At 43.8% G+C, this 240,786-nt stretch overlaps 1 protein-coding gene and 1 long non-coding RNA gene across 2 annotated transcripts; both read left to right on the top strand.

Annotated features, from left to right (window-relative positions):
• Positions 1-64,345: 64,345 nt before the first annotated feature.
• On the top strand, positions 64,346-190,618 carry LOC115158047 (ephrin-A2). The gene is made up of 4 exons (XM_029706528.1): positions 64,346-65,714; positions 176,643-176,935; positions 181,573-181,638; positions 187,547-190,618. The coding sequence occupies exons 1-4, from the start codon at positions 65,575-65,577 to the stop codon at positions 187,672-187,674; spliced, it is 627 nt and encodes a 208-aa protein (XP_029562388.1). The 5' UTR covers positions 64,346-65,574; the 3' UTR covers positions 187,675-190,618.
• A 42,024-nt stretch (positions 190,619-232,642) lies between these two features.
• On the top strand, positions 232,643-233,164 carry LOC115158985 (uncharacterized). The gene is made up of 3 exons (XR_003868795.1): positions 232,643-232,728; positions 232,825-232,954; positions 233,048-233,164. It is a non-coding gene; the product is annotated as an uncharacterized LOC115158985 (long non-coding RNA).
• Positions 233,165-240,786: the final 7,622 nt, after the last annotated feature.

The following is a 240,786-nucleotide window of genomic DNA, read 5'->3' as shown; positions in this document are numbered from 1 at the left end:
GAAATATTGTTGCAAGCTAGAGTTTTATTACTGATTTCTGTTGATGGTATTAGGCAGTTTGACAGTTTGCACTCGATGGAGATACACTGTCTGTGGGTTTGACTGATAAAACCTCAGAGGCTAAATGTCAAAAGGTATAGAGTTGGTCGGTATCCAGATTTTCATATCGTCATACCGTCCTTCGTTCATCCTGGGATTTACGGTATTACCGGCTTAGTACACAAGGGGGGCACCAAAAACGTGTTTTGTACCAGAATGCTAACAATGTTAGGACAAGTAATAGTGCATTTCCATGGAGGCTGATAGCTAAATATGCAAACGAAAATAAACAAATTGCACAGACAGTCAATCTAGCTCATAAAGTTATACATATATAGATGGGTAGGAGCTACCGAGTGTCCCGTGTGGCTCAGTTGGTAGAGCATGGTGTTTGCAACGCAAGGGTTGTGGGTTCGATTATCACGGGGGACCAGTACGGAAAAAATAAATAAAAATGTATGAAATGTATTCACTCACTACTGTAAGTCGCTCTGGATAAGAGCGTCTGCTAAAATGTAATTTTTTGTGACTTTGACATTTTGTGAATGTGAAAGAGAGACATTGTGCGGAAGAACAGTACTGGCTCTAGTAGTTGCAGCTGTACAGATAACTAATCCAAAGGGCATTGACTTCTCAAACACGGCAGAAAGCTAACACAGTATGATGCCCCGTCACCTTATTCATTTCAGCCACTTACTTAGATAACTAGCAAGTTAAACTTATGGGTCACTTTATCAAGTAATTATTTGTTTTTCACACAGGAAAAAAATATAAAACACAAGAAATATCTTGCTGCGTTTTGTAAGTACGGATCTAAAATGCTTCTTATTGTAATTTCTGCACTTCTCCATTCGGATGAGAATTCGTGAATGGGCATTCTATCAGCAGACAGCCTATGACTGATGTCTAGTTTTCTCTGGTACTTTTCTCACTGTTCCCAGCCTACTTTTCTCCATTAAAATGCAAGATGAACTTTTTCGGGGTTCCCAAACTCTTTTGGCCCGAGACATTTTGATATTTGAAAATGTATGCGAGCCCAACCATGTGAAAATAATTATGTAATTAACAGCCAGTGTTTATTTTTATTATTTGGGGCTATGGCAGTCAATTGAAAAACATTCTAACAGTATTTCTGATTGTCTTCTCAACTCACCATCACATACTATTAATGTGAGGCTATGACAGTCAATTGCAAATTAGTCTGATCTTGCCACCACTGATGAGATGGGTGTGCTTGATACATGTCGCGCGTCAGAGCTTCTAAAAGTCAGGGGGCGTGATCGACAGTGTGCACCCGTTTTTTCCCCCAGAGTTCCCAGTTGTCTTGAATGTGGCATTAATGCTCAGAGTGAGACGGCAGGGCCCTTTTGAGTCAGGAACCATAACGCCTCCGTAGTGACCCGTGAATGTCACAAGACGGCTCGATCAGCTGTTCGATTTCACGTACCGGCATGTCAACTGAGCCAGGATCATAGTCAAACGGTTAGGGAAGTAGGTCCCAAAGTGCTCTTCCAAGCGCTGGAGGTGAGCAGTCATCACTCGTGTGGGACACTTACTGATGCTGTTTTCTGTTAGAAACAGGGGGCATGGTTCACTTTTGAAAGACTCTCTCCAATAAGAATTCTTTCCTCTGAATCCACTGATTTGGTCACTCATCTGTGGAATGATTTTGTATTTCCCCTGTATGCTTGCGTTCAGTTCGTTCAGTTTCCCAAATATGTCTGTTACATAGGCAAGGAGACACATTTTCTTTTCATTACACAGAAAGTCAACCAATATTTTTTATTTTATTTTTTACATCCACTGTGAATGACAACAGTTCCTCTCTCAATGTGAAAAATCTTTCCAGCACTCCCCCTCGATAACAACCAGGCCTCGGTGTGAAAGAGAGCATTGTCGTGCTCTGATTCCATATCTCCACATAGTTTAGTGAACAGGCGTGCGCACACTGGATGCGGTTGGATGTAGTTTACAATCAAAGTTACCTGCTGCGGTATATCTCCGAGTTCTGTGCTCTCTTTTGCTGCCAGTTGCTCTCGGTGTATCATACAATGAGTCCATATGGCAGAGGGAGACACTTTCATAACTAGAGTGCAGAGGCCTGCCCGCTGTCCTGCCATAGATGGAGCCCCATCTGTGCAAAAGGCCACCATGGAATCAGTTTTTTTTATCAAATTAGCCATGCAGCAAACTAAACATCCCCTGTATCGTTTCATGCTCGGGAATCGTGAGACAGAACCATATGTTCTCGTGAATAGCATCCCCTGATTTTATAGTGGACAAAAAGTAAAGCAGGGCTATCTCGGACCTCACAGCTAACATCCATTTGGAGGGCATAAGCTTGGGAATTATTGAGTCGTTAAGTCAGTTTCCTCTTGATTGCTAGCAATAGCGTTAATTATTTGTTTAACAGTGTTATCTGACAAAGGTATTGATGTGAGTTTCTGCCCCTCTGCCTCCACACACATTGTTTTCACCCCATTTTCATATCAGGCGGCCCACATTGGGTCATGAGCCCTATTTTGTGAACCGCTTCATTAGGAAATGTAGCTGGCTATATTCTTTCTATGATAAACATTCAAAATATGATAGCCATGCATCATTTTTGCACTCCTGCGTTCTCCCGTTGTGCTATTTACGAACAAACACGTGACTGGCTCAAATGTTCTGGGAAACTACGGTAAGTTTCATAATGTAAAATAATGTGACAGGTGAACTGAAGAACATGATCTGTTTGATCTCCTAACTTATTGCACAAGTTGACTGCAGGTATTTACTTAAAAAGTAGCTACAAATATGAAAATGTATTAAAAAACTTCAAATAAATAGCTTCAACGGTATTGTGGCGCAGCGGTCTAAGACACTGCATCTCAGTGCAGGAGGTGTCGCTACAGTCCCTGGTTTGAATCCAGGCTGTATCACATCCGGCTGTGATTGGAAGTCCCATAGGGCGGCGCGCAATTTGCCCCAGCGTCGTCCGGGTTTGACCGGAGTAGGCCGTCATTGTACATAAGAATTTGTTCTTAACTGACTTGCCTAGTTAAATAAAGGTTACATATTGACGGTATTGAAAAACATCCCGTGGCTATTTCCAAATATCCCGGTATACGGTATACCACCCTAGCCTACCTTGTTCCCCCACACAGTACTGCCCCCTTAACTTACCATGTGCAGGAGGCCAGACTGGATTCTTGGAGGATATGGAAATCAACCCTAATGAAAAGGAGTCGTGTTCCCAAAGCGGCACATGACTGTATGGGAATCCCACTACACTGAGTCCCTGACTGTATGCTACTGCAAATGTTCAATAACTATTTTAGTCTATGGATGTCACAGTAGAATTGACACAGTGAAATAGTTCTTTATTGACTGACACAGGGCGTTCATGCACAGTTGTTACCCATCTCCACTGCTGTGGCAGTTGGCTACATAAAAGAATTATACAAAATAATTGCAAATATTTTAGGTGGAAAAGTACACATTTCCTGACTCAAAACCTATAATACTTTTGACAAAAATAACTAATTCGACCATGCGCTTTCAATAAAACAATGAATTTGTCCAGTTTGCGGATTTGTGAATCATGCATTTACTGACAATGGAGCGAGGCCTGCATCCAGCAACGTCACAAGTTACGTGAACTGTTTTTGCAGCCGTTTCAGTTCTGCACTCCAGGGAAAGAGGGGGAGAAGGAAAACACTGACGAGTTTCAATGTATGGGAGTTTCTGGATTTCAGGTAAACTTCTCCTTTAAAACCACTTTCAATGAAGATTCTCCATCGCGCATGCTTTTTAGTCCAGGAGTAGACTTAATCAAGGTCTGGAAAACTGGTCCTCAAGGCATAAATAATGTGCTGGTGATAATGGAACGTTGGCGTGAAAAGTCAGGTTGCGCATGTGTATCTCAAGTCCGGATTTGGCCATCAGCCTCTCCACTGAAACCCCAGAGCCTGAACCCTGAGAAGACCTCAAAGCCCTCTAATCTAAACGAGTGACACTGTGAGGAGGGAAGGCGCTGGTCTTTAGAGAAGAGGACTGTAGCAGTTCATCATAGGCAAGGCCGACTAGATCAAAGACTACCGCCATGTACTCCTGCCCTTCAACTACAATGAGAATAATAAGAATCAAAGAAACAAGAAAGACAGGGTGGATAATAAAAAGAAGTGATGCATCTTGCCTTGAATTCAATCCCATGTAAATGAGATGGAGAGAATGGAGAGCCTTGTTGGATGGAGGAGAAGGGTCCATATCCGCTCCCCTCTATCATCCCCCCTTTCCTCCTCACAGTGATCAGTGGCTCGTCTCTCTTTCCCTCTCTCCCCACGGCGGGCCCGGTGACACGCCAGCGAACAAAGAGGGATTGTGGGAAAAGCGCCGGCATGCCAGCTTGGTCTCACATGGTAGTCAAGCACGGAACGTTCCACTTGAGTCATTTTTGGACATATTTTTTTGCCTAATCCCCCCCCCCCCCTCCCCCCAAACACACACACACACACACACACATACCCTTCAAGCGTCCTATTCCTCCACTCCGACCCTCCCTCCCCATCTAACAGTCCCGCCTGTCACCCCTCAGTGGCTCCCCCAAATTCCATGGTAAGGCTGACGGACAGTTCAGAGAAGAGGGGAGACACAGCCTCACTCAATAGTCCCTTTCAAGATGGTGATTAAAGATTTCTCCTTTTAGTAGCTCTTAGACGCTGCCATTTTCTTCCCTTGTTGCGAGGGGAACAAAAGCCTGTAGCCAGTATTTGGGGGGTTTGGGGCGCAGCATACCTCCTCAGGACTCGAGATGAGATTGCAGGGGCTTCAGGGTGTGTTCTGCTAATACTCCTGACCTTTTTGTCCTCAGTCTCCGAAAAATGTGGGTCTGAATTCCCCCCCGACCCAAGCCTCATTCTGTAAGTCTGACCCGACTCAAAGGGAGTTAAACTCATTGTTTATTCACCCAGTGGACCTTTCACCTCCCCAACACGCCAGCATTAATCTATTTTAGAGGAATTCATAAGAGCTCCGCCATCTGGTTGACGCATGTGACAGGCTTTTGTCCGACCTTGGCTATTGAGCGTTTCTTTAGAGAGATACTTCTCATGAGAAACCCGCCTTTTGAGAGTACAGTTGCAGTTTGACTGAGGGAACTTAGGCAGAGGTCAAATGTCAGCAGGGGTTCTACATAGGATGACATGGATGTGAAATGTAGGCCTACCACTCACCTTCAACTGTAGAGATACGACTGGAACGAGAGTGCTGCTAAATATTTGTCTCTGAAGTTTAAAAAGAAATCAAAGTTTTGAACTCCTAACAACAACAACACAACAACCACATTGTAATTTTAAAGCAATGAAGAAAGGAGGGCTAGTGGGCGAAATTGAAATAGAAAAGTGATATGAAAATGTTGACAAAATAAGAGAGAAAAAAACCTGACAAATATTGCTAGTTCTGAGCTGTGTAGATTGCTTTGTCAGACGCCAAATGATCTACGAGGCCCTTCATTTTGAGGTGGTGCATTGTACAGCCAGCCGTACATCCCCAAAACAGCAAACAAAGCTGCACCATTAGAGGAACTGAGAGAAGTAGTATTAAGTAGTGAGAGTATAGGCCTTTAGTAAGTAATGACTACAAGGGACTCATTTACCCATGCATTTACCAATAAGTAGATTTTTCTCCAGATTAGATTTGATCCTGTTGTGATTGCTACTCATTTGTCTGAGACTGCACAATGCTTGGGAATGGAGGCGAGAGGAAGGGAGAAAAGGGGGTTTCTCTAAATACCATTGCATTTCATAGTCTTGGTATGAGGAGGGGGAGGCAAAAGTGGGAGAGAATGAGATTTCAGAGGTTACTCAGAGGATTCGGTCGCTGAGATGAGTGGAAGGAGAAAAAAAAGAACAATTACATTTTTTCCCCATTTCCGTTTAATGAGGTGTATATTGCTTCTTGGGAGAGTAATGAATTAAAAAATGTAATTCTTTTCAAAATAAATCAGTGTGTTCCCCCACCGGTTCATTTTGTATTTTTTTCCTCCTCCCCCAGTCTTTGTATTGTATCATTTTATAATCAGTGTGTCAAGTGGCAAGACATAATAACATATAATTTCCTATTAAGCTTCATGAAAAAGCCATTTGTGTAGCGAGAGGGAATGTTAGATCAGGCGCGGTTCTTTTTGTGATCTTTTCAGAGTGTCATACCAGGTATAAATAGGCCATTCAGTCTCCCTCGCCAATTTTCCACAGGCCATTGTTCCAAGCAGACTTTCAATATCAGAGTGAAAATGTACACTCTTCAATAGTTGAAGCAGAGTTTTGGGGGAAAAGTTTACTTTGAAGTGTCAGGAGTTGTCAGGGGACCCAGGTTTAATCTCTGCAGTGTCTCGAGGACTTTTTTGGTCTTGTGATTTCAGTTCAGTGTAAGTTCCTCAAAGAGTGGGTCAACCAGGCCATGGTACTCATGTTGAAAGGACCACACAATTAGTACTTCAAAATCTGTAAACCTTGAGTTGACCCGTGCTATAGATATGCACTTGAATCAAATCAAATGTATTTATAAAGCCCTTCTTACATCAGCTGATATCTCAAAGTGCTGTACAGAAACCCAGCCTAAAACCACAAACAGCAAGCAATGCAGGTGTAGAAGCACGGTGGCTAGGAAAAACTCCCTAGAAAGGCCATAACCTAGGAAGAAACCTAGAGAGGAACCAGGCTATGAGGGGTGACCAGTCCTCTCCTGGCTGTGCCGGTGATCAAGATGTTCAAATGTTCATTAGATGACCAGCAGGGTCAAATAATAATAATCACAGTGGTTGTCGAAGGTGCAACCGGTCAGCACCTCAGGAGTAAATGTCAGTTGGCTTTTCATAGCCGATCATTCAGAGTATCTCTACCGCTTTTGCTGTCTCTCTCTAGAGAGTTGAAAACAGCAGGTCTAGGACAGGTAGCACATCCTGTGAACAGGTCAGGGTTCCAAAGCCGCAGGCAGAACAGTTGAAACTGGAGCAGCAGCATGGCCAGGTGGACTGGGGACAGCAAGGAGTCATCAGGCCAGGTAGTTCTGAGGCATGGTCCTAGGGCTCAGGTCCTCCGAGAGAAAGAAAGAATGAGAGAAAGAAAGAATTAGAGAGCATACTTAAATTCACACAGGACACCGGATAAGACAGGAGAAATACTCCAGATATAACAGACTGACCTTAGCCCCCCGACACATAAACTACTGCAGCATAAATACTGGAGGCTGAGACAGGAGGGGTCGGGAGACACTGTGGCCCCATCCGACGATACCCCCGGACAGGGCCAAACAGGCAGGATATAACCCCACCCACTTTGCCAAAGCACAGTCCCCACACCACTAGAGGGATATCTTCAAACACCAACTTACCATCCTGAGACAAGGCCGAGTATAGCCCACAAAGATCTCCACCACGGCACAACCCAAGGGCGGGCGCCAACCCAGACAGGAAGATCAGGTCAGTGACTCAACCCACTCAAGTGACGCACCCCTCCTAGGGACGGCATGGAAGAGCACCAGTAAGTCAGTGACTCAGCCCCTGTAATAGGGTTAGAGGCAGAGAATCCCAGTGGAGAGAGGGGAACCGGCCAGGCAGAGACAGCAAGGGCGGTTCGTTGCTCCAGTGCCTTTCCGTTCACCTTCACACTCCTGGGCCAGACTACACTCAATCATAGGACCTACTGAAGAGATGAGTCTTCAATAAAGACTTAAAGGTTGAGACCGAGTCTGCGTCTCTCACATGGGTAGGCAGACCATTCCATAAAAATGGAGCCCTGCCTCCAGCTGTTTGCTTAGAAATTCTAGGGACAGTTAAGAGGCTTGCGTCTTGTGACTGTAGCGTAAGTTTAGGTATGTACGGCAGGACCAAATCAGAAAGATAGGTAGGAGCAAGCCCATGTAAAGCTTTGTAGGTTAGCAGTAAAACCTTGAAATCAGCCCTTGCCTTTTAATCAGGAAGCCAGTGTAGCGAGGCTAGCACTGGAGTAATATGATCAAATATTTTGGTTCTAGTCAAGATTGTAGCAGCCATGTTTAGCACTAACTGAAGTTTTTTTAGTGCTTTATCCGGGTAGCCGGAAAGTAGAGCATTGCAGTAGTCTAACCTAGAAGTGCCAAAAGCATGGATTAATGTTTCTGCATCATTTTTGGACAGAAAGTTTCTGATTTTTGCAATGTTATGTAAATGGAAAAAAGCTGTCCTTGAAACAGTCTTGATATGTTCGTCAAAAAAGAGATCAGGGTCCAGAGTAACGCCGAGGTCCTCCACAGTTTTAATTGAGACGACTGTACAACCAAGATTAATTGTCAGATTCAACAGAAGATCTCTTTGTTTCTTGGGATCTAGAACAAGCATCTCTGTTTTGTCTGAGTTTAAAAGTAGAACATTTGCAGCCATCCACTTCCTTATGTCTGAAACACAGTCTTCCAGCGAGGGCAATTTTGGGGCTTTACCATGTTTCATCGAAATGTACAGCTGTGTGTCATCCGCATAGTAGTGAAAGTTAACCTTATGTTTCCGGATGACATCACCAAGAGGTAAAATATATAGTGAAAACAATAGTGGTCCTAAAACGGAACCTTGAGGAACACTGAAATTTACAGTTGATTTCTCAGAGGACAAACCATCCACAGAGACAAACTGATATCTTTCCGACAGATAAGATCTAAACCAGGCCAGAACTTGTCCGTGTAGACCAATTTGCGTTTCCAATCTCTCCAAAAGAATGAGGTGATTGATGGTATCAAAAGCAGCACTAAGGTCTAGGAGCATGAGGACAGATGCAGAGCCTCGGTCTGACGCCATTAAAAGGTCATTTACCACCTTCACAAGTGCAGTCTGTGCTATGATGGGGTATAAAACCAGACTGAAGCGTTTCGTATGCATTGTCTGTCTTCAGGAAGGCAGTGAGTTGCTACGCAACAGCTTTTTCAATTTTTTTGAGAGGAACGGGAGATTCGATATAGGCTGATAGTTTTTTATATTTTCTGGGTCAAGGTTTGTCTTTTTCAAGAGAGGCTTTATTACTGACACTTTTAGTGAGTTTGGTACACATCCGGTGGATAGAGAGCCATTTTATTATGTTCAACATAGGAGGGCCAAGCACAGGAAGCAGCTCTTTCAGTAATTTAGTTGGAATAGGGTCCAGTATGCAGCTTGAAGGTTTAGAAGCCATGATTATTTTCATCATTGTGTCAAGAGATATAGTACTAAAACACTTGAGTGTCTCCCTTGATCCTAGGTCCTGGCAGAGTTGTGCAGATTCAGGACAACTGAGCTTTGGAGGAATACGCAGATTTAAAGAGGAGTCCGTAATTTGCTTTCTAATGATCATGATCTTTTCCTCAAAGAAGTTCATGAATTTATTACTGCTGAAGTGAAAGCCATCCTCTCTTGGGGAATGCTGCTTTTTAGTTAGCTTTGCGACAGTATCAAAAAGACATTTCGTATTGTTCTTATTTTCCTCAATTAAGTTGGAAAAATAGGATGATCGAGCAGCAGTGAGGGCTCTTCAATACTGCACGGTACTGTCTTTCCAAGCTAGTCGGAAGACTTCCAGTTTGGTGTGGCGCCATTTTTGTTCCAATTTTCTGGAAGCTTGCTTCAGAGCTCGGGTATTTTCTGTATACCAGGGAGCTAGTTTCTTATGACAAATGTTTTTTGTTTTTAGGGGTGTGACTGCATCTAGGGTATTGCACAAGGTTAAATTTAGCTCCTCAATTAGGTGGTTAACTGATTTTTGTGCTCTGACGTCCTGGGGTAGGTGGAGGGAGTCTGGAAGGGCATCTAAGAATCTTTGGTTTGTCCGAGAATTTATAGCATGACTTTTGATGATCCTTGTTTGGGGTCTGAGCAGATTATTTGTTGCGATTGCAAACGTAATAAAATGGTGGTCCGATAGTCCAGGATTATGAGGAAAAACATTAAGATCCACAACATTTATTCCACGAGACAAAACTAGGTCCAGAGTATGACAGTGGCAGTGAGTAGGTCCGGCGACATGTTGGACAAAACCCACTGAGTCGATGATGGCTCCGAAAGAAAGCCTTTTGGAGTGGGTCTGTGGACTTTTCCATGTGAATATTAAAGTCAGCAAAAATGTGAATATTATCTGCCATGACTACAAGGTCCGATTAGGAATTCAGGGAACTCAGTGAGGAACGCTGTATATGGCCCAGGAGGCCTGTAAACAGTAGTTATAAAAAGTGATTGAGTAGGCTGCATAGATTTCATGACTAGAAGCTCAAAAGATGAAAATGTCGTGTTTTTTTTTTGTAAATTGAAATTTGCACCTCCGCCTTTGCTGGATGCACGGGGGATATGGTCACTAGTGTAACCAGGAGGTGAGACCTCATTTAACACAGTAAATTCATCAGGCTTAAGCCATGTTTCAGTCAGGCCAATCACATCAAGATTATGATCAGTGATTAGTTAATTGACTATAACTGCCTTGGATGTGAGGGATCTAACATTAAGTAGCCCTATTTTGAGATGTGAGGTATCACAATCTCTTTCAATAATGGCAGGAATGGAGGAGGTCTTTATTCCAGTGAGATTGCTAAGGCGAACACCGCCATGTTTAGTTTTGCCCAACCTAGGTTGAGGCACAGACACGGTCTCAATGGGGATAGCTGAGCTGACTACACTGACTGTGCTAGTGGCAGACTCCACTAAGCTGGCAGGCTGGCTAACAGCCTGCTGCCTGGCCTGCACCCTATCTCATTGTGGAGCTAGGGGAGTTATAACCCTGTCTATGTTCGTAGATATGAGCACCCCTCCAGCTAGGATGGAGATCGTCACTCCTCAACAGGCCAGGCTTGGTCCTGTTTGTGGGTGAGTCCTAGAAAGAGGGCCAATTATCTACAAATTCTATCTTTTGGGAGGGGCAGAAAACAGTTTTCAACTAGCAATTGAGTTGTGAGACTCTGCTGTACAGCTCATCACTCCCCCTAACTGGGAGGGGGCCAGAGACAATTACTCGATGCCAACACATCTTTCTAGCTGATTTACACGCTGAAGCTATGTTGTGCTTGGTGACCTCTGACTGTTTCATCCTAACATCGTTGGTGCCGACGTGGATAACAATATCCCTATACTCTCTACACTCGCCAGTTTTAGCTTTAGCCAGCACCATCTTCAGATTAGCCTTAACGTCGGTAGCCCTGCCCCCTGGTAAACAGTGTATGATCGCTGGATGATTAGTTTTAAGTCTAATACTCCGGGTAATGGAGTCGCCAATGACTAGGGTTTTCAAATTGTCAAAGCTAATAGTGGGGGGCTTTGGCGTCTCAGACCCCGTAACGGGAGGAGCAGAGACCAGAGAAGGCTCGGCCTCTGACTCCGACTCGCTGCTTAATGGGGAGAACCGGTTAAAAGTTTCTGTTGGCTGAATGAGCGACACTGGTTGAACATTCCTACAGCATTTCCCTCCAGAAGCCGAGAAAGTTGTCCGGCTGCGGGGACTGTGCGAGGGGATTTATACTACTATCTGTACTTACTGGTGGCACAGACGCTGTTTCATCCTTTCCTACACTGAAATTACCCTTGCCTAACGATTGCGTCGTTAGTACAGCGACTGCAATTAGAAGGCATCATGTTAATGTTACTACTTAGCTTCGGCTGGTGAAGGTCCTGATGAACCACGTCCAGATAAAGGGTCCGGAGTGAACAAGTTGAATGAAAAAAAGTAGAGCGAGGGAATAACTAAAAAAGAAACAGTAATTAAAAAGTAAAAACCGTAAAGTTGTCAGGTAGCAAAGTAAGGTTAGCAACAAAACGCACAGCAGCACGTAAACAAGTCTGCCTTGAATATGTCTGCGAATGCATTCAGACTTTCCTAAAACAAGCTTGTGCTATTCCTTCACTGGTACTAATCTGTAGACGTCTACATTGGTAGAGAGATAAATGTCTTCATCGCTTCTTTTCACACTCGTTCCTTCACCCTCCTTTTACTGATAGGACTTAGTTGGTTGGCATGACCTTTTATAACAGCTATTATGTCACTGCTATGACAGTGTTATGCCAGGTACAGTTGAAGTCGGAAGATTACATACACTTAGGTTGGAGTCATTAAAACTCGTTTTTCAACCACTCCACAAATTCCGTGTTAACAAACTATAGTTTTGGCAAGTCGGTGAGGACATCTACTTTGTGCACGACACAAGTAATTTTTCCAACAATTGTTTACAGACAGATTATTTCACTTATAATTCACAGTATCACAATTGCAGTGGGTCAGAAGTTTATATACACAAGTTGACTGTGTCTTTAAACAGATTGGAAAATTCCAGAAAATGATGTCATGGCTTTAGAAGCTTCTGATAGGCTAATTTACATAATTTGAGTCAATTGGAGGTGTCCCTGTGGATGTATTTCAAGGCCAACCTTCAAACTCAGTGGCTCTTTGCTTGACATCATGGGAAAATCAAAAGAAATCAGCCAAGTCCTCAGAAAAAAATTGTAGACCTCCACAAGTCTGGTTCATCCTTGGGAGCAATTTCCACATGCCTGAAAGTACCACGTTCATCTGTACAAACAATAGTACACAAGTATAAACCCCATGGGACCATGCAGCTGCCACACCGCTCAGGAAGGAGACACGTTCTGTCTCCTAGAGATGAACGTACTTTGGTGCGAAAAGTGCAAACCAATCCCAGAACAACAGCAAAGGACCTTGTGAAGATGCTGGAGGAAATGGGTGCAAAAGTATGTATATCCACAGTAAAATGAGTCCTATATCGACATAACCTGAAAGGCTGCTCAGCAAAGATGAAGCCACTACTCCAAAACCGCCATAAAAAAGACAGACTACGGTTTGCAACTGCACATAGGGACAAAGGTCGTACTTTTTGGAGAAATGTCCTCTGGTCTGATGATACAAAAATAGAACTGTTTGGTCATAATGACCATTGTTATGTTTGGAGGAAAAAGGGGGAGGCTTGCAAGCCGAAGAACACCATCCCAACCGTGAAGCACGGGGGTGGCAGCATCATGTTGTGGGGGTGCTTTGCTGCAGGAGCGACTGGTGCACTTCATAAAATAGATGGCATCATGAGGATGGAAAATTATGTGGATATATAGAAGCAACATCTCAACACATTTGTCAGGAAGTTAAAGCTTGGTCGCAAATGGGTCTTCTAAATGGACAATGACCCCAAGCATACTTCCAAAGTTGAGGCAAAATGGCTTAAGGACAACAAAGTCAAGGTATTGGAGTGGCCATCACAAAGCCCTGACCTCAATCCTATAGAAAATTTGTTGGCAGAACTGAAAAAGCGTGTGCGAGCAAGGAGGCCTACAAACCTGACTCAGTTACACCAGCTCTGTCAGGAGGAATGGGCCAAAATTCACCCAACTTATTGTGGGAAGCTTGTGGAAGGCTAACCAAAATGTTTGACCCAAGTTAAATAATTTAAAGGCTATGCTAACAAATACTAATTGAGTGTATGTAACTTCTGACCCACTGGGAATGTGATGAAAGAAATAAAAGCTGAACTAAATAATTCTCTCTACTATTATGCTGACATTTCACATTCTTAAAATAAAGTGGTGATCCTAACTGACCTAAGACCGGGAATTTTTACTAGGATTAAATGTCAGGAATTGTGAAACAATGAGTTTAAATGTATTTGGCTAAAGTGTATGTAAACTTCCGACTTCAACTGTAGATGACAGCAATCTGTTGTAAGTCGTCGAATCATCTTCTCAAAGCAGAAACACGAATTAAGCCCTCTTAGGTGAAAACATCAAGCTCCTCCTGTTACGTCGAGGCCAAGATTGGGGTCAACTCTGAAACGGGGTACTCCTAATCGAAAGAGAAATCTGTATTTTCCCTGCTGAAGGATTGCAGTGCACTGCAGTTCCTCTGATAAGCATCTCAGGAAAGAAACAGAAACAGCATTGATGTGTTCACTTCTTCAGACAGGCAATTGACACTCACGTGGATGCGTGGTGGCAGGCCATTCTAGCTCACTGAATTCAGGTCGTGTGCAGAGCTAGATGCGGCCTCTCTGCAGCCAATCCCACAGCACTATCACACCTCTTTCTACTGGTGAAACCAGAAAAAAACCTGGGCTGCGTCACATATCACCTTATTCCCTATATGGATCATTCTACAGAAGTGGTGCAAATTGGGTTTTGAATTTTTTTTAAATAAATTGTATTTCCTACTTCTCCCAACCTTTCAGCACACATATCCAGTGGTGATTTTAGCATGTACATCTTGGTGGGGCAAATAAACAAAACAATTGGGGGAATCCATGCCAGCAAAGCCACTACACAACAATAAACAAAACGTTAATTTCACGATGACAAACGGTACCCACAAACTGTTAGGGCCTACTTAAAGCTGTCCCAACAGCAGTCCCAACACCTTACCACTGCAAACTATGGCAGAAGGGGACAACAAGTGGATAAGAGGGTAATCTGTAATTTCTATTAAGACATTAATGAGCGTGCTAGGACGGACGTAGTCAATATACCTATTTGTTCAGCACTTTAGAAATGTACAGCGACAGAATTCAGAACATTGGCTGCTCTTACAGTGTTCTCCCTGTACACTAAGTCATAACCGTAGGATAAATAAAGGGGGCATATAAGCAGACAAAGAAACCTCTTACAATATTTGATGATTACATTTCTCTAAAACAGGTTATAGGCTACATGTGCACCACCAAGTCAGAACAGTAGGTGAAAATAAGTGGAGAAAATAGACCAAATTATTAGGGTGAGCCACATGGGCTACTAACAGCTTACTACACAACATACACTTAGTATTACTTTCATAGCTACAGTATACATATCTCCCTGGCATTTTTCATAATTTATGCAGCAACATACAATACGTTTTTAGACTCACTTTGTTGTGCTGTGCTCACTTGAACAGGAAGGTGTTGCGGCGGTCCTTCGTCGGCAGATTTTGTCATCAAACTTTCATCAACGTCTGGCATTCTCTGGATTTATGGTGCTTTCAAGTCAACTGGGAACTGAAAAAAAACAAGGTCAAATGATGACGTCAGTGATCTTCAGGTCGTAGCTCTAGAAAGAAGCCTGAGTTCCCGACCTACAATTTCGAGTTCGATGACCGTTCAAAATGTATTTTCCTAGTCAGAGCAAATTTTTTTCCTGATTTCCCAGTTGTCTTGAACTCACTGAAGTCAGATTTCCCAGTTCTGAGTTAACAGTTGTTTTGAGTGAGGCAGAAATCATGCTGAATTGACAGCATGGCCAATGTTGAATGTTTATAATTTTAAGCTTGTAAAAGAGACCCTTAAACCGAGAATTGGGACCACACCCACTCCACTGAATAGCAGGCTAGTGATTGCTTTCCAATGCTTGCAGTTAGCCCTTGTTGTGTAATGTTTATGTCCAATGGCCGGTGAGCACCGATACGTTTTATCTATAATTTCTCTTCATATGACAAGGATTAAAAAGAATTTGCCATTAGATTGTTGATTTTATTCATGATGACTGCTGGTGTCACGTTTGTGTGTATAGACGGACCAAGGCGCAGCGTGAGTAACATTCCACATCTTTATTATAAAGTGAAACTTAGCAAAATACAAAACAAACAATAAATGAATAAACAAACCGTGACTACAGAGATGCTACGTGCACTAACTCAAAACAATATCCCATAATCCACAGATGGAAAAAATTCGATCTAAATATGATCCCCAATTAGAGACAACGATAGCCAGCTGCCTCTAATTGGGAATCATCCCAAACACCCAAACAAAGAAAAACTAAACTAGAACCCCACATAGAAAATAATAACTAGAAAAAACCCCAGTCACACCCTGACCTACTCTACCATAGAAAATAAGAGCTCTCCATGGTCAGGACATGACAGTACCCCCCCCCCCCCCCCCCCCCCCCGAAGGTGCGGACTCCGACCGCAAAACCTGAAACAAAAAGGGAGGGTTGGGGGGGTGTCTAGTGTTGGTGGCGGCCCTGGTGCGGGGCGAAGAACCCACTCATCCCACGGATCCGCCAGCTTTGGTGGCGGCTCTGGTGCGGGCCAAAGGACCCGCGCATTCTGCGGGTCCAGCCATGGACCCAGGCTGAACACTGTGCCTGGACTGGGCACCAACGCAGAAGAAGACTCTGGCCTTGGAGCTGGACTGGACGCCGTGCTTAGACTGGGCACCAACGCAGAAGAAGACTCTGGCATTGGAGCTGGACTGGACGCCGTGCTTAGACTGGGCATCGGCGCAGGGGAAGACTCCGGCCATGGAGCGGGACTGGAAGCTGTGCCTGGACTGGACACCAACGCAGAAGAAGACTCTGGCCTTGAAGCTGGAGGTCCCAAACCGTGGGCCGTCTCAGGAGGTCCCGGACCGTGGGCCGTCTCAGGAGACTGGTGACACGCACTTCAGGGCGAGTGCGGGGAGCAGGCCCAGGACGTTCCTGACTGGGGACACGCACTTCAGGGAGAGAGCGGGGAGCAGGCACAGGATGTACCGGACTGGGAAGGCACACTTGAGGGAGAGTGCGAGGAGCAGGCACAGGACGTACCGGACTGGGGACACGCACTTCAGGGAGAGTGCGAGGAGCAGGCACAGGACGCACCTGACTGGGAAGGCGCACTTGAGGGAGAGTGCGAGGAGCAGGCACAGGACGTACCGGGCTGTGGAGACATACTGGAGACCTGGTGCGTATAGCTGGCATCAATTGTACCGGAACTAATTGTACCGGAACTTTAACACACTTCGCACGGCAAGTGCGAGGAGCTGGCACAGGATGTACTGGGCTGTGAAGGCGCACTGGTGACCTGGTGTGTATAGCCGGCCTCAATTGTACCGGAACTTTAACACACTTCTCAGGACGAGTACGGGGAGCTGAATCAGGTGGCATCCGACGGCTAACACGCTCCTCAGGGCGAATGCCGTGCATACTACGCCAAACCAACAGCTCTCTCGCTTCACTCTCCTCCAATTTATCCAACAACTCCTCGAAGGTCTCTAACTCACCCCTCCATTCACTCTCCTCCAATTTATCCAATAACTCCTCAACGGTCTCTGACTCACTCCTCGGCTCCGTCGACCACTCCATGTGCCCCCCCCCAAAAACAAACGTTTTTGTGCTGTCTTTTGGGTGCTCTCTGTGGCCGTGAAACCCCGGTGTCGTCGCTGTTGTTCCTTCGCTGCCTCCGCCTGCTTCCATGGCAGGCTTCTGTCTCCTGCCATGATTTCGTCCCACATCCAGGATGTCCTCCACTCCTGGCTTCCCTCCCAGGCCCAGGATCCCTGCTCCTCCTGGGCACGCTGCTTGGTCCTGGTTTGATGGGATATTCTGTCACGTTCGTGTGTATAGACAGACCAAGGCGCAGCGTGAGTAGCGTTCCACATCTTTATTATAAAGTGAAACTTAACAAAATACAAAACAAACAATAAGTGAATAAACGAACCGTGACTACAGAGATGCTACGTGCACTAACTCAAAACAATATCCCATAACCTACAGATGGAAGTTACCTCTGCTGCAGAGGATAAGTTCATTAGAGTTAACTGCACCTGAGATTGCAGCCCAAATAAATTCTTTACGGAGTTCAAGTAAAATACACATCTCAACATCAACTGTTCAGAGGAGACTGCGTGAATCAGGCCTTCATGGTTTAATTGCTGCAAAGAAACCACTACTAATGGACACCAATAAGAAGAAGAGACTTGGGCCAAGAAACATGAGCAATGGACAATAAACCGGTGGAAATCTGTCCTTTGGTCTGATGAGTCCAAATTTGTGATTTTTGGTTCCAATCTCTGTGTCTTTGTGAGATGCAGAGTATGTGAACGGATGATCTATGCATGTGTGGTTCCCACCGTGAAGCATGGAGGAGGAGGTGTGATGGTGTGGGGGTACTTTGCTGGTGACATTGTCCGTGATTTATTTAGAATTCAAGGCACATTTAAACAGAATGGCTTCCACAGCCTTCTGCAGTGATACGCCATCCCATCTGGTTTGCGCTTAGTGGGACTATCATTTGTTTTTCAACAGAACAATGACCCAACACACCTCCAGGCTGTGTAAGGGCTATTTGACCAAGAAGGAGAGTGATGGAGTGCTGCATCAGATGACCTGGCCTCCACGTAGAAAGCAGCCAACAAGTGCTCAGCATATGTGGGAACTCCTTCAAGACTGTTGGAAAAGCATTCCTCAGGAAGCTGGTTTGAGAGAATGCCAAGAGTGTGCAAAGCTGTCATCAAGGCAAAGCATTGCTACTTTGAACAATCTAAAATATATTTTGATTTGTTTAACACTTTTTTGCTTACTACGTGATTCCATATGTGGTGTTTCATAGTTTAAATGTTTTCACTATTATTCTACAATGTAGAAAATAGTAAAAATAAAGAAAAACCCTTGAATGAGTAGGTGTATCCAAACTTTTGACTGGTATTGTATGTCAGACAATTTGTTTCTATTGCATATTTGAAATATTGTCCTGAATTCCATACCACCCCACTAAATTTGTCACAGAACCATGCACAGGCAGTAATGATCATTTTGATTAACCTTTTACTACAGATTAATTTTAGAAATGTTATTTGCATACATTTACAAAATAGTAAAAACATGATTTTAACCTGCTTTTCAAAACGGTTACATTTAATTTAAATATAATCTCTATTGTTCTCTGTAAAATCTTCAATGTTGATTGTATGAATCTGAAACTTATTGATTTATTTATTGAATTACTCATACATCAAATTATTTATGTTAATGTTTGAATTGTAACTTCCTATTTATTGTGGCAAAATATCAGGCATTGCTGTAGTGACGTCATTGTTTCGGTTGTGACCTGATGTATATATTCTGACTTGAATTGCTTACCTTATCGATTGGGGCACGTGATTTAAGTAATTATGACAGTCTGTTTCTTTCTGCCTTTTCCCTGCTGCTCTGTGTTGTCTTTGACTTGACCTCCATCTTGCTGTTGAGTACCTCTTGTCCCTCTGAGATAAATATTTTACTAATCTTCCTTTCTTTTAGAATTCCTTTGCTGTCTGAAAACCTCTTATCCCCAAAACATAAACTTTTCAGGAAATTAATAAAATGACCATATTTTCCCGTTAACGAACAATTACGAAACTTTGGAATTTATTTTAATAAACGTTCTTTGATTCATGAAATGTTCAGAGTACATTGAGGGGAGTTATTTCTTTCAATAAATGTAAAACAAATTAAAGTGAGCAAAATGGAGTTATGAGGTTTTCATCAGACATTGACGATTTATTTCCCTTTCATTTTTCTTATATTCTTGATATCGTACAGGTCAGTTTTTTTTATCCTCTCTCTGTATTCTCTGTCTGATGTACTTTTCGACATGTTGGCACCTTATGGATGTCCCTGTCCTTCAACAACTCTAGAAATAATCCAAAACATGAATAATGTATCTGTGTTTAATGTAGATTATTTTTTCAAATGGTTTAAAAATTTTTTTTATCGAAATATAGTGGACTAGCAATCAAGTGTCAATCATAGAGATGGAGGACTCTTGATGGATATAACCCGTTTTACTATGGACATTGCAAATTAGGGCTTCCACCATTTTAAAGTAGTCAAATTGATGGGGATTCCTTTGAGTTAAGGATTATGGTTAAGTACAGACAGTCAAGTAGAGTAGAGTATATTTCAGTACATTACAGTAAAGTACAGTAGAGCACAGTAATGTACAGCAGAGTAGGCATTACCTTTTTTGGATGACATGAAATAGAGCTCTTTAGCCACGCACACCAGTGGTGGGTTTGGCGTCTAAATGAGAATGCATAAGTAGAAAATAACCACATACCTACTGTAAAATATGGAGGTGGTTCTTTGATGTTATGGGGCCATTTAGCTCCCACTGGTCCCTGGGGCCCTTGTTAAGGTCAACGGCATCATGTACATTACCCAGTACCAGGACATTTTAGCCAAAAACCTGGTTGCCTCTTACTGGAGGCTGAAACTTGGCCGCAAGTGGATCTTACAGCAAGACAATTACCCCAAGCACACATCAAAGCTCACAAAAAAATTGTTAATTGGACACAAAATCTAAATTTTGCAATGGCCATCTGTCTCTGGACATGAAACCCATTGAAAACCTGTGGTTTGAATTGAAGAGGGCAGTCCATAAGTGCATACAAAGTATATGGAATGATTCTGTATGGAGGAATAGTCTAACATCCCTCCCAATGTGTTCTCCAACTCATAAAACATTTTAGAAAAAGGCTTGGTGCCGTTCACCTCGCAAGGTATTGAAAACAGGGGTGTCAATCATTTTGACCCTTACCTATTTGAGAATTTTTGAAAGATATTCTTTGTTGAAAAAAAAATCTCTTTCTGTGAACAATTGTATTAGTATCAAATTCTATAATTTCCCCCCCAAAATGTTGCATACAATATAGCTTCGGTATTTGAATAATTTATTTGTATATAGTCATTTTTATCAAGTGTCAATAATTTCCCAGCAAACGTATATTTCAGTCCCAAAACCATACGTTTATATATTTCTTGAAATATTAGATGTTCGGTAGTGACACTTCTTAAAAATACATTAATATTTACCAACTTGCTCACAGACTACTCACCATGTTGGAGAGGGGTGCAATCCCATCATCTGGTGATATGTGTAGGGGAGTGGCTTAAGGCTAGGTTGAAGATGACAATGGTATTCTAATATCCCATAACTCTTTCCAACAATGGGACTAGAACAACTCCAAATATTATATTGAAATAGTGTTAAACAAAAAAAATCTAAAATCATGACTTGCTTTATTATTTAGATTAGGAGTCAGTGTGGCCACTTCAATAGAAATAGGTGTGTAAACAATGACTTTACTATATAAAGGTAACAATATGTTTGTTATTGCATTGGAATGACTTGGAATACAGTATATCATGATGTAAATACATTTCCTAAATTTGTAGACTTGGTTAGACAGCAATTTACACCACATCTGTAGAATCACCCATATAGTGAACTTACTTTTGAGCCGAGCCCTATGTCCCCTGTTTAAAAGTAGTGCACTGCATAGGGAATAGTGTGCCATTTGGGGTGCAAACCCCGGTGGGGTGAACCTCAAGGACCTCTCAGCCCTGGGAGGTAATTACCTGGCTGTCACTAAGGTGTCACTAAGGCCCCCATGTCACATCACGATTGTAATTTCACCTCGAGCTCTTCGCCTTCGAAAACTGACGTCATGGCTACTTCACTCTGGTCCCTAGGCTGTGTTCTCTCTCCCTGTCAGTCATGTGTACGAGCACGTACACACTCTCTAAATCTCCTTGTAATTTGGTCTAACCTGCTCTGCTCAAGAGTAACTCATGTATACAGTGATATCTGTATGTCTCTTTTTCTCACTCACTCACACACACACACCCACACACCCTCTTTCTCTTGGTCTCTTTGGGCTATTATTCCTAATTCTGGGCACGCAGCCTAAGCCTCTCTAGCAGCCGCTGAGCCCGTCTGGCAGTGGCACCCTGAGAGCAGGCTTTCATGTGTGTCTTTCTATCCACTCCTACCCTCATCCATTGACTCCTACTACAGCCCACCTAATGCAGACCTCCCTGTCAACACAGATCATATACAATCGAGAGATGGATTATTTGATTGACTGATTGACATCAATAGGGAGAGTGAGAGGGAGAGATCCATTGGGAGAAAGTATGCGGGGCATACGTTCATGATTTCCTCTTGTTCTCAATATACCCTGCTCATTTAAACCCATTCCATCATCCTCTGATTTCTTATCGCTCAAGTTATTAGATCCTAGTATAGGCAGTGTCTTTCTATATCACAAGGCAGGCTTCGAGGTAGACCCTTCTCACCCTCCTAATGAAGACGGCATACTGTTTTACTGTGTTTGTCCATCTTATTGGCTAGGTTCAGGGAAACAGGAGCCTCAGATTAGGCTACCTGCATTACCTGTCGAACTCTGTGATAAGGATAGGGAAGAGTGGGGTAAATTGTGAGTCAAAGGGGTAAGTTGAGTCACCCTTGTTTTTAGGAAACCATACACAAAATGTATAATTTAACCTAATATTTAGGAAGAGGTCGTAATTGCATGGCGTTTGAAGGAAGAAACCACATGTAAATAGTGGTAAGCAAGTTTGATCCAAAAAACGGATTTTCATAAAGTCAAATTCATTTATTGTGTTAGAGGTTTCATGATATTTGTGTCTCATCTCTTAACCAAAGTAGATACTTTTTAAGATTGTTCTATACATTAGTTGGGGTCTCTATAAGCTTCAATTTGAGGTCCTTAACCTTGCATGACAGTGCATCCTTGTAGCTGTGTGGGCTAATATAGTGAAAATGTTTGCCCTGGGGTAAGTTGAGCCAATGGCAAGTTGAGCAAATGTAAGTGTTTTCTTCCCAGGCGTGATCTGGCCTATGTTAAAAGGTTTTTTTTTTTTTTTTTTAATCACAAAGTATTTGTTAGGTGTTATGCCTGTGTTAAAAGATGCTTCAAATGATGAAAAGACACAAAAGCGATTGTGATTGTGTTGAATTGTGTTTGGGAAATAAAGATAGACATGGTTTTAAAAAGATAGTGGGAATATTTCCTTCAGTACAGAAATGTGTAGGTGGCTTAACTTACAATGTCCCGCGGCTCAACTCACAGCCTTCCCGGTCTAGATCACTTTTTTTTTATGGACAAGCTATACTTTCAAAACTGTTGACCAGAACTCTAATTATGTCCAGGTATACACAACATCCTGACGTATATGTAGATCTTTGTTGGAAAGAATACTGTATTTGTCTTGACGGAGTGATGCTGAATGTAAAAAAAAAAAAAATGTCTCAACTTACCCCACTCTTCCCTACGTCTGTTCTGTGTGTGTTACCTGACAGCGGTGACATCAGGATATCATGGTTGTAATTAGGAATCAACCCAGGGCACCTCTCTGCGCAGATCCTGATTGAGGATGATGGCCTCCTGAGTGCTGACAGCTAGGTGGCTCGTTTGAATACTTAATTATCCCTTTTGGCGATGGTGAAGCACCGGTGGTGTAAAGAAAGATGGAGCTGCAGTGTCTCTCATTCTCAATCTCCCAATCCTTTACTCCTTAGTCTATGCACACACTCACATACATACATACACACACACACACACACATACATACATACATACACACACACACACACACATACATACATACATACATACATACATACATACATACATACATACTCATACAGGCAGAGCACACGCCTACACATTCTATACACACACACACAAACGATAACCATGAAACAGAAAGTGATGGGCACTGAGATAAACATGCTGCTTAGGAACACATTTCCATGGTCTTCTGTGTCTCACTGTGGCGCCAAACTGAGCCAATTCTGCCTGTTTCCCAGTACACCCCAGTACACGACAGGCAATGTTTCCCTAATGTCGCCTTTCAAACAGTGGCGTGTGGGCGCATGCAGAGACCCTCTGACTCGGACGCCGGCCCTTAAAAGCCATCGCGATTACGGCAGGAACCCACACGGAGAGGCAAAGAGGCGCGGAAGTCACCTCTACTGACATTCACTCTCCTTCACCACGGGTAGTTTGATTATGTTATCATACTGGATCGCTGTAATCCTGGGAAATTGAAAGCTTGTTTGCTGTGCGTGAGTTCACATATGTATGTGTGCATCCATATAGAGGGGGTATGTGTGTGTGTGTGCCAGGGTCTATGTGTGTTCATTTTGGCTTGTGAGCACTTTCTGTGTGTGTGTGTGTACCTATCTATGCATGTGTGCGTCTGTGTGTGAAGCAACCCTTTCATTTGGCCCCTCTCCCTTCTAATTGATTTGTACACAGGCGTGATGCTTATGAAAGCAGCCTGTCCTGCTGACTTTCCATATGGCGGTGTTTTCCTGCCCACGACTTTGTCAATATCAGAGACCTCTGCTCACTGCGGGCGCTCACTCTGGAAGCATCCCCATTGTCTGGGGGAAAGGCTATCCCAATGTCAGCCTGTATCTATCTGAACATACCTTACATTCTCCTCCTAAGACGCTTATGTTAGACTTTACCCAAGCCGCCACAGGAAGTATACTCTCAGTTCTACCTCGCAACGGGGTGAGACAGGGTGAGAAGGATGGATGTGTGCGGGTGTGCGTCCGTCCGTGGATGTGGTATTCCCTGGCTAGGCTTGAAGGGTAGGCCGACACAAAGCCTTCAAGACAAATTGTAGACTACTGTGCTCAGCAAGCCATCTCTGAAAGACATAGTTCCATACAGGAGGAGTGGCAGTCTTTGGATCACAGGTGGTTTGACCTTTTTTTGCATCAGGGTCACATGACGCAAACAAAGAAGGGTGGCAGTAACATGTCCCGGTGACAGATAATGTGACAGTACGGTATTTCACGTGTCACATCTCTTCATTGCTTGATCTTTTCTTACCAAAGACACCCAAGCTATGGGTTGTCAGGCTAGCAGGTCAGTTTATGAGTCACACAGCTAGTTGATGCTGTAAGGCTGCTGAATGATCAGTTTAAATTGGTTTGTCATCATGGTAGCTAGAAAAGTACTTCTATTGTTCTCAATGGGGAAGTTACTCCAATCCCTTTCTCCCTTCAACCGATGCCATGGCATATAACTCGCCTCCTCTTCCTCTGACCCATGGCTGTCTGGCTGTTGACATCAGACGACTCAGGCTGAAAACGATTCAGACAAATGGCCGGTAGCAATGGTGGAGGGCACTGAATGGATTACTGCAGTCAGTAACTCCCTGACACGCCAACGTGTCCATTGACTGATGCCTCTCACAGAACTCGGGAATGCGTCAGGCCTCGACGGTCCGTCTATCTATCCATCTTCCTCTACTGCGCTCCCTCAGCACCTGTCAGTTGGGGAGAGCTGAGGGCGTATTGGCCAGTGTTGCTGCTCTGACATCCTTAAGGAAGATTGGCTTGTCTGAGTTGACCGAGCTGAACGCACTGATGGGGGTGGGTGGGGGGTGCTTCATCAACCAGAGCAATGTAGGAAGAAGGGGAAGCTCCGCGGCGTTCTGTGGAAAACGGTCTCCGTATCCGGGTGTCTATTATTTATTTATCTCCTCACTTTTTAATGTATATACCCGGCAGATTGGTCGCGAGTTGACAGGTGATGAGGGAGAGTGAAGGCACCATCACTCAACTGCCGTGAGTGGATCTGTGAGAAAGAGTGAGACAGCACTGGCGTCTGCCTGAGGCTTCCGTATCACTGATTTGACCTCCAGTGAAATGAATGTACCCATGTATCTCAAAATAACAATAGGTCTGCCATTATTGTGGCAAGTCGCTGCTATTTCGAAAACGTTGAAATCATCCGTATTAGGGGTGTTATTGTCTTAACAGACATATAAAGGTACTAGACATAATAGCACAAGACCCACTTGACAGGTAAACTGCTCTTGTTCAAACAAGTGGGCTCTCCAGGTGAGACAACTTATCTAAGAAGTGTCTCATTGGCACATAGAACACTCAGCCGTACGGCGTTCATATTGGGAAGTCCCTCAGTTGTCAGACAAAACTTGTCCAGTTAGTGGGTCTTCCTAATATTTGCATTTTGTGGACGAGCTTATCCAGAGCGACTTACAGTAGTGAGGACATACATTTTCGTACTGGAATAGAACCCACAGCCCTGGCATTGCAAGCACCATTTTCTACCAACTGAGCCACACGGGATTGGATACCATACTTCCGCCCGTCCTTGCTCTGCTCTTGTTCAGGGTTTGTTGTGTCATGTAATTAACACGGAGCCATCCCCTGTTTAATTACTGCTCCACCAACTTTCACAGTGGCTCAGATGAAGGAATCAGCATGACCAATTAAGAATGAACACAGCAGGCTGCACTGGGGCCAGACGAGAGAAATACAAACACCCACCCGAGTTAGACTGTGTGGACTAGACTCAGATTGGAGTTTTTCTTATTCTATCATTGGGCTCACGAGTGGCGCGGTGGTCTAAGGCACTGCATCTCAGTGCAAGAGGTGTCACTGAAGTTCCTGGTTTGAATGGATCACATCCGGCTGTGGTTGGGAGTCCAATAGGGCGGTGTACAATTGTCCTGGGGTAGGCTGTCATTGTAAATAAGAATGAGTTCTTAACTGACTTGCCTAGTTAAATAAAGGTCACATATTGACGGTTCGTTAAGTTTGGCCAAGAAATGTGATTGTTTAAGTTTAGGAAACTAATTAAAATTGGTTAAGGTTTGGGAATTCGAAACTCCACTGAGAAGACCTAGACAGAGTTAGTTTTTCAACCGTTTTCAATTTTGAATGGAAAGCCATCTGGCCCCATCTAGTACCATGGCAAGGATGAAAATAACTACATTAACATCTGGAAAGTTAACTTGATCAATGAGCTTCTAAATGGTTAATATACACTCACAGGACAGTTTTATAGGTACACCACCCCGTTCACGAAAATGGATCGCTCCTACAGACAGAGTCACGTGGCCGTGGCTTGCTATATAAAGAAGGCAGCCGGCATCCAGTTACTGTTTGTTTGAACGTTATAATGGGCAAAACGAGTGACCTCAGCGACTTTGAAGGTGCTATGATCGTCGGTGCCAGGCGCACTGGATCCACTATCTCAGAAACGGCCGCCCTCCTGGGCTTTTCATGCACGACAGTATTTAGGGTTTGCTGAGAATGGTGCGACAAACATATAACATTCGGTCAGCGGCACTCCGAAAGGTTGAAGGAGAATGGCAAGAATCGTGTGAGCCCATGCAAGCTAACAGGCGTGCCACAAACAGACAAATAATGGCATCATCACCAACACTGGACAATTGAGGAGTGGAAAAACATTGCCTGGTCCCACGCATCCCGGTTCCTATTGCGTCATGCTGATGGCAGAGTCAGGATTTGCCATAAGCAGCATGTGTCAATGGACCCATCCTGTCTGGTAGAGGCTGGTGGTGGAGGTGTACTGGTGTGGGGAATGTTTTCCTGGCACACGTTAGGTCCCTTGATACCAATTGAGCAACGAACGTTTCCAACACCTTGTACAATCCATGCCCAAAAGAATTCCTCGTGTTCTAGAGGCAAACGGGGGTTCCGGCAAACGGGGGTTCCGACCCGGTATTAGATGGATGTACCTAATAAACTGTCCAGTAAGTGTATATCGACTTGGATGTCTCTTGGCATCCATCAAACCTTTATGTGAAAAGTACCCTAAAGTATGACAGTTTTGGCCATAGAATTAGGAATTAGAATACGCAACTTAATAGGATCTCTATGGTTTAGGCACTCAAACCCATGCCTCTTTTAGTACGGTCCTGGATCTGTTTGTGCGGTCCTGTTCTAGTTCTGCTGTCTCGGTCATTGTCATGCCATTGGGACTAGGGTAGGCTTCTCTCAGTAGTAGATAGCATTCAACAAAGATCATTGGTCTTCAGAGGGCAGTGCCAGAGATAGACCAACCATAAAATTGGAAAGGTTACATTCCACGGAGCTACTCACTTTAAGTTTTTAATAATTTTAATTTCACCTTTATTTAACCAGGTAGGCCAGCTGAGAACAAGTTCTCATTTACAACTGCGACCTGGCCAAGATAAAGCAAAGCAGGGCGACAAAAACAACAACACAGAGTTACACATGGGATAAACAAACGTAGTCAATAACACAATAGAAAAATCTATATACCGTGTGTGCAAATGAGGTAAGATTAGGGAGGTAAGGCAATAAATAGGCCATAGTGGCAAAATAATTTAAATTTAGCATTAACACTGGAGTGATAGATGTGCAGATGATGATGTGCAAGTAGAGATACTGGGGTGCAAAAGAGCAAAAAAAAGAACAAAATGGGGATGAGGTAGTTGGGTGGGCTATTTACAGGTGGGCTGTGTACAGGTGCAGTGATCGGTAAGCTGCTCTGACAGCTGATGCTTATAGTTAGTGAGGGAGATATGTCTCCAGCTTCAGTGACTTTTGCAATTAGTTCCAGTCATTGACAGCAGAGAGCTGGAAGGAAAGGCGGCCAAAGGAGGTGTTGGCTTTGGGGATGACTAGTGAAATATACCTGCTGGAGCGTGTGCTACGGGTGTGTGTTGCTATGGTGACCAGTGAGCTGAGATAAGGCGGGGCGTTACCTAGCAAAGACTTATAGATGGCTTGGAGCCAGTGGGTTTGGTGATGGATATGTAGCGAGGGCCAGCCAACGAGACCATACATGTCGCAGTGGTGGGTAGTATATGGGGCTTTAGTGACAAAACGGATGGCACTGTGATAGACTACATCCAATTTGCTAAGTAGAGTGTTGGAGGCTATTGTAGGCTTTTGTAAATGACATCGTCGAAGTCAAGGATCGGTAGGATAGTAAGTTTTACGAGGGTATGTTTGTCAGCATGAGTAAAGGAGGCTTTGTTGCGAAATAGGAAGCCAATAGATTTAATTTGGGATTGGAGATGCTTAATGTGAGTCTGGAAGGAGAGTTTACAGTCTAACCAGACATCTAGGTATTTGAGGTTGTCCACGTATTCAAAGTCAGAACCATTCAGAGTAGTGATGCTAGTCGGGTGGGCGGGTGCGGGCAGTGATCAGTTGAAGAGCATGCATTTAGTTTTACAAGCATTTAAGAGCAGTTGGAGGCCAAGGAAGGAGTGTTGTATGGCATTGAAGCTTGTTTGGAGGTTTGTTAACATAGTGTACAAAAAACGGCCAGATGTATACATAATTGTGTTGTCTGCGTAGAGGTGGATCAGAGAATCACCAGCAGCAAGAGCGACATCATTGATATATACAGAGAAAAGAGTCGGCCCGAGAATTGAACCCTGTGGCACCCCCATAGACACTGCCAGAGGTCCGGACAACAGGCCCTCCGATTTGACACACTGAACTCTATCTGAGAAGTAGTTGGTGAACCAGGCGAGGCAGTCATTTGAGAAAACAAGGCTATTGAGTCTGCCGATAACAATGCGGTGATTGACAGAATTGAAAGCCTTGGCCAGGTCGAGGTCTGTGAGCAGAGTTGAGAAGTTGGAAATCCATTATGACAGGTACAGTTAAAGTCGGAAGTTTACAAACACTTAGGTTGGAGTCATTCAAACTTGTTTTTCAACCACTCCACAAATTTCGTGTTAACAAACTATAGTTTTGGCAAGTCGGTGAGGACATCTACTTTGTGCATGACACAAGTAATTTTTCCAACAATTGTTTACAGACAGATTATTTCACTTATAATTCACTGTATCACAATTCCAGAGGGTCAGAAGTTACATACACTAAGTTGACTGTGCGTTTAAACAGCTTGGAAAATTCAAAAAAATGATGTCATGGCTTTAGAAGCTTCTGATAGGCTAATTGACATCATTTTAGTGAATTGAAGGTGTACCTGTGGATGTATTTCAAGGCCTACCTTCAAACTCAGTGCCTCTTTGCTTGACATCATGGGGAAATCAAAAGGAATCAGCCAAGACATCCTTGGGAGCAATTTCAAAATGCCTGAAGGTACCACATTCATCTGAACAGACAGTAGTACTCAAGTATAAACACCAGGGGACCACGCAGCCACATACCGCTCAGGAAGGAGACACGTTCTGTCTCCTAGAGATGAACGTACTTTGGTGCGAAAAGTGCAAATCAATCCCAGAATAACAGTATAGGACCATGTGAAGATGCTGGAGGAAACAGGTATAAAAGTATCTATATCCACAGTAAAACAAGTCCTATATCGACATAACCTGAAAGGCCGCTCAACAAGGAAGAAGTCACTGCTCCAAAACCGCCATTAAAAAGCCAGACTACGGTTTGCAACTGCACATGGGGACAAAGACCGTAGTTTTTGGAGAAATGTCCTCTGGTCTGATGATACAAAAATAGAACTGTTTGGCCATAATGACCATCGTTATGTTTGGAGGAAAAAAGGGGAGGCTTGCAAGCCGAAGAACACCATCCCAACCATGAAGCACGGGGGTGGCAGCATCATGTTGTGGGGGTGCTTTGCTGCAGGAGGGACTGGTGCACAACACAAAATAGATGGCATCACGAGGGAGGAAAATTACGTGGATATATTGAAGCAACATCTCAAGACATCTGTCAGGAAGTTAAAGCTTAGCCGCAAATGGGTCTTCCAAATGGACAATGACCCCAAGCATATTTCCAAAGTTGTGGCAAAATGGCTTAAGGCCAACAAAGTCATTGTATTGCAGTGGCCATCACAAAGCCCTGACCTCAATCCCATAGAACATTTGTGGGCAGAACTGAAAAAGCGTGTGCGAGCAAGGAGGCCTACAAACCTGACTCTGTTACACTATCTCTGTCAGGAGGAATGGGCCAAAATTCACCCAACTTATTGTGGGAAGCTTGTGGAAGGCTTCCAGAAACGTTTTACCCAAGTTCAACAATTTAAAGGCAATGCTACCAAATACTAATTGGGTGTATGTAAACTTCTGACCCACTGGGAATTAAATGAAAAAAATAAAAGCTGAAATAAATTATTCTCTCTACTATTATTCTGACATTTCACATTGTTAAAATAAAGTGGTGATCCTAACTGACCTAATACAGGGAATCTTTACAAGGATTAAATGTCAGGAATTGTGAAAAACTGAGTTTTTAAATGTATTTGGCTAAGGTGTATGTAAGCTTCCGACTTGAACTGCATACAGAGAAAAGAGTCGGCCCGAGAGTTGAACCCTGTGGCACCCCCATAGAGACTGCCAGAGGTCCGGACAACATGCCCTCCGATTTGACACACTGTACTCTATCTGAGAAGTAGTTGGTGAACCAGGCGAGGCAGACATTTCAGAAACCAAGGCTATTGAGTCTGCCGATAACAATGCGGTGATTGACAGAGTCGAAATCCTTGGCCAGGTCGATGAAGACGGCTGCACAGTACTGTCTTTTATCAATGCCGTTTATGATATCGTTTAGGACCTTGAGCGTGGCTGCGGTGCACCCATGACCAGCTCGGATACCAGATTGCATAGCAGAGAAGGTACGGTGGGATTCAAAATGGTCTGTGATGTTTGTTAACTTGGCTTTCGAAGACTTTAGAAAGGCAGGGCAGGATGGATATAGGTCTGTAACAGTTTGGGTCTAGTGTGTCTCCCCCTTTGAAGAGGAGGATGACCGTGGCAGCTTTCCAATCTTTAGGGCTCTCTGATGATACGAAAGAGAGGTTGAACAGGCTAGTAATAGGGGTTGCAACAATTATGGTGGTAATTTTAGAAAGAGAGGGGCCAGATTGTCTAGCCCAGCTGATTTGTAGGGGTCCAGATTTTGCAGCTCTTTCAGAACATCAGCTATCAGGATTTGGGTGAAGGAGAAGCGGGGGGGCTTGGGTAGGTTGCTGCAGGGGGTGCAGAGCTGTTGGCTGGGGTAGGGGTAACCAGGTGGGAAGCATGGCCGGCCGTAGGAAAATGCATATTGAAATTCTCGATTATCGTAGATTTATCGTTGGTGGCAGTGTTTCCTAGCCTCAGTGCAGTAGGCAGCTGGGAGGAGGTGCTCTTATTCTCCATGGACTTTACAGTGTCCCAGATCTTTTTGGGGTTTGTGCTACAGGATGCAAATTTCTGTTTGAAAAAGCTAGCCTTTGCTTTCCTAACTGACTGTGTATATTGGTTTCTAACTTCCCTGAAATGTTGCATATCGCGGGGGCTATTCGATGCTAATGCAGTACGCCACAGGATGTTTTTGTGCTGGTCAAGGGCAGTCAAGTTAGAAGTGAACCAGGGCTATATCTGTTCTTAGTTCTACATTTTTTGAATGGGGTTTGCTTATTTAAGATGGTGAGGAAAGCACTTTTAAAGAACAAATAGGCATCCTCTACTGACGGGATGAGGTCAATATCCTTCCAGGATACCCGGGCCAGGTCGATTAGAAAGGCCTGCTCGCTGAAGTATTTTAGGGAGCGTTTGACAGTGATGAGTGGAGGTCGTTTGACTGCAGACCCATTACGGATGCAGGCAATGAAGCAGTGATCGCTGAGATCCTAGTTGAAGACAGCAGAGGTGAATTTGGAGGGCAAGTTGGTCAAGATGATATCTATGAGGGTGCCCATGTTTTCGGATTTAGGGTTGTACCTGGTAGGTTCCTTGATAATTTGTGTGATATTGAGGGCATCTAGTTTAGATTGTTGGACGGCCGGGGTTTTAAGCATATCCCAGTTTAGGTCACCTAACATTACGAACTCTGAGGATAGGTGGGGGGCAATCAATTCACATATGGTGTCCAGGGCACAGCTGGGGCTGAGGGGGGTCTATAACAAGTGGCAACAATGAGAGACTTATTTCTGGAAAGGTAGATTTTTAAAAGTAGAAGTTCGAACTGTTTGGGCACAGACCTGGATAGTAAGACAGAACTGTTGTAGTTGGGGATGGAGATTTCAGAATTTTTGGTGGCCTTCCTAAGCCAGGATTCAGACAAGGCTAGGACATCAGGGTTGGTGGAGTGTGTTAAAGCAGTGAATAAAATAATCTTAGGGAGGAGGCTTCTGATGTTAACATGCATGAAACCAAGGCTGTTACGGTTACAGAAGTCAACAAATGAGAACGCCTGGGGAATAGGTGTAGAACTGGGGGCTACAGGGCCTGGTTAATCCTCTACATCACCAGATGAACAAAGGAGGAGTAGGATAAGGTTACGGCTAAAGGCTAAAAGAACTGGTCGTCTAGTGCGTTGAAAAAAAAAGGAGCAGATTTCTGGGCGTGGTAGAATAGATTCAGGACATAATGTACAGACAAGGGTATGGTAGGATGTGAGTACAGTGGGGTAAAACCTAGGCATTGAGTGACGATGAGAGAGGTTGCGTCTCTGGAGGCACCAGTTAAGCCAGGTGAGGTCTCCGTATGCATGGGGGGTGGGACAAAAGAGCTATCTATGGCATGTTGAGCAGGACTGGGAGCTCTATAGTGAAATAAAACTATAATAACTAACCGAAACAGCAGTAGACAAGGCATATTGACATTAGAGATAGGCATAAAGCAATCACGGATGTTGGTCGGGAGAGCTAAGACAACAATCGGTAAATGGCGATGAATGGGCAGAGAGGGTCAGTTAGGTACACACAGAACCTGAGTTCGAGGCTGGGGCCCACAGATAAACAAAAGGAGGTACAGTGTTAATGAACAGACCAGCAGGCATCAGCTGTGTAGGCGAGTGATCATAGGGTCCAATGAGCAGCAATAGATGAGTCAGGGAGCCGTTCGGTAGTCACTACTATGCTAGGCGAGCGGGAGACACGGCGTTCAGAAAGCTAGCGGGCCGGGGCTAGCAGATGGGTCTTCGGGCGACATCGCAACGGAAAAGCCTGTTGAAACCACATCGGACGATTACGTCGGCAGACCAGTCGTGATGGATCGGCGGGGCTCCGTGTCGACAATAAAGGGTCCAGGCCAATTGACAAAAGAGGTATTGTAGCCCAAGAATTAGCTGGTATACTCCGTCGGCTGGCCGGGAGATGGGCCTAGCTCGAGGCTAGCTCAAGGCTAACTGGTGCTTGCTTCGGGACAGAGGCGTTAGCCAACAGTAGCCACTCGGTTGCAGCTAGCTAGCTGCGATGATCCGGTGTAATGGTCCAGAGCTTGCGGCAGGAATCCGGTGATGTGGTGGAGAAAAACAGTCCGATATGCTCTGGGTTGATATCGCGCTGTGCAGACCAGCAGGTAATTGTCCGAGCTAAAGCTGGCTAGTGTCCGAGCTAAAGGTGAAGACCGCTAGCAGTGGTAAACAATGACTAGTAGCTAGTAGCTAGTTTGCTGGCTAGCTTCTGATGGAGGTTCCAGTTATAAGGTATAAAAAAATAGCAGATCCGTACCACATTGGGTGAGGCGGATTGCAGGAAAGTATGTTTAGTTCGTAGATGGAAAGTGAGATTAAAATATATACCAAAAAAACCAAAAACGGACTATTTACAGACTAATTAATATGGGACAAGACAAACACACGTCTGACTGCTACGCCGTCTTGGATTAAAGTCAAGATGTCCTGCTCTACAACTTTACTTAAGCTACATTCATAAACACATCAGTTGTTTGCAATGGAAGTAAATAACTGTACTCAATGCTTTCCCTGTACATGCACACATATTTCATAACAGCAAGGATATACCATTATATTTCTTGTTGCATTTCTAATTCTGGTGTGCTTTGCACCTCAGGGCCATAGTGAAGTGTAAACATATCCACAGTCCATTCATTCATCAATACTGCCCTGTTATTACTTAAAAAATGCATAAACTACCCAACTAGCATGATTAGATCCCAGTGACGTTGAATATGGCTCTCCCTGTGCGTCTCTAGGGGAACTACTGGAGACCTCAGCGAGGAATCTGCTCTCTATTCATCTTCCATCTCTCTGCCTGTGGTAGGCATTGTTCTTATTCTCCACAGCTGGGCTCAGCACAGCTCCAGGCCTCATCACATCAATTATGCACTGCAATATTGAGCCTTTAGATTAAACTCAAAGGGGAAATATGTATACATGGAGAGGAATACCACAAGCGCGCAAACCAGCTCCGGCATAACGAGATGGAGGGTGGGCGAGGGGGCAAAAACATGTATTGGCATACGTTGAGGTGTTTATTTATTTTGGATTGATTGGAGCAACTAAGTGTATACACTTAGGGAGATGGGCTTGGAAGCTGTTGTTTCTTGTGGAAAGAGAGAGAAAAGAGAGAGCGGACCCACCTGTGGAGTTGGCATCAGCCCAGTCATGCCCCTTGTGCACAGTGGGCACTTCTGGGTTGACCACAATCTGCGCCCTTTATGGCCAAAATCAGCCTATGACTGGGATGGGGCTGTGACTGGGATGGAGCTGTGACTGGGATGGAGCTGTGACTGGGATGGAGCTGTGACTGGGATGGGGCTGTGACTGGGATGGAGCTGTGACTGGGATGGAGCTGTGACTGGGATGGAGCTGTGACTGGGATGGAGCTGTGACTGGGATGGAGCTGTGACTGGGATGGAGCTGTGACTGGGATGGGGCTGTGACTGGGATGGAGCTGTGACTGGGATGGGGCTGTGACTGGGATGGGGCTGTGACTGGGATGGGGCTGTGACTGGGATGGGGCTGTGACTGGGATGGAGCTGTGACTGGGATGGGGCTGTGACTGGGATGGGGCTGTGACTGGGATGGAGCTGTGACTGGGATGGGGCTGTGACTGGGATGGGGCTGTGACTGGGATGGAGCTGTGACTGGGATGGAGCTGTGACTGGGATGGGGCTGTGACTGGGATGGGGCTGTGACTGGGATGGGGCTGTGACTGGGATGGGGCTGTGACTGGGATGGGGCTGTGACTGGGATGGAGCTGTGACTGGGATGGAGCTGTGACTGGGATGGGGCTGTGACTGGGATGGAGCTGTGACTGGGATGGAGCTGTGACTGGGATGGAGTTGTGACTGGGATAGAGCTGTGACTGGGATAGATAGAGCATTGTGAATTTTCAGCATGGCAATATCTACAAACCGCATCTGCATATACAGATACAGTATCTACTGTATACAATATGTGACGCTTGGAAATACTTTCTTGAAAAGTGGCTCCCAGATTGTTGTATCATTCAAATTCAACAACTGATTCTATGCATCAGCTCAAAGAACTTGAGTTATTTCTACAGAGGTGTGGTCAGTGAAGGTTGTTCAAACGTTACACAGAAATGAAGATTTAACAATGTGAGCGAAATCTAGGCCCTTTTATTCAATGCTCCAATAACAGCAACACCGTTACACTCTGCAAATAGCTTTAAAGGGTCCTCTATTCTACTATTAAAGTACGGCAACTCATCACCTAGTTGACCTGTTGAGTTTTCTTTGCCATGTCACAGCGGCTCCTTTCTCTCAGGTCTGCTTCATGTGATGATTTAACATTCTCTTTAAATGACTATGGCTAGTAATGGTTTCTTGTGAAAAGACTTACATGAGTCCTTGTGTCAATTGGGAACAGTGGTTCTCAATTCTTTCCTTGGGGACCCCCAGCTGTTCTAGAGCTAGCACAATTGATTCAACTTGTCAGTTAGCACAATAATAACACCTATGGAATTTTAACAATATAATATGGCTAATCAAAATAAGTGTATGGTTCTTCAAAAAGATTGTGGAAGGTTCTTTATAGAACCATAATTATTTCATAAAGGTTCCGTAAAGAACCATTAAAAAGCGTCCTATATAGCACCAAAAAGGGTTTTAACGATACCGGAACCCTTTGTGGTGCTATATAGAACCTTTATTTAATGGTTCTTTATAGATCCTTTGGAAAAGGTTCTTTATAGCACCATAAAGGTTCGATTTAGAACCTTATGAGCATGGTTCTTTATTGAACCTTTCAAAAAAGGGTTCTATATAGCACCAAAAAAATAACCCTTCTTTGGCACTATATAGAACCATTTGTTTACATCAGTATATAGAACCATTTGTGTACCTCAGTACCCTGGAAAATGTTCCCTCCGCATCACACGCAAACCGGGTTTCATGACATCTTTGGAGAAGTTGGAGTGATTTTTGGCGAACTTAGGCAGAAATTTTAAAAGGTCAGCAGTGAACATATTGGCTGAGGGCACAATGTAAGGTAATGCCTGGTGGACTTTAAATGCAAATGTATTTTCTTGTACCCCCCCACCCCAAAAATATCAGCCCCTCGCTTTCCCTCAACCGTGCCAAGTACTTATGAACCAGTCTCTTCCCTCATATTTTGCAAAACACTAACAGTGTCTCACGTCACTCCACTCATTGTAGTGTAACCGCAGACACAAGATGGCTGTCAAAACAGCTAATACAAATTGCTGTTGTCTGTCGTAAAAGAGTAGGGGAAGGGGTCGAAAATGAATATTGTTTTGATGCGTTTGTCTTGTAGGCAACAATGAGTGGATGAGCAGTCACGCATGCTTTGACAAGTGGAGAAAAGTGTTTTACTCCAAACACAGCTAATTGTGCAGGCTTATGTTGACAGAAGCATAGGTCCGGGCATTTGCATTCAACTGACAGTTCAGTGCTTTTGTCCTAAAAGGAATATTATGCAAAGGTATGGTTCAACGCTTCCCATCACAAGTGCCTTTTCCTGATGGTCAAATTCCTGACTTTCCCACTCCACCTGCCAGTTTGCGTCCATCCTGTTGTTTATTTTACCAGAACCCCTCCTGTGTTGCGCTGATGGGTAATTGCGTTGGCATGTGAAACGTGAATAATTGCCAATTTCCCCCCGTTATTTCCCCCCACCACTAACGGCTTTTCACCGCCACCTGCATTCTCCCTCATACTATGAATTAGACACGTCTTGTTTTCAATTACCCTAATTGATTACACTTGTAAGTTTTACAGTGAGTAGAAAGAGAGGTGCATTTCCATGTCCTAACCTGCGTTCTCCAAAAGTAGCGAAGATTGGTATTGCCACGATAATTTCTATCACAGTCCTCTACTCAAAGTTGAAGGGCTTTAGAACTACTTAAAATGGATGCCAGAGCTGCTTCCATCCATCCCACAGCACAATAGTGAACAGCCCAATTAAAGCTAAATGGATCCTTGAGTGACCACTCCATTAAATCCAAGATGGTGTTCTGTTTGATTCCCCCAAGGAATCAAAAATATGAACAACATTCAAAAGCAGACCTCCTAAGCCCCTTCGTTCCCTGCCCCCCTTGTCGCCTTCTCCTTTTGTAAGAGACGAAGGAGAAAAGTCTCTACTCAAGGGCTCCCTGGGCTGTAACCAATTTTTGCCCGTTTCTAGTCAGTTGAAAAGGCAGATGAACTTGTGTTTCTCACGCTTGAGTTGCAGGGTTTGCGCAATTGGTGAAGCTGCAGGTAGAGAAGTGTATGGGGCGGATGCATGGGGTATGTCTGCCTGGGTCTGCCTGTAAATCCCAGATGAGCGGATCAGTAGCTGGCCACACAACCCAGGCAGCCCAGCTCAGTGTCTCTCCATCAATACTCCTCCAGGTAACAGCATCACTGTCAACAACAGCAGTAGTAACAAGACAGACTGAACAAATATACACTCTTCCTGCTCTCGTCTCATACCATAAGGCCTTAATCTGAAGGCTTGATAGATGGGATTGATTTGGAGCAGAACGTAAGGGAAGAACATGTATACAGCCCAAAGCAGACTGACTGGTCTCATATGGGTTCAGGCCCTGCATTGTTTCGGCACTAACAGCAAGGCAGGCCTGCAGTCTTAACACCAATCTTTGGGGCCCTGACAGACTAGGCTTCTGGTTTCCTTCCCAGGTCACGGAACTGGAGCCACTTCTCACCACTGTCAACAACATTAGCCGGCTCTTTAACACAGACCAAGAGCACGAGGACTCCTCCTAGAACCAGATGTTTTGATCTGGTTTCTGAAACTGGCAAATACAGATGAGCATATGTAGCATGGTGCTGAAGTGACGCTCTTTGTCATCGACATGAATATGTTTTATCATCTAATTTGTGGCAAAATGTTAACCAACAGGTGTTGCTACATTGGGATAGATACTCGATTGGAGGATAGGTACTCGAATGTGCGCAAGAAAGCAAAGGTAACTGAAAGAAATGACTATCGCCACGTATCACTCACTTCTGTCATCATAAAGTGCTTTGAGAGGCTAGTTAAGGATCATATCACCTCCTACCTTACCTTACCTGACACGCTAGACCCACTTCATCTGACACCCTAGACACACAGAATGTCACTGACAAAGATGTTTTTTTATGTATTATTTCTTACACTGTTAGCCCAGAAAATCTCAAGTGTTATTACATACAGCCGGGAAAAACTACTGTATATAAAAGTGACATTACGACCCGGAATACAACTTTCCTAAAGTGGGTCCTTTGTTTCGGACCTCCACCCTAGACATGGGATCTTATCCTGATATCCTAGATCCACCCCAATTTGCTTTCCGCCCAAACAGGTCCACAGACGACGCAATCACAATCACACTGCCCTATCCTATCTGGACAAGAGGAATACCTATGTAAAAATGCTGTTTGTTGACTACAGCTCAGCATTTAATACCATAGTACCCTCCAAGCATGTCATTAAGCTCGAGACCCTGGGGCTCGACCCCACTCTGTGCAACTTGGTCCTGGACTTTCTGACAGGCCGCCCCCAGGTGGAGAGGGTAGGAAACAACATCACCACCATGCTGATCCTCAACACTGGGGCCCCACATGGGTGCGTTCTCAGCCCTCTCCTGTACTCCCTGTTCACCCATTTCTGCGTGGCCATGCACGCCTCCAACTCAATCATCAAGTTTGCAGGCGACCCTACAGTGGTAGGCTTGATTACCAACAACAACGAGACGGCCTACAGGGAGGAGTTGAGGGCCCTCGGAGTGTGGTGTCAGGTAAAAAACTCTCACTCAATATCAACAAAATAAAGGAGATGATTGTGGACTTCAGAAAACAGCAGAGGGAGTATCCCCCCATCCACACAGTAGTGGAGAAGGTGGAAAGTTTTAAGTTCCTCGGCATACACATCACGGACAAACTGAAATTGTCCACCCACACAGACAGCGTGGTGAAGAAGGCGCAACAGCGCCTCTTCAACCTCAGGAGGCTGAAGAAATTTGGCTTGTCACCTAAAACACTCACAAACTTTTACAGATGCACAATCGAGGGTGTCTTGTCGGGCTGTATCACCGCCTGGTACGGTAACTGCTCTGCCCACAACTGCAAGGCTCTCCAGAGGGTGGTGTGGTCTGCACAACGCATCACCGGGGCAAACTACCGGCCCTCCAGGACACCTACAGCACCCGATGTCACAGGAAGGCCTAAAATATCATCAAGGACATCAACCATCCGAGCCACAGCCTGTTCACCCCTCTATCATCCAGAAGGTGAGGTCAGTACAGGGGCATCAAAGCTGGGACCGAGAGACTTAGAAATTATTTTTATCTCAAGGCTATCAGACTGCTAAATAGTACCACCCGGTTACTCAACCAAGCACCTTAGAGGCTGCTACCCTATATACATAGACATGGAATCACTGGCCACTTTAATAATGGAACACCAGTCACTTTAATAATGTTTACATACTGCTTTACTCATCTCATATGTATATACTGTATTCTATTCTACTGTATTTAGTCAATACCACTCCGAAATTGCTCGTCCTAATATTGATATATTTCTTAATTCCATTCTTTTACATTTAGATGTGTGTATTGTTGTGAATTGTTTGATACTACTGCACTGTCGGAGCTAGGAACACAAGCATTTCGCTACACCTGCAATAACATCTGCTAAATATGTGGTTTTGACCAATACAATTTGATTTGATTTAAATGGGTTTATAAGAAGCAATTAGCTCAGGAAAACTGAAGTATGATCATGTAATGAATGGTTTCCTAATTGCAAACTTAAGACAGTTAACCTCAATATGGGATGTGCATTCTTGTGTATCTAGCTGTGTGAAATCATGGTTGGCTAGGCTGGCTAGTGAACAGGTCAGGGCTCCATAGCCGCAGGCAGAACAGTTGAAACTGGAGCAGCAGCATGGCCAGGTGGACTGGGGACAGCAAGGAGTCATCAGGCCAGGTAGTCCTGAGGCATGGTCCCAGGGCTCAGGTCCTCCGAGAGAGAGAGAAAGAGAGAGAAAGAGAGAGAGAAAGAGGGAGAGAAAGAAAGAGATAAAAGAAAGAGAATTAGAGAGAGCATACTTAAATTCACACAGGACACCGCTCCAGATATAACAGACTGACCCTAGCCCCTCGACTCATAAACTACTGCAGCATAAATACTGGAGGCTGAGACAGGAGGGGTCGGGAGACTTGCCCTATTTATGTCACTCCCTTTGGTTCCTTCCCCAGGTGTTATTGTTTCTGTTTCAGTTTCATGTCTGTGTGCTGTTCCTGTTTTGTATTATGTTTTGTTCATTTATTAAATTATTAACTCCCTGAACTTGCTTCCTGACTCCCAGCGCACACATTACACCTGTTTCCATTGATCATCCTTGAGATGTTTCTACAACTTGATTTGAGGCCACCTGTGGTAAATTAAATTGATTGGACATGATTTGGAAAGGCACACACCAGTTTACAGTTGACAGTGCATGTCAGAGCAAAAACCAAGCCATGAGGTCGAAGGAATTGTCCGCGGAGCTCCAAGACAGGATTGTGTCAAGGCACAGATCTGGGTAAGGGTACCAAAAAATGTCTGCAGCATTGAAGGTTCCCAAGAACACAGTGGCCTCCATCATTCTTAAATTGAAGAAGTTTTGAACCACCAAGACTCTTCCTAGAGCTTGCTGCCCGGCCAAACTGAGCAATCGGATGAGAAGGGCCTTGGTCAGGGAGGTGACCAAGAACCCGATGGTCACCATGACAGAGCTCCAGAGTTACTTTGTGGAGATGGGAGGACCTTCCAGAAGGACAACTGTCTCTGCAGCACTCCATCAATCAGGCCTTTATGGTAGAGTGGCCAGACAGAAGCCACTCCTCAGTAAAAGGCACATGAAAAGATTTTGCCAAAAGGCACCTAAAGGACTCTCAGAACATGAGAATCAAGATTCTCTGATCTGATAAAACCAAGATTGAGCTCTTTGGCCTGACTACAAAGCGTCACGTCTGAAGGAAACCTGGCACCATCCCTTTAGTGAAGCGTGGTGGTGGCAGCATCATGCTGTGGGATGTTTTTCAGCGGCAGGAACTTGGAGACTAGTTAGGATCGAGGGAAAGATGAATGGAGCAAAGTACAGAGATCCTTGATGAAAACCTGCTCCAGAGTGCTCAGGACATCAGACTGGGGCGAAAGTTCACCTTCTAAAAGGACAATAACCCCAAGCACACAGCCAAGACAATGCAGGAGAGGCTTTGGGACAAGTCTCTGAATGTCTTTGAGTACCCCAGCCAGAGCCCAAACTTGAACCCGATCGAACATCTCTGGAGAGACCTGAAAATAGCTGTACGACAAGGCTCCCCACCCAACCAGACAGAGCTTGAGGATCTGCAGAGAAGAATGGGAGAAACTCCCCAAATACAGGCGTGCTGTGCTTGTAGCATCATACCCAAGAAGACTCAAGGCTGTAATCGCTGCCAAAGGTGCTTCAACAAAGTACTGAGTAAAGAGTGTTGTGTAAATGTGTAAACTTGTTGTGTAAATGTGATATTTCATTTTCTTTGCAAAACTTTTGCTTTGTCATTATTGGGTATTGTGTGTAGATTGATGAGGGGAAAAAACAATTTAATCAAAGGCTGTAACTTAACCTCCCTGGGCTAGGTGGGACGTTTGCATCCCACCCTAGTCAACAGCCAGTGGAATCGCGTGGCGCGAAATACAAATACCTCAAAAATGCTATAACTTCAATTTCTCAAACATATGATTATTTTACACCATTTTAAAGATAAGACTCTCGTTAATCTAACCACGTTGGCCGATTTCAAAAAGGCTTTACAGCGAAAGCAAAACATTAGATTATGTTAGGAGAGTACCCTGCCAAAAATAATCACACAGCCATTTTCAAAGCAAGCATATATGTCACAAAAACCAAAACCACAGCTAAATGCAGCACTAACCTTTGATGATCTTCATCAGATGACACTCCTAGGACATTATGTTATACAATACATGCATGTTTTGTTCAATCAAGTTCATATTTATATCAAAAACCAGCTTTTTACATTAGCATGTGATGTTCAGAACTAGCATAGCCACCGAAAACTTCCGGTGAATTTACTAAATTACTCATGATAAACATTCACAAAATACATAACAATTATTTTAAGAATTATAGGTACGGAACTCCTTTATGCAATCGCGGTGTCAGATTTTAAAATAGCTTTTCGGCGAAAGCACATTTTGCAATATTCTGAGTACATAGCTCGGCCATCACGGCTAGCTATTTTGACACCCACCAAGTTTGGGACAACCTAAACTCAGAATTATTATTAGAAAAATTGGATTACCTTTGCTGTTCTTCATCAGAATGCATTCCCAGGACTTCTACTTCAACAACAATATTGTTATTTTGGTTCCAAATAATCCATAGTTATATTCAAATAGCTCTGTTTTGTTCATGCGTTCAGGTCACTATCCGAAGGGTGACGCGCGAGCGCATTTCGTGACAAAATATTCCATTACCGTACTTAGAAGCATGTCAAACGCTGTTTAAAATCAATTTTTGTTATTTTTCTTGTAAAATAGCGATAATATTCCAACCGGGCAACGTTGTATTCATTCAAAGGCTGAAAGAAAAAAATGGAGTAGTCTCATGAACGCGCATCTCAGTCTCACTGTCCCCAGGCTGACCACTCACAAACAGAGCTGCTGTTCTTTGCCCAGAGACAGCAGACACCCCATTCCACTTTCTGGCGGCTTTAGAGAGCCAATGGAAGCCTTAGAAAATGTCACGTTACAGCAGAGATGCTGTATTTTCGAAATTGTCAGACAGGGCACTTCCTGTATGGAATCTTCTCAGGTTTTGGCCTGCCATATGAGTTCTGTTATACTCACAGACACCATTCAAACAGTTGTAGAAACTTTAGTGTTTTCTATCCAAATCTACTAATTATATGCATATTCTCGTTTCTGGGCAAGAGTAGTAACCAGTTTAAATCGGGTACGTTTTTTATCCGGCCGTGCAAATACTGCCCCCTAGCCCAGACAGGTTAACAAAATATGGAAAAAGTCAAGGGGTCTGAATCCTTTCCGAATGCAGCTAACATTCTTTGATTATTTGGTTAGATGGCTTTATGTATTTCCAAAACGATGGTTTACTTTAATGTAGCTGTAATCTAGGTGTTGATAGCAACTGGCTGACTCATTCAGTGCTAATATAACGTTAGCAGGCTAGTAGGGCTAACGTTAGCAGGCTAGTAGGGCTAACGTTAGCAGGCTAGTAGGGCTAACGTTAGCAGGCAAGTAGGGCTAACGTTAGCAGGATTGTTGGCTGGCAACCTTGCAAGTTGATTTGTAACAATATATTCATAAAGTATTTTCTTGTAAGTTGTAAAATGAAATTGAAACCAGTAAATTGAAACCAGTATTTGAGTGCAAATCAAAAAGATTTGGTTTAATTTGAAGTTATTTTTGTTGGAGTTTACATTATAGGGAATAGGCTGGCTTGCCAGCTCCTCCATATTACATCACACGCCCCCAAAAAATAATCTCCGACATTCAAGCATTCTTCGGAATTGTGATGTGTTTTATGTAATAATTCCAAAAATAGAAAAGTGATGTGTAACTTTGCATTGGGACTTTTGATGCGTATACTAATGCAAATCCATATGTTACACGTGGTTACCTTTATGCTACCTATCCATTAAAGCCCCCAAGTAGTCAGTCCGGTAGTCAGTCCATTAGTTTGTCTATCTTCCACAACATAAAATCTATCTTTGTGAATGCTTGAAAAATGTATCAGAACTCACAGAGCTTTTTTTTCTGCATCCTCCCTTTCTCTACCCCTTGTTTTCTCTTTGCTCTGACACATCCCTCTGCTTTGTAAACGGGATTTTTTTCTCCAATGAGCACATTTTATTCATTTTGTTTTGGAGCTGGGTGTGTGTTTGTGTTTATGATGGCTGTCATTACGGACAGGGGAAGCGAGATGCTGAGCACAAAGAAACTTTGACATTAAAAACCAGCACACTCAGCATGGGAACAAAACCCAGGTAGCATTTTGAATCGGAATAGAGACCCCCCAATTAGAGTTGCTGTCAATTGCACAGTTTTTCCCCCCACCGCCGTTAGCCCTTGAACCTCGACCGCGGAATGTAATGACATCAATGCAGAACACAGCTTTAAACAATGTTCAGAAGCAGCCCCTGGGCCAGCAGGCCAGAGAATTGGGAACCTGAACCGTTTCACAATGTTAGTCAATGGCTTCCTTGCTCTTATTCTTTCTGTTGTTACCAGTTATAGGCACAGAAACTAGATATTGCTTTCAACTAGAAAGTCATTCTAGTTTCAGAACTGCATCCGAATAGTCTCAAATAGCTTCCTTTCCTCATCATCTCCCTTTCATAATCACTGCATGAGAGACAGTTAGTAGAGAATCTTTATCTCAGCGGGGCCATTTGCTTTGCAGCAGGCTGTCAGATACACACAGACAATATTCAGACATGAATAGAGTACAAAGAATACAAGTAGATGAGGAAGTTGTAGTTGACGTGGAGTTAATGAGGAAAGGAATGGAGCCATTTGAGACGAAGCTCTGAGGAAGGGGTTAATAATAGAGAGGTATCTGAGGAGGCAGATCTCTGCTGCTCTGTGTGTCCTAAATAGCACCCGATTCCCTAGATAGTGCACTATACTTTTGACCGGGGCCCATGTCAAAAGTAGTGCACTATGTTGGGAATAGGGTGCCATTTGGGACATATCCTCTGTCTCTGCCTCCTATTTGCTCCGTCTGACTCGGCAGACCTTATTGCTTTCCTGCCTAGTCCTTCTTTAAGTTGAATGTGTCCAAAAGACAGATGATAATTTCTTTAGCGGGATACTCTGACAATGGGCAATTAGGAGAATAATCCAATATGGAAGAGGGAGGAGCTCATGTGAAATGAAAACCATGTGAAATGGAAATTATTAACGGTATGCGCGGATAGTGTGTGAATATGACACAAGCGCACAAGTATTTTCACACGCGGCACTCTTCCTCACACAGCACTCTCTCGCACACATGCATACGCATGCATGCACACACGCACAGACGCACACACGCACAGACACACTAACCATGAGTTCCCTGTCATCCATTAATGATAACGCTACACATTTATCTCATCATTATTGCTACAGTGCCTGTTCTATCCTCTGATTTACATAAATAACTTGAGTGCAGATTAAATGAGAGTAACCTAATAGCCACTCGTTCATTTTCACCTAATTATATCTTATGAGCTTGCTTAGCTACTCATGCTTCATCAAAACATCATGCCCCCAAGAGGAGGATTGAGGTTAAGTCAAAACTTTGAGCTTTGCGGTACATTTTAGATGTGCATCGTTAGCTTTTTATAACAGCCGCCCTCCTAATTAACGTAATGAATCTTTACCATAAGCTAATTGCTAACCAGGCTATTTCATTAGCTTGCCTATTTAACAACAGTAGTGTCATAGAGTTGTTAGCCTAGCATGATGCAAGTAGAGCAACAGGGTGGAGTGGTTAAAAACGCCAGGTGATGGCAAGCAGCAAGGTAAACGCAAACAATGCTAATTGAGCTTAATAGGTGCCCAAATGTTACTCACAAAATATTTTTAAAATTCTGTAGATGGTGTTTACATCTGTTTACACTCCAATACATTCCTGGTAAGTAACCTTTTCAGTCAGGTTGTATACTGTTGAATTTGAAGTGCGGAGGCTGACGACCAGGTTTCGATACCAGTCATTTAAAGTTGATAAAACAATAAAAGGCAACATCTGAGGTAGTACTGAACATGGCCATCTCCTAAAACTACAGGCAGCACTACAAACTGTTCCAGACCTTGAATTTAGTATCATTCATTCCATATGCTCCATTTACAGCGCTAGGGTTTTTGGCTTAACCTATCGCTGTACCTGAAAGAAGAGGATGAATTCTGCCCGTAAAAGACCAGTTCTCATGATGGTAAATGCTACGAAGAGGGTTTGTGTTCTATATTTCGAGGTAATTCAAGCTTTGAAAGTTGACCTGTCGCAATATCGTTGCCAAAAAGCACTCAAGATAAAGTTTACAACATCCAAGTGTAAAAATATTGATTACAGCCATTGAAAGGAGGATCTGAGGAATACACAGTGGGAAGCCCATGAAACTCCCGATGACCTGGAGTGTTAGCAGCAACCGAATGGAAACTCTCGGGAAGCAAAGTGTCCATAAAGAGGAAACGCAGACACACCTGGAGCCCAGATATGCACTGGTGCCACCATCAATAAACCATGTACCTTATTCTCTTTCCCTGTGCTCTTTTCTCCATCCTCTGCTCTCTATCTTCCCCAAATAATTCATGTCATTCATATTCTTTTCTCTCTCTCTCTATCTCTTTCTGTTGCTGTCGTCTCCATGTTGATGAAACGATCCCACGTTCTGGTAAATCTCTGGATCATATTGGTGCCTAGATGGTTTCAGGAGGGTAGATATCCAGGCTGATAACTTCTATTTGGCACCGGCTCCACCTGGAACACTGGAAAATGGAGCAAATAAAAGGCCAAAATGGGCCAAGTACTGAACTTCCTAAGCAATCACAAAACAGTGGGATGGGTTGTCAAAGGGAGGAAGTTTGCATAGTGATGGAGAAGAACAGACAATAGCTCAATCAATGGTGTTACAGTTTGCGCTATGCCTTTTTGCATTTGCGTGAGTGTTCCCCTCACCCTTATCTTACTGTTATACCCTGCAAGTTGATCTCATGGTCATGCCTCATATTTTGATTTGTTTATTATCCGGTGAAATGGAGTTGAAGATGGATAATTCTCACCATTGTGTTCTCAGGGATGGTGAAAGCACTCCCACTCTCTCTCTCCTTCTCTCTCACTCTCTAAGCCCTCCCTCGCTTTCGTGATAGTGATCTAATGAAAACAGGCCTCCTACCATTAAAAAAGAGAATAACTGTGAATTATGTGTCACAAACAATCATACAAAGCACTCTGCTCTAAACCCATTATACAGTAAAGTGGCCTGATATCCATGGACATACCACTGAATCACATATGAAATGCTCTGAGTGCCAAGGTGAAGCAAGTAGCAGCAGCCGGAGGTTTACATTTTTATTTATTTCACCTTTATTTAACCATTTTTTATTTTTTTTATTTCACCTTTATTTAACCAGGTAGGCAAGTTGAGAACAAGTTCTAATTTACAATTGCGACCTGGCCAAGATAAAGCAAAGCAGTTCGACAACATACAACAACACAGAGTTACACATGGAGTAAAACAACATACAATCAAAGATGCAGTAGAAAAAAATTAGACTATATACAATGTGAGCAAATGATGTGAGATAAGGGAGGTAAATGCAAAAAATGCCATGGTGGCAAAGTAAATAAAGTATAGCAAGAACAACACTGGAATGGTAGATTTGTAGTTTGAAGAAAGTTAAAAGTTAAAATATAAATAATATGGTGCAAAGGAGCAAAATAAATAAAATAAATAAATACAGTAGGGGAAGAGGTAGTAGTTTGGGCTAAATTATAGATGGGCTATGTACAGGTGCAGTGATCTGTGAGCTGCTCTGACAGCTGGTGCTTAAAGCTAGTGAGGGAGATAAGTGTTTCCAGTTTCAGAGATTTTTGTAGTTCGTTCCAGTCATTGGCAGCAGAGAACTGGAAGGAGAGACGACCAAAGGAGGAGTTGGCTTTAGGGGTGACCAGAGAGATATACCTGCTGGAGCGCGTGCTACAGGTGGGTGCTGCTATGGTGACCAGTGAGCGGAGATAAGGGGGGACTTTACCTAGCAGGGTCTTGTAGATGACCTGGAGCCAATGTGTTTGGCGACAATTATGAAGCGAAGGCCAGCCAACGAGAGCGTACAGGTCGCAGTGGTGGGTAGTATATGGGGCTTTGGTGACAAAACGGATGGCACTGTGATAGACTGCATCCAGCTTGTTGAGTAGGGTATTGGAGGCTATTTTGTAAATGACATCGCCGAAGTCGAGGATTGGTAGGATGGTCAGTTTTACGAGGGTATGTTTGGCAGCATGAGTGAAGGATGCTTTGTTGTGAAATAGGAAGCCAATTCTAGATTTCACTTTGGATTGGAGATGATTGATGTGAGTCTGGAAGGAGAGTTTACAGTCTAACCAGACACCTAGGTATTTGTAGTTGTCCACAAATTCTAAGTTAGAACCGTCCAGAGAAGTTATGCTGGACGGGCGGGCAGGTGCAGGCAGCGATCGGTTGAAGAGCATGCATTTAGTTTTACTTGTGTTTAGGAGCAGTTGGAGACCACGGAAGGAGAGTTGAATGGCATTGAAGCTCGTCTGGAGGGTTGTTAACACAGTGTCCAAAGAAGGGCCAGAAGTATACAGAATGGTGTCGTCTGCGTAGAGGTGGATCAGAGATTCACCAGCAGCAAGAGCGACATCATTTATGTATACAGAGAAAAGAGTTGGCCCAAGAATTGAATCCTGTGGTACCCCCATAGAGACTGCCAGAGGTCCAGACAGTAGGCCCTCCGATTTGACACACTGAACTCTGTCAGAGAAGTAGTTGGTGAACCAGGCGACGCAAATCGTTTGAGAAACCAAGGCTACTGAGTCTGCCGATGAGGATGTGGTGATTAACAGAGTCAAAAGCTTTGGCCAGGTCAATGAATACGGCAGCACAGTATTGTTTCTTATCGATGGCGGTTATGATGTCGTTTAGGACCTTGAGCGTGGCTGAGGTGCACCCATGACCAGCTCTGAAACCAGATTGCATAGCGGAGAGGGTGCGATGGGATTCGAAATAGTCTGTAATCTGTTTGTTGACTTGGCTTTCGAAGACCTTAGAAAGGCAGGGTAGGATGGATATAGGTCTGTAGCAATTTGGGTCAAGAGTGTCACCTCCTTTGAAGAGGGGGATGACAGCAGCTGCTTTCCAATCTATGGGAATCTCAGACGACACGAGAGGTTGAACAGGCTAGTAATAGGGGTTGCAATAATTTCGGCAGATAATTTTAGAAAGAAAGGGTCCAGATTGTCAAGCCCAGCTGATTTGTTGGGGTCCAGATTTTGCAGCTCTTTCAGAACATCAGCTGAATGGATTTGGGAGAAGGAGAAATGGGGGAGGCTTGGGCGAGTAGCTGTGGGGGGTGCAGTGCTGTTGAATACAGTAGGGGTAGTTAGGTGGAAAGCATGGCCAGCCGTAGAAAAATGCTTATTGAAATTCTCAATTATAGTGGGCTTATCGGTGGTGACAGAGTTTCCTATCCTCAGTGCAGTGGGCAGTTGGGAGGAGGTGTTCTTATTTTCCATGGACTTTACAATGTCCCAGAACTTTTTAGAGTTGGAGTTGCACGAAGCAAATTTCTGTTTGAAAAAGCTAGCCTTGGCGTTTCTAACTGCCTGTGTGTATTGGTTTCTAACTTCCCTAAAAAGTTGCATATCGCGGGGGCAGTTCGATGCTAATGCAGAACGCCACAGGATATTTTTGTGTTGGTTAAGGGCAGTCAGGTCTGGGGAGAACCAAGGGCTATATCTGTTCCTGGTTCTAAATTTCTTGAAAGGGGCATGCTTATTTAAGATGGAGAGGAAGGCATTTTTAAAAAATAACCAGGCATCCTCTACTGACGGGATGAGGTCAATATCCTTCCAGGATACCAGGGCCAGGTCGATTAGAAAGGCTTGCTCGTTGAAATGTTTCAGGGAGCGTTTGACAGTGATGAGTGGAGGTCGTTTGACCGCTGACCCATTATGGGTGCAGGCAATGAGGCAGTGATCGCTGAGATTTTGGTTGAAAACAGCAGAGGTGTATTTAGAGGGCACGTTGGTTAGGATGATATCTATGAGGGTGCCAGTGTTTAAGGCTTTGGGGTTGTACCTGGTGGGTTCATTAATAATTTGTGTGAGATTGAGGGCATCAAGCTTGGATTGTAGAATGGCTGGGGTGTTAAGCATGTCCCAGTTTAGGTCACCTAGTAGCACGAGCTCTGAAGATAGATGGGGGGCAATCAGTTCACATATGGTGTCCAGAGCACAGCTAGGGGCCGAGGGGGGTCTATAGCAGGCGGCAACGGTGAGAGACTTGTTTTTGGAGAGGTGGATTTTTAAAAGTAGAAGTTCAAATTGTTTGGGTACAGACCTGGATAGCAGGACAGAACTCTGCAGGCTAACACCGCCCCCTTTGGTCGTTCTATCTTGTCTGAAAACGTTGTAGTTAGGGATGAAGATTTCACAGTTTTTGGTGGACTTCCTAAGCCAATATTCAGACACAGCTAGGACATCCGGGTTGGCAGAGTGTGCTAAAGCAGTGAATAAAACAAACTTAGGGAGGAGGCCTCTAATGTTAACATGCATGAAACCAAGGTTATTACGGTTACAGAAGTCATCAAAAGAGAGCGCCTGGGGAGTAGGAGTGGAGCCAGGCACTGCAGGGCCTGGATTCACCTCTACATCCCCAGAGGAGCAGAGAAGAATAAGTATGAGGGTACGGCTAAAAGCTATAAGAATTGGTCGTCTGTGACGTCCAGAATAGAGAGAAAAAGGAGCAGGTTTCTGGGGGCGATAAAATAGCTTCAAGGTATAATGTACAGACAAAGGTAAGGTGGGATGTGTGTACAGAGGAGGTAAACCTAGGCATTTAGTGATTATGAGAGAGATATTTAGGCCAGTTGAGAACAAGTTCTCATTTACAACTGCGACCTGGCCAAGATAAAGCAAAGCAGTGTGACAAAAACAACAACACAGAGTTACACATGGGATAAACAAATGTACAGTCAATAACACAATAGAAAAATCTATGTACAGTGTGTGCAAATGTAGTAAGGTTAGGGAGGTAAGGCAATAAATAGGCCATAGTGGTGAAATAATTACAATTTAGCAATTAAACACTGGAGTGATAGATGTGCAGATGATGATGTGCAAGTAGAGATACTGGGGTGCAAAAGAGCAAAAAAATAAATAACAGTATTGGGATGAGGTAGTTGGGTGGGCTATTTACAGATGGGCTGTGTACAGGTGCAGTGTGATCGGTAAGCTGCTCTGACAGCTGATGCTTATAGTTAGTGAGGGAGATATACTGTAAGTTTCCAGCTTCAATGACTTCCAGCAATTCGTTTCAGTCATTGGCAGCAGAGAACTGGAAGGAAAGGCGGCCAAAGAGGTGTTGGCTTTGGGGATGACCAGTGAAATATACCTGCTGGAGCCGGTGCTACGGATGGATGTTGCTATGGTGACCAGTGAGCTGAGATAAGGCGGGGCTTTACCTAGCAAAGACTTGTAGATGGCCTGGAGCCAGTGGGTTTGGCGGCGGATATGTAGCGAGGGCCAGCCAATGAGAGCATACAGTTCACAGTGGTGGGTAGTATATGGGGTTTTGGTGACAAAACGGATGGCACTGTGATAGACTACATCCAATTTGCTGAGTAGAGTGTTGGAGGCTATTTTGTAAATGACATCGCCGAAGTCAAGGATCAGTAGGATAGTCAGTTTTACGAGGGTATGTTTGGCAGCATGAGTGAAGGAGACTTTATTGCGAAATAGGAAGCCGATTCTAGATTTAATTTTGGATTGGAGATGCTTAATGTGAGTCTGGAAGAGAGTTTACAGTCTAACCAGACACCTAGGTATTTGTAGCTGTCCACATATTCTAAGTCAGAACTGTCCAGAGTAGTGATGCTAGGCGGGCGGGCGTGCGGGCGGGTGCCAGCAGCAATCGTTTGAAGAGCATGCATTTAGTTTCAGAGCAATTGGAGGCCACGGAAGGAGTGTTGTATGGCATTGAAGCTCGTCTGGAGGTTTGTTAACACAGTGTCCATGGAAGGGCCAGTCTGCGTAGAGGTGGATCAGAGAATCACCAGCAGCAAGAGCGACATCATTGATATATACAGAGAAAAGAGTCGGCCCAAGAATTGAACCCTATGGCACCACCATAGACACTGCCAGAGGTCCGGACAACATGCCCTCCGATTTGACACACTGAACTCTATCTGAGAAGTAGTTGGTGAACCAGGCGAGGCAGTCATTTGAGAAAACAAGGCTATTGAGTCTGTCGATAAGAATGCAGTGATTGACAGAGTCGAAAGCCTTGGCCAGGTCAAGGTCTGTGAGCAGAGTTGAGAAGTTGGAAATCCTGCTCATCCCGCTCAATGCACATCGCTCTGGCGCTCCATGTCCTTTCCAACCGGTCTGCTCTGTGCTCACAGGGAAAAAAACTACCTCCCAAATTCGTTTCATTCATTAAAATCACAATTTAACCAACAGCCATCTATTTTTGTGACTACCTGGACCTGCCCTTTGGTTTTGACGTATTGAAACCAAACCATATGGTTTTGAATGAAAAGTATTTGAATAAACATGAGAAGGTAAGAAGCACACGTGATTTCAAACAGGCTACATTTCATATTAAACAGCATATAAACACTCTAAATAGGTCAGGAGCCAGACAGGGAGCCTAAAATGAATTCTTTAGTCTGTTATTTCAATTATTTCAAGGCTATAGCCTACAAAGAAATACATTGAAACATTTGCGAGTGCGACCCAATAGGCTGGTAGGGAAATAAAGCGCTCTGCATTTAAACATTTCGATGTATTAAATCATTTGTGCATATAGGCTGTGACTTAATTTTAGAATTAAGTACAAATTAAACGCAAAATAACTTATTTGTACCTTCAAATTCATTTTTAGAATTCATTTTTAGAAACAGGAGTCTGGCCAGTCTGGCTTCAGGCTCGTGATGGTGCCTGGAGAGCAGGTCAGCAGCAGAGAATATCCTGTCCACACAAACACCTTCGGGCTGCTCTTGCCAGGCTGGGCAGAGATGCATTTTTTTAGATATATATTTTTTTTTTATATAGGTAGTCCTAAAGGTTTTTTGCAAAATAACGTGGGAATATGCTAGGCCTATTGGGCCAAAATCGAGTATGGCCTATTGTATAGATAATAGAACAAAAATGAATGAAAGGTTTAAGAGATTTTTGTTTATAAATACTTTGCTACAATGATACACTTAGTTATCTACCTACCTTGTTCCTTTCTTTTAGCATGTGCACATAGTAAGTACAGCATCATGCTTTCGGGATATGTGTCTTTTCCGATTCCACAATGATTCTTTAGTTGTGGACATTACATCACCGCACTCCCTCTCTTGCTCTTGGGCCTCATCTTTATAAGTCACCTTGATTAAGCACCTGTGTGTTTTATCCGTTTCTTTATGAAAATATTTAGCGAACTCCAGAAGCTAAAGCAAACGGCTATAGCAGCACACAAGTAGACTACAAATGCATAACCTGAGCTTGTGAAGTGAGCGCCACCGTAGCGAAATTGGAGTGGGCGAGAAGGCCGATGCTCCAGCCTTTGGTAATCTCGCTCTGAAGGAGACACATGTTTAACTGGGGAGTCTACTCTGTAGTACCATCGCTCTGTAGATCTGTTTTTTTATTTTTGAGGACAACAGCACTGCTCCATCTACTTAGTCTATTACTGTGCCAATGTGTTTAACACCATTATTGTTTTCTCATAGGAGGCATTGGAAACATTGCATCTTGTTCCCGGCTCATGTTACAGGGATGGAAAACCGTTGGTTTACATTGATGGCCCTGCTTTTCTGCCCATAAGAGCTTTCTCCGTCATTTCATCCATCAGCTTGTGTTGCTTGCTCCCATAATTCCCTGTGCTGGAAACGAGAGAGCTGCTGCCTTCCATTTGGGCTCTCTGTTGGTTTTTTTTCTTGCCTGCTACGGAGTGCAGCGTTTGTTTGTTTGTTTGTTTGTTTGTTTGCCTGTTCAATTCTGGCAAATGAACCGTACGGTCACCCAATCAAACTCTCCAGCAGACCAGACCCTACGAATTGTGCGAACGTCCCTCGTGGGTGTCCTCTCGGTATCCTGGCCACCGCTGCGGACAGGGTGGTTTTTACAAACAAACCGTTCCAATCACACAGAGGGAAAAGTTTGCAGTTCGGCAGAGTCTGCTTTGCAGCACTCTTTGGCTTCGACTTCAGTCCCAGGATAATCAAGACCAGAGAGGAGGAGGATGAGGGTGGAAAGGGAATCAAGCTCCACCAGCCATCATTATTTAGGGCAGTCAATGTCAATTCGGGAAAAAACAGATTGAGGCATAATTGGCCAATTTTCCATTCAACTCCAAATGAACCACTTCTTTAACCGCGCCTCGCCTCTTACAGTTACACTCTTTTCTCAAACAACTTTCTAATTTCCCTTGTTGTTTTGCAGCAGAGCTAGAGCAAAAAAGGGTGGGCGCCACAACTGGATTACAGGAAACAACCCCGAAAAGCACCGCAGACGACTTTCATCATCTGACAAACCTTGAAACATCACAGAAAACACTACCAAAAAAAACGTGTTTTGGGTCTTTCCCCGCTCCAACATTCTTAAATAGCAAGAGAAACTAAGCAGACTAAATGCGATAAACGAAACAAACAAAGAAGAGCGTCAACGTGTGATTGGGTTGACTGAAGACACCACTCATTCCTCAGTGAAGTGAAACCTCTAGCTAGCTATTGTCCGTCTGCTATAGGGACCGAGTGAGCACACTGCTCAGGCCTGTGATTCAGAGAGACCTAATCTAATTATGTCACTATAGTGGCATTGGATGGAGCCCCCACTCCTATGAGGGGGATAATGCAATATCGGAGGATAGCCCCTGGAATGAGGCCGTAATTACATTGGCCTGTCCATGATGCACACAGACACACGACCCACTCCCTGGAACTCAACTGTGCTGGAATGGGCAGAGTTAACCCTTCCCTGGCCCAACTGCTGGCCCCAAGTTGTGTCCGATTGGTATGGTTTCTATGGCTGTGTGGATACAGTTTAGTTTTTTGTACTGTTATGTCACTCAAACAGAAGGGGGAACTAACAAATAAATAGTCACTGACAACCAAAACGAAACAGGTGGGGTTTTAGGAGGGGTTCTGAAAGACACTCATTGGGGTGTTTACTGAAAGTTGACTAGCAACAACAACTGGAACCTAAACGACACCCACCATGAGACCCACTAAAGATGCCCAAGAAGACGCAAACAAAAGAAAAACCCACACCAAACTTAAAGACAGGAAAGCAAACCGAAACGGTAGAGCAAAATGAAATCAGACAAAGGAATGTTTTTCTAGAAATCAAATAGGGCGCGCCAACTAAAGGTGTTGAGACTCCACATCTCTCAAGACAACTGGGACACTGGGCCAGCTACTCTTAAAAAGCACCTGGGCCAGCAGAGGTGATGGCAACCACCTCTAACGAGATGGCAACCAGCACAGGTGAAACACATACTGACTATCGAGGTGACACCAATTGGTGCACCCTACGTGCTAACAAGCTAAGTCCAACCTCAAAACATAAATGGAAAAACCAAAGCCTGTAACAGTACTCACACACACACACACATTATGTATATTCAATAATATACCGGACACTAATCCGGACGATTATAAGAAATCCCGATTATGCTCTGACTAACCATCAAACAGGCAAAGCGTCAATACAGGACTAAGATTGAATCCTACTACTCCGGCTCTGATGCTCGTCGGATGTGGCAGGGCTTGCAAACTATTATGGACTACAAAGGGAAACCCATCCGCGAGCTGCCCAGTGACCCGAACCTACCAGACGAGCTAAATGCTTCGAGGCAAGCAGCACTAAAGCATGCATGAGAGCACAAGCTGTTCCGGACAACTGTGTGATCACGCTCTCCGTAGCCGATGTGAGCAAGACCTTTAAACAGGCCAACATTCACAATGCCACGGGGCCAGATTGATTACCAGGACGTGTACTGCGAGCAAGCACGGACAAACTGGCAAGTGTCTTCACTGACATTTTCAACCTCTCCCTGACCAAGTCTGTAATACCTACATGTTTCAAGCAGACCACCATGGTCCCTGTGCTCAAGAAAGCAAAGGTAACCTGCCTAAATGACTACCGCCCCGTAGCACTCACGTCGGTAGCCATGAAGTGCTTTAAAAGGCTGGTCATGACTCACATCAACACATCATCCAGGAAACCCTAGACCCACTCCAATTCGCATACCGCACCAACAGATCCACAGATGACACAATCTCAATCGCACTCCACACTGCCCTTTCCCACCTGGACAAAAGGAACACCTATGTGAGAATGCTGTTCGTTGACTACAGCTCAGCGTTCAACACCATAGTGCCCAGAATGCTCATCACTAAACTAAGAACCCTGGGACTAAACACCTCCCTCTGTAACTGGACCCTGGACTTCCTGACGGGCCGCCCCCAGGTGGTGAGGGTAGGGAACAACACATCTGCCATGCTGAGGCACTGGGGCCCCTCACGGTGCGTGCTTAGTCCCCTCCTGTACTCCCTGTTCACCCACGACTGCGTGGCCAAGCACGACTCCAACACCATCATTAAGTTTGCTGACGACACAACAGTGGTAGGCCTTATTACCGACAATGATGAGACAGCCTATATGGAGGAGGTCAGAGACCTGCCAGTGTTGTGCCGGGACAACAACCTCTCTCTCAATGTGAGCAAGACAAAGGAGCTGATTGTGGACTACAGGAAAAGGACGGCGGAACAGGCCCCCATTAACATTGACGGGACTGTAGTGGAGCGGGTTGAGAGTTTCAAGATCCTTGGTGTCCACATCACCAACAAACTATCATGGTCCAAACACACCAAGACAGTTGTGAAAAGGGTACGACAACACATTTTCCCCCTCAGGAGACTGAAAAGATTTGGCATGGGTCCCTAGATCCTCAAAGTTCTCCAGCTGAACCAGAACATCATGACCGTTTGCATCACCGCCTGGTATGGCAACTGCTTGGCATCCGACCGTAAAGTACCAGTCAAGAGTTTGGACACACCTACTCATTCAAGGGTTTACATTTATTTTTACTATTTTCTACTCTGTAGAATAATAGAGACGATATCAAAACTATGAAATAACACATATGGAGTCATGTAGTAACCAAAAAAGTGTTAAACAATCAAAATATATTTTATATTCTTCAAAGTAGCCATCATTTGTCTTGATGACAGCTTTACACACTCTTGGCATTCTCTCAACCAGCTTCATGAGGAATTATTTTCCCAACAGTCTTGAAGGAGTTGCCACATACAGTGAGGGAAAAAAGTATTTGATCCCCAGCTGATTTTGTACATTTGCCCATTGACAAAGAAATGATCAGTCTATAATTTTAATGGTAGGTTTATTTGAACAGTGAGAGACAGAATAACAACAACAAAAAATCCAGAAAAACGCATGTCAAAAATGTTATAAAATGATTTGCATTTTAGTGAGGGAAATAAGTATTTGACCCCTCTGCAAAACATGACTTAGTACTTGGTGGCAAAACCCTTGTTGGCAATCACAGAGGTCAGACGTTTCTTGTAGTTGGCCACCAGGTTTGCACACATCTCAGGAGGGATTTTGTCCCACTCCTCTTTGCAGATCTTCTCCAAGTAATTTTTGAGGCTGATGTTTGAGGCTGATGTTTGGCAACTCGAACCTTCAGCTCCCTCCACAGATTTTCTATGGGATTAAGGTCTGGAGACTGGCTAGGCCCCTCCAGGACCTTAATGTGCTTCTTCTTAAGCCACTCCTTTGTTGCCTTGGCCGTGTGTTTTGGGTCATTGTCATGCTGGAATACCCATCCACAACCCATTTTCAATGCCCTGGCTGAGGGAAGGAGGTTCTCACCCAAGATTTGACGGTACATGGCCCCGTCCATCGTCCCTTTGATGCGGTGAAGTTGTCCTGTCCCCTTAGCAGAAAAACACCCCCAAAGCATAATGTTTCCACCTCCATGTTTGACGGTGGGGATGGTGTTCTTGATCATTGCAACTCCACGAGGTGAGATCTTGCATGGAGCCCCAGGCCGAGGGAGATTGACAGTTCTTTTGTGTTTTTTCCATTTGCAAATAATCGCACCAACTGCTGTCACCTTCTCACCAAGCTGCTTGGCAATGGTCGTGTAGCCCATTCCAGCCTTGTGTAGGTCTACAATCTTGTCCCTGACATCCTTGGGGAGCTCTTTGGTCTTGGCCATGGTGGAGAGTTTGGAATCTGATTGATTAATTGCTTCTGTGGACAGGTGTCTTTTATACAGGTAACAAGCTGAGATTAGGAGCACTCCCTTTAAGAGTGTGCTCCTAATCTCAGCTCGTTACCTGTATAAAAGACACCTGGGAGCCAGAAATCTTTCTGATTGAGAGGGGGTGAAATACTTTTTCCCTCATTAAAATGCAAATCAATTTATAACATTTTTGACATGTGTTTTTCTGGATATTTTTGTTGTTATTCTGTCTCTCACTGTTCAAATAAACCTACCATTAAAATTATAGACTGATCATTTCTTTGTCAGTGGGCAAACATGCAAAATCAGCAGGGGATCAAATACTTTTTTCCCTCACTGTATGCTGAGCACTTGTTGGCTGCTTTTCCTTCACTTTGCGGTCCAATTCATCCCAAACCATTTCAATTAGGTTGAGGTTGGGTGATTGTGTAGTCCAGATAATCTGATGCAGCACTCCATTACTCTCGTTCTTGGTAAAATAGCTCTTACACAGCCTGATGGTGTGTTGGGTCATTGTCCTGTTGAAAAACAAATGATAGTCCCACTAAGCGCAAATCAGATGGGATGCCGTATCGCTGCAGAATGCTGTGGTAGCCATTCTGGTTAAGTGTGCCTTGAATTGTAACTAAATCACTGACAGTGTTACCAGCAAAGCACCCCCACACCATCACACCTCCTCCTCCATGCTTCACGGTGGGAACCACACATGCAGAGATCATCCTTTCACCTATTATGCGTCTCACAAAGACACGGCGGTTGGAACCAAAAACCTCAAATTTTGACTCATCAGACCAAAGGACAGATTTCCACCAGTTTAATGTCCATTGCTCATGTTTCTTGTCCCAAACCTCTTCTTCTTATTGGTGTCCTTTAGTAGTGGTTTCTTCGCAGCAATTCAACCATGAAGGCCTGATTCATGCAGTCTTTTCTGAACAGTTGATGTTGAGATCTGTTACTTGAACTCTGTGAAGCATTTATTTGGGCTGCAATCAGAGTTGCAGTTAACTCTAATGAACTTATCCTCTGCAGCAGAGGTAACTCTGGGTCTTCTTTTCGGCAGTTCTCATGAGAGCCAGTTTCATCATAGTGCTTGATGGTTTTTGCGACTGCACTTGAAGAAATATTCAAAGTTCTTGACTTTTTCCGTATTGACTGACCTTCATGTCTTCAAGTAATGATGGACTGTCGTTTCTCTTTGCTTATTGGAGCTGTTCTTGCCATAATATGGACTTGGTCTATTACCAAATAGGGTTATCTTCTGTATTCCACCCCTACCTTGTCACAACACAATGGATTGGCTGAAACGCATTAAGAAGGAAATAAATTCCACAATTCACTTTAACAAGGCACATTTGTTAATTGAAATGCATTCCAGGTGACTACCTCATGAAGCTGGTTGAGAGAATGCCAAGAGTGTGCAAAGCTGTCATCAAGGCAAAGCGTGGCTACTTTAAAGAATCTCAAATATAAAATATATTTAGATTTCTTTAACACTTTTTTGGTTACTACATGATTCCATATGTGTTATTTCATAGGTTTGATGTCTTCACTATTATTGGACAATGTAGAAAATAGTAAAAATAAAATAAAACCCTTGAATGAGTAGGTGTGTCCAAACTTTTGACTAGTACTGTATATTTCTTTTTTCCTGATTATGTTTTGAAATATGGATGTATTGAGTGATGTCACGTAGTTGTCTCACTTATGTGTATATGGTTTTCTTTATGTTTTGAGATACGCAGAGGAGGAACAAATCATTCTCAATCAACCCATTGGAAATATGCCTAAATTATGTTTGGATATATTGGATATATTGAGTTGTTAATTTTACATGATTTTCTATGAAAGTATGGATTGAAAAGAATATGCTGTCAAATGAAAATGCTACATCCCTTATGTCAGATTCAATACAATCTGGAATAAATCAAAAGAGAAAAATAGTGGTTCGCTGACATAAGAAAATATATTAAAACAGTCAAATCTTAACATTTCTGAGAGCTTTTCATAAATTCTTTACAGTCTAATCAGCATGCAGAGCCTTTGTGGTAGTTTGATTATGCCTCCGTAACACCTATGATTTTATTTCTAAAACTGTTTTAAGATCTTACCATTTCTGAGAACATTTCAGAAAATTCTACTGTATAATCTGCAAACAGAGAATCTGAGTGCAATATCCATGATGCTCAGCAGGGGGCGAACAATATCAGAAAGACATTGGGGAACAGACGAAGGGGACCAGCAGGTAAACTAACCACACAGTATAATAGAGTAATTCTTCACCATCTGCAAGCTGTAGACATCAGTGAAAGCCAACACTGTGAGAACTGAAGATGCTTTATGAATTGATGAAATAATTACAAGCCCAGTATTCCATATTTAAACTGCCGTAAATGCTTTAATTAGGTGAAATGAACGTTAAATGAACGTTCAACAGATGGAATTGATTAGTACGACTTGTCGTATGTGACCTGTGTAAGGAATAAAAGTCATAAGTACACTGTGAGGCTGTTCTCTAGCTCACAGTCGAGCATGTTGATGAGTAAAAGCACAGTAATTATTGACTCAACTGTGATTTGGAGCTAATCCATGGGGCCGGTTACTCTGTCTCAGACAGTGACACTTGTGCGTACTTGCTAGGACACATTAGGCCTATATAAAAATGTAAGGGCTTTGGCCTGTGCAATATGATATTATCCTTTTTAAGTCACGGTTTTCGTTGTCAGCGCCATTTTTCTCCAGTTGAATTTTCAGCAGTTTCAGCGACTTAATACATTTTAACGTTTCACATGTAGTTCTGCGCATAAAAAATAGCTATGAAAGTTAGAAAATATCATTGATTTAAAGAGGTCATTATCGCTCACAGCATAAGCTCAGTCTGGCTCCAGTGGAATGTTTTTCCAATGTTGCAGTGCCAACATGCATGTGAGATTTATATTGGGGCTTTTGCCCCTGACTTGACGACCTTAACACATAGCAACAGGGAGAGAGCTTAGCCTGCATTGTGTTGGAATGTTCGGACGCAGGAGGCATGGTCTGTGTCACTGACACTCACTAGAACCAGGATCGGTGCCCCATAGTTTCTTTGGATACACACACAGTGAGCTTTACAATAGCACTATGGAGGACCCAGCACCACAAAACAAGCAGGCCTCTCTGCTGTTGGACTCTTCACATGTCAGAGTCAAAGACGATGCCTTGCCGTGAGACAAAGTCCAGGTGTCTTGATGATATCACAGTTTCACCTTTCATCAGAGAATTGTTCTGAAATAATGTCGAGACCAACAGTACCGCTGGGTATACTGCCCTGCAAACAAACTCTCACCAACTTTGACAAGTCTCGTGTTCCTCACATAGCCCGTTGCAACTTGCTTCGGTTCTCAAAACAGATTGTATATCAGTATAATGCTCTCTCTCTCTCTCCGTGTCTCAGTTGAAACTAAGTGCTCTACCATATGCTGACCAATTCAACAATGACTTTGTTGCAGGCTTTATTAAAAATATATGTTCACTTGTATCCCTCCAGTATTGTTTTACACACTCAGCGGTTGCTGGCGTGTGCTGCTGATCGTTTAGAAAAAAGAAAAAAAACAGATGTGGCCTCTTGTCTCTTTCTCTTACCCACATCTCTCTTTAGGGCAATATACATTTCAAACTGACTGCTTTTGTGAAGGAGACCTATTAAGCTCACAGTTTTCTCTTTCCTTTTGTCTTAATATGTCAAATGGATACTTAGACACACGGAGCGGGACAATATATTTGAATGAACACAGCCATGAAGTAGTGTCATCAGTGCTCGAAAGATTCACACGATGAGACTTTCAGTTGTATGAATTGACATGCTCACTGAGCTAAGATGGACAAAACAGCAAGGCCCCAGTGATCGTTCAGACAGGCAGAGAATCATCTGGGACTGATTTCCCAAAGTGGGCCACAGAGACCTCTACTGGTTAGGAGGAGTGGAGATTTGGGGAGACACTTCCTCTGAATTCGCTTAATGTGGTCAGCAACCTACTTCTACGTTTGTTGATATGTGTAACACAACACACAATTTGGCCTTTGCTTGAAACCCTTGGCAGAACCTTCCGGTTCAGAACCTTCCGGCTCTGCTAGGCTAGTCTAGCGCTACCTGCCTCTCCTGATAGGTGGCATTATGGGAACCGTGGTTCTTCATTTGTCCACTCTGAGCTTGGCCCCGGGCCAATGGAGGGTGAAGGTCTCCGACAATAATTTACCCAGCCGCAGGCCTTTGCATCTTGTGTAACCCCAGAAGTGATGTAATTAGTGTCGTAAAGCTTTCAGGGGGGCAGGGCCGTGGAGAAATATGACTTCTAGCCCAGATGCCTGCCTTCCCCCTGCTTCTGTAGTAATCTGTCTGTGGCGAGTGGTATACTTGCCTGTTCTGTCGGTGTGTCACAATAAAAATGCTCCCCCCTTTAAAACCATACAATTGTAGTCATCATTCCATTATTGATTCATTCTAAACACATAGTCTATCGAGGTCGAGGGAAAACAACTCCCATCAAAGTAATACAAAAATTCAGGGAGACTGATGTGCACCATATCTATGAGTGCATCTCAAAAGTCTGCAGTGGCTTCCTCTCCTCAGCTCGTCCCCTTTATGTGCACTTGTTTAAGGACAGGAGACAGTGTCTCTGTACAGTGTCTCTGTGTGCCCTTTTAAACAGAGTACATTTTCATCAGTCTATCTGGTAGGACTTTATATTACGGTTCAGAAATTACAAGGTAATTACAAAGGAATTGCACGATCACATTTTAATTACACAGTAACAACGTATGGATTAGAAAAGGTTTCCTGAAGAAAACCTAAGTCATCAGTACTCTAAAGTCAACCATACAGTAAAGCAGGACCCAGAAGATGGCGTCCAGTCTGGGGATGCACTACCTCTATTATAAACCGGCAGTGGTTTACTCAGGGAATCGTCCTTCCTTTTAGATAGCACGTGATTCCTGTAAACATGCTAATGTGCTTTTGGTGCTGTGTAACAGCCTGACACTTCCCTTTGCTCTCGGTGGCAAAACGACCTGCCCGAACTACAATTATTTCACATAGCCTCTGCCACAAGTTGTGAGCACCCAGCGGCCTATGCATTTATGCATGGGAACCTCTGAAACTTTAATACCGGTGCGCCATTAATCTATGTGACATTTTTTAAAAGCAGGAATTAAAGTTTCATTTGTATTTTTCTTCCCTCCTCCCTCTCTTTCTCCCTGGTTATAACCCTGTCCACCAGCCGCCTACCCAGTCGGTGAAATATTTATCAGCGCTGAATCACACACGTTGGGCGGAACGCTCGCTCTCCTTTTTTTTGCCCTCGGCATATCGGAGCAACGCTCACTGATTCCACGAGAGGAACAGAGGCCCAGAGATAGGGGAGGGGGGTGGGGAGCTTGAGATTCATGGGAATCACAAACAGTGACAAGTGAGACACCCCTAATCCACTGCAGAGCACAGCTGTGATATGTATGTGCATGCACACACACGCACACATATTAATGATGAACTTAACATTTTGCTAATGACTAATCAACATTACCATAACAAGTGGATGACTAACTCGCATAAAGAGCTTTCATTAGCCTAAGAGCCACTTACGCGGGATGAACAAACGTATACAAATAGTTGGACCATACAATAAAAATTAGACGTTGGACATAATTTAATATTTTTTTGTGTAGGCTATAGTTATAAGCTACTGTATGTATAACAGGATAACAGTATCCAAAACATGTTCTGAAGCTTTCTGAAATGGTAAGGGCCCCAGAAGTTTTTTGGGGCTCCTAGCTGGCCCGTCTCCCAGCCCCGCCCCGCCGTGTGGGGGAGAAGTGAATCGAGAGAGCGCGGCTCTGCCAGAGGGAGCGAGCCATGTGCTGAAGGAGGAAGAGGGCGCGCAAGAGAACCACCGTGACTCAAAAAAAAGGGGGAAAGATCGATCATGTCAGCTCCACTGATCTGTACACCACACGTAGGAACGAGGGAAGAGCGACAAGAGAATTTGGCCTTTACTCAACAGCAACCCCAAACAACGCAGGACTAGCAGCAGCAACTTTGCAACTGATGCGGTGTCTCCGCGTCTGCGCTTCATGCTTTGGTAGTGGCGTTGCGAGGATGACGCGATGAGCACGTATCAAGAACGCAACTTATCCTATTGATAACTTTTGCCAGTGAAGGAAGCTGAGGACAGTAGCCACGGACGACATTAGATAATTGCTTTTGTTCTAGCCTCAGATTGTGACTGACCGATGAGCAGAGCAGGGACACGTCTTGTGAGCCGATGGTTTTTCACGGGCTTGGATTTCTATCGCGCTGCTGCAACATTGTGATATTGTGAGTTTCTTCTGAAGGAACAAGAAGTGGTTGCTTAACTGAAACGTGTCTCGCGAAACGGACCTTGAAAAGTTGAGTTGAATGGACACCGTTATGCGCGCAAATGTGGAATAAAAAGCACCTTGATTTGGATGACCGTACATTGAAGGACGGTAGCAGAATGGATGGGTGAGAAGTTATATTTACGACGACTAAAGTTTTAGAAAGTATGCCATGCTGGAAAGGAATGTATGTAAAGGACCAACGACTGTAAGGCCTATACTTGGCGTCAATGAACATTCAACAATATATGATGAGTGTCGCGCAATGTGTTCAAATACGGCATTTATCAATTACAGTCATTGAAGAAAATGGATTTTAATAGTTATTGGAAGAGCTTGCCGTGCAAAAGGAGAGCAACGAGCTGAGTCAAACTGCGAATGGACAGAATTGATGAACCTCCATGGAACATAATCTAATTTAACTTCGTAGACGCCGCTGCATCTGCTTGGACTTCTCACCAATGGGAATGTATACACTGTACATCTTCAACTGAAGACGAACAACTGTAGCTTGAGAGCACCTGGAATTTGAATGTGGACTCGAACCAAGTTTGAAGAGCACCATGTCCATTTAACCAGCAACCACAAACAAGTGATTGTACTTGTATCCGTATACGTTACAGACAACTAACGCGACGAATTATATAGACTCTGCCCATAATGGACAAGAACTATTTAGCTTTTCAAATGGAGTTGACATTTATGGTTGTTGCCCTGTTATCTTGGGTCGCGGTATGGGCTGACGATAGCAAGATTATATCAGACAGATATGCGGTCTACTGGAACAGCACGAACCCCAGGTAAGGAGTTGTAGGAGTCAACTTTCAGTGATGCCAACTTACATTGTTGGATAGATCATTTGTGAACCCCAATAAAAAAATATCTGGACACTTAGACTAAGCTAAAGAAAAATGCTTCACAAATAGCCAAGCGCATTCAAAAGCCCATCAACCATGCTCTCTTTTAAGAAGTGTTCCCCTCAACTTAAATTCTTTGAATAGATTACGTTAAAGTTCCTTCTTTAACTACAAAGAATTTGAGTTAGGGAGATGTACTTGACCAGCACGTTGTAGTTATGTATGCATCCCATGTTTTGCTTCCATTGGAAGACCTACTTCTTACATCACTTATAACTTCTCTTGTTTTTACCCCGTTATCAAATCTCTCCCGGCTAGAGTGTAAAGCAAGTCCCTTAAACCAGGATTTCACTTGATTATGACATCTTGCCAAGGCTTTCAGTTTTCACATTCCCAAACTCATCACATTGAATTCAAAATGCATTGTGTCTGTAGTTTTTCATTATGAAGTTGTATTTGAAAGTGTGATAAAATACTGTAGGCCAAAGCAAAATGTGATTTTCCCATCCCCTTTAAAATAAGATTGAGTTAAAATCTCCACTAAGACATCCAAAACTCGGTTTAGAGGCATACTACATGGTTATACACAAAACTAAAAAATGTTGACACGTCATTTTATTGACATGCAGCAAGGTTTTGGTCGCCCATATAGAATATCCCGTGCTTGTTTCATTTTAGCCCCTCAGTTCACTCCAGTGCACTATTGATATTTTGGCCTGGAGGTGTTGGAATGATTTTGAACATGAACAAGTTCTTTCCAGTTAGTTAATTACTGAAGGAAGGTAAAGATCAATAATAGGATGAAGACATTAAGTAAGACATTCCATAAGTATTGAACTCTTGAGAAATTGTTTGTAAAATTCTCAGCATTGGAATTGTGCCAGCACACCCTCGAAAAATGTAATCAAACTTAATTTCTTGTTAAGTTTAGAGAGCAATTTGCTGTAAAAAAAAACAAGGTTTTGTGGTAAGTTTCCCCACAATTTATAAAGATTATGTTTGTATAACATAAGCACATTTCTCAAATCTCCCTAGAAACCAATGTGTTTTGTTTATGGCAGAGCACAGATATAAAGAGGAAAGAAAATGAAATATGCCTATGTATTTGGTGCATATTGAATTCATTAGTTATTTCCCTTCCTAGAGTGATGAGAATAATAATATTGTATACATAATGGATTACAATGCAACACAAACCATGGCTGCTTCAATACTTATTTGTTGTACTGGAAATAACTTGTCTTGGCTATGCACAAATTACATCATGAGTGTTTTGAAGCCAAAGTGGAGCTTTTTGGATATCAGTGAATTTGCTACCTAGTCACATGACAGTGTTGATGATTCCTTTCTACACAAAATCATGTGAGAACTATATGAGTCTCACACTGTATATCTTTATAAAGGAGTTTAAAGTTGTGTAGAGCATTGATAGGAGTGACTTCGGCACTAGGCATAATAGGGTTTGGATCTTGAGTAGGTTGTATAATGTAGTTTAGTTTTTTAAAGTCAGTTGTTAAGTGGTGACTTTTCCAATAGCAATCATAGAATGCAGTAAGCGGAATTATAAAAACTTTCCTCATTCGCCTAAACATTAAAATAAAAAATGTGATGGCAAAGGCAATATACATGTCATATGAATGTAATGTGCTTTCTTTTATGACTTCGGCAAACATTTTGTTGGTTGAAAACAAAATAACCTATTAGTAAAATTGTTTATGCGGACATTTTGGAATCCTTTGCAGTAGCCTATACCGTCCTTCAACTGGTTGTTAAAACAGTTCATATGTAATATCCTTTCATCGTGGGTCTTAGAAGGTGTGTTTCCAACAATCAGTGATGTGGTTCATACTGTGGGATATTAGTGAGGGTAGAAAACCGGATGCATAGTAAGGATTAAAAGGAGAAAAGGCTAGTGAGGCTTTGTTGGTTACGAGTGAGGGGCCTTCTTGAGGGAGCAGAAACACTGGCCTACTTTGCTCTACATCTCTAAAAAAAATTTAGCCACAGATATATACAATTTGCATCACTAATTCAATACAAATAGCATAATGAAGCATTGGGTGTATTAATTGGTGTTTCGGTGTACCATGGTTCTATTACTTTCAAATGATTTGATATTGACCGAAGTAAGAAATGTCAAAGTATAATATGATCTACACAAAAGTATTACATGCATTCAACCAAAACGATCCGGACCACTGTTGATGCATATTGCAGTGTGCATTACAGAATTGCTAGTTTGATTAGTCAAGTCTTACCTAAGCACGGATTTATAAGGAGGTCGCTATATGTAACGCCTATTGATCAGTCCTTAAACCTTTAAAATCGCTTTCGTTTTTTTGTATTGGGGTGACTTGTCTGTAGTTCATTATTGGTTTCTTTTAAGCTCCATTGGAAAAGCATTTTCAGTTTTTCAACATCTTTCTTATCGCCCGAGTTTCATATGCAAAAATCTTGAATTTTGGTAGATGCTCAATTAAAATTGTATAAAAAACGGTGCACCAAAAGTGGATCAAGTGCACCCCAAGAAAATGTGGGTTTATGAAAGGAATTTAGGTTTGTTATCAGTTGAACGGCCATTCCACTGCTAATGACATCCCCTTGCGTTTTCGTATGTGTTTTACGTATTTGGTTTTCAGCATGTTGCAGTTGCTATGTAACTTACGAGTAAATTGAATGGCTATTATCTATGCCACACGGAAAGCTATTAGAACGATTTACTCTAAGAAATACTATGATTTGATACTGTGGTCTTCCATTTTGCCTACTAATTTAACGCCATGCTTTGCCATTCCATGATATCTGCTTTCCTCATAACGTCCCCTCCGGTCTGACCTAGTTTCGCTGAGGTTATTGGGGAGTATTGAGGGGAAATAGTAGTGGTAGCTGGTCTGTGAGGACACAAGATTATATTGTACTCAATGATTATATTTTTTAGGGAGCTTTGAAGTCAACGATGAAGGGAATACTTTTCAAATCATGAAAATAAGCTTCAGAGGGTATAACCTTGGAGTTTTTGGATAGTAAAACATTTCTGTGCAATGGTGGCTTGGGGTTCCTGTAGGTGGCGTTACATCGTTTTTGCTCTGCTCAGCAACATGGTCCGCCATTTTCTCATTCATGGTAGGAAGACCTTCATTTTTGGTATGTCGAGAGCCAAGACAAAGAAATGACATGGACGATGATTAAAGATGGTAACCAGCAGTTTAAATGGGTCAAATGGTTATTATGCGGAATTGAATCTGGTTTGAACTACAGTCAAAGATCTATTGGTGTTGACAGATAGAACAACTATCTTGAAAATTTCATTTAATAAGGAAATTATGAACTTTAACCGCTTTTTACAACAGTAATAATGAGTTCTGTGCTTTAACCTCATACTTTTGAAAGTGGAGAAGCATCACTTGGCTCCATGCCAAAACTGATGGACAAGTGGAGAGTAACGGGAAATAATCGCATGTTTTCTTTCCCAATGATCTGCTCGCATTCACAAATGGACCGTTCTGGAAAAAAAGTCCTCTAAATTCAAGACTAGAACCACTGCATTGAAAGACCAAGTCAGTCCCTCCAGGTTTCCCACGTATTATGGGAAGTTCTGAATTAAACACTAAAATCATCGCAATATTATCACATAATATTAACCCATCACCACAGTACAAAAAGAGCGCTCGCAATTTCAAACATTCACTGCACATTTACAGCATAATATGGTTCAATCAAGCCACACATACTTTTTCCCTCGTCAGCTCATTTTCGCGACAAATTGGACAGAATCATTGCGTATCGCCATGCAAAATGTCAGAATTGCCGCAGCAAAATAAAGCATTTCCCCCATCAAATATCACAAACAAATCTCTGCGAAATCGTGGAGGAACTGCCATGTATCTTATCTTAGAGCAGTTTACAGAAATGTTAAAATGTACATTTGTCTATATTATTGCTGTAGAATTGATGTTTTTCGCTGTTTAGAAAGGTGAAGTTGCGAAAATACATGTTTCTCATGGTTCACACAGTTTGGATATAGTCGGTGTTGGCTGTCCTCAAAGTGTTTCTTTAGAACACCCAGTTATCCCGTGTTTGTACTGTTTGTACATATACTGCAAAAGGTTGTGCATTACTACTCAGGTGTAGCCAATTTTTCCTATTTGTTACAAAAATAAAACATATTTGAATGTAAAGTTACATTTGTTACTGTAGATATGAAATTCTTGCTCACTGTTTATAGGCCTTTGGATATAAGGATATGGCATTGAATTTCGAAGTGCAGTGTATTTTGTTTCTCTAATGGGGTGCTGTATTGAAACCGGACTGTCCTCCGCAAGCAGGGAGCAGAAAACTGTCGTAAATCTTTTGCTAGTTTACCTCTCTACTCATTTGGCATTATTTACGTTTTTCAATTTAAATTGGACAGCACTTTATGGGCCACTTTCCCTGTGTGTGTACAATTCAGCGTCACCCATATGCGCCCCGTAATTAATTCAAGGTGTCATGAGAGTGGCGACTTGCAATGCCATCTCCACTTGAATTCTACCTTTTCTGGGATCACATAATGCACTAATTACTGTACTGCTCAAACTCATATCCCGCTTTAATGGGAGATCTGTTTCCTGAAGGTAAAAAATAGAAGCCTCTTAATCACAAGCACTTGATGAGATGAGCGTGGACGGGAAATTGAACAGGCTTGTGTTGTCGAGACAAGCTTGAGACTATGGTCTAACCCAATGGGATAGTTGTTGTGGAAACACTGACGTTTTCTCTCAGTAATATACTGCAATTAAAAAATCCGTCATGGAGAGGATATGGTAAAAGTATATACGGAATTGGTTTGTCTTGATAAAATTACCCTTTTCTTTTCCGGACTGGGAAATAGGCATTTCCCATGGCTGAGCACAAGGCTCAGCATATTTGTTAGTTAGGGAATTCGATTTAAATTAAAAGATTGTCTGCTATGTTCACTTGTACAAAACACAGCCTCCTTTTAGCCAGCCCTAATGTGGAGCCATGTGGACTGCCATCACATTTATACAAGATGGAAGGCCAACTCTATTCCTAACTATTCCAATGAAGGTTCCTTGTTTTCATCATAGGTCATGAACTAGTTTGGCTCTCAATTTTCAAATTCCTCCTCCAAGGCATTTTCGGAGCAGACTAGTGAAAGAATATCTGAAAAAAAAGGTTGACTGAAGAAAATCAACTTTTTTTCGTAAGAAAATATGAGACCATATTCCAATCTTAATGAAAATGCAACAAAAAAAAAGTTTCACTTCCAAATCAGCAAATTGGCCTGGAATGGAATAATTATTTTAACACAGAATTTGCCATTAATGGCCTGACACAATTGAACATTAAATGTCTCTAACATCTCATTAAAGATTAAAGTTGGTTCATAATATCTACAAAAGCAATTGGTATGAAAGAGGAATTTGCTAATCAGTAATCTAAGTTCAAAGCTTCATGAAATAAAATGAACCTGAGAGTGTATAAGCCCAAAGCCTGCTTCATTTGGTAGGACACTGCATTTCATTTCCAATGATAATCAAGGTTATGCTAATGTTGGACATGATGAATCGCCTGCTTTACAGTCCTTGTCCCTACGGACAAAAAAACAAAAAGTCCCCATTCTTCAGTTGTTGTATCTGACAAGCAGTGATAGTTTTGAAAAATCTATAAACAATCTTCTGACCTAAGTGTAGTGCTTTGGACTTTGGCTATTTATATTTTCTTCCCGCAATTGCATTAGATGTGTCAGCGATCACCCATTTTGACTCTAGACAAGAGTGTACTGCTTTTCGCTTCTATTCTCTCTCTGAGATATGGTGAACAAATGTACTTTCGGGTGACTCGGGTGTCCCGTTTGTTCAATCAGTCTGTCACCAACCTCCCTTCCATTGTACCCCCCCCCCCCCCCCCCCCCCCCCCCCACCTGTGTAGAGACACTGAGAATGACTGTACTGGTCACATCGGTGGCAGACAGTGAACTAGGTGGCGAGTTTGTCGGCCTTGTTCCGCATGGCTCACAGCAGCGTCTTGCCGCCGGGATCTGAAATATTGATGAACGACGAGTAATGGCTGCCGTCTCATTTATTAACCATAGCTTATTTGATTTGGAATCAAAAGGTAAATAAAGACCTTTTTGCCGTTGTTTATTTGATGTTTTTTGTTGTTGTTCTTCCCGACAGTGCTTATCAGCACTTCATCAAGCCTTATGTACTCCTCATGCATTTTAATGCCTGGCCCACATTCTCTTTCCACATAGGCAGTCTCGTGTATCAAGAGAGCTAGGAACTTTGAACTTCGCTGGATCCACCATTGAGAATGTTCCAAAAGGAGGGCAACAGTGAAAATCTCTGTGTTACTGTTAATCAGGGTTGTGAATAAAGCCCCCCGAACCACATACTGCATTAGTTACACTTGAGATGTGCAGACTGGTGAGGCATTCTCTCCACCTCTCTCAGCCCAGGATAGGCCTTTTGGCCTTTAGCGTTCCACGTCTTTGTTGCCATAACAAATCAGTTGTCGGTTTATTTCTTTTAGCAGATTTAAGGATATTGGTGTTACCCTTCGAAAGCCTCCCGGGATGAACGAGTCCAGCACCTCGCCTATTCTCCTGTCCTTGCTTGTGTACTGGACCTTAATGAAACCGGTTCTGCATTATTTTGAATGTTGTTGGTATATTGCTGTCATGTCTTCTAATGCTCTCCTCCCATTTATATGTAGACCTTTTCATGTGATTTACGTGCGAGGGATATAAATGTAATTCTGTTCTTGTGTTACTTTACCGCCAAACACAATAAAGCCGGACAGCATTTCATTGCTTAAACATCCTAATCGCTTCTTGCTTGTAAAAACATCGGCCCAACGTTTGATAAATGTTACGCGTGTTGTCGAGTTCGGACGGCCGCTCGTAAAAGTACCGATGGCGTTTCCCTAATTGATCCGCGGTGATAGTTTACGTTTATTGATGCGCATTGGGCGTAAAGCTCTGCCTCTCTCTTCATTACCCCTTCATCAGGTTCTAATTTGGCTTTCATCCTCAGCGGAACATTATTTGAATGAATATAATGGAGAGTGGAGTTGCTCCTTCAGAACTGTGAAAGGCATTTTCGACCGTTTTCCGTAAATGTCCTTCTCTCGCCCGTTTGTGCAGTGTTATGAAGTGGTGGATTACTTGTGGTGGATGGAGCACCCTTTCAAAATAGGAAGCCACTTTTGTGTCCCCTTGGTTCCTGCACAGCACCATATTCAATCACGAAAAGCCATGTTACGTTAATGGCAAACTTTCACGGTTGAATGTGTAGGAAAACGTCTCTCAGTAATAAGAGGGCAGGGGAGCACATTAAAATGCAGGCGGTCAAGGAGACAGGAAGACTCCAGCAGTAGCAGCATATTGCTTGTAAGACTTTTACGACTTCCCTCAAAGTGCTTTTTCTTCACCATCCATTTCTTTGACCGGACAAAGAGAATATATTGGTCATGGAATTGGAAAGGATGTTGCTGCATCTGTAGGGCCATATATTTACAAGTAAATAATCAAACACTCAACTGAATCAGTGAAATCATAGGGATTACCTCTTACTGTTTTGCTAAAGCAGAATTACTAGCCTCACTGTCCTTTCCTCGGACAAGATTAACTGGCTTGAACCCATGAGTCTTTTACTATGCTACCTACATTGCACACTTGGATGTGTTTTGATACGCGGACGTGTTTTGATTAAACTAACGTGCCACAATGGAAACAAATCAACATTCCTTCCGAGTGAAAAAATAGTGCACTTCTGACTGTAGAAAAAATGAAGATGGGTTTAACCTGTCTCAGAGAAAGGATTTGATGTTGTTCTGGTATGTTCATTTTATTTCTGTGAAAAGGTATTTATTAGGAATTTATTAGTACAGATGTGTGCTTTGAATTGAAGTGCTAGTTCTGGATTGATGCATAGATTAGAACACTCTAATCATGTTTATATCACCACATAGAAGGATATGCTTTACTAATTAAATAACATTTCCTGTGTATAATTGTCCAGTCCTCTCCCCCCAAAGGTAGTCTTGTAAACTTGACCCAAATGGCGGCCAGAAAGTAAAAGAATGAAGTTAGGCCTATGTATAATTAGGCTTCAGATATTTGCATAGTTTATACATGGGTAATAGTTCCATATCATTTTATTGATTGTTTGGAAATTGGTCAAAAATATTTGTATATATTTGATATTCTTAGCAATGGATGATATTGAACTAGCAATTTTTTCAGATTAAATTATGATAATATCTTAATGCTGTCTTTGTTTTAAAATTTTTTGAAAACGCTTTGAATTATTATTAAAAATGTTACTATTCCATTTCTATTTTGATCTCCATTAAATAAATGCTCGATTTCTGGGTAACATACAGAGGATTATGTAGTTAATAATTTAGAGCTTATATTTATTTATATTGACATTTTAAAAACAATATTTATTTCACTGTTTTGATATTCATTATTGAGTTCAGAATGCCTTCCCGCCATATCGTTTTGACAAGGACTATCCTACATGTTGCGTTAATTGTCATGATTTGAAATATATGTAGCATATATCGGCAAATTTTTTTATCGTATCTGCTTTTTTCGTACATAAGAAAACAAAACAACGTACCTCAATTTTATACTATACGCCTTACACGTCATACATTAGTACCACGACATAATCATATGCGAACATGGCCTACAAAAAAATAGTCGGCACCATTAGGACAACTCGCCGTTAGCATTGGTAGCTATCCCACAGAATTCACTGAGGGTAGGCGTTAAGTAGTGAGTGATCAATAAATGGGTCATGCAGTTCTTCAGTTGATTCTGAAATAATGAATTAGCGAGTTGTTTATGAATGTATACAGTAGTTTATTTTGCACTTTATAATGTAAGCGAAAATTCTTAGTAGACAATGTTTTTTCTTTTCTTGGGGCATTATTCTTACCGCCAGCAGAAATAATAAACAACAGTTAATGCTATTGAAAAAAAAATTTGTAGAGAAAAAAAATGTTGACCACAAAACCCCAAAAATATTTATTCAATATATGGGTCCACCCATCATTAACACCACATCATTAACATAATTAACACTACAATCTCAAAAGTAAAGTTTGACATTTTGACCATTCTACAACTAGGTGTAATCATATTTCTGAACTTTATATTGAACTAGTTATTGAGAAAACCCATACCAGGAGATCTGAAAACCATTTACCTCAGGATAGAGTTTGCTGGCTGATGTGTGAATTGTGGAAATTCAACTCCAGACACAGTCAGGTTGAATACAAGAGCCTCGTCTCCTCTCATTCAGTGAATGTCATTTAGATCAGGTTTCTTAAACTTTTATGATGGCGGTATTATGCACATTTTGTTAAAGTAATCTCTACAAGAATTGTAGGTTTTGAAATTGAATACGTACTGTAAATGAACATGAATACGTAAGCTTACAAACACAACAATACTTTGGCTACAGCGGAACAAATATTTTTGTTTTTGTTTTGGACGCTTGGCCGATGTTTTAGCCCAGATTTGACAGTCATGTGCGGTATGACCTGACGGTCTTGGTAGGTCTCTGCAGAACGGCCATTGTGCCTTGTAGGCCCTCACCTGTTTCTTCTTAGCGTGACGTGACTGTGTGACGGGGTAAACGAGCGATGGCTTTGGCACACATGGTTCTGTCTTCAAGTGAGAGGGTGGGGATTTGCTATACCACAGTGCACAGTAAGCTTTGACCTTCAAACAACTGGAGATTTGGAGAGAGAGAAAGGAGAAAGAAAAGCTTGTGAAAAAGTGGAGCATTGCTCCCATGTCATCTGGGAGATTTCTTTCCTGAATAGCAGACACGTCAAGCCTGTCATTCACATGGACCGAAAAAAGGGCTTTTATCTGGGGTCTTGGGGTTCGGTGGGCAGGTGTGGGGGAGGAGTTAGGTACAGACAGTACAAACAGAAGTAGCCAACACTTAACCTGCTTAGGTGTACTGTACATTGTCGCAAATATTGAATAGAGTGTTCTCAGATTCTGTATAGTGTATAGTCTATTTCCATGAGTTCATAAGCTACTAATGGTGTACGAGCCCTTATGATGATAATATGTAATTCTCTTAGACCATTTTTTTTTATTGATGACAAGTAAACATGAATGAAAAGCCTTCCATTTTGCTCTACAATCTCATGATTAGTAGCCTCATGAAGGAACTGGTCATATATAATGTTTTGGCATCATATTATGGATGCCACAAGGCCAGAACAGCGTACATTTTCCAAGACGTACCTTCTGAGATACAGTGGCTTCAGAAAGTATTCCAAAATTGGTTGTTGATCATTGCTAGACAAACATTTTCAGGTCTTGCCATAGATTTTCAAGTAGATTTAAGTCTAAACTGTAACTCGGCCACACAGGAACATCCACTGTCTCCTTGGTAAGCAACTCCAGTGTAGATTTGGCCTTGTGTTTTAGGTTATTGTCCTGCTGAAAGGTGAATTCATCTCCCTGTGTCTGGTGGAAAGCAAACTGAACTAGGTTTTCCTCTAGGATTTTGCCTGTGCTTAGCTCCATTTCGTTTCTTTTTTATCCTGAAAAACTTTCACACACCTTAACGATAGCAAGCAAACCCATAACATGATGCAGCCACCACTATGCTCGAAAGTATGGAGAACGGTACTCAGTAATGCATTGTATTTTGCCCCAAACATTGAATTGTATTGCCACATTTCTTGCAGTATAACTGTAGTGCCTTGTTGCAAACAGAATGCATGTTTTGGAATATATACCAGTACATGTAATAGACCTGTTTCTTTGTAGTGACTGGGTGTATTGATACACCATTCAAAGTGTAATTAGTTACTTCACCATTCTCAAAGGGATATTCAATTTCATTTTTTTTGTACCCATCAACCAATAGGTGCCTTTCTTTGTGAGGCATTGGAAAACCTCCCAGGTATTTGTGGTTGAATCTGTGTTTGAATTTCACTGCTCGACTGAGGGACCTTACAGATAATTGTATGTGTGGGGTACAGAGATGAGGTAGTCCTTCAAAAATCATGTTAAACACTATTATTGCACACAGAGTGAGTCCATGCAACGTATTATGTGGCTAGTTAAGGCCATTTTTAATCCTGAACATATTTAGGCTCGCCATAACAAAAGGGTTGTATACTTATTGAATCAAGACATTTCAGCTTTTCATTTGTAATTAATTTGTAAAAATTAGAAAAACATAATTCCACTTTGACATTATTGTTTTTTTTGTGTAGGTCAGTGACAAAAAACGAAATGTATCCATTTCAAATTCAGGCTGTAACACAGCAAAATGTGAAAAAGTCGAGGGGTGTGAATACTTTCTGAAGGCGCTGTATATTGTTGTCAGAGAAGGTGTTGTATAACCCACTGTAAAACCCTCTGCTGTCCCAGTGTCTTGTTAACTTTTGGATATCTCATTCCCTCTTCATAAATTGGGATTTGACAACATTTCTAAATAATTTCTTGCATCGCAAACTTTTTAACAATCTCTCTCAATCTACAAAATTTGAAATGGAATTACACTCCCAAGTTTCCAATATTTTTTTATTAGGACACTAACATTTTATGAATAAGTACATCATCCAGTGAGGATGTTTGTGATCCGGGAAAGTGAAAAATGTGAGAAATGAGAGACGAGAGCTTAAAGCTGCACAAAAGGATAGTTTTTCACCCGGCTTGGTATTATGGCCTTTTACGATGCTATTGGGACAGTGATGTGCTCCGAATGTGAACTGACGTCTGCTATGGCACAGGACTTTGATATCAACCTAGGTGATTTGATTTCAGCAACTGCACGTAACGTACTGGAGCTTTTTGTGTGTGCTCTTTTTACCCTTCCAGTCGCAATGGTAGGAATGGGCTGGCATGGATCCTTTAATATCACCTGCACAAAGGCAATCACATAGCAGGTTGCAAAAAAACTTGAAATGCTCAGAGTTTCTTGTGACACTGAAGTCCTGAATCACAGAGAAACTAATGGAGGTGACCTCCTGACTGAGCTGTGTTGGCAGGCATGGCTCTTCAGAGATAGAGAAAGAAAGAGCGAGAGAGAGAGAGAGAAGGGGGGGTGGAAGACTGTTTGAAAACGGGGACAGTGGCAGTAACAGGAGAGGGAACATGACTGGTGTGACAATGGAAACCCGAGCGAGGGCCGCCACCGCTCATGTTCGTAAATCTCTCTATGACTAGGGGCAAGGAGCTCCAAAAGTGGGTTACCAAAAGCTGCGAGGGAATCGGTGCAGTTTTAAGGTTTAGATATGCTTGTTTGGGTTTCAGTTTCTCAATTTAGGAATAGTCGAGCTTGAAAATGAACCAATTGTTTAGAAATGTGCACAAATAAAAGACATGAACACAAAGTGTAGTAACATAGACGTTATTAGGAACACTAAAATGCTGGAGCACTGCTGCTTATGACTGCATACGACTACAATTGCCTTCTATCGTTTCTTCTTGGGTAAATGATTCAGCACAATTGACAGTTTCAGAATAACACATGGCATTGTACTGTGTATGCGATACTAGCTCTGAGCACATTGAGAAAGATTTAAAAACCTGTTTTGAAAACCTCAAATGCACAAAGATGACTAGAATTGAATGAGACCCCCTTCCCAATTAATCTTCTATTCGCCCTTTTGGCCTACACTCCACGAAAACACCCCACTTTAACATGTCTAAGCGTCTGGCACATCTCTAGTCCCTCGGAAACATATAGAGCACTCCAGTATCTTCTCTGTATGCCTGTATGGTAGGGAAACATGAATACCTGACAATACCGGGGTGAGATTCAAGGTGGTGTGTGAAACGCGGCCGGCGGTAATCCAGGTGGCGGCGGGATCTCTCGACGCTCGGCCCTCGCTCCCGTACGGTGCTAAAGTGCAGTCTCACCTCGGGGCGGCGGCGAAGCCAGCTGAACATCAGGATATGGGGAGATTACAGAGCCTGTGGAGTGAGTTTAAACAGGATTAGCCATTCCAGCTCAGGTGCTACGCTAATAGGATTAGGGAGTCCCTTTTCTTGTTCATCCCAGCGTTAAGGCGAATTACGGGCCCCCAAAACAAAGGTGTATATTCGGACGGCGCAAGGACGCACAAGGGATAGACAACGCTCTTAGGGGGGAGGGGGCCTCTTTTTTTTAATGGATCCCCCACACATGTTCTGAAGGGAGTGACCCCCATATTGACTGTCACCCAACACTTTGGGGGTCCCCTTAGTTGGCGATCGAACTTTAATTAGTCAATGCATTTTTCAGGGCGTAGTAGCCACTTTGCTGGAGGAAGTGTTTTGTGCGATGATTGTATTGTTGCTGACGGTTCCGATAGGCCTTTAAAGATTAGTGCTGCTTAAAAGACAAGCCCACTTACAGGATGGAGGAACACAGTGGTTTAATGGAAATGCATCTATTCTAAAGGATGGCCTCAGAACTACAAATCAGATAATTAATTTATTTATTGGAGAATAGAAGCACATAGCCTTTTCATTTAGATGTATTATCCTTTGATTTCAATGACGGTCTAGTTTATTATATAATTTAGTTTCAGCTGTCACAATAGTCTATTTAGCCAATCTGCCTTTACATTTGGTTAAACGACCTTGTAGATATGGAGTGTAAAGCATGGAGACGTACAATGCTCCCTTAGAGCTTAGTGGTCACCATGACTTCATAGTAGTCTGTATCTCTACACATTTGAGTTTCTCCAATCATGATAACTGTTATCGGTCCAATTCCACCGGAGTGATCCCATATCAATTTCCCCATCACTTTGGATATAATCTTGCTAGGGGGCGGTTACTGTGATGGGCTGTGAAAAGAGGAGCTGATATCTCCTTTGTGCCAGTTTTGTGGGGGCCAACAGGAGAAATCGTAAGGGATCTCCACCTAATCCCGGGGTTTAGCCTTCAAAAGCCACTCTTTTCTGGAAGGCTTTGAGGTTCTTCACACAACTCTCTGCTCCGCAGCCCTTTCTAATAGGAGGGGTTAAAGTTTGCCGAAGTGGGGAGGGCTTGTTCATTTAGGGCGGGAAGAGAGGCACTTCTGGGCTGGCGTAGCTGGTTATCTTCTTGAAGATCCTGAGGGGGAATGCCGTTGGAGGATAGCAGGTGAAGCGGCTCTGAGTTTTCAGAGGCCTGCTTTTCACCAGTTAGACAGGACTCCCAGGGTCCCCCTGCTAGCTGGAGGGAGATCCATGTTCTGAAGCTAGGCCTACATCTGTCCCTCAAAGCCTGGCTTGCCTGCTTCTCTCTCCTCCTGTAGAGATTCAGACAGCCATGTGTTCAAGGAAGAATGCACTGTTCATTTAAAGCACTTAGCACCTACGCTCAATGAGGAACCTTTAGGTCTGCTCTTCAATACCCGCCTTCCATTTCGCTCCGCCTCATTGGCAGCTTACACAGTGTGATTTTATTCAGGAATTGATGTAAACTCAGAAGGCTGAGTTGCCCACGACCACTTTTATCTCACCCCATAAGGAGCGTATATCATGGTTCTCCAACGAAGATTGCTACATAAGGAGGTTGATTACCCCAAACCCTCAAAAGAAATACGCAACCGTATGCAAGTAGTCCTCTGTCTCAAGACTCCTTTGTCAATTCACACCCTAAAAGCAGCAGTGTCTTGGCTAAGGTCTCAGGGAGGGCCATGACAACAAGCCTAGGCCCTGAAATACTATCTCGGCACCACCTTTCAAGACTGATGGTCCATGTGTTTTAGCTTTGGGCTTCCTAGACAAGCTTTATCACTCCCTGCTTCTTAGCTTAAGGGGGTTAAGGTTCCCTGTCCGTCCAACAGTCAACACAAAGCAGAAACCCCATCTGAAAGCAATCTGTCAGGGCACAGAAATGAATTCTCTACGGTTGGGCTTTTACTTTATTGACTGATTAGAAAGTGCATTGATAAGTAGTATGCAATCAAATAACTTCAATTCAGTATCATTCGTATATTAGACAATCATTTCAGCTGAAAGCAGGGTAAGTTATTGATTATTATGAAAGCAAGGCCACGGCCGTGCTGATGCTCAGTTCAGACCACAGCTGTCAATACAAGCTTCGAGATGCTCATTTAGCAAACCTGTCAATGGCATATGCGATGGTAATATTGACAATCATGGCCTTGAATAGTCGGTCTGGTGGAATTGTTCAGTGAGTGTCATTTGTGGCAAATTTGTGCTTTTTTCTAAGTTAACAATCAATCTGCAGGCTGCAGTACAATCTGGCCTTAGCTATTCAGCCTGCTTAGCTATTCAGCCTGGTTACATCTGTGGCAGCATATATTATTTGATTTAAAGCAGAGGAGGAGTCTTGATTTTTTTATTTGGTTTTGAAAATTATGTTTGGAAACACTTTCTAAGAGCTTCCGTTTAAAACATTTTGATAAATACTTACGTTTATAAATGTTGGAATACAAATGTATTAATATAGCGTAAACCACTTATAAAAAGTGTATTAACGGCTTAGTTATGAAAGGTTTTAGAAAGCGTTACCACATTTCCCCCTCCCCCTCCTAAAGTGAGGAACCAACATTAAAAGAAACGTGCGTGGTGCAGCCAAGCTTGGTTCCTTAACCTCATCCAAATTGACGGGTCACTCTTTAAGTTGATTGTGACTCTTTTGAACCGAGGAACCCGCCTCATGTGCTGTGACCCGCTCTCATTGCGCTCTCCCCAGATACTTCATTATGACAGAGATCCTTCAGAAATATTCAAGGCATCTGATGGGGGTCAGGACGTGGCAGCCTTTCTTCCCCGTGTCGTCCAGATGCTTGGGGTTCATTGAGGATGCCAGCGACCAAGAGGGCACTTCCTCATTACCTCCAGAGCCGGCCTCATTAACCCTCCATGCAGCTGGAAGCACCACAAGCAGCTCCAAAACTCCAACCCCCCCTTCCTCTGAATCGCCCTCCAATTATCCAGATAGATTTGACCCTCGCAGGTAGTGCAGAAATGACGACCTATACTGTGTCGTGGTGTATCGGCGGTGTAACACCGACCCCATGCATAGATTTATGTCGGACGATGGCTGTTTCTTATACACATGTAATATAAGACGCAAAGCCGGTTCTCACCACCTGTTGCCATTTCAAACGGACTAATTATTTGTTAGACAAATTTTGGGCAGATATGCATACAAACTCTCAAATGGCCATGCAGTGAAAATAATTGTGATATGTTATGAGTTCGATTGATATTAATGTTAAATCTACGTAGGCTTGATTTGAGGTTTTATTTCGTAAAAGTATATATTTTTTTCCCCTTTTTATGAGCTGTCGATTGACGTTGATGTTTTTCTTGCTAAGACCTGTAATTGAAACATACAAACTGTATATAGTCCCTTCAGATTAAACTTCTTGACCCTGCAGTCTCTACATTTCGTCCTTCAGGGCCTATTTGTATCTGTCTGAATGCTCCATGAATCGTAAATCACCATTAAATCCTGCAGTTGCTTATTAAGTCTGTCATTCAGACAAATGTTTGACCTCATATTTCTCGTGTCATGAGGGGGGGAAAAAAAGCGATGTTTAGTCTCGACAAGCGGAAACGGTTACTTAAAACTACTTGGATGCTTTCCAGATGGTGAATCCTGCCGTCTGAAACTCAGAACGTCAACATATAGTCCTTTGTCTCCATTTGGTGGATCAAGACAATGCATTTCCTTTGCCTCCCCAAAATGATTTTAATTCTCTAATAAGTCACGGTATTGTGCACAAAAAGGCTCAAACCCCCTTACATGCAAACATCCGCCATCTTACACACCAACACACTTGTAAATATGTATATTTTTGTACACTACCGTATGTAACTTTGTAAAAACAAAACGCTAAAGTCAATCAAATTGTTTTACTCATGCAATGACGAACTCCACAAGTTGATATCTGTGGACAGATGTATACACATTACCTCGTGTAGTATAGAACATGTACGAATTCCATATCGTTAAAACAAGCGGAATAGTTTCGGAGCTTTGCATTGTCGTGGAGCCTAACGCTTTTTAGTGTCGTGTCCTTAACCTCGGTGTCAGAAAGGAAAACCATTTAGAAAAATAAATAAATCATATTCTATGATCCTAGTTTGTTCACTCATTTCCCTCTCAATCCATATCCATCGCTGTCCCAGAATAACCCCTTGTATAAATGTATTCCTGTTTTTGTGCCAGTCATTCAAACTGCCTTGTTACCATGACACTGCGACAATCACTCCTCCGGCAGTAGAGGATCTGAAGGGCTTATATGCTACACTACACTCTGCTACTGTAACTGGCTTCTCTGCCGGCAGCTGTGGCCACATCGTTAGATGTGTGCACCTTTTTAAAATAGTCTTCATGACTCCCCCCCCCCCAAAAGATAATCTGTGGTCTCAATAACTGCTTGCTCAAGCGTAGTCCAAATAACTTGTGTTTTTGAATTGCCACTCGGTGTAGACCGTGCGCGTTAGTAGTGGCTGGGAGAGAAGGCATTTCATGGGTCATTACCGCTGTTCATAACCACACCTAGTGAAAAGGACTTTGCAAGATGTGGCCTTCACGGGACCCTGTGACATACTGTCTGATGGCCTGGGCCAGTTGGGGCCCTCCAGGGGGGGGCAATGCACTGGTCTTAAAAACAAAATGCTTACGTGGCGGAATATGGCGGAACTTCCGACGCCAGAGTAGTATGTGACGATCGGGGGTTGTCAGGGAGTGTGTGTGTGTGTGTGTGTGTGTGTGTGTGTGTGTGTGTGTGTGTGTGTGTGTGTGTGTGTGTGTGTGTGTGTGTGTGTAAGAGTAACAGACTAACAGTGTGGTTAATGATGCAAGGGGGAAGTCTAAGCCCCTTTCCCCAAGTCTCTTTCTCACTTCTGAGATCCAAGGTAAATAAGCACGAGGAGGGCTGGATCAGCGTGAAGAAGGGGGCTAAAGCTCTTCCTGACTGGGTCCCTCCATCCTTCACTGCTCACAGAGTGCAGTCTGAGGTTCATGACTCCCTCCCAGACTCACAGGGTCTACTGTAGGGCCTGTGTGAACGAGTGTGGGAAGACTTCCAGGGAGCTCGGGACCTATCCCAGCTTTCCCCCTGAAGACCGGCCGGAAAGGGGAAAAAGAGAGAGAGAGAGGGAGCGGCGGTATTCCGAGATTTTAGAGGACTGTTTTAATCTGTCGGTGGAACGGGACAATTAGGGTATCCTCGGAAGCACTGGGCCAGTGAACCCTTTATGGCAGAGGCTGCTCCGTACACACTGGGATTAAACCGGCCGAGAGGGACTTCGCTGGAAGGGTCTTTTCTGCCACATTAGCTTTAACAAAGAGGATTACTGTGGTCTAGGAAAACCTCCTGGTCCCCAAACACACACACACACACACACACCCCAACCCTATCTTCTCCTCCATCCCTTGCCAGCGTTCGGCGGTTGCAATTAACTGGAGTTTCCTATTGAAAGTTAAAGGAAAGGGTCAGACTCTATGAGAAAACCCCTGTCCCATCACTACTGTAATTTGCGAGAGAAGAACTTTGGTGGGAGGTGTGTGTGTGTGTGTGTGTGTGTGTGTGTGTGTGTGTGTGTGTGTGTGTGTGTGTGTGTGTGTGGTGGGAGGGTTAAAGGTCCAATGCAGCCAAATCATTTCTGGGTAACAATAAAGTACCTTACTGTGATTGTTTTTCAATTAAAATTTAAAAAAAATACTTCTTAGCAAAGAGCTATTTCTCAAGCAAGAATTTTGCTAGGACTGTCTGCCCAGCAGTCCGGGAACAGTCCCAGGACGTTAGCTAAGATTCCCATTAAGTTCTTGTTAGGGGTTTTAAGAGAATGTTTTTGACCACAAAATGTTTTAAATGAAATATCTTTGGAATGTTCTCCTAAATGTTGTGCACAACATCTGTAACAACAACCATAGAATATTCCCCAAAAGTTCTCATTAGGTTTCCAGGTAATGTGATAACACAATGTACCAGCTGGTTCTGTGAAGGTTCCCAAAACATTCGTTAGGTTGCGGGAAATGTTCGCATAACACAAAAACTGTCCAGTCGTGGTGATGATTGTGGAATGTTTGTATTAATTATTCACCTGATGTTTCAAGAATGTTCCAGGAGCACATTTAATCTGTTCTTTAAAGGTTCCCCAGAATGTTTCATTAGGTTATGCGAACAGTTTTCTGGGAACATTGTGGGGGCATGACGGGGTGGCAGGTAGCCTAGTGGTTAGAGCGTTGGGCTAGTAACCAAAAGGTTCCTAGTTAAATAAAAAAGGCAGAACGACAGATTTTTACCTTGTTAGCTCGGGGATTCGATCTTGCAACCTTCCGGTTACTAGTCCAACACTCTAACCACTAGGATACCTGCCACCCCAATGCGTAATAATGCATAATAACTCAGATTAGTAAACATCCCTATTATGTTTCCAGATTGAATGGCGATTCTCATTTGAGGACTGTATTGTACGTGATATAGTGACACATGGCATTTTCATTTAATTCATAGGACATTTGAACAGCATTTAATCATACAAACACAACCATATTTACAACCTCATTTCTGACTGGATTTATAAATGTGGATCAAATAAAGACCTCTTTTACTGGAGTACATCTGAGCCTCAATTTCATTCCCCTCCCAAAACAAACATGGTTAAAGATTATGTGGGATTGAACCTGCAGTCTTCAGCAGGATCCTTAACCCTCTGCGCCACCAGAAAACGACACAGAACACAATTTCAGAGTTATTAAAATGTTCCTCTCATATGCTGCGTACTTATAAAACGGTATTTTATGATTTTCTTTCTTCATCACGTGTTGAAAGTATTTTTAGTTGGATAGGGCTTCGTTTAAATAACTTGTATTCTTGTGTAATTGTGTAAAACAATTTGACCTTTTTTTCAATTTCAAAATCACATTTCATAAGACTTTCTACACAAGATGAAGAAAGAAAATCATAAAATACAGTGATACAAGTACACAGCGTATGTGTCCTGATTGACCATATTTAACTGAAAACCCACAAGGCCGCAGCTATCTGGGCTGCAGGTATCCTAGTGGTTAGAGTGTTGGGCCAGTAACCAAAAGGTTGCTAGATCAAATCCCCGAGCTGACAAGGTAAAAATCTGTCGTTCTGCGCCTGAACAAGACAGTTAACCCACTGTTCCTAAGCTGTCATTGTAAATAAGAATTTGTTCTTCACTGACTTGCCTAGTTAAATAAAGGTAAATGTTTTTAAAAAATCATTTCCTGGTGCAGATGTGTAATGATCTTTCTGAAGATTGCAGGTTCAGTCCCATATATTATTTAACCATGTTTCTTAAAAAAATATATACTCTCTTAAAAGAGAGGATATATTTATTTCATCCAGATTTATAAATCCTGTCAGAAATGCAGAATTTAGACATCATGTAAAAAAAAGAAATGTAATAACATTTTGTACAAATTGACTGTTCAACTTTAAAAAACACACCCAATATAATTCCTACTTTAAGATGCTTGATATGGTCCCTCCCGACTTATTTTTCATGATCTGAAAAGCAAAAGTGATCGTAGATCAGCATTCATAGTCTTGGATATGGGCCCAGAAGTATGCAGCATGTAAAGAGGATGGGGGAAGTGATGGCGAATAACCCAGTTACCAGCATTTCCCTGGGTTAGTTATGTCTAAGCATGGAATTCTCGATTGACCATGCTGCCATGGCTATATACCACAAAGTGCTTCCCTGGCGGTGCAAAGGATAAAAGTCTTTCCTTGGTAACCAAACATTGTGGGTTCAATCCCTGTATGTGCAGATTGTCAACATATGAAGTGTAAAATATATGGCTGTGTCTGTATGATTAAATGCTGTTCAAATGTCCTGTGAATGAAATTAAAATGCTGTGTGTCTTTATCACCTACAATACAGTCCTCAAATGCGAATTGACGTTAATTCTTGAGAGAAACTAAATGGGGATGTATTCCAATATGCTTTAAGGAGCTACACATTTGCATGCTGAGAATGTTGTGGTAATATTAGGTCAAAATTAAAAATACAATTTTCAAAATGTTCTTGAGGACCTCCAAGACAAGGTAAATTGTATAATGCGTGAACATCAATGGAATATTTTGTTAAAGGTAAAACAAATATGCTACCAGCGTCATAAAAACATACGTATTTCATTCTAACAACAAGGGAATATCCTGTGCAACCTAACTTAAGCATTGTATGAATGTCATATATAAGAGTATATTTTGTGTTTTGGGAACCGATCTCTTGTAATGTATCCGCACTGTTCCCACAACCTAATTACATGTTCTGGGAACCTTTAAAGAACTCAGAAACGCTGTTGTGTCAACATTCTTGCAACATAAAAGGAATGTTCGTGCACCCCGATACAAACATTGTCTGAATGTCAGCACAACTGTACAGTTCTAGTGTTTTGAGAACCTATCTCTTGTCATATGCCCACAATGTTCCCACAACCTAAATGAATGTTTTTGTAACTTTTAAAGAACATTTAACATGTGTTCAGATCAGGCAAATGGTTTTTGAAAACGAATAGAAACATTGTAATAATAAACCCAATTGGACAGTTATTGTTGTTTTGGGAAGATATCTCTTGTCATGTCCACACAATGTTCCCACAACCTAGTGAAACATTCGGGGAACCTTTTAAAGTACAGGCAAAATGTGTTCTGGGAATGTTTTTGTTACGTCAGCTGAATGTTTTTGGCACCCTGAAAGAAACATTGTAGAATCATCCACACTACTGGACCGTTTTTGTGTTTTGGTAACATTTCTTTTGTGATGCCCTCACAATGTTCCCACCAGACTGTTCTCCCACAAGCTAATAACACATTCTTGGAACCTTTAAAGAACAGATTAAATGTGTTCTAGGAATGTTCTTGCACAATGAGGCGAAAAAACGACGGGACAGTTTTTGTGAACGTTTCCCACGACCTAACAAATGTTCTGGGAACTTTCACAGAAGCAATTTTGGTTTGCTGGGTGTAATATTTGCTGTTATTGGCAGAGAGGTTTGAAACTCTCTTTCTTATTGGTCCATTAACTGTCACCAAGCAGGCAAAAATTCCATCCCACCAAAACAGGCTAAAATTTCAGACAGTCTTTTCAAATAGCTTTTACACTAAAAGGGCATTATCATCATTTTCACAATTTCACATTATTATTCCAACCTCATAGTGTGGAAATGTATATAAAACACAGGAAATCATATTTTGACTGCACTGAGCCTTTAAGTGTAGATATTTTTTTCTTGAGGAAACTGAGGCTTAAGGCTTGTCAGTTGAACCAGGTCGCTTGGCTGGTCAGCTTGAACAGAATTTGGAGTTAGGTAGTGGGTTGGAGTAGGATGGAGGGTTCAGGGCGGCGAGGGTGCTGGGGTTGGGTGTAAGCTCTCCAGTGAAGCTCTCCATATGAAACACCCCCTCTGGATGACCCGATAGTACCTTCTACTAGATTTCCTTTGAATGACTCTGTAGTTTCATATCTGACTCTGAAACTATCTAGAGATACTGCTTAGGTCTATCAAATTGGATAAACATCGACCAAAAAAACAGCATGCAGTTTATTTTTGCGGTACAGCCACGGGCTGTGTTTGAGTTTGATGACAGTTTATTTGAGGTCCTTGAAAAGTCGTTCCTCTGTGCTCTCACTCCTCTCCTTCTGTGGAAGAAGGGGGCCATGTTGGATCGCCCCTCTGGAGTGTGGGAGGGGAGGGTAACAGCGGCACAGAGCAGATACTACGCTTAATCTCTGAGCCTCTGGAGGACACCCCCCCCCCCCCCCGCCCTCCTCCATGCCCGCTGATAGGGCACAGGCCCACCCCCGTCCTCTTAGTGTTTGTGTGTGCATGTGTGTTTGGGGGATGGGGGTACTACATTTATAGCCCCCTCCACACACAAACAGTCAGAGGGCAGGGGAGATGCCGATGGGATTACCCCCCCAACAGGCCTGTGTCCTAACCCAAGGTCAGGGCCCATTCGGGGCCACGACACAGCTGGCCGGCTCCGAGGTCGGCCCCCTCTCGCCTTGTCGTTCCTCTCGCTTGGGCGAGCACAGCCCCAACAACAGTCGTCTTAAGTTAGGAGTGAGGAGGCCATGCTTCAGCCACAGCTTCCCCCAGCCACACAGACTGTCATTACTTGTCAGTGTCATCGGTGAATGGAACTGACTACGGTGGATGTATGTGTGGATGGACAAATGGATGGATGGATGCATGTTCTAGGCTTGCCCCGCATCACGCTTTTGACCGCTGTGTGCACTTGGGCAAACAAAAAAGGCATGTTTTGATGATGGGCTTATTAAGATGAAGTAGAGTATCTGGGAAACGGGTGACCTCCTGCAGATCCTGGCTGCTTTCATATATGGGGCTAAAGTAAGAGATTTTCCCTTGTAATGAAAAACAAACAAAATTATTTTTTTTTTTTATTGCTGTTCCTAGGCCCTGGTTATTTGATATGCATTTATTTGATTCTACTGAGTACTGTGTGCTTAGGAAAAGGAAAACATTTAATGTTTTGCACCGTTCATTATTGATGAGCTGAAATTAGTGTGCTCCTTTTCATAAATCATTGAAACAAACGTAAGAACAACAGTGGTTCATAACTTGCCTTATCCATAGGGGAGCGAGGCCTACGTGTCGGTATGTACTACTCTCTGGACATCATTGGAATAAATGAGCAAATGAGACCCCTGTAGTATTTTCCCAGCAGATCCTTAAAGGCTCGTTAGGTCATCAGAACGAGCTTAAAGTGTAATCTTTCCTTTGTGCCGCCCCCTCTCTCCGACCTCCACACATTAAGTCGATTACTCCCTGCACCTTAGCCACGTTCGCGTGATTGATGAGTATCGATTGCCGCAAACACACGTGTACCGTACAGTATATCATCCGAACAGTAGGACATTCATCACGCACTGTGAGGGGTGGGGGAGTTGTTGGGGAAAGGGGGAAAAAAGTGTAACGCGATATCAACGCCTTGAGCGCCACCAGCAAACCTCCAACATTGCTCGCAGGTAGCCCAAGCCAGAAATCTGTCGGGAGTCAGCCTGTGTGCGAATTCCCCATCTTGATAACCCGAAGCGGGGACAGAATTCCTCGACATGCATTAGTCAGGTAGCAGCAGCGACCGCTCAGTCAGTGCTGCGGCCCGCTCTTGTTGTTCCTTGTGTTTCTGCCCAGCGATCGGTGGAGCCCATAGGGAGTCTTTATTAGGAACATTTTCACAGAATAAAACCTTAACAGATTGCTTATTGATCTCTAGTGGAGCCGAGCGGTAAAAAAAAAGAAGGAAAGGCTGAGGCCTCTCTCCATCCCCTCTGCTGCAAGAACCAGGCTGCTCACGCCACTTTCCATCTCCGACAGCCCTGCAATATCCCCAGCCTGATACCCCTTCATCCCATCGCGCGTAGCCACTGAGTGGCACTCATATATCTCTGCCCCAACTGGGGGTATTTCTCCAAAGAATTGTGTGTGTGTGTGTGTGTGTGTGTGTGTGTGTGTGTGTGTGTGTGTGTGTGTGTGTGTGTGTGTGTGTGTGTGTGTGTGTGTGTGTGTGTGTGTGTGTGTGTGTGTGTGTGTGTGTGTGGTATTGGATATTGGATATTCTAGCCATGTTATCAAGGCTCACTCGTGTTGGCTAACGCGTGAGCATTGGTGGTCCCCAAGCAGAAAATATGATTAAATTCTTATCGTTTAATGTTTGACGACTCCTCACACAATGGTCGAAGAAAAACCTCAAGGATTCTATCTGTCCTGATATTTTGTGAACAAGTCGGCATTTAAAACATTGGGCTTCAGCTCTTACCAGATGCCAGTTCAGAGTCAATAATTTGCACATCACATTGAACAAATATTTCCAGAAAAATGTAACATTGAATTTCAAATATTGTGGGTGAAGAATGTTATAGAGGTTGGCGTATGGCTGTGGTCGGTCACTAAATTTCGTCAGCCAGTGATTGTCAAGCAAATAACTGTCGGTCTCACGGTAATTGACCGTTAATTAACATAAACACATTTAGCATCTCCTGGCTTCTACACATAAATCCATGTAATATAGCCTACGCCTTCACAATAAATCCATTATTTATTTTAGACAGGTCTAAAGAAACATTATGATATGAAGAAAATGAAGTATATTTCAGAAGAACAGAATAGCATACTCTGAATTGTCCTTATGTTAGGCCCTGATCTGGCTATGCCATATGGCTGTGGGCTACACTAGTTAATTTAAGCAGACACGATTTGCTTATAATTCCATGGCATTATTTAATATTATTTTACAGTATGAAGAATTCAATTGAACAAAGCTGAATAAAATATAAATATTTTCTCAAAACGATTTTAGGTAGTGTGCACTATTCTGTGTTGAGCGGTTAACACAGAAATAGGTATTCCTATATGCTTCATTTAGAGTTATTAATGTAACTTTAGTTGTTCTACAAACTTTGGGCTATATGTTTTGATTTTTAATACATTGTAAGGCTTTACAGGCTGTACACACTCCAATACAATTTGACAAGCACTTGATAATGCCTTGTATTTCATGGTGGCATCCCCTTTGTGGCCGTAATGCACCCCCCAAAAAAATGAATGTCCGGAGTGCTGCGTTGTGCCCTTCTCCCTAAGTGTGCTGCGCAATCCGAAGTGCCTCTCACTCACATGGCTCTCTGTCACGTGACCGGGTCTTTCTCACAGGCTACAAGTGAAGACAGACACATCGGGGATGCAACTGCGGGTGTCCTTATCCAATTCCGAGGTGCATATTGAAGATATTGGAAGAACTGTCCACATTTACTTTTCATCACCCGACAAGATAGTAGGCCTAACAAACAGCAAAAGCACTAGCCTATGGCAATATACTATCCCCCATAGTACAAAAGTTTACCTATTCTATTCTGTGCGAGAAATAAATATTCCAAACATAGTCTGGGATATTTGTGGGATGAGAGATCCCAAATTAATACAACCACTAGCATAAAAAAAAACTTTTTGATGCAATGTGGCTGACGCAACAAATCAGAACGTTTAGCTTAAAATGTTGATAAATTATTAGGCTATTTCTTCACATTATAAGCGCAGCAATGCGCACATGGTAGTAGGCTATAAGCGCAAATGTTCCATTAGCAGAAAACACCATTTATCAAAAGTGACCTCAAATGCAATTATGCATGTAATGCTTTTATTATAAAGGTGAATTTTTATGGTGAAAATGATCTTCCCCAAACTTGAGACTTACTCGTTGCTTATATGTGCCAGTTAGGCTCTACACTCCTTGTAAAGCAAATTAATTTGCTTCATATTAAGAAGTTATTTGGCCACTTCAGTTGTGATACAAACCTTATCAAAACATATAGGCCTATGGGCTAGGCTACATGAGGTGTGTGACTACGTTTAGAAAAAGTCGCAAAAAAAGCATTGTTTCTTATGCTGGGCATCATTCACAAGTGATATATAATTCACAAGTTATAGGCTAATATTGTCACCCATCAGGCTATTCTTGATTTAATCTTGTCTTTCCAAATACTAAATCATATATTTGTGACATTTGTTTTGATTTAGAATGGACATTTATCATGCACCTGTATCGAAACAGGGGCAGCGAGAAAAAATACATGTCATCCATGCACTTAAATAGCGAATGGAGGACGCTTTTCCCCGTGGTTCATTTTCATGCCAGCCAGGTAGGCTATACTCCTGTTGTAAATATAAGCAATGTGCTTAATATTAGGAAAGTTGAGAAATAAATATAGCAGGCCAACCTATAGAAAGCTGATGGGATCCTCCTCTTTTTATTAGCAGCCATCACTCTTGTTTTCTCCCACAATTGCAAAGCCTAAAGAAATGTTGCACAACATGAGCTCATGGGCTCTCATGAAGTGTTTGATTAGATTTTTGATTACATTTGCATTGATGTCAGAGTGATTAGAGGGACAATAGAGTGTTGAGTGCCAGGCAGTTAGCAAGTTTGGTAGGCTACTAATGACCATCAGCAGCATCAGAGCTTGGAGAAGCCTAATTACCGTGACTAAACGGTCATGTGGAATTTGACTGCCTTCATGACTCGTGACCGCCGGTGTGGCGGTAATACGGTCACCACAACAGCCCCAGGTTGGCGCACCGTAATCTGACTAAACTCTGCAGTCTAAACTCTGCAGTCCTGAGGTTTAATATATAAAAATGACTAGTACATTTTGCCCCTGGCATCCAGTTGACCTCATTAAGTGCACGTTTGCTTCCGTATTACAGTGTTTTGAAATTCTTAAAAATGGTTCCCTCAAAATATCTCATTCTCTGTTCTCCAACTAAACACAATATCTAGTTGATATAATCTGTTTCTGGTTCATTTTACCGTCAGTTTCTCACTTTATATACACAGCATTTTGCCAGGATCAGATATTCTTTTGTCGAGCTACATGCAACCTCTGACTAGGGTTCTGTTTCTAGCACTGAGCTTGTAGATGAATTACTTTGATAACATCATTATTTACTTGAGTTGCATCCTGAGGCAATATTCTATTTTTTTATTCGGTTTGACAGGAGACAATAACTCATGCAGGAGCTGTTGTTTATTCCAGGCTTTGTTTCGTTTTTTTTTTTTGTAGGAGTTTATTGGGCTGTTGTATTTCTCTCAATCTTACATTTGGTGGCAGTGGTAGGATCTCTCTCTCTCTCTCTTTCTCTCTGCTGATGCACCTTGTTAATAAGATTCCTCTCTAGTGGAACGGTTAATTCATTAACTCTTTTCCTTAGGGATGGGAGATTTATTTACCGCCCAGAGAAATCTATTGTTTATTGATAGTTTGATATGTGATGGATTGTTTCATTTCCTCTCTATGTTATTGATAAGAGACCAGTGCTGTGTGTTTATTCCACACATAGATACAATTTGCATCAGCAACCCAAAGCTTTGTGTTTGTAGGATCACAGTACTGTGAGGTCCTCCCTACCCAAATCTCATTTGAACTGGGGGATTATTTTACATGGAATAGCGCATTGTGTGAATGTTGGACAGTGCATGAAAATCCCAAAAGAATTCCAGAAACCAGTTTTAAGTGTTGGATATAGAAAAGAAGGGCATTAAAGTCGGAACGAAAACACATTATAGCCTGTAGAGGTTATACGATCTTCGTTTCTCAGGTTTTCATCTTAAAACGTCAGAAATTATTTTGTCTTTTTTTTGGAAAGACCAATGCATGATTTTATCATTTACGACATCTGCACTACGAGCATGTTTGGATTTGCACACTGAGTTGAAATTTGACCTACTTTTTTGTCATCAGGAGGCATGAATCATTTCTTAGTCAGGAAATTCACACATAGTAAAGGGACTTCTCTTATGCCAGAAAAGCACTAAATACAATAAACAGATTTGCACAATGACAATTCCCACAGAAATAATGGCTTCAGATGGAACAGGAGGATTCCATATGAATTTCCACCGGTGGCCAACAAATGCCAAGGAAAAACCTTCTCCCGTATTACTCATCTAGGTGGTAAATGCCCAACTTGAGTCCCTCTATTTAGAAAATAATTTCACACAAAGGAAATTCGTTTCCGGTCTCCACACTGTATCAATATATTTTACCTTTGCTTCCGTCCCTACCTAGTTCCTCTTTTCTTGTCTTTTCCATGAGTGTGGGGAGCAGAGGATTGTAGTAAAGGAAGCGCAATAACTGGAGAGTTAATGGGATTATGCAAATGAGGGCGCTCTTAAAGGGCCCATTTGAAGTGGTTAATGGAGATTATGGAAATGGTCCTCTGGCTCAGACGCTCGCAGTGGAAATGAAAGGCAATGGGAGAGTGTGGGCTAGGAGAATGAAAATATATAAATAAGTAAATAACAAACAACACCAAAAATACGGATATGATGGACCAGCTCGACTGCAGTGGGGACTGCAATGGGAGATGGGATGGGATGGGGCCATGTTCCTGTCAGGTGGGAGGGAAAAGCTGCAGAGAGGACTGTGTGAGGAAGGGGGATGGGGGAGGAGTATTCTGTGGGTGGGGGAGTTTAGGGAGGGACTTTGCCGTCTTCATGTGCTGCTCCCTGTCCCATCTTTTCGCCTCTTGGCTTCTCCCTCAAGCTCTTTTGATTAGCGTCATATTGTGTTGGGTTCTCTGTAACTGGTATTGTTTGAGGTTCATGTAGGCCAAACCGATCTGTGAAATGCTGGTGGATAGCTCGTGTGTAATGCCTGTGGTTTGGGATTAGAAAATGCTTTGGTGACTGTACCGGAGAAAATGTTGGATGGTACATCTGTTGCTGCCCTTGAAAACATACATAAGTGAGTCATATAAGGATGTACTGGACGAACAAACGGAAAGTTTCAACACAGTGTTTAAATCGGACCTAACAAAATAATGTTGAGGGTGATCTACAGTGCCTTCAAAAGTATCCACACCCCTTGACTTTTTCCACATGTTGTTACAGCCCGAATTTAAAATGGATTACATTAAGATTTTGTGCCACTGATCTACACACAATAACCCAAAATGTCAAAGTGGAATTTTGTTTGTAGAACATTTTAGAAATTCTTAACAAATGAATGGCTGAAATGTCTTGATTCAATAAGTATTCAGCCCATTGTTTTGGCAAGCCTAAATAAGTTGCATGGACTCATTCCGTGTTCAATAAAAGGGTTAACATGATTTTTGAATAACTACCCCATCTCTGTACCCAACACAACACATACAATTATCTGTAAGGTCCCTCAATCGAATAGTGAATTTGAAGCACAGATTCAACCACAAAGACCAGGGAGTTTTTTTCAATGCCTCGTAAAGATTGGTAGATCTGTAAAAAAAGAAAAAGAAAAAGAAAAAAAAGAAGCAGAAGCTGAATATCCCTGTGAGCATGGTGAAATTATTAATTAGGGCTTTGGATGGTGTATTAATACACCCAGTCACTACAAAGATACAGGCATCCTTCCTAACTCAGTTGCCAGAGAGAAAGGAAACTGCTCAGGGATTTCACCATGAGGCCAATGGTGATTTTAAAACAGTTAGAGTTTAATGGTTGTCATATGAGGACTGAGGATGGATCAACAACATTGAATTTACTCCACAATACTAACCTAAATGACAGAGTGAAAAGAAAGAAAGCAGAATAGAATGTTCCAAAACATGTTTCCTGTTTGCAATAAAGTAATACTGCAAAAGAATGTGGCAAAGAAATTAACTATATTTCCTGAGTACAAAGCGTTATGTTTGGGGCAAATCCAAAAACAAACACATCACTGAGTACCACTCTTCATATTTTCAAGCACGGTGGTGGCTGCATCATGTTATGGGTATGCTTGTCATCGGCAAGAACTAGGGAGTCTTTTTAGGATAAAAATGAACAGAATACAGCTATAAGCAGAGGCAAAATCTTAGAGGAAAACCTGATTCAGTCTGCTTTCCAACAGACACTGGGAGACGAATTTACCTTTCAGCAGGACAATAACCTAAAACATAAAAGACCAAATCTACACTGGAGTTACTTACCAAAACGACATTGAATGTTCCTGATTGGCCTAGTTACAGTTTTGATTTAAATCTGCTTGAAAATCTATGTCAAGTCTTAAATGGCTGTCGAGCAATGATCAACAATCAACTTGACATATCTTGAGAAATGTAAAAAATAATCATGTGCAAATATTGTGCAATCCAGGTGTGCAAAGCTCTTAGAGACTTACCCAAAAAGACTCACAGCTGTGATCACTACCAATGGTCCTTCTATTGACTTAGGGATGTGAGAATACTTCTGTATTTAGTTTTCAGTAAATTTGTAAGCATTTCTAAAAACATGTTTTCACTTTGTCAATATGGGGTATTGTGTGTAGATGGGTGAAAAAATAACACTAATCCATTTTGAATTCGGACTGTAACGCAACAAAATGTGCAGTACGTCAAGGTGTATGAATACTTTCTGAAGGCACTGTATATCTATTTAATTGCCTTCATTTGGGCCATACTTCAACTGTAATGTGGTCAAAATAGAAATCTCACCAGCAAGTTTTGCAAATATTTACCTATTGGCTTGAAGGAGCCAGCTATTGAGTGGTGCTGGTGGAACATTCAGTAACTATGCAAAGGCTGCCATCCTTTATCTTATACTCTTGGCTGCGTTGGGCTTAATCACGAAACATGTAACCACTTAATAGCCATTTGATGGTATTAAACCTTTCCAAAAGTGTTAGGTGGTGGAAAGCAATCTAATGAACGTGCTAAAAGAAGAAGCAAACGTTTGCTATTCAGTCAGTTGCACACAACTCTGAGCGATTTGAAATAACATCCGACTGGTCTTAGGCGCTGATTGCCCGTACTACATTTCCAAAGTAAGCACGCCGTCTAATGAGGTTTACATTTGGGAAAGTTAACATTGCAGAGCCAGCGCTGGTCCGTCCCAGGTTGCCACAAACATTGTGTCATAAGTTCAGGACGAGACGGAGAGTTCATTGTGAATGGGAGCCCAGCCTTACCTTTATGGGCTGGTTGATTGCCTTTTGGACTGAGCGAGCACAAACCATTTAACATGCTGTGGCCGCAGTAAAAAAAAAGCCTTGGCACGTTTAATTACAGAGACTAAGCAGGGCCTCAGCCGCACGACCTGGCAGTGGTAGAAAGACGAGATCTTTGGACAAACACGAACTGGAAAGTATAATTTTTGACGAGAAGGACCCCTTTAGTTGAAATCCGCTAGCTACGATTTCATTTTTTTCCCCCCAACAGCCTGATCTTTCAGTTGATCCTATGAAGGGTTCAAGCGAACGACAGGAATCTGGTTATGCTAGAATTCTACACCTTGATGAAATGTGAAAGGTATGTGTTGACCTGCTAATGCAAGGGTCATTTATGGGAGTGCTTAAACCTCACAGGGAACCGCATTCTTAAACAGACGGCTCGCTGGTCCTAAGAATATTCTAGGATTTGTACAGGAATATGTAACTTCAGAAAATGTCATCACGTTGAGTGTAGATGTAGTGACATTATTCGATAGTTGTTTTTGGTGGTGTGTTTTTTTTTAACCCCCCCCCAGATAAAGTGGGTACAGTTGGGATGTGACAGTTGTTCAGATATTTATTTCTATCATTTCTCATACTGAGATCTTACTTACCCGATGCCTTCTAGAAATAAATTGAGGGCGTCTAGAAGTCCTTCCAAGAGGTAGACCAGGTGTCATTCTAAGTACATGTATGCAGTCCACAACTTCAAATGCAGACATAAACACAGATGAAACTGTCTGGTTCGTTGGCGGCAGATACGTAAATGCTAATGACGGATGATCTTACACCTACTTTATGGCCGCGGTATAAGCTATAATATTGTCGGAGAGGGAACGTAAACATTCCCCGACCTTGCTTTACTGCCACCCGCTTGTCCTTGCCTGAGAGGCCGGTGCCGAGGGGAAAATGATTTTATGTTGGGTGCTAACAAAAGGTCAAAGCTTCAGCGTGAAGGAGATTGGTCAATGAGAGGGGTTACATGAAACATTACACTGTTTAATGCTCTGCTGGCCAAAGACAGAGACGTAATGGATGCCATCATAGCCCTACAACTGCGGGTTGGAATCGATATGAAATCCGATCGGAGGGCGGAGAAAACCTTATATCTTCGCAATCGTTTGTTTAATAAGCCTCCTGTGATTTGTGTCATTTACAATGTAACATTAAACCAGGAAATATTAAACTGTAGTCCGCCCCGTCCCCGTCCCCCCCCCTGCCCGGATCTGTAACAATGTTATAAAGCAGGAGAGAAACTCATTATAAACTATTATCTGTGTTTACTATGATGTCGGTTGAAACAGATTCATTATTCAGACGGATACATTATTAAGACACATGCTGGGGTTGTACTGCTGTGATGGAGTATGTGGGTTGATATGCAGTCAACGGGACTTCTGTACGCATTGAGCAATGGCAAGTGTAACCAGTTCAGTTAGGTACAAGAAAGTCATTTTGAGTAAAAATAAACCAGTGTGCAATTTCAAATGGCACCTAAGCATTCGCTTGAAAATCTTGAAAGCTGTAATTTCAAACACAATGGAAAGATTCCCTCAATAGTTACTCGGGGGTATGTTCGACTAAGGTCCGGTGTCTTGCCGTTTATACTGAAGTTTTTAGTTGTTGAATTAAGAGCAGAGCCTTCAGTTGGTCTACTGGCAACCACAATCCCAGCCGTGCGAGCTGTCCTGACAGCCAGTAATAATTCATGATGACTTAGCTGCAGCACCAGGCCTTGTCATCCTGCTTTGGATCGGCCTGCGTTTTAAAGTGTGTGCACGCCCGTGTGTGCGTGCGCACTTTATATTAATATGTGTACGATGTGTGTGTGTGTGTGTGTGTGTGTGTGTGTGTGTGTGTGTGTGTGTGTGTGTGTGTGTGTGTGCGTGCAGAACGTCTTCACTGTATGTGAGCTTGTGTTTTTGGCAACGGCCCTCTTTTACTTTCACCCACTCTTTGTCACTCCAGCCCTTCTGCCTGCTAAGTGAACACTAATCTGTTTGAACGGAGTATCAACTGGTCGGCCAGAAGAATAGGGCTGCTCAAGACTCTGAGGGCTGTGTTGGAAATGTAAAACAGCCAGACACCTTGTTCTGTCAGCTTCACTTCAAAGTCAACGCCTGTGTAAACACACACGCATGCACGCACGCACGCACACACGCACGCACACACACACACACACACACACACACACACGGCACACACACACGGCGCACACACACACACACACACACACACACACACACACACACACACACACACACACACACACACACACACACACACACACACACAGAGAGAGAGAGAGAGCATGAGGGAGACTGCAGAGGTGAATACAATTGACTTGGTGAATTCTCGAACAGCGGCTCTGCAAATAAAATCCACTTTTCTCGCCTCAAGTCTGAAACCGGGCTGCGGACCTGAACGACAGAAAAGAATAGAGCTGCCTACACTTGCGCGTGTGTGTGTGTGTGTTTTTCAACACCTGTAGCTCTGAAAGATTGACAGCGAAGAGGATTTTTCCTTCTGAAAGGCGAAGCATCCGTCCAACGGTAACTGCCTCTCTTGCCAATCCTGTGACTGACTGGGGATGGTGGTTTTTAAAGAAATAAAAGACTCTGGAGAATACCTCCTCGGTCCCACAGAGTTTTCTCTCTCTGGCCAAGCAAATAGAAGCAGCCAGCAGGGCTGTCAGAGTTAAAGCTTCTATGGCTCTTTTCTCTTGGGGTAGGAGACTTCTCAGTTCATCCCGGTTCCCTAGTGGATAGCAAGGGAGAAGTGCCCAAACCCAAAGTGACCTTCAAAATACCCCAGGTCACTTCACCTTGGTTTGAATGGAATGGGCAATGGGAAGTGGTTAGGGGTCGATTTGGGATGTTCAGTGGGTTGGTATCATTTGTTTTATTTCTATACTGTATGATGTGTGCTTAACACACTTTGTCCCAATGCATGTATGTATGCATCGGGACAAAGTTTTCAATGTCAAATGAAGACATGTAAATATTCGCTGAAGATTTAGTGTCGTGCGTTCTATGATGGCAGGTTCAATTCATTTGAAATACGTGTCCGAGAAATCTCAACATAACCCCCAAACGCCCGACCACTCTTTCAGCCGTAAATGAAACAGGTTGCCTGAGCTCCAAGATTAACCAGAGGAGGTATAGACAGTTCGACGTATATATTTTTGACAGTTCTCCAAGATGGCGGCTTTATTTTCCCAACCTCTCCTTGCACCCCAGAGTCCCTGTGGGTCTGGGCCCTGTGACCTGGGCTTTCCTGGAGAGACAGGCTCAATGAGCAAAGCAGGTGAGCCGATGACAGAGATGAACTTTTCCCTCAGATTGATGGGGGCCTCTTCTTTCTTGCCTCTCTTCTCTCTATCCTGCGTCCCCCTTTCTGTTTCTCCCCCTCCCTCCGTCCCTCCCTCCCGCCCTCCCCAATCTGCTGAGATACAGACTGAAAAGCGCTCAGTTTAGAAACCCCCCCCCCCAACCCCTCCTCTCCGTCTTCGCGTTAACAAGTGCTCCCAGGTGGGTGTTGCCATAGCGATTTCCCCCTGGCTGCCGTGGCGATGGGCTTGGGGCGGAACGGGGAGCAGGTTTTGCTGAAGACAACTGATGCCCCTTCCTTGCCCTACGGTTTCGTCCCTTTCTCTTATCTTTCCTCCCTCTTCCCCCCCCCCCCCCTTTCCTTCTGTCTAATGAATCTGATTACAGTAGCAGAACACACAGTTTCGTATCCAAGTGGCTTGACTTGTAAATGATGAGGCCTGTGACATGTTGATCAGTGGGTCTTGCTTTAATTTGGCATTTACCTGCGGTACCTTCCTCCAGGCATTCTGGCGTCTGTTGTTACTGTCGTTACGTTGTGATCAGTGACTCCAGTAACCAGCTTTTTACCTGGCACCACAGTTTTACTGTAATGACAAGTTTATGTCGCGGCTGGTTTGTTCACTATCAACATAATGGAAAATGACCGAAACCAGTGCAGCTTTTTTCCAAGCTGAATTTGTTGTTAGTTCAAGTGGCGAACAGCATATATACACAAATTGAAACCATAGTCAGAAATTCGCTAGATACCTTATCGATGAAAAACAACTCTGAATATTTTGGTACCCGTGTGTGTGTGTATTTCAGTCTCTGGTCCTTAGACAGTAGCTCGGCAAAATCAAAGTTATCCCCATGCGTGCTAGTGCTCTGTGGTTAGATAATCGGCTAACACCAATCTGCTGTGAAAGTGGGTCTTCCTGTGGTCTCTGAACCAAAGCTACTCTCTCACTCTCTCTCTCTCTTTCTCTCGCTCTCTCTCTTCTTAGCCAATTCTCCTCTGAGGGCTCTGCCCAGAGGTGGTGAGAGAAAGGGGATAGAGATTGAGAGGTATTATCACTGTATCATTTTGTATGAAGTTATCATGTGTACAATGCAGAAGAATGCACATGCCACAAATGTTGATTCAAGGTTTCACATTGAAACACGTTTGGCATGTTTTGCTTTGGGAGCTGGCAGGTCTGTACTTTTCCTCCTGCAGTGGAGCAGAGGAGATGACCGACGCTCACGCGGCTGCTCGCAAAGTGCTTTCTGGTGCATTGTGGGTTGTTGGCATCATGGGCGTCCCCGCTGTCCCCTCTCTGTCGCTAAAAGTTGAAATGACGTTCTCCCGATGAGGGTTTAATGGCCCTGTGTGTTTTCCTCGCCCAGCGCCCTCCCAGACCTCCCTGCGACCCCTCTGTCATCCCTCCTCCGTCATCCCTGGCTTCCAGACTGGAATGGAGAAGTGGAGGGGCGGTGTCGGTGGGCCTGCTGGCCAAGGGAAATGGCTTTTTATTCAATGCATAGATAAGCAGGCCCCCCGTCTGTCCCTCCCCACCTAGCCCTCTGTTAGCATACTCTGCCCCTCCCAACCCCTGCACACGGCTACAAGAAGATCTACACACACACACACACACACACACACACACACACACACACACACACACACACACACACACACACACACACACACACACACACACACACACACACACACACACACACTGAATCATCTCATATGCTGCACTCTTCAGGCACATACACTAAATACACACACACACACACACACACACACACACACTGTGTCCCATGTTTGGACTGAGCGTTGGCCTCGTCCTCCCAGGATGCTTTGAGTTGCGTCTGTATCTACCTCCCCGCGCATCATCGAATCATACGACTCCTTTTTTATTCATTTGTTCTCTTCCTTTGCTTGAAAAGGAGAAACTGAGCAGAAAAAAAAGTTGAAATCTTATTCCCCTACACACACCCTCCCCAAATGTCTCATCTCCCTGTTTCATGTTCGTTATTTTTCTCTGTCCCGACACTGATGAAAGTCTATTCCTTTTACGGGGGGAGGGGCTTGTTGTTGTTGATTTGAGTTTGGCTTTAATAGAATTTTCCTGACATTTCTTTCACACTCTTTAAATGATTTCCCTTTGAATCAGGTAGGGTCACACATAGGCTAATTTAAAAATGTGGGCTTGAGTTACCATATGCCCAATTTTAATTATGTAGCCTACTATCAGCATCCAAACTGCTCACTCTGCTAGGAAGCATGGAAAATCTGCTGAAGTATCCAGGTGCATGATAATTAAAACAATGTACAATTCTTGGGCTTTTAACTCTGCTGTGCACAGTCATTGAAATGTACATTGGGAGTGTGTACACATACACCTAGAAATAATATATTTGCCAAGCTAATTGGCAATCTCAACAGAAATGAACTGCAGTGTCACATTAATCTAAACCATTCACTTCAGAGGTGGAAGACTCAGGTACAGTACCTTATAGGTAGACTCCTCATTATGACATCATCCTAGACAGCGGGGTGACTTCCTGCTTATTGACGTCAACGACAACAACATCATTTAAAATGTAAAAACAACTTTAAATACCACATATGCTTTTTCACATTTGACATCACCCCATTCATCTAACCCCTCTCTCCTTCCCAAACTATCTCTCTCATCTCTCTCTCTCTTTCTCCCCCTCTCTCTCTCCCCCTCTAGCTCCACCTCTAGGCTGTCCTCCCCACCCCTTCTCTCTGTGTTTACGTGGTACAATGTGAGGCTCTCAGCCTGCACGCTTTAATTCAGAGAGACAGGGCTCCATGAATAATGCATGGTCTCCTTGGCCGGCCTGCTTTCTGCATATGCTTCCAGGGTTAGTAACGGTCCGGAGAGAGGAGAGGAGAGGAGAGGGGGATTGGAAGCCAGGCTACAAAGGCGAAAGCTAACCAAAAAGATGGGGTGGAGGGAGAAAAGCTGGCTATTTAGCATTGTAAATAAACATCTCTGGAGAGTTGTTCTTTCTCTCTCTCTCTCTCTCTCTCTCGCTTTCTCTCACTTTCTACAGTACAGTGGCAAGAAAAAGTATGTGAACCCTTTGGAATTATCTGGATTTCTGCATAAATTGGTCAGAAAATTTTATCTGAGCTTCATCTAAGTCACAACACCAGACAAACACAGTGTGCTTAAATTAATAACAGACAAATTATTGTATTTTTCTTGTCTATATTGAATACATCATTTAAACATTCACAGTGTAGGTTGGAAAAAGTATGTGAACCCCTAGGCTAATGACTTCTCCAAAAGCTTATTGGAGTCAGGAGTGAGCTAACCTGGAGTCCAATCAATGAGACGAGATTGGAGATGTTGGTTAGAGCTGCCCTGCCCTATAAAAAACACTCACAAAATGTGAGTTTGCTATTCACAAGAAGCATTGACTGATGTGAAAGAAGCCTTGATCAAAAGAGATCTCAGAAGATCCCCAATTTAAGAATTGTTGACTTGCATAAAGCTGGAAAGGGTTACAAAAGTATCTCTAAAAGCCTTGATGTTCATCAGTCCAGTAACACAAATTGTCTATATATTGAGAAAATTCAGCACTCTGGCTACTCTCCCTATGAGTGGCCGTCCTGCAAAGATGACTGCAAGAGCACAGCGCAGGAAGCTCAATGAGGTTAAGAAGAATCCTAGAGTGTCAGCTAAAGACTTACATAAATCTCTGGAACATGCTAACATCTCTGTTGATGAGTCTACGATATGTAAAGCACTAAACAAGACTGGTGTTCATGGGAGGACACCACGGAAGAAGCCACTGCTGTCCAAAATAAACATTGCTGCACATCTCAAGTTCGCAAAAGAGCTTCCGGATGTTCCCCAGCGCTACTGGCAAACTATTCTGTGGACAGATGAAACTAAACTTGTGTTGTTTGGAAGGAACACACAACACTATGTGTGGGAAAAAAAGGCACAGCACAAAACCTCATCCCAACTGTAAATTATGGTGGAGGGAGCATCATGGTTTGGGGCTGCTTTGCTGCCTCAGGGCCTGGACAGCTTGCTATCATCGATGGAAAAATTTATTACCAAGTTTATCAAGACATTTTGCAGGAAAATGTAAGGCTATCTGTCCACCAATTGAAGCTCAACAGAAGTTGGGTGATGCAACAGGACAACGACCCAAAACACAGAAGTAAATCAACAACAGAATGGCTTCAACAGAAGAAAATACACCTTCTGGAGTGGCTCAGTCAGAGTCCTGACCTCAACCCGATTGAGATGCTGTGGCATGACCTCAAGAAAGCGGTTCACACCAGACATCCCAAGAATATTGCTGAACTGAAACAGTTTTGTAAAGAGGAATGGTCCAAAATTCCTCCTGACCGTTGTGCAGGTCTGATCCGCAACTACAGAAAACGTTTGGTTGAGGTTATTGCTGTCAAAGGAGGGTCAACCAGTTATTAAATCCAAGGGTTCACATACTTTTCCACCCTTCTCTGTGAATGTTTACACGGTGTGTTCAATAAAGACATGACAACGTATAATTGTTTGTGTGTTATTTGTTGAAGCAGACTGTGCTTGTCTATTGTTGTGACTTAGATGAAGATCAGATCAAACTTTATGACCAATTTATGCAGAAGTCCAGGTCATTCCAAAGGGTTCACATACTTTTTCTTGCCACTGTATGTCTTTCTGCTCTCTTGTCTTACTCTTTCTATCTTCACTCTGTTTCAAAATGACTGGATTGAGTTAGCAGACAAATTAGCCTCAGATTATACTGAACTTGATTTTATGCATCCACAATACCTGCGTGGTCTAATTCCGATTTGATGTTTGATTTGATATTATTCATGACGTCTATGCCCCAGAATGTTGATAAACTCTCTTTTTAGATGTTGGATATGTAGGAATCGAGCTGATATGGAAGCTAGGTAGGGTTCAACTGAACAACAGCATCCGTTCATCATGTGCAAGTCTAGATTTTCAGATATTAAGTCTAGGATTTCTGATATTAAGTCTAGATTTTCTGATATTACGTTGCATATCATCAATATAGTGCTTTCCTTGCAATTCAGAGGTCTAACAATTATGCATGCTTATTCTCAAGTGACCTAAAGCAGGAAATAAATGTGAAGATGCATTTATTTAAGGGACCTATAGATATACAGTATTTATAAGCAAGAGGTTGAGAGTCTTTAGAGCATTCTTCCTACCTACTAAAATCAAGTTTGATATGTTTTAGATGCAGGATACATTTGTAAACAAAGGAAATTGTGACCCGGTTTCTAAAGTAATTGTTTGAGAAAATGTTGACTAGCACTTTAAGTGAGCGATTGGAATGCCAAGAAATCTCTGTTGTTCTTTTTCTAAACACGAAATTGGTTTCTGAAGCATTGAGGTAATTGTATTTAACGCTGAGAACCTCGTACTAACACACAAAGGGAACTTTCCATAGTATTGTACTTATAGTTTCTGTATGTTATCATAGCTATCATTGTGTTGACAGCATGTAGTAATTCAGTAAGGTCTTCATTGAACAGAACAATTATTCAGCTCACGACTCGTGACCAATGTTTCACTCGAGAACAGTCGGGGCATTTTCAGACTACAGCCGTTGTTTTGGATCCTGCGCGTACGGTTTCATTTCAAGAGACGTGTGAACGGTGTAGTTAATTTGATAAACGGAAACAGAGCAAACCCAGAGAGAACGCGCGCCCCTTGGGGAACTCGTGAATTTCAAAGCAGAGCAGACTTTTCGTTGGTGTTTGAATGTAACATGTCCAAATCGCAATGCTTTTTTGTTGTTGTCAAAAGCAGATCATTGAAATGAGTCCAAAATAGAGGTTGGGACTGCATTGATTTGGTCTCACTCTTCTATTAGATAAAAGGTCATTACTTATCCGAATTACCGGATGGCATTTTCCTTGAAACTGCACGGCTGGTTGGAGAGGAGAGGCAGTGATTTGTTGTCTAAAAATAGACGTGGGGATTGTTGAGTTCACCTAGCATGAGAGCTGAGCTGAAACCGCTGTAGATTTGGTAGGGGAGTATATCCTACAAGATAGAAACTGTACTCCCCACAGAATGAATAATAGACAAGTCAGTGACGTTGTTTCATTAAAGAACATTAGCCTAAGCTCCCTTTTCTATAGTTGTTGTAGGACTAGTATAAACATCGCGTTAGCTTACACTACGTGTGTACTTGGCTAAGGCCGTTATCACCGGCTATATCGTTGGGAGCACTGTGATGTCCGTCTTTGTCAAGACTCACGAGGCTTTCTTTTTATTAGTGGAACCTAGAATAGCTCTGTAGTTTATCATACGAAGGATTTAATTAAAACATTTGTTTGCGTTTTACTCAGTTTTTTTTGTTGTTGTTCTCTGTGGGATCATCAGAGTTTTCAACAATACAGAATTCTTCCCCCCCAAAAAAGAAGACATTTTGTAAAAAAACATATTACTTGGCACCAGTGGCACAACCAATGAATCCCCAAAGTTCAGCACATCCACCACTTCAATCGTTCAGGATCATGTGCCGGGTACTTGTGGTCAATGATCTTAGGGCCATGTGGCTACAGTACTAGTTTAACCCAGATAAACCCCCCCCCCCCCACCACTACTAGACCAGTGACCCTCCCTCTGTGATTACCAGTACATTACCTCCCTGGAGGAGCATTAAATACCAAAGCTCTAATTGTGCCCATTTGCAAACCATGCCCTCCAGTAAAAAAATAAAGAAACGTTGTTTTGGAATACAGACCCAAGTTCCTGCAATTACAATTACAGTGTCTGGGCTGATAGCGCCAAGAAAATGGAGAGAAAAATTTGCCCAATGTGATGTAGCTTTTTTTCTTGTTCTTCATCAGTGTTTTAAAAATGACTCACTGCAATGACTTCAAGGGCACTGCAAATAGAGTCCCCGGGTGGCTCGATTCTGCTCCCGTCCTCGCTGTTTCATTTCCTGACCCGACCGCAGCTGGGCGGGTTAGCTCGTGGCGTGGCCAGGGCCGCGGGGGTGTAGGGGACAGCATAACGTGAAGGTGTGTGTGTGTGTGTGTGTCCCTAAGTGCCCCGGTGCCTGGTGGTCAGGTGGTGGCCCCACGGAGTCAGTATGGTGACAGTAATTGCCCAGTCAAACACACTCTCAGATGCGCAGCTCTCACCTCCGTGTGCCTCTAGCCCTAGGACGCTACTTTTTTCCCTTTATGACGGACGCTCAAAACCACGGACGAGCATGTAGGCTAGCCACACAAACTGTACTCATTAACTACCCTCCTAACACCCCTCCCTCCCCCTCATCTCCAAGGGAATCCTCCCTCGCGAGGTTGAGCTTACTGCTTCGTTAATTAGCTCCATATTCATCCGTGTGCCTCCTCCCCTTTCCTTTTCCCTTGATTAAACAGAGTGTTTAAGTAATGGTTTTGATGACCGCTTGATTACCACTGGGTCAACACAACCACCCGGTACATGTGTCTAATTTGTGTTCTCCTGCGGTGCTGTTTTCACCAGCTGGCCCTACATTTGTTCCCATAACAAACAAGTCGTTACGGTACTGTTGTATCCCCGCCAATGGGAACTTGCAGTATACACTGAGTGTACAAAACGTTAAGGACACCTGCTCTTTCCATGACGTAGACTGACCAGGTGAATCCAGGTGAACGCTACGATCCCTTACTGATGCCACCTGTTAAATCCACTTCAATCAGCGTAGTTGAACGGGAAGAGACAGGTTAAAGAAGGATTTTTAAGCATCGAGTCCAATGAGACATGGATTGTGTATGTGTGGCATTCAATGGGTGAATGGGTAAGACAAAACATTTAAGTGCCTTTGAACAGGGTATTGGTAGTAGGTGCCAGGCGCGGCAGTTTGTGTCAAGAACTGCAACGCTGCTGGGTTTTTCATGCTCAACAGTTTCCTGTGTGTATCAAGAATGGTCCACCACCCAAAGGACATCCAGCCAACTTGACACAACTGTGTGAAGCATTGGAGTCAACATGGACCAGCATCCCTGTGGAACGCTTTGGACACCTTGTAGACTCCATGCCCTGATGAATTGAGGTTGTTCTGAGAGAAAACGGGGAAAGTGGTCCTAATGTTTGCCTGCTTTTCTCTTCTCATAGTCGTAAACATAACTCTTACCTCAGCACAGTGCCTCAATATACCGAAATGTAGAGGCGGCAGACAATTGTTGATGATTTGGCAATTAGCTGTTGTGCTTGTATACAGATATTGCCATGAGTCAATAGTTACAGGGCTGCAAAGATTTCTCTCGCCACTGTTGCTTGAAAAGGTTTGAAAAATATCCCTGAGCAAACGTGCCAGCTGGTGTGTTTTGCACTGATGCTACTTGTTGAGGGTCGTGAACCCTGAATTCTACGAATCCAACCGGTCGGGTTGAAGCAGGTCCATGTTTTAGTGATGAGGTCATGGCAACTATTGAAGGCTATTATTTATAGAGCCGTCCATTGATTCCTCCATCAGGTTTTCTTCAAGGGGTTTCTGCCGCGCTGAATGGCTGGCTGCAGACACACTGTAAGCGCCGGAGGCCTCGCCTAACAAGACGTCAATGGACAAACCCAATCTGTCAGGGCCTTAGCCTGTGGTTCTAACAAAACAAAATCAATCGTCCGCCATCGTCACACCCATCAGCGCTGAAAAGATGTATCGACAGACCAGCTCCAAGCCGGGGAAAGCGCTCAAGTCAGCATGTTGAAAAGTACCAAAATGTGGTCTTGAAGGTGTGCATGTGTGTGTGTGTGTGTGTGTGTGTGTGTGTGTGTGTGTGTGTGTGTGTGTGCTAACACCGGTGGACCAGGAGTTATTTATTTCCAGGCGCTGAGTGCTTGTCGGGGGGGTGGGGGGGTGAGTGGGGTGGGGTGGGGGGGTTCGGCGCAGATGGGATAACAAGAGGCTATCTGAGGAAAAACACTCTTGATGAATGTCCTGCCTCGGTCTGCCTTTAGTAAGCGCCCCATTGGTACATCAGGTACAGCCATATGCGTGCCATACATCATAGGCGACTTGTCTCTCCGTACTTTATGTGGAGTGTCGAACCACAGTCCCTCTTCCTACTCACCCTTCCAGGCAGATTTACAGTACCCCTAACAAAAGTAATAAGGAGTGCCATGTCAAAACCAGTGCTGCCGGCAGAAAAAAACCTCTAATCCTCTAGAAAAAGCCTAAATATGAGGATGTGTGTGAGGTCTATAGGGATTACTAGGCTTTAATTTCCTCCCATAATCCCTTAAAGTGAATTCGCTGATGACATTAGGAACCTTGCCTCACAATGGGAAGTGAGTGAAAGGAGGAAGGACATTGGTCAGAGCACAGACTAGTATCTACGGTCATGGAGGTAGGTGTGTTGCCGAGTGTGTCCAAGAAGAATACAGGGGGATTTATGAAGTAGGTACGGGCACTGTTTAGGAGGGAAGGTGGGGAACGGCGAGAAAAAAATAAAAGTATATTGATTTCAGAATCTCAATTACCGAGCTGTGCCATTACTTCGCTCGCTCTCGCTCTCTCGGTGCTTTTGATAACACATCATCCTAAGGGCTCTTCATTACCAACGGACACGTGTTTGGAGGGAGGGGGCTCTTATTAATTCCCAAGCACGTGTCTCAGGCATCGATACATCAGCACAGGGACCCCAACCCCCAATCCCCCTCTCTCTCTGCTTATTGCTTTCCCTCATTGGGCCTGCTGTGTTAAGTTGCATGATTTATACAACAGTGTCTCCTGCAAACAGTCTTCCTTTCGGCCCTGCCGGCCATGACAGTGGGGGATTGGGTGTGGGCGATAATGAACTCGGGGCGATTAGAGGCCTCAAACTGTCTTCATCAAGACGTCCTCAGCAAGTTCGGGGCTTTGAACTGCAACTTTCATAGACTCGACCACTGCCCTGTCGGTTCTTCTTCCCTGTCCCCTTGTAAATGTGCCTTGGACGTTGTTTAGCATTGTTTAGCATTAGCGTCACGGCTTAATGCTAATGCCAGGACCAAACAAAGAAAGACACTGTAATTTCCCAGTTCTGCTTAACAGAGACTATGGGGGCCAAGTCTGGCCAAGACAATCCAGTTTTGTCCCTCACACATGGCACGGGGGCTGGTGGTACCTGTCTGTTTTCGAGAGCTGTGTTCCCTTTCAGCGGCTGAGAGCCGCTGAGGTTGTTATGCTAACGCTAAACCTGAGGAGTTGTTCTTGGATTCTGTGAGAGTGCTGCGGATGTCTCTTTAGATTAAGTCAGCCTGCTGTTGTTTTTTTTTCCTCAGGAAGAGAATGGCAAGAAAAATTGCCGCCTTTGACCCCCGAGCCGATTTTCCAGCCCTGCTAAAGTGCTCTAATAAAAGGGGCCTCCTCTGTCTCGCACACAGCTCTCCACACTCTTTATGGCTCCTAGCAGATATAGATGACTAGCTGCAAGTGGCCTTGTTCTAACCACACTTCCCAGCTCTAGTTCACCTCGTCCCAAAAATATCTTTACCAGCTTTTCTCACAATTTTCACGGCAATAAACTTGTGGCGATCTTATTTTGTTTTCAGATTCGGCCATATGAGCGCAAAATATGTTTTTTTTTCTCGCTGTGTCCATTCATGTTTTTGCACAATGACAGTAAGCAGGAAGAGTAGTGTGCGTTTGCGGGTGTGTGGGTAGTGGGTACATTTAATAGCATGCTGACGCATTTTTTAAAAAAATGTAGAAATGAGAGATTCACGTGTCCCTGGGTGCTTGTTCTGGCTCCCTCATGTTTCCCTCTCCGCTCGATCTCATCAAAGACTAAATCCTGCTCCCATTTCTTGTGGACTTCCCTCCCACACACACACACACACACACACACACACACAGCCTCTATTACACAGGCGTTGTTGTTCTCCCCAGCAACTCGCTTTTTCATCTGGGCCTGATAGTATCCTAGTGAATCATAACACGAGGAAAAGTCCAGTTGTCTGGTAGGGCCTGACACACTCCCTTGTCTTTTTGTAATGTATGCACCGGTTCAACTCCCTCATTCTATGGCACGGTACTACCAGCTATGACATACGACTTGACTTGAGTCCCTCCACAGTTCCTGTTGGAATGCACTGGTTGTAAATGCGTCGGTACTTCAGATTTTCCAAAACGCATTTGAAAAGAAGTTGACCGATTTCCATTCGATACCCACCTCAAAGCGTGTTTGAGATGCTTCCAATGTGCCACTGTAGTGGATGTAAAAAAATGATCAAGGAGATGCTCGTTTAGATTTTTGTTTGTGACATCTACCGCTGTGAAAAAGACAGGGATTTCTCGGACGTTGAAAGTGTCTTAAGAAATTACCCCACCGAGAGGGACAAGAGTGTGTAAGCTGTTTTGACTGTTGGTTATAATGACTATATGAGAGGGAAAAAAAGCCCTTCCATCTGCCACTTTTTAATCCCTTGCTTGATAGATCTCATTGCTTTAGCGGGCAAAGTGGAGCGGGGCTAGATAGCTAGAGGCCTGTGTGGAACAAATTACGCCTGGCCCTGTTACAGGCTGCTGATTCGCCGGGATCCGACAGAGAAAAGCAGCCTAATGAGGTTCTCCAATCAATAAGACCCCCTAACGACAACGAGAAACCCGTGATGAGCCTGAATTGTGGCAACTCCTTCAGCGTTTCCCCTTCCTGTCTCCCACTCACCTGCTTCAACACCCACTCTCTCAACACAGGAGGCTGGGGCATGCCTGCACATGGCAGGAGGCACATTTCCACACGTTGGAATCAATAGGCTCCACTAAAGAGTTTATTTGCAAGTATTGACAAGCGAGTTGATGAAGCCGGGATTGGGATGTCTAAGGCTATTATTGTGTGGGTGTAGTAGAAAAGCCTTGTTTTGACTTTTCTCCGCATTTTACTCGGAGAGCCGTGCTTCTCTTCTTGTTTCCCCCACCCCAAAGATATTGACCTAGAGACTAGAGAAGACATTGAGGATGTACACAAAGGCAAAAGGAAATACTAACGTGTGAGGAATGAAGAAGGATGCATGTGGATGCTCTGGTAAAGGGCAATCAAAATGTCCCTTCCTTCTCCCTGATGAAGCTCGACGTTAATCTGAAATGCAAATGATTTTCAGCCTCTGTGTTGGACTGTGAAGGGTAAATTGTCCCGGGCCGAAGACAGAGCGGGAATCTCGAAATTGGACCTCTAATAAAGTACGTCACTGAGTGCTCCCAGCGAAGTGCTGACGTTGACCTTTTAGTTGTTTATATCACATTTAATAAAACACGGTCATCTCCATCGGTTAAGGTCCCCCAACGTGATTCGTTGTTTTAAAAGCTTCCAGTGATTAATAGAGTTTTAAGATGATGCAATATTGTAGCTTTCTCTAGCAATGGGAAAATGGGCCTCCAAAAAAAACAACCTGTGTGTTATGTGGACATAATATATCCTGTGTCATGTGCAATGTTCCCTCAATTTTTTGGGGCCGCTGAGCAAATCTCAGGTCTGCTGAGTGCAAACTTGAATGTTGTGAAAATTCTGTGCAATTTCTGTGAAAACTGACGATCTACTCGAACACTGAACACTGACGCTCTAAGTTACAGTTTTAACAGTGACCAAGAAGGCTACTGTGGCTATTTGATCATAGTGTAATACTACCAGATGGGCATAGCATCAAAAACAATGGAGAAAAATGCATCCCATAACGTTTTAACATGGGAATAGCTGTTCTATCATTCAGCCTACAGTAGCAGAAAATGTGTGGTGTTCAATGTAGGCATTCTATGAGACTTTAGAAGAAGAAAATGCAGGGCTTGACATTAAGCTGTTTATCCAGACAAAGAGGTGACTAAAAATGTCGTGTTGTATGATGCAAGAAACCACTTTATAAAATAACATTCATTATTATTCCAATACCATTATTACAGAGAATCAGATAAATGATGATACTCTCTGCCTTATTGGCTACTTACGCTTACGCAAGACCACTCAAAATACAACACCGCCCCTTTAAGACAGAGAAAAACCTCTTTACCTGACTCGCATTGGTCATGAGTAAGACATTTTTCTTTTTTCGCTTCTCAATGAAGGACTGTGTTTCTTGGACCTTTAAGTAGTGGAGTGGGGAGAACATGTGAATGAATCTCGCAGACCTTCTGTCGCTGACTGAGTACACACCGGGGCCAGAGAAAACAGCACGGGGCGCAACAGGAAACGCAACGTTATGTTTCGCAGGTGTGGAGCAAGGCCATGGATGAACACCAAGATAAGCACATTTCTATCGAGGGGCTATAAAGTAAGTGCAGTCATGTGGAAATCGAACACCGCAGAGATACATCGCTTGGCGAGAGCTAAAGTACCCACCGCCCCAATAAATACTAAATACCTAGACTTTAATGGGTCACCTGTTATAACACAGTGGTTGACAACAAAAAAAAACTGGAAAGGAAAATTGAGCAACTGCAAGAAATACAGTCATATTTCCACCTTTTTTAATGTCGGTCGTAAATTAGCCACTCAATGAGCCTTCTTTCTCCAATGGACACGTGCAAAGGGCCAGGGAAGGAACCAGAATGCATTGCAGTGGGCCGCACTGTTGGGGTGGCATCCTCAGGGTCCCATGGAGGGGACTGTGGGGCATGTTCCTGTCAATGGGGAGGTCAACCCCTCACACAGCCAACTGCCACTCAGGAGCGGGCCAAGGTTGCCCAGAGCGACGGGACAAAGCCGGCAGTGATGAGGTCATTGGAGGTTGGAGGGAGAGCAGCAAGGCCTCAGTGGCATTTTTTCTCCTCATTTTATATGAAAGGCTGAAAGAGGGACGCGAGGGGGGTCAGGATTATGGGGAGCTCGTCCTTTGGAAACCTTTTCATCCCCCCCCCAATCTGATTAGCCTTTAAGCTGCGTATGGAAAGAAAGGATGAGGAGAGAGAGAGTGGATGGAGGAGGTTTATACCCTAGTCCGTTCGCTTTTGTATCCAGCTGAGTAGAGACCTCAATATATCACGGCAAATTAGGCTTTTACATGTATTTTTACGGCGGAGAGGGCTGCAACGATGAGAATGTCCATGTTTCTGTTTACCCATATTGACCCACATCTCAGCTCTTCAAAAGGACAGGAGTCCTTAGAGAGAGAAAGAGGGAGAAAGGGAGAGGGGGAGAGAGGGGGAGAGAGGGGGAGGAGAAAAGAATGAGGATAGGAAGAAGAAAACTGAGTCTGGGCATAGAACCCGAGGTTCCCCCCCGTCTGAGCCTCTCTCACCCTCCCTCTTTCTCACTCCTTGCCAGCTCGCACTCTCACAATCAAGGTCTGGTCTAGCAGCAGATTAGTAGTAGTCCTAGCCTAACCTCAGCTGTAGTGAGAACATGCCCACCGCCTCTCCCTTTCGACTGTGGGTAAATTGGGCACCGGTCCTGGACTACATGAATTCATGATATGGCCATTTGGTCTCCAATCTGCTCCCACTGTGGAAAATCGGGGTCTAGGAGGCTCAGAGTCCTTTTGTCCCTCTCCCTTTCCCCTCACAGCCTGCAATAGGGAATGCATTTCAATCACATGGCACTCGATACTGCTGATGCCTATGCAGGAAAAAAGAAAATCAGGGCGCTAGCGAGAGAGAAAAGAAAATGACGGTGTGAAATTTTGCACCCATGACAGACAAATGTTGCTTGACAACTGTGACTCAAGCCCCTTGCAGATTGATATTTTACAGGAGTATCCGTGAAAGGCGTGGCCCGTAAGTGATTTCATATAGCTGGGTTACACGAGATGACACTCAACTGGTAGAGATCCCTGCTGTTTCTTGTAATAATATCTCAACTGCAATGCACATACCAGAGAGGCTCTCTCTCCCTCCTTTTGGATAGATCATTCTAGCATACAGCGTGGAGGCCAACATGTAAACCTTGAGTTATGCAAGTTGTGCAGGCATGGTCAGTTCCTGTATCCCGCTTACTTTCACGTGTTTGATATGCGCCCTTGATTTACCATCCTCATCAAACATCATGTTATATGGATTTATTTATTGTTATTAACCAGTACATCTTGGCTGGCTAGATCTAACGCTAATTTAATCACCCTGATTTATTGAGAAAGCTGTTCGTGCAATACTTCCTGGAAAAGCTGAGGGGATTGTAGTCAGCGAGTGTGCTGTTTTTATAGTTTCCATGATAATCCACATGGAAAATAGGCTCAATTTGGGCTGAACCAGACGTGTTTATGGCTCCGGCCTGTCACTCATTTCCAGACTGGGAGCAACGAGGAATCATCTGCGTTCAATAAGTTCCCCGCTCTACACCCAAAGTGTGGAAACGGCACTCTCACATCAGGCACATTTTCAAGTCATCTCTAAACTGTTGATCTGCTTGGAGGAGTACTCGACAGATGTAGGTTATGCTGTTTTTCTTTGCCACTTTTTGTTAAGATGGTCCTCCTGAGTTGTAGGTGAATGTTTTGGGGAACTGAAAAACCTCTGTCTCTCAGCTGGCTGATCAGTCTTACCGTTTCAAGAGGACTTGGTAAACATCCCCAGAGCTTTGTCATTGTTAACCTAGAACCCACATTCCTGTTTTTTTTTTGGTCCTCTTTCATTCTTCGATGAAGAGCAAAAACAAACTCCCGCTTTTTTCCCCCCCTCCTCTTCTTTTTGGTGAGCAACCTCTCCCGCTCAGAGAGAGCCGTACTTCAAGCGCTCAGGCTTCTCCTGGAGAACAATGTGGGTCTCTGAAACCTGGAGAGGTTCTGTCTGGGGAGATCCTTCCCCTTTGTTTCGCTGGAGACGAGCTCTGTGACCAATTAGTGTTTCATTGGCCAGAAGAAAGACTGAGTAGGACTCTCTCGCTCTCCCTCGGTCATACGTGACCTTTTAAAGGATTTTCACGACATGTAACATTCCACCCTCTCCCTCATTGAACTTACTACGAAAAAGCAAAAAGGTTTTCTCCAGAAAACACATTACATAGGGAATAGCCTGTGTTGTAGGGTACCGGAAAGGCCTTCTGAAAATGTAAGGTTAGGTGGCCGGCCGGACGAGGTGACTACTTTACTTAGCACCTAGTTGGCAATTATAGTAAAGATATGGAAAATCTCGAACAGAGAGCATCATCAACAAGATAAAGGTTGTAAAAAATGCAGTTCTGGCTATGTTCAAACATTGATTTCAATTGCAAACCATTTATTGTTCTTTACCATAAACACTGACAAAGAAGCCGTTTAGGGAAGTGTCACGTAAAACGTGCCCTCCGATATCCCTGTCACTCTTACACACACACTTTGTTAGATCTTTGCTCAGCTAATTGGAGAGGTGCTATTTGATCCACTGCAGCACTCTGAACGAGTTCCCCGTGTAGCCACTTAGGATGGTCCCCAATCTGGATGATTGACATGTCCTTATGTCCGGGAGCACAGCGAGGCCTCTCAGAAACACTTACCCTCGTCCAATTATCGATCAGTTCAAAGTAAACAGGGGAGTGATTGAGGAGGAATAGAGGGAGAAAGAAGACAGAAGGGACTGGCAGGGACTAAATGGGTCAAATCAACCGCTGAGAAAAAGAGAGGAGGAGGAAACTTCCAATTGTCATTTATTGAGAATTCTAACTATTTGGACAAAGTTTAGACCTTTATCAAGTTTTGATTGCCTGATAATAGACCTACAACTTTTTGAAAGCTTAAATGTATTTTCTGAAAGTGACCTTTGCTGAGGTAATTGCCTTGAAATGTCGGTGTATATTACTGTATGTCGACTTGGTGTTAATTCTTTTTATTTTCTCTTTCTTTTTCCGGTCCATCTCCTCCCATACCTGCTTTAAAAAGGTGAGTGATTTCTCTGATATTTCCTTTGTGATTTCTTTTGTCCAACATTTCTCTCAGAAGTACTTAAGGTTTATTGAAACACAATTCCCGAATTGGTACACCAATTCCACAATGTATCAAATGGCTTCATATTTAATATTTTAGCTGAGTCGTTGAAATAGCACCAGACTTGGGGGGGAAAAACCATTGACGTGTGTTGATAACATATTTGAATGTCCGTCTTCTCAACTCAAGTCTACCGTGTTCGGACAAGAATGGGTTGTTCAATTGTTGAAATAAAGGCCTGACTCTTACCCTAGTTCCTAGTTTGAGGCATGATGGTTAAATCTTAGGTGGCTTCCATTTCCAACCCCCCCTCCTCAGCTCTCCATGACTTTAGCCTCGGCAGCACTCGAACAGCGTGCGGTGGGCAGGCCGAGGTTAACGGATTGGACAGCAGCAACTATAGTGTGACAGTAAAGAGAGGAGTGGACTTGAAGGGGTTTAGGCTGGCTTTGATACAATGGAGAGAAGAGGGCAGCCATATACTCCCCCACATAATCCATCCCAACCGCAAACAGTATCGTTTACTTAAACAGACTCCGCTGCACATTCAGACCCATTACTAGTCAACTTGTTTCTTTGAAGAACAGCTATGGAATGCCACTGGCGCAAAGCAACCTCACTTCTAACCCATGTGATTGAAATTTTGATGTTACAGTGTGGATAGGCATGTGTTTATGCATTGGCATGAATGTGCAAATGTGTGTTTTTGTTGGTTTATATATATATATTTTATCATCATACAGTTTGCATTGGCCTGACATCTGACAATCAGAATGTCAGTATTTGATTATTCCACTTCCTCGTGACAAGTGTGCGTGCTGCATGTGCGCGTGCGTGCATGTGTATGTATGTGTGTGTGTGTGTGTTCGATAAATAATACTTGAGTGTTTGGCTCAAAGGCAGAATCGAACCCTGTGAACAATTGGGTTTGATATCCTCACAAGAGAAATATCCACAACAACCGACTCTGTTTATCCCAATGCTGGATGGAGATTTCTTTCTTTATATTATTATGTAGATAAATGAGTCAACCATAGTATTTTCTCTGTCTTTGTCTCTGAGTATCTATGAGGTTCCAGCGTTTAACGATACCTTAAAAAACTGTCAAAGTAAAAAACCGGGGGGGAAAAAACAACATTTCAAAACAAGTTTTCGATGCATAAATATGGCGGCCTAAAATCATTTCCATCCAAATGCTCTTTGCTCAGAATAGTCCTGGAAAAATTCACAATTCATCTCTATTGGGGGCAACTAGTGTCAGAATTAAATTGACTTCAATAAAGTCCCCTATCAGGAACGCATGAATAGAAAGCTCTCCCGTGAAAACATAATAGAATGAAAGTCAGGTGTAGAATAGCTCAAAGCTGTGTGGTAGACTTCATTCTTTATTCACTGTGTCATTTGTGTTAGATAATTGCCATTTCCCAATGGCATGAGAACAGGCCCTTATATTAATGCCATCCCTGGAAAAAGACTAGTCTCCAAAGTAGAACCCAATGATTCAATTAATGTTGATTCAGTCAAAAGGTCTGACTGGGAATTGGTGCCTGCTACCTCATAAATCTTATTTCACCCTAAAAAATCTGAAGTCTCTCTGCGATACGGAGCGTATCCAAAATGTACAAAGTCCTACGATATCTCGCTGATGCCCCTTTTTTAAAATGAGGCCCCTCCACACATTTAATTATCTTTGAGAAATCTGTTCCCGGGGAGTAACTGCAATGATGTGTCCCCCATTGTTTTGTTGTAAGATGTGACGCAAATGCCATAGGAGGGTGTAAGAGCTCAGGTTAGCACGTCACTCACCAGGTCCGTTGGGCTTGGCACCCCGGTTCATTACCCATCTACAGTAACAATGGGGAGGGGGGGCTACCTCAGAGATCTGGTGAAGCTCTTCGTCTTTCACAAGGCCGTTTGAATGGAGGAGGGGGATCCGGTGTGTTCTCAGAGAGGTCAGGACAGGGACATGGTGAGAATGAAGAGGGCTGGAGTCAATAGGTGGTCTGCTTTACTAAAGAGACCCCACCTTTAACCGAGCCCCACTGCCTCTCAACAGGTAATTACCCTTGTCGTGTTTCTCTCATCTTCCTGGGGCTTTGGCCCCCCATTACTGATTACTGAAGCCCCACCATTGGTTCCCTTGTCATTCTGACACATGGCAGACTGATCAGAAGTCAGTCTTGACCTTTTGACCAATTTGCCACCTCCCTGACCCCACCACCCCAACCCCAACACCGGTTCCAGGGGCTCTGGGTCGGCGTCTCGTCAAGGATCAGCAGGCAACTTTGCCCCGATTGTCCGGTGTGGAGCGGAAATCTGATCTGGGGGGGGTCATCTCTGGAAGAGCCTGAGGTCCAGTTGCCAAGGAGCCTGGCTACTCATCTGGAACGGCCAGAGCCCCTTCAACAGATGCCTCGTCCCATTCCCACGTCTCCGGAGTTAAGAGCCCCCCCCCACGTATTATCTGGCCATTGTTAACCTATCATTATGAATTCCCAGCTGTTTGGGAATATTCTCTCCTTCCTCCTTCCCTCCTCTATCTCTCAGTCCCCTCTTCTGTTCTACCAAGTGAACCCTTTCTTCCTCCCTCACCATCATCCGACTAACAGCGGAATCACAGGGGCACCATGGGACCCATTAAGTTGGGGCTGGTTGCAAATGCACTCTGAGCAGGCATCTTGATGACCACTAAGCAGAGGGCAAGTGGATACCTGAGACACTACTTCAGTGGCAAGGCCCCATGTGTGGCTGGGTGAGGAAGCCTCATTACGGGGCCTGAGAGCTTCGCTGTTGTTTTTGCTGCTCCATGTCATTATGGCTAAGAGCTTTCGCATTGATTGATTGGTCAACAGAGAATGAAACTCCCGCAGATAGAGAGCGATGGTCACAGTCTCAACTCGGTGCACTAGTTGATGTTGCATTTGTCGTAGTGGCATGTTGACATTTATGTTCAGTCGGTGGGAGAGGGGGCTTGTGTTAATCGTATGATAAAAAAATATATGAAAATAATCATTTTTAAATCGCATTCAGTCCAAAAGGTTAAAGAATGAAAATGATAATTTTATTCGCTGAAGGAATTGACAATATTGAAGCCTTAGTTACAGTGCAGTATGCCTATTGTTCTGGAAATGTTAAAAAAGCAACATCCCGAAAAAAACCCAAATCTCAAATTGCTCATATCACATCCCAATTCACATCGTTGAACTCTGCTTTGGCTCGTTTTGATGTACATTACAGAAACATCTGTTCAGTCTGTTTGCGAGTCTCTCTTGACACTGCTCTGTCCCGGTCGCACAGTACAGTGCATTCGAAAAGAATGGATCATTTGGTCCATAAAGGCTTAGGTAAAGACATGTCTGAGGGCCAAAGAGCAGGTTGTTAACAAGACACACTGGAGCTAAGCTTCCCGAATGGGAAGGGATTGTAAGGGAGCAGTGAGCTGCCTCACTGCCCTGAGAAGAGGCTAGAGAGAATGCAGCGGCAGTGGCTAAGGTCCAACAGAGGAGCATCTTCTACTGAGACTGAAGTTCATCGTCCCAATCTTTTTACACTGTTTCTCGGCAGGATTTGCATGAAATATTAATGAGCGATTGGATTAGCGTGACTCCCAGTGGGCTGTGGCGTGTAATCCTGGTCGTGTCGGGGTGCTGATAAGGGCTCGGTCCCTGATCCGTGGTGACCACTGAGACCAGCGGAGCGTGCGACTTGTTGAAGGCAGGCTGGGACGTCTGCTGAGGACCCTCCTCTTCGCTCCATGGCCAGGTCTCGTCTGGGCTTGCCCTGTCTGAACCAGCAGAAAGGCCAGGGGGACTGGACTGGTGCTGCTGAGACTATTGCAGGAATGGATAAACTCGCCCTATAGTAAACAAACAATTCTTTTCCATCTACATGAGACTTTCTCCCTGGCTGAAAATCAAAACAGTTCCATGGTATTCTTCTCTGCTAATGACTCCATTTTCATGAGAAAATTACAAACAGAGAGTTAAAACGGTCGATTAGCTTGGCTTTCACTGCTAGCCATCTGAAGGTTTTAGTGGCAAATTCGCTCTTCGCAAACCAACACAAAACGCCCCCATTATCAACTCTGTCCCTGCAATATTTCCCTAAAAAGGGAACATGTTCAGAAAATTGCCGATCCTCTGACAAATGAGATTTGACCGTATTCCATTCGATAGAGTCAAATGATTGTATTTCTTCTAGGCTTGCCTGTCTAGGCTATCGCTATCGGGTTTTCTTCATTTGCACATGGTGTAGTGAAAGGAAAAGGGCACTGAGAACTGTGTTTGACTCCCCAGGGCCTGGCACCATCATTCTCGTACAGTATGCAAATGCTCCTTGGGAAAATCCTTGGCTTGCTCACAGGGAAGTGTTATTGTTGTCCAACCTCTTTGATTTGCCTTCCATATCCATCGTTGACAGGCCGCCACCTCAGGGGTTACGTGAACAAAGCAGGGGTGTGACCAAGCGGAAGAAATCCCCAACGCCTGCTGCTTCCCGTTTTTTTTTCGACCCTTTTTTTCTTTGAAATCATTGTAGTTAAGTCTGAGGGCACTGGTCACTACACACACACACACACACACACACACACACACACAAAATAAATAGTAACCAAAGCAAACTGCAAAGTCCTCCTTTTGAATGTTGTGAATGTAGTAAATTGAAACCTTTTCCACTATTTATTCTTGTGTAGGTTAAGCTATTTATGGAGAAATATAGAACCTGTTGGGAGTGTCGTACCTTGCCAAAAAATCTTTTACTGTAAAATGTTTTGAATTATGTGGCTTAATTTGATTATATTTTGGCAGCTTCAAGTGTTTAGGTACTCTCGCTAATGCGCGGTTTTGTATAAGGTCATAAGAACAAGGCAACCTGGTAACACAAAAAAACGGAAAACATTGCAACGTGAGTGGGATTCTTCAGTGCTGTTAAACACTTCCATACCACAAGATTGAAATGTAATAAAGTTCACGGCATGTGTTCAACCATATGGAACAGTGTATTTCACCCTCTTGAGTTACCATCTTTGAAATCCCAACCGGGTTGAATAACTTACATTACGTGTGGGTGGGTGGTTGGACTGTTGGATGGATGGGTGTCCTGTCTGTCTGTCTGTCTGTCTGTCTGTCTGTCTGTCTGTCTGTCTGTCTGTCTGTCTGTCTGTCTGTCTGTCTCTGTCTGTCTGTCTGTCTGTCTGTCTGTCTGTCTGTGTGCCGAGGATAGGTGTCCTGTGATGAGACCACAGTGTGTGTAGATAGAACGGAGTTAAAACTTAGGAAAGCCCTGAGAAGTGGGCCCACTTGGAATTTCGACAACCTGTATTTAAGTCTGATAAGATCTCCCCAGACAGGAAAGTGCAGGCAATATAACTATTTTGAATCAATGGAGATAGCATTTGATTTAGCAAGTAGCCCGAAAAGAAAGTGTGGGAAAACACCAGCTCATAAAATGAAAACACTGGCTCATATAGGAGGCGCAGGAGGCAGATCGTACAACAATATAACATATCGTTCACATTAAAAAAAAGATTGTCTCTGACCTGAAGTAAAAAATGCCTAATATACCTCCTTGCGTGAGAATGGGAATTTAAGAACATGATCTACATTGGGTCAGCTAAGTGCAATCCATGGTTAGCGTAGCCATGCATTCCAACACAGTGATTGGCTGAGGGAAAAATTCAATAGCATCCCATGCTTTGAAATGGAGTTCTCTTAAGACAGTGGACAATCTTCAAGACAAGCAGTAAAACTATCCAGCTCGATTATCAGATTACCCAGTATTGCTAAGGAAACGTTGGTGAAACCTAAGCACCTCATAAATGTTGGTTTATGGTTGGGGTCTACCTTTCTATCCTGGTTTGTCATTTGCAAAAAGAATCTCGCAAAATAAAGTAGAACAAGATTTGAGTGGGGCTCGGTAGCTCGCACCCGCTTTCCTTTACAAATTTAGATATGCCAAAATAAGAAACACCCTTCAACAGTTTGCGTACCTTGTATGTCATACGCTGTGGAGGTGTTACGAGTATTGGGTTTCAGTCTCTGAAGTGCTACAAATCAATGCCATTGACCCATGACTTTTACTACCCACTGGGCTGAAAGCATACAGGGCCTTTGAGTGAGTGCCGCTCTCTGAGCACGCACCTGAGAATTGGTGAGAAACCTCACACTTTTGTGCCACGTTCATTGTCTACAGTTTGGGTTTATTTACTTTGACTCTGCGATTAAAGGGTTGATTCTATTTTGTTTCCAGTCAGCGCTTTAGTTACTCCGGAAAACCAAAACCAAGTGTTCTTATGTACGATTAGGTTAAAATAGTCATGGCTCAAGCCTTATTATCGCCGAGCTTCCTCTTTAGCCCTTGTACTTGAGACTTTCCTCAGCTAATGGGTTAGATGGGGGAAACTTCTGAGGTCTCCGGTTCTCTCCACTCTTCTCAGCATGACGGGTGGTGAAAGTGTCTGGCCCACGGGTTGTGTCTTTGACTTCATCTATCTAGACCAGCTGTGAGAGAGAGAGCCGCAAAGAGGGGCCATGTGGAACCTTTTTAAGTAATTAAATGTCACGACCAATAATGGAAGCGGGATTCAACTGCCCCCTTTTTATGGCCAAGTTCCTCAGACTTTTTTAGTTTTCTACTGAAACACTTGTCTTTGTCACACATGTAACGGTGTAGCGGTGAGGAATGCACGTCCGCCCGCAGTTCGGACAGAATGAAGCTAATGTTAATGTGTTCTTTTCATACGAGGATTGATTCTCGGACTCTTTTGAAATGACATATGCCGCTTGGCTGTGAAATGTGGCAGTGGGGGTAAGCTAGCTTGCGTTGAGGGCCTCTTACTCTCTCCGCCATCAGTTTATATTCCCGGCCTTTACAAGGGTGGAGTGGAGGGATCTTAAAGGATTTATGGCCAGTTCCCTCTTTTCAAACCTCCCGGCTTATTCACTACCGAAGATGAAAAATAGGGCCGAGTGTGAAGTGGATAGTTCCACTTGTTGGCCGGTCATTTATTTACGCAAACATGCCGTGGATACGGTGGGGGGGAAAAGGGGTGTTGTCCTCTGGGTGAATAGAACCCACAAGTGAACCCTGGGAAAAAGCCCTTAAGATGCTGCGGGAGGGGGGGGGGGGGGTCTCAGTTCAGTGACTGGTTGGCTGGGTCTCTCCTCACCACCACGCTCCACACTGGTAGCCTGAAAGGCGTTTGTCCTCAGGATAAACTTTGCAGCCCTCCTTTCCTTCTCTCTGACCCTCCCTCTGTGGGAGAGAGGGCCCTAACCAGTCGCACTCGGGCTGCCGGGCTCGCCAATCGATTGGTCATGGGCGCGCCACGGGTTAAACAGCACTGCCAGGCTCCTTCTGTGCCCACCCTCCATGGCAGATGTCTGGGAATCAGGAACTCAGGCAGAAATGGGGCACAGGGAGTAGTCACGGGCAATTATCTAAGAGTGTTTTCCACAAAGCACGGGTATTTATCTGCATTAGTTAGCGGAAGGGGCAAAGGGTCATGGGCTGAGAGTGATGCAGAGGGAAGAAGAGGACCGTGACACCTGACTGTCAGTATGCGACCCAAGAGACAAGAGGAAGTGTTGGTTTCCCACTGGCCGACAGTAGGAGTTCCCCAGTGACCTCATCAGATGTCTCTTAGTTCTACTTCACCCGGTGTCTGGGTGTAATCCAGACAGTGCAACTCTATGGCTGTGGTTTGGATTGCACAACACAAAACTCTGTCTGTGAATAACATTTCCAATAGATTATTTTGGGAACAGAAACAGAACGGTGGTGAAGGCTCTAAAAGTTGCATGCCCCAGGAGTGTGTAAACGCACCGCCTGACTCCGTCTGCACCCAGAGTAGGAGGTGAGGTGAAGTCACGGGGGGACACACAGAGGACACGAATGGTGACCTAGTAAATCTCCTCCATTTTAAATGAGAACATCGCCTCGTTCAATTTGCGGGTCTTTCAGACAGTCGTTCGGTGCGAAACGTCCGTACGAAACCACCGACAGGCTTGGCTCACTACCTCGTGTACACAGGTTTCATGTTCCACGCTCATCATGAGAGAGAGAGAGGGAGAACATGAGCTCAGATTTGTTCGGCTTAATGCCACTCGGACAATGGGAATCAAGCTGTCAAGGTTTCAGGCAGTTTTCAGGCAGTTTTGCAGCTGTTCCCACAAGCGAACCTCGCGAGTAAAAAAAAAAAACGATTATTATTGAGAGAAAAATGACATGTATATAATTCCACCATGCTCACGGTCATAGGCCGGTTAATTAGGAGCTGATTGGATCCGACAGGGGAAAGTGTACATCAGTCCGTGTGCTCACACTTTGTTACCATACAACAGTGGCTTTGACTGAAACCAGTAATTGGGAAAACCTGGCTTCGGTTACCATGTTGAAACTCCAACAACCTTTGCTCTCCTACCTCTACCCCCACCGTCAGCCCACAAACCATACACCGTTACCCTCCCCCAGACTTCCAATCCGGGGGCCGTGTAATTTCCATCAATTTAGCGTCCGGTTTCACAGGAATGGGGCTTATGAAACCTGATGCTGGGGTGAAATAGTGTCTTGACAAGAGGTACAGCTGAGAGGTGGTTAGGGTATAAATCACACACACACACACACACACACACACACACACACACACACACACACACACACACACACACACACACACACACCTGGGCCTGTGTTACCCACCACAGTTAGCACCACGCCAACACATTTGTCAACTGTTGAAGAATTTACGGTGTATTCAGCGGGTTATTGAAATACTTACAGCTCCAAGTATTCTATGGTAATGAATCTAACCCCAGAATGGAATTGATCCCCGGGGGAGGGGGGGGGGGGGGGGGGGGGGGTGTGAGTGTCTCATGGCTTCCGTGCAGCCTTTGACATACGCCATCAGTCAGGCTGAAGGAGGACCAAAACAACCCTGATGTAAAGGGGTGATGACAGCACATTCATTTCTGGATTTTTCCGGCCTCCGGAGCGGTTGCCATGACACCTGTTTGGGCATCTACAGTGACGGTGACCTCTGGTTTCACCCCTCCAGCACCCCCTCAACCCCCTTCTAAGCCAATGGGGCCACCCCTTTCCCTCTCCTCCCAGCAGGTGAGAGTTCATCATTAGCAGGGGGATAATTAATTGTCAGGCACAACAAAAGGCAGGCCCTGGCCCCTCTCAGGACCCCTTTAGGACCCCTCGTCCTCTGGAACCTTGTAAATCACCAACACTAGCAGGGTCAGGCAGGCAGTACATTTTTCCTGTAGCGTGATTCATGCGGACTGAAGCATGATTCATGCTACCCAAAGGGATCTTTCAGCAGCCCTTAATACATGTTAGAAATTCTCCCAGGCTGCAAGTCCATGTCGCCGGGAGTCCTCCATGATCTGATAAGATGTGATTGTTTTGGATATGAAAGGCCTGTGTGTCACAGCAGCCATGGACGCATCGCCTGACATTAGATGCAGAGAATGTAAAGGATAGCGTCTGAGGGATCACACGGAAATGAGCCTGCTTTCTAACCAAGCCGGCCCTGCTTCTCTAGTCCTGTACACAGCAAGGAATCTCTGTGAAGTCGACTGTCCTGCAGTGAGTGTGGTCCGGGCAAGACACAGTCCTATAGATGTAAGAGCTACCTTCGTGTTACAGTAACAGTATCTGTCTGTCAGAGCTCTCTGTCTCCTTGACTCTCCTCCTTACCCATTCTCAGCCTCTCGTGATCCTCTGTCACTATCTTTCTACACCTTGTCCTCTCTCCCTCTCTCAAACAAACACACACACACACACACACCTGGGCCTGTGTTATCCAGTAAAGTTAGCATTACGCCAACACATTTGTAGGCCAGAGGTCTTCAACCTTTTCTTGTTCAGGGAACCTCCTCTCAGGGAAACGGGCGACCCAGGGACCCCCATCATACGTTAGCAAAAAAAGATTTCTTCACATCTTGGAAGTGAATGTAAACTCTAACATAGCGTATTAGCTAGAAAGGTAACTGCGAACACATCGCTAAGAGCAGCTGTTTAGCTGGTTAAACAAAGGTTAGCCATTTGTTAGGGTGTGCAACATCCTAAATTGTCCAAGAATACAAAAATGGTGGTAGAAAATTGCATTATATTAAGACAGTACACATATTTGTCCTGATTTATTATTATATATTTTTTTGCGGCTCGCCATTAAAGCTAGTTAAGGAGGAAAATGATGCCTTTGCAGACTTTATTTACGAGCCGGTCCACGGGGCACACGAGTGTATTACCGGGAATGCACATCAATCCTAGTGCAGATCTAGCGCCCACTAGGCTAGTTAGCCAAAAAGTATGTCCAAGTCAAGAAAGCTTACCAGCAGCACTATCCTATTCCAGAGAGCTTTTTCAAAGCCTACAGTTGAAGTCGGAAGTTTACGTACACTTAGGTTGGAGTCATTAAAACTCATTTTTCAACCACTCCAAAATGTCTTGTTCCCAAACTATAGTTTTGGCAAGTCGATTGGGACATCTACTTTGTGCATGACACAAGTAATTTTTCCAACAATTGTTTACAGACAGATTATTTCACTTATAACTCACTGTATCACAATTCCAGTGGGTCAGAAGTTTACATACACTAAGTTGACTGTGCCTTTAAACAGCTTGGAAAATTCCAGAAAATTATGTCATGGCTTTAGAAGCTTGTGATAGGCTAATAGACATCATTTGAGTCAATTGGAGGTGTACCTGTGGATGTATTTCAAGGCCTACCTTCAAACTCAGTGCCTCTTTGCTTGACATCATAGGAAAATCAAAAGAAATTAGCCAAGACCTCAGAAAAAAATTGTAGACCTCCACAAGTCTGGTTCATCCTTGGGAGCAATTTCCAAACGCCTGAAGGTACCACGTTCATCTGTACAAACAATAGTACGCAAGTATAAACACCATGGGAACACGCAGCCGTCATACCGCTCAGGAAGGAGATGCATTCTGTCTCCTAGAGATGAACATACTTTGGTGCTAAAAGTGCAAATCAATCCCAGAACAACAGCAAAGGACCTTGTGAAGATACTGGAGGAAACAGGTACAAAAGTATCTATATCCACAGTAAAACGAGTCCTATATCGACATAACCTGAAAGGCCGCTCAGCAAGGAAGAAGCCACTGCTCCAAAACTGCCATAAAAAAGTCAGACTATGGTTTGCAACTGTGCATGGGGACAAAGATCGTACTTTTTGGAGAAATGTCCTCTGTTCTGATGAAACAACAATAGAACTGTTTGGCCATAATGACCATCGTTATGTTTGGAGGAAAAAGGGGAGGCTTGCAAGCCGAAGAACACCAACCCAACCGTGAAGCACGGGGGGGGCAGCATCATGTTGTGGGGGTGCTTTGCTTCAGGAGGGACTGGTGCACTTCACAAATTAGATGGCATCATAAGGCAGGAAAATGATGTAGATATATTGAAGCAACATCTCAAGACACCAGTCAGGAAGTTAAAGCTTGGTCGCAAATGGGTCTTCCAAATGGACAATGACCCCAAGCATACTTCCAAAGTTGTGGCAAAATGGCTTAAGGACAGCAAAATCAAGGTATTGGAGTGGCCATCACAAAGCCCTGACCTCAATCCTATAGAAAATGTGTTGGCAGTACTGAAAAAAGCGTGTGCGAGCAAGGAGGCCTACAAACCTGACTCCGTTACACCAGCTCTGTCAGGAGGAATGGGCCAAAATTCCCCCAACTTATTGTGGGAAGCTTGTTGAAGTCTACCCGAAACGTTTGACCCAAGTTAAACAATTTAAAGGCAATGCTACCAAATACTAATTTAGTTTATGTAAACTTCTGACCCACTGGGAATGTGATGAAAGAAATAAAAGCTGAAATAAATAATTCTCTCTACTATTATTCTGACATTTCACATTCTTAAAATAAAGTGGTGATCCTAACCAACCTAAGACAGGGAATTTTTATTAGCATTAAATGTCAGGAATTGTGGAAAAACTGAGTTGAAATGTATTTGGCTAAGGCTTATGTAAACATCCGACTTCAACTGTACGTCAGATACTCCAGTAATTGGATCCAGTGAGTATAACTTGCTCAATATTAGGAGTTGAGAAATAAAATTGACATCATTAGGAAGAAAATATTATCCTATTTTCTGCTGTAGGTATGTAATTCAACATTTGTTTATTCTATTGTTGCTAATGATATTCATAAAAACATTGAACAAAGAAAAAGACATATTCCTATTTTCACGCACCTTCTGCAGTGGACCCCTGGTTGAATACCCCTGCATTAGACAACGGCGGGCAGGGCAGATGGCAGCAAGCAGTGTGTCACCAGGCACTCGAGAAGCCGCTGTTGACAAGAGCCCAGGGAGTGAGGAGCCCTCCACGGGCAGATGGGCTTTTTTTCCCCTGTCTGTCCGAGTGTGTGGCTGTGTGTGTGTGTCTGTGTGTTAGACACCAGCCTGGGCTTCTATAGGGAGAGAGAGGTAGTTTCATGGAAAGGAAAGGCCCTTCTTGCCAGGCCTCCACAGGCCTTCACTGGTTTGGAATTAATGGGAGGAAATGTGGGGGAGCCCGTGACAGAAGGGTGGGCAGGCAGCTGCACCATACCACCCACAGGCTTATTAACTAGCCTCGTTACCTTTACCAGTACCCACCAGATATGCACACGCACACTCACCTGAACACATGTGGAGCTACCATGAGAGCTGAACTTCAATCCGACTGTCTCCAAACGATCCCCATACCTACGTAATATAATATACATTCCATTTGCCTTACATTACTCGCCTCTGGAGAGTGTTACTTGAATCAGTACAATTACACTTCTCCGGCATTAACAGATGGCTGGTTTGATCCCTCTGAAACATGTTGGAGTGTCTTATATAAAGAGCCAAACTAATTAACCAACAACACGAACTCATTGGAAACACATCAGCCGTATTTGAAGTTCCCTGCTGTTACCGTCTCATCAGTCCTTAGAGTGAATTACAGTTTATTTGGTACACCTATCTAGTACCCCCTTTGCCTCCAGAACAGCCTGAATTCTTTGTGGCATGAAAACATTTCGCAGTTGGTATCAAGGGACCTAAAGTGTGCCAGGCAAACATTCCCAACACCATTATACCACCGTCACCAGCCTGTACCGGTGACACCAGACAGGATGGGGCCATGGACTCATGCTGCTTACGCCAAATCCTGACTCATCAGCATGAGCGCACAGGAACCGGAATTCCACGGACCAGGCAATGTTTTTTCCATCGTCAATTGTCCAGTGTTGGTGATTGCGTGCCCAGTGGAGCAGCTTCTTCTTGTTTTTAGCTGATAGGAGTGAAACCCGGTGCAATAGCCCATCCATGACAAGGGCAGACGAGTTGTGTGTTCCGAGATGCCGTTCTGCACACCCCTGTTGTACTGCGCTGTTTGCTGCCCACCTGTTAGCTTGCACCATTCTTGCCATTCTCCTTCGATCTCTCCTCAGTAAGCTTTTTTCGCCATAGGACTGCCGCTGACTGGATGTTTTTTGTTTGTCGCACTGTTCTCGGTAAGCCCTAAATTCTGTTGTGTGTGAAAAGCCCAGAAGGCTGACCGTTTCTGAGATACTGGGACCGGTGCGCCTGGTACCGACGACCATACCACGCTCAGTCGCTTAGGTAATTTGTTCAATCGAATAGTAACTGAATGCCTCGATGCCTGTTTGCCTGCTTCATATAGCAAGCCACGGCCATGTGACTCACTGACTGTAGGAGCAAACCATTTTTGTGAACGGGATGGGGTACTTAATAAACTGGCCATTGAGTGTATGTGTATTGATCAGGAGAGAATGACTGCCCCCTTTCATTGAAGCCACGGGCGTTCAACCCCAACCGCGGTACTCCAGGTATTGTTAGCAGAAAACAGGATCCTCCATTGGAGTGAATGGAAAAATGTCAATCTTCGTGTAAAGAAATAAATCCAAGGTTGCTTCTAATACTCCAAATGTATGTCCTTGAAACTATTATTTTAAAATCACTATCAAAATATGTTATAAGGATAATTTTGTTGCTAAAGTCAGTACCCCGGTCGGCCTTCACCTTGAGTTAGTCAATGAGAAGGGGCACCACTGAACTAGTCTGCACTGTCACTTCCTGGAGTAGCTCGAAACTGCGCATGTCTCCATGAGACGCCATCTTAACCAACTTTATTTCACTTCAATGCCATATTGACTCCTCGCATAGGAACGAATGGTGTCACGTAATCGATGGCTTTGTCCATTCATTTGTACACATGTATATATGAACGGATAAAGCTATCGATCACGTGACACCATTCACGTAGATATCATGCTCTGTTTCTTCTTCGAGCTGGTGTTTGTGTGTGTGTCTGTTAATGCATATTTGTTCATGTCTGTGTTTTGTGTCTGTATTTGCATGATATTATAGACGTCTGTGTGGGTTTTTACTGTACACTCCAGTATGTGTAAGGTATGTTGTCGGCGTGTGTGTGTGTGTGTGTGTGTGGTATGCATCTGTGTGTGCATGTCTGTATGTACATTGTAGACGTGTGTGTGTCTATTTAGTGTGTGTGTGTGTGCGTGTGTGCGTGCGTGTGTGTGTGGTTGTCTATTTACAGTACATTATAGACGTGTGTGTGTGTGTCTGTGCACATGCATTCCTCTGGACATGTCCACCTGATTTTTTTAGCGTTTACCTTTAGGTGATTTACTAGCCTGTCCTAGTGATTGCTGTGTAGATGCTGCATACGCTGACTCATTCAGAGCCCAGAGGACTAATGTGAGGGGTAGACAGAACAGCGCAAACTGGTCATCAGGGTGAGAGCGCCAGGGCCACAGAGGGCAATTTAAACACAATTTAGCCGTTTCTTTTTTCATTATTTGAAATAATGCATAATGATTCACTGAGTGGGCTGCAAATGTTTTCGCTTCATTTGTACTAGACAGTTACGGCCGCAGGAGTGCCGTTGTCAAACCCACCCTCAGATTCACTGACTCTTAAGTGCCCTTGAACCGGGGGCACTGTTCTACTTTTCGGAGGCGTAGTTTTAGCCGAAAAAATGCCTGAGCTAGTTTGACTCTTGGCACAAGTGTATGGACTGCTCTGTATGCTGCATCTGAAAGTGAGAGTTCACTCCAAAACCGTAGACCATTTCTTAAGCTGAGCTGTCCACTTCCCAAAATCTGGTCTGTTGATCAAATGACATGCCTCAATCCCGAATGAATGGGAAATATAGGCAATATCTGAAATGAAATTGAAATAAACATTTTGGAAAAAATACACTTTAAAGAAATGTGAGAAGTACTTTAAGGCAGATTTGTAAAGCTCTGGATGCGATATATTCAGCTTCTTCCACCCGTATCAGTTTGCCTCTCAGCCTTACAAGGCCCTGTTGTTGTGTATGGCTTCTCCTGGGTGTAGCTGCAGCGCCCTACAATTCCCACGAAACACTTGTTTCCTGTTTATGTGTGAAATATGCAGATTGCTTTAGCAATCTGGGCCTGGAAGTGTGCTTGGTCCAGGTTGCACGGCAACAACAACACGCAGACTATGTAACAGTCTGTAGCAGTCTGTCGTGCAAATGTCCCCATTTCAGATATACAGCTTTTAATAAAGATAAGCACCCAGAATTATTCGTTTTCTGTTACTTCTGGCATTGTGTGTGGAAATGCGTGTCAAGAACACAGCTTACATGCAGTACGAGTGTTCCAAGGGTCTAATTGAAGAATAATGTCTAGAGACGGCAATATTTTTCGTTGATACTCTTGTCAACAGTCGCTGATAAACAGGAAGTCAAACAAATGGATTTCACTTGAATTCAAAAGTTGATTTACTCGTTCGATAAACCATTCCCTCACAAAACATTTTGATTCTTGATACGGGGGACTGTTGTTTTAGATCATTTGTATTTGTTTTACAAGCTGTAAAGTGGAAGAGTATCAAACATGTCAATGAGTGTTATTACATGAGTTTTCTTGCCATAGAAATGAATAAACTTTAAACTATTAGACATAGAAAAAGCACAGTATTAGAACCTCTGAGAAGACATCTTAGGTGAGTCAACAAATAGGTCAATAGCTAATGAGATGCATACAGCTCACTTCGTAAATTCATGATCGGGCAGGTCTTAGATACTCATGTAGAAAATACAACTGCATGTGAAAACGCCTGTCTTACACAATTAGATCTGTTCAAGAGAGGCGTGTCGAAAAGCCCGAAACAGTATGTAGAGCACATTTCCCCCGTCAGAATAAGTGGCGTAGTCGGCAGGGCAAACACACTCTATTTATACCCAGTTTGTTGTGCCTCGCGCTGCATCTGATCACTGAGAAATTACTCTGTGATGTTGCACCCGCTATTGATTTTAATGGGGATGCGTGGTATTTTCATAGCCATCTCATAAGCTATGCAGATTGAATTGATTTGGTTTATTTACTTTCATTTAGAGAGGGCCCCTCCCCCCTGAGGGCACCCAACCCGGGAGGAACTAGAGACAACAATAATTATTCTAATGGATACATTTCTGTTATTTTATCTCTGGAAACTTGCTCTGATGCTAGATCACCATCCACACAATGTATTTGGGCTGGAGAGAGATGGAGGGAGGGTAAAGAGGAAGGCTGTGGAGGTAGGGGGTTGTTGGTGGCTGGGGACAAAGAGATTGCAGCATTTGTGAAACATGTTTCTCTTCATGAAGCTCATGGGAGTGTGATGCTGGTTGCCGTGTGTGTACGTGACTGTGTGCGTGACTGTGTGCGTGACTGTGTGTGCGTGACTGTGTGTATGGCGTCTTACAGAATGGATCGTTCTGTGGTGGTGGTGTAGGTTTACGAAGGGCAAGAAGGGTGGCTATCCAAGGGAAAGGAGGATGAAGGTAAAGACCAATAGAGAGAGAGGAAGAGAGAAGAGAGATGAACTGAGCTGATCTGAGCCAAGGTGAGTCAGGCTGAGGCTGTGTTGTGCTCGCAGGGCCCACCCCTGGGTTGCGGCTTGTCTCCTGCGGTGTCGAAAGGGGACTTTAGGGGACAGAGACAGGTACCATGTGTAACGGTAATTGGCCACGGGTGACTAGTTGTGTCACCTCAGACGAGGGTTTTGGAGCTGGAGTGGGGAAGAATTAAAGTGGAACACAGTGTGTGACACAGAAATAAAGGGGCCTCTTCGTCTAAAATACAAAAAGGACATTTCACGCTTGACCCGCTCTGCTTTTCCACCTGTGAACAACTTAATGTTGCATGAACATCTGTCGTGGTGCTACAACGCGACAATAAACAAAACATGAAGAAAAAAAAATGATGTTTCCGTTTTTTTTCCTCAAACCCAATTGTCAAATACATTTTCTGGCACCGACCGGAGTGGTGGAATTGTCTTTAATTAGATGCAAATTGAAATATTGCAGAGTATTGGACGTAACCTAATTTCGCTCATCACATATTGCGGGCACGGCTGCCAGAATCGGAGCTCAGTCAGTGTGTTTGTTGTGCTCGTTTTTTTTTTTTTTATCACTTTCCTGCCTTCTCCCTTGGCCTTGGCCCGTCTCCAGCAGAAGTCTAAGGCCCCACGTCTTTCTTCATCACTGACTCCTATTGGTTAATACACTGCTCCCCGCTGCTTTACTGGTGTTTGTTTTCAAAGTCGCATTTGGCTTTTAACACCGAGGCTCTTTAGATATGCTTAAGAATGGCACCAGCTCCAGGAATATTAAAGACTTATTTTTTTTGAAGCCCGCCTTTTCATGTCAAAACAGAGCCGCCTCTGACATTCCGCGGGGAATCTTGAATGAACTGTGCATTAAAAAGCAGCGTGGCTGCTATTAGGATATTGAATTGAAAATTACATGCCCACTCCCCCACCCTTCTCTGCTTGTCTCATATCTGGCACTGTACACTCCTCCCTCTGCCCAATGTTACCATGGAACCCAAGAGCCTTGGACCGCAGCTAAGCAGCTAAATCCTACCCTATCAACGAAGCCATCAGTGACTCTCGCGCTCATACATTTGGAGATGCATAAAGCTTTCGGCCTCGTTTTGGGGCCGCTCAACTTTGTGCCACAGTGCCAAACCGTTTGAGAAACAAAGGAGTTAGGAGTAGGGACACTTTTTCTCCCCCTCCTCCAAAAATAGTTTTCCTTGAGTGTTGTTCAAGAAATTACTTTGATTGCCCTCATTGGGGACATTGTTGAACAATGTTTTCTTTTTGCAGATTTCTGTCCTAAACAGACTTAAGAGATGTGTTCTTTAATGCTGGTGTGTCTAATCCAAAATCAGTTTGTTTATCTCGCGGGCGAAGACATGAGCTGCTGCGTTGATGATGAAAGCGTATGATCATAACCGTTTTAGATTTGCATACATTTCCCTATGAAAACCTATTTTCAGATGTGGCTATGCGAGGCTATGCTTGTTTGAGCCATGAAACTTGGCCTGTGTGGCAGCGAGGCAGTTTGTAGCCGGTCTGTAGCCTGCAGGCAGGGTTAACGGGGGGAGACGGCACTAATCTACTCTGACTGGAACTCATGGCTGGTCACCAGGGCCTGTGGAGTTCCTGGAGAGAAAGAGCTCTGGACTGGGCACGCTGGCCGCGACACAGACAGGATATCCTAAAGACAAGCCTCAGGCTCTGAGCTGGATCCCCTCCGCTTGCCCCCCCCCCCCCCCACACACACACACACACAAGCACTACCCGAACCCCTACGATTGACAGTCACCCCTATCCCACTACGCCACCCCTCTAGGCCTCTCCACTCCCATCTCCCCATCCGCAGTGATCGATGCAGACATCGAGTGTGCCGTGCTGTCAATCAAATGCTCCCGCAAGGTGCTACCTGTCACCCGCTCCACTCCAGTCTCTGCCCTGCTGATGTTGATCTCAACCGATGATGCCCGCTCACCAACTGCGCCACGGCGGGCATGGTGGTTTTCTATATGTCACTTACCCTGTCCTAACAGTCACGCATGCAAAAACGTACACACACGCGTACACACACATGCAGCCTGGTACACATGCTTTTATGTGTTATGTTAGTGAAAAGGTTTTTCACAGATATACAAGCACACAAAATCCAGCGACTGCATCATATCCCAGGCCATCTTGATTATAAATGAAATGTATCAAAGTTAAAAAAAAAATAAACGTATTTTAAAAAGAAAATGTAAAGGCTCGTGTTGAAGATCTTATGGATGGCTGCAGAGAAACTACGATTTGCTCTGTTGCATTAACTAAAAATACATTCCTTTCAACTTTTACGGAGGGGCACTTCAATAATAGATGACTCGCAGTCAAGCAGAGCATGGGGAGGAGGAAATGTTTCTTATTGGACATTTTTACATTCAGCCCTGACGCTCTCCGAAGAGAGAGATGAATGTATCAAGTGCAGGGATTCAGTCAATAATTCAACTCCCAGAGAAAAAGAGGAACTCGTGCATTTGGCAAACAGAGGTAAAGAGAAGTAACGAAAGAAGAAAGTGGAACAGTCGGAGCCGAGAAACGAGTGTCCGATTGCTCCCTCCCTTTCGCTGGGATAATGAGGTGTCAACAGTGTAAACAGGTATGACGGACAGAGATGGACTCCGACAGCTGGTGAGGGGCATGATGGGAAGCGCGGCCATGCTCTGAAAGTCAGTCGTGACAGCGCTCCATCTCGCTACCCTCACCTCTTTCATCCCCCCCCCCCTCCCTCAATCATCCTGGGCCATCAAACCAAGTCCCCCTGATAGTGGGACATGGACCCTGGGTCGGTCACTCAGGCCTCTTAGGCTCCTCTGTCAGAGAGCGTGGCAGGGCTGTCAGATAGCAGGCAGCTCTCCATCTATACCTGCCCTCCCTTCTCTCTCTCGCTCTCTCTCTCTCTGAGCCCCCATGACACTGACAACTACACCTGTTCGCTCTGATAGCGAGGGCCACTTCAGGCCTGTCACACGCCCACCCCCCCCCAGCCCCCCTGGATAGGTGGGCCACTCTTGGCTACCCACGACCGCGGGCGTCCACTGATGCTCTGTCGACTCTCCCTGAGCTCTCGTTCTCGTTGCCCCGTCAATCCGTCTCGACTGGCGGGACCTGTCTGCCACTCAGGAGCCTGGCTGTGTGCCCTCCTCCCGGGGCGACCAACCAACCATCTCCCTACCTCTCTTCCCCCGCCCGCCCCTCCGTCTATCTCCCCTTTCTCTTTGCCCAGGACCTGTCAGTAATCTGTCTCCAGGTCACCTTCAGTCAGCACAACCTTCCTCCTCCTCCTCTCCACCTAGCACTCCTCTGCACATGAGCGCACACCGTCCCGCCACTCGGCCGCCACATGGGGACCAGCATGCACTGCACCGCTCAGGACCCCAGCTGGCTGCAGCACCATAGCAGAACATAGAGCTTAGCAGAGTGTTGATGCCCCTCTGTCCTCGCTCACCCCTGCTATTGATTTCTCTGGCTTGGTCAGGGCCACTCCTGGGCACTATTGCAGGTCCACCCAGAGCGAGCGTCTTGTTTATGTTTAGTACAGGGACAGGGAAATACGATCCCGTGGACAGACACAGTGAACCAGTGGTGCCCAGCTAATGTGAAACACAAACTCACCGCTTGTGTCGTGAAGACTTCAAACAGAGTTGTGCCTGGTTTTCACTGGTTTCCTAGGTCAAATAGTATGAATGCATCCTGGGACAACTTACTGAAGCTACTTGGGGATGACTGGTGTCAACACATCCTCTCTAAGCCGGGCTCTTACGGCAGGCATCTGGTCTAGCAGCAGGAATAGCAGGAATAAGCACAGGTCACAGAACACTTATTCAAGGTCATCCTTGCTCATGTTAAAGACCTCATTATGAAACTCCCCAGTTCATATATGAAATAATCCTAACTCCCCAAAAATAAGTTTTTTTTCAACTTCAACCAAAACGAAGCCTTTTTTGTTTCAGGGAAGGCCAAAGAAAAAAAATCTGACATAAAAGGAGGGGAAGAAACAATCCGATTTCTCTCTTATCGTCAAGTTTAACCTACACAACACTTAACGTGCCACTTTTCCCAAGCGCCGCCTGGCCCGGCGACTTGGTTCACTTTGATATGGAGATGAGCGGGGTGTTTTTTTGTAATTCTTTGACAGCGTGAGTGTTACTTTACATAACACAGAACGGCAGAGGCCCGCGAGAGACGGCGTGCCAGTGCTGCCAGGAGACGGCTGATAGATCTCCCCGTCTGATCCTCGCTTAGCCACTGAGGAGGAGAGTGGATGGAGCCGCAACCAGCCCAGGAATACATTACCCACTGCTAGGCCTCGTTCAAAAGAACCAGAGTGAGAGAGAAATGTGGGAGGGGGATGGAGAGAGTAAGCAAGAAGGAAAGTGTGAGTTAGGGGAAAGAGAGAGCGATGATGAGCGAGGGGGGGAGTGAGTAGGAGAGAGAGAGCAAGCAAGGAGGAAAGTGTGCGGTAGATGGAGTGAGAGTGAAGGAGGGAAGGAAAATACTTTCACATACCAACCGTTAGCCCACCTCCAGAGAACGAGTCTGACGCAAGCACCGTCAACGCGCTACGCCTTACCTCACAGGCGAGCCAGTGTTTTTTATTCACGTTATGGTTACTCTCGCTGCTAATAATCTGATATTGAAATGTACATACCCCATTCAAATGTAGCCTCTGAACAAGCACTGGGATACTGGCGTCTGACATAATTCTGTAACCCTCTCACGTAACAAGGTTGGATTGCCTTTGGGTCTCTTATGTAGAGTTAAGACTCTAAACCCCCGAGGTGCTTGTATTGATTGAGTACATAGAGTCTTGCTCTCATGTGAAAATTTGATAGAGAGGGGTATCGGAGACGTCTGAGGACATGCTGGCATGAGGTTCAGCGTCGTGGGGATCTTCATGTAGAATCATAGTGTAAATAGCAGAGCAGCTAAATGAAACCTAGAAGTCCCACACAAAGTGATAATGCACAAAGTGATAATGCGCAAAGTGATAATGCGCAGTGTCAATGCGCAAAGCGACAATGTGCAGAGCGATAATGCACAAGGCGATAATGCGCAAATTGCTCATGTGCCGAGTGATAATGCACAAAGTGACAATGTGCAGAATGATAATGCACAAGGTGATAATGTGCAAAGTGATAATGGACAATGGCTTTGAATACTCCCACTTCCACCCACAATATAATGAGAAACAGGATGAGTTTGGTTGTCGTGACAGTCTTGGATTGCAAATCTGTCGTAGAAATCCTTGGCAGCCTTCCAGAAGAACGAAAGGAGAGAGAAATTGAGAGAGAGAAAGAGAGAAGGGGGAGCGGCACAGGCGTGTGTGTCCCGTTAGTGAAATGAGAGGTGAAGGGAATCTCAGTCATCTCCCCTCAGCCCATGTCTCCTGCCGGTGCTCCTCTGACAGATCTAACCGATGGGCATGAAAGACAGGAATACTGACACAATACTTCCCGTAAACACGGCTTAACTCTTCATACAATCCATTTGAATTAAACCACAGTGAAATAGGAAATAATCCCCTCTTATTAGACAAACAGCATCTTGCCAAACCCCAAAACCAACAAAGTGAACACTTAATTAGCATTTTAGACATTGACAATTTCAGTCTTTCTCTCTGGTGTACTTGTTACCGGGTCGAACGAGAAAACGTTCTTCCCCTTCACCCGTGAAGCGTGATGGGAACATGGCCATGAAAAATAAAATGATGGCTAAATTCCCTGTCAGGTTGCGGTAATGTGATTTGAAGAGGATGTTGTAATTCTGAGTCAGTCGAGAAGGGACTGGATACGTCCCAATCGGCCATGCCAGCGCCGGCCTGGGAGTTAATTGAAGTGATAAACTGCCCACCATCTGCCACTGGAGAGCTTTTTCCCTCAGCAAAGCTCTCTGTTCTCTGGGCGCATTGATCCCTGCTAATTCCACGGGAGATATTATTAGAGCCCGCTGGGCTTCCTGGACAGCATTAACAGCTAACGGAGGGAACGGGAGCTCTAGTGCGGCTTCATCCTCATCACACTCTCTTCCTCCTTCCCCCACGGACTCTGGAACAAGGCTCTCCGGTGTCCGTCAGCCCTCAATGTCTTTGGGCCGGCAGCAAACGAGCTTCGACATCTCGCCTTCCCAGGCAGCTCCGAGCGGTTTGACCCGAACCAACCCGTCTGTTGCTGGCAGTACATTACATTGTTCATCTTCTCTCTCTGTGTTACTGTATTTGTGTTGCTATAGGCTATAAAGCTCACGTCAGAAGGACAGTGAAGCTATCAATTCCCTTCAAAATGCATTTCCCTTCAAAATGCAATTCTTCCTGCTGCATTTCTGTAGGTTTGAAAGTTTGCGTCATTGTTATTGTAGCAACTACAAGTTGGATTGAGGTGTCATAAAAAGGTAATGTCATTAAAAAAATACAAATAATAAATGTGGATATATACTATGCCACTTCAGCATGATTTTGTGGCACAGTCGATGCCACTCAGGGCTACGGGCCAGAAGGTTGAGGATTCGCCGACCACCACAGACGAGCTCACTTTACTTGCCTGTCACAGTACATTACACTACGGTCAGAGCTGGCTGCAGCTGATCAGCTAAGGGGGAATCGTATTGATGCTATATAATTATATCAAATATATGCAATGAATTTTCCGCCAACAGGTTTCTGTGCCAATGCGCCACACAACCAATAAACAAAGCGTACCGTCTTTGGGCGCTTCAATAACATGGCTTTCGTTTTCAACACCACAATCAAATTGGCTATGCCAATCTCAACAAACAGAAAATACATCCCTCCCTACCTTTTACCCAGTTTCGAAGGCTTGGCTTGCCAATCTCCGAATGTCATTAAACTTTTGGGTGTTTTGTAACAGATGCCGGGCACATGTACCCGGAGCGTAGAGAAATCATCCAGAAAAGCGTCTTGTTTTGTGGCACTCAAATGAAATCATTAAATCATCGTCATTTACGCCAGCGATAAACATACCAAAAGCCTGGGACGCATTACAGAACCGCGAGGAATTCAGATTCGGAGGGAGCCTTTGCTGCATCCTAAGCTGGAGTTGTTTATTTGTCCGGAGTGCCACAGTTCCCTTTCTCCCCCTCCACCTCCCCCCTGTTTGATTACGCACCTAAAGGGGCCATTTCTCATTTTGTGTCTCTTGCTCCGAGGTTTTGGCCAGTCGCCCTGCCTCATGTTTCTACTGGAGTGAAAAGACGTCTCCATTTTGGTGCCAGGAGTCTTTGGTGCCAGGCCTGCCCACTTTAGCATGGCTTTGTCTGTCCCTTAACTGTGAAGACCGGTCTACCAACACTGCTTAGGAACACAAAAAGCATAAACTCCTCTTGGCACCATTTGGTACCTGGTACCAGATTGTTACAGATTGTGTTGGACTTGGATCCTTTGGAGTAAGTTCCAGAAGGGACATTGGAAAAATCGGCTCTGTTTTACAGCAGATATTGTTGCTATCTACTGTACATTGCTATGCAAATGAACAGATTCCGTACTTTTACTGTATTCAGTCTGTTGTAATTACTTACCATGTCAATAGTGCCATAGTTTCTCCCCAGGACACTGTTAGTGGGGACAATGACGAGTTCAACATGACACGGGGTGAAGAGTACTGTATGTAACCACACTGTTCAGCTTTGATGTCTCAGGTCTCTAATGTTCAGTGTAGCCTGGTAACTGTCTACTCTGCTTTGACACAGCTGATTCTTCATGAAAGGCTCTACCTGGCACTATCTAGAGAAAAGGGTACAGTCCTCTCTTTGTTCATTGTCCAATGGGGATTCTGGGCACCCCTAACATCAGGTCAGATTCATCTGCGAGGTCCATCACGATGGTGAGACAATTAGGGACATGTCGTAACTTTGGTGCAGGGGGTCCGGGGCCCCCTCAGGCCTCTGGAGGGAACTAGAGCCAGGAGCGGGTTGAGACACCCTAGTCTTATTGATGGCTCAGTGGGGGAGTCTGGAGAGGTGGGTTTTGGAGTCTGGAGATGTGATCACTTTTCGAGTTGAGTCAGGTAATTGAGGTTCCAGCTGCTCCAAGGGGGTGACGTGGTCATTAGCCTTGGGGGGGACTGGGGATGGGGGGGCAGGCTCTAAGAGTGTCCGGGAAAGCCTCTTCATTCAGACCAACCTTTCAGCCTCATCAGAGCTGCTGGCTCATTAGAGCAGCCACTGAGACCAATCAATAGAGCCATTAACCAAGTGCAGCAAACCAATGGATTTAACTGGCCGTGATTGGTCAGCACTGCTTCGCTTATAGAAACTCGAAACTCCCCCTCTCTTTCTCTGTCGCTTTCTCTCCGTCTCGATTTTCTCACTCCCCCCTCTTTCACCTTCTCTATCTTCCACTGTTGCTCTCTCTCTCTCTCTCTCTCTCTCTCTCTCTTCCATCGTATAAAGGAAGAGAAAGGTATTGCAAATGTTCACCCTTTTCAGCCTGTCTATACCCAGCCCCTTGGTGTAATAGAAATGGGAGAAAATGGGCCTCCCTTTGTGCCTGAGGGACTTGTGTAGCTCCTCAGTCATACTGACAATAAGCCCACCTGGCACTCCCAGCTTCCTTTAACCTGCCTTGTCAGAGAAGCCACAGAGCACTCACCTGCAGGGCTTTGATTCACTACCGGTCTCCCCTTTTTTTATGTTAATTTGCTTATTCCACATTAAGCACTGTCACACGCTATATACAATTATTGTGGATAGTTCGTTTAAAACGTTTACATGTTTTGCAAGAAGGGCGATTTCCCTTATAATCCTGTTTACAGTGACATATCTGAAATCGGGCTACCTGATGGGACCTTGATAATGCAGGAAATGACCACATTGACCATGTTATTTTTGTGAAGCCTATTTGATTGAGTTCGGACATATAAAGTTGTAAGATGCGTCCGTTCAGTTTTTCCGAACTCACTTCTTCACTCGCGCACAAGAGGGAGGCTCGCTCGGCTGGTGCTGGCACACGCGCAGATCAAATACACCAACTGGAACACCGACTGGAACACCGACTAAGCTGTTAACATGTCCTAATAATTCGAAAGGTGTTTTAATTGGCGTACGCTTACTTCGATTTTGACCTTACGCCGATTAAGATAAGCAGAGCAAGTTGTTTACATGACTATTTCTATACTCGGCCTACTGCCATAATCAGTTTAATATCCAATTATGTAAACGTGCTCATTAACATGAGCGAGGGGGGGGTGCTGACAAAGGAAAAAAAGCCCCATTTTTCTAAAAGCGCAGCGCTTGCAAACCTTACTAACACACTTCAAAAGGAAGTATAAAAAATTCATCAGCGAGCAACAGTTTGGGTAAATTAAATAATTGAGTTGTCGTGTTATTCCCCAAGATTCTGTTAAGAGCCGTATAGCTGAGTGAGAACGAAAAATCATTGGCTTTCATCCCCTCCCCGCCTCGTACACACTGTCTTTTCTCGCGTGAGCATGTTTGCGTTTGTGCATCCTGTGCCAGTGATCTGATCAGTGGGTTTGACATCATGTGATTGATGGGGGGCTGATCCCTAGGCCTGAGTTCCCATACCACCGCACTGCTCTCTGCACACTTCCCTTAGATGGGGCCAGGAGGGAAGCAGGATTGAAGCAGGAGGGAAACAGTTGAACAGGGCTCATATCTGTCTTGAAAGGGGAGGAGCTTGCGATGCTAGAGAGAGAGAGAGAGAGAGAGAGAGAGAAAGAGAGCGCTGGTCCAACAAGACTCCAACCGGACTTTTGATTGACAGCTCTCTCCCAAACACTGAAGTCAATAGAGGCAGTGAAGAGGAGACCCCGCAGCACAAGGGGGCCATTGAGCCCACCAGTGATTGATGTTAATTGATGGAGTGGAAGCCGGGGCGGAGGAGCGTGGTGGAGATGTGTTTGGGACCTGAACCCTCCACACCCCTTTACCCAACGTGGTGAAACACGTAAACAACAGACCTATTGGGTGCAATGCCTGAACCCTGGAATTGTTGCCTGACTTTTAACAAAGGAGGCAGGGGCCGGGATGGTGGTAGGGTGATATAAATGGGTGTTTGACAGAATGTAGAGTGTAGCAGTCCAAGTCGTTACAGCCAAGCCCTAGAATTCCCCCTCCTCTCCCATAGCTTTTTGTTTTGGGGGGGGGGGGGGGCGTCGAATTCCCAGCAAGGGCCTACAAGCGACACTACACATTCCTATCCTTTCATGGAACTGACTGAAAGAGAAACTCCACTTTTACAAACACATGCCCCCTAAGGAGAAATCTCGACCAGATATCCGAGCCAGATGTATATGTGTTTTGGTATTCCAGCTGCGGTACATAGTGGAAGCGTTGAGGAGCTGCCATTCGGAAGCAAGTCAGGACAAATTTCCGTATGTGATATTTGCACGTTGCACCCTTCAGACGATGACAATTGTATTACCATGGAACGAATATCATCATTGGTCCTGTGGCGGTTGCTGCTAAAAGTCCTACCATCACCTCTGTACCACCACTAGTAAAACAACGCACCATATTCGACAATAGCAGGATAATGAGGAGCACAATTGACATTTACATATTCGTTGCTCATAACAGGACATTTTCTTTCACCACGTGCTTGATCATCATATGCATCATTTCCTGCTCTCTTTCTCCCTTGAAGATTCAACATCCAACCTGTTGGCATTTCCCGCTCTCTCTCTTGCCGTCATCATTTCAAAGACATTTTCCACTGGGGGCTTGTAGTGCAAACCTAGCTGCCGTTTCGTTCCAGTCAAGTATACGCATTACAAGGTTGAGTCTAGGTTGATGCCGTCCTCTGTAGTGTCAACTAGGGAAACTGATGGAAGCATGGAAGCCGGTCTATGAGGGGAAAGAGGAAAATGAAGGCGAGAAAAAAAATAAAACGAGAGGCTGGCTGCCGTAGCCTCTGAAATATTTAACCCAAACTAATTGGAGAGCACGTCCCATTTCAGGATTCCTCAACCTCAGGGAAAAAACCCCAGACCAGATCAAAGGCTCCTGCACTTTTCCCTCAGGAGACAGATAAAAAGAGGGAGAAGGAGAGAGAGGGAGGAAGGGAAGGGGGAGAGAAAGGGAGGAAGAGGGAGAGAGGGGGGGGAAAGGGAGAGGGAGAGAACGAGAGAGAGAGAGGGAGGAAGGGGGAGAGAGAGAGTGAGGTGGAGAAAGGGAGAGGGAGAGAGGGAGGAAGGGGGAGAGAGAGAGGGAGGTGGAGAGAAAGAGAGAGAGTTAGCGAGACAGGGAAAGAGACAGGTGCAGGGAGAAGTAGGGAGAGACAACAGTAGAGAAAATGGGGGGTGGAATAGAAAGATGGGGTGGTGATGACAGAGGTGGCGCAGAACGTGTCATGCTGTTGGAGTATCTGTGTGTTTAAGGTAGAGAGAGAGAGAGAGAGCGAGGAGGGGAACAGAGATGAAAGGAGAGGATGTAACCTATATGGGATGGCATGGGATTCTGGGAAGCGTAGAGAGGAATGGCATTATGAGCGAGCACATGTGGCAGGGTGTGTGTCTCTGTGTGTGTGTGTGTATCCCCTCTGTCTCCTCGTTAGTCAACCCACTCTGTATGGGACGCACACAGCTGGTTGTCCTTTTACACACAGCCCAATCCAGGGGTCAGAGGCCACAGTCATGCCTGACCTGGAACCTCCTTCTTCCACTAAAGATGGGGAGAGTAATGAGGGTGAAGGTTATAGTGTAGCTTCTGTCAGACCAGCTGTCCTGTGCTGCAGAGCTTTTCTCGAAGCCCTATTTTCCTCCCCCAAAATCCCTCTACTGTATCTGTGGATGGATATCCCACCCCTGCGTACTTTGCCTCATACATACTCTCCGGACCGTAGTTTCTCTTTCTCTCTCTCTCTCTCTCTCTCTCTCTCTCTCTCTCTCTCTCTTTACCTTAAACACACACACACTCTCTCTCTCTCTCTCTCTTTACCTTAAACACACACACACTCTCTCTCTCTCTCTCTCTCTCTCTCTCTCTACCTTAAACACACACACTACTCTCTTTCTCTCTGTCTCTCTAGTGAGTGACATCTCCAGCTCATTTCATAATCTGGCCCGGGCCACCCTCCCCTCGCTCTCCATCTCCACTCCAGTCAATTAAAAATCAATACAATACTCATCTCTAATCTCCCTCCTGTGGTCCTTTGATCCATGCCTCATTAGAAGCAGACTGGATCTACCTTTGCTGCCAGACGGCACACACACACACACACACACACACACACACACACACACACACACACACACACACACACACACACACACACACACACACACACACACACACACACACACACACACACACACACACATACAGCGTGCATATGCACACAAGCAAGCACATACACACAGGCACACACACACATACACATAAACACACAGACACACACACAAACCCCTCCCATCCCTCTCTCTGCTCTCTCTTACACAGTTCTGCATCATCATTCTTAAGAGAGCCATTCATGAATTCATTTCATCTCATCTTCTGAAAAATAATCATTGGAAGACATTTTGGTAACACTCCACCTGTCTATGACCCAGTTTTCAACAAACCAACAGTGTATATTGCATTATAATGCATTATAAATGTATGTATAGTCATTTTTTTTATTTATAAAGCTATAAACTTTGTGTTGTACAGCAAAAATCACTATGAAAATGGGTACGTTTACGCGCACACAATGATACGATTATTGTGGATATTCAGATTAATATAATAGTTTGATTAAAACGTTTGCACGTTTTGCAACAAGAACGATTTCCCTTATAATCCTGTTTACGTGGACACATCTGAAATCAGGCTACCCGCGATGTTATTTCTGGGATGCCTATTTGATTCTTCAAATTATTCTCCTAATAATTCAAAATATTTAATAGGAAATATATTTAACTTAGCAACCTCTATGACTTACCATAAGTGGGTTAAATGCCACATGGTTGTAGTATTCAGACCCTTTCAGCCCCCCCGCCCCCCCACACACACACATACACACACCTCAGCCCCCCAAATGCTCTACTTTAAACCAGTCTTATCCACTGCATGACTTTTACCCACAATTCCTTCATAGCTTCTATCAGCACTCAGCAATAAAGAGGATGATGGGGTTAAAGGCCCATGCAAGGGCAGGTGTCTGTGTGTGTGTGTGTGTGTGTGTGTGTGTGTGTGTGTGTGTGTGTGTGTGTGTGTGTGTGTCTGTGTGTGTGTGTGTGTGTGTGTGTGTGTGTGTGTGTGTGCGTGCGTGCGTGTGTCCGTGTGTGTGTGCACACGTCTGTGAGCCCAGCATTCCAATGTGTGTCGCTAAGTGTGCAGTGCAACCCGGAGGACAAGCTCCGCCGGTAGTCCAGGGAGCAGGTGTGTCTAGCCCAGGTCTGAACTGATTCCATCTGACAGATGATGGAGGGAATAAAAAGGTGGAGAGAAGACGTGTCTAGAATCCCTGACTACACGGAGGCCATGTTTGATCTCTTCATATTTTTTTGGGCCTGTTTCTTGGGAAGGGGAGGATAAAATTAGGTTAGCGGCTCTACCCTATTTCCCTAGACGATATGCCTATTTCCAGATCTATTTGAGGGTTAGGGTTCAGCCGGAGAGGGGAGGGAGAAAAAAAGCACCCTTGTTTTAGAAATGAGCATGGCTTCCTGTGTGTGGTGGGGTGTTGCTCGTCGCTCTACGGTTGTGTGTGTGAAAGAGAGGGATAGAGAGCGTGTGTGTGGTGGGTGTGAGCAGGAGGGAGCGTTGCCCAAGCAGCCAGAAACAGCTCTCTGATTGGGCGCCTCTCCCTACTCCACCAGTTCTTGCGGCGCTGACTGGTTTACAGCACCAGAGGAGCCGGTGTTTTATCACCGGGCACATTTGGCGGCGCCATAGAGCTTCCTTGTTTCCTCACATCAGGAAGAGCAAGCAGGAGGAGCCAGAGAAGGGATAATTTACATTAGTCTGGTGTAATATGTAGCCTAGTGTAATATGTAGTGTAATATGTAGCCTAGTTGAATATGTAGCCTAGTGTAATATGTAGTGTAATATGTATTGTAATATGTAGTGTAATATGTAGCCTAGTTTAATATGTAGCCTAGTATAATATGTACAGTAATATGTACTGTAATATGTAGCCTAGTTTAATATGTAGTGTAATATGTAGCCTGGTTTAATATGTAGCCTAGTTTAATATGTAGCCTAGTGTAATATGTAGTGTAATATGTAGTCTAGTGTAATATGTAGTGTAATATGTAGTCTAGTGTAATATGTAGTGTAATATGTAACCTAGTTTAATATGTAGTGTAATATGTAGCCTTGTGTAATATGTAGTCTAGTGTAATATGTAGTGTAATATGTAGCCTAGTGTAATATGTAGTGTAATATGTAGTCTAGTGTAATATGTAGTGTAATATGTAGTCTAGTGTAATATGTAGTGTAATATGTAGCCTAGTTTAATATGTAGTGTAATATGTAGCCTTGTGTAATATGTAGTGTAATATGTAGTCTAGTGTAATATGTAGTGTAATATGTAGTTTAATATGTAGCCTAGTTTAATATATAGCTTAGTTTAATATGTAGTCTAGTGTAATATGTAGTGTAATATGTAGCCTAGTGTAATATGTAGTGTAATATGTAGTCTAGTGTAATATGTAGTCTAGTGTAATATGTAGTGTAATATGTAGCCTAGTTTAATATGTAGTGTAATATGTAGCCTTGTGTAATATGTAGCCTTGTGTAATATGTAGTGTAATATGTAATCTAGTGTAATATGTAGTGTAATATGTAGCCTAGTGTTATATGTAGTCTAGTGTAATATGTAGCCGAGTTTAATATGTAGTCTAGTGTAATATGTAGTGTAATATGTAGTCTAGTGTAACATGTAGCCTAGTGTAATATGTAGTGTAATATGTAGCCTAGTTTAATATGTAGCCTAGTGTAATATGTAGTGTAATATGTAGTCTAGTGTAATATGTAGTGTAATATGTAGTCTAGTGTAATATGTAGTGTAACATGTAGCCTAGTTTAATATGTAGTGTAATATGTAGCCTTGTGTAATATGTGGTCTAGTGTAATATGTAGTGTAATATGTAGCCTAGTTTAATATGTAGTCTAGTGTAATATGTAGTGTAATATGTAGCCTAGTTTAATATGTAGCCTAGTGTAATATGTAGTCTAGTGTAATATGTAGTGTAATATGTAGTCTAGTGTAATATGTAGTGTAATATGTAGCCTAGTTTAATATGTAGTGTAATATGTAGCCTTTTGTAATATGTAGTGTAATATGTAGCCTAGTTTAATATGTAGTCTAGTGTGATATGTAGTGTAATATGTAGTCAAGTTTAATATGTAGTCTAGTGTAATATGTAGTGTAATATGTAGCCTAGTGTAATATGTACTGTAATATGTAGTCTAGTGTAATATGTAGCCTAGTGTAATATGTAGTGTAATATGTAGTGTAATATGTAGCCTAGTATAATATGTAGCCTAGTGTAATATGTAGTCTAGTGTAATATGTAGCCTAGTTTAATATGTAGTCTAGTGTAATATGTAGCCTAGTGTAATATGTAGTGTAATGTGTAGTGTAATATGTAGCCTAGTTTAATATGTAGCCTAGTGTAATATGTAGTGTAATATGTAGTCTAGTGTAATATGTAGTGTAATATGTAGCCTAGTTTAATATGTAGTGTAATATGTAGCCTTGTGTAATATGTAGTGTAATATGTAGTCTAGTGTAATATGTAGTGTAATATGTAGCCTAGTGTTATATGTAGTCTAGTGTAATATGTAGCCTAGTGTAATATGTAGCCTAGTTTAATATGTAGTCTAGTGTAATATGTAGTGTAATATGTAGCCAAGTTTAATATGTAGTCTTGTGTAATATGTCGTGAAATATGTAGCCTAGTGTAATATGTACTGTAATATGTAGCCTAGTTTTATATGTAGTCTAGTGTAATATGTAGTGTAATATGTAGCCTAGTGTAATATGTAGCCTAGTTTAATATGTAGCCTAGTGTAATATGTAGTCTAGTGTAATATGTAGTGTAATATGTAGTCTAGTTTAATATGTAGTCTAGTGTAATATGTAGTGTAATATGTAGCCTAGTGTAATATGTAGTCTAGTGTAATATGTAGCCTAGTTTAATATGTAGTCTAGTGTAATATGTAATGTAATATGTAGTCCAGTGTAATATGTAGTGTAATATGTAGTCTAGTGTAATATGTAGTGTAATATGTAGTCTAGTGTAATATGTAGTGTAATATGTAGTGTAATATGTAGTCTGGTGTAATATGTAGCCTAGTGTAATATGTAGCCTAGTGTAATATGTAGTTTAGTGTAATATGTAGCCTAGTTTAATATGTAGCCTAGTTTAATATGTAGTGTAATATGCAGCCTAGTGTAATATGTACTCTAGTGTAATATGTAGCCTAGTTTAATATGTAGTGTAATATGTAGTCTATTGTAATATGTCGTGTAATATGAAGCCTAGTGTAATATGTAGTCTAGTGTAATATGTAGTGTAATATGTAGTCTAGTTTAATATGTAGTCTAGTGTAATATGTAGTGTAATATGTAGCCTAGTGTAATATGTAGTCTAGTGTAATATGTAGCCTAGTTTAATATGTAGTCTAGTGTAATATGTAGTGTAATATGTAGTCCAGTGTAATATGTAGTGTAATATGTAGTCTAGTGTAATATGTAGTGTAATATGTAGTCTAGTGTAATATGTAGTGTAATATGTAGTGTAATATGTAGTCTGGTGTAATATGTAGCCTAGTGTAATATGTAGCCTAGTGTAATATGTAGTTTAGTGTAATATGTAGCCTAGTTTAATATGTAGCCTAGTTTAATATGTAGTGTAATATGCAGCCTAGTGTAATATGTACTCTAGTGTAATATGTAGCCTTGTGTAATATGTAGCCTAGTGTAATATGTAGCCTAGTTTAATATATAGCCTAGTGTAAGATGTAGCCTAGTGTATTATGTAGCCTAGTGTAATATGTACTCTAGTGTAATATGTAGCCTAGTTTAATATGTAGTGTAATATATAGTCTAGTGTAATATGTAGCCTAGTGTAATATGTAGCCTAGTGTAATATCTCCTCTAGTGTAATATGTAGCCTAGTTTAATATGTAGTGTAATATGTAGTCTATTGTAATATGTCGTGTAATATGTAGCCTATTGTAATATGTCGTGTAATATGTAGCCTAGTGTAATATGTAGCCTAGCGTAATATGTAGTGTAATATGTAGCCTAGTGTAATATGTAGCGTAGTGTAATATGTAGTATAATCTGTAGTTTAATGTAATATGTAGCCTAGTTTAATATGTAGCCTAGTTTAATATGTAGTGTAATATGTAGTGTAATATGTACCCTAGTGTAATATGTAGCCTAGTTTAATATGTAGTGTAATATGTAGTCTAGATAAAATATGTAGCCTAGTTTAATATGTAGCCTAGTGTAAAATGTAGCCTAGTGTAATATGTACTCTAGTGTAATATGTAGCCTAGTTTAATATGTAGTGTAATATGTCGTCTATTGTAATATGTCGTGTAATATGTAGCCTAGTTTAATATGTAGTCTAGTGTGATATGTAGTGTAATATGTAGTCAAGTTTAATATGTAGTCTAGTGTAATATGTAGTGTAATATGTAGCCTAGTGTAATATGTACTGTAATATGTAGTCTAGTGTAATATGTAGCCTAGTGTAATATGTAGTGTAATATGTAGTGTAATATGTAGCCTAGTATAATATGTAGCCTAGTGTAATATGTAGTCTAGTGTAATATGTAGCCTAGTTTAATATGTAGTCTAGTGTAATATGTAGCCTAGTGTAATATGTAGTGTAATGTGTAGTGTAATATGTAGCCTAGTTTAATATGTAGCCTAGTGTAATATGTAGTGTAATATGTAGTCTAGTGTAATATGTAGTGTAATATGTAGCCTAGTTTAATATGTAGTGTAATATGTAGCCTTGTGTAATATGTAGTGTAATATGTAGTCTAGTGTAATATGTAGTGTAATATGTAGCCTAGTGTTATATGTAGTCTAGTGTAATATGTAGCCTAGTGTAATATGTAGCCTAGTTTAATATGTAGTCTAGTGTAATATGTAGTGTAATATGTAGCCAAGTTTAATATGTAGTCTTGTGTAATATGTCGTGAAATATGTAGCCTAGTGTAATATGTACTGTAATATGTAGCCTAGTTTTATATGTAGTCTAGTGTAATATGTAGTGTAATATGTAGCCTAGTGTAATATGTAGCCTAGTTTAATATGTAGCCTAGTGTAATATGTAGTCTAGTGTAATATGTAGTGTAATATGTAGTCTAGTTTAATATGTAGTCTAGTGTAATATGTAGTGTAATATGTAGCCTAGTGTAATATGTAGTCTAGTGTAATATGTAGCCTAGTTTAATATGTCGTCTAGTGTAATATGTAGTGTAATATGTAGTCCAGTGTAATATGTAGTGTAATATGTAGTCTAGTGTAATATGTAGTGTAATATGTAGTCTAGTGTAATATGTAGTGTAATATGTAGTGTAATATGTAGTCTGGTGTGATATGTAGCCTAGTGTAATATGTAGCCTAGTGTAATATGTAGTTTAGTGTAATATGTAGCCTAGTTTAATATGTAGCCTAGTTTAATATGTAGTGTAATATGCAGCCTAGTGTAATATGTACTCTAGTGTAATATGTAGCCTAGTTTAATATGTAGTGTAATATGTAGTCTATTGTAATATGTCGTGTAATATGAAGCCTAGTGTAATATGTAGTCTAGTGTAATATGTAGTGTAATATGTAGTCTAGTTTAATATGTAGTCTAGTGTAATATGTAGTGTAATATGTAGCCTAGTGTAATAATATGTAGTCTAGTGTAATATGTAGCCTAGTTTAATATGTAGTCTAGTGTAATATGTAGTGTAATATGTAGTCCAGTGTAATATGTAGTGTAATATGTAGTCTAGTGTAATATGTAGTGTAATATGTAGTCTAGTGTAATATGTAGTGTAATATGTAGTGTAATATGTAGTCTGGTGTAATATGTAGCCTAGTGTAATATGTAGCCTAGTGTAATATGTAGTTTAGTGTAATATGTAGCCTAGTTTAATATGTAGCCTAGTTTAATATGTAGTGTAATATGCAGCCTAGTGTAATATGTACTCTAGTGTAATATGTAGCCTTGTGTAATATGTAGCCTAGTGTAATATGTAGCCTAGTTTAATATATAGCCTAGTGTAAGATGTAGCCTAGTGTAATATGTAGCCTAGTGTAATATGTACTCTAGTGTAATATGTAGCCTAGTTTAATATGTAGTGTAATATATAGTCTAGTGTAATATGTAGCCTAGTGTAATATGTAGCCTAGTGTAATATCTCCTCTAGTGTAATATGTAGCCTAGTTTAATATGTAGTGTAATATGTAGTCTATTGTAATATGTCGTGTAATATGTAGCCTATTGTAATATGACGTGTAATATGTAGCCTAGTGTAATATGTAGCCTACCGTAATATGTAGTGTAATATGTAGCCTAGTGTAATATGTAGCGTAGTGTAATATGTAGTATAATCTGTAGTTTAATGTAATATGTAGCCTAGTTTAATATGTAGCCTAGTTTAATATGTAGTGTAATATGTAGTGTAATATGTACCCTAGTGTAATATGTAGCCTAGTTTAATATGTAGTGTAATATGTAGTCTAGATAAAATATGTAGCCTAGTTTAATATGTAGCCTAGTGTAAAATGTAGCCTAGTGTAATATGTACTCTAGTGTAATATGTAGCCTAGTTTAATATGTAGTGTAATATGTCGTCTATTGTAATATGTCGTGTAATATGTAGCCTAGTGTAATATGTAGTGTAATATGTAGCCTAGCGTAATATGTAGCCTAGCGTAATATGTAGTGTAATATGTAGCCTAGTGTAATATGTAGCCTAGTGTAATATGTACTCTAGTGTAATATGTAGTGTAATATGTAGCCTAATGTAGTATGTAGTGTAATATGTATCGTAGTGTAATATGTACTCTAGTGTAATATGTAGCCTAATGTTAAATGCAGTCTCATATGTAGTGTAATATGTAGTCTAGTATAATATGTAGTCTAATGTTATATGTCGTGTATTATGTAGTGTAATATGTAGTGTAATATTTAGTCTACTGTAATATGTAGTGTATTATGTAGCCTAGTGTAATATGTACTCTAGTGTTATATGTACTCTAGTGTAATGTGTAGTCTAGTGTAAAATGTAGTGTAATATGTAGCCTTGTTTAATATGTAGTGTAATATGTAGCCTAGTGTAATATGTAGTGTAATATTTAGCCTAGTTTAATATGTAGTCTAGTGTAATATGTAGTCTAGTGTAATATGTAGTCTTGTGTAATATGTAGTCTAATATGTAGTGTAGTGTAATATGTAGCCTAGTGTAATATGTAGTCTTGTACAATATGTAGTCTAGTGTAATATGTAGTCTTGTGTAATATGTAGTCTAATATGTAGGGTAGTGTAATTTGTAGGGTAGTGTAATATGTAGTGTAGTGTAATAGGTAGGGTAGTTTAATATGTAGTATCTAGTCAAACCCTGATAAATGTAATGGCTTGGGATTTGTTTTGAGTATCTGCACTGGAGCTACCCAAAACCCTGAGAGAGAATGTGTTTCAGTTTGGACCAGTGAAGTGCAGCGTACTGAACAGTGTGTGCACTTATACGATGTGCACACTGTCTTTTTTGTCGTAATTCTTTTCAGATGTGCAGCAGAAGGAATAGACTGTACTGTACATGCCTTCCTCATTTGCACAATTTGTTCTCTTCCTTCGTCTTCCCCCCCTAATGCACTGTTATTTGTGTCTGCTCTAAAACGGTCCATCTCCGGGGGCAGATTGAGAGATATGTTCTTGGAAGGGTGCTGTGGCCAGAAGGCATTCAGGCCGGTGTGTGAAGACAGCGCTCCACGCCATGGCCAATTAACCTGCCAGTTGGCCTAATGGGCTACCGGGAGTCCGGGGCTAGAAGGCGGATTTCTAGGAATCTTCCTTGAAGTGTTATCTCTGTAGAGTGGAGTGTGGATGATATAGATTTAATCCTATTCTAGAATTAACCCTGAATGCAGTTATGGAGATCGGAGTGGCAAGTTGGTACTTACCCGTAGAATGTTGTATTATATTTTAAACCATCTGGTCCTCTCGGACATCCCCAAGGCTTTAGGGGTTGATTTGGGACTTGGCCAATCCGAACGATTCCCCCACCTAAGGTATATATGGGCAGTGTTGTGTTCGAGACCACCTAAAGTGAGACCGAGTCAAGACCAAGACCTGGAGGGGGACAAGGGGTTCCGAGACCGAGTCAAAACCGAGAACAGAAGAAATGTGAGTCCAATTCAAGACCACGATTGTAATTTTTGTCAATTCGCTATCATAATAAGAGTTCAAAATGTTTCGATTGGGAAATGCTTAGCCTAATGATTGTGTTTTTTTTGTATTCTTATGTTTGGGACCTACCGGCTTTTTATGTTAGAGTGAATGGGCTGTTTATCCTTTAACACCATGCTGTGTGTGACTGCTGTCTTTCCATCGGCCCTATCCAGGGGTGTAATGGTACCTGCAGAAGTGGGTTACAGGTAATCCTATAGATTTTCACTCTCAAAATCACTTTTTTTTTTTTGAGACCCAAAAAATAAAATGGAAGTCCACAACAATGCTTAAACCACATCAGGAGACCATTTTTGAGGTCTGGGGAAAATCTAACAAATATATTCTTGGGAATGTGTAGTGTCCCTTTAAATGAAATTAGCAAATCAAATGCCATCCCCATTGATTCTAATCAGCGTGCTATCAGACATTTAAAGACTGTTATCATTCTGTCAGGTAGACTTTTCATTTAATTGTGAAGATTTTTTGTTAGAAACGTTCATGCGAAAAGTGCTTGATGATTGAATTGCACATTGCAAATAGCTTACTAAACAAGACTTCGGACCAAACTTTTTCAATACCTGGTTTGCATACATGCCCATTGTTGCCTTAGTTACCCTTTGCTGGTAGTTATCATATGTTGAAATGTTTTTCCTACCTACCCTACCGGCTACCGATGTCGTTTCGTGAGCTGCTCCATGCAACAACCAGTTGAGACCTGTGCGCTCTTGCTGCCTGCAGAAGATATTCTGCTGAAACTAGGCTGTGTGTGTAGCGCATGTGAATATATTTTCCACGTGCCTTGCGAAAGTGAAGGCTACTTCGTGCATGATTTCTCTATTGTACTACATAATTGATAAGTCCTATACCTCCACTACGCTACTTTGATGTGGATCAGTGGGGATTAAGATGTGAGTAGAAGCAAAGCCCACTGGTTATACGGCCTGCGTATAGCCTCCACTACACCACTGGCCCTTTGTGTTTGACAAGAAGTGACCTCTCCTACATGAGTGTGCTGGTATTACGGTTGCTGTCCTTTCAGAAACACAAACCTGTCACACACTGAAGGCCTAGGTCCAATAGGTTCGCCACTGCACAAACATGTCTATAATAGATATAAAGACTGTAACAATTTCCCCCGGGCTCCCCTTACTAATAGTGGGCGCACAAATTTCAGACAATTTCCCCCACTCTTCTCTACCAGCCGAATCAAGGAAATTCGGACAAAGTTTGAGGATATTTTATCAATGAAAGTAAAGGACAGTGATCTTACGAGTAAAGTTGGAAGCCCAGGTTTCAATAGGCGATACGATATTTATGTTTAAAGAAAAGAGTATATATATTTGAGTTTTTTTTACTCCGCTGGTCTCGAAGACCTCGACCGAAATTGGTATCTCTTAGGTGTCCGAAAGGTGAACGCTTGGTGCATGTGGAAGTACAATACTTCTGGGTAGAAGCTGTGGTTCATTTGATCTTTCGCTAAATCGATTGATCCTCTGCAATGCTAGGGAGCCACACTAGACAGCATGTTACGGTACAGTACAGTCTGCAAAAAGCCTATGAAGTTCTGCCGTAGCAGTTGGAACTTTTCCCTAGTAACACGTTGGACAGTGATTTGCCAGAGAGTGTTACGAAAGACAGTGTGGCAGCGGCGGTGTTTTAACGAGCTGTGTGGCACAGGCAGCTCGGGTAGGGAGCCTGGGTAATGAGCGCTAGCCCTGGCACACGCACCACCATGAGAGCGTCTGTCTCTTGTGGGTACCCATGCCTGCCTGTGTGTCATTGAGCTCCGCTGCCAAACCCTGCTGCCTTTGGAGCCTATCTGAGCAGCTTCGGATCTGAGTGCACTGCCACTTGCCGTCATCTTTCCCTTCCTCTCCTTAGAAGATTTTTAGTTTTTTGTGGGGGGGGGGGTTAAAAGACAAGAAAGCAAAACATGTCCAAAATATCAATAAATAAATAAATATATAAACAGGAGAGAAAAGGCGGCACCAAATGGTAGCTGCCGTTTGATCGTGGTGACTCACGTTTGGCACCCTCATCTAGGAAATGCAATTCAGAATTCTTCGCTTGTGCCCTGACACTTTCGCCGCGCGATACATTTCCTCGGCCCGGGCTCCTCTTGCTCCTTCCAGCCAGGCAGTTCCCACCTGCACCATGAGGCCTTGTTGCTCTGTGATAGATTGAGCTGTCCACAGCAGGCAAACTAGCTGAGCGCCACACGCAGAGAGCGAGCATGTTGCAGCAGCTGTCTGGATTCAGCACGGAGAGACACTTCATTAGATCCAATCAGCAGGGCCCAGGAAATGAGAGAGGAGGAGAGGCAGAATGGATGGAGGACAATGTTTGCACTCACTACTATAAGTCGCTCTGGATAAGAGCGTCTGATAAATACTGTTTTTGAAGGGTAAAATGTAAGTAAGTCGACTGACGTGTACATGTGAACAGTGATACTATTGGTTTGTGATTTACGACATCCCTCAGCCTCAAACACTCAATGTTTGGCTCAGTCTTTGTGGGAATAACTCAAGGTAAACCTAATAGAAAACAAATGTTTGTAAGTACCCCTAAGGCTTTATGACGCTCAACAGAAACCATTTCCCCTTATTTCTATATGCCCATGAATCTCTCATCTCTTTTTTTTTTGTAATAAGCATCTCTGACGCCACTCCAAATGTGACATTTGGGAGACAACTGCGAGCAGCTTGCGCGTCTGAGCTCAGAATTCCAGTCCTCCGGCGATGAGAATGCTGACAGATGGAGTGCTTGGATGCTGTCAGGACAATTAGAGCCTACTTCATCTAGCTGCCGATATTGACCGCGGCAAGTCATAACCTTTATGACTACTTGGTATTGAGAAGGAAGCGTAGTCACGAGTGCCGATGGCATTGGTGTGCTCGGGTGTCTGGCGATGGACATTGGTGCACGCATGCACAAACGTGCACACACAAGTACACACACCATCCCTTTACGCTTTTGGGTGCTTTGGACCTGAGTGGTATTGGAGAGAGGAGCAAGCTGTAATTATCACAGAGACTGGATGGGGCTACAGAGTCACCGTGCGATCCTCCTCTCTTCTCCCCTTTGCCCGATCCCTGTACTTGGCTGTGGAATGGAGATCAGAGGCAGAGAGCTGTTGCCGGTCCCCAAGCGGGGCATGAATGGCCTCATTGAGAGTCTTGTTATGGGCCAGCGTGAGTGGTTTTAGCCCTCGTCATTAATTTGTAGCTGAGGCGGCTTGGGGGCTGGAGGCCGGTGGGGGTGGCGTGGGCTCCAGGGGTTTTCAGCGGCGGTTAATAAGAGCACAGCAGGAAAATGGAGTGCCCCAGAGTCCCTGACCCCAGACCTGCTGCTCCGCTGTGCCCTTGTCCTCCTCCTTGATTAACACAGTGGCTAAATGATGCCCCCCCCCGGTTTACACACACACACCAGTGTTTCCCCTAGATTTTTTTCAGCAGCAGTGGCAGTTTTTTTTATTTGTAAAAATGTTGTGGCTGCTGTTAAATGCATATAGAGAAAACACTGAACACTTACACGCCCCCATCCCCCCAGCCCCTCAGTCTGGACGGGAATCGATCGGCCAATCCCAGCTGTCTGTGAGTGGCTCAGACTGTGAGGGGTTTTGGGGGGTGGTGACCCGACATTGATCCACTCCCCAGGACCCGTCATCTCCAGCTTCTCCAAGCCCCCCCCCCTCCCCACTCCCAACCAGGGTTTAATCTCAATCACTGGGGCGGCCTAAGTAGCAAGTACTCCACCCACCTCTTTATTCCAGGTTCCCTCCGCTTCTCACGCTCTCTCCCGTCTCTCTCTTTCTCTCGCTTTCTCTACGCCAGTTCTTTTCCATCACATACCTGTACAGTAGCATTAGTCAATAAAGTAGTATAGGCATGTGTAAAACAATATCGATGAAGGGACTCTGTTAATCGCCAAGCAGCAGAAATGATCAACCAATCCCTGACCATGCTTCTTGTACATATAGACATGGGTTCATATAGACATTTACAGATGTTGATTCAGTACATTACCAACGTGTGTCACTGTAATATGTACCCTTTTCCCAACCCATGTCTTGGGTTTCATAGTGTTCATTGTTGCTTCCTTTGGGTTCCCCTCCCAGACAAGTTCGCCAAGAGTTCACTAGGGGTCACAGTGGTAATCTGAGACAAAGAGACCAAGATGCCCTGTTGAAGATAACATTTCAACGGGCATGTGGTTTAGAGCACTGAGTTTCTGCTGTGTGTGTGTGTGCGTGTGTGTGTGTGTAGTGGGGGGGTAGACTTACTCTCCTGGCATCTCTTGGGTTCCATCACTTTTAGCACTCAAGTGAGATGCCTCATTACTAGGGCTGGGAGTTGCCAGGGACCTCACAACACGATATTATCACGATACTTAGGTGCCGATACAATATGTATTGCGATTCTCACGATTCTCATGATTCTACTGGATATGTGTTGTAATTCAATACTGTAATTTTACTGCGATTCGATGTTCCAAACATATTGCTCACCACGTCTGCTGCAGAGGGACAAGAGAGAGCCATGGGAAAATGAGATTTGATCGGCCATGGGGGAAAAAAAGTGCTGAAAACAAATTGGCTCCCTAGTTAAAAAGAAGATGGAGAACAAGCTATGAAGTAAAAATACTGGAGTTTTGGTCCACATAAAATAATATTGCGATATTCTCAAAACACTACGATATATCATCAAAAATAATATCCCGATATATAACGGTATTGATTCCCCCCCCCCCCCCATCACTACTCATTACCACGTGCGCCTTAAGCCGTGCACGAGACGGGGAGAGTGTGCACGAAAGGACTGGACAATAAACCACATTTTACTCTATACCTGTATTGATGCACAGACTGGTTTGGATTTTTACTTTACTTTACATAACCGTATGTCAGTGTTTGGTTTGTTGAATGTAATACCTGAGGGATGGCAATCGTCCGTTCTTACCGCCGGTAAGAGACTGCTAACAGTTGATAATTGCTAATTTATTAGCAAGAGCTTCGGTTGCGCACATGTACTTTTTGCCGTTAATAGTGCTGTGAGGCAGTGCGGGTGCCAAAAGCACCTTAGAAATTGGCACATTGCCCCTTGTGGCGAAGGTAAGAACTGCCATTGAATCCATTGAAAATATATAGTCTGTAACCATGTTTCCAGTAACCCTGTTTGGGCTCCCGAGTGGCGCAGTGCTCTAAGGCACTGCATCTCAGTGCAAGAGGCGTTACTACAGTCTCTGGTTTGAATCCAGGCTGTGATTGGGAGTCCCATAGGGCGGCGCACAATTGGCCCAGCGTTGTCCGGGTTTGGCCGGGGTAGGCCGCCATTGTATTAAGAATTTTTTCTTAACTGACTTGCCTGGTTAAATAAAATAAAATTCATAAACAATTCCAACCACAGTTTTTATGCGAGCAAAGTCATACTATATTGAACAAAATCACGACAGCTGTAATGGAAACAAGACATTCCGGTACAATTTTATAAATGGCAACAAATCATTTGTTTGTTCGTCATAGTGGGATCTTTTTGTGTCGGTAAAATGAATTATACGATAAATGGTGGTGAAAACGCCTTTAACGTACAAATATTGCTATTGTAACCATCATATCGAAGTCAATTTGGAGAACCGCAATGATATGGTCCTCCCACTACCACTCAGGAAAGCATGCAGTTTATTAGACTACAGATGAAGTAAGTTATGATGAACTTCACAGGGGGGTGAAAGTGCAAGGTGATCTTGATGCTCCTTTCCAATAAATATTCAGGGTCTTATTCTGGTGACACAAGGATCGATGCTTGACTGTTGTTTGACAAATACAAATATTCTCGCTCTTATCCATAATCTCATCATGTAGACCAGCCTACCCGCATGTGCCAAGACCAGAGTAGGCACATTTGCTATTTAACACAACAGTTGTTGTGACAAAACTATTGGTAGGGTTGAAAATGCGATGGAAACACACTGAATGTTAAAAGAAAGAAATGTAGCTCAATATTTTGTACACAAATTTGTTTACATCTCTATTTGTGAGCATTTCTCCTTTGCCAAGAGAATCCATCCACCTGACAGGTGTCATATCAAGAAGCTTATTAGACAGCATGATCATTACACAGGTGCGCCTTGTGCTGAGGACAATAATAGGCCACTCTAAAATGTGCAGTTTTGTCACGCAACACAATGCCACAGATGTCTCAAGTTTTAAGGGAGTGTGCAATTGGCATGCTGACTGCAGGAAAGTCCATCAGAGCTGTTGCCAGATAACTTAATGTTCATTTCTCTACTATAAGCCACCTCCAACGTCATTTTAGAGAATTTGGCAGTACTTCCAACCAGCCTCACAACCGCAGACCACGTGTAACCACACCAGACCAGGACCTCCACATCCGGCTTCTTCAACTGCGGGATCGTCTGCCATCCGCCAAACGGACAGCTGATGAAAGTATTTCTGTCTGTAATAAAGCCTCTTTGTGGGGAAAAACTAATTCTGATTAGCTTGGCTAGGCTCCACATGGCTACGCCCCTGCCCAGTCTTGTGAAATCCATAGATTAGGGCCTAATTCATTTATTTCAATTGACTGATTTCCTTATATGAACCGTAACTCAGTAAAATTGTTGAAAGTGTTGCATGTTGCATTTATATTTTTGTTCAGTTTATATTTAATCAATACCTTGGAAGAGTCGTACTGGTGATTGAACCGTAAATCATTGTTAAGCATGTGAGGCGCTCAGAGCCGGCTTGGCTACCTGTTTGCTCTCTGTCGCTATTATGTGAGTAAAACCCAGTACAAATGTGTCCAAGAGCCTCAAAACACAACGTTCTGAGGTTCAGAGTGACTCAGACAACATCCATCTTTATGTATGACGAGTCTCCCTCAGGGGGAAGTCAACAAATAAATACCTTCTTCCTTCCTTTCAAGTATTTTGTTGTGTTTCTGTGTGATACTGTATATAGGCCTGCTGTAGTATATGTTGGTCATACTAGCTGTCAGGACTGGACGGATCCGTAGTCTTTTTTCAACTTGTTCCTCTCAGGTTTTGGTAACCTAGTGTATTTCAGGCCACTTCCATAGTATTTGAGGGGTTCATGGAACTTGTTAAGTTTAAAAGAGAAGAATGTTTGTGTTAACTGTACGTTTCTTTGGATAAAAGCATTTGCCAACTTGACTATTTATTATTACAAAAGAGGAGAGGAAGCCCCTCCCTCCCTCCCCTTGTTTCCTCTTCCCCTGCTCAGTCAGAGCTGCTTTACCCCTTTCCCTCTCTTCGCCTGTCTAAAGCAGGAGTTACTCTTTGGTCCCGGCTCACCATTGATTCTCCCTGGCCTCTCGACGCCATGTTGGCAAAGCAAAACATGTTTTACCTTCCGCCCGTATAGGGGCTTGACAGGACTGCTCATCTGGAACCCAGGGTTTGGACTATTTGGACCAATCAACTCCCTTGGAGGTTATCAGTTCCCATCTACCCCATTAAACGTTGCTCCACTTTAATCTTTTTTCATAGCGGCTAATAGTTTGAACTAGTTCTGAGAGACTCCTGCGTTGAGTGTGGTTGAAAAAGCTGGCTATCGTTTCTGCTCCCCCTAATGTTTTCCACTACTTTCCTCTCTCTGTGTAGTGTTTCTTTTCTCCTCTGCCAATGTTGCTTGTCCCTCCTCCCCCCTTCGTCTGTCAGGCAAGCGAGTTCCTCTTTGATCCAAGCACACCTCTCAGATTAACAGGCTGCCTAACCCGGCGTTGAGAGCGCAAACACAAAACATTGTGTGGAGGGTCCTGTCTCAATAAAAAATGCACCACCTCTTGCCCTGGCCAATCGCTGAGACAGCTCAACACGGGAAATGTGAATAGGCCTGAAAGAAAGGCACACTCTCACGTCCAGCAACGGAAACCAGAGTCCTTTGAAAACCAACATAATAGTCAATGCGTTTTCTTTGAGAGCTCTGTCATCCTGTCACTGATCGGGGATAGTTCCAGCGAGATACCTGACAAGGGGTTTGTGTGTGTGTGCATGTGTGAGTGAGAGTTTGTGTCTGGGTGTACGTGCAATGCCCTCTTGTGTGTCCGCGTGTGAGTTTGCGTTTACCTGCATGTGTGTGTTTGTGCGTCTCTGTGTGTGAGAACCTGGGAAAGCAGGCAGTGGGAGAGAGCAGCTTGAGTTACCCGGTAGCCCTAACTGCCAGCCCAGGGGGCCGGGCCGCCCCAACAGGCACTGTCTGCTGCCCCTGTGGGCAACTTGGAGACCCACTGAGACCCACCGCTCCGACAGCCACAATAGGATCCAGTTTCCTGGCCCCCACCTGCCGATACAGGCACAGATAACTTTGTCTCCCTGCTTGTATCTTTTATCTCACATCTGGGAGCCTTGCCTGGAAGCAGTGTGGTAACAACACTGGCTCCATTGTCCCTGGCCTTGTCATGACAAGGCTCCGGTTTCGGACCAGTCCGTGAAACACCGAGAGCTCCCGCCGTCTGGGGTGCGAATCATCGCCGGGGGGGGGGGAGGCGACCGTGATTGCATAACATGATAGGATGGCAGGACAGGGCTGGGAGGGGCGGAGCAGAGGAGAACAGGGCCTCATGGGTAATGTATCATGGGCGAATGGGGATCGGTGTCAGGTTAGGGGTGGAGAGCAGCACAAGGCCAGATGATAGGAAGTCTTATCCGCTGTGTGAACTTTGGCGACCGGGACCAGTTGGCATGTCGCAACGTGGTGTGTACCAATGAAATCTGGATGCCAGGTAACTGAGCTTTACCCGTATACCCCACCCATGGGTACCACCATACCCACAAGGAAACCCACATGGTGCCTGGGAGATTAGATTTAAGTAAGAGATAAGATGCTTGAAATTCCTGGATTACTGTCAGTACTAATATCAGTACTTGGTACTATTCACTGCAAGTAATGTGTAGAGTATCTCAAATGATAGCATTCTTTGTCTCTCATGGACTGAATGTCCCTATCAGTAGCATTCTACCCAATACTAACAGAGCAAAACGCCTAAGCATTCACATATTTAACACCAATCAAGTATTGATGGCGCTCCAATTGATAACAATGGCAATTCATCAAAATGCAATGATCTTAGGTGGAGAGTGCGGGTGAAAAATCTCTGCTGATGTATGGACCTGCGTGGCAAATTGACAAATGACACAGACACATTCCCACTTAGAGGAAATATCTCCAGTCGTACTGGAGATTGAACCGTAAATCATTGTAAAGCGAGCGAGGCGCTCAGAGCCGGCTTGGCTACCTGTTTGATCTCTGTTTCAGACAACGTCTGTCTTCATGTATGATGAGTCTCCCTCACGGGGAAGTCGACAAATACCTTCTTCCTTCCTTTCAGGTGTTCTCATGTGTTTACGTGTGATATATATGCCTGCTGGAGGTATATGTCGGTCGGACTAGGTGTTTGTTGTGAAGATGTGTCGTCTTCAGGACCGCGTAGATATAGGGTCTTTTTTCAACTTGTTCCTCTCAGATTTAGGCATTCAATGTCTCCTTGTTCTGTGTTTGAGAGAAATTATTCAAATATAAACTAAGATGGCCTTTATTCAAGAATGCATGTAAAATAGTCAATGTAAAAGACCAAGTATCGGTGCATAAAAAGATTAGTGATATGCGCGTTTTGAAATGTAAAGATTTCCCCATATAAAATAGAACGAAATTCGTCAATATTGTCAGTTGCTACAGTGCATTCGGAAAGTATTCAGACCCCTTTCCTTTTTCCACTTTTTGCTATGTTACAGCCTTATTCTAAAATGGATTAAATAAAACATTCCTCATCAATCTACACGTAATACTCCACAACGACAAAGCGAAAACAGGTTTTTAGATTGTTTTGCAAAATAAAAAACAGAAATACCTTATTTACATAAGTATTCAGACCCTTTGCTATGAGACTCGAAATTGGGCTCAGGTGCATCCTGGTACCATTGATCATCCTTGAGATGTTTCTACAACTTGATTGGAGTCCACCTGTGGTAAATTCAATTGATTGGACATGATTTGGAAAGGCAACACACCTGTCTATATAAGGTCCCACAGTTGACAGTGCATGTCAGCGTAAAAACCAAGCCATGAGGTCGAAGGAATTGTCCGTAGAGCTCTGAGACATGATTGTGTCGAGGCACAGATTTGGGGAAGGGTACCAAAACATTTCTGCAGCACTGAAGGTCCTCAAGAACACAGTGGCCTCCATCATTCTTAAATGGAAGAAGTTTGGAACCACCAAGACTCTTCCTAGAGCTGGCCTCCCGGCCAAACTGAGCAATCGGGATGGAAGGGCCTTGGTCAGGGAGGTTACCAAGAACCCGATGGTCACTCTGACAGAGCTCCAGAGTTCCTCTGTGGAGATGGGAGAACCTTCCAGGACAACCATCCCTGCAGCATTCCACCAATCAGGCCTTTATGGAAGAGTGGCCTGACGGAAGCCACTCCTCAGTAAAAGGCACACGACAGCCCGCTTGGCCTTTGCCAAAAGGCACCTAAAGGACTCTGACCATGAGAAACAAGATTCTTTGGTCTGATGAAACCAAGATTAAACTCTATGGCCTGAATGCCAAGCGTCATGTCTGGAGGAAACCTGGCACCATCCCTACAGTGAAGCATGGTGGTGACAGCATCATGCTGTGGGGGTGTTTTTCAGTAGCAGGGACTGGGAGACTAGTCAAGATCGAGGGAAAAATGAACGGAGCAAAGTACAGAGAACCTTGATGAAAACCTGCTCCAGAGCACTCAGGACCTCAGACTGGGGCGAAGGTTCACCTTCCAATAGGACAACGACCCTAAACACACAGCCAAGACAACGCAGGAGTGGCTTCGGGACAAGTCTCTAAATGTCCTTCAGTGGCCCAGCCAGAGCCCGGAATTAAACCCGATCGAACATCTCTAGAGAAACGTTAAAATAGCTGTGCAGCGACGCTCCCCATCCAACCTGACAGAGCTTGAGAGGATCTGCAGGGAAGAATGGGAGAAACTCCCCAAATACGAGTATGCCAAGCTTGTAGCGTCATACCCAAGAAGACTCGAGGCTGTAATCGCTGCCAAAGGTGCTTCAACAAATGACAGAGTAAAGGGTCTGAATACTTATGTAAATGTGATATTTCTGTTTTTTATTTTTAACAAATATGCAAAAATGTCTAAAAACCTGTTTTTGCTTTGTCATTATGGGGAATAACAAAATGTGGAAAAAGTCAAGTGGTCTGAATACTTTCCGAATGCACTGTATGAGGAAACAAACTTGTGACGTCGTTGCTTTGTTGGAACTGAGGCTTGTAAAAGCAATCGTGAGTGTAGTGCCTGAGCAAATGGACCCGCTGCCCTTACGAGTAGGGGGTTATAAAAGTTTTGACTAATGATGTGATAGCACGGCAACATTGAACCCGGAGAGGCAACTTTGCAAGTTGAGTAGGGAGTCCAGGGAGGAGAGTGAGCTTCTGGGCTGTTAGCGTCACCCAATCCCTCACCACTGGACTGTGCTAGTTCACTAACTCTATTAGCCTGCACTTTGCTAATGGTGTTAAAAAAGACAGAGGGCAGGACGAGGAGAGGGTGGGGGCATGATACACTTAACTCCAAAGTGGATGGCATCATTATCATTTTGATTTAGCTTTGATGCTTCTTCTCTTCTCCCCCCCCCCCCTCAGCCCCCTCCCTCCCTGCCCCTTAGCCAGTATGGCACAAAGAGCCCGGAGAAACTTGATAGGGATAAATTAGGAAAACAGACCTTGTTTGTTTCTCGTTTTCTCCTTTTACAGGATTTCGCTGTAAGCGCTGTGTGCGTGCTGATACGTGCGTCGTGTGTACATACGAGTGAGTGTATCTGCGTACATAGTAATTGTGGGCCTCTCTAGTTTTCTCCTTCTCGAGTTTGTTTTGATGTTTTCTCCTAAGCCAGGTGTGCTCCGCCCTGCGATCTGTTAGCCAGCATGATGTCCCCGTCTTACTGCGAGACGACATTGGCGTCCTGCAGATCTCACTGGCGACAAAATCTCACTAGCGACAAACCCCCTAGAGGACAGGATGTCAATGTCGTCTCGCATGGAGGCCGTATTTACCTTCTCCTCTCCCTCTATGATAGGTGACTTAATGTGTTAAACTGCCATAAAATCCCCCACTTTGTCGAACATGAAAGTGAAGCACATGCACATGGTGGAGCTAGTGGGGTTAAATTGGTTTTGAACCCTGCGTTTGTTTTTTGTTCTCCATCCTAAAGTCATACGTGAAAATGTTTTCAGAGCACAGGGAACATGTTTTGTTTTTGGGATTTTTTTTGGGGGGGGGGGCCTAGAATTATGATTAATTAAGACTATTCCGTCAGTTGTTGATATTGACAAATTATATCAGCGCATGTCTTGGAGATAGCACAATAGAAACATCTTGACGTGAAGTCTGTCACGTCAAGTACGCTAGCTAGTATGCAAACTCGGCCCTATCCAAGGCTGAATGATGTCAAAAATCTGGTTTGCTGTCTTTCTTTTTCCTTTTTTTGTTGTTGAATAGCTTAAAGCCTCATAAATCATGTCCTTGCTGAATGCAGCGGAGTCCTTCCCTGAGACTCGCACCAACTGTGATACTTCATCTTGACTTAAGCCTTTGACAGGTACCTGATGTCTTGTCCTAAACAAATAACTCCATGTTAGCTCGATTTACTTTTTCCTTTGCCTCGTTAATCCGTACGTCTGCGTCGAAGATGTATACGAAGCCCTGCACTTAGTTCATGTACAATAGAATTTCCTCAGTCGAAAAAAGTAATGCAGTGTTCTGCACAGTTTGTGTCGTTTTTTTTGCTGTTGTGTGGTTCTCATGCGGTAGCTCCGGTCAATATTGTTGTCATGGTTTTGACACCTTAAAACTAGAAATAGTTGATTAGCCAATCAACATGATTAGTAGATCGGGCAATATTGCAGTCATCGTCTCTTTACTTCTGATTCGTTGGTACAGTGACAGAGGTCCAGTTACTCCTGAGGTCAAGGGTTATAGAAACCCCAGTCCCTAAACTCACCAGCTCAGGAATATCCAATAACTCTGGCGGCTTGTAAAAGGTCCCGCTACTTTATCCCTGTTGTCATCGTAAATAGATAACAGATTGGGATCCATAAATCGTGTAACTACAAAGGAAGGCGCAAACATAGGAGCAGGTGCTATGCAGAAGAACCCAGCAGCCATACTGTACATCTGCAGGTAGTAAATGCTGGGCTTAGGCCCGCAGTAAGTGCCAGATTTGACGACGCAACCTTAAGATCTAGTAGCGTAATACACTTCTTTTTTGGGGGGCTTCTAGAAGTTATTTTGCAATGCCTGACAAGAAGTCCCCGACTGAATCTGTGGATATCTTTTTTCTTCTTCTGTGTATTCAATCAATAAAAGTAAAAGGAGTCATGCTTTGGAACAGGATTTGCCATGCTTCGAATGAATTTCACAGGTATATCTACCTTCAAAATATTTATGTTGTGGTTGAAGGAAATTCTGTCCCTGCGGCTTCCATCTGGTCTTACTGGTGGAGTAATGCAAAAACACAGGAACGCACACACTCTTTACGAGCTGTGTTTAAAAAAAAACGAACTCCTGCGCGCATAACAGGCCCTTCCGCCATTACAAACACTGTTATAAACACCACTAGAGCCATTGTCTCTGCTATGCAGAGTGTGTGCTCAAGCTATGCAGAGGTAAACTCATTGACCACCGCAGCAGTGGGGTGAGCTATTTTCCCAAACAGCCCACAACAGAAGAACCGGTGGACAGAGCGAGTGTCCGTGGTGAATTAGTGGGAGTGTAATTTATCATGCCTCTGCCAATACTCATCCCCTTTGATCTGCGCCCCATCTGCGAGGGATGCGCCTGGCGTTTGGGAAGAGCGCTCACTTTCTCTTCCAATTATTCCCAAGCGGAGGGGGGGGGGGGGGTTGATGGAACTCTGTGGGCTAAAGAAGAGTGGTCCCCCACAGTCTTGAAAGGCATGGATTGCATTTGCCATTTAAATGCTACTTAGCCTTAAATCACCTGTGTTTGGCCCGAGGTGATACACTGGCAGGCGAGGGGGATGCTGCAGTGTGTGTGGGTGTGTGTGTCAGCCGCCTCCCTCCCAAGGTGTGTGTGTGTGCTCAAGCATCCCCAATTAGTCTTCAACCGCACCCCCCACCCCACCATTCCCCCCCACTCACCACTCCTCCCCTCCCTCTTGTGCAGACCACTCCTGGGTTTTCGATTGCTCAAACTGTCACAGATGTGCTCTAGTTTTTTTGTTGTTGTTGTGTTCAGCGTTGTTGTTGCTGCCTCTGCTGTGTGCTGTTGCTGTGTGCTATTGCGAGCGGGATGGAGGGATGTGTGGGGGGGTTTTGGGGAAAGATAAATAGTTTCCCATCAGATGAAGTGTAATTATTCCTCCCTTGTCTGGAGGAGTGTGAAATAGAAAAGAGGGAGCCTAGTTTCTCTCAGCAGATGCCAGCAGGTATGCAGAAGGAGTGTCTTCGCCGTCTCATTTACTAGCTAAGACTCATTGCTTCCACAATTATCACCGCGGTCGAGGTGGGAGCTCGCTGCGCGGGCAGCACAGGGGAGAGAGGGGAGAGAAGTTGAAGGAGGACGAGCACTAAGAAACCTCCCTTGGTGGCAATGTGTTTTATTTCTTTTTTTAATCAAGAAAAACAAGGTGTTTTTTGCATTCTTCCACTTCAGAGCAGTAAAGCCTTCACTTGAAGTTGATGCCCTTAACGCAGGCTGAAGAATGCCATAACAGGTGTCATTACATGTGTAGTAACATGTCATGACGACTAAAACAACCTTCGCGTAAAGCAACTGTCGTTACACTGTAATGAGGAGCACGGCTGAAAACGGTAGCATGTGGCGTTGGCGTCAGCTATGTTGTCGTGGGCTGTCATAGCTGTCGTCGTGTGATTTGAATCGGTGTCATTTCGTGGTAACTTTTGGGATGCGTCCCACATAGCTAAAGTGGCTTCGGGGTAATCTTCTGCTCCATGAGCCTTATTGATTATTTTACGTTAGCGATGGTGCTTCAACTGGGCCGGTGAGCGAATGTTCTACTGCTTGTGTCCCGGCACCTCTCAGAGACGATTAGTTCTAAAACACGATGACTACCGGGACCTAAAAAGAATGGGCTCCCACCCCCTGCACATATTTCAGTCCACTTCAAGCGATGGTTAGCATTACTATAGCTCTTTGACCATTATGCCTTAGGTAATGTTAACCTAGCCAGTATTTTTGGAGCCTCTCAATTGTCTGTAAATTGGAGTCGCAACCTATTCTCCATCATCCTAGATTCCTCAAGTGCCTCATTGTAAATTCCCTTTCGTGTTATTATTATTCACACTTTGACAGTCGATTTTTACAGTGGACCTTTACAGTATTGCAGCTCTGCACTGGTTCTCCGCTGAAAACGAGGTGTCACAGTGTGAGTCGGCGCTCTTTCGGAACAGACAAAGACATGGAAATGCAATTAGCTTGCGAGGCAGAGAGGGAGGCGCTGAGAATAGCACTCCCTCGTCTCCTCTCCCAGGCCTTACGCAGCAGAGCATCATGGGGGAAAGAGAAGAGAAAAAAAAGACCACGTTAAGAGGGGGTGGATTCAAACACCGGCTCATGGTTAATTCAAGCCATGCTGAAGCTAGAGCATAATTATAGCCCACACACAGAGGCATACACACACACACACACACACACACACACACACACACACACACACACACACACGTATACAAGCGTACACACACACACACCTCCATGCCTGTCCAGCTAAAATCTAACATCACAGAGAAAGAGAGCGAGAGAAAGAGATAGAGAGAAATAAAGGTAGAGGTACTTTAAACAGAGACCGCAATCTCTTTCATCTCCCACTGCACACACACATCGTGTCTGCCCGAGGGGTCCTCACCTCCCCAAGAATCTTCTCTCTCTTATGTTTGTTTTTGTTTTGCCGCGGCACTTTTTCCTCGGCGTTGGCCGAAAATCAACTGGAGGTTAAGTTTGTGTAAACGCCTCGATAGGAAAATTGCTGTACGCCGAGTTGAAATAACAGCAGAAATTACCGAGAGATGAAGGGAGAGAGAGTAGAGAGCGGAGGGCTGTCTGTGCGTCTGCCTGACACAAAGAACAATAAACACGTTCCACATGGCGAGAGGTGGGCTCCAGATGCAGGCCGGACCGGAGGACTAAAACGCGGAAATGGCTTCCAGACAGGCCTCAGTGAGAGCACAAAGGGCCATTCTCAACCACCGCCTAGTGCAGCACCCGCTCCTCTCCTGTCTCTCTTCCCCCCCCCCCCCCCCCCCCAGAATCAACCGTCCAGCTCATTCAATTGTAAACACAGGGAAACTTCAGTTACATGACTTGTCCCGCGGAAACTCTCCACCAAAATCGCTGATTCTAACGTGCTTGTGTTGGACTCACACCAGGAAACACGTGAGGATAATATAAAGCTAGATCCTAGATTGGAAGTTGCTGTGGCCAGGCCAGCTAGGCCTTAGACCAAGACTCCAAAGTAATCAGATTACGTGCAAATGAAAAATGGGTTTGAAGTGTTTGTAGTTTTGTATTTATTATGGATCCCCATTAGCTGTTGCCAAGGCAGCAGCTACTCTTCCTGGGGTCCAGGAAGAATGTCAAGTTATTAAGTCCATTTGTTTGTATTAAGTCAACTTGCCCAGGTCATCGTTAATTGCAGAGTAAATTCCCGTTTGCTTTGGGTGTGTGTCAATAATGAAGTGGAGGCCGTCTAGGATACCAGTCCTGGCAACCCCCAGGCTACGTGTCCCGATAGCCTAAATCTATGCAATGTAAACTAACAGGGTCTGGGTTTTTCTGTTGATCCTTGAATTCCAAGACAAATGCTACAAACGAATCAACTCTAGGGCTCAATCTATTCGCAAGCGTCAGGCTTAAGATTCCATACATATTGGTGCGGGCATTAAAGAGGCATGAAATGTGGCTGTATGGCGGGTACTCTGGGCTGAAACTGAAGAGTAATGTCCCCCCTACACACACACACACACACACACACACACACACACAGCTGGAGTTCTCTGTCGGCGGGTCGAGCAGGTGGCACGGAGAACACGTTTTTTCTTTTAGCCGGGTGAGGTGAACTGGCCTGCAGAGAGAAAGAGAGAAAGAGTGAAAGGAATACTGGAAGGGGAAAGATCTGTTCTGTACTGTACCCTCTCTCTCTCTCTCTCATTCTCTCCACTCCCTTCACCTCATTGGTCCAGTTGACCAGGAAGGCCTGATATGATTGGTCACATCTTCCATGGGTGATGCTGCTGGAAGCTTGAAAAAATTTGGTCACCAAGTTGTCATGACATGTTCAGCTTTAAAGTCAGCAGCTTACAGTATCTTCTAAGATGGTTTGAGATTCACAATTGCCATTTTTTTTTTAAATGTCGTCTGTGTCTTTAATCCCTTTCAAACATGAACTATAAATCGCTAAACAATGATAGTATGGCGCCCCAATTTGCATAGCAGTGAAGGTTTCTTTTTAACTACATTTGATTGAAGTATAGACAACAACCTCTTTTGCAACCCATGAAGACTTAGGAGCTAAGACTCGCGTTCCAAATGACCCATTCTGTCCCGACAGATGTGCTTGGTTGGTTTTGACAGCTTCCCTTTGCTGATGGCTTCTTCCTGCATGCAGGGCTTCAAAAGCAGACAACGTTATGGACAAACATTCAGCCCATGAAGTCATAAAGTGGGGCCGAGTTAAACCACATTGCCAGGGCCTTGCCAAGCCTGACAAGACAGTAAATCAGAGAAGAAGTGATCTTCAACAACAAAAAAACACGTAAGAAACCACGACCGGTTTCAAAGTTCGGCCCTCCTAAATCACCCAGCTATAAACACTTTATAATGCACTTATAAACATCGGGCCTGATTAATTAAGCTCGCGCAGGGGGGTTATGGGTGGACAGACAGATTGTGAAGACTATGAAACTCTCTGGGAGCTTTCAAAGTCCAGGAACTTTCAAAGTCCCCTCCGTTTGTTTCGGAGTTTGAAAGCTAAATTGATCAATCACCACCATGTGTTTCTGGTCTCCGAGGAATGGTCCGGGCGGTTTACAAAATGTCCGCCATGCATGTGGCTTGCTTGCCCACGTTGGATTTGAGGGTAGTGAGAATGTGGCAAGAATGCTTTTGGTGTGTGGAAGGGTGGAAGGGAAGAGGCTGGGGCAGGCGCTAGCGCACGTTTAGAGGCTGTCATAGCCAACCATCAGGGTGGAATCTGTCTGCCCCCTTCCCCCCCCCCCCTCCCCCAGACCCACCAATCACCACATGTAGGTGACAGTTGGAGAGGGGCGGGCCAAGACTGCTGTGATTGATTGCAAGACCACAAATAGCTTTCATGCATTAGCTCTCCCTTACATCCACACAAAAACACACACACACACACATCACACACCCCTGGCTGCCTTGCTATTGATATTTGGATCTGTCCCGATGTTCTTCCACTCCTCCCACCTGACTGCCTAACGAGGTCATTTCCAACAACGCGTCACGGAGCTCAATCAAAAACTGAGCGCTGCAGCATCGCTACATCAAACCCTTCCCTCGATTTGCCTCCACTGGCCCTTAATGACTGGCAATGCTGCCGGAACGACGGGAAGTGAGGGAGAGGAAGAGAAGGGAGAAGGCGGGGGGGGGGGGGGGGGGGTATTGATCTATCGAGACATAATGCACTATTTGGATCCTGAAAGCGAGATGGCGATGGCCGCATGCACTCAGGGAAAAAAAGAAAGAAAATATTCAGAGACGATAGGCGGTATCCATTTATGACCCCCCCCCACCAATACATGTTTTATGGAAAGAGAATTACATCTAATAGACCACAGGTGTACATCCGCAGCGTGTCCTTAGGAGCATTATTACATTCCCTGAGTAGTTACCGCGTAGTTAGCCGGCCGCTACCGCCCGCCTGATTGGCCGAGGGGAGTAATACAGAAGTGCAACCCGTGCAAACCCGTAAAAAAAAAATAATGCAGTGAGATGACGGAAGAGGAGTAGTAGGTGGAGCGCCCCGCCCTGTCCCCCTGTTTCCTCGGCCGCTCAGACACACACACACTAACATAAGCTCTGGCAGTCCATAATAGAAGATGGACCCCGTCAAGACTGGATGAAGGCTTATGTCTCTCAATGCTCTCTCCGCTCGGAGATTACATCAGATGTGAGGGCTGCGCCGACATAATTCTTATTTAGATTCACTATTTCTCTGTGGCGGACGGGTGGGGGGGGGAGTAGGAGAGGGAAAGATGGGTGAATAGAGGAGCCAAGAAGTTAGGAAATGAGGAGAGGCTGTTGTGGAGAAGCGGGAGGTGTGTTCACAAAATGCATGCCTGTTTCATCGGGGGTGTTGATAGGATGACCGGAGAACAAAGTGGCATGCAGGAAAGAGAGGCCAGGCAAGCTCACACAGAGAGAAGGGAAGGGGGTTGATCTCTGGTCTGGTGCGATAAGCGACGGGGGCAGGGGGGCAGCAGAGGGCGGGGGCAGGAGGGGTGGGGAGGGGGGGGGGGCTGGAGAAGATCCTTACACTGCAGCTGGATGTGGACCCAGGCCCTTCTGACACTTATTCCAACCCCCCCCCAGATTAGCTGTCATCTGATGCCAGGTCTGCCAGAACCCCCCATTCCCCCTTCATAACCTCACACCCCTATCCTGGCCCCCTCTGCCCCTTGCTTTTCTACGCTGAGCCAATGAGCTACAGTCGATCTGGCGGGCTTCCACCAACATGGCTGGTGTTTGTGCAATGGTTTATCGCAACAAGACGCAAAATGGCCTTCCCACCAGAGCCCTGTGAAGGATTACGGGCCTCTTTGAGGAGCTCACTCATGGTGCGACTGATAAGGACAGTCGAGGGAGAAGTGACGCGCCGGCCAAGGGGGACTGTTTGGGGGTGACCTATTCGGGGGTCAGTCTGTGAATTTGGGGTCAGTGTGTCAAACCTCTCATATTGGCTTCAGAGTTATGTGTGGCTAATTACGAAACACAACGGCCTGCAATTATGTAAAGTGCACACACCAAGACCAGATTTCACACTTAAAGAAACAGTTCCTATGTGTAAACCATCTGTAGAACCATCTCATGGATTGAATTTGTGATTATCTATGATTTGTTCATGGCGATTTAGAATATGCATTAGGTGATGGTCTCAGCATTGACTGCGTGAGGTCTAGGCAGGAGGTATCAAAGCATTTTAGACCTCCTCAGTCAGAAACCCTGTCAAATCACATTCCCATTATGCTCTTCAGAGTGGAAGAGATCAAATCCAGTTCCACTGGGGGTGGGGGGGGGGGAACACGACTTGTCACTTAAGCTGCAGCTGTAAAACGGCCAGGGAAAATCCAAGTGGAGGGTGGATATTTGGAATGGGATTGAGCCAGACAGAGGCTCAGTGACATGGAGAAAGTGGAGATGGAACCACACAATCATCTTCTGGGCCGTGATTTGAGCCCTGGCGTTTCAGTTAATAGCTATGGCAGGGATGGCGATATAGCCCCCTGTAAACTCGCACACGGCGCCACTCTCTGGAATTTCGCTATTAAAGGGTCAGATCTGTGGCACCGTGCAGGTGCTCAATTTGTAGCGAAATTGCCCAGAGCGGCAAACTCATTTAGCCAGAGCTGGGCGAGAGACAGGGCCCTGTGAAAAGAGCTTAATGAAGCCGGGCCTCACTCTGTAAACCCCTGTCAATCTCCAGACCCTCTTCTCCTCCTGCTCCCGTTCTCCTTCTCTTCCTCGTCCTCCTCGCCTAGCGCCAACATCCATATAGAATAGTAGCATCATGTTGAGTTATCTTCACCTGTCTGTAGCCGCTGCGCAAGTTGGACGCAAACGATGGCCATTGCTGTTCGTCGTGGAGATGTTTTGGGTTCCGAAGGTCTATTGTAGATCCAAGTCTGTTTTGAGTTGCTTCGGATAAAAGGTGTCCACGAAATGCCATTCTATTTCTTATCTGTCGTCGTCATTTCTCCTCAGACACACCATACTTGTCCTGTCTCATCCGCAGGTTTCTCCATGGGGAGTACACCGTGGAGGTGGCCATCAACGACTACCTGGACATCTACTGCCCCCACTACGAGGACCCGCTCCCCCTGGAGCGCATGGAGCGCTACATCCTCTTCATGGTCAACTACGACGGCTACACCACCTGCGACCACCGCATGAAGGGCTTCAAGCGCTGGGAGTGCAACCGGCCCCAGAGCCCCAACGGACCGCTCAAGTTCTCCGAGAAGTTCCAGCTCTTCACCCCCTTCTCACTAGGCTTCGAGTTCAGGCCGGGTCACGAGTATTACTATATCTGTAAGTAGAAAGGTTGTCACATGGACGAATGTCACGCACACACGCACGCACACACACACACACACACACACACACACACACACACACACACACACACACTGCTGCCTTACAGATACATGTTATGTCTCCTATTTGAGGTTTCAGGTAGAAATGATTGACCGTCACTGACACACCTTCTTTGGCTGATCAAGGACTTGATGATCAGTTGATTAGGAGAGTCTGGTCTGAAGGTGCTTGACAGGAACAAAAATGTGCATCCCTGTGTACTGGTCCTTAGCACCAGGATTATGAAGAACCTTGCTTCTTAGCCGATGGGTCACATGGCCTAGTAACACGGATCTAATTGGCTATTAGCTATTGGCCACGTTCAAGTCAGGACCAGTCAGGCTTCTGGTGAAGGACTAACTTCAGCCAAGAGAAATGTTAATCAGACCCCATATTGTGACACCCTTTTATTCACCCCCCACACTGGTTATGTCCCCAAGTAAGGTAGAGAAATAAAATATGCAAGTAGAAATGACTTTGGACCCCCCACTGACATACCAGACAGACACAGTTGTGACCCATCAAGAATATTCAGCGCTGTCAACCCATCGCTCTTTAGTTGATGAATATCAGGGAATGTCATTTGGGTTGTATGTGTTCCTTTTTTGGTTCGTTTGAAGGATGATTTTATCCAATTTGGTGGGAAGCGGGGGAGGAAGCCACAATAGCGGTAGGGGTTTAATTAATAGGCTTTGCGTTGTGGTGTCATTTTTCTGCCATGGATGAGTGCCAGGGCTAGGAACCAACCAGGAACGGGCTGTTCAAACCCACATGTCCTTGTATTTACTAGATAATTGTTAACTGGTATTTATTTGAAGTAATTCAATATAATCATGAACCAGTTGGTTCCAATTTATGGTTCCTTGCGCTAATTGATTGTATGAAAACAAAAAGATAGTTATTCAGGCAAAAGCGATGTCATTATGCTGTTACAAGGTAAATTCCAGGTAAACCACGGACCGTGAACTAAAGCCATAGCCTGTAACTAAACGGGCGTACTGTTACCAATCACAACATTCAGCGGCCAAACCAGAGGGGAGCCCCGGACAAATCGTTTATCTCAGGCTTCCGGTTGACTTGTCCGTCCGCGTGTTTTTTGCCTGACCTGCCATCCTTTTGTGTGGCACCCTGGCGCATCCCATCTCCTTCCACCCCTTGATGAAAATGTCAATTTGTCAAATGGCAAGCGAGCTATTAGCTGGGTGCTTAGCTTCACAGGGTGGGATCGGTGCTAGACCAGTTAGCGGTGCCCTCATGTGGAACACCTCAAATTATGCTGATTGGTCAAATCATATTTAGCCGAGGGAACTTGATGGGGGTAATTGTGTCCTTCTGGCTCCGGACCGTGGTCATTACCATTTTTTGGACATGAGGCGCTGAAAGCCATTAGTGGTGCGGTGGGTTGAAAGCGGCCAGGGTGGCGTGCTCTCCAGACAGGCCTGACACCTTGCCTACCGGACGCTCCACGCCCACTTCACTTTCAAGGTCGCGGCTGGCACGCCGCTTCCCATTTCCCCTCCGTCGGAGGCGTTTCCCCCCCCCCCCCCTCCGTGGTCCATTCCCGGTGCGGTGTGTCCATGAGCATGACAGGACAGGCATGGGTTTGCCAGGGTGCATCTGTCCCTGTTTTGCTAATGGCCCTGTGAAAGGTGTCCTTTGGTCTGATGAAAAGGCCCCCTGCTGGGCACAGGCAGGGAAAAGGCTCAGAGCGGCATGCCGGATGCATTAATGAGGCAATTTCTGTTCCTTTTTTGTTTTTTCTCTCCCCTCTGTCTGTGCCCCCCTCTCTCTCCCTCTAGTTCATCTTTTCCCTTGGTTTTTCCAAAAGAGGAAAAACTTTACAACATATAAAAATATAGCGAATTTCAGGGGTGGGTGTAACATGAGGACTTTTCATGTTATATTAATAAGACTCATTAACTGGGTTGCTCTGATTCTCTCTGTGTGTGCCCTTGTGTTGCTAGGGGGATGCCACTTAGCCCACAGGAGAAAAGGTGACGTGACACTGCCTTGCGATGCTAAATCCTGTGGCGGACCGGCACTTCTAAGATTGATTCGGCACACAGCACATGACTCGTGTGTGATGTGAAGGGAGATGAGGAGAGATCAGGATCATTTTAAAGCACAGTGCTACTCAGCAGCTCATCATTTCTAGCTGTTCACTGCCATCTGTTGTTGGTCATGCCCAACTTAAATCACAAAGACAAGAAATTCCGCGTTATAAGACTATAATCATTTTTATTTGCCGCTATGATATGATACACCCAAACTGTACGATATGGTATTGTATATTTTTTACTTTATATATTTAAAATATAAAAAAATTAAAAAAAGTTTTTAGAAAGCTTTTCATGATGACATTCCTAAGAAGTGGGAGTGTGCGTACAGTACTGTAGCCTGACAGACTATAAATCCATAACTCGCAGGGACCAGTTGTGACAGTATTTTGACAGCACCCCTGTGTGACAAGATCAGGGAAGAGGGACCACATATAGGGCGGCTCTATACCTCAACCCAGCCCCCCTGGCCTATCGCTCACTGCAATGTGTATGGATGCCGCCCCTCCAACATATGGTATATATTTCAATGCTTATTATCCTCTGGGTGATGGAAAGGTATTTAGGTTGAGGGAAAAGAGTGGAAGGGGGGCTGGGGGGGGTGCTGCAATGTCTAAACATCCCCCTTCCTAACCAGTGGGGCGTCCCTCGACTTATTATACTCTGCGGGATGTTGTCACTCCTGGAATGGAGGAGTGGAGGGGAGACAGAGGACTGGCAACAAAAAGAAAAGCCAGTTCAAAGTTAGCATTCAGTGTCTGACGATTCCTCCCCGTCCTGAGCTTTTTTTAATGCACTCCGCCCCGTAGCTCCTAGCCAGGCCCCGCATTGTGTGGCCCTTTGTCCCCAACAGCAGCCGAGGCTGGGAAGCAGTTTGCCCCGCCATTCAGCACTCCTTTTTTTCTCCCCTCCCTTAGAAAATGATTTGGCTACTAGCAATATTGTAGCTGTCATGGCCCCTGGAGTGTTAGGGCAAAGGGGGATGCTTGAGAAGTCGGGTGTGGGGAGTTACCGGGGTAAAAGGGGGCTTAGTTTGGTTATCTGTGAACAAAGGGGCACGTCCATCACCCCTGATGTGACCTCCCTACCCCCAACTCCCAGGCGTGATGGGTTAGTGGTGGCACAGAGCCCAATCAGGCAGTGGTTTTGGAGACTTTTATGCTACTGCATCTCCATACACACACACACACACACAGAGTTGTGACTGCTCAGTCACTGCCACCACCAATAACAATGCCCCCCCCATGTGCACTCGTGCAAATACCAAATACACACACTCAAACGCAAACCTAAAGAAAACACACACACACCCCACACCCCAACTAGAAACACGCACATAGACACACATTTAAATGGAAGTCTCAAGTTAGGTTAGGAGAATAATGTTTAGAGAGAGGAATAAGTGACAGATGCCTTTGCATTTATGCACTATATGTGTTTTGTGGATGTGTGCTATGTCAGTGTGTTGTTTGTGTGTTTGTTTTCTGTGTCTTTAGTTGGCTTCTTGTTATTCTGTCTAGACTATAATCTATGTGCCGCATTCCGGGCATTTACCCCACCAAATACGGAGCCATTTTAAAAGACCAATTACCAAAAATGCTGTTGCAGGAGAGTGGCCATTTTGGTGCCTGATATTTGTTTTTAATGGCAACAAAAATCGGTGTTCTTTTTTTGGGATTGCCGAGAGACAAAATGAAACATAATTTGCCATGGTTAAATTAGGAAAGTACTGCTTTCAATTTTGGTCACAAAAGACTACACTTTTGACCAACAAAAAAAAAGCATTTTCAAGGTTAATTAAGAATGCAGCACTACGCCCAAAGTCTCTTTCTGCTTCTCTCACTGGTTCTTTCCAGTGATGCTATTAGCATATCAGGGGTTGCACGGAGTTGTTGTTTTCCCTCACTGAGCCATATGTTGTGTGAGTACACTGAGACACTTGGACCGTGGAGTAGTGGAGTTTTGTCCTTTAGCACTCCCATTCACAGTAACAGCCTGCTAAGGGCTTAGCGAGCCACGCTAATGTCTCTGCACACACAGCACCTGGTCACTGAGGCCTTCCAAGTTCCAACTCTGGTGGCAATGTCAGAGGGACAGGGTCACACAAGAAGACGGGTCAGAAACTCCTCAGGTGTGACAAACTTGACTTCTGGCCCCGAAATTCTTCTCCCAAGATGGCCGTCGTTTTTCACAGGCTATCATCCACAATTGCGCCCTGGCACTCAGCTGGGTTGCTTTTAAAATAGCGTGGGCACATTTTTTTTTTGCGGGGAGACTGAAAGTTGACTGAATTGAGTGCCTGATGGATCACCTCAGTGAAATCTCGGTCCATTGAGGGTGGGACATTTCAGTTATAACTCTCTAATGGAACATACTTACCGTCTTTCCCAGCCAGGATAATTTGAGCTATTTTCTCTGAGATCTGACAAGAAAAATGCTGCTGAATGTGTTATTCATTAACAAACATATGCTTGTGTGTATTTCTCGTTCTCTCTTTCTTTCTCTCTCTCTCTCTCTCTCTCTCTGTCGTTCCAGCGTCTCCACACCCTAACCTTGTTGGGAAACCCTGCTTGAAGTTGAAAGTCTATGTCAAGCCCACAAGTGAGTATTTTCTTTCTCTATCCAGTCTTCAGGGAATGTCGTGTGAAATTGCTTACACTCAATTTTGGTAACACTAGCCTTCCTTCAGAATAAAAACCTTATATTTCTAACTTTGCCAATAACTTTGCCATGTTAAGAATGGGTCTAGTCAGGAAAAGAGACAGTGACATATTATATGAGGTTGTAGAGCTCTCCATCACCCATCGTGCATTAAATTGTATTAAATTGTTCTATAGGCATCCACAAGTATTAATGTCTACAAATAAATAGAAATGTGTTAACTTATCACACAGATGGTTAAAAGTTTCACCAAACAGGCAAGGCAATTTTCTTTGTTCAGTTTTCATACAACACTCTCCGAGCACTTGGAGAGCACTCAACTATGAAATGTGCAAATCAGCCAATCAGGGGAAAAAGAGGAGCTCCTGTGACGCGACTTCCGCTTTTGGACGTGCACCTCGCTGTTTACCCTGGTGACGTTAGTTAACCTCTTACATCTAGACGTTCCGCTAGCGGAACACCTGCTCCAATATCCAATGATGGGCGTGGCGCGAAATACAAACTCCTCTAAAATCCGAAAACTTCAATTTTTCAAACATATGACTATTTTACAGCATTTTAAAGACAAGACTCTCGTTAATCTAACCACACTGTCCGATTTCAAAAAGGCTTTACAGCGAAAGCAAAACATTAGATTATGTCAGCAGAGTACCCAGCCAGAAATAATCAGACCCCCAATTTTCAATCTAGCATATGATGTCACAAAAAACAAAACCACAGCTAAATGCAGCACTAACCTTTGATGATCTTCATCATATGACAACCCTAGGACATTATGTTATACAATGCATGCATGTTTTGTTCAATCAAGTTCATATTTATATCAAAAAACAGCTTTTTTACATTAGCATGTGACGTTCAGAACTAGCATACCCCCCGCAAACTTCCGGTGAATTTACTAAATTATTCACGATAAACGTTCACAAAAAACATAACAATTATTTTAAGAATTATAGATACAGAACTCCTCTATGCACTCGATATGTCCGGTTTTAAAATAGCTTTTCGGTGAAAGCACATTTTGCAATATTCTGAGTAGATAGCCCAGCCATCACGGCTAGCTATTTAGACACCCACCAAGTTTAGCCCTGACCAAACTCCGATTTACTATTAGAAAAGTTTGATTACCTTTGGTGTTCTTCGTCAGAATGCACTCCCAGGACTGCTACTTCAATAACAAATGTTGGTTTGGTTCAAAATAATCCATTGTTATATCCAAATAGCGGCGTTTTGTTCGTGCGTTCAAGACACTATCCGAAGTGTAAATAAGCGTCACGAGCATGGCGCATTTCGTGACAAAAGATTTCTAAATATTCCATTACCGTACTTCGAAGCATGTCAACCGCTGTTTAAAATCAATTTTTATGCAATTTTTCTCGTAAAAAAGCGATAATATTCCGACCGGGAAAGCGTGTATACGTACAAAGAGAGAGAAAATAAAAGCATGGGATCCCCTCGTGCACGAGCCTGAGTTTCATAGTACTGTGACTGGCCACTATCCAAACGCGCTACTTTTTTTCAGCCAGAGCCTGCAAAGCCACGATTCAGCTTTTTGCCGCCTTCTGAGATCCCATGGGAGCCATAGGAAGTGTCACGTAACAGCAGAGATCCCGTCTTTACTAAATAAACTGAAGTAAACAATAAAAACAAAATAAAAAATACAGATAATTAAAGAGCAACAGTAAAATAACAGTAGCGAGGCCATATACAGGGGGTACCGGTAGAGAGTCAATGTGCGGGGGCACAGGTTAGTCGAGGTAATATGTACATGTAGGTAGAGGTAAAGTGACAATGCATAGATTATAAAAAGAGAGTAGCAGCAGTGTAAAAAGTCAGGATGCTCTCGATGGTGCAGCTGTAGAACTTTTTGAGGATCTGAGAACCCATGCCAAATCTTTTCAGTCTCCTGAGGGGGAATAGGCATTGTCGTTCCCTCTTCATGACTATCTTGGTGTGTTTTGACCATGACAGTTCATTGGTGATGTGGACACTAAGGAACTTGAAGCTCTCAACCTGCTCACTACAGCCCCATCGATGAGAATGGGGGCGTGCTCGGCCCTCCTCTTCCTGTAGTCCACGATCATATCCTTTGTCTTGATCACGTTGAGGGAAAGGTTATTATCCTGGCACCACACTGCCAGGTCTCTGACCTCCTCCCTATAGGCTGTCTCATCGTTGTCGGTGATCAGGCCCACCGTTGTGTCGTCAGCAAACTATATGACTTAATGTGTTGAGTGAACAGGGAGTATAGGAGGGGACTGAGCACGCACCCCTGATGGGCCCCTGTGTTGAGGATCAGAGTGGCAGATGATGGTCTACTTGAAATATGTTGGTATTACAGACTTGGTCAGGGACAGGTTGAAAATGTCAGTAGAGACACTTGCAAGCTAGTCAGCGCATGCTCGGAGTACATGTCCTGGTAATCTGTCTGGCCCTGCGGCTTGTGAATGTTGACCTGTTTAAAGGTCTTACTCACATCGGCTACGGAGAGCGTGATCACACAGTCGTCGGGGAACAGCTGGTGCTTTCATGCATGCTTCAGTGTTGCTTGCCTCGAAGCGCGCACAGAAGTCATTTAGCTCGTCTGGTAGGCCCGTGTCACTGGGCAGCTGGCGGCTACGTTAGGTTATAAAATGTGTAAACTGTCATGCAATTTTTTTCTCTCAGCAGTCCCACAAATCTCTCATTCTGAGCCCATATTAACCCAGGGAAGGGAGAGAAACAGAACCTAAAGTAGCAGGTGTAAAAGATGCATCAGAGCGGGACATTCTGGTCCTGACAGGAGAAAAAAAAAACTGTCGGGGGAGGTTCTCTTCTGCACTCTTCAGCCAATCCAGTAAATGTGGAGGAGGAGTTCAGATGGTGTCGCCTTGTTTACGTTCAAAAGAGGAAGTCGCGTCCCAGGCTCTCTTCCATTTCCCCTGAAAACCGGATAAATCCGGTTGTTGGCGACCCCGGTGAGGGTGGTCAGAGCCTAACCCGCAAAGCCCTCTGCTTCTTTATTGATGAGGGTAAACCTTCGTTCCATCTCTGTCTTTGCTCAGCACACTATCATCCAGACCCCTGTTCAGAACTGCTTAGGCTCCCAGTTAAGCCACTAGGACTCGGAAACGCGCGCACACACACACACACACACACACACACACACACACACACACACACACACACACACACACACACACACACACACACACACTACACACACAACACTGCACACACACACACTACACACACTACACTGGACACACTGCACACACTGGACACACTGTACACACAAACTGCAGTCAGAGGTACATGCTGCTGCCCTCTGGGCACAGTCTGGTGGAAATAATTCATCTGACAAGGTCAAGATAACAATCCAAACGCTGACATCCGACTAGTCATCATTCACCAAAGCTTGATGCCGTGGCGTCCCATAGGGATCTGTTTTCGGGACAGTTTTACAAGTCACAGCAGCAGCAGGCAGCAGAGCAGGTATTACCCATTTAAAAATGGGGTTTAAAGTTGACTTAACCTCAGAGCAGCTATGGTGCGAGGTGACGTTCTCCACCGCTCTTTTAAATGACAACTTAATGTGGTAGAGCTCCGTAGGCTGCACCGTAGCGTTATACACATAACATCTTTCCTATGTTGCAAAACCATACGGGTCATTATGGAGAGGAATTATGAAGCACCCACTGGGTGCTGTATTTTTCCGGGCTCATACACTGTTGTAGACCTATGCCTTTCCATAAGCATTGTTGTAGAGAATTGAATGGAGAGGTTTCTTTCCAACTGCAGCGACATGGCCAGTTAGAAGCCAAAGAAAGAGCGGTCCGCTTGCAGACGTACGTTCTTTCGAGGCATTCATTCGTTTCAAGCTATTTGTACAAAGCCTATGGAGAATGAAAGGTATTAAACTCCCTTCACAGCTCAGACTACTGTGTCAATATTTGGAGCGGTGTTATTTGCAGTAATATCCCTGAGCTCTAGTTTGGTGATTTTCATTTGGAGTTTAACCCGACTGGTTGTGCTATTCCATTATCTCTGTATAATTGTGAATAAACATGTTAGAGATGATCAATTTCACAGGGCAGTTAAAACAATTATATGTAAATTGAAAGTCATACAGTTTGTCTATTACAGAGTGTTTCAATTGTCAGTTTCCTTTGGTGCTATGGCATATTATAGCATGACAGCATTTTTTCCTACTTTTTCCTCCCTGTGCACTATAGTATAATTAAGATATATTGTTTGAACAGGGAATTAAATTGTATATGGTAAGTAAAAGTCATAGTTAATATTAACGCTATAGGCACAATTCAGTTACCTCAACATTTATAATAGTACACTTTTCAAAAACGACAAAGAATAGCTGTAGTTTATAACCAAACAATGGCTGATGATTGATTGCTATTTTGCTTTGTTTTTACCAGTCAAATTAACTGATTTATATCTCTTAGTCGTTTTTGAAATGACTGTTGAATCACAGACATCAACAAATGTCCACGTGACCCTTGACAGTTCGCAATCCCACAAGTCCATTTACAGTATATTCTCCAGGGGCGTAACCAGAAATGAATTGGTGGTTGGGCCTGCAGAAAGTTGTATGGGCCAATGATTGGGTGGGCCTGGCAGGGCCTGGCTCCCCAGTGGGGGGCCTTTGTCCACCCAGGCCCACCCATACCTATGCCCCTGATCTACACGAACAGTATCCCGAAAAGCCATTTGATTCTGTGACTGAGGATTGCTCACGCAAGCTCCGGCTCGTTCTTAAAACAAAAGCTTGTCTGCACAAATAATATTCACCACTCTCGCTATTTGAATATCTAGGGGAGAAACGCATTTATTGGATGCTATGGTTAAATCAGGATTTACGGGTGGATTTCGGTGTGGATTCGCTCGGAAGTTGGGAATTGCATTTCCATAGGCCCGAACCGATCCTGTGCGGATTGGAGATTGTGAAATATATATGTGCATATTTACAATTGCAGTATGGCGGAGAATGCGGGGACCTGTCTGTTTAAGGCCTTTATTATCCAAAACAACCTGGCCTAGCCTCATGCCAGCCTCGGCCCAAACCATTACCATAATTCCTCTCTCTAAGACTGGTATGTGGCTGTTTATTTTCCATCTGCTCCGAGAGGGTAAAATCCCTAATCTTGTTTGGGAGACGGGGGTTAACCTTGGTTTTTCCCAGAAACCCCCCTTTTTAATGTATTTTGGCGGAATGGAAACAGCCTACTCTTTTAATATTTAGTCAGGGAATCCAAAATCAGAAAGCTATTAAAGTCATGTTAAATAGACCTGCTCAAGGGAGAGAGAGCCGAGGTGTTGTAGCTCACGTTTAATACGCCTGTACGTGGTACATTTGAGGACGCCGTCAGCCTCACGCCTCAACTCTCCTTGAGTCAGCCCTCCGTTGTCAAGCCTGGACCTCAGATGTCCTAAAATTTGCACCATATGCCAAAGCAGTGTTTAGGCCCCACGCATTGTTTGATTGGCTGTATCTCCGTCGGTGTGACTCGTGTCTTCAAGACGAGTCTCCCAACGGAGACCTGTCAACAACATGTAGAGCTTCTCACTCTGCTCCTGCATGCCAACTGTGGAGATGACAGTCAGCGTGAGAGGTGTAAACAACATTACAGTTGTATGTATGACTATTGACAGAGCATATCTGGGTCACAGGGAAGAAAATAACCAAAAGGCATCAATGTATGCTTTTCCCAGCGATTTGACACAGCCCAGAGACAGCCAGATTGAAACGGCACAAGGATATGACTGTATTAGAATGGAACCTGTTTGAAGCATAACCACTCTTTTTCTCTCCCTCTCTCTCTCTCCCCCTCTTTTTCTCTTTCTCTATCAGATGACTCGGTGTATGAGTCCCCGGAGCCCTTCCTGACAGACGACAGCACCGGTGGCTGTTGCATGGCCGCCCCTTGCCTCTCCCTTATGCTAGCAATGCTGCTCACGCTACTCCTTTCCTGCTCATAGCATCCTGGGCCCGCAGGCCGTACCCCCATTAAACAGCCCCCCCACCAGAATCCCAACACCCCCAGCCCCAATCGACTTCCCCTCAAATCTGCCGCTTCTGACCACCTATAAAGGGAGAAAGTGACACGACTCCTCCCCATCTCCCGTCCTCCTTCTCCCATACCGGTCCACACTCCTCCACCCCTCGACAGGCACCACCTGGACACTGTACACTCATACTTCCCCTCCCTTCCTCCCTCCCCTACCCAGAACCCTCCTCAATCCAACTCCTCAGCGGAACCCCTGCTTCATGACCACTGGCCTCTGACCCTATCACAGCTCAAGTCCAGTGGGCGATTAAAGGGAGTATTCCTGGGACCAGGAAGGAGTCCCTTAAAGACTTTACAAAAACAGCCTCCCAGCTACGGAGGAGCAGCTGGGATGTGCAGGAAGTGGAGGGGGTGGGTTTGAAACAAACTAAGAGGAGGACGAACTCCTCTCCCACCCGTCTTGATTGCCGATGGATCGACAGCGACGTCTTCTCCACTTAAGGACCCTCTCGTGTTCATCTTCGGACTGTTTGCGTTTCTCTATGAGTCTTTGTGCTTTGATAATGCCCAATAGTGTCCCACCTGTACATGTTCATTCTGTTACAGTGTATTATATCGTAGTATCTTTCTTTGTCACGTCGACTCCTGCAGTGATAGATCATAGCTGAACCGTCTTTCTTTCTCTCGATCTCTCTTCCTCTCTTCTTCTCTTCTTTTCTCTCTTCTCGTGTGTCTCTGACCAGTCTCTAATATCCTGGCAATTTCTAGCAGTAGCAATCCAGAGTAGATAAGGACCTTTTCTGTAAATCTGCCAAAGACACTTGTTGAAATTTTATACGGGGGGGAACAGGGGTGTGGGACGGCGGCGTTGTGGCTATCCAACGAGGTTGTAAGCAGCCATAGAGCTCTGTGTAGACCCTCCGAATCATGCCATGGGGGTCCTATCACGGACAGTAGGTTGACGTTTGTCATGAGTCTTGTCCTGGTGGCAGAACTGAGCGATTTCCCCCTAGATAGGCCAGCTGCAAAGTCAAAATTGACTATATTGTACAAATTCATGAAAACTAAAATGTAGTTTAGAGTTAGGGTTAGGGATTAGTGTTAGCAGTGTGGGTAAGGTTAGAGTTAGGGTTTAAAATCAGATTTTATGACTTTGTGGCTGTGCCAGCTAGTGACCACTCTGCAGAGCTGCGTCCAGAACAAGATTCAGGCCGAAAAATGCTAACCTGCTTACGGACAGGGCAGTGTAGATTTTAAAAAAAAGAATGTTCCTTAAGAAAACAAACAAATGAACCGTTTCAAAAATTGCCTTTTTTCCACTGGTGCTGATTTCAAAACGAGTCTCCGTCTCAAGCTGCGCTGCTGAGTAGAGGGGGGGACATCCTGTAGTGGTGAAGTGTTTTGTGAATTTCAGGTTTTGCTTTTCGTTTCCCCATCCTTCCCTCCTCTCATTCTCCCACATTTTCTTCTCTAGCATTCTCTCTTTCCCCCTTCTCTCTGTCTCTCTCGTGCTCTGAATGTGAGTTTTCACCGCGTGACGTTTTTTGCCGTGTGACACATGCCGATTGCTATGTCAGGTCCCCTTGTCTCAGTCCCAGTACTACGGCTGTGGGCCGCTGGGACATTCTGGAGATTGAGATAATGGACAATGTGAACTCCCCATGCACAGTGCAACCTAAGGGACCCGGGCCTCCATGGACAGCAATGGGGAGGTGGATGGCCCCAAAATACTAGGAGTTTGGAATCTCAGTAGCACTTTCGCTCACAAAATGGACTCTTCTGTTTCGCGAAGAAAGAAAAAAAAAGACGGGGACCGAAGTGTATGTATGAGGATCATGTTGTGGCTTTGTGATAGAACGCTCCTCTCAACGATTATGACGTTACACAGAGAGCTGGCCTACAACATCCGCAGGAACTCAGAAATAAACAGCATTTAAAAAAAGTTCGCTAAATACAACTTTTATATTTTACTTTATTCCATGTTATTTTTTACTTTACTTTTCAAAAAAGCAGCAGAAATGATTCATATGTGATATGAAATGATAATGTAGACCCTTGAATTACTAGACCGATGATGGGACAGTCTCTGCAGTCAAACAAGTCTAGAGAAGTCATCCGTTTGCTATTGTTGTTGTTGTTTTCCTGCTTGTATCACAATGCATTCTGGTACTTGTAGTCCTGTAATCATTATTTTTTAAAGGTGAAGAACATGGTGTGGTTATCAGATCAATTCCTTTTTAGTTGGTTTAAATGTGGATGAAACCTGTTTTGATTTCAAATGAAATGTTCTTGTTTTGGCATAGGAAAGCTATGGGGGAAAATGGAAAAAACACAAATAAAGCTTTTTTGTCTGTAGCGGAAATAGCTCTGGTTTACAGTGTGACATGTCTATACTGTAGGCTACAGAGTGAATACATCATCAAAGTATTCATAACTGCTGTTTCAATCAAAACATGAGCTCTCAGCCACTGTTTCGAGTGTCTTTACCTAAAGTAAATTGCAGTCTAATGTTGATAAGCTGTTTTGTAGTTTAAAAAAATGTCTGCATATATTCTTTGAAAAGATTTCTTGTTTTTTGTACATTTTGTTAATGGATGCTTGTCAAAAAAAAACATTAAAACAGTTCATGCATTTAAGAAATTGAACTTGTTAGAGAGCTGGGGGTGGTTTAACATGGCCAAATCTAAGGATCACCCCTCAAGATTTTCCAAAAGGTAATCAATTTGATAGATTTGCCACTTCTGACAATTCTCTTCCCTGTGATGCATGCCTAGCATAAAACCTATTTTAATCAAAGAACAGACTTTCAGACCTGTGCTGATTGACTTCTAGTGAGTGTTCAGAGGGAAGATCATTTCAGAAATGTATCAATCAGTGTTTGATAATTTCACAACAAATAAAGCTTCCACTAAAAGTGGCCTCTTTGATTTTGGCTTTAAAACCATGAGCTTATCGCTCGATTCTGTCCGTGTCGCTACATCACCACTTCCCAAAGAGCTGCTCTGACTGGTGTGAGATTGACTCATCTCTCTCTCAAAAAGAACTTGAGAGAACTTTTCTATATCTCATGAAATCAGATGTCCCGGAGGATTATGCAAAAGGCCTAGGGGGGATTAGAGAATGATCAATACTTTTGCCATGATACAAGTTCCCTCAAATGATACAAGTTTCCACAGTTTTGATACAGGTTCCCTCAAATTATAACAACTATTATGTGCTATAATATAATACAAGAAAATAGTAAATTAAATTCGAGCAGACACACAATACTTAATTATACCTAAAACCTAAAATACCCAGAATTGGTCCCTCCCTCCATGTTGATCTGAACCATTTCTGTTCTTTCAGAAGAGATGGGGGGGGGGGGCTGGAATGGTGGTTGTTAGAAAAGATGGTGGAGTTGTGTTCAGGAAATGGGGTTTGATAGCAGTGAATGCTGCAGGTACCTCATGCTGAGGCAAAAACTGGTAACCTGGGGAGACTGATAAAGAGGAGATGGGATAATTGAGGGTGCTTTGAGATGGGTTTCTCTCTACCATTTCTCTTATTTTCTATTTTCCCCCACACCATCCCCTGTTGGAGATTCAGCTGGGTGTCTCTCGCTGCTATTTGTTTGCTGAAGCATACTGTGCTTTGTGCTTTCAATACGTCGTAGGCAGTCATATCTGCATTGACCATCTCCAATGGACCACGGCATTACCCCTTATGCAGCCACATCCGACCACCTGTAGACGTTGTGAATACATCTCATCTGGGGTTCGGTGAGAATATGATTTCCTATAATGACCGTTACATGAGGCCTAGATTTTTCTCCCCCCCCCCCGAGACACGCACGTCTATGACTCACGCAAATGTTTGAGTTACGAACACAAAGTTCAAGTTTGGATTCAGCCCCATGGGCCTGTAGCTTTCCGATGGAACTCCTGTAATCACAACTGTAATCACAGTTGGACGATATTAACCCAGTTTTTAAGGGCTAATGGAGCAATCTCAATGGCCCTCTGCTGTCTCTGGTTATTGCAGTAATGGTAATGGGCTAGCACAAATGTTTCACGGGCCTCTCATCTGTTCTCCATTATAAGATATCCTTCTCATGTTTTCAGTCTGCGCATCTAGCACAGGTACAGTACATTGCTAACATTACTGATGTCTATTTATGATTTACTAATCTGGTTTATTCGTGACTTCGTTAACCATGAGAAGGATACGAATTGGCAAACCCTGGAGAAAGTGGTAAAGAAAAGACCAAAGATACCCCCCCCCCCCCCCCCTCTTGGCCAATTACCAGATGAAGTAGCGTCGCCACTCTTTAGCAACAGGACTCTGAAGTTCCATGAGAAACTCTTCATAGAAAAACAGACTGATTAGTTATCCTTTGCTCCTGGACTCATCTTCTCCCTCTGGTCCTCTATTGATCCTCATCTTTGTTTTCTTTTGGTTCAAGTGTCTCTCCTACATTCCCGTCTTCCAAACAGCGGGCCCGTGTGAGATGCCGCCACAAAGCACTGCTTGACCTTTCCACAATCAAACGGCCAATAGCTGAGGGCCTATCAAGCCCCCAGTGTGAGTTACTTCGACAGCTCTGCTTTGCCAAGAGATTGCACCCCAGGCGTCGCTTAACAAGATAATGCACGGCCCCTATCATAGCTCACTCAGAGCCAAATCGTGACTCGCAATCTTAAGCTGCGAAACACCCTGCCCCAGAGTTCTTCTCGACGACGTGTTGTACTTAGTCCTGGTGAATTCTGGCCAGCCGTACACGGAGCAGGAGACAAGGTACTGCAGTTTCGGTTCCTGTTGTGCAGTATAGTTTTTACCCATTTCTGGCCTCCAAAATCACATCATAGAACTCCAACAACGTCTGTGAGTCATTATTATAGAAGAGACATGTCTGTAGTGATCTGCAGAAAGTATATTGTTTCAAATCGTATTCAGACTAATTTCCTGTGATCGAGGTCATGGCACCAACGTAACCATCCCATTATTGAACAATGTTGGCTGGGTCTTCAGGTCTGAGGTAAGGTTACGCATCAACATATGTGAGCCTTCCTTAGTGATCTACCTCACATCTATGTCGATAACTTACCATGTTTTCTCATTCAAAGTATATTTTGTCTATGTGCTAATGAGAAACATGACATGGCAATAATGATACTAAGAAAAGCTTCAACTGCTTACATCAAATGCAAGACTGTGCGATATTGCATGGTGCTTACGCAAGATCTGTTGAAACCATGTTTAACACTACTGTAGAAGAAGATTGATGACAAGTGTGTTTTCCTTTGAACTTTCCTCCCCTAGCCTTGCTAAAAACAAGCCCTGGGGCGGCAGGTAGCCTAGTGGTTGGAGCGTTGGGCCAGTAACCAAAAGGTTGCTGTATAAAATCCCCGAGCTGACAAGGTAAAAATCTGTTGTTCTGCCCCTGAACAAGGCACTGTTCACCGGTAGGCCGTCATTGTAAATAAGAATTTGTTCTTAACTAGCTTGCCTAGGTTAAAATAAAAAATAAAAACCTCGCTTCACAGGCCAGTTCTCTCCCACCTTTCTTTAACTTCAGGACACGTACTCCAGTGGTAAGTAGTTACAATACATTCTGTTTGCAATGTTAATTTCCTTCATTTAACACATACTTTTGCATAATTAACAGGAACGAGACAATCTGCTGCTAATTGATTCTGCGTTCGGCCAGATGATTCTCATTCACTGGAGCCTTTTTCCACTCTCTCAAATACAAGAGGGTGAAGGACTGGCTTTCTTTATTAATGAGCACCATCTGTGTTGAGGCTGAGAGAGGAAGAATGAGGGAAGAGAGAGAGGGAGCGAGAGAGAGAGAAGGGAAGGAGGAACAATGTTGCGTAGGTAAAGCCAAAGAGGCGCAAAGGTCTGGTGCAAAAATAAAGATTTAAGACTATCATAAAATGGCAGGATGTAAGAAAGTTTCAGAATAGAACGCTATTGAAGTCCGTGTATCCGGATTATAAAGCCAACAGTAAGTTACTACTTCCCCTAAGCTCGGAGAGAAACTTCGAACTCTGAAAATTCACCCATCCTGATTGTCTCCTTTTCATAGATTCCCCCATTTATTTCAGCGTCTTTCATGCAAACTGAACCAGTTCATAAGTGCAAGCAGATGTCTCCTCTCTGTTCGGAGGAGGAGGTTGCTTCAGGCACGGAAACTCCATCCTTGGCATTGAGCGCAAACCGTGCAAAACAGGTTCTCCTTTTTATTTTATGTAGGCAACAGGACAGGCATTTGAGACCAGTGCCAGATATACTGTACTCAACGCGTGACAGACACCCCAAAATGATGATAGGCTACTCAATGTACAGTACCTCAGGTTTTTTTCCCCCACCCACTGTGCAAACTGTTGTTTTCTGAACGGTCCTTATGACACATTAATCATCTGCATTATTCACACTGTGAGTCAATGTTTCAGGAGAATAGTCATTTTATCATTGTTAATGAAACAAGAGCAGCTCATTACTCTGTGCGAGGTAAATCTATGTCACGCTGCGCCTCAGGTTAGAGAGAATTATAATCGATGAGTCAGGGCGCAGAGGGTTAATATACAATGAATGCAGGTTAGATCTAATTTATTTATCCATTTGTTCATGTGCTGCCCTCCATCTTAAACCCTTAAATGAGATGCATGCACTCAGGCACATTCGATACCTCCATATTCACCGTTCACCCCCTCCAAGTGTGCACACTTCCACATGTAGCAGAATAATAATGTTTATGTTGTGATCCATAGCCTCAACCAAACCTGTTGATCTGTCCTTAGCCGCAACCAAACCTGTTGATCTGTCCATAGCCTCAACCAGACCTGTTGATCTGTCCATAGCCTCAACCAGACCTGTTGATCTGTCCATAGCCTCAAGCAAACCTGTTGATCTGTCCATAGCCTCAACCAAACCTATTGATCTGTCCATAGCCTCAACCAGACCTGTTGATCTGTCCATAGCCTCAACCAAACCTGTTGATCTGTCCATAGCCTCAACCAAACCTGTTGATCTGTCCATAGCCTCAACCAAACCTGTTGATCTGTCCATAGCCTCAACCAAACCTGTTGATCTGTCCAAAGCTTCAACCAGACCTGTTGATCTGTCCATAGCCTCAACCAAACCTGTTGATCTGTCCATAGCCTCAACCAGACCTGTTGATCTGTCCATAGCCTCAACCAGACCTGTTGATCTGTCCATAGCCTCAACCAGACCTGTTGATCTGTCCATAGCCTCAACCAAACCTATTGATCTGTCCATAGCCTCAACCAGACCTGTTGATCTGTCCATAGCCTCAACCAAACCTGTTGATCTGTCCATAGCCTCAACCAAACCTGTTGATCTGTCCATAGCCTCAACCAAACCTGTTGATCTGTCCATAGCCTCAACCAGACCTGTTGATCTGTCCATAGCCTCAACCAGATTTGTTGATCTGTCCATAGCCTCAACCAGACCTGTTGATCTGTCCATAGACTCAACCAGACCTGTTGATCTGTCCATAGCCTCAACCAGACCTGTTGATCTGTCCATAGCCTCAACCAAACCTGTTGATCTGTCCATAGCTTCAACCAGACCTGTTGATCTGTCCATAGCCTCAACCAGACCTGTTGATCTGTCCATAGCCTCAACCAGACCTGTTGATCTGTCCATAGCCTCAACCAAACCTGTTGATCTGTCCATAGCCTCAACCAGACCTGTTGATCTGTCCATAGCCTCAACCAGACCTGTTGATCTGTCCATAGCCTCAACCAGACCTGTTGATCTGTCCATAGCCTCAACCAGACCTGTTGATCTGTCCATAGCCTCAACCAGACCTGTTGATCTGTCCATAGCCTCAACCAGACCTGTTGATCTGTCCATAGCCTCAACCAGACCTGTTGATCTGTCCATAGCCTCAACCAGACCTGTTGATCTGTCCATAGCCTCAACCAAACCTGTTGATCTGTCCATAGCCTCAACCAGACCTGTTGATCTGTCCATAGCCTCAACCAAACCTGTTGATCTGTCCATAGCCTCAACCAGACCTGTTGATCTGTCCATAGCCTCAACCAGACCCGTTGATCTGTCCATAGCCTCAACCAGACCTGTTGATCTGTCCATAGCCTCAAACAAACCTGCTTCATATTGATATACAGTAATAAACATTGAATTTGTAGATTCAATTAAGCCAAGCACATTTTCAGAGTAAAGGAATGTGATTTTGCCAGAACCTGAAATACAGGTTTTGATTGAATAGCTTCCTCAAGTTTATCGCCCTGTCCTTGTTTGCTGGGTTCTGAGAGGTAATTTACATGAATTAGCGTAATAAGATAAAGATTTTATCTTCTTCTTTGTGCTACTTTGTGCATGCTAGAAGACATGCAGGGTCTTGATGCGCCGTGTGAGACGTGGAGTGCAACAGCTTGTGTAGAAAATGAACAGCGGTGGTCTGTTTTCATACAAGGATCAGATTAGATTTAACAAGAGCTAACTGTGAAATGGATAAAACAGGCTTGGACAAACTATAGTCAGGATCAACAGTCACCATCAAATTGAAAAGGAGTGAAGACCTCATTGAAGATGGTAAAAGACGAGCAAGCCGTCTCATTTACATTTAAATAGATGCACACAGTTGAGACGCAGGGAGGGTAAAATAAATATTTGCATTTATGGTCGATTTGATTAAAATACTTTGGTGAAGCAGAAGAGGGTCCACAGTTTTTTTGCGCTCTGACAACAGCATCTGAACTGCAAATCACGACTTGAAAGCCAAATTGAGTTTTTTTTTTTTGTCTTTCGAAAGCATGTTCAGTCGTTAGATATAAACGCACCGTATCAGACTATTACACATAAATTAATGTAAATTAATTTAATGTCAAGCCTAATCTAACCTGTCAAGTATGTCAGCAACACCTAGCTAACTGCGGCTTAGCATTAGCATATTTCAGTACAAAACAGTGAGGTAGGACCCCTGATAGCATACAAACACCCAAATCACATTGCTGAATATAATTTTAAATTAGTTTGGTTATTAAACAAAATTGTTTAACACTATTGTTTGAGTAATTGGGATTCATTGAGTGAACTATCAACTGCTGCAACTTATTTTGATACTTGTTACTTATTTAGTTCATTTCTATCATTCTACTTTTAACATGCCAATTAGCAGATGCTTTTATCTAAAGCAACTTACAGTCATGCATGCATACGTTTGATGTGTAGGTAGCTCCAGCGGGAATCAAACCCACAACTCTTGGCATTGGAAGTGCCATGCTCTACCAACTGAGCCACACAGGACCATTTTGTGTTTATAGTGCCATATTCACAGGAATAAAGTCCAGCTTATGAAAGGTAAAAAAAAAGGTCACCTTCCATTACTGATGTCTCTTCTGGCAAACAGCAAACGACTCTCAATAGTCCAAATCAGCCATTGGTCACACAAAAGGTCCTCTAGAATATTCGAAATAACAGACCCTCTCTCAATAATCCAGTTCACTTTTCCATTCCATTTTCCATTACAAATGTTCTTTCATGATGTTGAAAAAGGCCAAGTTGCCCCCCCGTTGTCAGACACGCAAAGTCACAGGACGTACGATGATATCATTTCCTGCCACAAAGCCAACCTCCAGAATGACGGGTGGCCCACCATTACAGGAATGATGACTTTGGGTGACTTACATTCTGGTTGCAGTAATTGCCCAAGGTCATGGATCATGACATGTTTATATGTGATATTCATGTATCAATTTGGTGAATGGATTCCGTTTTATTGAAATCGGAAATACCCTGTAGATAATGAGGTGGGTGTGATCTAATGTTATGGCTCATTGCTTTTTATTGATATACTCTAACTAAGTAATTATGTCCAGTCTTGGTTCAGGCTATTTGCCCTTTCATGAAATAATGAAAATAATGGGGAAATATGACATTTCTGTAAGATTGACCACTGAGCAGTGTTCATTCTGAAGTTCATATAATGTTACATATAAAGTGACATAAAATGTTTATATAAAGAAATGCTGCTTTTGGGATGGGCAGCAGGAATTTTTCACTGGAGAAGCTATGGGGTAGCTTGGTCATTGCATAGGGGTGCTTGCAGTCTTTGGAACATATGCACGTGAACACACATGGACACGTGCACACACACGGTCACGCCCGTGAGGTGAGAGAGAATGACGTCGACCTCGACCACCACATATTGTCAAATCTACACATGTACTAAATGTGTCATTGAAAATCATGCAATGATTTGCAAGACACCAAGCAATACAAATGTTAACTCCCAAACAACAGCCCTCCATTAGTCCAATGACAATAGCCAAATTAGCTTGTGTTCAGTATTTTACAGCTAGAAGCCCAATGTTATAGCTATAGGAAACAAAACAGTTATCTGCAAATCTTTAGCTAGTAGCTAATGTTAGCTAGCTGTCGATGTGCTTGCTAAGTTTGAACGTTTACAAGAAAAATAGGCACTTGTCTTCAATACGTCCTCAAAAACGTTAATAATCTTACTGTAGAAGATCCTCCTTTCAAATTATTTCAGGTGAAAATTCCATATGAGGGGATAAATTCCATAGCCTACTAGCTATTATTGTAGAAGGTCTGGCTTGCAAGCTACTAGCTAATATTTATAACAAGTCAAGTGCAACAATTTTAAAACAATAGGGCTCGAGTCAGTACACATTGCATGTAAAAACAGATCAAGGATTAGATACTGTACACTCCCCATCCAATCTAACAGCGCTTGAGAGGATCTGCAGAGAAGAATGGGAGAAACTCCCCAAATACAGGTGTGCCAAGCTTGTAGCGTCATACCCAAGAAGACTCGCGGCTGTAATTGCTGCCAAAGGTGCTTCAAAAAGTGCTGAGTAAAGGGTCTGAAAACTTGTTAGTTCAATTTATGTTTAAAAAAATTGAAAAAAAATTGAAAAAACTGTTTTTGCTTTGTCATTATGAGGTATTGCGTGTAGATTAATGAGGGGGAAAAACTATTTAATCCATTTTAGAATAAGGCTGTAATGTAACAAAATGTGAAAAAAGTGAAGGGGTCTAAATACTTTCCTAATATACTGGACAAACATACATCACGACAAGAGAGACACCACAACAGTACATAAAGAGAGACCTAAGACAACAACACAGCATGGTAGCAACACAACATGACAACAACATAGTAGCAACACAACATGGCAGCAGCCCAACATGGTACAAACATTATTTGGCACAGACAACAGCCCAAAGGGCAAGAAGGTAGAGACAACAATACATCACGCAGAGTAGAAGTAGGGAGAAGCGTATTTTGTAATAGTGAATAAAAACAGTGGTGACAGTGCTGACTAAAAACGTTGACATGAACTTACTCATAAAACAGCAGTTTATGGTCATGGTTTTAAAAGTTATAAAATCTCTCGTAGGCTAGTATCAAACTTTGCTGTGGACGGGGTCGTGGAAGCTGTAGGCATAGTGATTTGAGATATGGAATTGGCCAGCGGCAGTAGGTGCACTGGATTTAGCCACAGATTTCCCGCTCTGCCGGGTAGGCGGAGTTTGTCTTGTCAGACAAATTAAATAGTTCAAAATGGGAGCACTTTGCCTACCCGGTGCGCAGGGCTTCTGAACCAAGTACACCTTCCGCCAAGACCGCAACACAAATACATTTTACAAAAGGAGCGCAAGCCTTTATCGATGGCCTACAGAAATGTTTGCTGATCGACTAGGGATGCCTTGAAGATCGACCAGTCGATTGCGATCGACCGGTTGGTGACCACTGATATAGACTCAAATCGTTAAATACAAGTCTACTGACATATTAAAACATTATTAATGTATTTCTTGGAGGTGCTAATGGGGGTGCTACAGTATGCCTATTCATGACACCGCTTCAGCACCGTCTAGCATATCTATCACTGTTTGGGAAGAGATAGTCTCCTACACTACTATAGCAATGAATAACGAGTTGGTATTTACAGGCAGTAAGGTTCAATAAACTGGGCCACTTCCTTACATTAGTAGTAAGTACTGCAGTGTTATCAGCAGTAGTACGCCTCTGAATTGAATCACTGTGTTTAGTGTATCTTTGCATAGATTATGCATCGAACATGAAGCCCAACTCTTTGTCAAACACCAACCAGGTCAATCAACACTGACATTATGGCACTGAACTGATAGACTTCAGTTTGAAGCACATGTTTCCAGCTGTTAGTCTTATTTTCTCTCTGGGGACAAATTAGGATGCAGGTCAATGAGTTTAATAAGGAAAAGGTCAGATCAACATTGCTTTGTTCTGCCTCTAAATCCTATATTGTCCTTCTGGACTGTTCTGGCAGTAGCTCACATTATGACTGTTGACTTTGGGGTTTGGCGGATTCAAACGCAGAAAGAGCCTCGTGGGTCATTGACTGGTCATGAGGGTGGTAGCGACTTAGCCACACCTGGGTCCATATACTATTTGAAATCTTTCTAATACTTTGAGTGATTGCTCTACTCAGCCTATAGTGCCAGATTGGCAGAGTTTGCACTATTCAATTATACTATTGTTACCATTGTGCCAGGCAAGTTCAATCAAGCCCAAATAAAGTAATTTCTAATACTAGTTAAACCCAGGTCTGAACCTCTATGGACAGGAAGTCTCCCCGAGGGGTTTGTTGGTCCTTTCCTACCCGTTAAATCATTTTGCCCTTCAAATGAAATCATAGAGACTTGCAGTAAAGTGAAAAATGAAGAGACCCAATGAACCCTCTGCCCTTGTTGCTCGGTGCACACTAACATAGTTTGTCACAGGCTGCTTCAGCGCAGCGCGGCGGCGTCTTTGTAAGGCAATGTTTGGGTTTGAGGAAGAAGACAGACTCTGTCAGCCAATGAAGTTAGAGCGCTAATGGACATGTGGTGTATGTTGGGATGCTATAAACTATGGCTAATTGCTAATGCGTAACGTTGATATATTAATGTCCACTATGCAATCTCCGGCCATCTGATTCTCCTCAGCGAATTTACAGTGCGGATTGGTCTTCGAGCTCCTTGCCGCTTTGGTAAGGTATTGCGCAAATCATCCACAACAGCTGGCAAAGATGGAGATGGTCCATTAGCAAGGCCCACATACGATCTCTGCCGTTAAAATCCACTTACCGAAATTACAGTCACTTTGGGGGTTTTTTCTGGGTTGTTGTTGTGCTGAGTGAAAATGCTCAACTGAGATTTTGATCCCTCACAAACCGAGATAAACAGCGAGGGGGGGGGGTTATACGAAGGAATATATTCACTGCCTCGATCAGCACGCTATCAGATACACAATGACCCATTCCCCCCACCCGCTGTACACACTTTTTCCTCCAGCAACAAACGCCACAATGAGGAGGAAATGGAATTAATAATTCATAGGCGACTGGAGAGAGACTGGCTTTTCGGAATCAAGTGTTTTGTCATTTGTCTCCTGTAATCCGGATGACCCGGTAATTGAGTGTTTGAAGTGGTGGCAAAAAAAACACTGCAACCAAAGGGAGAGTGGCCTGAGGGTGTTGTATGGGAATGCCATGTTCTTTACATGATAATGGCGGCAACTTTTTTTCCCCCTCTTTCTTCTTCGACACACTAAAAGGAGCCCAATTGAATCCCCAATCACCTCTGGAGTGTAAAGGGTAACCTGCTTGACCCGTTAGTATTCAGATCTGAATCCAGAGAGAAACACACATGAACACACACAGAGACATACAGTACCAGTCAAAAGTTTGGACACACCTACAAGGGTTTTTCTGTTTATTTTTTACTATGTTCCACATTGTAAAATAACAGTGAAGACATCAAAACTATGACACAACACATATGGAATCATGTAGTAACCAAAAAAGTGTTAAACAAATCTAAATATGTGTTGTATTTCAGATTCTTCAAAGTAGCCACCCTTTGCCTTGATGACAGCTTTGTACACTCTTGGCATTCTCTCAACCAGTTTCACCTGGAATGCTTTTCCAACAGTCTTGAAGGAGTTCCCACATATGCTGAGCACTCTGCAGTCCAACTCATCCCAAACCATCTCAATTGGGTTGAGGTCGGGTGATTGTGGAGGCCAGGTCATCTGATGCACCACTCCGTCACTCTCGTTCTTGGTCAAATAGCCCTTACACAGCCTGGAAGTGTGTTGGATCATTGTCCTGTTGAAAAACAAATGATCACTCCAGAATGCTGTGGTAGCCATGCTTGTTTAGTTTGCCTTAAAATCTAAATAAATCACTGACAGTGTCACAAGCAAAATACACCCACACCATCACACCTCCTCCTTCATGCTTCACGGTGAGAACCACATACCTACCCCGCGTCTCACAAAGACACGGCAGTTGGAACCAAAAATCTGTCCTTTGGTCTGGACTCATCAGACCAAAGGATAGATTTCCATCGGTCTAATGTCCATTGCTCATGTTTCTTGGCCCAAGCAAGTCTCTTCTTCTTATTGGTGTCCTTTAGTAGTGGTTTCTTTGCAGCAATTAGAGCATGAAGGCCTGATTCACACAGTCTCCTCTAAACAGTTGATGTTGAGATGTGTCTGTTACTTGAACTCTGTGAAGCATTTATTTGGGCTGCAATTTCTGAGGCTGGTAACTCTAATGAACTTGTCCTCTGCAGCAGAGGTAACTCTGGGTCTTCCTTTCCTGTGGCGGTCCTCATGAGAGCCAGTTTCTTCATAGCGCTTGATGGTTTTTGCGACTGCACTTGAAGAAACGTTCAAAGTTCTTGAAATGTTCTGTATTGACTGACCTTCATGCCTTAAAGTAATGATGGACTGTCATTTCTCTTTGCTTATTTGAGCTGTTCTTGACATTATATGGACTTGGTCTTTTACCAAATAAGGCTATCTTCTGTATACCACCCCTACCTTGAGACAACATAACTGATTGGATCAAATGCGTTAAGAAATGAACTTTTAACAAGGCACACCTGTTAATTGAAATCCATTCCAGGTGACTACCTCATGAAGCTGGTTGAGAGAATGCCAAGAGTGTGCAAAGCTGTCATCAAGGCAAACGGTGGCTACTTAAAATATATTTAGATTTGTTTAACAGTTTTTGGTTACTACATGATTCCATATGTGTTATATCATAGTTTTGAAGTCTTCACTATTGTTCTACAATGTAGAAAAGAGTAAAAATAAAGCAAAACCCTTGAATGAGTAGGCGTGTCCAAACTTTTGACTGGTACTGTACACCTTTCCATTGCGTTACAACTCCCCCCCCCCCCACCCCCCACCCCCGCACCTCGCTCACTGAAGACAACAACAACAACAGAAAAAAAACATTGGAGTAATTTAAGCCCATCATGTTGGCCAACTGATGAAAGCTTGAGATAAAATCCTCCCCAATTTTCCTCACTCGGCAGCTCAGGCTGATAAAGCCATTGAACAGACAGTGAACTGACAGTGAACAGACGTGGTTATGGGCAGATAGCTGACCTTTGTGAAAGACAAACAATAGCACAGGCTGAGATTGGAATAAGTGACCAGGTCTGCTTGGGAGGTAGAAGGATAGGAAGAAGGAGGGAGTGAAGGAGACTTTGACTAGGAGTCTCCATTAAATTCATTTAATAGGAGGAGTAGGATGAAAGGATTGATGTATCAGAGGACCAGGGATTGCCATGATACAAAGTAATAGTCCAATGCCCTCTTATGTTTAATTGTATCACCTTATTTATCTTGGATAGTAATTTAATGATGCTATTTCTCCCTAGAATTGAGTGCTGAATTTAGCCCATATTGAACTTATTTCAGTGCTGTTCATCTTTGGCGTTATTCCGTTTTAATGTTTCCTCTGATCTGGGATAACCGAGATGATTCTTACAGTACCTGGATCTCAGAGCCTTTGAGTCATTCCCACTGGGATTGTCCCTGGCCAACAGGTTCTAGATCAGGTCTTAGACATCAACTGACTGTCCTCTTCCACCTTTAATGTAACTTTAGGAAGTGGGGCACATTGGCTGTATTCAGAATGGGGGTACGATAAGATACACGACCAGTCTTTTGCCTAGTGCGGTCCAAGTATTCCCAGCCCCTGCCCATGTCAGGTGGAGACCCTGCGCCGGGTAGTAATGACTCACAGATGTGCGAGGCGATTGCCCAAGCAAAGGCAAGATAGGACTATAAAGGCGAGACAATTAATCTTAAGACCTGTCTTCCCTCATTACCATTCCAGTTCTACAGGGACAGATGAAAAGACCAATTACACTTTGAAGTTGTGATTAAACACTGACGGGAGTTTGGGGGATGCTTTTTTTTTCTCCGTTCTTTATTTCTTGTCTTCCAGTGAAAAGTAAATAGTCGTAATTTAACATTAGGGCTGTGAGGCATGTGCATGTGCTCCGCGGGGTCGGCCTTTTATGTCTTTAACCCAGTTTAGCCTGTTCACCCACGTTTCCTATATATGTTGGAGTTTTTTAATGCTGGAAATTCGAATGCTTCGCATGACGTTGCTCCATGTTCAGACAATGTAATTGCCTTGGGCTTACAGTAGCGAATAGCAGTGAAATAGCTCAAGCCTTTATATAACGTCCTTCAAATAATAACATATACTTCTTGAAACTCCCAATGTTTGTCTGATATATTTGACTGTTTATTCAAGAGAACAACAGTTATCACATAGGGTGCCGTTTTATTCTAAAAAATCGATTGAAAATGTTTTTTAGTACAAAAAAAAAAAAATGCATGAAATGAAAATGAAATGTATGTATTCACTACTGTAAGTCGCTCTGGATAAGAGCGTCTGCTAAATGACTAAAATGTAAATGTAAAATGTAGTTCAGGACTAGGCTTAATCTGGGTCCAGAAAACTGACCATCTGTGTCCTCAGTTATTGTTGAGCCTGTAGACCAGTGGAATGGCCCTCCCAAATGTAGATGTCTGTCAGGCTGTCTTTACCGTCAATGCGAGTCAGCTGTCAATTGCCAAGTATTGATGCATCGATCAGTTTGTTCTCTACCTTTAGACTGATCTGAGATCAGGCTTCTGAGAGGGACGTTGATATTCTTAGCCGGCCTATTGATCCGTGGGAGTCCAGAATGGAGCAAAGTTCAAACCTCAAGGACAGAGAAAGTGAGTACAGTATCTCTTAATGCAGATGGTTATTGGCAGCTCAGCCCTGCTATCTGCAGACAAGCCGTGGCATTCGCACACACGCATGCACGCACACACTCAATTAAATGTTCATCTACAAAATATAGAATTTTGGGCAACCTCTCACAGACAACCAATCAACAGACACCGACCCATATACCAACCACGCGTCAAGGACAAAACTCCACCGAAAGTCTTCCTTAATTCAATGTGCTCCAGAGCACGAGAAGTCCCATAATACTGAAAGCACATAGCAACGGTTGCAATTCCGCCAGAAATGGAAGAAAATGCCACCGATCGATGGATAGATAGAAAGATAGATAGATCAAAAAGTCTTGGGATGCCTTGTCTAACCCACTTCTAAGGCGGCGTGCCTCTGAAGACAAGGTCGTTTAACCTTGACGTTTAACACTAAATATCCAATTTGTGTCCGCCGGGGAGCGCATCAGCGGGGTGTCATAATCCCTTGTAGCGGGGAGATAAATGGAGTGCCAGGGGTGGTGCTTCACCCCCGCAATAAGGTTCAGGGGTGGAGGATTGAAATGAAATTCAAATGGCTGTTTTGCTTTGGAGATCTACCTCAGCTGCCACCTTTCAAACAGCCCAGGCGTGATGATTGAAGTCAACAAGACGTCATGGGGTTTGGGGATTTCAACCCCCTCCCCTCTCCCGACGTAAAAAAAAGACAAGGTGTCAATCACCCCTTAATTGTATCTGTTTGGAAGGGTGGAAGGAGTTTGGATGAGGTGAGTAGAATTCTTATTCTGGATGTATGGTAGGTAGGTAGGTAGGTAGGTAGGTAGGTAGGTAGGTAGGTAGGTAGGTAGGTAGGGCCTGGAGGATGCCTCTCCTACACTGGGTCATGTACACAGTTCTGACACCTGACTCCAGGCTCTGTGTTTCGGATCTCATTAGCTGCCCCTGACATGCCTGCTCCTGGGGAACATGTCACATTACCACTGTGGAGACACCCACCATCACCCTAGCTGCACAAATGAGAGATGGAAAACTGGAAAACCTGACTCCCCAAATGCCACACTGTAGTGCTCTCCTCACTTGACATCATTTTGCCTTGCCATTTCGCTCGTTTTGTTAAATATCGACACACCTCATGGCCCACCTGAAAGTGCATTTGCACTCCTGTTGTTTATCTTGCTATATGTTTTAAGGATTTCCCAATCTGTTAGAAATTGACAGAGCATATAAGATTTGTTTACTCTCGAATTTTAGGCCTACTGGCATGAATAGGCATACCGGGAAAGGTCAAAGTTGTGCAAGTCCTGTCACGATTCGATATTCCTGAACCAATATAATCACTGTGTTACCCAAAACCAGAGAGAGAGCTTCATAATGCTGCCTCTAGGAAACTAAGAGAAACTAACGGACAGAGTGAAAGGCCTTGAGAAGAAAAAGTATCAGAAGGTGGAAGGAAGAGGTGTGCTTCCAGGATAGAGAACGGAGGGTCTTTACCAGGGAGAAATATGCAGCCTTGAATAAGGAGGGAAATACTAACAGACAGACATGTTGGTTAGATGCCAATTTGAGCGGGTTTTAGACTATAGCAAAACCGGCATATGGTGGATTTGTGGTTATGACTCAAGGGAGGGCATGAGTGAGTCTTCTGTTCTCACCCTTGTTCATTCTGATGGCCTCTTAGATGATTTTGGCCCATATATTGTAAAGCAATAGACAGGTGTAAAATGACAGGATTTGATGGAGCTTCGATATGGAGAAGGGCCAAGTTGTTTGACCTAACAGGGACATGGTGTAAACAGCTCAGTGTGTCACATTTCACACACACACACACACGCACGCTCACACGTGCACACATACACACACACTCAGAGCTGGTCTAGCAGTGGGAGTGAAGATGTGAGCACACGCATGGTCAGAAACCAGAGATGCTTTTGTGGCTGTGTGTTGCCCATGTCATCATCCTCTACCAGCTTAGTGGTTCAGGTAGCGAGAGAGAGAGGCAGAGGGGGGAGGGGGGGTGAGAGAGGGAGGGTCCGCCATGTTCCACAGCTGTAGTGTAGATCCTCCGAACCAAACCCAGCATGAATCTTTCAGAGGCCTAAGTGGCACGAGGCAAGACGTTCCGAAACAAAAAAAGTGTGTAAGAGAAATATGACCAAAGCAGGATGCAAATGTCAATGCCAAAATGAATATTTGTTGAGGGTTTTTCTCTCTCTTTTTTGGGGGCATTCCAGTGGTTGGTCAGATGAGGGGGAAGCCAGGATTGTAGGTCAGGATCTACATTTTAACACTGAGGAGAAAGGGCTCTGCAGCCATGATACGCTCCTTCGCTACAGGACTTGGGTCAGTGCCATTTCAATTTAGTAAATTCAGGAAATTAATTTCCGTCAATTTATGAACAAAAAATTGCTAATGATTTTTTTAACAATTCCGTAATTGAACCGAGGAATTCACAGATCATCTTCATGTATTTTATGTCCACAGAATGCAAAAGAAAAGCTCACATCAGCTCACATCACACATTTGCATTTTTATTTTGGGAGGAAACTGAATAATAACATTGAAGGTGTGTCCGGACAAGCCAATCAGAGGTTGCAGAGAGTGTATGTAATCTACCCAGCAAACTGGGCACATTCCCAGAACATTACCTAAGATTCCCATCAAGTTCTAGCTAGGGTTTTATCTAAAATTAGGATGATGAAACCCTAACTATTACTTACATTAGGATCTAACATTAGGAATATTTTTTTATAACAATTTTTTTTTTTTTTTTTATGTTTTAAATAAGATATCCTTGGAATGTTCTCCTAACGTTCACAAAAAATCATTAGGTTTCCAGGTGATGTAATATCACAATGTACAAATAATGTTTTTGCAACAAAATATGAGAGCAATGGAAATGGTTCTGAGAAAACATTACGGAACGTTCTGCTAATGTTGATGGAGATGTTATTAAAAACACCAATAACAACAAGCAGGGCATATTCCCACAATGCTCTCATAAAGTTAAAGTGTGACCTTATGACATGATTGTTCCAATAACGTTCCCTAAACATTCTTCAGCAATAATGTCTGGATTCAATTCAATTGGATTTGTCACCTGAGACAATCTACCCAGGTATAGGATCTTAATTTGACCAGTCAATCTCTCTCTCTCTCCTCTACTTTGAACCAAGAGAGAATAATTATTAGGTTGAGGGTTCGCCGACCACCACGGATGAGGTCACTCTCCCTGCCTGACTCATTACACTACGAACAGAGCCGGCTGCAGACAGTGATCAGCAAGGAGGAAATCAGATTTTCAACATTTTGATGCTATATTTATAATTATATAAAATGTATGCAATAAATTGTCCACCAACAGGTTTTGTGCCAATGCACCACACACGACCAATAAACAATGCATAACTACATACCGATTACCGATTTAGAGCACTTATCAGCATTGTTTGCATTTCAACACCACAATCAAGTAGAGTATGTCAATCTCAAAAATACCTCCCTCCCTACTCAGTATCAAAAATACCTCCCTCCCTACTCAGTATCAAAAATACCTCCCTCCCTACTCAGTATCAAAAATACCTCCCTCCCTACTCAGTATCAAAAATACCTCCCTCTCTACTCAGTATCAAAAATACCTCCCTCCCTACTCAGTATCAAAAATACCTCCCTCCCTACTCAGTATCAAAAATACCTCCCTCCCTACTCAGTATCAAAAATACCTCCCTCCCTACTCAACATCCGAATGTCAATAAACTTTTTGGTCTCTTTCCATTAATCGAGGCCATGTACTAAACAACCAAAGATTTCAAGACTAAAGGCTGGTTTATACTGCGAGTGTGTTCTTAAATTTAATCTGGAGTGCCAGAGTGTTTTCTGGGCATACATAACCTCAGAGCGTTGTGATATTGTCCATTCGCAAATTCAGAGCGCTTCGCTCTCGGAGCGTTCAGAGCGCACACTGGACGCTCTGGCCGAGGAGTAGGGTTGATCTGAGCATTCTGACCTAACAACAGCAGTCAAACACCTACGCTAACTAGCTAACGTTGGCTAGCTTGCTAGCTATTTTCAGACACAAATGAGAGAACAGCTCACTCTGACCACTTTACACGCCCTAGCAGAGCTGGTTAGGCCATTTTTATGTTATCCAGAGTGTTGATGACTGCAACTGTGCTGCTGGCAACAATTTAATTATGCTTTTTTTGCCAACGTTTACTGATACCGGCCATATTCAACAGGTGTTGAGCATTCGTAAATTTGTCAGTTATTCCGTGCTCTGGCACACTCAGACGAGAGTGCTCTGAAATCGGAGTAGATAGCCAGAGCGAATTTACCAGCTATGTCTATCGACAGTTGTCGCAGTGACATCATGAACATTCTATTGAAATGGTTACTTGCATAGTGTAGCTAACCAACCAGGTTCAATGTTAGCTAGCTAACATTAGGCTATAACTAGCAATGCAAATGGCTCTGAGATACAAATAATATTACTACACAGATCATACATGTAACGTCAGCTAGCCAGCCAGAATCAAACGGCAGAATTGTCTCTAGCTCCTTAGCTATCATACTCTAATTCCACTGATTTCAGAACTCGGTCCTCCAGAAAGTAGAGAGATCAACACTTATGCAGTTCTACTACGTAATATCTTCCAAAAATTCGCATTAAAACGGATTACCTACACATACTGATCAGCTCATATTATAGACAGGAGCATGCTACATGGCAGACCAATCGGAACTCATTTCTCGGCATGTCCAGTCCACTCATTATCTCAGCCAATCATGGCTAGCGGGAAGGTTGCTGTCTTTTCCCGTGGCTAAACCAACTAGGCTCATAATTTAACAATTGTATTTGTATTTACAGATGGCATACACGTTTGTTATTAAGGCACATGAAAGTTCACATGTTCCAGAAGGCATTTCTGACAAAAAAACGCATTTTGATAAAAATAAAAAATAAAGTTTCAATTCAAATAGCTCTCCTGTGAAGTAGTGATGCGCAACATACGCATAGTTTCCTGAAACGAGTCACATATAATACGACTTGGGAGAATAAGGATCGGCAACAGACAAGTAAAAATACAGCCAGACTGTCCTGCTACTGTGCCTTTCTATAATCTGTCGAGAGTAGACCCACAACTGTTCCAAAAGGAATGAGTGTGCTTCTGCACCATTACTCAAATACATTTTCACTGCAGTTTGCAGCCTTGAGTAGAATTGTACTCAATTGAAAACAATAATGCAATTATGCATTGGATTGTAATGTTGTAGGCTAGTCTAGGTAGGATCATTTTATTGTCCCTAAACAAGATCAATAGGGGATCTTTATCAGCTGTGTGTCTTCACACAATGACCCACCTGGCGTCTCCGCTGCCTATCAGCTATTCCTCTATCTTGTGGCATTATATAGAAAATTGGTACAGATATGAATGATTTTATGTGTGGTATAATTGCTAGTTAACCTACTGCAGATCTGGACAAACCACTATTGACACTACGGATAGAGGGCAGGATAGACAGTTAGACTGGTAAACTATACTGACCTGTGGTATAGTAAAAGTTAGCACATGGAAAAGCATAGTGCGTAAGGGAAGTACCAAAACACCTTGATATAGGGGAGGAGCATGCAAGCAGATTATGTAATTTGGCTAGGATGGAAGACATTATATAGTAGAATCTGCAAAATGGTGAATGTAAATCAGGGAAAAAACATACAACCCTCTCCTGTGCCCAATAAAAAAAACACACTACCCTCCCCAAAGCGAAAAAAAAAAGCCCAGCCCCCCCACCCCAATAAATGTTGAACTGTCCCTTAGCCCTCTGTGTATGTTGAAGGGCAAGACATGCTGCTTTGTTCTGAGCCAGATGTAGCTTTTCTAGGTCCTTCTTTGCAGCACTTGACCGGGCCATAATCAAGATTAGATCAAACTAGAGATTACAGGACTTGTTTGATCGATTGTGATGTTATAAAGGCTGAACATCTCTTTATAATCATTGTAATCATCAGAACAACTGGACAGTTTTTGTGTTTTGGTATCATAAAGTGCTTTCATAAAGTATTCATACGCCTTGACTTATACCACATTTTGTTGTGTTGTAGCCTGAATTCAAAATGGATGAACTAGATGTTGTTTCTCACCATCTACACACAATACCCAATAATGACAAAGGGAAAACAGGTTTTTAGAAATTTTACCAATTTTAGTGAACATGAAATACAGAAATATCGAATTTACATAATAAACACAATTGGACAGTTTTAGTGTTATGAGAACATTTTCTCCAACTTAACGAATGTTCTGGGAATGTAAACACCCGGGTGGTCTGGGAATGTAAACACCTGGGTGGTCTGGGAATGTAAACACCCGGGTGGTCTGGGAATGTAAACACCTGGGTGGTCTGGGAATGTAAACACCCGGGTGGTCTGGGAATGTAAACACCCAGGTGGTCTGGGAATGTAAACACCCGGGTGGTCTGGGAATGTAAACACCTGGGTGGTCTGGGAATGTAAACACCTGGGTCGTCTGGGAATGTAAACACCTGGGTCGTCTGGGAATGTAAACACCCGGGTGGTCTGGGAATGTAAACACCCAGGTGGTCTGGGAATGTAAACACCCGGGTGGTCTGGGAATGTAAACACCCAGGTGGTCTGGGAATGTAAACACCTGGGTCGTCTGGGAATGTAAACACCCGGGTGGTCTGGGAATGTAAACACCTGGGTGGTCTGGGAATGTAAACACCCGGGTGGTCTGGGAATGTAAACACCCAGGTGGTCTGGGAATGTAAACACCGGGGTAGTCTGGGAATGTAAACACCTGGGTCGTTACACCAATTTGGGGCCTTTTGAGATTTCACCAAATTTTTTACAGTCTGTCATAAAGAGCACATGTTCAACTTAATCAAGTGGTTAAATAAAAAAAGTACAATATTAACTGCCTATTAAGTGCCAGGTAAAGTAACAGGGTTGATGATTTCATCTTAAATCAGCCATAAATCACCTTGTGATAGGGGGAATGGAAGCTTGTGTGCAACAGGGAGTGGCAATTGAATGCAAGCTTAACAAAATGTTGTAATTGTTAAAACATTTGTAGCCTGTCGGAAAGTCTATTGACTGCAGATCCACTACACTATTTCAGAGGTAAATTTCTCACTGTCTGGGTTGGAGGCAGTGCACATCAGTGGAGGCTGGTGGGAGGAGCTATAGGAGGATGGGCTCATTGTAATGGCTTGAATGGGATACATGGAACGGAGTCAAACATGTGGTTTAAATACGTGCAATGTGTGCAATGTGAGACTGTTCCATTTATTCCATTCCATCCATTACAATGAGCCCGTCCTCCTATAGCTACTCCCACCAGCCTCCACTGATGCACATCCATGTGATCTTTCCCTCGATTGGAAGAAAGATTATCTTGGTGCCACTGTATGTCTCATTCCCTATCATCCACCTGTAGTTGAGGTTGGTAACATCTAAAGTGTTGCACACCATCCACTAAGAACATGATTGGTAATTTCTGTCTGAATCTGTACATTGGCTATAACCTGCAGAGTAATGATATTAGAGGGAGGGAGTTCGTCGTCCATCTTGTTGATACATCCTTAAGAGTCTGTTGATGCACCTTGCGTCAATCTAAGTAACATAATTTTAAAAAAAATACCATCAAAATCTATCAGTTTAAGCTGGAGATATCTGAACTGACTAAGCTGTCTTATTTAAAATCATCTTTGAAGAGGTAGGGTTTCAGACGTTTTCGGAAGATGGGCAGGGACTCTGCTGTCGTAGCTTCAGGGGGAAGCTGGTTCCACAATTGGGTGCCAGTAAAAAGAAGAGCTTTGACTGGACTGAGTGGGAGCTGACCTCCAAAAGTGGGACAGCCAAGAGACCAGAAGCGGCCGAACGGAGTGCATGGGTTGGGATGTAGAGTTTGAGCATGAGGAATGGGAGGTCTCCAGAGATTATCTGGAGAAGGGAGGGGATGTGGTCGAGGGGGCAGGTTGTCGGGCGTTCGCAGGATTTCATCTGGAGAGAGAGGAGAGAAAGAGGTCAAGGCGTAGGGTACTTCTGTATGAGTGGGACCAATGAACTCAATAGGTTGAGTGAATGAGGAGCGGATGTCATCAACCTTCTTTTCAAAGTGGTTGACAAAGTCGTCCGCAGAGAGGGAGGAGGGGGGGTGGAGGATTAAGGAGGGAGGAGAAGGTGGCGAAGAGTTTCCCAGGGTTGGAGGCAGAGGCTTGAAATGTAGAGTGATATAAAGCGGCTTTATGGTTTCTATGCCTTTAGTTTTCCATGTGGGCCAATTTATCTGTGAATTCTGAAAAGCTGTCCAAGCATTGTTCCATAGGGGGTGTTTTTAGGGAGTGATATTGGTTCTTGTAGAATCCGTTGAACTTTCTTCCAAATTGTTAGTGTTCTTAACTATGAAGTTGTTAATGTTCTTAGCTTTATCCTTTGGAAATAGACACGTGAAAATATTCTGGGGACGAGCATGTGCATCTTCAATATGTACCCATTGTTCCTCTTTAGTGCATTTAACTATATGTCGCAAGTAAAAGCCTTGGGTGGTGAGTTGATACAATTCCAAGTCTGGAAGATTAAAACCACCCTCAGACTTAGGAAGATGTAAAGCTATTAGTTTTATTTGCCCATATAAAGTCTGTTATGACTGCTAATACTTTTTTAAAGAATGACTTCGGTGGGGTAATTGGTATTACTGGAAACAAATATAAAAACTTTGGGAGCCAATGCCATTCTAAGAGGTTTAGTCTACCTGTAAGAGTTATGGGAAGATTGTTCCATTTAACTAGATCTGCTTTCATGTTGTTGAGTAATGGGATAAAGTTATCTTTATATATTTCTTGTTGCCGTTGCATAGAAACCATAAATTACTTGGTAATAGGAAATACAATTATTTCCATGACAGAATTAAAAAACAATTTTGGACTGACCAATGTAGACATTTTCAAATGCATGCCACTTAAAAGTTTTATATCACGAAATAGAGACCTGAAATCTTTTGGACATCAGAGAAATGTTAAGGGAATCAGAAAAGGATATTCATATGATAGGTAAGATTTATAAAACCTTGCAGAGAACCTATCCAACTGACAAAAAAACAACAATTGGAACCAAGTTTCACGCCCGGATCTGTTTCACCTGTCCTTGTGATTGTCTCTACCCCCTCCAGGTGTCTCTTATTTTCCCTGGTGCATTTATCCCTGTGTTTCCCGTCTCTCTGTGCCAGTTCGTCTGTTTCAAGTCAACCAGCGTGTTTTTCCGATGCTCCTGCTTTGCTATTCTCTCTTTAGCTATTCCTCCCAGTTTTGACCCTTGCCTGTTTTCTGGACTCTGTACCCGCCTGCCTGACCAGTCTGCCTGCCCTGACCTCGAGCCTGCCTGCCACTCTGTACCTCCTGGACTCTGATCTGGTTTTGACCTTTTGCCTGTCCACGACTATTCTCTTGCCTACCCCCTTTTGGTACTAATAAATATCAAACACTCAAACCATCTGCTTCCCGTGTCTGCATCTGGGTCTGGCCCTGAGCCCTTATACCAAGAATTAAAACGGACTGATACTGGAGCAAGATGGAGGGAGTGTTGGAACATAACTAACAGATTACAGTCAACAAAAATGTATGCTTAATCCGGTATAAATTAATGTATAGAATGTATTATAGAAGACACAAAATTCACCAATTCTACACCACAACAGCAGAGCACAACAACAGAGTCATGTCTTAATTGTAAAATTTACAATGACTCAATAATTCATGCCTTCTGGGAGTGCTATAAAGTCCAAAGGTTTGGCCAGAGTTAGAAAATTGGCTATCTGAAGGTTTACAATGTAAGTTTACTTTTAATCCGTCTATCTGCATATTTCAAGACATGGCATATGAGGTTGCAGTGAGATACCCAGATGTCAGGAGTTTGAAGTCGCACAGTACGATGAGTGGTGAGCCATCACCAGGAAATGAGCTTATCAAGGTGTCAAGCTCATTGAGGAACTCTCCAAGGGCACCTGGTGGGCACTAAATGACAATGTTAAGCTTGAGTGGACAACTGACAGTGACAGCATGGAATTCAAATGAGGAGATGGACAGGTGAGCAAGGGGAAAAATATTTCCACTTAGGATAAATGAGTAGCCCTGTGTCACCACCGCGATGACTAGATGTTCTTGGACTATGAGAAAACAAATAGTCAGATGAAGAGAGGGCAGCTGGAGGAACAATGTTCTTTGGTTTAAGCCACAGTTTTCGTTTCGGCGACAACACGGCCGCTTGACTGCCGCTGAAATACTAGGAGAGACTGAAGTACTAACACTAATTGCTGATTGCCTAGCAGATGTGTACATGCCTCTCAGCACTGATTGATTCCAATGGACTTGACCGAAACTTACAGAGGGAGGTGGGTGGCGCTACCGCCCTGCATCCGCTCCTTGTTCTATTATATTTTCTCCTACCTCTACCGCCAGAACCTTATCGAGTAGATGGCGCAAGAGTTCTAATGGGACAGTAATATGTGTGTGCTCGTGCGTATGTGTGTCGAGGCTGTGAATTTTATCCTGCAAGTACTTCCCCCGTCCCCCTGCTGTCTATCATATCGTGGTTTGTGCGAGATCGGAATCTATGTTGAATGGCTTCATGTGTGTTTCTCAGCAAACTCTGTAGTTTAGGCTTATTGTGTGACTTGATCAAGTGATGCCACTTCCTATTACTAGTGACCTAGTGTCTATTACTAGTGTCTTATTCTGTCTCCCATGAAGTGACTGATTTATAGTGCTTGTCTTTCAAATTATGAAGTGTTTAAATTGTTTGCTTATTTGTAATCTCTCGTGGACAAACTACCTAACATAATTGGTACTGTAATGTCCGTCAACAGTCTGTGGGTTGCGACGAATACGAGCAACAATTGTTCCTGTGAGGACAGACGTTGGGAGACGAGAAGCAAGTACAGGGAGTGAATATTTAATAAATAACCGACATGCAACAAAACAAGGACAGCGTCTGGACAGGGGGAACAAAACCACATTAATGCAGACACGGGGAAGAAACTGAGGAAGTGACAGATATCGGCGAGGCAATCAATAAGGTAATAGAGTCCAGGTGAGTCCCATGAAGCGCTGATGTGCATAACAACGGTGACAGGTGTGCGTAATGATGGCCGCCTGGCGCCCTCGAGAGCCAGAGAGGGGGAGCGCTAAGCAGGTGTGACAGTTCCGGTGCGTTGGTTTTTCGTCACTGGTTATTTGGACAAAACGCGTTTTAGCAGGTGTGTGCAGCTTGCGAATTTCGGAAGGGGAGGGGACATTTGGTCCATAGACTTGACCGAAACTTGCAGAGAGAGGTGGGTCGTGCCACCGCCCTGCTTCGTCTCCTTGTTCTAATATATTTTCTCATACTTCTACCCACAAAACCTTATCGACTCACTGGGCACACACTGGTTGAACCAACGTTTTTCCCAAGTCGTTTCAATGAAATCACTGTATCCAGTGGGAAGATTTCCTTTCTGGGTTGCTGGGATTTGTTTGATTGTTTTAGGCAGAATATGTTTAACACATGTTGTCAATTGGTCCAACTATCTTGACCAAAAGAGTTGGTTATTGTTTAATTTGTAGGCCACACGGTATCGCCTTTTCGAGGCACATTTAATTCAAAGTAAAAACAGCAAAAAAGTAGTCAGTGAATAGCAGACTGACTGAACCAGAGTTAAACCGTTGACAGAAAGGCTCTGCTAAAACAAACCATAATTTATCTCTAGTCAAAACAGACACAGCAAACCAATTTTGAGCCACAATGTAATTCTAATGTATCTCATGGAGACCTTTCAAAAGGAATTTCATTCCCCATGCAGCCCCACGTTACACCAGTCTGCCGCTACAGACACATCCTTGAACTCCAGTCAAGATGTTTGAGCACACAGTGTCCCTCGGGTCACCCTTTGCTTTCTCTGTGTCCCGTCGCTCCCACCACAAGGCCACACGCTGCATTCCTCCCACTCCCCAACCTCACTGCCAGTCACCACGTCAACCCCTGGAGGATTTTGTTTGGTTGCCACCCCCTTCGGCTCCTACCTTTCTCCCCTTTTTTCTCTCGTTCACTAGCTCCTTCCCTTCTTTCTTTCTTTCTTTATTTCTCTCTCTCTCGCTTTTACTCTCTTTCTCTCTCTCTTCTACTTCTGTCGCTCCCCTTTTCTCTCTCTCTCTCTCTCTCTCTCTCTCTCTCTCTCTCTCCATCAGACTGACTGGATTTAAGATAGTATTTCTTTATTTTTATTAGGTCCCTGACTTAGTTCACACTTTGATCGCCCCACACGGCGTAAAGCATTCTTGCAGTGGCCAGGTGCTGAGTGAAGCCATTTCCTCTGTGCCCTAATGCAGAGAGGGGCCCTGAAGCCCCCCAGCCACTACCACACAGTCTGCTTTTGTTGAGGCTGGACACCAACCCACCTCAGTGCTCGGGGGTCCACTTGGGGGCCTCAGCGCACACCAAGACCAGGAAGATTGATGTGTGATTGGAACGTTTGGCTGAGACGCATGGCATACTGCAACACGTAAGTGGCCGTTGGGCGGCAATTTTGCTAAATCAAATTTTTGAGAGGTAAGCGACTTCTAGTCTGTGATGGATTGAGGCCTGGCAGTCATCAGATTTGGATCATTGGGATGGGCTTCAGATGAATTCATAAAAGGTTATGATTTTGGTCTGGATTCAACGTCTGTTGCCGCTATAAATGGCTTGTATTTATGGACTTTCCTTTGGCTTTGTCCCAAAGGAGTGTAACACATGTGATGTGCCCAGTGTCCCATAGTAATTCTTTGATGAATTCTTTTTTCTACCATCCCTTATATTTTTTCACAGAGAAGATGAGAGTTTCGCATACACTGGTGGTTTTATTATCTCTGCAACAACATGCGCTCACATATTTTCAAATGAAAGCCGACCAGATTTCCTGACTTTAATATTCGTCTATGATTTCACAGGCCTTTGCAGAAGGAAAACGTGTTGGCTTCTCTAAGGATTAAGGTTCTTCCTTGCTATCGCTTCCTGTCCATGCCTGCGACAGCACATGTGTGTTTGTGCACGATGCTGCGACGTGTGTGTCTCGAAAAGCTGGACTCCGTACACGTGGTCACCACCCTCACAGATAACTTTGACCCCATTTGACCCAATTGTTTCAATTAGTACCATCTGAGGCTAATTTCCATCCAAATGTCGACAAATTTTCATGCGAATATTGTAAAATCCCCATGAAGATAATATGCACATTTTCCCACCAGAGATGTTTCCATCAAATTGACTTGTTGCAGAGAACTGTGCATGATAATGTAGTGAACATACAAAATAACTTGTGCAGTTAAATGGGTTTCCAACGCATTTTCAACTCTAATTATGGTTTTGTAAGGAGAAATGTTGCTTTATATAGCGAATCTCTGGTCTTGGCACGTGCGCTCTAGCCAACAGCTCGCAGATAAATTGCGGGTATAGGCTACCTACATGTTTATTGGAAAGGAGCATCAGCGTGCAGTTTAACTTCTCTTGGGTAGGGGGCAGTATTTTCACGGCCGGATGAAAAATGTACCCAAATTAAACGGCCTACTACTCGGGCCAAGGAACTACAATATGCATATTATTAGTATATTTGGATAGAAAACACTCTGAAGTTTCTAAAACTGTTTGAATGATGTCTGCGAGTATAACAGAACTCATATGGCAGGCAAAAACCTGAGAAAAATCTAACCCGGAAGTGGGAAATCTGGTGCTTGTAGTCTTTTCAAGTCATTGCCTATCCAACATATAGTGACTTAGGGTTCCTTTTGCACTTCCTAAGGCTTCCACTAGATGTCAACAGTCTTTAGAACCTAGTTTCAGGCTTTTGCAGTGAACAGAGAGCGAACAAGAAGGCCGGGAAGTTGGGGACTCAGAAAATGACATGAGTTCATTGGCGCGCATTCACGTGAGAGGTAGCTGTGTTCCAAAACGTTTTTCAAGACATTGGAATCGTCCGGTTGGAATATTATTTACGTTTTTTGTTAAAAAGGCCCTAAAGATTGATGCTATACAACGTTTGACATGTTTCAACGAACGTAAATATAACTTTTTTTTAACTTTTCGTCGTGAAATTTTGGCCGTGCTTCCTACATTTGGAGTAGCTTACTGAACGCGCAAACAAAAAGGAGGTCTTTGGACATAAATTATGGACTTTATCGAAGAAAAAAAAACATTTATTGTGGACCTGGGATTCCTGGATTCCAAAGGTAAGTGAATATTTATAATGCTATTTATGATTTTAGATGACTCCAAAATGGCGGGTATCTGTATTGCCTAGTGTATGTTTCTGAGCGTCGTACTCAGATTATTGCAGTGTGCTTTCCCCGTGAAGCTTTTTTTAAATCTGTCACAGTGGTTGCATAAAGGAGATGGTTATCTAAAATTCTTTGAATAACAGTTTAATATTTTATCAACGTTTATGATGAGTATTTTTGTAAATTGTTGTGCTGATCCACCGGCAGAATTGGAGGCAAAATATTTTCTGAACATCACACGCAAATGTAAAATGCTGTTTTTGGATATAAATATGAACTTTATCGAACAAAACATACATGTAATGTCTAACATTGAGTCCTAGGAGTGTCATCTGAAGAAGATCGTCAAAGGTTAGTGCTTAATATTAGCTGAATTTCTGGTATTTGTGACCCCTCTCCTGCTTGGAAAATGGCTGTGTGGTTTTTCTTGTGTTGTACCTGTCCTACCATAATCTAACTTTATGCTTTCGCCCTAAAGCCTTTTTGAAATCGGACAATATGGTTACATTAAGGAGAAGTGTACCTTTAAAAATGGTGTAAAATAGTCGTATGTTTGAGAACTTTGAATTATGACATTTTGTTGTTTTGAATTTGGCGCTCAGATTTTTCTGTTGAATAGTGTGTGTCCGCTAGCATCCCACCTGCCCAAGAGAGGTTTTAACCATCCTGTGAAGTTCATCATAACTTATTTCATCTCTAGCCTGATAAATTGCATGCTTTCCCTAGTCGTAGTGGGATGACCACATAATATCATTGCGTGTATGTCATGCCCTGACCTGAGAGAGACGTTTTATTTCTCTGTTTTGTTAGGTCAGGGTGTGGGGTGGGCATTCTATGTGTCATGTCCTGACCAGTAAAAGGGGTTATTTGTCATTGTAGTTTGGTTAGGGCGTGGCAGGGGGTGTTAGTTTTGTGTGTTTTGGTGTTTTTGGTTTAGGTTCTATGTTTTCTATTTCTATGTTTAAATCTAGTTTTCGATTTCTATGTTGGGTTTTTGGTAGGACCTCCAATTAGAGACAGCTGGTTGTCGTTGTCTCTAATTGGAGGCCATATTTAGTTGAGGTTTGTTTCACTTGTGTTTTGTGAGTGGTTATTTCCTGTATAGTCTGTGCACCTTATGGGACTGTTTTGTCGTTTGTTTCTTTTGTTTAAGTGTTATTTCTAATAAATTAAGAAGATGAGCACTTTACCCGCAGCGCCTTTGTCCAATCCTTACGACGCCTGTGACAGAACCACCCACCAGACAAGGACCAAGCAGCGGAAGAAGGAGCAGCAGGAGAAATATTTGGAGTCGTGGACATGGGAGGAGATCTTAGACGGAAAGGGACCCTGGAGGCAGGCTGGGGAGTACTGGCGACCGAGCGAGGAACTGGAGGCAGCAAATGCAGAGCGGCGCTATTATGAGGCGCTGTATAGGCCCAAAGGCAAGTGTGAGAGGCAGCTCCAAAATACATTTGGGGGGGGGGGGGGGGGGGGGGGGGGGGGGGCACACGGGGAGCTGGGCAGAGTCAGGGTGGAGTCCTGAGCCAACTCCCTGTGCTTACCGTGGGGAGCGGGTGACGAGGAGAGCACCGAGCTACTCAGAAATGCACACGGTGTCACCCATATGCACGCACAGTCCGGTTCGGCCAGTAAGGGCTCCGCATCGTTGCCGGGTGAGAGTTGGCCGGCAACCAGGGAGAAGTGCGCCGGCGCAGCGCATCTGGCCACCAGTGGGTCTCCTCGGTCCAGCTTACCCTGCGCCTGCTCTACGTACGGCAGCCCTCACTCTTCAGCACAGCCCAGTTCGCCCTGTGCCAGCGCTCCGCCCGTGCCGGGCTACAGTGACCACTCAGCCAGGACGGGGTGTGCCAGCCCTGAGTTCCAGACTGCCGGTGCGCCTCCACGGCCCAGTGTGCCCCATGCCCGCTCTGCGCACCCAATCTCCTGTAAGTCTCCCCAGTCCAGGGAGACCGGTCCCAGCTCCACGCAGGAAGCCTCCAGCGACGCTCCTCAGTCCGGAGCTTCCAGCGACGATCCTCAGCCCGGAGCTTCCAGCGACGCTCCTCAGCCCTGAGCCTCCAGCGACGCTCCTCAGCCCTGAGCTTCCAGCGACGCTCCTCAGCCCTGAGCCTCCAGCGACGCTCCTCAGCCCTGAGCCTCCAGCGACGCTCCCCAGCCTGGAGCCTCCAGCGACGCTCCTCAGCCCTGAGCCTCCAGCGACACTCCCCAGCCCGGAACCTCCTGCGACGCTCCCCAGCCCGGAGCCTCCAGCGACGCTCCCCAGCCCGGAGCCTCCAGCGACGCTCCCCAGCCCGGAGCCTCCAGCGACGCTCCCCAGCCCGTGGCCTCCAGTGACGCCTCTCAGCCCGGGGCCTCCAGCGATGCCGCGCAGCCCAGAGTCTTCTGAACGGGAGGTACGCCCAGAACCAGAGCCACCTCCGTAGGGGGAGGATTGGGAAGGGGGGGGTGTAGCACAGGGACCGTCATTGACGGTGGCCACCCTCCCTTCCCTCCCTTTAAGTTTGGGGTTGTTTTTGTGGGGTTTTCGTTTTTGAGGTGCATTCGGGGTCTGCACCTTTGGGGGGGGGGGGTACTGTCACGTCCTGACCAGTAAAAGGGGTTATTTGTCATTGTAGTTTGGTCAGGGCGTGGCAGGGGGTGTTTGTTTTGTGTGTTTTGGTGTTTTTGGTTTAGGTTCTATGTTTAAATCTAGTTTTCTATTTCTATGTTGGGTTTTTGGTAGGACCTCCAATTAGAGAAAGCTGATTGTCGTTGTCTCTAATTGGAGGCCATATTTAGTTGAGGTTTGTTTCACTCGTGTTTTGTGGGTGGTTATTTCCTGTATAGTCTGTGCACCTTATGGGACTGTTTTGTCGTTTGTTTCTTTTGTTTAAGTGTTATTTCTAATAAATTAAGAAGATGAGCACTTTACCCACTGCACCTTGGTCCAATCCTTACGACGCCTGTGACGATGTGTTATATTTCTATGTTGTTTTTTTCCTTTGATTGGCTTAGTATGGTTTCCAATCAGAGGCAGCTGTCTATCGTTGTCTCTGATTGGGAATCATACTTAGGTAGCCCTTTTTCCCTCCTTCAGTGTGGGATCTTGTTTTTGTAAAGCTCAGTAAGCCTGAAGAACGTGACGTTCGTTTTTTGTTGTTTATTATTTTGATTTAGTGTTCTGAGTTAAATTAAATAGAAATATGAATACTTTCCACGCTGCACCTTGGTCTTCTCCTTACGATGAACGTCACAGAAGATCCCACCGCAATACGACCAAGCAGCATGGTATGGACCAGTGGACCTTTGAGGAGATTAGGAGGAGTATATCCTGGACTTTGGAAGGAATAGTGGCAGGAGACAAGAGCCTGCCAGGGAAGCAGGCGGAAGCAGCGAAGGAGGGACAGTTACGAAGTCGGGAAGGGCGGCCACAGAAACCCCAATAATGTTTTTTTGGGGGGGGGCACATGGAGCAGTCAGCGCAGCCGAGGAGGGAACCAGAGCCAATCCAGGAAAAAAGAGATATGGGAGAGTTGTTGAGTTGGTGGAGGATGCACAGATTTTTCCCAAAGGAACATGTTATCAGTTTGGTGCCACCTGAGTCAGCTCCCCGTACTCGCCCTGAGGTGCGTGTTACCAGTCTGGCGCCACCTGTACCTGCTCCACGCATCCGGCCTCCAGTGAGTCTCTCCAGTCTGGTGTGTCCTGTTCCTGCTCTCCGTACTCGCCCTGAGGTGCGTGTTACCACTCTATCGCCACCTGTGCCAGCCCCACGCATCAGGCCTCCGGCGACAGTTCCCAGTCCAGAGCTTCCGGCGACAGTTCCCAGTCCAGAGCTTCCGGCGACAGTTCCCAGTCCAGAGCTTCCGGCGACAGTTCCCAGTCCAGAGCTTCCGGCGACAGTTCTCAGTCCAGAGCTTTCGGCGACAGTTCCTAGTCTAGAGCCTCCGGCGACAGTTCCCAGTCTAGAGCCTCCAGCAACGTTCCCCAGTCCGGTGAGACCTGTTCCGGCTCCAGGTAAGAAGCCTCCAGTGATGATCCATGGCATGAAGCCTCCAGTGATGATCCATGGCCACGGAGCCTGTAGGGATGATCCATGGCACGAAGGATGATCCATGGCACGAAGTGATGATCATGGCACGAAGTGATCATGATCATGGCACGAAGTGATCCATGGCATGATCATGGCACGAAGTGATCCATGGCACGAAGCCTCCAGTGATCATCACTGGAGGCTCCGGGCCATGGATTATCCATGGCACAAAGCCTCCAGTGGTGATCCATGGCGCGGAGCCTGCAGTGATAATCCATGGCCCAGAGCCTCCAGTGATGATCCATGGCACAAAGCCTCCAGTGGTGATCCATGGCGCGGAGCCTGCAGTGATGATCCATGGCATGGATCCTGCAGCGGCGTTCCACGGTCCGGAACCTCCTGAGACGGCCCGCGGTCCGAAACCTCCTGAGACGGCCCGCGGTCCGGAACCTCCAGCGGCGGCTCGCAGCCCAGAGCCTCCGGCGATGATCTACGGTCCGGTTCCGACAACGACGATCCACGGTCCGGTGGCACAAGAGCGGAGGGATCAGTGGGTGGAGGGGGGCTATGCCCCGAACCGGAGCCGCCACCATGGGTAGATGCCCACCCGGACCCTCCCCTATAGGTTCAGGTTTGCGGCCGGGAGTCCGCACCTTTGGGGGGGGGGGGGGGGGGGTACTGTCACGCCCTGACCTGAGAGAGACGTTTTATTTCTCTATTTTGTTAGGTCAGGGTGTGGGGTGGGCATTCTATGTGTTATATTTCTATGTTGTTTTTTTCCTTTGATTGGCCTAGTATGGTTTCCAATCAGAGGCAGCTGTCTATCGTTGTCTCTGATTGGGAATCATACTTAGGCAGCCCTTTTTCCCTCCTTCAGTGTGGGATCTTGTTTTTGTACAGCTCAGTAAGCCTGCAGAACGTAACGTTTGTTTTTTGTTGTTTATTATTTTGATTTAGTGTTCTGAGTTAAATAAAATAGAAATATGAACACTTACCACGCTGCACCTTGGTCTTCTCCTTACGACAATCGTCACAGTGTTTCCAAGTTTACTTCAATATGATGGTTATTATATCAATATTTCAACGTTTCCACCGACATTTCTCGCATCATATATAATGTCCCACCTTGTCTAGCGTGTTTTGTTTTGGAAAGTTTACCAACAAATGTGTTGTTCCCATCAAGCATGTCTTGAAATGTTTTATCCGGCGTGTACTTTACTTGCATAAAAAGGTTGGATGGAAACTTGGTTAAAAAGCACTTCAATTAATTAACTGTCCATTATAACCTCGTCAAGAGAGCACCAGCTGCAAGAAGGGGGAAAGCTCCTACAGTATAACTCTCAGGGAACATGTCACATGCAATCATACTAAAGCACATTTGTATTTTAGAAATGAACCCGGTACTTTTGTAATATCTCAGGAGACAGTCTTTTAGTTTTCAATTATTGAGTTACTGGCGAGGCTCAGGAAAGTGGAGCGGGGCGAGGCGATGAAATGAATGCCGGGCTCCGGTCCCACGTGAGATGTCTCGTGGCAGCGAACCGAGACCACCGTGAGACCAGCTAGGGCTCGTCGCCCGCCACAGAGTGTCCTTGCCAGCCTGCGGACTCCATTAGACGGTGGCTAGCGAGCAGGGAGAGAGAAGAGAGACCCCAGTCTGTTTTTACTGCAGCCTGCACCACAGGGGACCCAACCGTTCCGTGTTTTTAACTGTTCCACCTTGGCTTTGGTTACTGGCTCCTTTTTTTTGGATGGTTTCTCTCTAGATGTTATTTTTTGATCCTGCTTTTTTTTCTCTTTTTAATTTTTTTTTCTTCCAGCTGCAAAAGTGTTTATATTACTGCATACGGAGGCCTATCCCGTGGGTGTTGTAATACCGCTGAATTACAAAGGGAGGGAGAGAGGGGATTAAATAGCCACGGAGAAATAAAACAATGAGAAAAAAACATGAAGGTAGATATGTGATCATATAGAGTGGGAGGTGTTAAGTTTTCCTCTGGGTGTGTCGAATAGAGAAGTTCTCCCACTATATTGGGTTCTTTATCAACCTCGTCCCTGCAACGACTATTTTTGGTCTTTCGCAAAAAAAAAAGGAACAAAAAGGAACAAGATAAAAGTATTTTTCCCCCCATGTGTGCAAAACCATGACCAAGTCATATCATTTATATTGGATAATTATGTCACTTTGGAAAGTATTGGAAGTATTGGAGGTCATTTCAATGGACCGGTGAAGTACCATAAACATAGTTGTAGTTATAGTTGTTAGTAGTACCACTTCATGCAGTTTGCATTTCACCTTGAAGTAAAAGCCTACCATGCTGGCCTGTAGGATGATTACCGCCATCCAAAACACAGGCCAATTTATAGATGATGAATGTGACTTATGCTGTGCAATGAACCCCATGTTTTAGTCCAACACTGATTCAATCTGTCTGGAATTACACAGGCAGCTCCTGTGGTGTGGTAGTAGATTGGGAACTAGGGGGTTTGGGATATTCACTTCCACAAAATCCACCACATACAAGGCTATAAAATCCCTACTAGGTCCTTCTTTTTCTGTTCACTTCAAATCACCTCATCTCAAAACTGTACGTACATAAAATGGTTTACTGACGAGTGCAATCATCAATATGCAATGTCAGAAATCATATTTGCGCCTGGTGTACATTTAAACACGCATGCATGCAAAACACAGACACACACACACAGACACACAGTAAAAATTATATATTATCCTGATTATTTGAGTTTATGGAAATCCCAGTTCACAAATCATGTCATCTGAAGGTATTCCTCTGTGATTTTTAATATAAAACTCTGCATGCCGCTGGCGAATTATCTGCCTCCGTAGGTGCCCTCCAAATATGACTGAAGCAGGTTGTGCAAGTGAATAACGGATTGGCTCACACTGAGTGACTATACGATCCCCAGGCAGAGTCAGGGAAGACATCCTATTAAACAGACAGTGGAATGTGTGTTTTCTCTTCGGCTTGGACCTCCTTATCTCCTTCTTCCTCCTCTTCCCTCTTCCTCTTCCTCCTCTTCCTCTTCTTCCCCCTCCTCTTCCTGTTCTTGGTTTTTGTTTGCTCTTTGACTGACAGGTGCCTGGCCCTTGTGCTTGGGGTTTATTCCTGCCACCAATCATCCCTCCATCTTGCCCCAGGTCCCCGACCTTGTCTCCCAGACCCTACTGTATACGTTTATGGCTCGAAAAACAAGAAAGGTCCCCATTAGACCTAGCGTTTGATTAGTTTTGCATTTTTGGGAATGTGTTTTTCTTGAGGTAAATGTTCCTGGAGAATTTATGAGACAAAAATAATCATGGGTTGTCAATTGATGAAAGTTAGGGTCATAACTGATCATTTAAAGTAGCATATCCCTTAACTGTCTGCTCTGATTGGTTTCTCTGTCCTTTGAGTAAATTCACATTTTTAAAGACTGTGATTTATCAAACAACAATAATCCTAATGATTGAAAGATAAGGGCTTCTTTTTGACTTTCCTTTACTTTGGCTGAAAGTCAAACAGATCACACCCAAGCGCCAATCATTTATCACTCTCTTTAATCTAGATTTATTTGAAGACCATGATAAGAAGATTACTTACTAATAGTATAGTTTTGTTCTCTGCCTGCCTCAAACTTTGTTTTTGTGGTCACAAGTGACCTTTTGGTTCTACTTAGCCTTATTGGATTAAACTTTAAGATATCAATTACCTCAGAAATCTTTTAAGATCTGAGTCATGGCTGCTCAATCCTCAGCCCCTTTTCTGTCAAATATAGGCAGGATGAAGGCAAGAATAAGCGAGAGATTCAACAATGCAACCTTATCCCTAATTAACAGAACCCAAAAGGGGCAGACAGTGTTGGGATGGGACCAGTATGGGAGGCGCACCGAGGGAAAGTGGGGGGCTCAGAAGATCGTGGAGCAGTAGAGCTGGGAATCATTTCAAAGCCGCTGCCTTTCCCCCCCCAACGGCCCAACTGCTTACTTTGCATGCCAAGGAGAAAAAGAGAGAAGCCTAGGGCCAAGCACAATATCAATATTCAGCCTGGATCCCCATAGGCACGTAGGAAAGCTGGGTACCCGTGGTGCAATGGTAACTACCTGTTGAGTGCTATGGACTCCCATGGGGGATGTGTGTGTGTGTGTTTGAGACTTTTCCCTGTTGTCAGTGTTTTTTAACTACTTCTCAGCACATGCAACCTATAACCTATGAACACTGGCTGCAGCTGAACAAGCTGTCTCATTAGCTAGGTTTCCATCCAAATTGCGACAGATTGTCATGCAAATATTATTTCAAATCTGCATAACAAAATATGCGCATTTCCCTACCAGAGGTCTGTTTCCATCAGATTGACTTTGTTGCGGATAAATGACTGTGTGTGATGCTATAGTGCACAAGTGCTTAAGTTATGTACTAAATAAAAATAAATATGAGTTTAAGGTGTTTCCATAACATTTTCACGCATGCTCTCTAGACGACATTTTGCTGGATGGGTTAGGTAATATGATGGGATGGATAAGAGCAAGATCATTTTTATTTGTTAATTGGCAGCTAAGCACTGATCATCATGTGACTAGCATACAAATTAACACCCTTGATATTTATTGGAAAGGAGCATCAAGCTCATCACCGTGCACTTTCACCACCCTGTAGCCTAAACTGTGCATGCTTTTTCAAGACATAGTGGGCGGACCACACAACATAGACTCAGAACATAGCATCATCGCGTGACTGCAAATGTATCTATCAACAATTGCGCAATAAATCATTTTCACCGCAATTCATCACATAGTTCATTTTACCGACACGAAAAGATTCAAAAGGCACTCGCACATCTGAGCAATCTTGTTGCAGGTGCATGGCAACAGTTGAAACAGGATGAAGGAAAAAAGGAAACCGCACACTGTTCTTGATAGTATTTCTGATATTTAATAAGCTTACGTATCGGCCTAACGGCCTTCGTCAGAGCTTTTGTGAATTTTCTGAAAACAGCACCTCTATGTAGACCTAGCCCCACCCACATCCGTTCCACGTATGGAAAGGGGTTGGAGGCAAAGGAAAAATAAATAAGTGCTACCAAACATAACAATATGCATTTCACAAATATTACAAAAGTGTATAGACAAGACGCACCGAACACGTCCATAAAATCACAACGATGACATAGATCCCACCATGAAAAGATCCCACCATGTCAAATGAATAAATTGTCGGTCAACATTTCTAAAATTGTACCGACACTTCCTGTTTTCATCATTGTCATGATTTTATACGGCATGACTGTACTCGCATAAAAATTGTGGATGGAAACGCTGTTATTGTTGCAACATCAATTACCTGTATACATGAAGTCTACACACATTTAAGTTAACCATTTTTGTTGTTGTTTCATTCGTATTCAAATTTCAAAACCATTTATGAAAGCAAAGCAGTCCGCTCGTCTTTGGTTTTGAGGGATTGCCGATTCAAATTGAAATACCGTATCTCAGTAGCAGTTTCATAAGACAATTGGAATAGGCATGATTCGAAACCGAAAACCAATCATTTTCAATGGTGCCCAGGTGGGGTAGAGTCATTACAACCAAATTATATAAAAAATAAAACAAAAACAAAATACATTTTCAAATATACTTTTTTGCACCCTAAATTAGCTTACTCTGGATAATTTGCGCTTTTGAAAAGGGATGGAAGGGGTGGTTGTTTTTGAAAAATTGCATCCACTCACAGCCAATTAGCCAGCAGCCGCTGGCAATCAGCACTCCACTTATACCCAATATTAACTTCCACAGGCTCTCAAGAACAATGTGAGTGGGCCCTGGAAGCCAAGGCTAAATTAGGCAAAACCCACCCTTTCAGCGCAGGGGAGAACTTTTGACTGGAGATGAAAGTTACAGATTGTGCCTTTTTAAGCTAACATAATCAATTATTTGATGTCCTTACGTCAGATAGCATGACTTTGTCTTAACTACTTTGTCGGTCAAGGGACTAGCACTGTGTAAGAGTGACACCACCCGTCGGAAAACAATGGCGAGAACAGAGGCACTGAAGGCTCTGCTTACCCACCTCAACATGTCTGGCCCACTCCTCCACCTGTCTCCACAATGCAACGGTCTCATCCAAAGAAGGTGTAGCTACAAATGGCCCATTATCCCTGATACAGGGTCAGATTTGTTATTTATTCATTTCCATTATAGTTAGAATAGGAGAATAGGGTAATCTGATCCTAGATCTGTGGCTAGGGGCAGCTTCTACCTCCATCTCCATACAGTGCCTAGGGGCCAGCCTTAGGACGTGCTCCCCTGCGGTCATTGATCCTATTGAGAGGAGGCAGTGGGCTGTGTCATTATGGGAATGCATTGGGCCTCTCCTCCTCATCTCCTCTTCTTTTCATGTCTTCACACCCTGTGAGTGTTCAATCGACTATCTTTTTCTGCTGCATTACCCCTTCTGAAGGAAGAGAGGGCCCTGATGGAGAGAAGAAGAAAGAGGGTCTGTGGAGATGGAGATGGCTCCCTAGCTTAGCTAGCTCTCTCTCCATTTTCTATCCATCTTGCTAGATGCTTCCTTTTTTCTATTTCTCCCCCCTCTTCTCTCTCCCCCTCTTCTCCCCCCCTCTTCTCTCTCCCCCTCTTCTCTCCCCCCCACTTTTCTCTCCCCATCTTCTGTTGTGGGGCTTCTTGATGGTCAGACCTAGAAGTATTATATTGATAGACTAAGCAATATGGTAAAATATATTGTTAGGAAGGAAAATAACAACACATCAAACTAATGCATACTGTATTCATGTAATACTAATGCATGATGTACTACATTCATCACTGCCTGGTACGGTAATTGCTCGGCCTCCGACCGCAAGGCACTTCAGAGGGTAGTGCGTACGGCCCAGTACATCACTGGGGCAAAGCTGCCTGCCATCCAGGACCTCTACACCAGGCGGTGTCAGAGGAAGACCCTGAAAATTGTCAAAGACCCCAGCCACCCCAGTCATAGACTGTTCTCTCTACTACCGCATGGCAAGTGGTACCGAAGTGCCAAGTCTAGGACAAAAAGGCTTCTCAAGAGTTTTTACCCCCAAGCCATAAGACTCCTGAACAGGTAATCAAATGGACTATTTGCATTGTGTGCCCTCCCCCTGCCCCCCCCTCCCCCTGCTACTCTCTGTTTATCTTATATGCATAACTTTAACTATACATTCATGTACATACTACCTCAATTGGCCCGACCAACCAGTGCTCCTACACATTGGCTAACCGGGCTCTCTGCATTGTGTCCCACCACCCGCCAACCCCTCTTTTTACGCTACTGCTATTCTCTGTTCATCATATATGCATAGTCACTTTAACCATACCCATGCATAGTCACTTTAACCATACCACATGTACATACTACCTCAATAAGCCTGACTAACCGGTGTCTGTATATAGCCTTGCTACTCTTATTTTCAAATGTCTTTTTACTGTTGTTTTATTTCTTTACTTACCTACACACACACACACACACACACACACACACACACACACACACACACACACACACACACACACACACATACCTTTTTTTTCGCACTATTGGTTAGAGCCTGTAAGTAAGCATTTCACTTTAAGGTCTACACCTGTTGTATTCGGCACACGTGACAAATAAACTTTGATTTGATTTGATATTCATGTATTTTACATTTTATAGACTGAAGCATTTACAAATGTAAATGACTCCTCTTAGTGTTTTTTAATGGGTTGTCAGGATTATCTGTCTGACAAAACAGCCATTATTTTAATGTGCTGCTCCATTCAAAATGGATATCAACAAAAAAGCAATTTACAAAATGTGCAACAGAAGCATGGAAGTGCCAATCATTGCCAAAATGCAATGAGTGACTGCCCCTAAAAACCAAGTCATCCTTTTGAAAATGTGTGCCCCTTTTACCAAGCTCCATGTGTAAATTGCCCCTCTGCCCATTTCACTTCCCTTCATTGAATTGAGCTCCGTTGTTTCACCCCCCCACACAGCCGTTCGATCACAGCCGTTTGAGACTGAAAAGCCCTATACAGATTGACCATGCCTCTGGCTCCGGTTCGACCGTGCATGCTTTCAGCAGGATGCACAGCCAACTATGGTTTGCATGCCCTGCCGAAGGACCCTATTATGCTGAATATCTAGGTGGTTGGAGTTCATCGGTCCCCAAGTCTGCACCAGTAACGCAAACCTTGCTGTGCAACAATCAGTGGTGGTGAGTATAACCAGACATACTGGTTTAACTTAGGTAACAGTGTTTGATAACGTTATTGCTGGTTATGTAGGTAGCTATCAATTGGTAAAGTGAGTCAAGCTAGCTAACATTAGCCTACAAGTCAGATTTGCAAGTTAGTTTATAGCTCATACAAGTGTATTCTGTATTGTCTAGGGCAAACTAAATAATGGTGGTGGCTAACTCATGTCTGAGTCTGACTAATGCAGTGAACTAGGAGAAACAAACCTTAACGCCATCACAGGCCTGAATCCAATCTAATCTGGAGCTACAGTCAGTCTACATCAGTGGAGGCTGCTGAGGGGAGGTCAGCTCATAATAATGTCTGGAATGGTGCGAATGGAATCGCATCAAACACATGGACACCATGTGTTTGTATTTGATACCATTCCACTGATTCCGCTCCAGCCATTACCACGAGCCCGTCCTCCCCAATTAAGGTGCCACAACATTCTGCATCTATATAGCATATAATTAGGGTTTCCACTAGTTACCAAAGCCACAAAGTCAAAATTGGCTATGCAGTAAAAACATATGAAAACAGAAAATTGCTTTTTGGTTGAAATTTTAGGCAGAAAGTTATCAGTGAAGTTAGGGTTAGGTTTAAATCACATTTTAAGAAGAGAAATTGTAGAAATAGGAGGCCTTCTGACTTTGTGTCCGTGGTAATTAGTGACTACCTAGAAATATCTTGAACCGAGTAGGTTAATTACCCAGCCAAGCAGATACAAGGTGTTGAGTCATTTTGGTTGTGAAGAGCCTTATCAAAAAGCTTTGTCCTTTCTTTATTACAAAATGCACCTTAAATGTGTCTGTCTATATTTTATCACCCTGTAACTGGCCCTCCCAGTCAACACCACCTCATAAGATGAGGAAGTACATTGTTTATGAGGATTGCTTGCTGTAGTTGTTCAAGAGATGTATAGTTTGCAGCTGAACATGCAACATAGAGAAGACCAGCAAGGGGATCCTCAACATCACGCAGACATGCCCTCACTATGAGCATTCCTATAAATGGAACAGGGAGAACACTTGAATCAGGTTGGTGACATTTGACCTGGTCAAAGGTCAAAACAGTAGAGTTTTTCCCAATCCACCTTCATAGCATTGCCTGGTAGATGCATTTACCATTCTATTTCACTTCACATATCATGTTATCTGAAGAGAATTAAAAAGGCGAATGCAGCGATCACGTTGGTTCCACCATGCTAATCATAACCACCATTGATAATGTAATCAGTACTCTGTGTGTGTGTTTGTGTGTGTGACCGACCAGTATCTTTGAAGAGGAGTCAGGAGCTGGTCTACGCTGCCATGTCTGCCAATGGGGCACTGGCAAATACCTTACCTCTAGTCTCTCCTCTTGCCTGCTCGCCAACGGTTGTCGATGGGGAGACCAGAATTAGGTAGGTTTAGCCTGACCTGTTCAAACTTTGTTTGTCAGATATCACCTATCCTAACTGCCATTGCTAATAGAACAAGAACCATGTATGTGTTATCAGATGCATCTATGGAGCCAGCATTTGGAGACTTTAAAGATGATGGAGTCCTGACCAACAGACAGGCTTGATACTGACGTCCCTGAATGGAGAGAGATCTGGCACTCAAAACATCCACAATGTGGGACTGAAGGTGATTACTAATAATGCAGTACAGCAGAAATGTCCATTATGTGCGACACCCTTTTTATTATGTGTCACTAATGAACTCTGTCTAATTCTACAGATGGAGAGGACTGTAGATGCTTTTGCCAGATGCCAGCCTTGTTCGTTTGATGGGGAGACCATAATAGGAACGGTTTTATCTGACCTGTTCAAACTTCAACATAGTACCTGTTTGTGTGTAAAATATTACCTATCCTAACTGCCATTGGTAATAGAACAATGACTATATGCGAATGTGTTCATAGAAACATGTATGGAGACTTGTAAGATGATGTGATGAAGTCCAGACTGACAGACAGGCTTGATACTGATGTCTCTAAATGGAGAGAGACCTGGCACTCGGCATTCACATTTTACTAAACACAGCTTTTACTTGTATTGTCTTTTTTTAATTATTGAATTGGATGGTATCAGTCAATATGAGACGGGAAAAACACAGTGTATTCTGCACCAAGATCAGGGAACTCCTGTTATATACGGGACATTACACTGGAAGGTATGACCACTCTGACATGTTTGCCAAGGTAGCCCCATTACCACCAGACATGTCGTTAGGCACAATATCTGTATCGGCTGGGAATGACAATGAAAGGTGAAAGGTGCACATTGTTATATTAGCTGAACACTGCTTCTACGGTATTATGTAAAGGTTGTTGGAAAGGTGTTATCAAAACACTTAATTTAGAATATCTACATAAATCCTGCAATTGCATTCTTCTCATATTACTCTGTAGGCCAGTGGTTCCCAACCTTTTTGGTTACTGTACTACCAACAGAATTTTGCTCTTCCCGGAGTACCCTTGAAGTACCCCTCATATGGAAACCAAACTAGGGTGATCTACTGTGATAGGTGGGATGGGCTGAGAGTGGTTGAGGGGTGGGATTAATGTTCAGTAATGTATTATTGTTATGTGATTGCTGTATACAAAAGTGCCATGTATGTAAATTGTAAGGGGGGGGGGGGGGGTTAATACAAATGTAAATATATTTACAGTACCAGTCAAAAGTTTGGACACACCTATTCATTGAAGGGTTTTTGTTTATTTCTACATTGTAGAATAATAGAGAAGACATCAAAACTATGAAATAACACATATGGAATCATGTAGTAATCAAAAAAGTGTTAAAGAAATCAAAATCTATCTTATATTTTTGATTCTTCAATGTAGCCACTCTTTGCCTTGATGACAGCTTTGCACACTCTTGGCATTCTCTCAACCAGCTTCACCTGGAATGATTTTACAACAGTCTTGAAGGAGTTCCCACATATACTGGGCACATGTTGGCTTCTTTTCCTTCACTCTGCAGTCCAACACATACTAAACCATCTCAATTGGGTTGAGGTCAGGTGATTGTGAAGGCCAGGTCATCTGATGCAGCACTCCGTCACGCTTGTTGGTCTAATATCCCTGGTGTTTTGTTTTGGGTTATTCTCATGATGGAAAAACAAATGATAGTCCCACTAAGCGCAAACCAGATGTGATAGTGTATCGCTGCAGAATGCTGTGGTAACCATGCTGGTTAAGTGTGCCTTGAATTCTAAATAAATCACTGACAGTGTCACCAGCAAAGCACCCCCACACCATCACACCTCCTCCTCCATGCTTCACGGTGGGAACCACACATGCTAAGATCATCCGTTCACCTACTCTGCATCTCACAAAGACATGGCGATTGTAACCAAAAATCTCAAATTTGGACTCATCAGACCAAAGGACAGATTTCCACCGGTCTAATGTCCATTGCTCGTGTTTCTTGGCCCAAGCAAGTCTCTTCTTATTGGTGTCCTTTAGTAGTGGTTTCTTTGCAGCAATTCGATCATGAATGTCTGATTCACACAGTCTCCTTTGAACAGTTGATAGTGAGATGTGTCTGTTACTTGAACTCTTAAATTAAGGTTAAATAAAAAATGTAAATAAACTCTGTGAAGCATTTATTTGGGCTGCCATCTGAGATGCAGTTATCTCAAATGAACTTATGCTCTGCAGCAGAGCAAACTCTGAGTCTTCCTTTCCTTTGGTGGTCCTCATGAGAACCAGTTTCATCATAGTGCTGGATGGTTTTTGCAACTGCACTTGAAGAAACATTCAACGTTCCTGAAATGTTCCGGATTGACTGACCTTCATGTCTTAAAGTAATTTCTCTTTTCTTATTTGAGCTGTTCTTGCCATAACATGAACTTGGTCTTTTACCAAATAGGGCTATCTTCTGTATACTGGCCTAGCTTAGATTTAAAGCCTGTGGCTATCATCAGCTAACATGCATAACTTCTGGCTAAGGAAGCTTACTAGCTTTCCCCCGGCGTTACGTTAACCTCATATCTATTTCCAATTCCTGGACTTGGAAGGAGTGAAAGAAGCTTGGCTTGCGTGCACCTCTGATGAGGAAGCAGCCCCCGAACACTTACAGTGCATTCGGAAAATATTCAGACCCCTTGACTTTTTCCACATTTTCTTACGTTACAGCCTTATTCTAAAATGGATTAAATACATTTATTTCCTCATCAATCTACACACAATACCCCATTTTTATTTCATTTATTTTACTAGGCAAGTCAGTTAAGAACAAATTCTTATTTTCAATGACAAACTAGGAACAGTGCGTTAACTGCCTTGCTCAGGGGCAGAACGACAGATTTTTACCTTATCAGCTCGGGGATTCAATCTTGCAACCTTTCGGTCACTAGTCCAACTCTCTAACCACTAGGCTACCTGCCGCCCCTTGACAAATGACATAATTACAAAGTGAAAACAGGTTTTCGAAATTTTTGCGAATGTATTGAAATTAAACAACAGAAATTCAGACCCTTTGTTATGAGACTTGAAATTGAGCTTGGATGCATCCTGTTTCCATTGATCATCCTTGAGATGTTTCTACAACTTGATTGGGGTCCACCTGTGGAAAATTCTATTGATTGGAAATGATTTGTAAAGGCACACACCTGTCTATATCAGGTCCCACAGTTGACAGTGCATGTCAGAGCAAAAACCAAGCTATGAGGTCGAGGGAATTGTCCGTAGAGCTTCAAGACAGGATTGTGTGAAGGCACAGATCTGGGGAACTGTACTAAAAAATGTCTGCAGCATTGAAGGTCCCCAAGAACACAGTGGCCTCCATCATTCTTAAATGGAAGAAGTTTGGAACCACCAAGACTGTTCCTAGAGCTGGCCACCTGGCCAAAGGCCAAACTGAGCAATCGGGGGAGAAGGTCCTTGGTCAGGCAAGTGACCACGAATCTGATAGCCACTATGACAGAACTCCAGAGTTCCTCTGTGGAGATGGAAGAACCTTCCAGAAGGACAACCATCTATGCAGCACTCCACCAATCAGTCATTTATGATAGAGTGGCCAGACGGAAGCCACTACTCAGTAAAAGGCCAATGAGAGCCCGTGTGAAGTTTGCCAAAAGACACCTAAAGGACTCTCAGACCATGAGAAATAAGATTCTCTGGTCTGATGAAACCAAGATTTTACTCTTTGGCCTGAATGCCAAGCATCACATCTGTAGGAAACCTGGCACCATCCCTACGGTGAAGCGTGGTGGTGGCTGCATCATGGGGATGTTTTTCAACGGCAGGGACTGGGAGACTAGTCAGGATCGAGGGAAATATGAATGGAGCAAAGTAGAGATCCTTGATGGAAACCTGCTCCAAAGCGCTCAGGACCTCAAACTGAGGTTAAAGTTCACCTTCCAACAGGACAACGACCCTAAGCTCAGAGCCAAGACAATGCAGGAGTTGCTTCGGGACTCTGAATATCCTTGAGTGGCCCAGCCAGAGCCCGGACTTGAACCCGATCGAACATCTCTGGAGAGACCTGGAAATAGCTGTGCAGCGACACTCACCATCCAACCTGAAAGTGCTTGAGAGAGGATCTGCAGAGAAGAATGGGAGAAACTCCCCAAATACAGGTGTGCCAAGCTAGTAGCGTCATACCCAAGAAGACTCGAGGCTGTAATCACTGCCAATGGTGCTTCTCCAAAGTACTGAGTAAAGGGTCTGAATACTTATGTAAATGTGATATTTACGTTTTTTTATACAGTTACAAATATTTCTAAAAACGTCTTTTTGCTTTGTCATTATGGTGTAATGTGTGTAGATTATTACGGGGGGAAAAAACTATTTATCAATATCAATTTTAGAATATGGCTGTAACGTAACAAAATGTGGAAAAAGTCAAAGGGTCTGAATATTTCCCAATACACTGTAGCTTGGGTAACACCCAGAATTAGAGACTCTGTCTCGCTCCTGTTTTATTTGAAGTGCATCTTATGAAGGCTTCATAAAGCATTCATGTAGGCTTCATATAGGTTTCACAAATCATCTATGACCATATTGCGTGCTCTATAAAATATCAATAAATATGAACAAATAAATTGATGATTATGTCACACAGTCATTCCTCATTATGAATCTTTATAGAGCATGATATTCTGTTATAGATGATTTGTGAAGCATCTATGTAGTGCTTATGAAACCTATATGAAGGCTTTATGAAGCCTACATTAGATGGACTTCAAATAAAGCGGGACCGGACGTCTTGAGCTAGACACTCCTGTATCGTGCTTTTCTATCCCCACAGATATCCGCCGGGTTCTGCTTAGCGACATTTCGGCTCGGTCACACAGTGCATTTTCGCCAGTGCCTACGCCTACTGAGGATGATGGCTTCTGTGATAGAAGTCGTTCCCCTGGGGCTATTGTTGATGCAACCTTTACAGCACAGTAGGCTAGCCACTCACCTGGACACATCTCGTAGCCTTGATTGGTCACTTCGGGTGACCCAGTCATGCCTACGGGCCCTGGCCCAGTGGTAGGAGCCTCTAAATTGTCAGGGGCCTGCAGGAGTTCTATCCTGCAAGGTGATCACGACAGGCGCATCCCCCCAAGGGTGGGGTGTGCTGTCAAAAGGCAAATCGATTTGGGGGTTATAGAGAGTGGTGTGGATTACTTGGAGCTCTTAGCGGTGTATCTAGCGCTCAGACGCTTGTTCCTGCTTTTATCGCGCCGGATTGTGCTGGTCAGAACCGATAGTATGTCAGTGGTGGTGTACATTAACGACGGACTGGTCTCTCTCCCTCCTAATGCTGGGGAGTAGTGTGCACACACTCTCTCGCTTCGGGCTACACATGTCCCGGTTGCATCCACTCGGGTGCAGATATTCTATGCAGGTGGGGCCCTCTCTCTCAGGAGTGGAAGTTACACCTTTGGGTGGTCTCCCAGATATGGGAAATGTTTGGCAGGGCCGACATAGATCTTGGCTCATTGCGAGAAAACATGCAGAGTTTTTCTCAAGGAGGGACCCGAGTGCTCCATTGGGAACGGACGCACAGGCGCACCAGTGGCCTCGAACCCTCCTTTATGCATTTCTCCCTATGGAGCTGATTCAGCCCATGTTGGGGAGGGCAAGCCTCTCCGTTGGCCAAAGCAACCTTGGCTTGCGGAGAATGCACACCTATTGGGCAGGGTCCTGTGGCAAATCAAATCACATTTTATTTGTCACATGCTTCGTAGACAACAGTTAAAGAGTTAAAGATAATATACCATTTTAATAAAACATTGAAATAGTGACAGTGAATAACAATACAAAATAACAACTAAAAATAACATGGCTATATATAGGGAGTAGAAAATAACATGACTAAATACAGGGAATACCAGTACCGAGTCGATGTGCAGGGGTATGAGGTAATTGAGGTAGCTATGTACTGTACAACTCCCACTGCAAAGGGATTGGTTATTTCAGGCGCACGGGCAGGTTTGGCACCCTCGGCCAGAGATTTGATGTCTGTGGGCATGGCCCCCCAATCTCACGGCTAGAGGTTTACTTCCGAAGGTGATTGCCACTATTCGTCTGCAAGGAACTTTTTCTTGGATCACACTTCTATTATGTGAAAATCTGTTCTTTGCACACTGATTCAGTGCTGTACACAGGATGTCTTTCCACCCATGTCCACAAGAGCTTCCCACATGACACAGACTATGAACACTCTGATGATGGTGATGCTATGTACCACAGCTCTAGCATTGTCCAGACCCAGCCTCCCGGCCTGGCAGTTATCCGAGCTCAGGATAAGACCCAGATGCAGACAGCTAGAGACAGATGTTTATTGGCCCAAACAGGGGGCAGGCAAAAGACAGGTCAAAGGCAGGCAGATGTCCGTAATCCAGGGCAGAGTCAATAAGGTACAGAACAGCAGGCAGGCTCGGGGTCAGGACAGGCAGAGGTTTGTAAACGGGTTAGAGCCAGGCAGGTACGGGAATGGCAGGCAGGCTCGGGGTCAGGGCAGGCAGAATGGTTAGAACCGGGGAAACTAGGAAAAAGAACTTGAGAAAGCAGGGAGATGGGAAAACATGCGGGTAAGACCTGACAAGACAAGATGAACTGGCAACAGACAAACAGAGAACAAAGGTATAAATACACTGGGAATAATGAGGAAGATGGGCGACACCTGGGGGAGGGGTGGAGTGGAGACAAGCACAAAGACAGGGTGTGACAGGCAGTGGCGGTTGACCAGAAAATATCCTTGTCTGAAATCTTTGAGAGGGCAAGAAGTAACCTCAACATGGAACATGCTCCTACATTACTGCCATGGTGTCCACATCCAAGTTTGATGAATTCAGTTCTTCAAAGACAGAGAAATCCACACATGTGGTTCAAGACTTGCACTTGGAGCACACCAAATGACAGAACCCCTGCCCAGGCAAGCATATGCACTCGCTTAGCTAAAGTTCATTGTGCAGATGAGAATGGTTTTGGCCATTTCCCCCGTATGGACAAATCATTTGCTTCGCTTATTCTGCCTGCCTCTCTCCGTTACAGTTCAGACCAAGAGCTGCCTAACAAACGATGCAGAGCATCTGATCGCTGCTTACGCAGGACACATGACAGACCTGCTTTAGCCGCCAGTCTTTGCAATTCAGCAACGATACAGGCTTTCTATCAGAAGGAGCTGCATGAACGCCACTCCGCAAACTGTGATATTGAGACCATGAAAGAACTGTCTACAGTTACAGACCTGCTTATCCAATACCTTCAGGGCAATGCTCAGATGGTTGAGAAATATTTAACAACATTGTGTGTTGCACAGTGCCACTTATGGTTAGAGCAGTCCAAGCTCCATGACAAAGAGAACATTCCATTCCTAGGTGTACCCATATCACCTGGCCAGACATTTGGCCCAGCAGCGGCCCACATCCTTCAAGTGTCTAAGGAAGACAGACAAGCACAGATTGAGCTTCAGCGCCTCATTCCAAAGCCTAGAATGCATCAGCCAGCAAACCATGACTCCCGTCCCAGGGCCCCAACTGGGATGCCGAGAAACAAGGCTCAGACTCCACATGCTGAGGAGTGGAGGAACAGCCCATGCGAAGAGGTGTAGCGCAGCATCACCCAATAGGCAGAGGCGCACCATAGGCCACATCCACTCTGCACCACAGCACACAGAGCCTCGGTCCTGATGGGAACGACTCTCTAGCGCAACACAGTTTCATCGAGCAACACCTTTCCAGCTGGAAAAGGTCAAAGGCCAACAAATGGGTGTTAAGCACTCAATCACAAGGCTACACAGTACAATTTGGTCAGTGACCCCCCCCCCAACGCTTCAGGGGTGTCTTGAAAACAACATCTCGCCACCCTGCTTAAGAGCAAACACTCTGCTCAGAAGTCTCCTTGCTCCTGGAAAAGCATGCAGTCGAAGAGGTAAAACCAGCACCACAAAACTGTGGGTTATACTCAATCTATTTTCTGGTGCCAAAAAAGGGCTTAGGCCTCCATCCGATCCTGGACCTATGGTGCCTGA

Source organism: Salmo trutta, chromosome 22 (genome assembly GCF_901001165.1).
Source record: "Salmo trutta chromosome 22, fSalTru1.1, whole genome shotgun sequence".
Taxonomy (NCBI): domain Eukaryota; kingdom Metazoa; phylum Chordata; class Actinopteri; order Salmoniformes; family Salmonidae; genus Salmo; species Salmo trutta.
This window is presented reverse-complemented; position numbering and strand designations above follow the sequence as displayed.

Bases quoted from the DNA above. Each gene is read 5' to 3' on its own strand.
- LOC115158047 (XM_029706528.1), top strand. From the start codon at position 65,575: ATGGACAAGAACTATTTAGCTTTTCAAATGGAGTTGACATTTATGGTT. The intron at 176,936-181,572 runs GTAAGTAGAAAG...CTGTCGTTCCAG, and splicing joins TCACGAGTATTACTATATCT to CGTCTCCACACCCTAACCTT. The intron at 181,639-187,546 runs GTGAGTATTTTC...TTTCTCTATCAG, and splicing joins AGTCTATGTCAAGCCCACAA to ATGACTCGGTGTATGAGTCC.